Raw genomic sequence first — 229,261 nt, forward strand, 5'->3', positions numbered from 1 at the left:
CACTCCTCCAACACACCTGATTCAAGCAATCAGGATCGTTATCAGGCTCCTGCAGAGCTTGTTAATAGCTGATCATTTGAATCAGGTGTGTTGGAGGAGGGGAAATAATTAAAACATGCGGCCCGTGAGGACCTGAGTTTGAGACATGTGGTTTCGACTGTACCCTGGCAGAATCACAGAAGAAAGGAGGAACATTTTACTTTGGGGTTGGTGCTCAGCAACTAAAGACCCATTTGAACCCGTTTTGTTAAAAACAAACAACAACAGGAGCCACAAACCAGCTGGGTTGTTTGAAGTGATATGTGAGCACATAGCCATAAAATCTGCAATTAATATTTGTCAAATTGAGTTACAATAACATAATACAATCAAAATGTTTAAGTTCAAGTTTAATGGCTCAGCATTAATCAAATGAGTTGTGGCTTGATGATACAGCTTCAAGGAGCAAGTGAAGGAGGCATCTTCACAAATTACTTCACTTTGGGCTATTAATAATAACAACATAAGTTTTAACAGGCCTACTTGATTATGTTGAAACGGTTCACAAGACTGCTTGTTATTTGCTGGTAAATGTTTTTTTTTTTCACAGGATGAGGCTGAGCAACAACGCCCTTGAGAGTCTTGCTTGATTTAGTTTCACAGCGAATCCATTTATTTTAATTGATACGATCGGCTTGTTTTATTCATGAGTTTGTTTCCCTGTTGTAAGAGCAAACAGTAAAATCAGTGCTTGACGTACAATTTGTACATCAATGAAATCATCGTAGACAGTGAAGCAGTGAAATTGTGTCTTACCATTTAATTGAGGATTCTAAATCAATAGTTTTTAACCTTGTGGAGGTACTAAATCTCACCTTCGCACATGGAAAAATAAAATGTTTTTCCCCTTCATCAGTAGAAGAAAACACAATAAACATTTACTGCAAATGAATGAGACTGTTGCTTTACTAAGACAAGCTAAAAAATCTGCGGCTTCATCTTGGCAAGTGTCACTCGTATCATTTTCACAAGTCTGTTCCTTTTCTTCGTTTTTAAGGCCACCATCCTCGCAAAGATGCTTTATAACAAATGGTGATAGAGCGTACACTAGGATTTCTTGACACCAAAAAGTTGAGTTTTTCATCTAAAGAGTTGTGAAAGGGACACACATACACACAGTTTTGACCTTCCCTGAAGCCCTGAGACGCCCTAAGGTTCCATCAAACGACAACATCAAACAACCACTGCTAGCAATTAATCGATGAAATGACAATTTCAGAGAGTTTCACTTGTTACATGTATACACTAATTAAAGTTTAGCGTTTTCAAGTTCATTTGTTTTGGTAAGTACACACCTCTGGCCTGTTTAGTAAAACTTAACATTAGCTTGATAAACACATCCTAATATGGTCTTGACAGCCAGGTGTACTCAGACTAAATATCAGGATAAAATCCTCAGACCAAATGCTGCCCAGCGGGCCTTGGACTTACAAAGACTCTCAATCCTCAACCTCATGTCGCCTGAGTCTGTCAGAAGTTCCTAGATGACATGAAAAGGCATCAATGATATTGACTGGACCACCCAATCAATCACCCAACCTGAAGCCAGTCAAGTGCCTCAGTGGGTCATCATGTATTGCTGCCGACACTGCAACCATGACATATCACAGATTTAGCCCTGATTGCACACACATTACTGAGCCACATTGGTGGATGCGTTGAGGAAATTCATAGAAGTTAGCAATGAGGAAATTCACAGAAGTTGTGTCAGCATGTGAGTTTTTTCCACTTGAATTTGACCATGATTGATGATTCTGAACTCATTGCTCATTGGTAAATGATTTGGGTCTCCGTTGATCACTCTTCAATTATTATGTTCTTAACTTAACCCTTGTTATTAACACTTTTCTTAATTTATTGAGTCCCACCCCCAAAAAATTGAAGACGTACAGTACAGGTTTAGGTTTACTGATGAACAAAATGAACAGGGAGAGCCTTTTCATCAAATCTGGCTCTCTTCACCTTGAATTCGGCAAGTTCTCAAATTTTCAATGCAATAAGGAAGTGTTCCTTTAGTTTTGCTAGTAGCTAGTTGTGCTGGACTAGAATTGCTCAACTTGGCTTTGCAAATCATGCAGTTCCAACTCAACTATATTTATAGAGCACTTTAAATAACCACCTCTCTTTTCTTAAAATAGAACCCAGGGGCAGCAGATACAATGAAAACAGCAGGGGACCCAGAACTGAACCCTGTGGAACACCATACATTCTGTTATACATGGGAATTCATATTGCACATATTCGTCCGATCACTTTCTTTTTCTTTTTGCTTGTGTAGTGTGGTGCGGAATGCAGTTTGTCGCTTCACATTTAATTTTTTAATTTTTTTATTTTGAGTTTCTGGAAAAAACTAAATATAATGCTTTTAATGCACAGCGTTCACAAAACTTCACATACACGGCAGCCTGCACATTGCGTGTGGCTCTTCTTTGATTTAGAATAAATTCTCATACACCATTGTCGTTATGTATCCAAAAACTAAATAATAACGCAGTAGCAGCATGTACATCGTGCTCTCTTACATGACTTTGTCATCCATTTTAACTGTTCAGTCACGTTCGGGATAATTAACATCATTCTAAACAATAGTCACTTCAATATGAAACACAAAATGATCAATAAACATAAGCATCCATCAATTTATAGCATTCTAGCAACCTTCTCTTACCTGTAAAACACAAAATATGATGCTTTTAATGCACAGCGTTCACAAAACTTCACATACACGACTGTCTCCACATTGCGTGTGGCTCTTCTTCACTTTAGAATGCCAAGCTCCCCCCAGGCCATGTAAACAAAATAGCGAACACTTTCTTTCTAGAATACCAAATTGTTCTCCTTTTTCCTCAACTATTAAGCAATAACAAGATAACCACACTTTGAACATGGGCTGCACTATAAATTGACACAAAATACATGTGGGAACAATATAATTCTAAATATAATTTTAAATATGATACATTTGAATATAGTTGTATACCACACTTCACATACTGTAGTTCAGAGGTGTGGACTCGAGTCATGTGACTTGGACTCGAGTCAGACTCAAGTCATGAATTTGACGATTTTAGACTGACTTGACAAAATGTTAAAAGACTTGCAACTCGACTTGGACTTTACCAACAATGACTTGTGACTTCACTCGGACTTGAGCCCTTTGACTTGAAAATACTTTTTTCTTCCACTAAAACAAAAATATTAAAATTAATGTTCTCGAGTAAGTTACTCGATGTGTGTGCGTCGTGTGTACGTGTGCGAACTGGGCTGACATGACACAGTGCCGTCATTCAGGCATGGCAGGGAAGCCGTAAAGGCACAAACACACGCTACCCTAAGGCAAACTTCAAAATAAAGCTGACCAAATAATACATTGACACCAATGCGAGAGCTCTGGTTGATTTTACGTTGAAGTCTGCCTGCATGGTGGCGTGAACGCGAGCTTAACTACTTCCCTTTGACATTTTGGCTTGCATTATCAAGGTTTTTATTGAAATTACATATTTTCTACCACGATTAGCATAATGCCACCCCGAAAGTATATTAAATAGCTAATTTAGGATGTAAAGAAACCGCAAGTTAATTACGCCGTCATTGCACAATACGGTTCAAGTCCCCGCCGTTTGTGGCTAGTAGCTAACTGTAAGCATTAGCATCGAGTGAGTGGCTACCAACAGTAGTTTGACAGCTGTTGCTTGGCTCGCTTGCTTTTCTTATTGTGGACCTATGCTACTTTGTAATCCACTCTTCCTGTTTAAACGAAGGGAATGTGCCTTAAATTGCACCAAGATGTATTTTTCATTATTAAAAAAATAAAATAAATATAACTTTGCCTTCATTTATAATTATTTTATAAAACACTAGCTTTAAAACACACACACACACACACACACACACACACACACACACACACACACACACACACACCCACACACACACACACACACACACACACATTAAAAATGTCCAATATGGCCATTTGGATTTTAGGAATTGAAGAAGGTCTTCTGCCCAGATTTAGTCATAACTGTTTTAATTTATTTATTTCCTCAGTAGAACTTTTATCTGTGGATGTGTCTTTGTGAGTGATGTCGCAATTTCTGCCAATTGTCTGTAATCAATGATGTGTTTAAAATCTTATTGTCATGACTGGGATCTCATGACTGGGATCTCATCAATTTCCATAACAATGGGCCATTGTCTGTGGTTGAAGTGTCTATAATCAATGATGTGTTTAAAGTCTTATCTCATGTCCGGTGAACTCCAGGTGGACTGTTTGGAACCGCCCCTTCAAGATAGTATAAAAATGATGTGAGTCCGCTGTAACTTCGCACTTGCGAGAGGCTGCCACCATTGCTGGGAGCTCGCTTGTGCCCGTAATATTCTGTTGAAATAAATCATTCGAAGGACCTGTTCACCGATCTCCCGTCTGTATTCAGAAAATCAACATTCTCTCTACCCGGAACAAAACACACACGCGGAAGACAAAGAGTGCCTTCTAACAGAATACAACTTCAAGTGCAATACAAATGCAATATAACGTAAGACAGGATACCTTCACCTTGTTATTTTATACATGGACCATGTATAAAATAATTATGTATCTTGCCTTATATTGCACTTAAAATTGAGTTCCTAAATCCTAACGGCCACGTTAGATATTTTGAGTGCATATATATCTATATATATATTTTAATGTAATGGGCAAAATCATTATAAAAAAATTAATACAAAGATATATTTATCTGATTTCATTATTATTATTTTTTTAACAATCCGATCCGTGACTTTTGTGATCCGTTGCACCTCTAGTTGTTTGGGTACAAGTCTCGCTTGACTCTGGACTTGACTCGGGACTTGAGGGCAAAGACTTGAGACTTACTTGTGAGTTGTGAGTTGCAAAACAATTATGTACTCCCTCCCCTGCTGTAGTTTGTTTAAAAGTATTAACAAAATAAAGAAATCACACAACATACTATCACAACAGTCACAAGTTGACTACTAAGTGCACCAAAGTCGCTGCAGCACATGCCAAGTAATGTAGCGGGATCACCTGCAGCTAATGATTGCCAAGCTAATGATGTCATCACCAATCATATGAGTCAGGCGTGTGTCTTGACCTTTGCCAAAACCCTGAGACTGACTCACCAAACTCCTGGGATTCAACTGAGCCCAGGTTAAGGATTACTGTCTTAACCAATGACACTAATAAGACTTTCACCAGAAAGATTACATTTATTGAGATGCGGGATTTTGTTTGCTACCCGTCGTTTGCCTTGTTGATTAACACAAACAAGCAAGCAAGGATGGAAAAAAAATATTTACATCACTGACCTTCAACAGAATGACCCACACCCTTTGTCCTTTAGTTCCCCCCATCACTTTCCCTCCATTCTCTCCCCCGAGCTATAAATCACTAACTCATTCATTAGGCTGGTGACAGGGCCAAAACGCCCACTGGGGTCTAAAGGAGGAGGCTGGATGGCCACAAAGACAGAAATGGATGGACGAGAGGGGATGGCATCATTTAAACCCTTGCATTCCAAAATGCAACCCCCCAATTTCCATGTTAATTTGCCCATGACAAGGGAGATGGATGTTCACAACTTTTTGGATGCCGTCTGTGATACATACACAGAGAAAAGTCAAATAAAGCCTTCCTATCGGGAGATTGGGACGTGGTTGTGAAAGGCAAAGGGACCTTATTGAGACAAAACCAATGAGGCTAGAAATAAAATGTTGCCGTCAAAGCACCGCTTGGGAATGACAATTGCTTTTTATTTCTCTCAGATCAGAAGCACTGCTGCGTTGTATGTGAACATTATGACGTGAAATCATCTTGAATCTTGTATTAACGTTAGCAATGCCGTCCTAACAGGGATCTCAGTACTATATCTCAAATAGTCGTACAGACTACTAAGGTTGCCATGGCAACAGCTGAGCCTTTTTTAGTTTTAAATACTTATTTATTTATATAATATTTAATACAGGACAATGAATATAAATCTACTACAGTTTTTGTCAGCTATAATCTTATAGTATTTCATCAATTTAAACTAGATTAAAACTAATACCTAAAACTAGATTTAAAAACTTAAATAATTAAGGAGGCAGGAGGTTATGACCAAAACTTAATTACATTTCAGTCAAAAGAATGTGACTAATCAAAATTTGCTGTAAAAAAAATCACGCTGCATTTACCCGAAGAATGTAAACTGAGACGTCAGAGTCCGACGGTTTTCCGTTGCTGTTTGTAAACACAACATTCGAGGAAGCCGAGGAGCGTGCCACCAGTCCACCAATCAGGAGCGGGAGGTTTATATATATATATATAAAAAAGTAAAAATAAATATAAAAATGGAAAATGAGATACAAAATATAAAAATAAATATAAAAATCAATGTCAAAATAAATACAAAAGCATAAAGTCTTAAACAACTTTGCTCCTAGGATCAGATTTCTGCTTTAATTTATAGATGTGCAAAGACTCGTCATGATCTACTCCAGTCTGGCTCGCTAATGCTAATTAGCGCGCTACTCGCGGCACTTTTACCACTCAAAAGAACAGCTATTCATACAAAACGATTCAGAGAAGCATGTTAACTTTACTCACTGGCATATGATCTTCCTACGCTGCCAAAAACAACAACAAACTTTTATTGGAATAACTTGATCGTGACTTTTTCCTTCTACTCTCTAATGTGGCTACAACTTAACAGTGTATTAGAACGCGCGGAACCACACAGCCCCTAAGTGGCCAAATTTTGTAAACATGAACAGCGCTCCCAATAAAGACACACACAAACAAGGGCAAGATATTATAAAATAATTTAAATAAAACTGATTTTGGGACATTTAAAATTGATTCTGAATCGTACTAAATGAGAATCAATTTTTTTGGCACACACTTAACGTCAATATTTTGTGCTAATATTTATAATTAGTTTACTTGTCGGAAAATGCTTGTAATTTGTGACAACATAATCATTCCTACAATTTAGCAGTTCATCATCATGAAGGTCATCACGAGCAACTCTTGCAGTAAATCAGAAATACTGTATTTTACACAAACTGCAAAGCACAGCGTTTTCCTCCGTAATCCTTGTCTTGTATCTGGGTCACTTGGGTCAAATGGAACTGGGTACATTGAGTAAAGAAGGGCTTTACTGTCTGCTCCATTTATAAGCTGCGTTGCACGAGCCCAGTCAGGATCAGCTTTTTGTGTGTGGAGTATTTAAAAACAAACCTTTTCCTTGCCAGTTATTCTTCAGCGAAATGTTACAGGAAGACAATTAGGAGAAAAGATGAAGGAAAGAAAGCAGAAAAAATGACATTTCGGGAGACACAAAGATCAGTGTTAACAAGAATTTGCATTGTGCTGCATTTTCAATCAATTTGTGTGACAATGTATGTGTGTGTGCTTTTGCGTACAAGACAAAAAGGATTATCCTTCATCTGTCTCCTTCACTTAAGGCCATATGTTTCTACACGAAGCCCCAATGTTCAATTTTACTGCTTCTTAGAGTTTTGTCTTCATATTTAAAATCAGTACTGAACCAGTAGAAGCCTGGTTAGCTCTGTCGGTAGAGCATTAGACTCTTAATCTGACGGTTGTGGATTCTAGCTCCACATTGGGTGGTAGTTTGTTTTGTGGGATGTTTTGTCTAGTCTTAGTCATAGTTCTCAATTTAATAATTTTTTTGTATAAAATGTTTTTCTTTTTACATGCATTCTCTATCCTCTTCGTCATCCATGCCTTAACTATGACTAGCCTTAATCATAGTTCTCAAATTAATAAATATTTTGTATAACATGTTTTTCTTTTTACATGCGCTCTCTATCCCCTTCGTCATCCATGCCTTATTTAGACCTTTTAATTTTCTTGTGACTTTTGTTAATGGACAATGTTTATTGTATAGAGAAATATTGGTAGACTGGAATGCACTGTATGCGATATTGGGATCATCATTTGAATAGACCTCAGACCAATTATGTTTTTCCAAATCCAACTTAAAGGGAGCCATGGAGTGTGAATGTGTTCTTAGCCTTGTTTCTGATGTGTAAATTATTGTTGGTTTTATTTATTTATTTATTAAAATAGTCTTGGGAAGATTGCAAAGACCGGAAGATGATCACATATCATTAATAAGAAGTCCACCTTCTATTTTATGGTCAATTTTATTTAAAAATATGTTATGTATTAGTGTAGCTGTATCAATTGTTATTCTGCAAAATTTCATAATTACAGGGAATAGATTATTACTATACGTTGTATTTATAAAATCTGTTGATTTCTGATGCACATTCGGATTTAACAACTCAATGTTAAAATCATCACACATTATTTGCGTTTTTTATTTGATCATTTGTGTATCTAGGAATGTCCGTTAGTTTTTCATTAAATATGTCAATACATGATCCTGGTGTCCTATACATACAATTTATGATGACATTTGGTGCATTTGTACTTCAATGGTTAAACATTCCTTTATGTTGTCAATGGCTGTAGGGTCAGGGTCATGCCTTATTTCGACCTTTATAATTTCTTGAAAATATCAATATATGTATAACAAACAACCTGCCAGTGTGAGACTCGAACCCACGACCCTGAGATTATGAGCATTATGCTCTACCGACTGAGCTAACTGGGCTTCTACAAATTCAGTGCTGTTTTTAAATATGTAGACAAAGCTATGACAAAGACGACCAAATATTCCACAAAACAAACAACCTGACAGTGTGGGGCTCGAACCTACGACCCAGAAAATAAGAGTCTTATGATCTATAGACTGAGCTAACTGGGCTACTACTGCTTCAGTACTGTTTTTAAATATGTAGACAAAGCTATGACAAAGACGACAAAATATCCCTCCAAGCAAACAACCTCCCAATGTGGGGCTTGCACCCACGACCCTGTGATTAAGAGTCTAATGCTCTACCGACTGTAGACAAAGCTATGACAAAGACTAGAGAAAATATCCCACAAAACAAACAACCTCCCAATGTGGGGCTCGAAGACTAGACAAAATATTCCACTAAACAAACAAACAAAGTCCCAATAAGGGGCTCGAACCCACTACCCTGAGATTAAGAGTCCTCTGCTCTTCCAAATGAGCTAACTAGGCTTTTACCGGTTAAGTACTGTTTTTAAATATGTAGACAAAGCTATGACAAAATATCCCACAATACAAACAACATCCCAATGTGGGGCTCAAACCCACAACCCTGAATTTAAGAGTCTAATGCTCTACTGACTGAGCTAAGTGTGCTTTTACTGGTTCTATACTGTTTTTAAATATGTAGACAAAGCTGTAAGAAAAAGATTGAACATTTGACTGCCCCCATTGACAACATAATGGAATGTTCAACCAATAAAGTACGCATAAAAAATGCAAAAAAATATAAAGATGAGAGATGTTGTGGACTCAAAATTCTTGCTCTATTTAGTGTATTTTAGCATCCTGAATATGATTCTAGTATGCATTTTATTGTGTACAAGTTCATTTTGAAGATTTTGACAGATTCACCTCAAATATACAATCAGGAGCTGAAAATACCTTTAAAACCATTATCTTGGCTCTCAAATTTAAACCAAACGTTGTGGACTAAAAATTCTTGGTCTATTTAGTGTATTTTAGCATCCTGAATTTAATTATATCATGAATGTAATTTTGTACATGTTCATTTTTAAGATTTTGACAGATTTACTTCAAATATACAATCAGGAGCTGAAAACAAAGCAATAAAGAGTTAATTTTTCCTCTCAGACCTAAACCAAACGTTGTGGACTCAAAATTCATGGTCTATTTAGTGTATTTTAGCATCCTGAATATGATTCTAGTATGCATTTCATTGTGTACAAGTTAATTTGGAAGATTTTGACATATTCCCCTCATATATACAATCAGGAGCTGAAATACCTTTAAAGCAATAAAAAGGTAATCTTGGCTCTCAAATTTAAACCAAACGCTGTGGACTCCGAATTCCTGCTCTATTTAGTGTATTTTAGCATCCTTAATAGGATTCTAGCATGCATTTCATTGTGCACATGTTCTTTTTGAAGATTTTGACCATTTCAACTCAATCAGGCTGAAAACGCGTTTTAAGCAATAAAAAGTTAATATTTTCTCTCACACCTAAACCAAACGCTGTGGACTCCAAATTCTTGTTTTATTTAGTGTATTTTAGCATCCTTAATGGGATTCTAGCATGCATTTCATTGTGTACATGATCATTTTAAAGATTTTGATCATTTTACCTCAACCAGGCTGAAAACGCGTTTTAAGCAATACAAATTTAATCTTGGCTTTGCCACCTAAACCAAACGTTGTGGACTTCAAATTCTTGCTCTATTTAGTGTATTTTAGCATCCTGAATATGATTCTAGCATGCATTTCATTGTGAACATGTTCATTTGAAAGATTTTGACCATTTAACCTTTCCTCCGTGAGTCATCACCTTATCGTGGTGGAGGGGTTTGCATGTCCCAATGAGCCTAGGAGCTATGTTGTCTGGGTCTTCATGCCCCTGTTAGGGTCACCCATGGCAAACAGGTCCTAGGTGAGGGACCATACAAAGCATGGCTCAAAAGACCCCTATGATGAATGTAAATTTTGGATTGTGGTTTCCCTTGCCCGGACGCTGGACACCTGAGGGTGCTCTGGAGCCAGGCCTGGAGGTGGGGCTCGAAGGCGAGCGTTTGGTGGCCAGGCCTATACCCATGGGGTCCGGCCGGGCACAGCTCGAAAAAGCAACGTGGGTCCCCCTTCCCATGGGCTCACCACCTGTGGGAGGAGCCAAAGGGTCGGGTGCGCAGTGACTTGGGTGGCAGCCAAAGGCGTGGGCCTTGGCGGTCCGACGCCCGGCTACTGAAGCTAGCTCTGGGGACATGGAATGTCACCTCTCTGGCAGGGAGTTCTGACTAGTTCTGACTAGATATAGTCGGACTCGCCTCCACACACAGCTTGGATTCTGGTACCAATTCCAAGAGGCTGGACTCTCTTCCACTCTGGAGTTGCCCACGGTGAGAGGCGCAGAGCAGGTGTGGGCATACTCATTGCCCCCTCGGCTAGGCGCCTGTACATTGGGGTTTACCCCGGTGAACGAGAGGGTAGCCTCCCGCTGCCTTCGGATGGGGGACTCTCACACTGTAAAAGCCATACTTGTAAAATTAGCATGCAAACACACACACTGTGACACACTTGCATGGAAATTACATTTATTTCACATTTTATTTTGGATGTCAAGAACATTTGAAATGCCAAAAAAAAAAAAAATAAGCGAACAAGATTTCATTCCAACAAACTTAATCTGTTAAAAATTACAAAATATTTAGGCATATTTGATCTTAGATTAGTTAAATGAAATGCAAATACAAACACATTGAAACATATATTTTCTACTATTCTAACACTACAACTATAGTGTGCATATAAAGGCAAATCATTAATATTTAAAAATCTTGTAATAAGTACGGAAGCATAGAAGTGCCAATGTGGAGTAAACATTTTTGACTGGCGAGTACGTTTGAGCGTATTTAAATATGCATACTTGCAAATACATTTGAAAATATTTAGAGCTGTCAAACGATTAAATTTTTAAATCAGATTAATCACATCTTTGAACTTTGATTAATCACGATTAATCACTAAATTAAAAAGGCTTTTTATTAATATTTTTTGCCCGCAAAATTTAAAGAGCACCTGTTATGTGTTAATTTTTTCGACATTTAATGTTATGAGGACGTCTTCACAAAAAATTATCCACTGCACATACTCATCCTCTTCTTTTTCTAATCAGTTAAATACTTTTTACAATTTAAAATGAAAAAAAAGTCCCCAATAGTTTGGCATGAACAAATATTCTGAATTCAATGCTTTACTTTAATGCATGTAGCAATGTTTATTGCTCAAACACAACCTGTGCAACCTTTAACGTAACCATCTGCTATCACAAGTTAATTCAAGTTTAGGATAGATAGTTAGTTAGATAGTTCTTAATATGAAAAGAAAAATGCTGAGCTGTCACCATCTTACAAATGCAATCAGAGGTGGCAAATCGAGTTCCAGAATGTAATTATGTCACCTAGTGGCAGAAAAATGACCTCAACACAAATCTATATCACACTCGTTTTTACGTACAGTACATCTTTTTAATTTTAACTAAATTTTATGAATTATGAAACTAGTATGAAACTTATATACAAATATTTTATTGCACATTTTATTGTACCTTTAGAACATATAAAATGTGTGATTAATTGTGATTGAAAATTTTAATCGCCTGACAACCCTAGTTGTACATACTCAGCAGTCAAAAATGTTTACTACACATTGACAGTTCTACGCTTCCATAAATAAGAAATTGATAAGCAAGAAAAAAACCTCTGATACATGTTCACACGTCTTTAAATAACTACGTCGAGATTTACAAGGCTGCCATAATATAGTTGATGGTGGTGGTTGGGAGTGATGACAGCACCTGACTGACAGGGGCCCTAAAAATAGCATTTCAATTTGTGGCATTGACTTGGAGGGGCCCAAAGTCCGATTTTTTTAATGAGGCCCCAAATCCCTTTCATATTTATACTAACAAAATCATTTGTGAGTGTGCAAGTAAAAAAAATAATAATTAGAGGCAACACGCTACTTGATGGGCTGTCAGCTCTTAGAAAATCCTGCAGCAAACATTAAAATCAGCAAACATCTGCTGTGAGAAAAGCTCACCTGGTATTTCTTGTGCTTAATGAGTTATCTCACAGGCTTTGTGTCTTTTTCAAAACATAGCAGGTGAAAACATTGCAAGGAAGGTTTCTCATTATGAGTGACAGCAATACAGTGAAGGGAAAAGAATAACGCAATAGAAGTCATTTGCAGGATAACATATACAGTAGTTGGACTTCTATAATGTGACCTGAGGAAACCATTGCACAGATCGGACGAAAACAACAACAAAAACCAATGTAGTCAGACGTTAAACCTGGATATTCACATATTCTTGGAAATCCTCAAATATTTGAGGGTTTTACATGTTCCAGGGCTGTGAAGACAAAACTGTGTCTAACTGCTTTGACGTTGAGTAGTTGGGACAAACCTGGGAGAATTGTTTTAAGTATTAAATGGTTTTATATTTCTGCCAGAATAGTGGGCTCTGTACTGGGCCTCCATTTCGTCCATCCAGTTCATGCTCCAGTCCCACGCAGGAACAGGGTCCAGCTCTCCGAGTGTGTTGCCCTCAGCACAAAATGATGGATACAGGTTGCTGAGAGGGGAAGCTGGTGGAGAAAAATCTAAACACATAAGGGGAGAGTATGTTGACGTGCATTGACAGTAGTTGTGAGAATAAGGGATTATGCACACTCTAAAAACAGTTGGTCAAAAGTAACCCAATTATGGATAAAAAATGGACCGATCCACTTTATGGGTCAATCTGACTGGGTTTTTTTTATACTAAATGACTTCTTTTTTTTTTTTTACCCAAGTAAAGGATCTGACCAATAGTTGTTTTACACTAAAACACCCTTGACTTAAAGTTGGATCAAATTGACCCAAGTAGAGGATCGGTCCATTTTTTACCCATAGTTGGGTTATTTTTTTACCCAACTGTTTTTGGAGTGCAGCATACAATACAATACACAACATGGACAGCAGCCTATAATTTACACAATTAATTTTCGAACGTACAAAATGGCAGCATGTCTTTTGCCTTACAACATCTCTGTCATGTGTCTCTTCCATTTGATATCATTAGGTATAGCACTGTTTTCACACTCTAAAACAGTTGGGTCAAAAGTAACCCAACTATGGATAAAAAATGGACCGATCCACTTTATGGGTCAATTTGACCCAACTTTCTGGGTTGTTTTATACAAAATAACCCAATTTTTTTACCCAAGTAAAGGATCTGACCAAGATTTATGAGTTTTTTTACACTAAAAGACCAATTTCTTGACTCAGAGTAGGGTCAAATTGACTCAAGTAGAGGATCAGTCCATTTTTGACCCATAGTTGGGTTATTTTTGACCCATCTCTTTTTAGAGTGCAGGTAAGGGGGAAGTTAGCCCGTGCTCCTGGCTGGGATTGTAAAGTCTTACAATCAATCAATCTTTATTTTTATAGCACTTTTCATACCCGAAAAAAATGCTAATCAAAGTCCTTTACATAGTTTAAAAACAAATTCCCCCCACAAAAAAAATAAAGTGCATAAACAAACATTCAAAACAAAACAGATGATCTAAGGCTCAGCACAGGTTAACCTAGCAACGAAAAACATCTCAGGGAGCCCTCTGCACCAGGAAAGGGGCCAAATGCTGCGGCTGCAGACCCAACCCCAGCTTCTGCTGCAGAGGGCTCCCTCAGAGGAAACACTGGAAAAGTAAAATTACCAGGCTAAAACATTTTTTAAGAACATAAGACCCAAGCTAAAAATATCAAATTAATTACTGAAAGAATAAAAAGAAGAGGGGAATAATAATGTAAATTGCTACATGTTCAAAACATAAATAATAAAAGACCCAAGCATCTAAAAACAGGATACATGAGATTATTTAGTTTAACATAAGAATAAAAGCCAAGATAAATAACACCTTTTTAATGTGGCTTGTACTTTTTATTGTATGTACTTATTCATAAAATAAAAAGTACAAGCCACATTAAAAAGGTGTGTTCTTAAAAACGTGAACATTCTCTGCAGCCCTGAGGTTCTCCGGCAGGCTACTCCACAGACGGGGGCCGTAAACCTGGAACGATGCCTCCCCGTATGTGTGTGTCCTGACTCTTGGAATAATTAAAAGGCCGGTGTCGGAGGATCTTGGGACTCGCGAGGGTTCATAAGGTAAAAGGAGTTCTGAAAGATATGAAGGCCCAAGACCATTAAGACTCTTATAAACCAATAAGATTACCTTACCGAAAAACTTAAAAGCTTCTTAAAAGCCAATGCAAATATTTTAAAATTGCTGTAATATGCTCTCGTCTTCCAACACGTGCTGCCGAATTCTGCAGTAATTGTAGGTGTGAAATGTTATTTTTATGAAGACCGGAAAGCAGGGCATTGCAGTGATCAATTTGGTTAGTAATAAAAGCATGCATTAGCGTCTCTATGTTGGGCCGAGAGAGAAAGGGTCGGACTCTGGCGATGTTCTTCAAGTGATAAAAACGTATTTTTGTTACATTTTTCATATGTGGAATAAAAGTGAGCTCAGAGTCCCAAATAACACCCAGGTTTTTGACCTGAGGACATTGCACATATTTTAGTTAAGACTTTCTCACTCTGGGCCTCTAGACTGATAGTTAATTAATTTAGTCTTGTCCCGGTTAAGCTGGAGGAAGTTTTCTGCCATCCATAATTTAATGTCAAGGATACAATTAAAAAGAGCATCCTTTGGACTGTTGTCATCAGGAGACACAGAGATATGTGAGAGGTGTGTGTGTGTGTGTGTGTGTGTGTGTGTATGCGAGACATTGTAAAGTGCTTTGGGCACTAGAGCTGGGCGATATGGCCAAAAAAATCTGCAAAATATTTTTGTCATTCAGGACGATTACAATTTTTATCAATTTTAATCTAAGAAACCCATAGGGCTGGTTTGCAACTTTAAGGTTAGACTTGTCTATTGACTTGCACATACTCTGCTACTTAGACTTGGTATGCACACGCACGCACACACACACACACACACACACACACACACACACACACACACACACACACACACACACACACACACACACACACACACACACACACACACACACACACACACACACACACACACACACACACACACACACACACACACACACACACACACACACACACACACACACACACACACACACCTAAAAAGCGCTAACCTACAAAAAACGACAGAAACATTTGCTATCCAATGGGAAAGCTAAATTGGGATTATTTTTAAAGTAAGGACCCCATCTAGTGGATGAATACAAAAGTGCATACTAAAATCAAATGGTTGCAACAGTGGAGCAGCCTTCATTCAGTCAGATGTTTGGCGAATGGCTGTGGATGATAGACCACTGGTGTCTGATGTTGAGTACAGCAATTATTTGCTTTGCCTTACACAATTGAGATACTGAATTATGTTAACATAAAGTTACAAGTCAGATAAAAGCATAACATATGTAAAAATATTTCTGTTAGACTATTTGATTTTACTTTCAGCACTTCCTGTCATGGTTGACATTTTATCTTACTGTTCTGGTAATGGTCTTGAGCAATGAACATTAAGAACCCCACCTTAGGCTAGTCATGATTTAATTGTGAAGCCGTAACAAAGAACAGCTGTCTTAAAATATGTCAGCGCAGGGCTTTTTTTTATTTTCTATTTTTGCAGATGAACTAGGGCAGCAAGACTATTTGATGTTAAAAATAAATATTGAAAGCAAAACCACAAGGCTATAGAAATGTGTGATTGCTCCCAAGCAATTAGTGAATAAAATAACAATGTTACAATACACAATAATTGTATAATGAAATAATGATCAATGTTATAACTAAACATAATCCTACAAATCAAATATTTATAAAAGGTCTTGGACTGTATTCCAAAAATGTGCTTACATTGACATTAAGTGTTTATCCTGATAATAAATAAGACCCTTGTCTGACTGCGCCCTCAAAGGCTCATTAAAATACGGTCTACGCTAGAGATTCCCAACCAGAGCAGTGCCATGTCGTGGGAGATCATCAGGAGTGCCGAGGGAAATTATCCTATTTCACTTAATTTCTCAGAAAATTTATTAATTACAAATGTATCTTTGTTCGTCTATCCATGAACGAAGTATAGGGAGAACAATGAATGCTCTTCCATCAGATGGCAGACGGTACAATAAACCTGTGTATCCACATGTAGTATATACCATTCAAATTTTGGGTTGAATTAAACAGGCCAGAAGTCAACGTGTGAGTAAATTAAGATTACAACATTATTTAGGCATTGTTGCATTGTGGCCAAAGGCAGAATGAAGAAGAAAAACAGAAGAAGAAGAAGAAACAGAACAAGAACAAGCATTCATGGCAAGTTGCTAACTAGTGTGTGACACATGTCGTTAGTTTGGCACAGTCTCTCATGGCAACCAGCAAAGGGGACCGCCACCCTCAGGTAGCTTGCTAGTTTGGCATGCGGCATCCGCCACAACGGGGATTTACTATTTACAGCACCAAAAGGTGCAAAAACCAACCAATAATTCTCCCTTCGGCCACAATGCGATGCAGGATTCTAGTCGTGGGAAGTCTTTTAGCATTCCCACATATGTTGTTGTGATTTTATTCTTCACACTTTTTTGCCATGCAATAACTCCCACATAATTCTTCCGAAGTACACCGTTCAAATTTAAACTTGGTTCAAAAATTCATTCATCCCGGAGTATATATCATCTGATTCCACATTACTTACAGTATTTTCACAATTTAACATTATATATCAACCTTTCCCCATTCATTTTCAATAGGACTGACATTGAACTTTTCCTAAGTCCCACTTGCCGCGCCCACTTTCATACAAACAACTGATCATCATTGCCAGGTGTCTGATACTGCTCAGTGGCGCAGTTGGTAAAGTGCATTGTCCAGTGACCAGGAGGTCGCGGGGATCGATTCACCCTTGAAGCTCCTTTGCGTTAATGCAGTTTTCTTTTCTTTTTTAAATTTATCATCCAATTATAATTAATAATTTGTCATTTATCTTTTAATTTACTTTATAAGCATTTCACAAGCATTCCACATGCATTCAGCTTTTATTAGCATTCAGCATTCCCACGCAATTTCTGCAGAAATTGCACTTTTTCTAGTTAAAGTAAGCTATTTTAAACTAAGAAGAAGTGAGAAGCTGAAGTTTTGAATACAACCGGATTTCATTCACTGCCATCATCATGATTGGGGAATGGGGAGTCCAAGCTCTAATTTTAATATATACAATACAAGTCGCACCCGAGTATAAATTGCAGGACCAGCCAAGCCAAACTATGAAAAAAAGTGCAACTTACAGCCCGAAAATTTCAGTACTTGTTTGAGCCAGAAAAAAGATTTGGGACCATTGACATAGGCATTGGCAATGTTTTTGCAACAACATAAATTTAGTAGGATTCTTTCTCTGCTTACCTGACAAAGAAGCTCCAGAAACAGATTCCGTTGTCAGAAAGTGGGCAAAGTTGCTACTGGCATTAGTGTAGCAGCTGTCTACGGAGCTGATAAGGCTTGTGCGGGCACTTGCAAAGTTTTCATCCGTGATCGAGCTCCAGGTGTTCCATAGGGAGCTGTCCCAGTCACTGTAACAGGAGGAAGGTGAACTTTGAAGGCGAACACGGCGCAATCCAATCGCCGGGGCCTCAGAGGAAGTGTCAGGGGCCATCTGAACCGAAGGGTTGAGCTCACTGTTATGCTCCATGCCACTGCTGAGAGAATGATAACTTGGTCAGCTATTGACATTGTTTTATTTGAAATAAAAGTAGAATCAATGAATAAAAGGTTATATTGTGGGTCAGCCATTTTGATAAAGTGCTTCTTTTTTTTCTTCTTCACATTATTGTATTTATACCTAGATTTCTCGAGTTTGGGATTCAGCTCCAGATACCAAGTGGCTTCCTGTGCAGTCAGTGTGCCATCCTGTTCTTCATCCAGAGCTCTGCTGGACAATGTAGCGGATAGCGGGCTGTAGGAAGGGTAGTTCATGTTGGTGGTGGTAGATCCTGACTGTAGATGGCTGCCTGATGTATCACAGACTGACTGGAGAGAGCCCAGATCCATTGTTAGCTTGGTGGAGCGACTGGATCTGAGAAGATTGTGAAACAAGGCCCCTTTTCTTTTAGTGTTATAGAAACCGATGCCAAACATTGCTGTTCCTCTTTATAATTAGCTCCTCAAAATAATAAAGTGTGCTCAGTGTTTGTACAAACCTTTCAGCACTAGTTAAGACACAATATAGGGATTATTTACCAGTAAATGTGTAGGAGGGAGCTCGCGTTAGCTTGCTAATTAGAAATAGAAGTAAAAACAGAAGTTATGGTTTCATGTAGTTATTGTAAATACCCGTGAGCCTTTGAAAGCACCTTCATTGGCAGTCTAACCTCCGATTGGTCTAAAAATGTATATTTACTTTACTGTAAATATAAGCAATTGAAATGATGAAAGAAGGGGGCCACGTTTTTCATCAGTGCTCCTGAGGGGCCAAATAGGACCATGCACCTAACATAAGGTATAACAAAAATGGCATTTTAAATATGGACAAAATATGTGGCGGCCGGCGAATACCAAAAATACGTGAATAAATGAGGCCCATTGAAATGCATCGGGCAAAAAGAAACATGATATCAAAAAATAAATAAATAAAATAAAATAAATCTTCAGAATATGCGGATAAACCTCCAATATGTGACCCACATCTGGCATCCACAAATGGGCCACATAAGGCCACATAAGGCCCATATCTTGTTGTGATTTGTGTCTGTCATGTTTGGGTTTGTTGTTTTGGCTTTATGTCCTGTCTTGCTGGTTGGGTTGTTTGCACCTATACTCGTCATCCTGTTGTTCCCTTGTCATCCAATCATCTCTCCCAGCCACTTGTGTCTTGTCCAGGTGTCTCTCGTCTCGTCAGTTAGCTTGTATTTAGTTTCCAGGTTTCGTTCAGTCTGGGTTGGATCATTGTCGCTGTCACCACTTTTGTGTTTTGTTGTTACTTAGATTTTTGGTCTTTTCATAACTTTGTTGGTTTTGTTTATTTAGAGTTTTACCCAGTTCCCCTGTTAGTGTTTTTGTTAAATAAATTGTGTTCAGTATTACATGCTTCCCTGCATTTGGGTCCTCCACCCCACCGTGACAGAGTGATCCAACCAAAAACAAACCCAGCAGCGCAAGAGGCAGGTACCAGTTCCCGTTCCAGCGGCGCGCGTGCTGCGGCCGCCACCAGTTCCCGTTCCAGCGCCGCGCGTCATGCCGCTGGTCTCGTCGCCTGTGCCGCTGCAGCCCCTGGCCTCTTCGCCTGTGCTCTCTTCCTGGCCCCACTGCCATGTTTGACTTTTGTTTTGGACGTCTGGGATCCGTCCCTTGAGGGAGGGGTACTGTTGTGATTTGTGTCTGTCATGCTTGGGTTTGTTGTTTTGGCTTTGTGTCCTGCCTGTCTTGCTGGTTGGGTTGTTTGCACCTGTACTCGTCATCCTGTTCCTTTGTCGTCCAATCATCTCCCCCAGCCACTTGTGTCTCTCGTTGTCTCATTAGTTGGCTTGTATTTAGTTTTCAGGTTTCGTTCAGTCTGGGTTGGATCATTGTCGCTGTCACCACTCTTGTGTTTTGTTGTTACTTTGATTTTTGGTATTTTCATAACTTTGTTGGTTTTGTTTATTTAGAGTTTTACCCAATTCCCCTGTTAGTGTTTTTGTTAAATAAATTGTGTTCAGTATTACATGCTTCCCTGCATTTGGGTCCTCCACCCCACCGTGACATATCTAAGCCATAGCTGGGCCGGACAACTGGTGCCGGACATCAGCCTTAATTCAACCTGAACTAAGCCACTGCATTCATGTGCCACACTGCTATATTTGACGACGATGACTACGCATTGTCGCAGATTGATGACGTATGCGCCAATTCTCACATGACTTCGCGCAAACCGTCAGTCTGTCAACAATGGCGGAAAGCCATGTCGTAGTCATTTAGCGCAGCCTCCTTAGCTTGCTTATGCTTTTGCAGCAACATTTTTTGCTTCTTTATTCCCATGTTCAAGAAATGGTGTACTTAAATCACCCGTGATTGTCACTTCTCCTGTGTTCGTCTTTTTCATGTTTTGATACATGCAAAGCCATGTTTGTTCTGTAGATTGCAATAAAGTTAAAAATTTTTTAAAGTGTCTGTCTTCTTCACTGATTCTTCCTCTACGCTTTTCGTTAACTCCCTGTAGCTGCGCTACAGCGGCACTCCAGACTTGGCATATACATTACAGCCGTTAAACGTCCTCAGCGTCTTCTTTTGGACACACGCAAGTCTTGAAATCCTTCTGTGTGTACGAGATTTGTTTGAGGAACGAAGCTTTGCTTCCGTCTAAGGCTGATATCCGGCACTAGTAGTCTAGCCCAGCGTAGGGCGACAGCTATGGCTTAGATATGGGTTTTATGTGGCCCACGTTGTGGATGCCAGATGTGGACCACTAAAGGATTCATTGAAGTAACTGTTCCAAGTGCGAGTTCATATTTGCTTACTGGGAGGGTTTTTTTTTGGTGTTTTTTTTTTAATATAACCATTTATTGGGACAGAGGGAGGTTCTCCGGGCATTTTATGCCATTGAACACTCCTCACTACTGAGAGTACTGCAGTTGAGAGTGCTTAATCCAAGAATCCTGCACAATCGAGGAGTAGGCTTTCTTGAAACATCTTTCAGAATTTGTGCTAAAATGTATGAGAAAACCTACCCTAATAAATTGAAAGGAAATTTGACATTGTTTTCCTCTCCATCACTCAATGTTCAGTCAACAGTTATTTTACAGCAATGTAGGCTACATAACAAATTAAGTGAACCACACAAACAAGGCTGTGTGCATGGCAGACACTCAGGGGGGGAAGCTGAAGATAGATAGATAGCTGAAGGAGGTAGCCAGTCAGTGGGCACGAAAATAGGGTAGTGGTCCCACTCAGCAAGAGCTAACCAGTCTCTGCACGTTTGCAGCACTTATCTTTCAAATGCCGAATATCCGCCCTAAATACTTGCGGATAATCAGTCTATCACTACTTCTGATATAACCTGTGTGTATGTCTTACATGTCTTACCCTTCGTCTGAGGTCACACTGTGCGTGTCTGTAGCTTCCTCAAAGTGAAACAGATGAGGTGGTGGCCGCACATCTATTAGGTGTAGTGACGCAGAATTATGCAGCACTCGAGGACTGTCAGCAAACTGATTATACTCTGGATGTTTAAAGTGTATAGACATACAACAGAAAGGTTGAAATAGCAGCTACAAAATCAGAAGACAATTCTAAATGGAGGTCTCAGTGATGAGTGGTTGAATTTTTAAACATACCGAGCTGACCCGATGGGACATGACTGAATCTCTGTTGGACAGAAGATGGAGCAACCTGGTTCCTGATTTGTACTATGGGGACACTGTTCACTGCATGTAACTCTGCAGGGAAAAATAAAACAATTGTCATGACTCAGGCAGAATTATTCATAGAATTTAAATTAAAACCACTGGAAACTCAAACAAACAGCATAGATATGATTAAATTATCAGATTTTTGTGAGCATGTTTTATCAGTTTGTGGAGACCTAAAAATAAATTGCGTTGAAAAGAGTTGTTGAATGATAGCATTCATAGACATTCACCAAAAAGGAAACATGAATATTGTACAGAAGAGGATTAGGGCCAGTGAAGAGAAAAAAAGGTTTGGCAGGATTCTCACTTTATTCTCAGAATTCTGACTTTAAAGTGAGAATTCTGACTTTAATCTCAGAATTGTGAGAATCCTCACTTTAAAGTTAGAATTCTGAGAATAAAGTCAGAATCCTGCCAATCTTTTTTTTCTCTTCACTGGCCCTGATCCTCTTCCGTAATATTACATCAACCAAGTAGTAATATCCATCCATCCATTTTCTACCACTTATCCGAGGTCGGGTCGCGGGGGCAGCAGCTTCAGCAGGGAAGCCCAGACTTCCCTCTCCCCAGCAACTTCAACCAGCTCCTCCAGCGGGATCCCAAGGCGTTCCCAGGCCAGCCGAGAGACATAGTCTCTCCAGCGTCTCCTGGGTCGTCCCGGGGGCCTCCCGCCGGTGGCACATGCTGGAACACCTCTCCAGGGAGGCGTCCAGGAGGCATCCAAACCAGATGCCCGAGCCACCTCAACTGGCTCCTCTCAACGTGGAGGAGCAGCGGCTCTACTCAGAGTTTCTCCCAGATGACCGAGCTTCTCACCCTATCTCTAAGGGAGAGCCCAGACACCCTGCGGAGGAAACTAATTTCAGCGCTTGTATCCGGGATCTTGTTCTTTCGGTCACGACCAACAGCTCGTGACCATAGGTAAGGGTAGGAATGTAGATCGACCGGTAAATCAAGAGCTTCGCCTTTCGACTCAGCTCCTTCTTCACCACAAGAGACCGATACAAAGTCCGCATCACTGCAGACGCTGCACCGATCCGCCTGTCGATCTCCCGCTCCATCCTGCCCTCACTCGTGAACAAGAGCCCAAGATACTTGAACTCCTCCACGTGTAAAGTCGTAATATTATAATATAATTCACCACTACTCACCTTGCTTGATGTGGCTCTTCTCCCACGATCTCAAAACACCCATTTTGGGCTGAGGCCTTATGGACTGTTTCCATGGCAACATCTCTCTACTAGTGAGGGGCGAGGTCTTAGGCTGAGTGAATATCTGAATGGTCTCAAATCCTTGCTGTTGTGGCAGACCATGAGGCATTTTGGGGTAATGCCTGGGACTGTTGAAGGTCTTGAGCTTATTTCCCATGAGGTCAACATAAAAGGTGCCATAGACGCCACAGCTGTCAGTCACAATGGGAACAGCTGAGTCCATGCAGGTCGGGTCCTTCCTGGTTGGCACTTGAAAGTCTGATGAAACATGGATTCAAATATGATTGAAGTGGTATGCAATTCACTGCCCAGGGTAGCCAAAATAAAATGAAACAACCAAAAGGCAGCAAAGGAAATAGCCCTGGATCATGATAGACTATTTGAAGTCCTGTAAGTTTATAGAACATAAAAAACAAACAAACACTTCAGTCAGGTCATGAAGATCACATGCATGAATTATAAATGAATGAATTCTCATAAATTAGGACACTAAAGTGTACTTGAAATTTGCCAATAACATAACAGACAAACATGATTAAAAATGTTGCCAAATATAACAGTACAGTATACGTTTATATGGATAGCCAGTAAAGCAACACAGCAAAAAATAACAGGGAGGCTTTTTCCATTGTTTGACTTTGTTATTTTGTTTTTTTAATACGATGGTGTGTTGCGTCATGACAACCTTGCGCCTCGATACACAACACACCAAGGCACTGCATCGTGTCCTCGCAGCACATACTGTACACAATGATTGGGCTTGTCAACGGTCTTTTCACACTGCACTTAGCAACACGCAGAGCGCTGTCAATGAACCCATTCATGACTGTAAGACTGTAAAATGTCGCAAATAAATTTAAAAGCTGTAAAATTATCTCACACCTGAAATCATTAGCATGTGATATAGCAATGCTTTAAGAGGTGGGACTAAAACAGGCGGCTCAAATTCCTTAATTAAAACTGATCTGAGTGGGAAAAGTATTTTCCATACCAGGCAATGGAGTATCAAGGGGTGCCAGCATCTTGACGGCAAAACAAATCTTGATTAAATTATTATAACAAACCGTTGACAAGAATGGACAATACATTATAATTGAGGATCTCTTCAAAAATATCAATTGTAGTACTGCCAAGCGCTAATTTTTTTAAAAACGTTTTAATTTTTAAAAAACTAATTAATCACACAATTTGCCGTAATTAACACATTCACTGCCATTGACGGTTAAAGACGTCAAAGTGCTATTTTAACTGGGCTGGCAGTGAACGAGTTAATCACGATTAATCACATTTTTTTACTCTGATTCTATTTTTCTTCAAAGCCAGTAACAGATATTTACTTGTGTAAAATCTTGGAATGAATGTAAAATCATCAAATAGAAAGTATATTTATCATCAAAGAATGTTCCAAGAGCTTTCTTTGATCCTTGAATAGAATACTTATAAAATACAGGTGTTAAACAAAACAATCAAATGGACTCAGCTTTACAGGCCATCTTTGGCCTGGTTGATTACTCATATCTGTAGCAATTTAAGTTGCAGAGGTGGCAAATCCAGGTCCAGAAAGTAAAAACCCTGCCACAGTTTGGCTTTAGCCCCTGGTGCTAGCTAGCTAGCTAGCTCCCTAGCAGGTAAACGAGCACCATGGGAGCTAGCTAGGGCGCTAGCTAGCTAGCACCTGGGGCTAAAGCCAAACTGTGGCAGAGTTTTTACTTTCTGGACCTGGATTTGCCACCTCTGTACAGGTGTTCTTTTTTATGAACAAAAAAATAAAGGAATCATGATGGGAACACATACTGCCAATGAGTGTAAACTAACAGTATAACTGCTACAGGATGAGGAATGGTTTGAAATATTTATAAGTTTTAATTTCATCCCTGTCTGACAGCAAAGTCACAATGTGAACGGAACATACAGTAGGTTTAGCTCTCAACATGAAGCAGTAGGATTTAAAAACTGAAACATTTAACATATGAGATATAAAATGATCCAAATTAAACTTGTGCATAGAGCTTATATTACACCATACAAGTAGACCCAAATGTTTCAAAACCCAGCTGCATGACATTTCCGTTTACTTTGGTTCTGTGCAGCAGTCAAACAATTCTTGGCTGAAGTAATAGATATTTGACATGTTCTTTTGAATGTTCACATTCCTCAATGTCCTTGTGTATGCCAACTGGGAAGTAGAGAGGGAAATAATGTTTAAATGTAAGAATTAACCAACAAATCATTGTTGTGACTTTTATGTCCGTTACCAAAAAATATTCATGAATTAAGATAGCGGTAATTGGCTGAATGGCTTTTGGATCTACTGTCAATGGAAAAGGCAAGCTCAATCATTCAAGATCATGAAAATGAGCAAGCTGCATGAATTGTCTGTCATGACTTATTAGAGAACAAAGGAACAAATAACCTGATCAAAATAAGAGTGTAAATTATTTTTGGGGATGATTTTTAAAAGAATAATATTGAAGGACTGGCTGAGTCATTTAATTTTTTTGAGAATGAAAAATTACACATTTAAAAAAGAAGGAAAGAAGGAAAGAAAGAAAAAGAAGGAAAGAAAGAAAAAGAAAGAAAGCCACTTCATTCAGAAAGCATGGACTTCTCCATGTATACAGTCGATACTCACTTGTGTTCGTCGTCCTTGAAGGTTTGTGACCTTGAACCCACAAGTCTTGGTACTTTTTGTTAAAAGCAGGTCTCCAACTCCCAGAGATCCACGGAGAGTCTGGAGCTGTTATCCTGAAGAGGACGAATCACACTGCAGGTAAGTTTCAAGCATCTAGGATTTCCGAAATATTGTTCATCTCACACCTCACTCCTTTTAACCTGTGATTAATGAAGATATCTTCTCTGGCTTGTCTTCGCACACCTATGGAGAAAAATCACAAGAGCAATCAATCATTCAATCAAACTTTATTTACACAGTAAATTTTGAAGAATACATTTTACTCTAAAAATAATCCATTTGGTCCCACAGAGTAAAATTTACACTTGGAAGAGCGTAAAATATTCAGAGTAAATTTTACTCAAAGTATTTTGTGTACAAGAGAATGTTTTTGGTCTCCTTTTGGATAGTAGCAAACAGTAGGAGGGGCATAGCTCAGGTGGTAGAGTGGCCGTCTCCCAAGCTGAAGGTCATCAGTTCGTTCCTCAACCCTTGAGTGACGTTTTTTTAAATTATATTTTTTAAATAAACTAATAAAATGTACTCACAAAATTTCCTTCCAAAATTTTATTTAAATTGAAAAAAAAAAACGTTACTAGTTTTTCGGCATAGGTAAATTCTCTCATACACAGTATAAATACTTATAGTAATGTTGTAAGTGTAAATTTGACTCTATTTAGAGTGGGACCAAATAGACTCTTTTTAGAGTAAAATGCACTCTATAAAATTTACTGTGTACACAATATTTGTCATGCAACTTAAAGTTCTTTACATTGATTAAACCCTGTCAATCAATTAATCAATGTCTAACTGGGGACATTTTCAATGCTTAAATTGTTAGTTTTAATTGTTGGTCAATTCCACACCTTTAGTCTTGTCACGTCCAGGAATTAAATGAGCCATTTTGCTGTGGCGTCTTAAAAGGCAGACAGCTGCAACCATCAAAATACACCACAGGAAGGCGCCAATGCTGCCAATCAAAACCGGGTCCTGAAGCAGCATCAGCAAGGGAGACTGATCCGGTCTCTGGCTTTCTGACTCTGAAGTAAATCTTATCTGTGGATCTTTGAAACAAACAAAATTAATTGCCCCACAAATAATTATCCATGTGGCAGTAAGACAGAATGGATTCCAAATAGTGTTTGCGTTGTCCTGAAAATGGTTCAAATGTGCTTTAGCTTACTTATGACAAATCCATGGGGGTCACTTGGCATCCCTACTCCAGCCCCGTTCACTGCTGCAAGGGTAATCCAGTAGCGTTTCCCTGGTTGCAGGGCACATATTTCAAGCCAGTGCTGGTTGCTACCAACAGTCCAGTTTTGGTAGTGCTGCTCAAATGACTCTACACACCACACCTGAATGAAGAAACAGTTTGCATTAGATTTGGGCAGCAACATCTGAGCCAATCCACAAAAATCCTAAATTTGAATTATATACTCAACAAAAATATAAATGCAACACTTTTGTTTTTGCTCCCATTTTTTATGATGAACTCAAAGAGCCAAAACAATATCACCATTTCTCTCAAATATTGCTCACAAACCAGTCTAAATCTGTGATAGTGAGCACTTCTGTTTTGCCGAGAAAATCCATCCCACCTCACAGATGTGCCATATCAAGATGCTAATTAGACCCCATGATTAGTGCACAGGTGTGTCATAGACTGCCCACAATAAAAGGCCACAATGAAAGGTGCAGTTTGTTTATTTTATTGGTAGGGAGGGGGACTCATGAATTTGGTCAGTACTGACAGGTTTTCTGAGTTCCCAAACACCACCCCTCACCCTCCATCCCCAATATAAAAAAAACACCACCTTTCAGAGTGGCCTTTTATTGTGGGCAGTGCACTAATCATGATGTCTAATCAGCATGATGTCTAATCAGCATCTTGATATGGCACACCTGTGAGGTGGGATGGATTATCTCGGCAAAGGAGAAGTCCTCACTATCACAAATTGAGACTGGTTTGTGAACAATATTTGAGAGAAATGGTGATATTGTGTATGAAAGAAGTTTTAGATCTTTGAGTTTATCTCATAAAAAATGCGAGCAAAAACACAACTGTTGCGTTTACAATTTTGTTGAGTATACTTTCACAGTTTCTGTCCACCCCACACTTTGTCTCCTCTCCAAACACTTGATCAAACTTATCTTTTCTAAATATAGGATGTTATAGGAAGTTATGCGTTCAAAATTGTGCTCAGAAATTAGAGATGGGAAAATGAAACTTCATGGAGCACTTGAGATATTTTTTTACTCCTCTAGATGGCAATCTTGGTTTAAAGATGCAGTGGAAATGTAATCACTTTCCATTGCCTTTATCTCTAAATCATGAATTTAGAGCAGTGGTTCTCAACTCTCTTTTTTTCAGTGACGTACGCTGTGTAAAATAAAATTTCAGCCAAGTACCCAAGTACCAGCGCAAAACATTTCCGGTTAATAAATAAAAAATAAACGAGTGCTGTGCCATCATTCTCTGATTTATTTAAACTGTGGAACTCTATTTGTATTCATGTGGTCTCTCTTGAACTATTTGGAAATAAAGAGATATAACTAAAAATAATAATAATAATAATTAATTTAATTATATATTTTAAAAAAAAATCCACATAAATCAACATAAAGTGTTCTCCTTTGGGATCAAAGTAAAGCTCTGTTCTCAAAAATAAATAACTGAATAAAAAAAAAGTTTTCAAATAATTGACAGGTGGTTCTAGGTGACATATTACAAGTTGGGTTGAACCATTCAAGTATGAGAGACATGCTGGTTTTTAGGACACGGAAATAGAATAGCCTACTGAACATAAAAAAATCATTTTAAGAACTTGTATTTTTTAGAAATATTTACATATGCTTATATTAGTAATATTGCAAGTGCTTCATGAAGCATTTTTTTAAAATTATTATTATTTGAAACCACTGGCTATGTGTTACACTTGACAATGTAACATCGTGCACACTTGGAATAAATGGTAAACTGAAGTCAAGTAAAAATAAAACACATAAATTTGCTGTTCTTGACCAGATGCAGAGGTGGCAAATCCAAGTCCAGAAAGTAAAAACCCTGCCACAGTTTGGCTTTAGCCATTGACCTGCTGGTCACATGACATATGGACTCTCTCTATATACGGCTCTGGCTAGCACCTGGAGCTAAAGCCAAACGGTGGCAGGGTTTTTACTTTCTGGACCTGGATTTGCCACCTCTGAACAGATGCCAACATTTTAATGAATAAGAACTACAGTCAGTCTATGAAAAGTGTCCATTAACTAACAATATGACATGTGTTATATACTATATTTGTGCTGAAAAGATTCTGGTGTTCGTCCTGCGCAAAAGTGAACCAAGAACAAAATGGCTCTGATGACTTATCACATTTGCTTCTACACTTGGCCATCTAATTAAGAAATCTTGTGAAGGTGGTATAAATGAAGTGTGTATAATTAAAGAGAGAATAGATGAAAGCAACAACTTGAGAATGACCTGGTAACCTTGTATGATCCCATTATGAGTTTCAAATGGTGGAGGCTCCCAGCTCAGGTGGATAGAGTTATTGCGATCGTGGTTAACTGTTATGGACACAGCCAATGGAGCTGCCCTGGGAACTGTATAAAGAACGTTATTAATCTGTCACCATTGAATTCAGAATGTTAAAACTACAACTACATAATGACTGAAATATTTCTCACCCGTCTCTGGAACTCTGAGGTGCCGTGTGTTACTCTCCCGGCCATACAAATTGCTGCCATAGGGACGAACCTTAAACTCATACTTGTAGCCTTTCCGTAATGGGCCAACTTGTGTCTGAAAGCTTGGCACTGTCACCTTTTTTGTGTCCCAGTCTGAGCTTGCAGGTAAAAGGGAACGATAAAGAACCTCAAAGCCATCTATGTAATGAGGTTGAATGGGAAGGGATTGGAGCTGAAAGCACACAATGAAGAAAAACACCTGATCAAGCAAAACGTTCTCTACATTTTTGTCAAACATTGTTTACATACCTTCCACTGGACTTGAGATATGTTGGACCCTGGGGCTATGATGGTGACATTTTCTAGAGACAGTCGTAGAGCTGACATTTCTATGTGGAGATCTTTCTGTTTTGTGCTGGCAGCTAGAGGAAGTAGTCACAGCTTACTGCATTGTCAAATTTAAAACTGTTAGAATGAATGTACATAACTTATCCCATATTTACTCTAATAGTATTGCAAAACATTAATTATAACCTTGCAGCTGCAGGACAGGAAATGTGCCTTATCACAAGAAAGCGGCTGAAACACATTTGAACTGTGACTGTTGAAACCTTCAGCGCCGAAGAAAGACACATCTGTATTATTATCTGTACAATGACTCATATCCTTGAAGGTTGCTGCTGTGTGACCCCTCCCCTTTAGAGCAGCAACATCTAGGGAAAATCCTATTAAAAATTGAGGACTTGGCGGAGTGTGCCTCAGAACGAGTAGGAAATTGTAATCTGTGCACATCTCTTGTCTTCCTTCCTTGTCTATTTATTAAATGTTCTAGGTTGACTGGACCTGACAAAAACGTACAGTACAGCCTTGAGATACCGTACAAGTGACAAATTACAACATTTATAAGCCATTGTTCGGACAATGTTTTTGACTTGTGAGCAAAAACGTGAGATACAAGCGCTGTATGTGAGTGAACTCAACTTTGGCACAAACAAGTAAAAAAAAAAAAAACACAAATACTGGTGTACTGCAGTAATAGTAGTAGTAGTATTTGGCATATGATAAAGAACAGTTTGCCTGTATTTTTATATTGTCTATCCATCTGTGTTACTTCATGCTTGTGTTTAAATATCAGTTGCTTACTGCCATACTTAGATGGGTGATATCGGGCTGATACCTGGCCTTATTTCAGCATATTATTACTGGCGACGGAGGACAATACCAGTATAGGCCACCCTCTTGTGGCTATTTTTTTTTTTAAATTAGGAACTATTAATGACAAATTACAAGAATAGAAAATCTCATGTAATTTTGAGGGGAAATGCTGTAATGGGATGCATACAGTAGGTATTTCTTTAAAATTATCTCATTATTTGTTTTGGAATGATTTTTTTTGTATCAAAACTACTCGTGGTCTTGGTACTTGGTATCAGTGACTACGGAAGAGTTGAGTGCTCGTAATGGTATCGGTCTGAAAAAAAGTGGTGTTGAACATGTCATTTTACTAAATATTGCATTATTAAGGTTAAATGTTTTGCTTCATGAAGTGTGTCTCAAATTCATACTACCGTACTTTTACCTTCTATTAGTAGCTGTGCAGTGGCAGTGACCACACCGACATCATTGACTGCAGTGCAGGTGTACTGGCCAGCATCTTGGGATGTCACATAATGGATCTGAAGAGTCTGGTCTGGGTTCATAAGATATCTGGAAACAAATTGTACTTACTTACTTTTCTGTTTTATTGCTGAAGTGAACTGAGATTGGTAAATAATAAAATAGTTATGTATTCTCCAGATACATCCACAGTAAAATGAATGCCTCAGTAGGATTTTATAAAAATCAATCAATTAACAAGAATGGTCATGAAAATCCATTAGCGATTTTTTGGGGGGGATTGATGGATGGGATTGTGTAGAATATGTATTTGAATTATTAATATCTCACACGCCACAGATGTAATTTACTGTTGTTTGTCACTCCATCCTTATGCTACCTAGCATTATGCTACCTAGCATTTTAATGTATAGGTAGCATTATGCTACCTAGCATTTTAATGTATAGGTAGCATTATGCTACCTAGCATTTTAATGTATAGGTAGCATTATGCTACCTAGCATTTTAATGTATAGGTAGCATTATGCTACCTAGCATTTTAATGTATAGGTAGCATTATGCTACCTAGCATTTTAATGTATAGGTAGCATTATGCTACCTAGCATTTTGATATATAGGTAGCATTATGCTAATATTTATTATATTGTATACTTCTGTGAAGATTTCTTATTGCTGCACTTCTTATTTAACTTTAATTTATTATTACTATTTAATTTAATTGTATCTCTTTCTATTCTGTTGTTTCTTCCTTACTGTAACTGTAGCTGGACGGAGTCCAGGAAAAAGTTCCCCACGGGGAAAATAAAAGTATATTGTATCGTATCGTATCGTATAAATGTTTTATAGGCTCTAAAACCCCTCACCACACAGTTTATGTACTTTTGTCTTCGAGGCATTTACATTTTCTCACATTTCTCTCTTGTTTAATCATTCTCAATGTTCAAACCTTCATAAGTTTTATAAAATAGGTACTTTACTGTAAAAAAAAAAAATGCATGCAAAATTGCACACACAAAAAATCTGCGAAACAGTGAGGCCGCTAAAAGTGAACCGCGTTATAGTGAGGGAACACTGTATTATTATTCTTTTACCATGTTCTTACACACCTTGTTGTGGCTGCCCCTTCTTTGGAACTTCATCCATATTATTAAGCAAAAGGATCACAAAACAGCAATATGCAAAGTTAATCATTTGATGCTTGCTGAGCTATGGTGAGAGTGGAATCTTTTTGAGAGTGGAATTAAAAATAAACATGTGAGATAACACGATTTCACAGATGTGCTCTTAACGAGGATGTGGCTATGTTCAGAATTCATCACATTTAAACAGTTACATGAGAGTCGGCAGACACTTGTCACCACTTAACATGCCTCTGATTAACCTAAAATAAAGTTTAGGTGTCCAAGTAGGCTTTTCTTGTCATTTATTTTGTTTTATAGCAGGTGCTTGAAGGAAAACTAACTTTAGTTATGGTGCTCTTTTGATGATGAGCAGTGTTGCCCTCGCACCAAACATACTTTTGGAAGAATGGCCAAGAAGTTCAATTTGGGGGGATTTTGTGATGGTACAATCTCTTGTACAGCCTGAAACTGTATGAACTGTATAGGCCTTTTAATGTAGAGGGAGAGTACAGAAAGAGGGATCACTACTTTTTGCTTCTATGTTGATCAAGGTCATTTTAGTTAATTACCAACTCCAGCTTTCTTCACTCTGGTCTTTTGGAGTTTGTGGTATGAATAAAAGGAGCATTACATTGTACTGTGTAATGTATTGTGTAATTTGAAATTCAAAATACCTGCCGTTGGGCAGTGGCCCCTGCTTTCTGCTCCAGACCACCGTTGGTGGTGGGTCACCTTTTGCCTGACAGTAGAACTGGGCAGACTCTCCCATTCTCACTGAGACATTTTCAGGCTTCACCACTAAAACTGGTTTTTCTACAGTAAAAGAGAGGAAATGTGCTCTCAACATGGAATTGCATTGTCTATAATAGTATTGAGTCCAAATGCTGTCATGTTAAACAATGCTAATTATAACTACCGAGCACGGTGAGTCGAGCTGCCCTGCTCTCGCGCACCCCCATGGTGTTGCTGGCCACACACATATAGGCACCAGAGTGATTCTTCTCTGCAGGAGCGATGATAAGCTTTCCATTCAGCTCCTGTATAGCACACACAAAAACATACGCACGCAACAACAGTTCAGTGGAGGAAGAAATCATACGAGACAAAAATTGCATCACTTAACAAATGTACAAAATAGTATATTCAAATATCAGTGTCGTTTTATTTATGTGACATTGGGTGCAGATTGATTTGTTTGGCCTTATTCCCTGTAAGTCAAGCAAGGGACTTTCATATGTTAGACAGTTACACGGTACACCTGATGCCGCTCCTGATGCAACCCACCCACGACAGTAAATAGCATAAAGCATTCTTAACCAGTATGCCATGGTACATTACTGTGCCGTGGGAAATTATCAAATTTCACTTTGGTCCGAATATTTTGAACAAATAATGTATCTATGCCAGCAGATTTTAGTGACAGACAGAACAAATAAATAATCTTCTAAGTTCTATTCGATGGCATAAAGCAGTGTTTCTCAAATGGGGGTACGTAAAGGCACTCCAGGAGGTACGTGAGATTTTAAAAGAATAATTGAAACGTAGCACCCATGCAAAAATGCTTTAAAAATAATTGCTAATTTATGCAAATACTTCAATAAAATGTAAGTTCATAAAAGAAATGTTATTCAACTTCATTGTGCAAAAAAACCTGAGTCTCCCCTTAGCAGAATGGTTCGACCCAGCCTGTCGTATGCCACCTATAGCATCATCTGTCAATCATTTCAAAAGTATTTAAAATTAAGCTATGACCCCAATGGAGAACAGTTAATGGTAATAATTTGTGTGTGCACAAATCTATAATTAATTTAATTATTTCTTTCTTTTATTTAGGAACATCTTTTTATTTCCAAAAAGTTCAAGATGAATGAAATAAACTTCCAAAATGTAATAAATCAGACAATGACGGCACAACACTCTATTTTAAATGTTGTTTCACGCTGGTTAGGAGATACTTGGCTGAGAAAATATTCCAGAGGGGGAACATCACTGAAAAAAGGGTGAGAACCACCAGCATAAAGTATGTACAACTAATTGATATGTGTAATCCACTTTTTGTGTCATTTTTCCCTTGGCTCAATAAAGGTTAGGAACCACTGGCGTAAAGGGTCTTTCTAAGGGAACCAATTTGAAACCCAAGAACACCATCTCCAAAGCCAGTGGTGGTACATGCTGAGCCATCCTGCAGTTGATAGCCAATTGAGAGATTTGCCTTTTTTGACAATACAGGAATCTAAATTAAATTTCACAAACATGCACAGAATTATACAGCGGGCCATTAAGGAGCACTACAGTGAGAAAGTAACCTTATATGATATGATATGATATGATATGATATATGATATATGATATATGATATATGATATGATATATGATATGATATATGATATGATATATGATATGATATATGATATGATATGATATGATATATGATATGATATGATATTATATTAATCCTGGGCGGCACGGTGGCTGACTGGTTGGCATGTCCGCCTCCCAGTCCAGAGGACGTGAGATTGAGTCCAGGCTTCGGCCTTCCTGGGTGGAGTTTGCATGTTCTCCCCGTGCTTGCATGGGTTTTCTCCGGGTACTCCGGTTTCCTCCCACATTCCAAAGACATGCATGGCAGGTTAGTTGAACACTCCAAATTGTCCATAGGTGTGATTGTGAGTGTGGATGGTTGTTCGTCTCTGTGTGCCCTGTGATTGGCTGGCTACCAGTTCAGGGTGTACCAGGCCTACTGCCCGAAGCCAGCTGGGATAGGCTCCAACGCGACCCTTGTGAGGAAAAGCGGTTAAGAAAATCGATGGATGAATGGATATATTAATCCTTCAAAAAAATACACATTTTAACATATCCTTACATACATACCTTCCCTTACTCTTATTGAATTGACACCTGAACTGGTCTGGTTGTCTTAGAAGGCTTTTCACCTCTAATCCGAGCAGGGTACTCGAGTTCATGCACAAGGCTAGCGCACGTCAAAGTAAACTTTATTGTCAATTTCTTTACATGTACTAGACATACAAAGAATCGAAATTCCGTTCCCTTGCATTCCCAAGTGTCAGCAAGACTAAAAAACAACAACAACGCAGACAATAGTAAAGTGGTCAGGCACAGTTAAAAGCAGTATGAAAATGAAAAAAACTAAATCTAATATGTAAGGTGCATTTCCTTGACGTATTTAAGGACAAGTAGCCAGTTTTTGCCTCCTTTGATAGAAAAATAAAGTTTGAACATTGATAGACATTAAGTAGTTGGCGGTGTGGCTAAACCTTTGGCTAATGCTTAATACCATCTTTGTTCATATTTTAACGGCTGTGTAAATAAAGTCACCAAACATGGCAAATTCCTCGCTCATTATTTTCCAAGCCTGCTCCTTTTTGACTCTGTCCCTGTATTGGACGTTGACTGTGTTGTTTAGCCCACAGACCGCTATGACTATGTGTCTTTAAGTGTTTACCTACTTGTCCCCACAGACTGCTATTACTGGAGTAAATGAGATCAAGTGAAGTAAATTCAGACTCGAGGAATCAATGTTTGTTTTTGAAATTGAATGATTTACCGAACCACAACTGCTCAAGGATGACTGACAGACTGGTGGTGCCATATTAATTGGGACCTTTACCAAAATGTATTAGGATGGGGGGTAGGGGTGGGTTGTAATGATGTTGTCAAATGTATTTGACCTATTTACTCCTTTACAGAGGTGTCAAACCAAGGTCCAGAAAGTAAAAACCCTGCCACAGTTTGGCTTTAGCCCCAGGTGCTAGCGAGCTAGCTCCCATGGTGATCGTTTACATGCTAAGGAGCTAGCTAGATAGTGATGAGTTATTAACATTGTTTTTTAGTTTTAAATTATATTTTAGCCGTTTATAATTATGTTAACTCAGTATGACTGTATGAATAGACCTATATTCTTATCTGTGTTACTTTCATGAGAAAGAGCAACGGGTCTGTCTATTCATTCGTAATCTAAAGGGAGGTAATCTAAAGGGAGGGCCGGGGATTCTGCTGTGTCGGAAGGGAGTCAGGCTTATTATTATTGTATTTTTTCTAATCTGATTTATACCCATGGGAACGGATTCTCTTGTATTCATTCAGTTGTAACCAGGTGTGTTGTGGGCTGACCTTTTTATGAACCCTCTTTGTGAATAAATAACGATGTGGGCTGGAGAGAAGGATCACATTTGAACAGAGCACTGCTTGGGTGACTTGTCTTGTGTGAATCAGAAGCTTCTGGTAATTAATACCTTTGCAAAGGAACTTCTTCAACAGAATCTCACCATTCAGTTAATTGAACACGCAAAGAGTACAATACTTAATATTGTCTACTCTAACAAATGGTGACCGCCGACGCTGAATTATAACGAATGGTCTCCTCCGTTGAACCAAACGGATGGTGTTATTCTGACGTGGAACAAGCTGCGGCGTTCAAGGACGGGCGGAACTTCTAGGCCTAAATAAATAAAGTACGGTAAGTGGAGACTGTTATCCACATAGAAGAGGTTGTGTCTGTCTGGTCCGCTGCAGCTGGTTTTTTCGTCTTCCAAATTGTCTAAATTTTAAATGAGATCTGTGTGAATAAGTTATAGTTTGATGTCGTTAGAGAGTTGATAATTCCGACGATATTGAACTAAACACGTCGTGGAGTGGTGCATTTGAAGGTGACGTGATGCAGACTCGAAGTGATGAAGCTTTTTTTGTACAGGAAGAAATAGCGGTTAATTTTTTGATTTGTTTTGTTTTTCGTCAACGCTATGAAGAATCCTTAGACCATAATATATATTGAATAAAAGGGTTTGCCGGATGACGTAACAAGTCTTTCTTGTTTACTAAGGATCGCGAAGATTATGGTACGCGCTTCTGTTTTTTAAGCAGTTTTGGCCGGATTTGAGGACAAGTAACATAATTGTTCATGGCTCTTGGTGTGAAAGTTCTCTACACGTAATATGTCTTTTATTTGAAAAAGCGCCTGTTTGAAATTGAACAATATTGAGGGGTCCAGGTTGATTACAGCGATGATTGGATTTTGTATCACTGTATTTGCAATCGAGAGATTACGTGATTTATTTTATTTTGTTGGCGCTTCTACAATATGTAGTTTTGAGGTCAGGATTCCCGTTTGAATTCCTTTTGTTCCACGGTTGAATTCGATGGTACGTGACAATTTCTTAAGAAAATAAGCGCCTTGCAAAAATTTTGCAATAAAGGGAGAACAGTTTAGCTCAGCGGGATTGGGTAACCGCTGTGTATAAACGAGAGGTCACGTAATTCTTATGTCTGTCTGTGTGTGGCCATATGTGTTAACATATTGAACTATTAATACTAAAAGTGAGACGTCACTGTATTAAAACCGAATGTATACATCAAAAACTACAAACAAAATGGAGGCGATTTCGACCCGGATACAGAATGGTTTGTCCTGAATGCGCTTCCGGTTCAGCGAAAAATAAAAGCGTCGATGAACAATGAAAAAACGAACTATGGATCGATTGTATACAAAGCTTTCGCTGGACAAAATGGTATGTCAGACTTTTGTATTTTCTTTGTTGGTAATGGAAAAAGGCTGAATTTGATGCTAAAATGACTCCAGCATTTGTGGAGCAGTTTACGGGTGGTTTGTTCGAAGTTACCCGTTTACTGAAATCACCGTATAAAACTGCGGTTTAAATGCTATAAGATTTGTAGACAACGAATTGATAGAATAACACCGTTTATTATTTTATAATGACTGAAGAGTGTGTGCGTATGCATTTGAGTGTGTGACCTAGCTTCTAAAAAGGTGGGGGCTATTTTTGTTATTGTGTGTGAGAAATGTGCATATGGGGATTTTGTTTGTTTTTCTTCAATATTTTAACTAAGTTTGGTGTTGTTTTGTGTGAGATGATACTGTTGTGATAGTGGCGTTTGTTTTATTAATGGGAATATGATAAAATAGGTTTTGCGATTTATAATGTTAAGATTCCCCCCCCCCCCCCCCCCCGTTTCTAGGTTAGAAAAAAAAGGTGGGGGCTGGGCTGTGCGCTTTTAGCATAATGTGTCCTCGTAATGGGACTTTTTTTTTTTTGTCAAAATGGTAAGAGAGGAATGATAAACAATATAAAATAAGTAATAATATTTGAAAGATATTGTTGAGTTTTTGAAAAAAGAATATTAAATTAGTGTTTTATTTTTATTTTATTTATTTTTTTTTTTTAGTGACTGAGCTAATAGTCTTTATATTTTAATGATTGATGACGATGGTTAATTTGTTAACTTTCCCTTTTCGGGACAAATGAAGAAAGAATAATGATAAAATAATGGCATTTTGTTTGAGCTATGTTGAGTTGATATAATTATGCCTATATCTGTATAGCTGTGGCTGGAAGTAAGATAGTTGAATAAGGAGTTATGAATGTTTTTGAAATTGACATGTTGATAATGATTTTTAATATTTGTTTTTTTTTCTCTGAGTGTGTCATTTCAGAAACTGATGTTTGAGTTCCAAGGCAGATGAGGGTTTGATGGCCTTCACTGATTACAAACTGCGAACGGGATGCGCCCCAGCTGCTGATACGTTGTATGGCTAGTAGCTATTTGAAGGGGTATTGAAAAAAGAAAAAAAAAAGAAAAAAGAAATGAATAAAGAGGCTGTGTTTTTCTACGAAACATTTTTGAGAAAGCAGGGAGTGAACTGTCTTGCTATGATCCCATATCCTCAGTCTGGCATTTTTAATGCATTGTATCAACGAGTGTGCATTTTTTTGATCAGGTGAGCTCTCAGAAAGACTGTGTGTCATCGGATCCACATTGCAGACTGCGTCTGAATGGATGTGGCAGAGATCAAAGGTCAAAAGCCGCAGAGCAACAGTCTTCTCGTCCTGTGCCTAAGAAAAACATGATGTTCACCTTCCAAAATGCCCAGTGATTGTGTACAAGCCTCATTACAGAGATGTCTCCTCTCATCGAACTTTGTCTGACACAGCTCCGCCCTGAACATTGACAACAGCTGCCGTCCTGCCTTTTGCTGGGGGTCTGGACTGAGAAAGTTGGTGGTCGGAATGAGATGTGATCCATTCAGTAAAATGCTGCACGGTGTATGCAAGGCATTTTTAATGTGTTGAGTGGGGAACTGTGATCTATAGCAAGATATTTCAGAAAATTGGAAACGACATATGTGAATTTGAAATGAGGGATTGAGAAAATTTATTTCAATCTATAGCCTACTAAATTTTTGCCTATATTTTTGGGAGAATCAGTTTCTGAATTGGTACAATGGGAATTTTATTAATATGATATATTTTTATTTTCCCCGTGAGGAACTTTTTTGGACTTCGTCCAGCTGCAGCTATAGTATAAAATAAATAATAGAATAAAATGAGTAGTAACAAGTAAAAGACTAACTAAGAGTTTGATGGCTAAGTTTGATTTTTTTTTTTAACAGGACTGTGATTTATAAATCCCAGAAATATTTTGTGTGCTGTGTTTTTTATGAGCCCCGCTAATATGTAAAAGATTAGAAGTTTGAAGATAATTTTTAGTTTGATTAAATCTAGGAAATGGTAGATATTTGTAAATTTTGTGTGATTTTATCCTCAGCCCCACTAATCTGTAAAAGAGGTGAGGTTGATTGGCAGTTTAAATAATTTTCGGGACTCTAGGAGAATTAGAGTAATATGGTTACCTCTATTTTTATGGTCCCAAAGTCATCATATATTAGTGTCTTAAGTTGTATCTGCTTATGCTCAGTTTTATAGTGTTTTGTAGCTCTTTTGTTTATCTCATAGCCTGATTTAGAGGGTTGAGTTATTTATGACGTTTTTTGAGTTATGAGGTCTCTATTTTGTCCTCCCTTTGTCTTGACGTGTTTGAAAAAATCAGTGGATCTTTGTCAAATGAGGGAGTTTATGTTTAAGAATTTAACCAATGTAGACGAGTTAGAAAATTAAAATCAAACTTAAAAACGAAATTAAAAAGGTTGTGGGGTATCGGCCTACACTCCAATTGACAGGATGAGTTTGAAAGTGAAATCTACCAGAAGAAATCGATCGCAAAGTAAGTCTGAAGCAAGCAAGGACAATAATGCATATTCGCCGAATGAAGGTAATTATATTATATTATATCTTTTATCTCAGAATCATATTTAAAAAATGTAATGTTTGGAGCCCAGTGTTTGCAAAAGAGTATAGATAATATGAATATATGTGAGTTTTTCCCAGCATGCCAGGACTCGGCCGGTCATGGGATTCTGGGAAGAGAATAAGAGATATGAAAGGCACAGTTATGAAAATTTAGAACAAATTTAGTCATGGTAAAAAATTACCTATTATTGAACAAAACCTATTTGAAAAATAAATATTTATAAGCTCTGTCTTATATTAATGAATGAGCGAATGTCATTCAACTCAATCAAGGGCTGGGCTCTATTTTAATGTCACAAAAATAGATATTTTCCTGTTCCAATAGCACAGGACCTATGGATCTTAACCAAATAACATTTATTAATCCCAACTAACAAAACTATCAGGGTTTTTTCCTCCAAATAAAATTTATGTGAGTTTATGAGAAACTAAAAATGAAAAGTTTCTGCACTCAGGAGAACGGCCCCAGGGAATTGGTGAGGAAAAATTCCACATCTGGTCTACAAGGCTTCCGGAGACGTGCCAGGCTCGGCCATCTCATCAACTGATGCTCTCAGGTTGAAAGGAGAGACGAAATTCCACAACTGGATCATCAATCTTATCACCTCCGATCTGGAGCCACGTCAGCTGACCCAGTGATCGTTCTGGAGCGGCCGTTTCGACATCATTCGTCACCGTTTGAGGACATCAGTCAACGGATCAAGTCAAGTGCCTTTTCTTGGGCAATCATTCCAAGAAGAGTCACATTTTTCGGGCAGAATAATCCCGTGACAAATCGAAGAATTTGGGTAGTCTATCCCAAATTCTTAAAGAAGAGACGAACTATTGCGACATTCTTTTCATTAAAAAAAAAAAAAAAAGACCTTCAAAGAACTTCATCACAAGATGGCTTCAAAGAACACATATTCGTCTGCCGATATATTGCGATATTTTTTAATGAACAACATTTTATGTTAAGCCTCACATATGCTATGCTTATTTCACTAAAAATCTTTTAAATGTATCAAATTGTTTTTTAATGTCATATGATTGCTAAACTACCTCCTCTTCTGCTAAAGGGATGTTTTAAGGATAATTATTTTTACCACACAACCATTAAAAAAAAAAAAAAATGTTTTAATGTGTTGAGCTCTCAAGAGCTCAAATGAGGGAATGATGAGTTATTAACATTGTTTTTTAGTTTTAAATTATATTTTAGCCGTTTATAATTATGTTTACTCAGTATGGCTATATGAATAGACCTATATTCTTATCTGTGTTACTTTCATGAGAAAGAGCAACGGGTCTGTCTATTCATTCGTAATCTAAAGGGAGGTAATCTAAAGGGAGGGCCGGGGATTCTGCTGTGTCGGAAGGGAGTCAGGCTTATTATTATTGTATTTTTTCTAATCTGATTTATACCCATGGGAACGGATTCTCTTGTATTCATTCAGTTGTAACCAGGTGTGTTGTGGGCTGACCTTTTTATGAACCCTCTTTGTGAATAAATAACGATGTGGGCTGGAGAGAAGGATCACATTTGAACAGAGCACTTGTCTTGTGTGAATCAGAAGCTTCTGGTAATTAATACCTTTGCAAAGGAACTTCTTCAACAGAATCTCACCATTCAGTTAATTGAACACGCAAAGAGTACAATACTTAATATTGTCTACTCTAACAATAGCTAGCTAGCATCTGGGCCTAAAGCCAAACGGTGGCAGGTTTTTAACTTTTTGGACCTGGATTTGCCACATTTGAATTTATTTATTTAAAAGGGACAATGCACATTGATCAACATTTTACAATGTAAATGTGCCAAAGTTAGCTAAGTCAAGTTAAAATCTGCTCCTTTAGCATGTCAAAATGACAGCTGTGAAAAGAAAAAAATGGCAAATGATGGTATTAAACTTTTGTACATTACCATTCTATACAAGGTAATGGAGTAAGATTAATCTCGTAAGCAAAATGCATAAAATGTATCTGAAGCTATGGGAAGAGGCAAATATCTTACAGTGTAGTGGAAGTCAGTGTAGTTGATTGGTAGGCCATCTTTTCTCCACATAATGTTCGGTTCTGGGTGTCCCACTGGGGGGGCACAGCTTAAAACAGCTACCTCCCCCTCTGCCACCTCCACATCACTGGGCTGCACAGTGAAGGCCTCCTGCAGTGCTACAAAATATAGAAAAGGGCTGACACTTAATTTTATTTAAAAAAACAATTAAAACATTTTAAACTTTTATTGAACATAGAAGAATAGTACAAATACCAGTGAATCCAATTTACACGAATCCCCTAATAAACAAAATAAAAATAAAAAACAGGGAAAAAAATAAAATAAAATAAATATTTTAAAAAATATAAAAAAATGTTAAAACATGTATTGAACATAGAAGAATAGTACAAATACCAGTGAATCCAATTTACATGAATCCCATAATAAACAAAATAAAAATTAAATTAAAAAACAGGTAAAAAAAAATATTATTTAAAAAAAAATTTTTAAATAACAAACAATAACATTCAAGAAGCTCCAAGAGTTATTTTTAAAAAATAATTCTGCATGGATATTAATCAGCAAAAGACTTACCCGCGATGTGCAAGGATGCATTCCGGCTGATAGCTGTTCCTGCACTGTTCCTGGCCACACATGTGTAGGTACCCTCATGCGAGTGGCCACGCCCACTCCCACCCACACTCAGGAAGAAGAGCCGATCATCTGACAAAACTATGGGCTGCAGTTGGCCATCTCCCTTCGTTATCTCCAGGGGCTGGCCGTTGTGCAGCCACTCAATGCTTGGCGTTGGGTTGCCATCCACTCGGCAAGAGAATGTGGCAGGTTTTCCCAATTTCACCACCACATCAGAGGGGTGGTGCACGATGCTTGGTGGCACATCGTCAGCACAAACTCTGGCACCTGTTAATAAAAAAAGAAAAAACATTAATTCAATAAATAGCATTCTTCTCTTTGAGTGCCTCTCAATAAGAACAAAGCCACTACATTTTGGCATTGAAAATAATGTTGGCATTAGTAGAAACAGATGTACTGAGACTCAAAAAAATATTAACCTGACAATAGTGCTGCCAATATCGAATAATTTGAGTATAAATTAATCTATCGACTATTCAATCGATTAATCGACTCATTCATTCATTCAAAATTTGCATTAAACTGTATTGCAAAAGCATTTTTTCCCTGATTCCTGTTTATTAACCAGTGAAAGGTGGTTATTTCATACTTTGTATTCGTGTAGCGATAAAAAAAAAAGGGGGCGGGGGGTTGATAGTGTACTATGTTACTGGTTTGGTCATCAGAAATAGGTGTTTGCAAATGTCTTATTTTGATTAAACAGAAGATAATCAGTCTTCTTTCATGAAGGACTAAAGAAATCAGTGAACAATTCATGTTGATATGATGACATCAGAGGATTTGAACAATTTGAAATAAAAAAATGCTCCAAACGATTACTCGATTATTAAAATAGTTGTCGATTAATTTGATAATCGATTACTTGTTGATTAATCGATTAATTTTGACAGCTCTACCTGGCAAGAGCCAGATTGATAACGTGAATCACTCAAAGGAGTTCTCCACAATACCAATCTGGGACTAGGGTTGGGCAATTTTACGATTACAGTATCACGGGGTGTCTAAAAATAGCAATGGTGTCACTTTCAATACTGTCATTAAAACACAAAATGCAGAACATAAGGGCCTATATGATATTAAACATACACTTTTGATAGTAGATACACATTTGTAGTTGTGTTTTCAAATTAGTAAAACTAGATGGCCAGTCGCGCAGCTCGAGACTTAAGTGCATTGGTTCCCCCGCAAAAATGCGGCCTGTATGCAAAAATCTGCATGGAGACGGTAATGGTGTGAGATAAAATAGAGTATTTCCAAGTATTACAAGAGGAAAATGAAGGCCACCAGACCCAAAAACAAAGAGCTGACGGCAAGCATCAGGAAAGCCTGGGCTTCCAGGACCCCCAGGCAATGCCAGGGCGCATCGAGGCAGTGATTAAGGCCAAGGGATTCCCGACCAACTACTGAAGATTGACGTATGGTTTTGAAAATACCATATTTTTTTCCCATGCAAAACACTGGGAAGTATGCATCGTGATTTCTTCACAGTATTATAATTTTTTTTAATCCTGTTTTGTGGGTTTTATGAGCTGGAAGCCCAAATATATGTAAAGATAAACAAATAAATACTTGAAATCTTTTTGGTTGTGGGCCCTGAATCTATAATCTATGAAAGTTTGACTTTTTGAATTGAATTATGGAAATTATTCAACTTTTCGAGGATGTTCAAATTTTTGACGAGCACCTGTAAATTCTGTTTTGTTGGACGGGTCGATTGAACTAAGACAGCTGAGTAGAGGTTTTGATGCTAAGTTGACTCTCTTCCTATCTCTCTACTAGTGCTTTTCTCAAATCTGTCTTTAGTTATTTTCTAAGTTTTGAATATGTCCAAAAAGGATTAACAATAAAGCACACTTTATTATACAAAATAAAGACACACGTGAAAATATAAATATATCCATCCATTTTGGGAACCGCTTATTCTTCACAAGGGCCGCAGGGTTGCTGGAGCCTATCCCAGCTGGCTTTGGGCAGTAGGCGGGGTACACCCTGAACTAGTTGCCCGTCAATCGCAGGGCACACACAGACGAACAACCATCCACACCCACAATCACACTTAGGGACAAGTTGGACACATATATAAATATAAATATAAATAAAGACACATATGAAAACACTCATTGTATAATACACCCATAATCTGTGACGGGACATAATTACTCTTTTCAATCGTAATCAGTGGGATCATGGTTATAGGCTGTGTTACTTAATATATATGAAGCTGTTACTGATTAACTATGTCTTAGCTGTAATCAGAAGCAGACAACATTGGATAGTTGTGATTGTGTGCGACTGTGTGTGATTCTGATCTTGTTTTCATCAGCTCTGGAGAACTCTAGTGGTCAAATCTGGTATCACACTTGAACAAATTGTCTTTGTTTGACACCACTCACTGTATGGAGCACCAAAACTGCCAAAATTAAAAATAATAATAATAAATGACTAAATAAATAAATAAATAAAACAAATAAAAAGGATATTAAAAATATAATTCAAAAATTGTATCCAAAAAATAAATATAAATGGAAATAAAAACAACTAAATATAAATATATCCCTAAATAAATAAATAAATAAATAAATAAGAGTAAAAATAAATGCAAAAATAAAAAAACTGATTCAAAAAAATATAAATAAATATTAAAATAAATACAAAAATAACTTGCGACTTAAGTTGCTCGATAACAAGTTTTGATGGCAGTGGACAAGATAGTTGTTCGTCCATTGCTGGAGCTCTCCAATGCAAGCTGGCGAGACTTACTTATTCGCCGACCCGCTCACTCGATCAATGACAAGCAATTTGCAACGGCGGAGTCCTACCCATGACAGGCTTAGGACTGCCCCCTCATTTGAATAACATTTCGACCCAGCAGAGCGTCTCCAGCATGAAATAAATAAATGTGAGAGCAGAGCGTTTTTATTGATTGATTGATATTTAATTCTAAATATATATTTATCCTTGTATTTATTTCGACATTTATTTTTATATTTATTTTTATTTTTTGAATCTCGTTTTATTATTTTTTGAATCTCGTTTTTTTATTTTTACATTTATTTTTACTTTTATTTATTTATTAAGGGATATATTTATATTTTGTTGTTTTTATTTCCATGTACTGATATATATATATATATATATATATATATATATATATATTATTATTATTATTATTTTAATTATATTTTTATATCTGTTTTAATTAGATTTTTAGTCATTTATTTATTTATTTTATTTGGGCAGTTTTGGTCCTCCATATCTACAGCATTATACTGGTATCACTCGCACCGACCTCCATTTCCTCCGTTTTGATAATATCTCTCACGGTCCATGTTCGTATAGCTCCATGCTCACTCCAACCCTCTTCAATATCGACATACTTCCCCTCAGTCATGTAGTCAGTAGGCATGGAATACAATGGGGTACATGTTAATAACGTGTGCGTAGCATTCACAATTTGTTTGTGTATTCTGTTGAAATTGTTTATTAAAGTTGTATAAGAAAAAAAACAAAAACAATGAGGTACATGTCACGGACTTCCGGGTTTCACACATCAGCGCCATTTCCAGCCACTGCTGACTGCGTTCCAACACTGGCACTCTCACCCCTGCGCCCCCCAACCACACGCTCCCGCTGAGGACGTCTCAGCTGTCTGAAATGCTTCGGACAACTGAGACACTACACACTCGCACCCGTTGACGGGAACACGCAACCGAGGGGCACAAAGGCAGAAGCGCAAGCACTGGGATGCGGCCCACACGTCGCAAACAGGAACCGGAAACAAAGGCCACATAGAGGGAAATATTTTACCGAGTGGGCGAAACTGGTAAAATCATGGTATTTAACTTAAAAACAATTGGGGTCAGGTATACACAGATGTGCAGGACAGCCCTAAACAGCGGGGCACATATTGTTCTCAATGCGAATGCAAATAGAATGCGGCAACACTGGGCCCATATGTGTTATATCTACATGTTATCCTGTTTTGCATATATTGGTTTTTAACTTCCTCCTACCCCTTTTGAACATATAAACTCTTTTCTTTCTTCCTATTCTTGTTTTTCTTTTTTACTTCAACTTGTATGTTATACTTGTAATGTGTTATGTGTTTTCTTTATGTTTATATGTTCAATAAAACCATAAACTAAACCAGAAGACATTACACCCTATGACAATGCTACAACCTATTACGATGCACACTGTACATTTCTTGGAAATTATTTTTTTCTACCAGATATTTGGAATAATATTTAGTTGTGTTTTATTGTAGTTCAGCTTAAACTCATGTGTTACTTGTTTTTGGGGACTAGTTAAATTCATATTATCACTATCAACTGATAAGAAAAATAGGCCTACATATATTGTGGTACAGTCTTCCCCCATACTGCCCAGCCCTAATCCAAAGCAAAAAGGATTATATCCTTTTACCAACAAACAATGTTTGCAGGGTGTGCAACATGAATGCCATTGTTTGAATTTCCTGCAAAGTTGGATGACCACATCCAAGGAAACGGGGGTGATCAGCTTCCTGATAGAAGAGGAAGCTCAAAGCACTCAGGGACAACTGAAGAACCACTAGAAATTGATGTTTATTTTCAATAAACTTTATAGCGCCTGTGAACTTGTAAACTTAAAATTGACCGAAAATGTAAGTGATTTCAATATGGATACGTTGTTGAACTAATATTTCCATGTTAAAAGACATTTAAAACTCCTAAGTTGATTTAATTAAAAGACAGCTCATTTGACTGCAAATGGACATAAGCACTAAACTGGTCAGATCAAATCAAGTGTCATTCAACAGCTACTGCACAACCAACTATAGAGCTGCTCTTCTTCAATTGTTCCTTCATCCGTGAGAAGCGGAAATGCCTCAAATAACAGACAACAATACTCTACTTGGCCACATTGTCACAGTAACTCCACATGGAAAAGTAAAAAATATTTTAAAAAAGATTAAAAATAAATGGCTGTTATTATCAATGTACTGTACATTTTATGTCCGCTTATTAAAATAATCTCACACTTGAACACCATGAATGCACGTTAAACTAATCATCAACCATATCATCGTTGCTTAACAATAAATCAATAGCTCTTTTAATTTGGCGAAATCATGTGTTACAGGAAATAATAGTACCTTAGTAACTTACGTGGCAAAAGTGCAGTTATCACGTAGAGCAGCATGAAATCACCTCTAGACATCACTGCGGTCAGTCCAAGTCAAGTCAAAGCAGTCTCCACATTCCGCAAAGACTCTCAAGTTTTGTTTATACTCGTATTACGGTAACACGCAGCCAACGTGCTGTGAGGGCAGATTTCAAAATAAAAGCACAAAACAAATACAGGGAAATCGATGCTTTAGATGAAAAATAATTATAGAAAATACACACTTGGTTATCATACAACCATTCCACTTCTGGGAGAAATTAGATTAGCCCACGATCGAACCCAGGACATTTCATTCAGATCTGATGTGGCATTTTAAAATTAAAAGCCCTCAGAAATCTACATATTTGATTGGAATTACACCTGATTTCAACAGAATATTAAAAATAATGCTTTTGGTTTCACACATCCATTCTACTTCTATAGACATACAAGTGTCAGATTTTGGGGGGCAAGTGTTCCGGGTGGGGAAAAAAAGGGCAAGTGCTCTGGGTGGGGAAAAAAAGAGCACTTTTGTGCACAAGGAATATACCTTACTGACAATTCCGAGATGATGTCACAAGTCAAGATGGCTGGCAATTTGGTGAATAAAATCTATCTGCCCATTGAAAAGTATTGGACTTTGGATTGTGTAATTTTATTTGTGAGGATTATTTTGATTTCAAAATGTGATGATATGTTGTTTGTATGATAGTCACAGGAAAAAACATTAAAATCTCCCGTTTGTTTTCATTGTATAAAGGAAGCATTTGCATTGTGTTGCATTGGGGACATATCAGAAATGCCCGCATGTTTGGAAATGTCAATAGAAGTTTTTAAATAAACATTACACACACATAATAATAATTAATAATACCCCACAGCTAGTTTTAATAACAGCCTATTAGGGCAACATGACTGCAAGACTTGTAGCGTAGAAGTAACTTACAGTTACGGTTTGTACTAAATAATAGCTAATAATTTAGCTAATAATAGCTTCTTGCCTGCTGATTTAGTACAAACTAGTCAATTTCTTTTCTTCCCCCCAATACAATTAACCTTGAGGAACAAATCAATATTAAAATGAGATCTTTAAAAGGTGCTAAACTCTAGTTACCATGACTCTCTCTGGCCTTGACTCTAAGTCTGACCTTTCATCTTCATGTGTCTTTGATTTCATCCAAGAGAGCAGAGAGATGCTTCCCTTGACTGATTGCTGTAGCTCTTTTTCTTTTCCCCTTTTCAGCCTCTCCTTTCTAGGCATTATGCTACAATTACTAATAAATAGACCAATTGTAACCAAACAGACCAATGGCATGAGAATGAATAAGACTGACTGTTGTCATTACAAGAAGACAAAAGAGTATTTTTCACAGGCAATTGACAATTCCAAACATCCGGGCATTTCTGCATTTCCACAATGCAACTCAATGCAAATGCTTCATTCACCAATCACGTATTGGATTGTTTTTGCCTGTGACTACTAGCATAATACAAACCAGACACAAACAACAGTTCATCACATTTTTAAGTCAAAATAATCTCCACAAATCAAATTACAATGATCCAAACTCCAATGCTTTTCAATGCACAGAGCTTCCTTTCACCGTCATTAGTCTTACTATGTGGTGGTTATCACGTTATCTATTATTGAATTAGCATACATTTTAAACTAAGTGGCTAATATCGGCTAATTTATGCTCAGTTGTTTGTGCTGTATGAAACATGCTACTTCACAACAAAATGATTATAGGTAGGGAATAGAGGGCAAACAAACATCACAGGAATCATAACACAGTTACCTGGCTGAGGTGGAGCAGCAGGGGAAGAAGATGCGTGTGTGTGTGGAGGGGGGGTGCGAGCGCGCGCGCGTTCTTGTGTCTGTACCACACCGTGACCGTGGGTTATTAGCGTGTATGTGACAAAGGAAGCGAGCGAGCCAGAGAGTTAGGTCGTGTGCAAACGCGCAGGGGACGCATATCAGGGATTTTTCACACGCGATTAATCATGCAGCTTTTCTAAAAGATTAGGTCAACATTGACCTGTCCTCAGTAAAGTGTTTATTACAAAAAATATTAAAAAAATAACGATATATATGTATGCATATATATATATATATATATATATATATATATATATATATATATATATATATATATATATATATATATATGTATGTATGTATATATATAAATATATATATATACACATATATACATATATATATATATTTATATATTTATATACATACATATATATATATATACATATACTTCTCTATATGTATGTATACTAGGGGTGTGCCAAAAAATTATTCAGAATTGATTTTAAATTTCCCAAAATTGATTCTTATAAAAATAAATCATTTTATACTGTCTGGCCCTTGTGTGCCTTTATTCATGTTCATGTTGTACACGATTTGGCCACTTAGGGGCAGTGTGGTTCCATGCGTTTTGATACACAGTTAAGTTGTAGCCACATTAGAGAGTAGAAGGAAAAAGTCACAATCAAGTTATTACAATAAAAGTTAGTTTTTTTGCCGTGTAGAAAGATAATATGTTGGTGAGTAATGTTAAGATGATTCTCTGTATACATTCCTAAAGCGTTTTGTATGAATATTTTTTGAGTGAATATTATTTTGAGTGATAAAAGTGTCGCGAGTAGCGCACTAATTAGCATTAGCGAGTCAGACTTGAGTAGATAATCATGGTGCTTTGCACATATATAGATTGAAGCAGAAATCATTGTCAATCAAATCATTTTGAATCAAAAATCATTCTGAATCGAATCACAAACCCAAAAATTTGAATCGAATCGAATTGTGAGACAGTCAAAGATTCCCACCCCTAATATATACAGAAAAACAACGGTAGAAAAACTAACACTTTTTGTCATATGCTAAATTTAAGACTATTGAGACAGTATAATACTATTAAAATAAAATTATCTTTTGAAAAATTAACCCTCTCAGGATAAGCGGTACAGAGAGAGAATGAATTTTAAAACTCACTAGCCAATCAGAGGCAGTAGAGACAGAAGGTGTGACTAAGGGGTGTGGTCAGTCATTTGAGGACACACAACAGCCACACGAAAGTACCCATCAGCATCGGTTATTATTGTACATTGCAAAAATTACAATATCAACCCGGTAATATTCAGTTTAGCAAGTGATTGATGTTTATATTGATTTACCAACTTGGGAGTGACGGCTCCGACTTCAGCCATCTTTCCGGCTGCAACAAAAGGTTTGGAGAGGATAAAGAATGAGAACTTCATCCTCTCCAAACCTTTTGTTGCAGCTCAATACAATACATGACACTAAGATAAGTGTGAAGGAAGAAACCTCACTCACGATGTAGACTAATGATCAAAATATGCACTAGAATGGGGAAGGATGGTGGGACAGAGACGCAAAAGAGTGAATGGTCCCTATTGAGGGATGTGATTAAAAATATGCCTTTAAGTGAGATGCTTTAGGTACATTGAAATGCATTTTAAAAATAAAGCAAGCGCACACAGAAAGTGAAGTCCTCTCCCAAGGTAACCTATATACTGTATGCAACAGGACTGTGTAAAGAACATAAGTCACCACTACTTTTATTTTGATAATGGTGCATTATGGAACAACCAATTACATTTCAAGAACCAAGAATTTCAAGAATTAAATTTCAATCCAGTTTGGTGACGATCTGGATAAGGGTAATTTCTTATTATTTATATTATTATTATTTAGTTTATGAAATTAATTAAAACAAGGGAAGGCCACAATGATCAGCATTCAGCATCATTACCATTATTATTATTATTATTATTATTATTATTATTATAATTTAGAGTGTTCAATTAACCTAACATGCATGTTCTTCTGGAATATGGGAGGAATCCGGAGTAGCCGAAGAAATCCCACACAGGCACGGGGAGAACATGCAAATTCCGCACAGGAAGCCCAGAATCGAATCTGCAGCCTCAGAACTGTGAGGCGGACATGCAAACCAGTAGTCCATCATGACGCCTTATTATTATTATTTTGTCATGTGAGTCGATTGTGTTAGCAATAGTAATGTTCAAACCTCAGAATCATAATGCCGCCCCCTGTCAGTTGTTCATCATCCATTCATCAAGAAGCAAGCTGCAAACGAACAAGTGGACACACAAACTCAAGTACAAAGTTATATGAGCAGAGGTGGGTAGAGTAGCCAAAAATTGTACTCAAGTAAGAGTAGCGTTACTTCAAAATAATCTTACTCAAGTAAAAGTAAAAATTTGTCATAAATAAAATCACTCAAGTACAAGTAAAAAAGTATTCGCTGAAATTATAATCAAGTAACTGAGTAACTGCTTGAACATGAAGTCTGATTTATTTTTTAAAAACAATGTCATCAGACAGACAAAAACATAAAATTGTGTGGAAATGCTGGCATCTTCAAATCATATAATTAAAAAAACAAAAAAACGTTTTGAGCTCAAACAACAGTGCAAGCAGACACGTTAGCCCAAGTGTTCCGATATTTATTTTATTTTATTTTATTTTATTTTAGCCCTCCGAAAAGGCTCAGCAGGACACACATTGTTATGGCTCGTGTTTGTCTGTGTTTGTTTATTGAACATAGGTCATAAACCTGGAACAAAACAAATAAAAATATCACAACGATATAATGCTAATATTACATGTATCATTATACAAATACATGCACTGTATACATTTTATTTATTGTTGAAATGTATGTTCTATGTTGTTTCATTTGATTTTAAATAACATCTATTTTTTATTACAACAAAGCTGATGCACAATCATTGTTATTGAATGTGATCAACTACATAACCCACAATGCTTTGCAAGGTTGGCTCATATGCACAACAGCTCTCTTCTGCCCGTCACCGAGTCAAACAAACATGCGACGGTTTACCCAAGCTTCACACAGAACTTTTCTTAGTGTAAGCACTGCACGCAATAGTCACAAGGTGTGTTTCCATTAGCCTCAGTTTTGCGCAAAAGGCAAGTTGCGCATAAGCAAGCTCGTAATGGAAACACATGATTTAAAAAAAACTAACTCTCAAATATCGCAAAAAAGTTTTTACGCTCTCATGAGGTGGTTTTTGAGACGTGTCGAAATAGAAGTATTTCGCAAAAGTGTAATGGAAACACTTTTTGCGCATTCCCTATAGTCATGTGACCCCCGCCCCACAAAGGAAAGGAAGTAGGAAGTACGGGGCCACTCGCTTTCGTCGTCACGTCCCATATCGTTGCATGAGAAATGGCCGTTGCCCCGGGCAACGAGCAAACAAGCATCATACGGTGTACGTCGTCGTTGAAATCCACCGTCCGCACCATAATACGAGTTATAAGCGCGCGCACACACACCAACACCAAATGGTCGAACCCGTCCGATGAGGGGAGGGAGATGTTTTTAAAGTAATATTAACAACTCCGGGCGTCTGTCTTCCGTAAACATAATGATCACCTCCTACAGAACTGCGAGATCGCGCGAGATGGGACATTAGAAGAATTGCGCCTCAATGTGTCTGCGGAAATGCTCCCACACAGTCAGTCAATTGGAGCGCTTACGTGAAAATACGGTAAATCTAATAGATGAATGGGGCGGCGGGTAACGACTCTAGTGAGCCCAATGTAGCGAGTAAGAGTAGCGTTTCTTCTAAACACATATACTCAAGTAAAAGTAAAAAGTATTGTGTGGTAAAACTACTCTTAGAAGTAATTTTTTCTCTCCAAAAAGTTACTCAAGTAAATGTAACGGAGTAAATGTAACTCGTTACTACCCACCTCTGTATATGAGTTATTGTCACTTGTATTATTAGTTGAGGATTTGTGGTGATCTCTGCTTTACTTTCTAGTGGCTTTCTAGTAGGGATAGACCAATTATCGGCCGGGCCGATTATTGGTGCCGATATTCAACATTTTGACGAATATCGGCATCTGCCTTTTTAAAGAATCATACAACTGATAATATATCAATTAAAAAATGTGTCAAATTCAGGAAACAATTTATTTAAAAACTTCAGTTAACACCAACAAAGTGATGCTGCTTACCCTGGGAACTCTCTGCACCTTCTGTTTTTGTTTTAAATTATAACTAAGATACGGGTAAGTATAATTTTAATACTTAAAGATATTTTGAAATTTTGGAAAACTTCATTTACTGTAGAAAAAAATAGGGAGCTATTTGCTTGTTTAAGTTTTTATTTGACTTTTGAAGACATGCTACTGCCCTTGGGACATCCCTGAACTTTTTGTTAGAATTTTAAAACAAAGATGGCTACCTACTAAGATTTTTTTTACCCCCAATATTTTGCGAATCCTAAAAGTTGCTCAATAATTATGTTTAAAAATTCAACAAATTTAAAAGCTGGAGTTTGTATTCTTATTTTTATTTTGAAAATGAATATCGGCTCCAAATATCGGTTATTGGCATCCTTGACTATTAATAATCGAATCAGCCCTGAAATAACTATATCGGTCTATCTCTACTTTCTAGTTATATATGATCTTTATGACATTGCTAAACAACACATCTAATGGTGGGGGAAGACTTACACACATTTCAAATATAAAAATAATTTCTCATATCTGTAATCATAATAAACACTAGTAGCTTAATCAACCAATTTTGAGTAGCTCCAAATACTCTCAATTCTGTGGGAGTCCTATAAATGATGATAAACGCAGCATTTAGCAACATTATTCAAGTTCTGACTAATTATGAAAAAAATCCATGTCCTTGTCAAAATGTGAAGTTAACATGACTGAACATTTTTATGTACTTACCTTTTTTGTGGTATGGCCTGCTCCTGAGAGGTGTGTGCTTATGTCCAAGAGGTTTACGTAAATGCGCCTTTGTATGGGTCTTAGACTTCTTATTCTCCAGTTCTGATGGGCAGAGATCTTGGCATTTGCACATCTGAGAGTACTCAGCCCAAGTGTAGAGCCATGCCACATAGAGTAGCCATGCACTGACATTCATCTTGAGCCTGAAATTCCTGCCTTCGGTTCCTGGGTGCCAGTCCAAAAATCTGAACTGGTTCTACTACGACACCCATGCAGAGTGATTTACTGATGTTGTAAAACTCCAACCTACATACGTTTAACATGATAATCCATAAACATGCCGGAGGACCCTTGATGGCACTCTTTAATTTAGCTCCTCTTTGGTCCCATTCATCCTTCTCATTGGATACTTTTTCCTTGGGGGACAGAAAAGAGGAGGGAAAAGTTGGGGGAAAACAAAGCCCCCAAAGAGAGAGATTCCGACCTCATGCTGAGAAAATCGGGAACGGGGACCAAGGGGTACTGTCTTGTCATCCATATATGCCATTCAATCTGCATAGGATCAGTCTGAGGCTGGGGATGGGGGCGTTTTGAGGAGTAAAAGAAGGTTCAAAAGGTGGGTAACACAGAGAAAGCTGTCCATTGTATTTCAATGAAAACATATTTTAATGGATCAAATGCATAATGTTTGTTATAAGTCACATTGCCCAATATATTTTTGACATTCTTCTGTTTACATAAAATGATACATATTTGTCATTCAAGTGTTATCATAGAGAAAAAAAGCTTTCACCACAATGTTTTATACAACAATTATAATAGCTTGAAAAGCTGACCTCCCACCAGTAAACTTGCTGAGCAAATTTGTAGCTGCCAGTCTACACAGTATGACACTCATACATCATGTTGTGCACATAAGAGAGAAACAACAGTATTTAATTAAACCATGTGAGAATGCAGGAGTTTCATTTCAAAACATTTGGCTCATTTGCTTGGGCTCCTTAAGTGCAAGGCTTGAAATAACTTTTTATTCTCTGCAGTGCAGTTTTGCTCATCAATTACTTTGTTTGAGGAGCAACTTTCTAATAATAAATAGCAACTTTTTTGCAGACACCTGAAGCAAGGTTTTTTATTTTATTTATTCCATCCATCCATCCATCCATCCGTTATCCGGGGTCAGGGGTAGCAGCTTAAGCAGGGACCCCCCCAGACTTTCCTCTGCCCAGCCACATTGTTTAGCTGGTTTTATTTAACAACAAAAACTTTACAATATAATGTATGAAAAATGTATATATATTTATACCCAAGCATTTTCAGAAAAGAGAACATGTGGGTGCCAGCTGATTTAAGCATTTTGACTGATCTTTCAAGGTCCACAGAAAAAATTGTGTTTGGACTATGGAAACACAGATACTACCAAATGAAAGATTGAACTCTCATCTTTCATCTGAAAAAAAAAGTTTGTTTCTACCTTATTCAGTTTTTCAGTAATCAACAATAGAAAATAGGTTAGTTTCACCTAAATGCTCTGTTTTGGACCAACATTCGGAGAAATCAAGCTTTTTGTGAAACAATATTATTTCATGCACTCTAGTGAATTTGACACCTTTTTTTTTCCCATGAATGATGTCACAAACACCTAAACAGTGCTTTACTTCTGTAAAACACTACCACCAACAATGAAAAAGTGTTTTTTGATAGCAAAATACGTTTATTTACATTCAACAGTGTAACAATTTGACAAAACAATTTGGCAAACTATTTACAAATGTGTGCAACTGTGGTACTATTTACAATTGTGTGGATGTTTCAACTACAGTTTTTCTTTTTGTGTGGTATATTGTGTGAAACTCCCCTGCGTGCAAGGGGTCGCAGCAGGATTTGCACCACAGATTAGTTTCACTGCGATTGCCCCTTCGTGTGCAGACCCTACACTTTCTTGCTGGCCTTTTTTTCCGGGGAGTAGCAGGTATGTACTGCAGTGTGTGTTTGGCCATGTTGTCATCAAGTCTACTCTCAGGATCATGATACGGTGACCTGGTGTTACGTCTGGCTTCCTCATGTCCTTCAGTTCCTATACCGGGTGGTAAGAGATGTTCTGATCCATCTTATCCACTCCATTCATGGTGGCATCGTAGTCCAAAACCAGTGTCTTCTCCGTGATCAGACTGTACCCACTCCTCTGATGAATATGCATGAATGAACGTCCGCCTGTGCAGAAGTGCTCAGTTGTGCACCACGTTTTCCGGCGTTAGCATCGCTAGCCGGTGAGGCTTTACGACGTGATCGAAGCCGCTGCGTCAACGCTTCCAACTTCAGCGTCAACCTCGGAGTCACCATCATCATCATCAATGTGCTCTTTAGCATTGGTTGATGCTTTTCGTCTTTGGAAAAAATGCTCAAGCGTGAGCTGCTTGCAACCGGTCGCCATTTTCGCTTCCTCAGCCATTCTCCCCTCAACACTCTAGCTCCGCCTCACGTCTTCTACTGACGCCTACCCGATTTGTCCAAAGAGAGTCATCGCTGCCATCTAGTGCCCATAAATAGTCATTATACTAACTCGATCTGCTTGATACTTTCAGCACAGCTGGCCAAGGCTTTCCTCCACCCGTTTAAAAAAAACAAAAAAAAAACAACATAGTTAATGTCTTTTAACGTTTTTGGCGGCACTCATTTGGATTTTACTAAACGTTATTAAACGTTTTTGGCGGTCAAAGAGTTAAACATAGTATTTCTGAATGGGTTTTATAACCTTGACAACAAGCTGAATTCTCACGGTATTTGTGAGTTCACAAACTCCGCAGAATACATCTTGTACCACTCCCGCTGATACGTTTGCGACCGCACAGATGGCGGGGGGAAACAAACAAACCTAACAGACAAATGGATGCTGCAATTAATTATGTTCTCACAGAATTTAATCACCATTTCCTTGTTGAATTTGAGCAGCGAGAGGCACTTCATGCATTTTTATCTGGTGAGATGGTCGTGCACCACCAACCCCCGCCCCCCAAGACGCGACCAGACAACATTTTCATCTGTTGCCTTGGTTGGTCAGAACAAACGTGCAAAGATGCCGCATCGTACAATCAGCTCGAAGTATTGTACAGCAAGTCCCTCCTTACCCGAACGGATCTGCCGAGTGAAGTTCCAGATGTGAAGAACTCCCTTGATTGAATCCTAATGATCAATCTGGCTTGTGAGGTTATGGGTTTTATGTTTTTTTTTAGCAAAGTTAAATTCATTAAAAATAAAATTCAAGATATGCTCTGTCAGGATTTTTGTGCTGAAGTGGACCCAAAGGCAGAGAAGCAAGGTCCAACGTCCAGCCCAGTGATGCTTTTTGAGACCATTTCAGCAATTATGATTTGCTATTCATTGTGTTTTGATGAGGCGCAAAATGCAAATTTTGCCCCGCAAACTGCGATGTGAAACCGCTTATTTTGAGCATTGCCTATGGGTAAAAAAATTATACTGTATGTCTACCTGCTCTTTGCCTTAGTTCAGAGGCGATGCTTCAAGCATTGAATGTTCTCTCCACGCATGCGCAGCCCGAGTTATGCATACCAAAATAGTCACCTGTGACCCCTGGATGACTGTAAAAGGTATAAGTTCCAGTGTCACCAGAGGTTTGTTTCTTCTTTTTTTCTTGCATGGCATGTGCATACTTAAGCTACTTCTCTACCCCGAAGAACGCGTGTTCAACTCGTTCTTGACTTTTTTCGCCTTGATTTTCTTTGAACGGCATTAGCGCACCTTCTCCCAGCTTGCTGGCGCTTGTCACTCCAATGGAGTTGCCTATTAGTTGTTGTTTTCTATTTGTCTTTACTGGTGAAGGCAGCATCTGCGTTGTCACTCCTAGCTTACGATGTTGTGTTGTGCTTCTCGGTCGAACGACTAACTGGCTTTGCTTTGGCTCTGTGGCTTATGTGTGCCACAGGTGCCGTGCCGAGTTTTTCCCTGTCTTCTTTTTGTGTGTGAGCCACTGGCGGTGCGTATCTCGGGTCTGCTGTGCAGGTGGCGTTCGCACCCCCTTCTCTCAGGTTATTGCTACTTAAATTACTATCTTTGGAGCTTGTCCTAACCTCTGTGTTGGCCGCTCGCAGTGCGTCTGCTCTCGTTGGTGGACTCCCATTGTTGTGTTGACCGTGGCACCCTTTTTGAGGCCGCCGATGTCCAGGATGATCAATGCCTCGTTTTCGATCATGTTGGTGAGTCTGTCTGGCACTCCTTGTGTGGAGCACACCTGCCTCCTGGGTCAGCTCTCACCTTTTCAACCAAGGTGCTGCCGTTATACTCTCGCCCCCACATAGGTTGCAGAACCACCCACCCCATCTAGATGATGTAATTTCTTTGGTGGCTTGAGCGTCTCTTTTTCACTACGCTGACGGTGGGCCGATGTCTGTGATTTTGGGACCGAGCTCTCAGTCGTCTGCTCGGAGCTTGTCCAGTGAGGCAGAGGATGGTTCAATGCAGGCTGTCCTGTGCAGTGCCTTGGAGCGCCTGCATTTGGACGTGCCTCTGAAGGTTCAGTCAGCTCCTGAGAGTACTTTTTTGCGGCACAAGTGTCCTTGAGCTGCAGGCTTACTGGAGAGATACTGGGGTCTTTCACAGCTTTCTGCCGACGGCCGTGCTTTGGAGCCTATCCATGACTGCTGGTGTCCGCTTGGGTCAAATGCCTGACGTGGAACCAGCCTGCTCATCACGTCCCCGGAGGAGACCATTTGGCCGACTGTGTGATGTCCTCAACCTCAGTGTTAAGTGACCGATGACCTTCTCACTCCAGGCCTAAAACGCTGGTGCGTGTGCTGGTCGCTTTGGGAGTTCCCTGGCTCACCTTTTGATAGCTCTCTCTGCATCCCTGCGAGAGGGCAGTGTGGATGCTGCTGTATCCTTCAGTGATGGCGCCTTCTAAGCATTTACCCTCATGACCAGGGAACACATTCGGGTGATGTCCTTCCTGGTGCAGGCACGCCACCAGGTGTGGTAGGCGCAGTCCCCCTTGAGCGAGGCCTCTAGGAGAGCTCTCCGTAGTGTTCCTGTGGAGCCGCGGGAGCTTTTGGTTTAGCTGCAGTGGGGGCACTGGAGAGTTAATTTAGGGCTTGTGAAAATCTCGACCTACTTCCTTGTGTCAAAGAAAACTGGCGGATATCGACCAATACTGGACCTCAGGGGCTTAACCAACATACAAGGTATTGCCATTAAGTATGCTGACGACAACCAACATCTTGCAGACGGTCGCCCAGGAGGGGTGAGAGTTTCTCCATTTTACCTACAGAGGCAATTCCGTGTGCTCCCTTTCTGGCTCTCCCTCGGCCCACAGGTCTTCATGAAGGTGTTGCCAGACCTTGACGATTGGCTCATATGCGCGCTGTCGCAGGCTCAGGTGGTCCAAGACACCTCCGATCACCTGTCGGATGTGGCCCAGTTGGGCATCAGGGTCAATTTGCCCAAGTCTACTTTTATTTGGGTGACATTGGACACCACAATTAAGAGGGCCCAACTGTCCTCTCACTGAGTGAACACCCTTCTTTGCCTCCTCGGGCTCTTTCAAGAGAAGCTGCTGCCTTACCTCACCTATTTGTAACTTTTGTGCAAGCTGACATCCTTGGACGCCAAGTGGCAGAGCCACCAGAAGCTCAGGGTGTCGCGTCGGTGCCTTCATGCCCTGACACCTTGGAGAGACCAGGCTTTCCTGTCGAGGGGCATCCCACTGGGTGTGGTCTCGGGCCGCTGCAAGGCAGTCACCACAGATGCCAGTCTCGCAGGGTAGTGTGCAGTCTGGCAGCACAGGATGGCTCGGGGACTGTGGTCTGTGCAGGGCAGGGCCATTCGCATCAATCTGATGGAGCTGCGTGCGGTGCACAAGGCTGTCATGGACTTCTTGCCTTACCCAAAGGGAAGCCATGTGCTCATACAGTTGGACAACACCTCAACAATGTTTAACATAAACCACACCAGGGCAGCACATGGTCCACCCGGCTGTTTCAAGCCTCCCAGCACCTTCTCAGGAGGTCTGCACCCTGCTTGGCCAATCTACGGGCCGTGTATCTGCCAGCTTACTCTCCCGTTGGGATCTTCCTCCAGGAGAGTTGCGTTTTCACCCGGACGTGGTGCGCATGCCTTTGGGTGGTTTCGGCAGAGAGGGAGCCGATCTCTTTGCCTCAGAGGACTTGATCCACTGATAACTGACTGTCCACCCTGACTCTCAGCACCGGAACACCACAGGGGTGTGTTCTTAGCCCTTTCCTCTATTCCCTCTTCACCTATGACTTCTCACCCATCCACCACATGAACACCATCGTTAAATTTGCTGATGACAGAGCTGTGGTAGGACTGATCCACAACGAGACAGCCTACAGAGAAGAGATCCAGCACTTGACACAATGGTGTTACAACAATAATTTAGACTTGAACATTTAAAAAACTAAATAGATTATAATAGACTTTCGGAAATCAAAACGGACTGAGCACAATGAACTTGACATCAATGGAGAGAAAGTGGAAAGGGTGGACTGTTTCAGATACCTGGGAGTACACATAACAGCTGATCTCACCTGGTCAGTGCGTATCAGCCATCAGGTGCGATCAGAGGCTCTACTTCCTCAGGAAACTGAGGCAGTCCCAGCTCTCTGAAAACCTGCTGGTCAGGTCCTATAAGGCCACTGTGGAGAGTCTCCTGTCATATTGCTGCACGGTGTGGTATGCAAGCTGCACAGCGAAACCCCCAGCCCTCTGTGTCAGTATGTGTTAGCGCACCCGTGGCCGCAGTGCCTTCTCTACGCCTTTCCACCGCTCCCTCTTAATATGGCTGATGCTTTAGAGGGTTCTTCGGGAGGGGCACACGCTGTGTTGCTTGGTGGCCCCTTTCTGGCTGGCCCGGACGTGGTTTAAAATGCCAGAGCATCCTGTCACTCTGAATCCTCATGGTCACGAGATGAGTCCGTACGAAGTGAACCTCTGGTGACACCGGATTTTATATTTATTTATAAGTATATTTAATTTATACTTCTAGGGCCATCGAGGAGTCACAGGTGACTATTTTGGTATGCATAACTTGAACTGTGCATGGGCGAAGGGAACATTCAGTGATTGAAGCAATGCCTGTGGTCATTGTTCGGAACTCATAGAACCGTAGTTAGCCATAACTTTTGTTTTCTGTAAACAAGCAGCAAATGGAAGTTATGAAAACTGGGTAAAGTTGAAGTTTTTTTTTGTGTTTTTTCTGGAGAGCTCAGAATTGTTCATTCGGTAATTTTACCGATTTGACATGTCATCATCATTGCTCTCTTTTTTATTTTTATGTTTTATTCATTTTTATTTTGTATGTGGGTGAGTATGTGCGTGTGTATGTGTGTGTGTGGGTGTGTGTGTGCGTGCGTGTGAGTGTGTATTCATTAGTTCACCTAAAACCTATTAAAAATCCCATACCGTTCACCTAAACCGAATACTTCAGAATCCAGCTAGAGTCGTGAGGTTGTCAGGAGACCCGAGGAAGGATCAAATAAAAGAAAGGAAAGTGAAATCCAGCACCGACCAGACATTATCAACTACCCACCGGGTTACCAACCAGAGTCTTTCACCAACCCCAGAATCATCTAAATTCCAACAAATTAGGGAGACCAAAGGAGAGACTGAGGAAAGGAAGGAAGGACAGATGAAATCCACAGACACCAGCCTCCACCGATTAAACGACCAGAGGAAGAAGCAGATTGTGTTTGAGTTTCGATAGATGCTGGTGTGGTGGATCTGGCATGCATGAAAATCTCCACCAAAGAGGGGAGCCGTCGACCCCTGCCAGGACAGAGCAAGCGCAACACCTGAGGGCCCCCCAGGCCACGGCAGCGCCAAGAGACAACCCCCGGGCCCTGCAGGGGCCACCGGCCGAAGAGCAAACCCAGGATCCAGGAGCGCCCCCCACCCCAACACGGCCCGCGCCCCCAACTCAACGCAGCAGGACGGGGCACGGCAGGCCCGCCAGGCACCCCACCGGTCCACAGCCCCCGCTCCCCCCATTTTATCAGTATATGAAAGTAACATATATTTTTGAGAGTTTTTTTGTTGATGTCGGACAAAGCTTGGTAATATCTTTAGCTAAAAGAGGCGGTTAGAGCGTACCCCGAAGTGTTGGAATTTGTTTCTTTATCATACTTTTGGTCGCTATGAATGATTGTCGAGATTACTGTTTCTAGTCTAGATGCGAAAGCCTTAGTGATAATTTTAATATCAGTGTTAATTTGTGAAATCGGACGGTAACTTGATGGAAGGGTGGGGTCTTTTTCTGGCTTTAATAAAAGTTTAATTGCTGCTGTATTCATGTGTGGGCGTATGTAACCATTAGTTTTAATTTTTGTTACTACTCTTAAGAATAGTGGAGCAAGCATTAACCAGAAGTGCTTAAAAAATATAGCCGGATAATCATCCGGGCCAGGTGCTCTACCATTAGGCATACTATCGACATCACTGTACAACTCGTTTATAGTAAGTGGCACATCTAACATATCTTTATATTCAGTAGTTAACTGAGGTATATTTAAGCTACTGAGGAATGCCTCAATATGCTCAGGGTTAGGCTTGTTAGTTTCTGAGTATAGGTTGGCGATAATAGTTATAAAAAATGTGATAAATTTCTTCTGGTGATTGTGTGCATTCACCAGTTGTCCCTTTAATAGCCGTTATAAGAAATTTTTCCCGATTGCGTTGAAGTTGGTTTGCAAGAAATTTACCTGATTTGTTATTAAATTCAAAGTTGTTGTATCTCAATTGTTGTATTATAAACTCTGTCTTTTTAGATAGCATATCGTCTAACTGTATTTTTGTATTTTGTAAGTCAGTCCATATTTGGTTATTTGGGTTTATTGCGTACTCATCCGTCAGTTGTTTAATTTTATCTTCCAAGTATTTTAAATTTTTTTGATCCTGTTTCTTTTTATAAGATGAATATGATATCATTTTACCTCTGATTACTGCTTTCCCAGCTTCCCAGAGAAGTGATGGAGATAAATCTGGAGAGTCATTTATTTCCAAAAAGTCTGCCCACTCTCTTCTTATAATTTTGTCAAACTCTGCGTTGTTTAGCAGTGAGATGTTAAAACGCCATGTCGGGGGTGGTTTAAAGGTATAATCAACTTGTAGGGAAAGGGAGACTGGTGCATGGTCGCAAATAATAATAGGATGTATTTTTGTAACAGTTTTATCAGCAATAGCGTTATTTGCAAGAAGAAAATAAATTCTTGAAAAAGACCGGTGCACAGCAGAAAATAAGGTAAATTCCTTCTTATTTGGGTTTTTAAGTCTCCAGCTGTCGACGAGGCCAAAATCATCCATATATTCCCCTATTACTTCAGTAGATTGTAATCCCCCTTATACATGTTGTATTATTAGATCTATTAATGGATTTAAGACTGTGTTAAAGTCTCCGCCAATAATAATAGTAGAGTTTGCTGCTAATTCAAACAGCTGAGAGAAAAATTCATGGAAAAAGGCCGGATCATCATTATTAGGGGCATATAAATTACCAAATGTATATATTTTATTAAATATAGTCACCTGAATAATAATGTATCGGCCCTCTGGGTCTGTTATTGTATTAGAGTATAGAGTAAAGAATAAATTCTTATGTATGAGTATACAGACTCCTCTTTGTATACTGTTATAAGGGGCAGAGTACGCTTGGCTAAAATTCTTATCAATAAGTAATTTTTCTTCAGATTTTTGTAGGTGGGTTTCTTGTAGGAGGCAAATATCTGCTTTTAATTTTAAGAGATGGTCTAAAATTGTTTTTGTTTTTTTGCCTGTGAGCGAGCGCCACAAACATTCCAGGAAACCAGAACTAATTTATGCATACAAACAATATAGACTCAGTCCTGTGTATATATCTGTATAGGCTATTTGTTAATATTGGCATGTTACAGGATAGAATCAAAGTGGTTAGGTGGTTTATGTATTTTGTGTAAAATATGAGGTAACGTGTAAGTAAATATAACAGTGAAAAAACGGGGAGGGAGGTGAAAGTGAAGGAAATTAGCGGGGAATTAAACATAACAATACACCAGTAACTGGTAACCTAAGCGAGATTTATTATTTAAATATACTTTAGATATAGTTATGTATTAATATTATATTTGTAATATAGCCTAAACATAATGAGTATTCATATTTTAGGTTTTATAACCACATATACAGTATATGTATACATCTAATAATCAAACAAAGTTTAGTTCCACCAATGCCAATTAGAACAGCCAGGGAGTGGAGTTGGGGTTCCGGAATAGTTGGCCATCGATGTATAGCTTATCAACGACTATCGTAGTCCGTTTACCCTCCTGCCTATTTTGTCTCATTATAGGAAACTACCTTTCGCCGCTCATTAATCTCTCTCGGAAATTGGTCATTCATTCCAAATTAGGTCCCTTTAAGCTCCCGTCCTTAAATTTAAAATGCTCAAACTTGGCGATAATAGGACGGGGTTTTTAATTAAATTTTAAATTGTTGATCAAGGCAACTATTTACTATTTTCAGACAACTAGCCACCAATTGATCGTAATTTTTTATACTTAAATGCAAATATAAATACAGGTAAACAACACACGTCATGCAGTTTTCCCAAACCTTGACGGCCACAAACACAAACTGCTGAATTGTACAGCCGTATACTTATGTCAACCATCTGGTCAAATCTGACTGACCCACAAAACTACTGTTTGAAATATCAGGCAGAAGCTAAGTGGTCTAGTGGTAGCGTGTCTGCCCTGAGACTGGGAGTTTGTGGGTTTAATACCTAGCCAGGTCATACCAAAGACTATCAAAATGGGACCCATCGATTGGAATTGGTTACATCACCAAATGAGTGTGGCACCTGCTGATGTTCACTGCTCCCTCAGGGGATGGGTCAAATGCGAAAAATAAATTTCACCCCACTTAGGTGTGACAATCAAGTGGTACTTTAGAACATTCAACAGTTGTGAAGTCAGTCAGAATCTGTTAGTCGACAGGCTGTGCTTGTGTACTATAATGAGTGCAGTGTGAAAGGGTCTTTCACACATTCATTGCCATCCATTTTAAAAAATGTCAATACCTACACAATATTATGTTCAATAATTATATACGAACCGAATCTGACAAATGGTAGCATCGACTCTCCTTCCCGTTCTTTTATAATCGACAGTAGAAAAATGTAGGTTGCACAAATTGCAGCCATTACTCCCATGAACTCTCAAACTGTGTTTATTTCTTATAAAATGGGGCAATGATGTAATTTACTGGTGGTTGAGCATTGACATTTACAGTGGAGTATAATCAGATTCTCCCTCATCTATCACTGTTGAAAAAAAATGTTATTGACAAATATACTTGTCAAATCACGCTTAATCACGCTTTTGACAACAACTTGGGCAACACAATGTAAGAGTATGCCAGTTATTCTAAATCCAAGCTGATGTCCATGAGTGCCTTGTTTATCTTAAAACAGAAGGACAATTTACCTGATTTTAAAGACATCGAAGTATTCACATTTGAGAGGCCGGAAACCTCTGAGTTTTGACAGTTTGGCTATTTAGTTCTTTGGCCACTATAGAAAGGAGCAGTTTGTACAGGATGGCTACAGAAAGAGATCAAGTCCATGACTGACAATTTCTGTAGATTTGACAACGCTTTTTCAAAAAAAGCATGCTCCAGGGACTGCTATGACCACCCATGCTGTTTCTATTTTATCATTATAGCCACTGGCTTTCCCCAAGCTTTGGCAGTATTAAAATTATTTTTCAGCAATGTCAAATCACCACTCCACTGATAAAGATTTCTTCATCCTAAAATAGGGTGCCATGTTCAAGCAGCAGAGGGCTGGAGGTGAGCAACCTGACTGCCAATCTGCGCATTCAATTGCTCCTTAGGAGACCAACGGGGCTATTCCGTAGAAGAGAAAGAAAAAATAAGCCTAGAGCTACTCAAGGATGGAGGGAAAATAAGCAAAGGAAAACAGAAAATACTTTCTTTTTGTCTTGACTTTAAACTGGGTGGGAATGCCCAAATGGTAAACATTTGTGTCACCACATAGTGCACCCCCAAAAAAGCTGTATTTTCCACACTTTCAGCAAGACTGGTAAACATTGCTATATGGATGATTTAACTTGAACTGAGACTCATTCTTCTGGGGTAAGTGCACTAACTTTGGTGTCCGTGTCCCCCAAACATTAATGAATTTTTGCGGACTGAGAGCTTGGTGGGGAGGTGGTGGCATGCATATCACAATCAGAGGGCAACTCAAAGTTCTGCTCGAATGCATCTGAATGCAGAATCTACTGGAGAGGAGTGCACCACATCCCCTTCACACACCGAGCTTTCGGCTCACACCTCTTTACCCTTGCATTGCTCTTTCTCCCATCTTCCCGCCCCCGTCTCTTTATATGTCCAGCTGGCTGTGCCACAAAGACTTTGTCCCCTGGTTTCAAATGATCCCTCAAACCCCCACTTGCTTTGTTCTGATCATTTTCCCACTCCCCAGACACAGAGTTTAGCCACAAAAAATAAAATGAGGAAACCAAAGGGGGAAAAAAGTGGTGGGGGGCAGATAGCAAAGATTATAGAGGTGCGTTAGTGTGAGAAATTGTGTGAAAACAAAAATGTCAGACAACAAAGACTGTTGGATGTTCTCAATCAGGCTTTTGGGGATTATTGTCTCAAAGACAAAAAAAAAAAAAACTTTTCTGGATCGCAATCTTGAAATGCAAAAGGAAGCACAATGACACTGAATTAGTATGAAACTCATTTAATTTAGCAAGCTATTTTGGTAAAAAATATATATTTGTTTTTAAATGTAACATATACTGTAGCTGGTTTCTCAGTACCTTTTTCTGCAAGGACTCAGGTAATGTTTTCTGCTTATCAGGCAAACAGTCTATCTATGTCAAAACGTTCGAGATCCCAACCAGCTGAAATTCACCCGTTTTTTCAGCTTGTGTGAAATCTTGGATCTGTATTGTTATGCATACCACAAAAGGAACACAGTATAGACATGTGGGCTGGAACTAATAGGATTTGTTTTGATTCATTAGATTCCCTTTTATTATCCTAGTTGGAATTCCGCTCCACATCTCCTGAAGCCTCACACTTTTAAAAAAACAGGAAGAGGGCAAGTGTTTACATGAGCTTTAAGATTCAAAAACTCACTGGAAAAATATGCTCGTTCATACCTGAAATCAGTTTCATAAGACAACATCACATTTTGGTTTTCAAGACTTATCAAACCGGACAACATAAAAACGTACTAGTCCTAAGTTTTGTATAATGATTGTGTAGCCTCTGAAGAAATGGCTGGCTCTTAGAAAATGACAAATGCTCATGCAAAATGCACTCCGGGACTTAGAAGCATACTGTTTGTATAGATCCATGCAATTCTGTTCATGGGATGGACAACAAATTTGGCTAACCATCAATGTTCTTTGCTAATCTTGATGCAACTCAAAGACTCTAGCTCAGGGTTAACTAATTCCAGTCCTGGAGGTCGGGAGTCCTGCATGTTTTAGATGTTTCTGCTTATCAACACACCTGATACTAAAGATCAGGATCATTATCAGGCATGCTAAAGAGCTGATTATATGAATCAGGTGTGCTAGTGGGCGGAAACATCTAAAACCTACATGGACCGGAATTGGTGAACCCTGCTCGCTGAACAATGATATTCTTAAAAGGTCAGTGCAGTGGTTCTTAACCTGGGTTTGATCGAACCCTAGGGGTCCTGTGAGTCAGTCTCAGGGGTTCGGCGGAGGTCAAGACACGCACCTAACTCATACCCCTTTCAAAAAAAAATTATATCATGGAAAAGTTTATTTACTTCCATGGTGGGGATTGTATTTTAACTTGAGTGACACATTCATGCACATTATAAAAATTTGCAGTGCATAGCAGTCTAATGGATTAATAAAGTGTTAAGATTTTTTTTTATTCATTATATCCCTTTGTCACTGGCATGTTGCCTGTCCTTTTGCTTTAACAAGACAAAAGGCTGTATTTGTGTATTCTTTGCTTTTATTGTTGAAATTGAAATAAAACAAAATAAATAATACAGGTTAGTCACCAGCACTATTATATAATAATTAAAATAAACAGAAGCCGCTTGAAACAGGGTTTAAAATGTGTTTTAAAACTGAAACACACAATTGAAAAAAATTGTAGGCAAACAAAACACTTCACAAGACAGTGCCTCAATACACATTCAACTATCGTAATTCTCTAGATAAACCCAATAAGAACCTAGATAAAACACAAATAATGATCCCTAACTTGAGCCTAATATGAAGCTATTGTAGTATATGATGCATCTTTAAAAAAAGAAAAAAGAAAAGAAAAAAAAGAGTTAAGTTACACAGCTTGGACCACGACAGATAAACAATCTATAGGAAGTTGGCCATGGGAAAGTTTCTCTAGTTATTTTAATTCCAGTCTGTGATGGGGCCTCTTGCTGGATTCTCTTCTTTTAGGTTGTTAACATCAGCAATGTGATCCAGTGCCAACTTTTGTTTAGTGTGTTCTCAAAGCTTTAGCATAGACAGGCTCCAAGAAATGAAAGGGCAGCAGCATGAACAGGGCGCTGAGAAAGATCACACTCGCTAAAGCCAGCAGGACATAGCGAGCGATGAACAAAGTGTCCACTATCTGTGTAGAGAAAAAGAAGAAATCATTTCTTTAGTGTGACATTTTTGACTACATTGTATGTCCGGTACTTGAGAGAGAAGCAACAATTCAATCAAAAAGTTAAGTACTGGTACTTGTAATTTAACATTTGATCATTTTTAGTCAATAGATGTCAGGAGAGCTTTCACTAAACACAATCAGAAGCACCATAGCAAGGGGGGAGGGAAAATTGCGGGATGTAAACAAATAGTCTTTCAAAGTCAGTAAGTTGCCAACCTGTAAAATACGTAACTGGGATTCTTTTTTTCTTTATCCTTTTCTCCATCTAAGTGTACATTGTTTTGATAATAGTATTGATCTAAAAAACAACCTAAAAATTAGACAATTACACTTGTACTACATAATTTATTGTCTGACCTTGATTAGGTCCACCTGAACACAACAAGAGGTGATCAAAATACTGGCATAGTTTTGACTATTTTACTGCCACACGTTATCCCCAAAACAACCCCGACAGTGCTAGCCGATTTCGAGCACTTAAAAAATATATATATATATTATTTGAGCAAATTTTCTCTTTTTTTTCATAATACAAAAACAAACGTCACAAACATAACCAACAAACCCAAAGAAACCAAGCAAAAACAAAAAAAAAACAATTTGACAGACAAGCTAAACCAAGGACTATGTAAACAAAACAAATATAATTCTGTTACAACACACAAAAAAAAGACACCACAGACATGACCAAATTTGGATTTCCAGTATTTTAACTCATCTTTCAAGACAAACAGAATATTGTGTGCTATGACTACATGAACATGATTGGATTCCATTCTTTCATTAGAAAAAAAAGTATGTTTGTACCTTTTTCCTTTCTTTAGTAATCACCATTTGAAAATAGGTAATTTGAGTGACATTAAGAGAAAATAGAAAAAGAGATAACAAGCTTTTTGTGAAAAGATAAATTTTCTGCACAACAGTGACCAGTGGAGAGGGGCCTCGCTTGGTGTACAACATTTAAGTGGGTCGAAAAAAGACAGAACTGCCGTGTACTGCAGTACAGGTGAGCCACTCTTTCTCCTGCAGCGCCTTCCCTTTTTTTTTTCTCCATAAGATCCCCTCGAACGCTTCCACTTTTCTACCGGCATCGTGGTGGCCGTGCTAAATACTTTAGCTAAAGCTAGCACTATTGCTATCAACGGTTTTAAACACGGAAACACTTACCGCTATCTCCGGGTGGCGGCAGACCTGTACAGGACGCTGTGTGTGACTTTGCAGTCAATTTCAAAGCCGATTAGCTGGTGCGAACACATGTATTTATGTATTTTTTTATTTTTTAAACGTTGGTGAATATGTGAATGTGCCGATTTTAAATGCGCCGCACCTTGTCCCGCTGCACGCATCCGTCCCTGCCTTTGCGAACGACATTGGCTATAAGGAGCACTCGCACCGCCAGAAAATGCTCAACCCTCGTTTGGTGTTTAATGTACCATTAGCCAACATGTCTGCGGTGTGGGCACATTTCAATTTATATTGTGCTTGGTTAAAATGCCAGTGCTAAATAAATATTTTATAATATTATAATGTTAATTAATTATAATAAATGCAATGAAAGTAAAAATTGGCAAAAAAAAATTCGGTTTTCGGCCAAGCATTTATCATTTTGGGTTTCGGCCAACCATTTTCATTTTGGTGCATCCTTAACGGGAGCCCATTGAAAAGAAATACAATGTTGTCATCTGCTGGCCATAGTTAGTGGGTGTTTTTGGATTTCACAAAACCCATTCACAAACCAGCGCCACACTATTGTGATTGTAACTAAGCACATCTCTGTCCGTTCTCCTCGCAAATAAAAATAATCTAAGTCTCTTGTCTTCCTTCTTTGTCTATTGTTTATTAAAAGTTCTAGGTTGACTGAACCTGATACACAGTAAAACATTTTGCAAGCCTACTACCTCGACAAACGACGGCGACTTGGCAGCCGGTGTGAAGCCCGGCGAGCGACGCTGAAAGGCCGCGTGAGTCAAATTTAGCCAGAGCCACAAGAACGGCTAGCGGGAAAAGCTAGTAAAGAAAAAAAAAAGCTAGTAAAAGCCTGTGAGAGCAAAGCAAGAGGTGACAAGCGACGGGAGCCCGAACACGGGACTCAGCGACAACCACCTGCAGGCCCCAGCTGTGGAAGGCAAGCGGCGGTCGACGCATTGGGTCCAACACTCGATGCAAGCACCACCGGGTCTAACTACGTTCGCAAAGTTGTCCTTTGGGCAGCCGTAGCAGGAAGGTGGCGGCGAAACATGGCAGCCTCTAGTAATATGAGACTGAAGCCATGTAAAATAGTGATTGCTAGACCTACGATTATACCAAAAAAATGTTTCTGTGATACTTTTTTTTTTTGCATACTATTGACAGTCTTTTTTTTAATGAATTATTAGTTTACCACTAGATGGCGCTAGGACCCATTGACTGTAGCTTTAAGCACTATTTATAATAATAATCTCGTAAATTAATTGTATAAAAATGTGCATCATATCTTGTAAACCTTAAATATGTACAATTAAATTACATTGCAAGCTACACAAGGAATTGGCCTGGATGTCACTACTCTACATACAACCCTAAGTCACGGTTTGTTTTCAAAAATAAATAATAAAAAGTAAAAACAGTGCAACACAAATGTCTTAAATATGATATATTCAACTACTGGTAAGACAAACACGCAGGGCAAGGACTAGATTAAATAACTGCATAATTTCCTTCCTCTTTTCTTTCCTTTTCTTTCCTTTCCTTCCTTCCTTCCCTCCTCCCTTACTTTCCTTCCTTCCCTCTTCCCTTTCTTCCGTTCTCTCCTTCCTTCCCTCCCCCTTTCTTTCTTTCCTTCCGTCCTTCTCTCCTCCCTTCCTTTCCCTTCTTCCCTTCCTCCTCCCTTCCTTCCATCTATCCATCCATCAGCTGAGGTCAGGTCTTGATTTTTAATAAAAATTAGACTTTATGTAGGACATGTTTTGTCCCGACTCTCAGGAATATAGCTGAGGTGACTTAATAATAATAATGTCATTACTCTGCAATGTGTACAGTGTAAGCTTTTCAAAGCAGAGTCAACAATCAGTCGGTTGATTTTAGCAGAAAGACCTTGTGCAGAAAACCTGAATGTGCTGCCTCTCTCTTGCTTGGCGACGTCAAGGTTTGCACAAAGACTACCAAATGTGAGCAGGCCAGGATGGGGATCTGCTCTGCTTTTTCTTTTGGGTGGCAGCTTGCTTGGCAGATCTGGCTGGCTTACTGGCACGACCCAGAGGCTACATGGGGGAGTGTTTGTTCTGTGTTGCTGAGATAAAGCAGAGCAGGTCTTTGTGGCAAGCTTGTATGCAGAGTACACACATGCAAATGTGTAAATACAAACATGTACATACTTTTTCAAATAATATGAATATGCTTCTATTAGAGCTGATATTAAGTTTAGGGACAGGTTGTGTATCTATCCATGATTTTATTATTTTATGTGCCTCTGATCTCTGAATGTGTAAATAGTCGCCGAGAACAGTTCTTTTCAACCCTGGTCCTTGGAGCACACTATCCAGCCTGTTTTTCATGTCTCCCTATTCCCAACGCAGGTGATTCCAATGACAGCTCATCAGCAAGCTCTGGAGAAGCCTGATAACAATCCTCACCTGTGGTCTGAGGAAGGTAAAATGGAACTGTTTAGCCATAATGACCATTGCTGCTTTTGGAGGGAAAAGCGAGACAGTTCTAAGCCTGGAACACCATCCCAACTTTGTAATACAGGGGTGGCAGAATCATGTTGTGCGGTAGGAGTGACTGGTGCACTTCACAAAATAAATGGCAGGAAGATTATTTGGAAATACTGAAGCAACATGTCAAAACATCAGCCAGGAGGTTCAAGCTATGGCAAAAACGGGTCTTCCAAATGGACAATGAAGCTACTGGTAAGCATATTGCCAAGTTGGTTACAAAGTGGCTTAAGGATAACAAAGTCAATCTTTTGGAGGGCCACCACAAATCCCTGATCTCAATCCTATAGACAAGGCATGGGCAGACCTCTTAAGCATGTACGAGGAAGGCGGCCTAAAAACCTGAACCATCAACTTCTTCAGTTGGTCGCACCAGCGCAGAATTTGGTCCTATCCTTTTCTGGGGAGGTGCAGCGTGACCATATTTGCTGATGTAAAGTTGTCTTATATTGTTTAGTATGGGTAAAGATTGACAGTTACTGAATACAGTATATATTTGCAAAACATTTTACTGTAACAAGGTGTTTGGCTACAACAAGCAGTGCCTGATGAAACAAGTTGGTATTTTTGTAAACAATTTAAATAAAGGTTTTGCTATTATGTGAACATTATTTTGTTTTATTGTAGTAACAGGAGGCATCTCTTACAGTATGGGGAGAGATTTGTTTCAACATTATTCACAGTCCTGCAACACCTCGGACATGATGATAATCTTCTACGACTCTCATAAAACACAAGATTGTCGTGAGTTTTGACACCCTTGGATGGGAAGGGTTAAATCCTTTTTTGAGGCTGAAGACATGACAGACTCCTACGCTCTCTGACATTGTTGTTATGCTGTAGCAAAGAAGGCGTGTAAGTCCAAATGGACACAATGACATATGATGTTATGGATTATGTCATCACCAGGGTTGGAAGGTTACTTTTAAAATGTATTCCGTTACAGTTACAAGTTACCTACTAAAAATGTAGTTAGTAACGTAATCCAAGTACCATGATATTAGAGTAATGTAACTTGATTACTCGAATACCAAATATGCCAATGAAGACAAAATAAAACTTTATATCACCACAATATATATTTCTATTCAGTGTGCCACTGCTATTTGCGGGTGATAGGGACCCAGGCAGCCTACTAATAGCAAACATCATTGTATAATTGACACACATTAAAATGTATGAAAAGATGGATTGATTGATTCATTGATTCAAGGCCATATGCTGTTTCGAACTGTCACTGAAAGCAACCACACCTCACAGACAGACAGACAGACAGATAGACAGATAGACAGATAGACAGATAGATAGATAGATAGATAGATAGATAGATAGATAGATGTTGGTGGAATGGGTAATAAAATGGAAAATTTGCCTTTGAAAGCAACATTTCCCATGGTAGCTCATTTCACCCACAAGCATGTATGCACTAATACTGATATGAGGATGACCATGCGTGATATCAACTGCAAAAACTTTTCTCCCAGTTACGAGTTTAGCCGTGTATATTATGTATGATTGTTTAAATAGTGAATTGGTGGGAGGGAGATTTGTTCGGAAGGTAACTCACATTATGCCCATGGTTAGCAAGAAGCTCAGCGACGTCAACACAAACACAACAGCAGCGTGTCTCTCTTTTTCTCGCTCTCTCTCTTGCTCTGTCTCTCGCTCATCATAGAAAATTGTAATCCCTTGAAGTAATCCCCATTTTTTAATACATGTACCTGTAATCTGATTACATGTTTTTTAACCTGTACTATAACGAAATAGTTAAAAAAAAATTGTATTCTGATTACGTAATGCCGGTACATGTATTCCGTTACTCCCCAAGCCTGGTCATCACATCCCTACAGGGTCAATTTCACAATATTTCAAATTGTTATCACCCCAAAAAATACACTGGTAATATCATAGAAGGTCTGATATGGCACACCCATACTATGCATAATAGTAAATATGGGTTTAGAAGTAAAGTGTAAATGATAGCTTGTTTCAGATTAGTGTGGAGCTTCACCTCTCTCTCTTTGAAAGCAGATGGTGTCGTTGGGCTTCGAGGGAAAAACACTAGTGCCAGGGTAATGATGAGAGCCAAGAGGAAAACCGGGATAACTCCTAGCCTGGAAAATAAATAAATACCAGTAAATCACATTCACAAACACGTTTTTTTTTTAACCAATGCAAATAGCAAAGTGTACATAAACATATAGGCTCTTAATCTTACTTTAAGAAATAGGCTACGGTAACAGCTACACCTACACTTTTGTACCGTAAGCATGTATCAAAAGGGTTTTCTTATAGGCTTTAACATCCCTTCAAGTAGCTTCACCTTAAACATAAGTTAATTTAGGGCATGCTTTATAGCTGCCTAACATATATAATGTATAATTCACTTTTAGCAGGGTAAGGGTTATTTATCCCCATCATATTTGTCTAACTTTGGCAAAAATAAAAATGTGTAAATTTGAAAGCAGAATTATGGTGTACTAACTAAGGGCATAAAAGTTAAAATAATTTTACGAGTGTGTTTGTATGTGATATCTCCATATAATGTTCGTTTTGAAGGATGAAGGCAGTTTTGTTGTTTGTTTGTTTTTAAATAATAATTAATGGCTTCAAAAGGGTACAGTGATTGATACAAAGCCATGTTTTTACCCGATACAATAAACAATGTGTACTGGCTAGTTAAGTTTTACTTTATAAAATGTGTTTTTCCTTATCGTTTAGACGGAATTATTTTCCCTTGTATTCAGGGTGGCGTGTAGGTGCGTGTATTGATACTGCTCTCACATCAGTGATCCAGTTGCTCTTTGCAGCGTCACCCCAAGCACGAGAGCCACGATTAAAACAATAGCAATGATTAAAACGCCTTGACCAATCCCGGGAGATGGACTTTCCATTTTTGTTCCTATTGAGGGCTGCTTATCCAACGTACCAGTAAACTAATAACGTAATTATGTGTAGACGGGGAGTTTTTTTTCTTTTGATCTTTATCTGATTGGTAAGTAATGTCTAAAGAAAATAGACAGTAAGATAAAAGCGATTGGCTCGTGGAATGTACGTAGAGTGACGCAACGTTCCTTTTGTATCAGTATCCAAGATAATCTTAGGCTCACAAGTTTATAAACACTGAATTATTGGTTGGCGTAAGGACGTGACGTCTTGTTAATAGCACTCACTTTGATGATCCTGACGCTCTCAGAAGAATCATCCAAAGCCCAAAAGTCACAATCCAAACGGCAGAGATGACGAAAACGCCTGTGCCGACTCCCAAAACAGTAGTCGCCATTTATTGGGGGGTTATCGGGAAAATTCGGCGTCTGGACGAGGCGTTGCTGAAACTGTTAGCTGTACATGCTAACCATTCCGTTCAGATTGTGGACTGCATAATACTGGCGGCTGTACATTAGCGATACAGTGATTTTCAATGTGCTGTCTTGGTCACGCAGATGTGCTTCGTTCATGTCAATTTGTTAGGTCTAAACGAAAATACATTACTGTGTGGCTCCAAATTAACTCCCATCCAACGAGTCCAAGCGTTCAATCACTTCCTGGCAACAGGAAGCTAAAATGTGATTGGATATCTGAAATCTGGACTAGCCAATCAAATGCGTTGTTACTTAAAAACCCGGGCCATGTGGGGATAGTGGAAAAGAGCTTCACTATGTGCTGTGTTCATGGCCTTACTGTTACACAGATCTGTCAGGTAATGTTTTTACGGCCGTTTTGTTAGTCCAGTAGGTAGTGACTATCCTAAACGTCAATCCTCTAAAGCATGCAAGCACGCACATAATGGCACCGTCGCACGCTATTTTACACAAGTTTGTTTAAGTGACATCAACTCATCCAAACCCGTGGTCTATGTTCCAAGTACATAACACACAGTAAATGTAGTACAGTGTTGTAATTTAAAGACGTGCAGTAGTTGAAAAGAGCCGACAGGTGGCGGGTCTGATCCGCCTTCGAAAAGGTGGTTTTGGAAGTTACCCTTAGTTTTGCTTTTAAATTAATTTGAACAAATTTGTTGTAGTTCTTCCCACCCCTTTTCGATCATTTCAGTGAAGTTACTGTGCTTTTTTTTCTTTCTACGATTTGTCTTGATTGTCCATTTTGTATTATTTTTACTTACTGTCCATATGCTAAAGGGTGCATATTTGGAATCAAATTAAATAAAAAATAAATAATAAGGAGGGTGTCGGAATCTAATAATTGTCGTATGATTAGTCTAACTAATATTTTTTTACTCATAGAAAAAAAGAAATTTTCTTGGAACTGATTCAAGACAGACTCAGACACGTTACTCTGATTTGAAATCAGATGATACGCGAGTGTAAAACGGTAAAACAACTTGTTTTGTTTTGTTCATACAACACAGTCGATAATTATTTGACAATTACTTGCACTTAGAACGTAGTGCTATTGTGACTTTGTTGGGACAAACAATAATTTGTGAGTACAGTAGGGTACGGCCCGTTTTTTCTATTTTTACACTTTTAATATTCACGTATTGTACGTCTAAATCTCTGTAACCTGATTATATAATATTATGACCGTTGCTTTTGGCCATCACCTGCAACCATGCAACCTGAACACGGTATCAAAAGGGTATAACCTCTAAATCATATTCTTTTTTTTATATCTATCTTTAGTGCCCAACAAGTATTGTCGCATTTCCGATGGACACTTGAAGGCATCAGCGGCACTGTGGTGTTGAGAAAATGGGGGAGCGGAGACAGAGCGAGACAGCATTAGGTGGGAGGGGCTTGCTATGTCTGACGTCACTTGCTGCGTGGAGGAGTATAGGCTGTGCTGTCAACCCTGTGTCAGTCTGATGAAGATTGGCATGCAGGTAAGCTGTCATTCATTTTCAATGTCAGTGCTTGTGAGCAGGGCTTTACATTTGAGCGGCCCTTTCCCCCTTTCCCCCCCTTCTTTACAAAAGGCAGGACATTGTTCATGGAGTCAGACAGGCAGCCAGGCCACAGCAAGAGAGGGAGGGAGAGGGAGGAAGGGAGAGAGGGAGGGGGCAGTAGAGGAGGGAAGAAGAAAGAGGGAAAGGAGGGAACACGTCTTCTTGTGCTGGAGGGACAGACCAGTGGATTTTTTTCTACGTTTGGATTTAAATGTGTCGGCGATTTTTGCGGCGAATGCACGTCGGATGTATTTTAGATGGTTGTTGTTGTTTGTTATTGTATATTATTAGTTCGAGGCTATATCGGACATGGTTTGTTTTAATGCATTTGTCGCTAAACAATTACATTAGAACAGATTGATTGTACACGAGTAATTGCTGTGAGATTGAACCTTTTGTGTCTTCTTCACCGCGTTTTATTAAATATGGTTGATCCATTACATTTCAAAATAATTTGGAATTTCAAACTAAACGCTGAAGGACATAATGTTGCACTGATTCACGGACGCGTTTATCAATGGGAAACCTGCGATATATAAAAGTGAAAACTGAAAGCTAGCAGTGCTCGACTCAGATACGTAGGTCTTCAGCATTTACACCCCCCCCCAAAAAAAAACAACAACAACTATTATCTACATTGAAAACTCAAGAAATACATTTGTAAAATTGTGCCAAGTAACTGTCTTTTGTTTAAAAAAAAAGAGAGAGAAAGAAGCCATATGTATATATGACCCAGTATATTGACCCTCAGCTGCTCTTTGAGGGTGAATGTTTACCTTTATACTGCCAGACTAAAAGGAACAACCAAGTAAATGTACCTTCTTTGGAATGCTTACCAATTTATATTCCCCAAGACAAAAGGCTACTCATCATTACTCTTATCAGGCATATTTGACTCTGACTTTAAAGTCTGGCAGACTACTTTCAAGACATGACCATTGATTATTGTTCCGAATACTTTTCTGAATGCTCTTGCAAGTTCCAGATTGACTGACCTGCTCATCCTTTGAACTAAATCTAGTTAATTTTTTTATATATATATATATATGTTTTTTTCTGTATACGTGTCAGCTTTGAAGCATGCCCAATATGCTATATTAACCTCAAATAGATTACTAGAACACTCATAGCCATAGCTACAGTATAGCTGGACATAATCACATCTCTTCACAAAAAAATAAGTTAGCTGAAATAAATTAGAAAATATACTTCTTAGTTATTCATTAGTATGGGAAAGTTACAACCCAAAAAGGGCTCTAGTCTCACCAGTGAATACTTGAATCACAGACGTTTCCATAATAGGTTAATTAAATATGCGCTAGCCATTTATCGACTACTGTAATCATGTGCTTCCCTGAGAAATCACAATTGCAATTTAGACCACTTTAACTTCTACTGTCAGATATATTTGACATGTGCAGGTTCTGAGAATTAAGTGATGTCATTGTCACCCTGTCCCTACTACCTTTTTCTCAACTGAAAGTCTGAATACATTGATGGAAACATCAGTTGAAAAGAATCACCACCAATTGCCCATGGTGATGTTTGTTCTTTGATATAATGTGTCATCAGTTAGGGACAATACCAATCGAGGGTATTTCGGAATCATGCTGAGATCTTAATTAAGGATTTGTGTCATTGGACATGCAGCCCGCAAGTATTCTGTCACTATTTACATATTTCTGTTCACACTATCGCAAGCTGAGGAAGAACAATATCCTCCAGCTTTTTTAGAGTAGGGGGAAACTGTTAATAATGAGTTTGCTCACATAAACTGGAGGTAAACACAACATACATTATCGTCCAAAACAAATATGTTTGTATTTTAAAATAAAGAAAATGGACTAGAAAGCAAAGACCAACAATAACCAATCTAAATGAAAAAAAATAAAAATAAAATATTTTTTCCCGATTTATCTAACTTTTAATATTTGAGTAATTACATCTTTAATTGCAGGCTTTGTTTTTAGCAGTCAGACTGTGTGACGTGAATTTCCTTTCTGTAAATCAGGCTGGAAAAAGAGGATGTTTAGAATTATTCATAAGCCTTTCGTCTGCTTGGTATCCTCAGCAGAGTGCATGGAGTCCTCATCCAAGCCCGCAAGCAATGGGATGTGTTTCGTTCTATTATATTCAATAGTGCAACGCACCTTTAGTCAGTTGTGTTGTGTTGCATGTTTTTGGCCCTGTCATGGCCCTCACAGTTCATGCCCACTAAGCCCGCTTGATCCCGACTGCTCTCAAGAGGAGGCAGAGGCCTCTTTTTACCGTCAAGACAGCTCAGCATCAAGACAGGCAGCACACTTACCCTTGCTCGTTCCGCAGCCAGTGTTACACATTGGCATGATACTAAGTAAGCCACTAGGGAGCAAGGTCGGCGAGAGATGGATTGGCTTAATTTATGTTCCGGGCAGGTCAGCAAGTATTCATGATTTGCCAGACTGCCATATACTGTGAGGAACATAGTGATGTCGTGAAAATAATTGGTGTTAACTTTGTTTTATATCTTATTGCCTTTCAAAGGAACTGAAACACTGAGACCAATTACAAATATTTTTTTTGTAAACTAAACCATTTACCCTTTAAGATCAAAAGATAAATATTTGCTATTATGTTGTAACTAAAGCTGAAATGTTCATATTTTTCCATGTCAAACTAAGTAGTAATTGGCTTCACTGTTCCAATACTTTTGGAGGAGAGTATAATAGAAGTAGCTTGTGTTTTTAATTCTTCAAAATAGGGTTGCTCCATTATGAAGAAAATATTAATCACGATTAATTTGGTAATAATTGAAATCATGATTAGGGTGATCACTTGTTTTTTTTGGTGCAAAACAAGAAAATGTATAAATGAAAAAATATTGAGACAAATACATTTATTTGAAACACTATAATTATGCATGTTTCTTTTGGGTCAAACAAGATTGATCAAATTAGTTATTTTAAAATAAAAAAAGGTGCAAATATATACATTTAAACATCTCAAAATTATCTTTTTTTTTTGTTTGCGATTATGCCAATGCTGTAAATGTGTAGTGTAATAATTGAAATTGTAATTGAATTGTGATTAATTGCACAGCCCTACTTCAAAATGCTAAAAAGAAAAAAATTTGCATCTGGAATTTTTGTTGTTGTCATTGTTATTGATTCAGTTAGGCACATGGAAATCAATTGGCCTTCGTCTTGCTTTCCAACAAACTTAAAGAAATGCACTTACCTATATTACCTAAGCTTGAATGGGGTCTATATAAAGTGAAAACCTTAGCATGGAAGAAGTCATTTAAAGGTTTTAGACATTAAAGGCTACGTTCACACTGCAGGTGACAGGTCTTAATGCTCAATTCCGATTTCTTGGTGAAATCAGATTTTTCTGAGTAAGCGTTCACATTACCAATTAATTGTGACCTCAATCTGTCTGCTGTGTGGTCATAATTCATGCGCAGAAGAGGATACAATGTCACTCACAACGCTGTGTTTGCGGAAGTAAATACGTATGGTCCAGCATGTCTTGTCCACGGACTTTTATAAGTCCGTCGTCATAGCTCATATTTTTACCATCTCATATCTACATAGGAGTGATGCGGGAGGAGGTAAAAATCATATTTTGTGAAAATGAGGCATGCCTGTTCGAGCGCCTCATCTCCCAGGGTCCTCTCCTTTTTTTTTCTCCCTAAGGATGACGTCACGTCATTGCCACGCATAATAAATGATCCGTCTGCCTTGCTAAATTACTAATATCACCACCACAAATGTCATCTTTATACTTCATGTTTCAAGTGGGATTAAATTAAAGTCAAATATAAAGTCACAACTGTTACTCGAAACAACTTTGCCGATTCACGTACGTGACGTTTCACGGACCTCGCGGATGCGTCAAGCATAAATCAAGCTTAAGGGCGCAATTGGACTGTTGATGAAGTTGAGGTCGGATATATGCGACCTGGCCGTTCAGACTGCGGTCGCATTGCAAAAATTTGGCTACGTATCCGATCTAGGACCACATATGAAAGTGACCCAGGTCGCATATGAAAAAATCGGAATTGAGCCGTTCAGACTGACATAAAAAAGTCAGATACAGGTCGCATTTCGGCAAAAATATCCGATCTGGGTCGCATTTGCTTGCAGTGTGAACGTAGCCTAAGGATTTCAGCATCAGCAGGAACCATTCCACAATAATGCAATAGAATAGTAGTCCAATAATATTTCTGCTATCATTGGGGGATGCATACACACGCATTGATGTGCATGCGCACACGCACGCAAACACACACCCACACCCACACACCCACACACACACACACACACACCCACGCACACCCACACCCACACACACACACGCACACACACCATTAGCATGGCTGATGTACACCCTAATGTCCTCAGCATCCACCCTGTCGGAATAAGTTCTTTTGATGTAATTATTTTTGCAGTAAAAACAGTTATGTTATTTCTAGACATCAGTAGTTATTATTCAAGGACAAGCCCAAAATCAAATTAGCAACATCTTATTATATATTCTGTATTTAAAGACGCTGAACCTCATTGTGCCTTTGGTTCTTATCTCTAGTGGAATGTAGATAATCCTAATAAATGAGGAGTGCTTCACACAGAGAAATATGAAGCCTGGTAGTAAATCCAGAATTTATTATAATTTGAGAATCCTGGTAAAAGCTGAAGTGGGAGAGGTCCAAAGTATTTGATTTCAATTCAACAGCAGATCAACGGTTAGGAAATCTTGGCAAGTAGAGCCCACTGCTTTCGTGCTTGCTTCTCATTTTGATAAATGGCTATTACAGATGAAATGGTTTGAAAACTTAATATCACGGTTATAGTGACCAAAAGGATCACAATTATGATGTGACGAAAAGAAAAGTAAACAAACAATACATGGACTGAAAGCAAATACAATAAGTATACCATGTAATATCAGCAGCTGAACTCACTTTTTTTTTTCATGAGAAATTTGAAAAGAAAAAGCCAAAATGGATTTTCATGTACCGGTATTAAAGACCCTTGAAATGTAGGTATTTCAACATCAGTAGTTTGTTTTTGTTTGCATAGATGAATACAAAATAGCGCTTAACCTGTGTGTTTATAACGTAAAAAACAATGCCCCAGCCAATTGCCGAGTGCACTTTAAAAACATGGCATGAACACATTATCCTCATTCAAAGGGAGAAAAAAGTGCTTGCTATCATTCGCAAATAAACGCACATCTGAGGCTGCTAACCGCTAGCACGCTAAACTGAAGAGATTTCTATTTTAGTCTAATCTGTTTAACGGCTATATATACACAGTAGTTCCCTCAGAATAATGACTTTTAAGCATGGTGGACGCGTATCAATAGCACCTTGCTTCACGCTGTTAGCTGCCAGCGCTATCGCTAATCTTCTTGCACTACTGCGCACATGCTGCATCATAGAATATAAACGCGGAGGCAGCTACAAAGCATTTTAGACACTTACTCTCAAAGAGGCAAGGTAAGGGAATGAATTTGTTTCAGGGTTTCGGTATACTGTAAGCTGGTTTAATGGAAATTGTGATAAACATATTTATAAGTCCAAAGGAAAAGGAGAAGAGACCATCCCATTTTATGAAGCGCTTTAATGCGAACTCTGTCAATTTTTGTGAGCTCCTACTATTTGACCATTTTGAAAGAGTATCAAGAATTTCTAACTGATGTCACCCTTTCTCTCCATACAATAGGCAGAAATTGATTAAGCGTAACATTCAAACTAAACCCGTTTTTTTTATGACCATAAATCTGTGTAACATAACTATTAATTTGATGTACTAAAGGCCTTTTAAAGGGAAAATAAGAATCTAACCCACACCGTGACCACGTCTCCGGTTTGCAAGCACTGAGCGCTAACAGTGAGCTAAAATTCTGTGGAGCCGACAAAGCTAAGGACCTTATTTGAACGCTTATGAAGTGAGGTATGGAAAAAGCTGACCTACTTTTTTCTTTAAGAAAAAAAGTAATGACCTTTTTTAATTTTTTCATTAAAATTTAATTTTTAATATTTTTATTTTATTTACAATAATATTTTCTATGCGCTTTGATTACTTTAAATACAACGTTCTGAATAATATTGCATTTGTGGAATATGAGTTAAGCGGCAAAATCGACCTGTTTTTATCCATATTCGGGGTTATATAATTTATTTGATTATTTTGGGGAAAGGGATTACTTGTTCTAATGATCCTTACTGGTGGTACCTGCTGGTCAATGGTGTGAGTAACCTGAATAGTAAAACTAGTGACAAATCAGCGGGCAAGTTCGCATATTCAAGAATTTGAAGTTTTTTTTAGGGGCTTGTTTAGGTGGCTAATGACGAGTATGCTTTTGTTACAATAAGTATGGCTATCGTTACAATGACGACACGTGGACGGGATCTAGCCTGGCAGATGTGCTTGTTCTGGCCGGCGTTTGTCTCTGCCACGTCGCTCGATGATGCAGACGTAAAGATTTCTTGGCTCGTATTCATCTCTTGGTATCAAACCCAATTGTTATGTCTATATTTTCATTAACTCTGTTTCCTAAGTACAAATGAAATGTGTACAACTTGAGTGCTTTGTTCCATTCACATTCAAAAAAAATTTCTACTTCAAGCTCTGTGTTTGACTACTGCAGACACAGTGGTATCCGTTTCTCACCATTGCAGCACAGTTTCCAGCAGGGTCTGTGTTGTTCCTCCGCTGTTACTTTTATTGCAAAGTTAACAGTCAACAGAAGTTAGAAACTCATTAAATGAATGTCTTTTTATAATCACTTTTAGTTGTTTGCTTGTTTTTTTGTTTTGTTTCCTGGGGTCATCAACATTTACGGTATAGTTATTTGTAGATGAGTTGCAGTAAAGAAGGATGCATGCTGCTGCAATTAAATGGTGATAGCGGTATAGAGTGCTTTTTAAAAGAACCATATTTAGATCATTTTGACAAAAAATTGCAGCATTTAAGTTGTCACTAAGGGTGCTCATATGTTAGTATTTTATTATATTTCATACCTTCAGCTTGGGAGACAGCTGATCTACTCCCTGAACCACGCAGCTCCTCCTTTGTGTTAGTATATCGCTCGTGTCAGCTGGAATCTTCCTAACTCCAAGAGACCAAAAACAATGTTTTTGGTCTGTTGGAGATAAGCAAACTGTAGGAGGGGCTTAGTTCAGGTCACCTGGGGAAAGTGGGGTAACTATGCAAAAAAAATAAGAATTTTAGAAGGGGGCAAATACTTTCTCCTGGTACTGTATTTCATTCAGAATAAAAAAACATGCTCTTTCTTGAGTGTGTTTGCTGGAGATGTGTGCACGTCTCGACTGGCCGATGACACATATTTTCATTTTTAAATTGTGCTATAGATTTCAATAACATCTACAAATCTGAGGAACACATCATGCTCCATGATTTTACAACCATGCTCATATTTCAGTGAAGCACAATTCTTTGGTGGTTGCACATGTCAGAGGTTTTGATGGTAGAATACATGAAGATGAAAGGTGCTTGTGCCCAAGTGCATAAATAAGGTTTATTCGCTAATGGGTAAATATGGTGCCAGCTGGCAAGTTTGTTTTTAGTTTGAGTTGCCATATTTTAATCCATCTGGCAATTTTTTTTTGAATTGCCATTATATGATTGATTACTACAGGGAATAAGAGATAGCGGTACCATCTGTTGATCGATGTGAAAAAGCAGAGTCGATTAAGGGCATCAACAGGAGTGGTTAAAGATGTCACATCAATCCCCGTTTGTTTCACCATACTGCGATCGATTAGGTTGTTGTCAGCCCTGGAATCTCCAAGAGTAGAGAGAGGTAATGACAGTGATCTACCAAAAGAAAGAAAATTCCATCCAAAAATTCCAGTTAGACTGCACTTTGCACTAGACTTGTGCTGGGCCCTTTTTTGGGGGGATCAATTTACTACAACCCATTCAGAAAAATGTCCATTATAATTTTTACATTTAGGTTTATATCGTGATATATGCCATTACTGTGTACACAATAAATTCTGTAGAGTAAATTTGACTCAATTTTAAGTGGGACCAAATAGACTCAGTTTTAGAGTAATATAAAATAATTGGGGGGAAAAGTCACTCAAGGGTTGAGGAACGAACTCACGACTTTCAGCTCGGGAGTCAGCCAATCTACTCCCTGAGCCACGCTATTAGTATATAACTCATTTCAGATGGACTCTTCCTAACTCCATGGAAAAACTCAAAAACAATGTTTTTGGTCTCCCCTTGGAGATAAGCAAACAGTAGGATGGGCACAGCTCAGGTGGTAGTGTGACAGTCTCCCAAGCTGAAGGTTGTGAGTTTGTTTAGTTCTTTATTTTACTTTCTTCCAAGTGTATATATTACTCTACTCTAAGACTAGAGTCTATTTGGTCCAACTCTAAATCGAGTCAAATTTACTCTAAATCGAGTCAAATTTACTCTACAGAATTTACTATGTAGAGATTCAATTTTGTGGTCAATGTCTTTTGTTTTACACAATACATTTTCAAAAGCTACCTATGATGAAAATATTCTATGCTTAGACGTCATTTGTGTTAAAGATATACCAAAATTTAACATTAGTCACACCAGCAACAACAAAAAAACTACAACGGCGTATTAAGGCCACGTATATATTTTTTTTTTCAGGGGGAGGGGGCAATATTCCGAGAAAAGTGGCAAATTTGTGAGAAAAAAACTCAGAAACTTACAAGAAATACACGTAGCGTAGCTATAGTCTAATGTGGGGATTCGTTGGTGGCTAATGGGACACGGTTTATAAAATGAAAAGGCAGGATGGAGACTGATTCATTCTTAATTTAAACTTTACTCGTCATACACTGCAGCTAAGGTGACAACACTTCCTGATCCCCTCTCAGCTGACTAACACTAACCAATCAGAAGCTAGCATACTTTAGGTAAATGCAAGTGAATGACCACATCAACTTAGCTACTTGTACAAAAAAAAAAGTCAAAATGTATAAATGTGTAAATATTAATTATGGAAGCATAAATGTACAAGTAAATATACATTTTAACAAATGAACTTAAATGCTTGATCCTCAGAGTATGGACCTTCGCAAAGCGAGGCGTCTTTGTCACTGGCAGTACCCAACACTTCAAAGAGTGAATGCTTAACATCATATAGTTAATCTCTGCTAAAGTAATTACTATCTCCTTATTTGAAAACCCGACCGAAAAGTATTCGCACAAACATCCAAGTAGTACGCTACGTGTATTTGTCGTAAGTTTATTTATCGTATTTTTCTCGCAAATCTGTCACTTTATAAAGTCTCAAATTTGCCATTTTACAAAGTCACAAATGTATGAGTTTTTTTTTCTTGCAAATTTGCCACTTTATAAAGTCTAGTTTATAAAGTTTATAACGTTTTTTTCTCTAAATAATACCCCCACCCTCTAAAAAAAAAAAATACGTGGCCCTGATATGCCGTCGTAGGGAACGAACTTTTGGAAAGTTCAGATTAAAATCATCATGTCATCAGCTCATTGTATTTATCATGTGATATTCCGCATATACCGGATTTATACCGTGATGTGAATTTTAAGCAAGTGATTCCTAACCAGTATGCCCCGAGAGAACATCAGGTGTGCCACAGGAAATTATCCATTAGCAATAATTTGATTTAAAAATTAGATATTTTCTATAAAGCGTATCCACTTTTTGTGAATTGTTTTGCTAAGTGGTGTATCGTGAAATTTTTCTGAGGTGACATATGTGCTTTAGTTAAAAAAAGATTGGGAGACACTGTTTTAGGACCCAGCACAAAATGGGTTAGTTGTTATTACCTAACAAGGTAATGAATGGTTAGTTGTAGATAGTAGGGATGTTTGATACCACTTTTTTGAGACAGATACCGATACTCAACTCTTTAGTACTCACCGATACCGATACCAAATGCTGATACCATTAGTACTTATGATACATAAAATAAAATAAAACAATGACAGATTTTTTTCTTAAAAGACCAATTATAGCAAATTTCCTTAAAATTGCTTGAAATTAATGGCAATTCTATTCTTTCAATTTGCTCATAAAAGTCATTTTGCATAGTCACATAAAATCTTTACTTTTCGGCTTTTCCCTTCAGGGGTCGTCACAGCAAATCAGTTGCCTCCATCTAACCCTGTCCTCTGCATCCTCTACTCTCACACCAACTACCTTTCAAAATATAGATAAATAAAATGAAACAAATAATCCAGTGGCCAGGGAAAAAAAGTCCCAATCAAAATATGTGGTTGTATAACTTCCTTTTAAGGAATACAGTAGGGCTGCAACTATCGAGTTACTATTCGAATACTCAACTGAAAATTTGAGTACTCAACAAGTACATGGATAAAGTATACTTTTGCTCGGTTAAAGAGTCATTTAAAGTACACAACAAAGAGGAAATAAAGACATTTTCACTTAATAACAAACGAGTTGGCCTCATGGTTTTATTTTTATTTTTAAATCAACAGTTAATTTTTTCAATTTTGTACACTTACATTATACGCCAGGGTAGTGATTATGCATTTATGAATTTGGAGCAGTTGGCCAGTAAGGCCTAATTAGGCAAATTAAATAGGGTATTTTTAAGGAATAAATTTTTTTCGCGTTACAGGTAAAAAAAAAAAAGACGAAAAAAGCTTGTGATGAATGTAGCTTGTGATGAATCTGCAGACACGAAACACATTAGCTACTGGAGTATTGCCCTACAGGCCACAACGTGGCAGCCTTCACATTACGCTAAAATAACATAGGGCCTATACAACATATTCATGTATCGTGTCGTTCGCTTCATTCATACTGCCTTGGGCGCAAATGCGTAAACTTACCCGAGTATATAATAACTATAAGAAACGAGTACTAGGCAGGAAAAAGCGCTCTGATTTTTCGTACTCGAGATACCTGTGGCGGTCAATATATGCAAAATAACCATTTCAGCTTTTAGTTCCTGACCCCAATACTGCCACAAGAGCGGGGACCGATACCAGTATCGATAACCGGCGCAAGTACCGATACCATGAATGAAATTTGTCTGGTATCGGTACTCGCCCATTCCTAGTTTATAGTGTCGTTGATATTCTTCAGTACACAAATCAATACAATCACAGGAGTAGAGAATCTGTCAGTCACCGACAATGGACAGCCCATATACTAAATGTATGCAGAACATAGAAATTAGAACACAAGTGCATGGATGTAGGCGAAGAAGGGGGGGGACATTTTTTTCTCAGTGTGCTGGCTGCTGGGACATTATTTCAAATTGACACCATATATTACAATTCAGTTACCGGTTTTGTTTGTAACATGTCAGAAAATAGGGAAAAATGTTGATGCGTGCATGTTTGTTTGGTTTGCTGCGCACCAGTGCAGTGTGAAGCAAAGGGGGAGGGGATGTGACACTGCACACAGGCTGGTGGTCTCTAGTTGGCCACAGGCTACAGAGTGCAAGCTGCGGGTGATCGGCAGTGAAAGGCATTGATTGACATATGTCGATCACATGTGTTTCCACGGAAATCGGCCAATCACGATCAGTAGTTCTTTCTCCACTAATTATGGGGGCAGATTCATTTGACTAAGGTTGCTCATCTTTTGCTGCAAGTGGCTGTGATTTCCTCTGCTAGCAGGGCACAAATGTGAACAAATAGACCACGTCAAGCTGGAAACATCATCGTTGAGTAGTTAAGACGACACGTGAACTAGTCTGTACAATCCCTAGGGGAAGGCCTGTTCTTGTTTTTATACCATACCAGGTAATGGTTAGTTACTAATTGTACTATTTTGCTGAAGTCATTTTAACATCCTAAAGACACTTACCGACCATAAAGCGCACCGTATTAAAAGGCACAGTCTCAGTTACGGGCAAGGTTAAACATACGCTAGCTCAAAACATATGGTAGCATGCTTTCACTTGCTAGAGTATTTTTTTAAAAAGGCAGTGGAACAAAACTTCGGTTGTACTTTATTGAAGTGTTTGACAATGTAAAGAGTGAGTTTGGTTGTACTTTAAGCATTTAACAACATATTCACATTACTTTTGATCAATCCTCATCCACAAATCCCTCAAAGTCCTCATCTTCTGTATCTGAAACGAACAGCTTGGGCTAGTTCTCCATCAAACACGGCAGGTTCCCACTCGTCATTGTAGTATTGTCAGAGTCAGTCTTGTTAGCGTGCGGCTCCTCAGAAATGATGCCGGCTTTTCCAAAAACTCGATTAGTACAAGCAGACACGTTTCGCCCAAGCATGCATGCTTCCACAAAGCGAAAGCAATGAGCACCATGACGTCCTACTGTATCTTATATACAGGAAACCCGGCCCTGGTTGAGGACTGGCAGGCATGAGAACCCAATAGACTCACGTCATCTTTCAGTTGAGTCTTTCAGGTTCTCATGCCTGGCTGTCCTCAACCAGGGCCGGATTTCCTGTATGTAAGCAATATGTCGGCACTGCTCCGCTGTCTGTCGGCAGAAATGCTACACAGAGAAAGTCAAGCGGAGCGCTTACCAAAGTCACACAACATTTACAGATTTTGGAACTTGGTGCACACAAAAGGCGCACCTCACTATTAGTTGCACCATGGATTTTTGAGAACATTTAACGCCTTATTGTCGTGAAAATATGGTAACATCTCATTCCCCATATTCCAGCCCAAAACATCACCTTGCCACCTCCCGCTGTCATCCCAGCCTTGTTTGGAGCATAGTAACTATCTGTGTTGGGAAAGTTAATTTTCTACGCTAACTAGTTCAAAGTTCAGCTCACAAATTTTAAAATGAACTCATTCAGTTCATTGTTCATAATATATATATATATTTTAAACAAAGTTACTGGTCTAAAAATGAACTAGTTTATAGTATATAGGAGTAATATAAGAATACTGTTCACTAAACTAAATAATGCATGATGTGACAATTCGAAAATAAAATAACAAAAAACAAAGACAGACGGTTTCTGCGCATGTTACCCTCTTAGGCGCAGTGTGGTGCCATGCATGCATGGAGTACAATGGGATGGAAGAATTTTGCATTTGTCCTCTGGTAATACAAATCGTTTTGCAGAGCTTGGGAAAAAAATGTGCCTTTGAGTAGTGCTATCTTACCTGTGTGCATGTGTTTCCAAAGTGTTTGTGTGTATGAATAGCCGTTATTTGAAGGAAGGAATAGCACTCCCAAAGTTGATGGTAGTTTCCTGTTAGCATTTGAATGGGATCCGCCATCGACTTCAGCATTAGCTCTAGCAATGTTTCATAAACCAAGCATGTTTTGTATTTAAATATACGATGTGTGTATTTCTTCTTGTTGTGTGTTACTCTTAGGGACGGCAGAATCACATACGTTCATATGCGTTTGCTTCGCAAGCAACACACAGCGATGCTGTTAGTTACATTGGGCAATATAGCGTAGCATTTTGATGATGTTTTTGATGTCGGCGGTTGCCAGATAATGGCATTTCCTGCCTAATTTAGGCGGTTTATGGTGTCTTTACTCTGATTTTCTAACAAGAGAAAACCTGGCAACCAGGAGAAAAAATTAACTATGTTTAAAGCTGTTCATTTACCCCAGAATGAGCTTGTTCACAAAGCAAAAATGCACTGCGTTCAGTTCACGTTCACCCAAAATATGAACAAGTTCATGAACTTTTGGTACAACACTGGTGACCATCCATCAACTTACCAGAAGTCCATCTATCCCGGCCAGCCAAAATAACATTGCATGCATAAAGCTGTTAGATTCATATTTCTGAGCATGCTGCAAATGTTTCTTCTTGTGCGCATTCAGGGTGGCTGAAATATAGCTTTATGCGTGACTGCAAGCCTTTGGAGAATCCTGCATCAAGTAGTTCTTGGGACTCCAGAGACACCAACAGCTTCAAATACCTGCCTGCTGCTCACCCATAGCTTTTTTTCACAGCTGCTCTCTCAATACAGTGATTGGGCCGTACTTCCTTACTTAACTTTTGTTGAAACTAACATGTTTGCAAATTACATGCACAATATTTTACAGTATGTTAATTTATCTTTAAATTCGTTTGTGATAGCTTGTTAGCATTCACAGACGCTACATTTCCCCAGGCAGTTCTAAACCATAAATGCATCGCTTCCGTTTGACGTCACTTTACATACCAATCCTCCTGCTGATGCCTATCCTAAAGCCTGGTTTATACTTCTGCGTTTGTTCTTGCGTTAATGACAGGCGTGTTATTAACGAGAAGTGCGCCGTAGCTCATGTCCAAATGCTGCACACACGTCTCCAATTCTTGTACGCCGTAGATGGTGGGTCGTAACATCGCTGATGATTGGTCTGTTTGATGGCATACTCAGCTTTTTTTTCCTCTCCCCCCGGATAGTTTCCGTGAAGGCAACTGTGTTTGTAAGCGCAGGCGGCGCATATCCACTTCTCGCCCTAGAGACCACGTGTGTGTGATTGTGTGGATGTGTGTGTGACAAGAAAAAATAAACTGTGTTCGCTAAGCACGTTTTTTTTTTTTAGCGAGTTACGGCCGAAAGTAACCGTTGCAAATTGGCATTGAATAATTGCCATGGTGATGGGCCAACTCTCCCCCCGGCTTTGTTCCTTGTTCCGTAAACTTAAAATTGGCCCTAAAATGCAGAGGAATCTCCACTCTGTGGCGTCCTGGCCAATAGCAGCCGTAGCGACACCCCGACTTGAAGTTGAACTGTAGCACATTTTCAAAACAATGTGTATTGATGTGTATTGATGTGTATTGTGATGTGGTGACCTATTGCGCACAAGTACAGCGGCACTGCGCCGCATCGTCTCCGCCGTCGCCTCACGCAGAAGTATAACGAGGTCTTAACGGTGGTACGATCTATTTTTCTGTCATGTTTGTAAATGTAACTGTATATAGTAGAAAATAGTGAATTCAATCCAAATTGCAATATATGTCAGAAAACTCACATTTCTGTCTTTTCGTAAAATCGTTCAGCATCCATTTCATGTAAACTTTCTCATTTGTGACCTTGACTTATAGTTTCCTCTGCACTCCTCGGGGGAGGGGGGGGGGGGGCAACAACAGCCTTTATGTCACTGCACATCTTTGACAGACTTTTGAGTCCTCCATCTCATAATATCAAAACAGTAGTGAGAACAAGAACAACCGTGTTCCTTTCCAACATGACAGTTAAAATTGTTTTTATTTATACACAGTCAAAGTAGCAACATGACAAGATTTCCCAAAAATTACAGTTTGTCAAAATGCTGAATCTGGTTAGAATAGCTACTTCAATCACAGTACAATGCAGCGATCATTTTGAAAATCAGACGATGCTTTATGGAGCAATTTATTTTTTTGTTTTTTGTTTTTTTTGTCTGAAGAAAATTTATTTAAAAAACTTCAAATTTGAGTAAAACAGTATGACCGAACTATTTCTCAAATATCAACATATTTCCTCGACCCGTTTCTTGACTGCTACCTGGGGAACCCCTTCTCTGACTAGCAGACATGTTTCAGTTAAAAATATCCTTAAGCTCATACAGTCTGAAATTTGAGTCAATGTATCAAAATTACTGACATTTCAAAAATTTTCATTCATGCTAAAAACACGACTGAAATATTGCAAATGGAACAAATAAATTATTTGTGAGAAGAGCAATGTAGGCAGTAGAATTAGAATAGGCCATGTATTTTAGGAACAAAAAAAATATTATGGGGGATTTCGCAAGTGTTCGAAGTACTTATTCCATGTTTTTTAGTCTGTCAATTTAGGCATGTGCATGTTGTTAAAAGGCTGTTTTGATGTCAATGACTTTCCTGGCTGCTGGTGGCTGCTGGCTTCTATAGCTTCTGACATGTCATTCATAAAAAGACATTGCTGTCATTTGTCATTTAAACACACAACATGGGGGAAAACAACTTTGCTAGCTGTTTGTAGGGTAGAGCCTCTATGTGGAATTATTAATATACATCTGGAAGAGTTTCATTATCATAATCTAATAAACTATTGAATTAAAGAGCAGAGAGATTGCGGCGAAGCGCCGACACACACCTTTCACTCACTGTGTAACTTCATAAAGGTTCGTCTCGAAAGGGTGATGACAGCGCTGTGCTAAAATGAGTATAAACAGCAGCCAAGCCAGCACATGGGTAAATACAGGAACTCAGAGGTGAAAAAATGTCATGCGTGCAATGTGACAAGAACACAAACTTATTCTCTCAAAATGTATGAATGTGTAAAAAATAAAGTGGCAAATTTGTGAGTTTTTTCTCTGAATATTACCCCCAAATCACGTGTGCTCACAAAAAAAGGTATTTAATTGCAAAAAATACAAGGAAATATAAATAGATAAAAGGAAAACAAGACACTTTGGAATCTTCAAGAAACTAACAAAAGTCTAAAATAAATTGATTTAAAGAAACAAACATTCAAACAAGTAAACACTGATGAAAATGATCCAACAAGGACTGTACAGAAAAAGGGTACTAAGGCTGCATTCAAGGGAGGTGAGAAGTCAGACTTTTCTTTTTTACTAGAAAGTGTTCACAAGAACTCGGAGATCCGAGTTGCTAAGTCGTAATAAAGATGTTTAAAAAAAAAATAGAGATATCAAATGATTATTTTTTTAAATCAGATTAATCACATTTTAGAATTTTGATTAATCATGATTAATCACTTAATTAAAAAGGCTTTTTAACAACATGTTTTTGAAGAGCACCTGTTATTATGTGTTAATTATTTTTAGATGTAAAGTTATGAGGATGTTTTCAACAATTTTTGATCCACTGAACGCTCTCATCCTCCTGTTTTTGTAATCAGTTAATTACTTGCATAATTTAAAATGATCAAAAAATAACCTAAATATTTTGACATGAACAAATATTCTGAATGTCTATGTTCACTTAATGCATGTAGTTATGTTTATTGCTCAAACACATGTGCTACCTTTAACGTAAACATCCGCTGTCAAGCTAAATGATCATCTGCGGTCAAAACTAATAGTGTGATTAATCTTCATTAATACATGATTAATTTTTTTGTGATTAATCAATGAATTAACACTTTAACTTTGACAAAAAAAAGGACCCCGTTATCACTGACCAGCTTCAATCTCGACAAATGATGACCCCCATAGAGACAAAGCCAGTGAATGGCAAAATGTAATTTGCACAATTATAAACATATTTATTAATTTATTTATTAATTTATTTTAACATTTATTTAGTTATTCAAAATAAGTAACTTTACATAACATAAAGTGATTTGGACTGGCTGCGTTAACCAGAATAACAAACAAGTTATCAGAATCAGTCAACTTTGTTGTTTACATTTGCCTTGAATGCTTTGAGGACGGAACTGGAAGAATCCAAATGGGATATATCCGACTTCCCACCATCCTCGAATGCAGCATGAATTCAAGCAAACTAATGAGACAATGAGATACACCTCGACACGACACAAGTGGATGAGGTTGCTGATTGGTAGACACGTTTTTAATAGGGATGAGCGAGTACACCACTCTCTGTATCTGTTCAACCATCTAAATTATCTGTATCTGTATTCGGAGCGGGCGTGGTCTAAACTGGAAGTGGGTTTGATCTGAAATAAGTGGGGCTTACATAGGTATTTTTTTTTTTAATTTTACATTTAAAATAAATGGTAAAATAAAGTGTGATATTGATATGGATTGATCAAAAGTTGCTATAATTTTTGTTTATTTGAAAACTATTGCCAAAATTGAGATTCAAATCACTGAACTGTGTGGTTTTAATGGTAATACTACAATATACCCAGAAGAGAAGATGACTGATTTTGTCTGGAGCAAGCAACTGTTTCAACTAAGATATCCTGACTTGTATGTTTTTCCACACATCACAAGACGGCCTCAGCAGGATGCCGTCTGTTAAGTTAGTCATTGCAGCAAGAACCAGAATTCCTTCTCTTATTTGGCTTCTTTCACAGTCCACATTTTGCATTCTACTTTTGGCAAGATTCCTTTGCTGTTTTAGTTATTACAGTTAAGTGAGCTCCGGCAAAATGATAGAGAGTAATGAGAAATATTGGTTATTTGATGTAAATTCTCAAATACAACGATACAATTGGACAGAGAAATCCTGTATCAATACCACTATTGTGCTTATTTGCTAAGAGGGAGGGTACGCAGGATCACCAGTCAATCACCAAGTTGACATTACATTTTATTATATAAAATCACGCTCTCATTAAAATCTATAAGTAGAAAAGACTGAAAAGTCAAGCTTGCTCACACTCACCACAGTCATGTCATGACATTTACCTTTGTGTAAGTGAAAGGACATACTGTATGGGAAAAGGAATGTCTTTGAAGCCAATTCTGTATGAGCAGTTCCTTTTTACTCATCTTAGTTATAATGCACTTGCCGGGTTAAGCTGAAAGATACCGATAACCATATAAAATCGTACATACGTTCGGACGTATGTACGAAGAGACATACACAGCCCCTCTCCAAATGTATTGGAAGGGCAAGGTCAAACCGGTTATGTTCAGACATAAGATACCCTGGGCCGCACTTCAATGATCAACTTTGTGATCGGACTTGTGGCCGCGTGTCTTGGACACTCAAGTGAAGAGAGGGGCCGACCTGGTTGTGTGTTGGCTCCAAAGGTGGGGGAAGATGTCAATTCGAATTAGCACAGACCAAACATGTTGTGAGGGTCTGCTGAGAATGTCTGGCAGAGTCCTCTGGCAGAAAGAGTTTCAGATCTCACCTCTGGAAGAACTTCGCACACGTCCTGAGGGATGCGGGGGACATTGAGTCCAAGTGGACCATGTTCCGTGCCTCCATTGTTGAGGCAACCGAATGGAGCTGTGGCCATTAAGGTGGTCAGTGCCTTTTGTGGCGGCATCCCCTGAACCACCCTGAGGACACCAGCGGTGAGGGATGCCATCAAGCTGAAGAAGGAGTCTATTGGCTCTTTTTGGCTTGTGGGACTCCTGAGGAAGCTAGCTGATGGGTACTGATTGGGACAAGTGTACCACAGCTTTTATGGTCAGCGAGGTAAAAACTTGGGCATGGGAGCAGTTTAGTGAGGCCATTGAAAACGTTTTATGGACAACGTCAAGGAAATTTTGGCCCACAATCTGCCGTCTCAGGAGGGGATGAGCCATTGTGCACCATCAACACTGTGCATAGTGGGGCTGGGGAACTGCTGACCTGGACTCGGGATGTTGTGAATTGGTGGGGAGAATACTTTAAAGACATCCTCAATTCCAAGCAGACTCTGGGGTCTCAGAGATGGGCTTTCCTATCTCTGGGATTGGGGTCACCAAGGCGGTTAAAAAGCTTCTCGGTGGCAAGCTCCCAGAGGTGGATGAGATCAGCCCAGAGTTCCTAAATGCTATGGATATTGTGGGGCTGTCCTGGATAACACGCCTCAGCAACATGGCATGGACATCAGGGACAGTGCCTCTGGATTGGCAGACCGGGGTGGTGATTCGCCTGTCTAATAAGGGGGACCGGAGAGTGTGCTTCAAATACAGGGGAATCACACTCCTCAGCCTCCTGGGTATGGTCTATTCGGGGATGCTAAAAAGGAGGGTCCGTTGGGAAGCCAAAGTTCAGATTCAGAAGTTTGTTTTTCATCCTGTCGTAGAACATTGATACAGCTCGACACCCTTGACAATGTCCTCAATGGTGCATGAAAGTACGGTCAACCAGTCTACATGTGCTTTGTGGACTTGGTGAACGCTTTTTATCGTTTACTGTAGGGGATCTTGTGGGGGGTGCTCTGGGTGTATGGGGTACTGGGCACCCTAGTATGGGCTGCTCAATCCCTGTATGACTCGTGTCAGAGTTTGGTCCACATTGCTGGCAGCAAGGCAGATTATTTTTCAGTGAACGCTGGACATCGCCAAGGTTGCCCTTAGTCACAGTTTCTGGGTTGGTGACCACATTACGTATCTGCATCTTGGAGATGATATGGTTCTTTTGGCGTCATCAAGCTGCAATTTTTAGCTCTCAGTGGAACAATTTGCAGCCGATTGTGAAGCGGTATGACAATCAGCACTTTCAAATCTGAGACCATGGTTCTCGGTCGTGAAAGGGAGTGTCCTCTCCATGTCGGGAATGAGATTCTTCCCCAGGTGGAGGAGTTCGAGTATCTTGGGGCCTTGTTCACAAGTGAGCGGGAGATCGACAGGCAGATCGATGTCCAGACTCTCCCTTAGAGAAAAAGTGAGAAGCTTGGTTATACGGGCGGGGCTCAAAATTGAGCCACCGCTCCTCCGCATTGAGACGAGCAAGATGAGGTGGCTAAAGGATCTTGTTAGGATGCTGCCTGAACGCCTCCCTGTTGAGGTGTTCCGGGCACCCCCCAGCGGAAGGGTGCCCTAGGGAAGACCCAGGACAGAACGTCTCTATATTCCCAAAGAGAAGCTGCACGAAGTGGTTAGGGAGAGGGAAGTGTGAGTCCACCACTAAAGAATGAATGAATGAGGGCAATTGAGTGCAGTAGGCTCCGCCCGCAACTCTTGTGAGGATAAACAGTTTGGAAAATGGACAGGTGGATTCATATAGCACTTTACATACATTCATCTTCTTTCGTCCTTTCATCTTTAATTTTCATTAGAAATCCAGCACAAAGTGCTTTACAGAGATAAAAACAGCCAATAAAAATGGCAACAAATATGTAAAACGTACCCTCCTGTACCCACATAAAAACGGATATATACAGTTGAATCGTTGTCAAATATCAGGCAATTGTCCATTAATTCCAATATATTATAAAGACCTGAAGTAAGAGTACCTCAAACTGAGGCTGGAAATTTACAAGCTAACTAAGTGAGTTTGTGACTTGTTTTGTCTAGCACAGCTGTCCTTATCAGTTGCAGGCTCGTTAAATGTTGGAGCTTATCCCCATGGCGATGCTGCACCAGCTCTGGTTACCCCTGTGGGACTACCAGCTAAAGCCATCGTTTTGAATCACTATAATGCTCTGGACTTTGCCATGGCTGGATGATGCATGGCAGACGACATAAAAATTACACAAACTGCTTTTAATTAATAAATTCATAATGTATTTTTGCCACTGTAGTATTTTTCTCCTTAACATCCTTTTGGTACTAATTTTGTATGTGTGTACAATACTTCTCAGGCCCAATATCCTGTTTGTTACAAGAACAAAAACACATGATTTTTACACATCCTGCTGTTCTGTGGCTCATGCAGCCTGGCATGACAACATCTATTGTATGAGCATCTGTACGCGAAGAATTTGAGGTTATTCAGTTAGTTGTCAATGTGTGTGGGTTATTCCTAGGAATTTTCAAGCATAACTTATTTGCTTTATCATGAAACATTAACGATTTTGCCTCCTTCTGAATCTCAAAGCAGTTAAAAAACCTGTCTGTGTTTTATTGAGGTGGAATTTTGGCATAATGTCACTTTCACTATTAGCACTGAGTCTGTGCATGCCAATTGATCCTGCTGTTGTCATAGCAACATGAACCACTAAACCTCTGTGCAGCTGTTGTTATGGAAGTCCTTGAGCAGCTGGGGGCTATAGCTGCGTAGACATTGTGGGAAAACTGTCTTTTGGACCACTTTTTCCACCTTGACCCCAAGAATTCAACTGTGGAAGCTTTTGGTATCTTAAAGACATCCATCTGGACAGCGCTTTCTCTCAGAGAACCTTCCAATAAGAACACACAAAGCTAAAGGAAGAAGAAAGTTGAGTGACTATCGTGCCACTTATGCACACAGTGAAGTCAAGCATGCATATTGAACCACTCACATGAGGGCATGACATGAATTATGTATAGATTAAAAAAGTACAAAAAGATTAGCAAAAATGTCTTTAAGCAGTTAACTAAAATTGATGAATCAGAAACAACTCAAGAACAATGTCATGTGCTTCCACTGTATAATTTTGAAACTTGTTACTTCAACTGTCAACGTACTATAAATTGCTGACCATATTAGGGATGTTGCGCTCAGGGATGAAAGACAGTGAGATCCTGGGCTGGTCATACAACAACTCTGGGGGTGGGGGTGGTGGTGGGTGGGTCTATCATATTTCTCCTGGTGGATATTTTGAATCTTAATTTTGACGAAAAAATGTAAATCACAGATGTATCACAAAAACTTGAACAATGCTGTGCAGACTTTTTTTTTTTTTACTGTATATTTTCCTAGTTAGTCCATTTGGATCCTGATAGTAGAATCATGATTTGTGGATTTATTTTTATTTATTATTTAATTATTTATTTTATTCATCGTTCTAAAAACAAGAACAGAGGAACAGGGCAGACTTGGCTTCTCTGTGTTTTTCAACAACGCATTTGTACTATTTATATCATGGCTACCTTCAGGGATAGAACAGATCAAGATCAATTTACAGCTGTTCTAAACAGCATATCTGCTCAGAATTATTATTATTATTATTTTTACTTCCATGGAGGTTTGAGGTATCAGAGCTCTAAAGTTAAAATGGTAGGTGGTACATTCTTGCTGGCTTTATGGCACTCTGCTTAGTGCAATTTTTAACTGATCATATTGAAACTTAAAAAAAAAAAGAAGTTGGTTATCAATGAAGGACCACTTAGGATTTTGAATAATACAAACCAGGTTAAGAAAGAAAGAAAGAAAGAAAGCTGTGTTCAAGGTTAAAACAGTACAGATATTGTTCTTATTTAGCAGTGACTGTTTTCAACTGTTTAATAATTGGTCTTTGCAGTGCAAGAACCCAATTTGTGGTATGTTTCAAGGTTGTTGAGGTAACATGGTTACCTGGCCAAATTTTTACTTTGTTTATACAGTATCTGTCAACTTTGAACAAATGGAAGTCACTACTCGTCAAGTCTTCTTTTGCTGAGGCTACTGTACATGTCATTTGTGACAATTCAGGAATTGTTGTTTCCTCTGTGGCTGCAGTAATGAACGTGGTGATTAGACCTCCAGCCCCCTGGGTGGAGCCTCTAGCTGCAGCGACGGATTTACTTTGACGTCAACAGGAAGGTCAGCTAGGTCCCAAAGGTGTCATGCAGACTAGTTGAATGGTGTGTGGCAGGCTTGGTATAGAGATGCCAGACAGGACCAAAGCGATATCTAAAGGAGGAAGGGCCCTTGGAGCTTAGAGGGGCTTGTGGAGGAATTATGAAGAGGCTAAAATGTTTTCTTGGTTACTGAAAGAAGCCTAAGAAACATTCTTGTCCAAAGCTCTCAAGCCCTGAGAAAGCATTCAGGCTATGAAACTCAAGCTACATATTAGATACTTTTTTGTTGTTGTTTCCATTACTTTACTATATTTGTATGCCGTATTTTATTTCAGGTTTGATCTTTTTTATGTCCTAAATTTTGCACAAATATACCTAATAGGGGTGGGATCACGATTCGATTTGATTCCGATTTGTGGGTCTGTGATTCGATTCAGAATCGATTTTCGATTCAGAGAACAATATTTGATTCAAAATAATTGGATTGACAATGATTTCTGCTTCAATTTATAGATGTGCAAAGAATCGGTCCAGTCTGGTTTGCAAGACAGAATGGGCAAATGGGGACATTCAAATGTCTTCCTTTTTTAAATTATTTTTTTAAACAATTTTATTGACATTTATTAAGTTTTGAATTGTAAGGAGATTGCCTTTTTCCACAAAAACAGTATGTAAACCACAACTGCTACTCTATGTAACTAGCTATACATTTTTATAACTTTTACAGTATATTCTGCCCTCCCTGAGCAGACTGAGTACAGTTTAGCAGACAGCGAACAGTCCCTCAAAAAGAGTCCAATGCTGGTATCTGTTTCACCCTATTCCATTGTCACTGATCATGTGGACGATTAAAGCTGTGACTTGCTTACTTGTATTTATTTCCAGAACTCAACACAGTACAGTACGTTATTCCTGGCTCATAGACACTCTCGGTCTACCTCACTTCCTGTAGTGTGTTCTCACTCTAATCAGTCCACCAAGCAACATTAACTCAAACTAACAGTACTATTGTTACCGTATCAAGCCAGTTATTACACTCTAGTTGAGGTTAACTGTAAATCTAAACAAAAAATGAAGAAAATTGCACACAGTACACACTTAAATGCAAACACACTTTGTTTAGCTTGTTTCCCAAACGTATAGCTAGCTGAAGGCTAACGCACAATGGAAAGTGCCATTAACTCGCTAACACTAATTAGCGTGCATCACGCGGCACTTTTATTACTCAAAAGAACGTCTATTCATACAAAACGCTTCAGGAATGTAAACAGAGAAGCATCTTAACATTACTTGCCGGCATATGCTTTTCCTACGCTGCAAAAAAAAAAAACTTTTTGGGCATAACTTGATCGTGACTTTTTCCTTCTACTTTCTAATGTGGCTACGACTTAACAGTGTATCAGAATGCGCTGAACCACACTGCCCCTAAGTGGCCAAATCATGTACAACATGAACAGCGCTCCCAATAAAGGCACACACAAACAAGGGCAAGACAGTATAAAATAATTTAAACAAAATTGATGTGGGGACATTTAAAATCGATTCTGAATTGTTCTAAATGAGAATCACGATTCTTATGAGAATCTATTTTTTAGGCACACCCCTAATACCTAAGTCTGTTTTGGGTTTTTTAAAGTAGGATTAGAGCGATTCATTAAATGGAATACTTCAACTGTGCGATACATTAGATTTTTCAATTTACATTACATCATAAAGTTTACAAAGCAGTAACTATTGCTGCATGTACATCTATAAATAAGGAGGTTGCGCTTCTCTCTTAGGTATATAGAGCAAAGAAGGAGTGCACAATTTGATGTCATTTGTCATTAAGTTTTTACTTCATCCTATATTCAAAATTCAAACTCAACGCAATCTTTGTATACACTGACATATTCACTACAATTATATAGAATATGTCACAGGTTCTTCTATGGCAGCAATGCCACAGTGGTTTGAGCAATTGCCTGCGACACCGGAAGACCAGAGTTCAAACCCTGCTTGGACAACTCTTCAGCTCCGGTAAACAGGAGTTGATGGTTCACCAGAATGCAGTTCAAGTTTTCTTTTTATTCTTTTATCATTCAACTACAAGTTACTTCTTAATAATTACTAGTAATGCTAATACTATTACTACTACTACTCCTACTCCTACTACTACTACTATCACTAGTAATAAATAATTAATTACTTTGTAATTTTCATATAATTTATCCTTCAATTTCTGTCATAAGCATTCAGCTTTCAGCATTCCCACGCAATTTCTGCAGACATTTCACTTAGTCTAGTTGATTTATGATTTAATGATTCAATATCGGGCTTTGAAAAAGTAAAGCCATTAAATAGTCTATTTATAATCGATAAAAAAACAAAAAACAAACTACTTTTCCATCAGGTCAGCAGGACAAATAAAGGTTGTTCCTGTTCTTAGTAGCCCCTTTTGCACACAGACACACATATCAACACAGGGCCTCTGGTAGTGCCCACTTACCTACCACACACAGTCGTCCCCACTGAGCAGTGTTGAAGTGAATAAACACCATCCCATCAGAGGCTCTGTGTTAGCGGATCGCTGGAGGTAGGAGGCCTGTTGTGAGACCCGACCGTCCTCCCATGGTTCTGGGGGAGCTTTAAGCGAAAGATCAGGTGTCCAGCCCTGAATGCATGATTGAACTTAAATCTTTTGCATATGCGCCTTACCGCTACTTTTGTGCTGCTATGTGGCTTCAGTCAGTAGCTCAAGAGAATTTGACCACATTTCACTTCTCCACATATAGTGTGTAATTTAGATGTGCAGAATTTTGTTCATTAGTTTCAGTATTTCTAGGTACTAGTAAATAGAATATCATCTGATATTTGGACATGAATAATTTTTTGACAGATTTACAGTATATAGGGTCACAGTACTGAAAAGTGAAACGTAAGATCCTCAAGATATTGCCTACTTTTATTTGGACTTCCAAGTTAATTTTTTTATGTCTAAATTAGCAAACTGTATGATGCACACACCTCTGATGCTACAAGTCCAAAAATGCACTGCGATATCTGGTGCCGTCACATTACTGTCTCCTTCTGTTGGCACTACAGTCAATCATTCATGCTCATGTAGCTCATTTGAATCAAGTTTAACTGTTGGTGTTTTGTTTAGAATGCAGATTCAAAACACATCCACTTTTTATTTATTTATTTTAGGAGTGTCAGGCGATTACATTTTTTAATCGTAATTAATTGCACAATTTATTCTCAACTTTTATATCAATAAAATGTACGTTTTCATACTGTTAACATAAAAGTGGACACAAATGTAAACTAATAGAAATATGGCTGTCTTTTATACATTAATTCTACAACAATGTTAGTTAGTAAAAGTTAGAATTACAAAGGTGTACTGTACTATAAAAAAAAGGAGTGTGATATTGATTTGTGTTGAGATCATTTTTCTGCCACTGGATGGCATAATTACATTTGGAAGACGTTAGCGACAGCTCAGTGCATTTTTCTTTTCATATTAGGAGCGCTCTAATCTTTAACATGAAGTAACTTGTGAAATTCTGCACATTTTTAATATTGTAAAATACTACTTGACCTCAGTCTCCACAAATATATCCATTATTATTACATTTATTACTGCTAAATGTTGACGTGGACGTGTCTGCTGCGTGGCGACAGGAATTCCCCCAGTAAAGGCTTTCCAAGTAAGGGGTGGTCATTAATCGTGCGTTAAAATAATTAGTGGCGTTGAAGGAACTTTAAATTAACTCAAAATTAATGCACTAATTTTGACACACCTAAATTATTTATCTATTTATTTATTTTTGAAAACTGCCCTGTTAAGCTTCTTGGTCATACAGAATAGAGGTTCTCTAAACCTATTTATCCCGGAATAGTTTTATATATTTCCTGTGTGGTTATCTGTATTGTGATGGGTATTTATTGAAAAATGCAGTTGGACAGAGTGACATTAGCGCGGGGACGGAGACAAAGAACGAGAACACGAGACAGAAGAGTAAAATACTATGACTTCAACTGTGTTACATGGGAGTCAGACTCCATTTGGGACTTCTCTATATTGTGCCACTATTTGACAAAAAATTAAAAGCTTGCCAAATGTCGAGGTCCATAAATGCCTGAGTATGGCAGCCTTTGATCGAAACACTCCATCAGTTGAACTTCTTGAGATCATTATATTTAATCAAATCACCATGGCAACTGTTACATTAACGTAGCCATCATTCTTAGTCATGGGTACAAATTTTTAACAAAAGGGTATACAACAAAGTATTTAATTATTCATTCTGCTTGATAGATTATATACTTTACAAACCTGATTATTAGGTTTATTTCAAAAGTAGTATACATAAAAGAAACCAAATGCGTCATACATGATGATTGTATACAATCCTTATTTTGCCACACATCTGTTTTACATATGATCTATTGACAGGCTCTTTGTGAAGAGTTGGACCCTGGGCCACGGGCAAACTCAAGTGAAAGCTGCTCTGCTGCTGTTGGCCAGCTAACTGTAAGTGAACATCCATTAATATACTACCAATAATCAGCATTTCACCTGAGAGCCAAAGAGCATGAGCATTAAGGAAAAAACAACATATTGCTCCCTGGTGACAATAAAGATCCATCCATCCATCCATCCATCCATCCATCCATCCATACATTCAGATAAAAAAAGAGAAAGTATATTGGTTTCAAATGGACCTGAACAGGCCACACACGACTTGCTATGACAAAAATGTTCCATTGGTAGTCAAAACTGCTCTATTATTCAACCTTAATTTGTTGAATGCTGGAAATTCCACTGCGTTACTTTGAAGCAATTAATTGCCTGTGATATGCCTGTAAAATATAAAAGAAAAGGAAACTGCAGACACAATAAAAGATAGCTTATGAGGCAGCTGCACATATGGCAATGTTTAGGCTAGAGGCTAGAGGAGGTCCGGTTACCTGTTGCCATTTCTGTGTTCCTCTATAAAGTAAAGACGGACCCTCAGCTTATAAGTGCTCCCAATACTCAATTTAAATAAACACTTAACAAACGGAAACAGATATAAATATACTTTTTTTTACTGATGAAAGAAGAGACTCTTATCTTTCTTTTGGTAGGTTCCATGTTTTTATAGCAATAGAACACAATATTCTGTGGGCCTTGCAAAATCAGTCAAAATCCAATAAAACAGCCGGGAGCGAAGGGGATTGCTTCAATGAGATATGTACCTAAATCACTCTTCTGACATTATATTATAGGAAGAACGTCTCTTCCTATCACTGATAAGGGTCGTACATGGCTTAGAAGTCATTGTTTGTGTGACCAATTACTGTCATGGTTTCATGAACTAAAATGCCAAACATCAGGAACAAATCTAAGTAAAAAGCAGCATTTATAATTTTGAATAAGTAAGTCATTGCACTTTTTAGACATGGTTTGTGCCATCAATTACAGTGTGCAAAATGGAGATCACTGTGATTGACTGCTAGAAAATGCAAATCATTCCTCCTGCGGACGGAATACTTCCGCTGGCCAATGATATCACGCTACGGCAACTCTAATCAGACAAACTACATTACACCCCATTATGTGCTGTTACCTCACAGAGTGATGATGCATGCACATATTGCGGTGCAGACCGGGGCTGTTGGGTATATTTTACTACATTTTTCTTTGTATGTTTTATTCCGTTTTTGTCAGTAACACTTTTTACTGTTACATAATACATAGTGTACCCTGTATTTGATTCCTTTGCTGTTTTAAGTAATCAGGTATATTCTAGATTCTTTTTTCGTGGATTATATTTACATCTCTCCAAAATCGTTTTTTAAGTGTTCCCATGTCTTGCTTTTCTGGTTTTTATTGTTTTATTCTGGCGTGATTTCTCTTGTTTTCGTGTTTGCATGCTTGTCTACTTTGCCTACATGACTGTATGTTTCATTTTGTCTCAATTTTGCATGTCCATATGTTTGTGAAGCACTTTGTAATGATGTGCTTTAAAAAGTAACACCTTACTCACACACTGCTAGCTATCCCAAAACTTTTGTTGGCAAGAGTATGATCACACTGTTGCTCACTGGCAAAGTGAAAATCAGCGATGAGAGTTCACAGACCAAGTAATATAACCTTTTGCAGATAATGTACGTGCAGTAATCCCTGCATTAGCTTTATGGCAGTGAAGAAAAGCTAAATCTGAAGGGTGGGACCATCTTACTTTAGCAATAAGACCTTGGCTGTAGTTAACAGCAGCTGCTTGATGTTCTATTGTGGACAACCCACTCGGGACTCCCTCATACACTATTGTGGGAGCCAGCCTCCCATTTCCCGTTTGAGCCCTGGACACTCGGTTCTTGCCTTGGCACTTGATTTATCAGCCAAAAACTCCATTATACCCTTGTCCCCCTCTCCTTCATGCCCCTGGGTCCTTTTGTAGTCTTGCTTCCCTACCTCCGGCTCCCCCCCCACATTATCATTGTATTCAGCTGCAGAGGCCACTGTGCTGTTGTCCACTGGTTGGTGAGTGGGCAGCGTGCCCATTAAAGTGGGGGAGCTTCCTTCATGGAAGGCCTTTACAGATCGTGTTTCTGCCACCTGTCAGTCAGCTTATGAAGTAGGGGGCCAAGCGTGGTTGATGGTGCTGGGGTTGAATGCATGAGTGATGCCATTGCAATCTGGCAGTAAGCCTGCATTAGTCACTCAGACGTTTTAAGTCATCATTTTCAACTCGAACATTTTTGCTCTCATTCTCTTAAAATACTTGAGGTATGTTTGGACTAGTATGCCTTAGTAAAACAGATTTGTTTTGTTTTTCATTTTCGTTTTTTGTAAAAAAGTTTTTACAATTGTGAAATGCTCACGTGGAAATGCAGAGACAACTGAAAAGCACTGAATTAGATGTGACCAGGAGCCTACTCCACATGTTGTTCCATGCTGAAAATGTGGCATGGCTTAAATTTGTCATCACTACGATGCATTTCATTGGGAAAATAGCAGAAAGGATGAATAACAATGACTTGACTGTTGTTCTACTAGGTAGCCTTAAAGACATGCATTTGTTCATCATCATACTGTCATGTCAAGGCGAAGATTGTTTTAACATTGTTTCCACTCTACATAGTGTTACCTCATTTGCTCCCAAAAATTTATAAATACTTTCTATTTTAAATACTATTTAAATATTAGCTATATATATATATATATATATATATATATATATATATACAAATATATATTTGGGAATATATATATATATATATATATATATATATATATATATATATATATATATATATATATATATATATATATTAATACATATTTTTTGTTTTTTTTTTATTCGAGAGCATACAGAAGGCTTAGATGCAGCCTCAGAACTGAAGAGAATGCTTGAAGCAACGGTAGTTATTACAAAAACGGCCAGCAGGTGGCAGTAGAGTATAAGAGATCAACCAGGGCCATGTTGCAACAAGCTGTTTCCCCACTGTTTTATACAGATTTGTGAATAATGATGACATTTAGCTATATTCTAATGCTAATTGCTGCAAAACAGAAACATACTTTTTTTCCTGATGAAAGAAGAGACTCTAATCTTTGTTTTGGTCGGTTCCATGTTTTTATAACAATAGAACAGAATGTTCTGTGGGCCTTACAAAATCAGTCAAAATCCAGTATAACAGCGGGGAGCGGAGGGGCTTGCTTCAGTGAAAATGGCTGGGAGTAAATGAGTTAAATTTCATCCGCCGTTTTTAAATTTAGTCTCAGTTTTAGTCCAGTTTCAATCATGCTTGTTAGTTTTTTATCCTAGTTAGTCAACCTTGTCCTGTTTTCATTTAGTCAACTTTTTGTCGACTATAAATCAAGCATTTTAGTCTTTATTTTACTCCAAGAAAACATCATTTTATTTGTCTAGTTTTAGTCAACAATAACAGTCAACATTTTAGTCTAGTTTTTATCAGGACAATCATTTTACCCCTGTATTTTTTGTGTCAAGAGATAATGTTAAACATTTCAGATCTAAAACTGTTTCACATCAAATTTTCTCTCATCATTTTGATGAAAAACAACTTCACACACAATTATAGTGGCGACTATGGCTCCATGCTACAAGCTAGTCAATTAGCCAGTATTAGTTAGCGGTCAGATTAACATTACTGTTGGAATGTTATAGCCGTTAGATTAATGATACGTTGTAACCAGTGTTGTGCTTGTTACTAAAAAATGGTTACTAGTTACTTCAGTTTAAAAGTAACTCAATTACTCTGAAGATTACTTAACCAAAAAAAGTAATGTGGTACTATCAAAAGTAACTCTTTAGTTACTTAAAAAAAAAAACTAAAGTATTTACGACAATTTACATACAATGTCACAGATTCGACCTAGGCTTAAGTCGTCCAAAGGTTAAGGAAATGGACTAGTGATCAGTGTACCTGGGTTCTAATTCTGCTTAAACCTCTCTTTAGTACAATTGCAATATTGAATACTAATCATTGTCATATTATTTCGCCATTACTTTTGATGTCATTTGTCATTATTTAGTTTTTTTTCAACAATATCCGTTCTACATTCAAAATTCAAATTCAACGCAAGGTTTCAGCTTCATACCTCAATATTCACTACAATTACATACAATGTCACAGATGCTTCTATGGCAGCAATGGCCCAGTGGCTAGTTCAGCAGAGCTTTGACCGGTAAACAGGAGGCGAGGGTTTGAATCCCACCTTCACCAGATTCACAGGTTACTACTTAATAATTACTAGTAATACTACTATTACTACTACTACTACTGCTACTACTACTAGTAATTAATAGTTAATTACTTTGTAATTTATCCTTCAATTTCCTTCCTAAGCATTCAGCTTAGCATTCAGCTTTCAGCATTCCCACGCAATTTCTGCAGAAATTGCACTTACTCTAGTTGACTTTGTCATTCCAATACTTTTGGAAGGGACTGTATCTAAAATTTTATATTAAACCCACAAACCCAAACAAATAGCAATTACCTATCCTCTTTGGCCTCACTACAGTAAATATTGCACAATTAGTGACAAACTTGTCAATCAGTGGCCTTGTGGTAGAGTGTCCGTCCTGAGCCGGGGAGGTTGTGGGTTCAGTCCCTTGCTGGATCATACCAAAGACTATAAAAATGGGACTCATTTGCCTCCCTGCTTGAGACTCAGCATTAAGGGTTGGAATTGGGGGGTTAGATCACCACATGATTCCCGAGTGCGGCCCCTGATGCTGCTCACCGCTCCTTTAGGGGATGGGTCAAATGCGGAGAAAGAATTTTGCCTCACTTCGGTAGGTGTGACAATTAGTGCAAAACTTTTGAACATGGATTCCTCATGGATGTGAACTGTTCTGCAAAATAGGCAACGTTCCATTGATCACAAGCACATCCTCCCTGACCTCGCAAAAGTTTAAGGTTACGGTTATGCTCTTCATTATTATGTTCGCAGTGTGAGCTCACATTTTCTTCCATCACATTTACTACCTCTATGTGAAAATCCAACCATATCAGTTTTACCGTCACCCGCACTCTTTACCCCTACCAACCCTAATTGTAATTATGTTGATTTAACTTAGACACATGCGGCTCCCTCCATGCCATTTGAATAGGAGCTTATTAGTCGGAATATCTTTTTATATTTATTTATTCCCATTTCTCAGCATTCCTGTCGCCATTTCCAATTACTCTTGTCGTACGGCTGTAATTGCCTCGATGCTAATGGCCGCAAGACAATCGTGCTAAATGAGGTGAGGCCAAGAGGCTAGGAGCCTGACTTCATTAACAGCTAATGGGATTTTATATGGGGGACTGAAGACACAGCTCATCAAAAACAGAGATGGAAGGAAAACAAAACAGATGGAGGGGGAGAGCTAAATCACCAATATTCTCACTTAGCTCGACAAACAAAAAGCACAGGTTACTCTTCCCCTTCCTCTATTTTTAGAGAAATATATTTCTACAGAGAAACAGCTTTTTTTTTCATGCTCTTGGAAACTGTCACACAATTTTTTTCACACCTTTTTTTTTAATTGAGAGGGGGACTCTGATGCGTGCAAAAATCGTATGTATGTATGTATGTATGTATGGATGGATGGAACGGCCTGTGGCCGCAATGCTGCATGTATTGTAGACCAACATATACCCCATAACAATGGAGGACCAAAACCGCCCAAAAAATAAATAAAAAAGAAATAAATGAATATAAGTGAAAATAAAAAAGATATGAAAAAATATGATTAAAAAATTTAATAAAAAAATAAATATAAATGGAAATAAAAACTATATGTATATGTATATATTTATCCCTAAATAAATAAATGTAAAAAATAAAATAAAAAAACGAGATTCAAAAAATAAATATAAAAATTTCAAAATAAATACAAAAATAAATATATAAATATAATACAATTTCAATCAATAAATAAAAACGCTCTACTCTCACATTTATTTATTTCATGCTACAGACGCTCTGTCAGGTCGAAATGTTATTCAAATGAGGGGGCGGTCCTAAGCGTGTCTTGGGTTGGGCTCTGCTGTTGCAAACTGACAGAGCGTCTGCAGCATGAAATAAATAAATGTGAGAGCAGAGCGTTTTTATTTAATTATATTTCAAAATTTATTTTTGTGTTTATTTTGACATTTATTTTTATATTTATTTTCATTTTTTGAATCTCGTTATTATTTTTTACTTTTTAAAATGTATTTAGGGAAATATAGATTTTGTTGTTGTTTTTATTTCATTTATTTATTTTTGTATTACATTTTTTTATTATATTTTTTATATCTGTTTTTATTTTCACTTTTATTTATTTATTTAATCATTTATTTATGTTTAATTTTGGCAGTTTTGTTCCTCCATACATAACATGCCAAAACCCATACTGAAATTCAATCAAATATGTGTTTGAATAATTTCTTTGGGATAATCAGGTTTTTGCCATATGTGATGAATGAAGTGAAAAAATAGCAGTGTATAAAATAGAAACTGGGAGAAAAAGTCTTTGAAGAAACTATGAGCAGAACTAAAATAATTATATACAGTATAAATGGGTTCACCATGCAGTACAGAAACAGATTCACCTCATCTTAAAATGAAACAACATTGGAGTAATGTGTTACTTTTTCCACAAAATATTGTCTTCAAGTTCCCTTTCCAGGCTACTTCTAATCTCTCTCTGTAGTGATGAGTCCCCACTGATTGAACTGTCCTTGAAATCTACTGAGCCATTTATCTTGGTAAAATCATTCCGTTCCCTTTGGACTATTATGTCATTGTGCAGCTTCAAGATCAGTTTTCCTATACTTTAATTTGCTGCACTATATTCAAGCTGACATGGGCAGTCTTCTGTTGGTTTCGGCTCAGTGCTCTTTTGGGCTCTTGCAGATGTGAAGCCTGCGAAATTCTATAACACACTGAATAAAATACCCATTCAGCTATGCGAATATATGCTGGAATCAGATGGGGATGAATCATTTTCAGTCACCTTTTATTGCTGTAGCATCGGCGTGGGTTAATTATTTAGAAATTAAGAAAGTACTAGTGCCAACCCTTATTTTAAAATAATTTGTAGTTCTGATCACCTGTATAGTTAACCACCTCAATTTTATTTTCAATTGCTGTTTCCTGTGTAGGAAAAGCGGTTAAGAAAATGGATGGATGGATGGATGGATGGATGGATGGATGGATGGATGGATGGATGTTTCATGTGTGTTTTTACCTCAGACAACAAAAAATGTCTTTGTGGCGTTTTTTGTATGATGTATGTATTCTTTCATTTGTGTTATTAATAATTTATTTGCATGTGAAAAAGTGATTGTCTTCTTATTTTTTTTTCATTTTCTGTTTATTATTTATTTTATTTTATTATTTATTTGCGGCTATGTTAGTAAAAATATTGTTCTATGCTATGCAAGTATTTCTCTTTTTTTTTTAATCTCCACGGTATCGAAGATGGTATCGAGTATTGAGTATTGTTCTGGGTATCGATATCGAGTTTGAAATCTTAGTATTGTGACCACCCTACTGTGTGTGTGCGTGTACATGCGTGAGATCTGTAGTTTATACGACCATTGCCAAGATCTACATCATATGTGGTAGTGGTAACAAAAAAAATCATTCTCTCTTATCTTTCTCATTAAATCAGGGGTGTCAAACTTATATTAGCTCAGGGGCCACATGGATATATTGCCAAGTGGCGTCAGTTATACACAGATTTTCGTTATTTGCAGGCCAGCCCTAAATAGCAGGGCTGTAAATATAAATACTGTAAATATATTGTTCCAAAAAATAACACAAATGCAAATGGAACGCGGCAACACTTTGCCCGTATAAGTTCCGGGTGTGTCTACCTGTTTTGCAAATGTATTGTTCCCAGAATTCATTATATGGTGCAGTTAATGAAGCTATAGGATGTTTTTCCATGGCATATGTGTTTGTGTTACCAGCAACTGAATGTTTGTTGCATTCAGCAAGTTTATGTTTGATTTATGTTTTTATTTTATTATATTTCAACAAACAAAAAAACATTACACTTTTTTTTTACTCTACAAGATCATCTCGCGGGCCGGAATCAACCTCTGTGCGGGCCTAATCTGGCCCGTGGGCCGTATGTTTGACATCCCTGCAACAAATAGAACATTTGTGGTTATTTTCCTCATTAAATCTCATTCATTGCCGGCCATTTTCAGAGTACAGGGAGTACCAAATTTCAAACCAAATTTAACCAAAATTTCGACATGAGTCAGATTTCACCGTTAAAGTAGATATTTACATCAAAATACTTTGTACAGTAATTTAAAAAAAACATATTTGCGCGACCCGGAAGAGCCGGAACCAATATTTTGACCTGCTCGATGGACGTCCGTTGCTGGAGGTAACAACAATAACATACCTTTAAATAACTTTAAAATGGCGTGATTACTGTGGGAAATTAACGAAAAAGATGGTGCTACGGACAAGGCACGGGTGCCGTAAAGTCGAAACGACGTAACTCGAGGACTCCCTGTAGTCACTCCATATTGTCAGCCATTTTAGAGTTTTATTAATGATTTTTTTTTTAGGACCCACAGAATATTGTGTTCTATGATTATACAATATTATATTTTATTTATATTGGGTATACCAAATATACCAACTGAAAGAATACATTTTAACCAGGAAAGTTTGATTCTACCTTTTTTTTTTTTGTAAGCAGCAGTACAACATAGTCAGGTTTACAAAATGCACTTGTTTTCCCACGAACCAGAGAAAATAAGCTGAAACAATCAAGCAGAACATTGACATTGATGCTAATATCGTTTGCTTTAGTGACGCCTCTAGCATCTGAACAATGGTTTCACCAATACTAAAGCTCATTTTGAATTTGATGCCTGACAGTACAGGGGCATCTTTACCACTGCGTTACGTCATCTTGTTTACGTATAGTGAGAACTATAATTGTTGAAGCTTTGTAGGTGTAATTTCCCCCCACTCTTGGTTGATGTACAATTCGCTGCTAAATAGTCTTTTGTGCTTCATAATGCGCCACACATTTTGAATGGGAGACAGGTCTCACTAGTTCTCTCACTCCATGCTCACGCCATGCTGTTTCATGTAGAATGTGGGCCGGCATTGTCTTGCAAAAATGAGCAGGGACGCCCCTGAAAAAGACGTTGCTTGGATGGCAGCATTACTCCAAACCACTGTAAATTACCAGCATTTCACGATAAATAACTATTATTTTACAGTAATTTGTTCAAATGAAGTTCCCCTGTAATTTACAACATTTAACTGTTATTTTACAGTCGACTTTAAACCGATCTGGTCGCCTGTAATATCACAATTTGCGTGATCGATCAATGACGTCATTGACCAGATGCGCAAAATAAATGGCAAATGGTACTTCATTTATATAGCGCTTTTCCACCTTACAAGGCCCTCAAAGTGCTTTACATTCAACTACTCATTCCCCTACTGATGTCAGGAGCATCAGGAGCAACCGGGGGTTCAGTATCTTGCTCAAGGATACTTTGACGTCGTCACAATGGCATGGAATCAAACCCACCACCGCTGGGTTGCGAGTCGACCACTCTACCATTGAGCCAACAAAAAACAACTTCATTCACTCCAAAGTTGTTCTCTGTTGTTCTGTGCTCGTTTGTATGAGAGTCCAAAAGCTAAACTATTTTTAACATTCTTGCGTGTTGTGGGAGAGGTTATGGAAAGGCTTCGAATGATAGGTGGAAGTTCCGCCTCCACGCACTCGACTAGTCAATCACAAAGTAATAGCCTTTGTGTATATTATTTTGTTTGTTTATTTTGACTGGTAAAAAGTCAGAAAACCATTTTATTTACATAAAATAAAATAACTAGCTCCAGTATGTGTGCCATTTATTTAATTTTAAAGTGACAGTAACATGAAAAATCAATTAGTATTTTTTAACTTTTAGCCATGTTAAAATGCTAATTCCTCACCAATAACATCACTTAAGTAGTGTTTTCCTCTATTCGCCCCTCTATGAGAAATTCTAGCTCATTTTGCTCTCCCAGCACCAGCCCGAGAAAACGAGCGGGTGCTCACTCTATGACGTCAATAGAACCCACAAACCAACACACGAACCCACCCCCGAACAGCCTCTACTAAACACACATCCACTTTCTTTGAGACTTCCATTAGTGGTGTGCGATACTACAAATAATTTAATTAAATATAGGGCCAGTATCGCCAATAATGAAATTGATACTATTTGATTTGTGGCGCAGTTAATGAAGCTATAAGGACGTTAATCCTTGTCATATATAATTTGTGTCATATTTAACACATTTATGTTGGTCTATGATTGTTATTATCATTCTTTGAAAAACAAACCGTAACTTTAAGTTGCGTGTAAAATAATGACATCCAGGACGATTCCGTGTACAAGTTGTATTGCTCAGCACTGCTTGTTAAATTACGAATTTATATGTTTTGATTGTGGCCGGCTGATTAATTGGTTGGACATTACAACTTTCAACTTAAAAAATTGTCTCACGGGCCGGATTAAACCCCTTTGCGGGCCTGATCCAGCCCGTGGGCCGTATGTTTGACACCCCTGTGTTATACTGTAGAGTAAATATACAAGTTTTTAAACTTTTTTCTGATCGGCGATTGTGATCGGCCACAAAAATCCTGTTATGTTATTTTCTAAATAATAATAACTGACCAAAAACCAAATAATAACTGGTCAAAAAAGATGAAATGAAGATTTAATCACGTAAACAAGAACAGAAAGAAATCTCTGAACAACGCACTTTCAAATAAGCACAAGGAAGAACAAAGGGATCTGAACCAGACTAAAGAAATCAAGCTAAATTAACAATGTGGGTTCAAGACATAAAGCACTCATTATCAAGTCTTGGCGGTGTCCAGGTGGAACAACAAAAGATCTGACAAAGACTTAACCAACCCAATGACATAAATACACACCCAACTAATGAAGTGGTGGTTAGAGAAAAATCCTGGCAGGCAGGGAAGTAAAAATAATGGTAATAATTATTGTAAATGTTAGTGCTGGGCTGTTACGCAAATTAATATTTTGATCTTTGCAAATCACTGTGTGATAATGACAAATATGACAACCTATGTTTTTCACATGTGAGCAGTGCCGCCACTAAATTTTTTTCACGGGGTAGGGTGGGGGTGGGTAGCGTTTCTCATACAACGAAAATAGTTTGCATGGCTTAAAGACCCAAACCCAACCTTTTTTGCGCTACGGACTGGTTCAAGCAAGTTTTTGCGTACCGACAATCATACGTCCTCAAAAGTGACAGGGAAGAACCATCTTGTTGAAACTGTTTCATCTTGGGAAGATGACACCAAGTCATGGCTTGTTTAGCTGCGCGTTTCGGTCATTGTTTACTTCTTGTTTCTTTCACTTTCACTTGCAAACCGCAGAAGAGAAGGAAAACCTGCACTCTGATTGGCTGGTGTCACGCACATTTCCGTTGCGTCTGATCAGCCGCTGATGCTCCCAGCTGCATGTTATTGTAATGTCACAATCAGAGGTGGCAAATCCAGGTCTACAAAGTAAAAACCCTGCCACAGTTTGGCTTTAGCCCCAGGTGCTAGCTAGCTAGCTCCCCGGGTGCTTGTTTAACTGCTAGGGAGCTAGCTAGCTAGCACGAGGGGCTAAAGCCAAAGTGTGGCAGGGTTTTTTACTTTCTGGAAATGGATTTGCCATCTCTGATCACAATTCTTTATCGTGTAGCATGGAGCCCTATTTATATTGCCATTGGAAAGTAATCAACACAGTGTGGGATATTTTAGGGTTGGTGTGCATGCTTTGAGCTTTATGAGAAACTTAGGTTGCCATGTGGTAGTACAGACTTAGGTGCGTCCGTGACAGAGGTTATTGATCTGGGAAATAAATTATGAAATGTTTCCTCGTACAAAGTAATGTGCTGACGTAGTATTTATTTCTGTTTGATACAGATTCTTTTCTATGTATGTTTGAAATACCCTACCATCCGAATGGTCAGACAAACCTTGAGTTTACTGCTCAACGCGAATTACGTAATTATTTTCTTATGCTTCTCTCCACGAATCTCTGAATTGTAGAATGCAAGCACTTTTTAACCCAAAACCTTTTTTATGGAACTGAAAATTTTAAAAACTCGAAAGTGAGTTCTTCATGTCTTTAAATAAAAACAAACGTGGTAATGTCACGTCCAATGCATGCGTGCCCTTGTGTGGCGAGTGATGCAATAGTTTTTTTTGTGGTGGTGGTGGGGGTAAATAGTTAATACATTGGCACGGGTGCTAACGACAACAACATGTCATGTGTATGTTAGAAGTTCACCAATGACGTGACTCGATGATGTTGTAAAATGTTGCCCCACACGTACGATGGTGCCTGCCGAGACGATGGTACGCTGCGCACTAAGTGTACTTTGCATTTAGGGCGAGGCGGCCCTGCATGTGAATTTGGATAGACTGTGATGGTCCTTTAGGTTCAGATGTTGTATTTTAATCCCTGTAGTTTCAATAATAACACGAGAAAGCAGATACCTGCTAAAGTTGAACTGTATGGATGATAGTACTGTTTCTATATTAACTAATGTTAATTGTCAAAACCAGAAATAAAAATGTTACTGGATATTAATTTAATTCCATTATTAGGAATCATTAACACAAGCCAGCCAGTTTGTTTATCATGGAGAATAGGATGTTGCAGGAGTATCTCTTCATTTGGGCTGTCGGATGTTTAGGCCCCTGAAATTCTTTCCAGCATACATGTTTTAAGGATTGGACCTGGTAGAAGGAACGCCTCTCCTATAGCCCGTAATTTTTCTGTACTTGGTGGCGGCAGTGTCTGTGTGTGTGCATGTACGTGTGCATTTTTGTGTGTGTTTGTGTGCGCTTTTGTCTTTGCTACATTGTGGGGCCCATACACTCGTGTTTTTCCAGGTTTAACTATTGCATTGTGGGGACCGACTTCTACTTGAAATTGTGGGGACATTTTGGTGGTCCCCCACAAGTTCAGAATTAATTTGTTTTAGAGTTTAGGTTTGAATTGGGTTATGGATGACATTGGGGTTAGTGGAAGGGTCTAGGAAATGCATCATTTGAATGAGATGTCCCCACGATGATACAAAGACAAGTGTGTGTGTTTTGGGGGGGCAACCCTCCTGGGTCACAGCCCTTGTATGGAAGTCTCCCTGGCAACTGGAGCTGAGCCCGTCATAGTATTTTTCAGTTGGTGTGTGAAAGGGGTAAAACAATGTAGCCTGTCAGTAGCAGAAACGGAGGGCTTTGGGTTAAGGGTAGACTTGATCATCACTTAAAATCTGCGTTGACTAAGAGTTCAAAAACAAAAATGTTTTTTTGTTGTCAATTATAGTGTGATCTAAGTGAAGTCGAAGTTTGATTAAACGATGATGTCATTGATATATTTTGCAGCAGTCCCCAACCTTTTTTCTTTTTTTTTAACACTATGGATGGGTTTATAAATAGTAGGGATGGGCGAGTAGGTACCAGGTATCTGTATCTGAGCAGGTAAAGCCTTATTTTCACAGATCACTACTGGTGGCTGATACCAGTACCGGCCGCCTTCTTGTGGCCTTTTTATGATCAGGAACTAGGAATGAGAAGAATAGAAAATTGCCATTGATTTCATGCAATTTGAAGGGAAATGCTATATTGAGATATATAGCTGTTTCTTTCAAATTTACTGACTTTGTTCTTTGGGGAATTTTATGTACTAGTGGTATCGGTATTTGATATCGGTTTGAAAAAAGTTGATAATAGTGAGTGTAGTTGTAATTAATATTATTTTCACTGTTTGTAATCATCACTTGTGCTTTTGTTGTCGTGATGGACTTGCATATTTGAGTAATTCCTTCCGGTGTATGCCACACGCTGACATGTTTTACGACACGGTTTTGAAAAGAGACAAATGCGAAAGTGAATGGTGCAAGATGAAGTACAAAACTGAAGGAGGAGAGCCGGAGCGTGACGTGTCAGCTCACTCAACAGTCATTTTATTTGGCTTCCTTAACCACAAAGATGTCACATGTAAACCAACATTGAGACAGTGGGGTCAATGTTGAACAAGTCTGCATTTTCTGTTTACTTGGGATATCTGTATTTGATATTTACATTTATTGATGATCTTAAACTATGAAAAAGTCAACAAATTTGAGGCTACTACTTTTGATGGCACTGTAAAATTTTTACACATGTAAAAGATCTAAACTATTTTCCATACTGTATAAGTTGATATTTTGTGTAAGTAGTTGCTAAAGGTTGGCGTGTTTAAGAAACAATGCATTCTCACTCTTAAACTTCAGATTTTTGCACCCACCAACCTTCTGTGCAAACACATTTGATTAAACAGTCTGAGTTTGTGTTATGTTCAGTAAGAAATACATTACTGTACACTCCCGGACAATAAGCTTGCAAGACAAAAGCACAGCTGTGACACATGAGCCGCTACTGTGTGTTGGCTGAGTAGGTGAGAGGAATGTGTGTTAGAGTGAGAATGTGTGAGTGTGTGTTTGATGTAGAGGTCGCTAAAGCTAGCCCATACTTTGGCAGAGACTGTTCAGTATTCATTATTTAAGAAAGTTCAAAAGATATTAGGACAGCAATAACCTTCAGATGTAAATGAAAATCCTGTTGAGAAGTCAAATCTCAGATTCAGGAGAAGAGTGGATTTTGTCCTGGCTGTGGAACAGTGAACCAGCTCTACAACCTCTGCAGGGTCTTCGAAGGTGTCGGAGAGAAAAAGGCATTGGATTGTGTCCCCCAAGGAATCTTGTGAGAGGTGCTCCAGGAGTACGGTGTACAGGATGCCCTAATATGGGCTGCTTGGTCACTGTACATCAGAGTTTGGTCCGGATTTTCGGCAGTAAGTCGGAGTCGTTGGGGGTTGGATTCCTCTAACCCTGCCACCTTTGTCATCAACTTTTTCGTAACCTTAACTCATTTGCTCCCAAAAAATGTATAAATACGTTCTATTTTAAATATTACCATGCTCCCAAAGACATATTTATACGTTTTTGTGTTGTTTTTTTAAATGCGAGAGCATGCAGAAGGATTTGATGCAGTCTCTGAACTGAAGAGAATGCTTGAAGCAATGGTAGTTATTACAAAGAGGGCCAGCAGGTTGCAGCAGAGTATGAGAGATCACCCGGGGCCATGTTGCAAAAAGCTCTTTCAGATTTGTGAATAATGATGTAACTAATCTAAAGGTAATTGCTGCAAAACGGAAACAAATAGAACTATGATTTTATTTCTTGATGAAAGAAGAGACTCTACTCTTTCTTTTCGTAGGTTCCATGTTTTTATAGCAATAGAGCACAATATTCTTGTGGGCCTCGCAAAATCAGCCAAAATCTAGTAAACCAGCCGGTGAATTTGTGTGAATGAGTTTTAATGGACAGAAATTCTAGGCATTGAAGGTGTACATATTAGTGACATTTTGATACATCTCCAGTTCTGCTGGCTGCATAAAGACGCAATCTCGGTCCTCGGCCTCCAGCCTCCTCCACATTGAGAGATGCCAAATGAGGTAGCTTGGCCATCTGATCATGATGCCTCCTGACCTGAATGCCTCTCTGTTGAGGCATTTCTTGCATGTCCCACCGAGAGGAGGCCCTGGGGAAGACCCAGGACACGTTAGACTCTGGTAAAGTCGCATTTCTCGCATTAATCAGCACCCAAGACGTTTTGGGGTGATTAATGTGATTAAGGCTGCTGATGACTTGGTCTATGCATTGCTTACAGGGAGTTGGTGATCTTTAGCATTTTTGGTGGTGCTTCAGGATGGACCTAAAGTGCACTGTGGCCTTTGCATGCGAGTTTGGCTTGACCTCATCTGGTGCCTTGGGTGCGCGTGTCCAGCTGTTGGGTGTTTCAAATGCTTTTTGCACGGTTTGCTGTTCTCTGGCGGGTAGCTGTGGTTGATGTATGGTCCATAGATGGACCATTAAATTTCCTTGTTCAATTGGAGTTGCTGTTTGACCATCATCTCTTTCTAGCTATTGACATTTTTGTATTGTGGGACCGGGATGATGCCAAGTCTTTGGTAATAACTTAACTTAAGTGATTGTCACACCCAACCGACTAAGTGGGGTTAAATTTGGTTGGTGGCGACTTGCCATAGTGAGGCTTCACAGAGAGGTAGCCACTGGGCTTGCAGTGTTGCAATGTGTTGTGGCCTGTTGCGGCACTAAATCGTCATGAGACGAAGCTGACGTTGCAGAGCTGCTCACGCTCCCCGACATTGTTGTTATTCAGTAGGGAACAACGTGTGTATGTCCGAATGGTTGACATGACGTATGATGTTACTGAATACGTAATCACGTCCTTACAGTGTCAATTTCACGATATATAATTTTTTATTTTATTATTTTAATCACCCAAGAAACTACACCGGTAATATTGTAGAAGGTATGACATTACACACCCATATTTTGAATTCATTATAGGGGGTCATGTTTTGTTTCATTCAACTATTACATTTTTTGTCAAATTGGAAGCCACATTCATTTGAGTATTTTTGTGTTTTGAATGAAAATAACATTTTTGCAAGGCCCAATCCAATTATTTCCTCTTCACACTACACCCTTTGTCTCCTTAATCTCTCCCCTCCCCCTTCTTCTTCTTTGGGGGCAAAGACAAAAAATCTCTCTTGGAATTGGCAACATACTAGATCAACACTACGTCCTCAGTTTGAGGATCAGTTTGTTCTTACGGTACGTTATTGCGTTAGCCAACGGTATGTTCAATGGCAACAGCCAATGGACTTAACTAATTACTATATTACATGATTGATTAGCTAACTAATTAATGACAAACTGATGCCACATAATTCAGAAGCAGCCTCGTAGTAGGCTTTTAAAACATGGCCAATTGTATCAAACGACAGTGTATGAAATGAAATTTCGAGTGTCATTGGCATGAAAATAAATTTGTCACTACATTCAGGAGCAACAACACTGTACTACCTTGCTCGTTGTTTGTTCCGGCACCAGTGAGCGTTTACCAAAACACGCAATTGTACCGAAATAGAGATCATTCAATAAAGCCACTATTAGTCTATGAAACTCAATAAATATTACAGTACAGTAATTACATTTATGTGGTTCCCGGTTTTGGTTGTTTTCTGTGTCGCCATTGTTTCTAACATTGCTTCTGTCTGCGTTGCTGAGGGGGCGTGACTGTAGTAGGTGGAATCGAGGGAGGTCGGGGTCTGTCTTTGTCAAAAGTGACTTGCGATCCTTGTTTGTAACCCTTGTTTGTAACAGCATTTGTGTGTGAATATTCGTTATTTGAAGGAAAAACACTCCCGAAGTTGATGCTAACTTCCGGTTAGCATTTGAATGGGACCCTTCCTTCGCTTTTAGCATTAACGCTAGGTGAGCGATGTTTTAAAAACTAAGCATGTTTTGTGTTTAAATATACAATGGATGTTATTCTTATTGTCGTGTGTTTAGTTTTACAGTTAACTCCAACTGTGATGTCATTAAACAGCTTAAAGGAGACTTGGGGACAACAGAACAACCAGAATAACACTTGCTAGTTGCTAATGCCACAGAAGCAAAATGGTGCATTCGGGGTACTTTCACAGTGTCGGAAATTTCGGCCAAAATAATCTGCCATTTGGCCCAATTGGCTGATTGTTTTGGCAAATGTTTGAAGGGCAATAATCTGCCGATTATAATCGGTGGCCGATTAATCGGTCGGGCCCTATTTTGTTGCTTTCAATATTACAGTATTATTGCATGGGGCCTGACCGACGTCAATAAATGGCCTTTTGTGTCATTGAAAAAAATAATACATTTGGGGCCCTTTAAGATTTGTATTACCCCTGATATGGTGGAAACGTATTTAACTCTTTGTATGTCAACAGGAAATTACATGTTTTAGACCTGTTGTGGCAAATGTTTTAGGCATTTTTGTGCACATGAAATAAAAAAATAGGCATTAAATTCTAAATGTGATACATACTTTAGGACACAAAGTGGGCCAAATTTGTCTCCACAATCACAGATAAGCGCCAGTCATATAGTAAGTGGTTGGGTGTTGTTCCCATAGAAACACAGTGAAAAGGTCACTGTCAAAGGTTTTCTCAGAGAAAGGCAGATGAATTGTGGAAGAGGGGAGAATCAGACAAGATGAAAACAAATGCAGTTTTATTATTCCTTTGTATTACCCATGCCCCCTTATACCCCTAACAGATATTCCAGCGATGATAAAAATGAAGAATTGGTGCAATTACATCTCTGAGAAGTGAGAGCCTCACCCCCCAAAAACAATATTTATAAGAATGTATTTTTCCCCCTCTTTTGAAGTCAGCAATTGAAAAGGCAAAGTGGTCGGCAGCCTGCGCAATGTCTGAGCTTTGTGTTTCAGTGCAGATACAGTACATCAACTGCTTGCCCCCTCAATCACTGGCAGCTCCTTCCTCCGCTTCCTCTCAAGTTATTTTAATTAAGTCAGCCTGTGTGGCATGGTAAGCAAAGATAATTGGAGAGGGTTTTTGGATGCCATTTACTCTAAATGACACTTCTTTCCATTTTCTCACTTTTTTCCCACTCCCTGGCAAGGATTTACCGATCTTCCCCCTCTTTCTTTTGCTTCCATCCTACTGCACTGTATATTCACACATTTGTGTGAAGGGATGGATCCTCAAATTCACAATTTTTGCCTACACAGACATTTATTTTAAATGTGAAATCAAATAAAACAATTAACTGTAAATGAGGTGCGTTGAAGTTTCATTCTTTTCTCCTCGATGTTTCTCGGCTTTGATTTGTGCCGGCTTTGTGATTAGGTTATGGTTGTATGCATACCTCTTAACCAGTGGTTCTTAACTTCGTTGGAGGTACTAAACCCCACCAGTTTCCAATGTGCCTTCACCGAACACTTCTTTATTGAAAAATTAAATGTGCCCCCCCCCAAAACAACAACAACAACAACAACAACAAACAAAAACATTCCCAAACACGCAGGGTAAACAAATTAACATGAAGAGTCGCCTTTTCATCAAATCTCCTGGCATATACCCCATAATAAAGAAATCACGACGTACCATCACAAAAGTCATAAGTCGACTATTGAGCGAACCAAATTCCATGCCAAGTGGGGCGTATCATCACAAACCATCTGCCGAACCCCTGAGACACACCAAACCTGTGGGTTCGATCAAACCAGGGTTAAGAACCACTGCTATTAACATAATTTCTTTAGACATCACGCGGATTTTATGACATCACTGAAATCCCTCTATATTCAAAACTTGTATTTATACAAAGTTCAAGCCAATACACAGAATACAATATATGTGTGTAATTTTTTAATTTTGGATGGGTAGTGGTAATTATATAATGATTGATTGAGTCGTTGTTTAATGGGGGTTTCAGCCTTAATGTTACAACACATGTTGAGGTGTGTGAGTGTGTATTTGTGAAGGGCTCCTTTTTTCAATCATGTTGGACTGGACAACAGTGGGCCACCCATCCAGTCAGCCGCTCAGGGGAGATCCAATGTCCTTTCGTGCTGAAATAAACTCCAGATGTCCTGCCATTTGAAAGGAGAGGGTGGGGTTGTGGGTTGAGGAAATAAGGCATGCACTGCTTTTCATACCAAGAAGCAAACTCTCAAACTTTGTGTTTTGGCAAGTGAGTAAAGTTTTACTCACACAAATATATATATATATATATATATATATATATATATATATATATATATATATATATATATATATGTTATGAGATGCTAACAGATTTTCATTGTTCATGTGACTCTATTCTATTCTATTTTATTCTATTCTATTCTATTCTATTCATCAAGTTTTGCAGAGGGTCCATGGTGGCAGGGGTCCTTAATGATTCCACTGTGGAAAGCCAGAGAAGAAGACCCCTCCTACCCTGGACCACTCATTTTTCCTCCCCCCTTCCCCCTGCAAAAACACCACAGGACATTAAAGTCTAGAACCGTGAGGCTCAAAAACAGCTTCTACCACCAAGCCGTGAAATAATCTGCACACCACTACCTCCCCAATCAAAAATCTGTACAATACTTGAATGTAAATAATCACACTACTACCATATCAGATAATATAGACATTCTCTCAAATGTAAATAGATGAATGTTTTGTAAATATATATATTTTTTGCAACCAGTTCAGGGTGTACCCCGCCTACTGCCCCAAGCCAGCTGGGATAGGCTTCAGCGCCCCCCGCGACTAGGAAAATGGATGGATGGACAATTTTTAGTTTTTTCACCCCATATATAAATTTTTCCTTAACATTACATTAAATTAGTAGAATATAAATTGTATATTATTTATTTCCATTTGTTCACAAAATACATATTTTGTATAGAAGACACAAAAGGGGAGGGGGAATAAAAATAACACAAATCATTGTCACACAGTCCCAATCAAAATATGTGGTTGTACAGCTCAATGTAGTGCAAAGAAATACATTTATTACAGCAGTGCTTCAAGTAACATTGAGGAATATTTACCATTCAACCCGTGTTTTAGGGAAACAAGTTTGTCATCTTGTTCCAGGCATTGTTTTATCCAACTATGGTGTGTCAGTCTAAACACATGTAAAAAATTTACTTCAAAAGCCAAAGAAATGAAGAATAGAAAACAAAATCTGGTGTCATGTTGAATGTACGTATATCTGTGCTGTAAATACAGTTAATAAAAAAAAATAAATAAATAGGAAACTCATTCTTGAGAATACTACACTGACCAAATCTGAATGTCTGGTACAGGTAGCCCTGACAGCGACCCTGTTCCGTTGTGAAACTCTCTGCGGTGATTGATGCTGCAACTGCTAATGTTAATGCGAATGCACTCATGACATGACACCAGTGATTAGCAATCTAGCACAGCAACTTGTAATATTCCCTCTCCATTCATGAACAAACACAAAAGGACAAGCAAATCAACTGCCTTCACATTCCTGCGCGCAGTAGCAGCCCAGCTAAGCGTCATGGCGACACATGGTGGCAACGTTCCTTTAAAGGACATACATTGAAAAGAAGCCATAACCTGCTCATTTATCAACTATGACGACGTATTAGGGCCACGTATATATATATTTTTTTCAGAGGGGGGTAATATACTGAGAAAAAAACTTACGACAAATAAGGATTTGTTGGTGGCTCAGCTGACACACTAACCAGTCAGAAGCTAGCATACTTTAGGTAAATGCATGTGAATGATGGAGAGCAGCAGATTCGATACATCAACTTAGCTACTTGTACAAAAAAAAATACCAAAATGTATGAATTTGTAAATTCGTTTTTTCTCTCACAAATCTGCCACTTTATAAACTCGCAAATTTGTAACTTTATAAAGTGGCAAATTTGTGACTTTAAAAAGTGGAAAATTTGCGAGTTTTCTTTCTCAGAATATTGCCCCCACCCTCTAAAAAATATATATTTATATGTGGACCTTATATGCCGTCGTAATCAACCAATTTTCAAAACAGAACATGCATCCTTGATTTTTGTTATGTTTTGGTGCTGTCCTTTCAACATGGAACGCATGGAGACGTTGCGCCTACTAGTACCTTACGTCCTCTACCAGCAATTGTTTATACAGTATTTACGGTAATAGCCACTTGGTTCCGGTAATATTGTAAAGAAACGTATTACTTTCAAATACAAGTAACTAATAATATGAAATATGTTAAATTTTGGATGTAATTTGCCCAACACTGTTTGTATTAATGATGACCACCCCCGTCAGCCGCCTTTCGCTTGTCGGCCGTCTTTCGCTTGCACCCCAAACCCCTGTTGACGAAGATTGGGCTTGTGATTAAAATGACGCTTGATTGATATGAACATGGTGTTTTTTACTTTTACAGGTTGACGTGGACAAGAATAGGAATGAGCATATAAATTTTAGTGGCAATTGGGCTTCGATTTTTTTACATTTAGCGATGCAAGTTTTGTTGGACTGGCAGGCTTCTAATTAGTTCCCTGGGTAAAACCAGACAGCTATCAAAGCGTAGTTAATGTTTGGCTGCTAAACTGGGGCATATTTTTATGAGTTAGTTATTCTCTGTATTTTCCAAACAAATTGATGAAAATGAAAATGCAAGCTAAAATAATTTTCCTGGCGAAAATACATAAAGAGAGTTTATGAAAGTGAAAATGCCATCACGGCTGAAGTTTCCCTTTAAATTAGGAAACATTAATTGTATGTTTAACTTTCCCGGTTTGTAATTTTTTAAAATCTGGTTACCCTAGCTATACAGTATAATAATTTCGCTTCTAAATAAGAGCTCAAGTTAAATGAGTCTTGTTATGCATCCAGTGACATTTTTGTATTGAAAACGATTTCCAGCAAGTGATAATTTCTCCAACGCAAGATAAGATCTCTGATGCATAAAAGGAGCCGTTTCATGCGTGTATGCTGGTCTGGTCTGTTATACCAGTGTACCGTGAGATATCGTCAGGTGTGCCGCGGGAAATGATCCATTTCCAGTTATTTTGAGCAAAAATCATTATTTTCTCATAACAAACAAACATTAATTTATCTATGCCAAGCATAGTTACATGTAAAGCAATCAAATGCTCCAATTTGCACGTTTCCATGCTTAGCTGTGCTATAACTGTGGACACATTTCGGTTCACGTAATTTAAATAGCAGTATTTTTAAATACATGTCACTGTTAGAATTACACAGCAATAATTGGGGAGTATTATCAGTTTAAGAAAAATATGGCATTTGCCATTGAAGAATTATAACACTTTTAGAGCATTTGTGTCCCAAGTGCAGCAAAAAACATGTATTTAACATTTAGCAGAAAAAGGTACGCTCGTAAATAGAGATGGGTACCGAAAAGGGTACTTTTTGTGGTGTGGACCGATTTGGGTCGGTACTACCGAGCACTGATTCACGTAAAATCTAACGGTGCCATGTTTCGGTATTGAAGCACCTTGTTTTAAGTGACTGGAGTATATGAGTTGACGATTTTCCATGGTGCACTTCAACGCAACATTATACGTACCTGGTGTACTGATGTCACCCACTCGCGCAGGATTTCCCGTGTGAAGAACGAGAGCGAGGGGGCGTGGTTGGGGCTCGCGGGAACTCGGCCGGTCCGGAGCTGCAGGGGCAGCCGGCGGTAGCGACAGGAGGCGAACGGGTTCCCCGGCGGCGGCTCGACCGAGAGACCGCCCGCCCCGTGGGTGCTGCTGCCGCCTCGGTCCGCCCCGCGTTGTCCACGTTCTAACTTTAGTTTTTTTCACTATTCCTCTCTAGCTCATTTGTTGTAGATTTTACATTTTTGTTATTTGTCAAGCTGTATATATTGAAAAGTAATTGTTAAATAGATTTTTTTAAAGCATTTTACTGTTAAATAAACAACGATGAACATTTATTACCATCCAAATAAAATAAATAAATACCATTTTAAAAATAAAAAAAGGGGAAAAAAGAGTGAAAGCATACAAAAGTACTGAAAACTGGTACCGTTGAGTACCAGTATCGATTCTCAGGTACCAAGTATTAGAACAGAACCGATTCAAATGTGAAAGGTACCCATCCCTACTCGCCAAACTTTAATCCGATCAAGGTGAGGGTTGGGTCGGCCACATCGGCCAGAATGCCCACTCCAATTCTGAAAGAAGTATTATTTTTTGTAAACTTAAATAATAATAAAAAAATATATATATCAATAAATATATCAACAAACTCAATCACAAATGCAAGTTATACCCGCAGCAAAGCATGCTAGGAATGCCAATTCTTATCGAAAATGCAACAAAAAAAGGCCAAAATGTTTTATAATAATTTTTTTTTTAGCATTGAATAATTTGCATGCATTTGTATGATGCATTTGTTTGATGTTGGATACCTATTTTTCTCCAGATACGATTTTGCTGATACCACTTGTACTTTAGATACATAAAAGGTCCACACACACACACAAGAAACATCCATCCCTTCATATGACAGATAATTTTAAAGAAATACTTATATATCCCAATGTTCCTTAATTAAAATTGCATCAAATTAATGGCAATTTTCTATTATCTTTTTTTCCATTTGATCATAAAATATATTTTGTATATAACATGCAAAGTAAATTGAATTGAAAATAAATAAATAAAATAAAATAAATAAATAAAGTGAAACAAATACAGTTGATTAGCACATTGTTCACAGGATGTTAAATAGATCAAGTACAGTAGGTCAATGTTAGCTAAAGACCAAATTCCTTTGATCACAAGTAAAAACAAGAGGCTTCAAAATGATGTATACTTTTTCTACTGCTCAGTGGGTAGCTGTGATCTAGTCAAAGGATCCGTCTCCATGAATATTTTCCACTTCCTACATTCTGGTAGGTCAGGAAACAAATCCATCTTGTTATTCAGGGGGAATGAGTCAGTTTTGACTCTGCTAACATTCTAGTATTCTGCACATGGATATACAATCTGAAATAGCATGTTAAAGGGGAATTCAACCCCCCAAAATTTTGGGGGACAATATGTTCTATGCACCCCACAAGTCTAAATATGGTATTCTGGTTAATATTGTGTTAGTCGAATATGAGTTTAGCAGCAAAATCTAGCCGTTTTTATCCATCTCAGGGGGCGGCCATTTTGCCACTTGCTGTCGACTGAAGATGACATCAATGTTGCTCAGGGCTCAGGCAACGACCAATCACAACTAACCTGTTTCCTGAAGCTGTGCTGGATAAAATCGGCTGGATTTTGCTTCATAACTCATATTCCACAAATGTATGTTTAGACTAGTGAGGTCACATATAACATATTATTGTCAAGAAATGTATTAGGTTGACTTCCCTTTAAAAAAATATATATATATATTTATATATATTTCTTTAATGATAATATTTAAAAAACAGGACATTATTTCAAATTGACAGTGCATCAAAGGCACACACATAAATCAATTATGATTCCCTTTCTGGTTTGGATGCTGAATGCTGTTTGGATTTACATTTAGTATAAAGTAACAGGCACACAACCCTGCTGACATTGGTTTAAATATTTAAAATGCATAATCTGAAAAGGTATAATTATTAAATAAAACTATTTTTCTTTATCCAGTGATATTTTGGAAACAGTAGAACATTCAGCATTCATTGATAAATCCTAAGGTGCTATCTGAATATTCTTTTCATCTTTCTCCCTCTTAGAAGGCCCTTCATCAAGAAAAAAAAAACACGCCTCATTATAAGGGCTTTTAGCTATGTTAATGAGTTTATCTGCATATCCTCCTGTCATTTGGGAATTACAAGAATTTTGCACTGTATTGTAGTTTTTTACTTGAGACTTTAATCGACTTTTCAAAGGCAAAATCCCAATATAACTGGAATGTGTAATATCCACATTTGCATAAAAGACAACAACAATTGCCATGTGATTGGACCACTGATGCCATTGTCAGCAGTTAGAAAGGAAGCAATGAATCTTGCAAACTGTCATGCCCCAGGGAAATCCTGATGTCTTTATTACTGCTGTAGGGCATATTTGAATATATGAAGGACATTCATTAAGAAGTTCAGCATGAAAGAATCAAGTAGAAACGGTTATAGAATTTGAATTTAAGCATAAAATGTCATCGGAATTGAAATTGATAAGGACGAGACCAATAAATAATTTGTTAGAACATCAGAGGGGAAAACCCCCCCACTGAAATTGACATTCTTACAGATGTTTTGCTTGATTGACAATGCTTTCTTATTATAAATGACCACTTACTCTACACAATCTCCAATTTTATATATTGTGGGCTTTGCATTACATTTTTAATATTATATTCACGTCACTCACCACACTAATAAAGTGTGAAAAGTGTGGTTATTTTCTGCGTTGTCTGGTGGGCTGCGCGCCAGACGCACGGATTTATAAACACGAGTGGTGCAACGGATTACAAAAGTCACAGTTTGGATCGGATCACGGATTTGAGTCACGGATCAGATCATTTTTCGGATCGCAAAAAAAGAAAGAAAAAAAAGATAAATAATACTTTGTCTTCATTTATTTTGTAAAATGCTTTCCTCCATTAAATTAAGAACACAAAATCACTTCAAAATGTCTAAAATAGCCGTTTAGGATTTAAGAACACAGCTTTAAGTGCAATATGAGGCAGAAACATTCTTATTTTATACATGGTCCATGTGTAAAATAACAAGGTACTAAGGGCTTAAAGTTGTGTCCTTAAAATCTAAAAGGCATTGTTTGACATTTTGAGTTCAATGTTTTTCTTTTTTTAATGGGTAAAAGTGTTAAAAATGCATCAAGACAAAGTTCTATTTATCTTTTCTTTTTCTTTTTTTTTTGTAATAATGAAAATACCATTTAAGGAACATTCCATTTCTTTAAACATGGAGCCTGAATTACAAATTAGCCTTGGTCCAGAATATTGAAAAAGAATTAAAGACAGGTACCAACTGTCAAACTCATTTAGAGCTACCAGCCACAGGCACTCAGGCTTGGTAATGCTAGGTAGCTGCTAGCCACTTACGTCAGAGACTTCTGCCGTATCATACAATGATGGTGTAATTAATTAGCGGTTTCTTAGCGTCCTAAATTAGCGATTTAATTTTAGTTCGGGATAGCGTTGTGTTGATTTTGGTCACAACTTTAATGTCAATCAAAACTACGAACGTCCAAAAGTGAAGTCAAGCTAGCTATCACGCCAACTTCAATGTAAAATTTGAAACTTTGAAAATGTTTAAACGAGAGACAAATGTGAGAAAATGTAAATACATCGATGAGAAAAGTGTATAAACTGTATGGTGAGGGGTTTTAGAGCCTTAAATAATTTATAACTAATGTAAAACATAAAGCTAACTACTTTGCGAATTTCATTTATTGCGGGTACTTTTTGGAGCCTGACCCCAGCGCAAAACGAGGGAACACTGTAATGTGAAACTTAGCTATATTCTAATGCTAATTGCTGCAAAATAGAAACAGATACAAATATACTTTTTTTCCCCCTGATGAAAGAATAGACTCTAATCTTTTTTTGGTAGGTTCCATGTTTTTATAGCAATAGAACACAATATTCTGTTGGGTCTTGCAAAATAAGTCAAAATCCAGTAAAACTGACGGGAGTGAAGATGGTTGCTTCAGTGAAAATGGCTGGGAGTGAATGAGTTAAAAGACCAAGATTCTTTGCGAATAGAGCATGAGCAGAATACAAACCAATGCCTTGCTCAAACGAGGTATTCCAGCCACATTTATATGAACAAGTATTCAGGTACAAAAGGGGTAACCCAAAATTTTTGCGCATGTTGACATAGCCTTTCAAAACCAGAATTTTGGCAATATTCGTGTTATGAAAGGACTGATTGCATGTAAATGTTGTCAATGACAACAAAGTTTCCCCCCATCTTTTGGTCAGCAATGTCTGACACAATGCAAGTACTTGGTGTTCAAAAAGTGGTCCAGCCATCATGGGCAGATGAATAAATGATACCAGCATGAATTTTAAGCATGCATTATTGAAGAGGGGGTTGTTGTACTTCAAGGCAGGGGGGAACACCACTAGAACAGGTTAATGAGGTGGTCTGGGAGTGTCAACAGGATTCTGACTGCGGTGTATGTCGAGCTAGGTTAACACTGAAGAAGGGGATTTGTAGCCTAAAGCCCTAAAGTGAGAGAATATTTTCCTCTGAGTGTGTATGTACTTGAGTCTGAATGTAAATCTTTGAAATATTTGTATTTGGTGTTGGAATTTTTGGATTAAGCATTCATGCCTGTGTTTACGTGCATTCCTATTCCCAAGAGTATATATGGTGTTTGTGCTCTGATGTGTGTTTTGTATAAGCATGGTCACCCTTTAGAACCCCAATCTCATTGCCATTCTGCCATGCCTTCCGCCGTTTTACTAGACGTTATCAAGGCCTCGCCTCCTGGTGTTTGCATTGTAAATTAGGCTTGAAGATAATGTGACGTTTCGAGTCAATCCTTATTCCCCCCAAAAATACATTTATTCATGTTCATGTCTTGCAGAGATGCATATAGTGTTGACATTGAAACTAGCTCGCTAGAGCACTTAACTCTCAACCAGTAAATGTGGTATGTTACTTTTTTCCCTTTTGTTTTAAAAAATTGCGAAAAACAGACAGTTTAATGCAATATCTACTTCAGGAACTACAGAGTTCCCCATATTGGCACATTTTCATCAATCTCTGAATTCTCTTTACAGGGTACAGTTTGAGTTTACAAAAGAAAATGTAGAGTATATTTCAAAACTTTATGATGAAATTAGCAGTACTAATACTCATGTTAAATCAACGGTTGACTTATCGTTTACGCTTCTTGGCCCTCTCTTTGGAGTCAATACAGTATAGGAGGTGGCATGGCTCAGTGCTAGAGTGGTCATCACCCCACCCAGAGGTTGTGGGTTCAATTCCTGGCCCTTGTGACCATGTCCAAGTGTCCTTGAGGAAAGAGCGGTGCCATCAATAGGTGAATGCCAGGGCAGTGTGAAGTGCTTTGAGTGCCTTAATAACAAGTGAAATACCATTTGTAGAAAAGTAGTCACCAACCTTTTTGGGTATCGATTAATGGGCTACCTGTTTAATAACACTTCTAAAATAACAAATGTGCTCAAATCACCTTTAACTCATTCACTCCCAGCCATATTCACTGAAGCAACCCCCTTCGCTCCTGGCTGTTTTACTGGATTTTGACTGATTTTGCAAGGTACACGGAACATTGTGTTCTATTGCTATGAAAACAGGGAACCTACCAAAAGATAGATTAGAGTCTCTTCTTTCATCAGGAAAAAAGTATATTTGTATCTGTTTCAGTTTTGCAACAATTAGCATTAGAATATAGCTAAATGTCATAATTATTCACAAACCTGTTGAAAACACTGGGAAAAAGAGCTTGTTTCAACATGGCCCTGGCTGATCTCTTATACTCTGCTGCCACCTGCTGGCCGTTTTTTGGTAATAACTACCATTGCTTTAAGCCACCTCTTCCTGTCAGAAGCTGTATCAAAGCCTTCTGTATGCTTAAAAAAAATAAAAAACGTATACTGTATATGTTTTTGGGAGTGCAGGACAAAATATAAAAACAAATATTGATACGTTCTTGGGTTTGAATGAGTTAATAATCTTTAAGAGTGCCACATTGGTGACCCCAAGTATACAGTAGAACTGTAAATGTAAAAGTCTGATATTGCATACTGTGTATAGACAATTCTGTTTGACTGAAGATAAGCAGTAACAGTAGTATGTTGCATTTAATAAATTAGACATCTCACAGTCTGAATGGCATAAACTGTTGTGGCTGCTTTCTGAGTCTTTTCAATTAAGCATTGAGAAGAATGAAGCTCTGTACATTATACACATCTTGTCTGATATGCAACAGCTCGTTTGAAGTACAGGCTAGAGGGAATCATGTGTAACCAAATATGCATGTAGAAGCCGTGGCAGTGACTAATTTTGCATTTGTTAGGCAGAGCTACAGTCTACACCTTGGAATTGTCTGAACGTTGACTATTGAACAGAGGAATTTTGTATTGCACAAAAACCATAAAGCACTGTTTGCATGTGTGTGCATGTTTGCCTCCAATCCAAATTCACAGACCTCTTTGATGTTACTGGGAATAATTTTATGCCTACTTCTCACTTTTCCTTTAATGCTTGCTAGTGAATTTTGATTGCTGCTGCAGGCAATTTTCAAATGATTTGCAATATATAATGTGATTTCTGCAATAATTTATTACAGTAAGTCACTTCACTACTTAAATGAAAAGTTACAATTGTGATGTATTTACTACTGTTTTACATGTACACTCAGGATGCTCTTGAAATGGGAGTGTGTTTGTGTATTTTTATGGACTGGCATTGTTCCCTGTTCCAAATTGCTATTTTGTGGTTGTGTTCCCTCGAGGGATGGTGAAACTTGAGAGTCCCTCTAAAATACTGTGCCATAATTGGAATTGCTTTATCTTCAGTCTCATCAATTAATGCACAATTTTCCATTTAATCACTAACACGCTGGCTGTATTTTGCAATTAAAATGAGGACAGATAACAGAGAAGATGCCTTTCAGCAGATAACAGTTGGAATGAGAGCAAAAAACAGAAGACACAATTAGTACACAAAATGACTTGCACACCACTAAACAAAAGTAAAAAAAAAAAAATGAAATCCACAAAGTCACAAAAAATGACCTACAGTCTTATTGTATAATGGTCTATTTTGTTTTATTATGTGGGTGGAATAATCAGTTCCTGATTTTGTTAGAGGTAGTTTTGTCAGAAGACTGTCGTTTTTATCCAAGGAGTAAATCATTTAATGCATGTAAACTGTAGAGCCCTTTTCACACTCCACTCGCTCAGTGAGAGACAATGTGAAATGACTGGTTGCCAGCGTGATGATATTGGGAAGTGCTGACTTAGAAGCCTGTCAGAAAGTAAAAACTGAGATTTTTCTCATGGTTAGACTGCACCTCAACTAGATGTTTTTTCGTAGTTTTAGCACTCGTACAAAAGCACATTAATTGCATACTCGGGCTCCCACAAACGATTATTTTGCTAGTCGACTAATCACCAACAGTAGTCGCGCGGGGGGTTCTCAGTCGTGTTACTTGTGTCTCCCCTAGCCTCAAGATCCACAAATGAGTGACGGTGAACTAACGTTATATGCGGTATATCTGGTCGTGACATGGTTTTCTTTCTCTTTAAAAAAAAATAATATTTTTTTATTAAATTTTCTTGAAAATGTCTTCGGTGGCAGCCAGTTTACTTGAGTGGCCCGCCCAAGTATTAACACGGTGAACATGGGAAGCACTGTATGTGTATTTTAAAAGGAGTAAATTGATCTACGCAAACAAGATATGGTATGCACCTGAAAAATGAACAAATAAATAAATAAATCCTTCAAGATTAGGAGGAACTTTTTTTATGTAACAAACTATTTTGTGCTTTATTGTAATGTGTTGCCGTTGAGGGGTTGTGGCAAAGCTGTCATGTTTTGTTGAGTTTTGCAATGCCCAAGTTCATAAACGCAACACTGTGACCTCCGAGAAGAGGCACGTTCGACGTCAACGGTAGCAAAGTGTTTTGGTTTTTAATAAACGCGAGTTCGCTGACTAAAGCCTCGGTGAAACCTTACAAATATGTTAGCGTGCCAAACAGAACATCGTGTTACACACACGGTGCTAACACACATGGTGCTATTGCTAGCTTCCAGACATGACGATATACACTATGCCAGAAATATTTTTCGGCATCAGCCACAACATGCTTCCTTTTTAAATGCTGCTTTATCACATGAAAGGTTTACCATGTATTAAGTATTTTTGTTGAGATGCGCCAGACGTTTCAGGTTCTGTTGCTAACACAGTTAGCCATGACACTACACTACCCATAATGATTTTCTTTCCGTCGCAGATGAGTGCAAGATGAGGCAGTTTTCGACAAAAACAGAGCGCAAATAAATCATAAATAACGACTCATCGACTATTAATATTAATTGTCGACGGTTTTGATACCGACGTTGTCATGACGAGTCGACTAATCTGGCAGCTCTATTGCATACTGTGATAGATTTAAACTCTGGCACTGTATTCTGTATTTAATCGTCCCAGATATTTTTGGAAAGGTTTTGATTTCGCATCTTGAATCCATGAAATATAGTTGTTGTTTTTTTATATCTCCATTAATGAAGAATACTTATTTTTTAAGGCTTGCAGTTACATCTATTTAGGCATCATTGGTTACCTTGTAAGGCATTACTGTTATTGTTATTATTATATTACACCAAAACACCCTTTCTCCTCAGGCTCAAAGTGGCAATTTACAGGATATTTTCATGCAGCATAAACACATAGGTTATCTGTAGCTTCGGGATGCTTCACCTGCTGTGCTTGCCTATAGTAAGTTGGGCTGATTGCAGGGGGCCTATTTGTGTTCGTATGTGTGTGCAATGCACCCCTGAACCAATTAGCTCCTACGGTGACTGGGTGAATGCGACAGTGGCATTCCGCAGGGTAAAGCATTTAGCTGTGTGGGGTCCTGGCCGATAGCAATTAGCCCACTGACAACAGCCCTAATTAGCCTTTTTGATTGGCTTGATAACGGTTCAACAATGACCCAGCTGTCCTCATGTGGAGACAACCAAAGTTGCTGCACTATGACAAATTATCTTCAAAATAATTCCTTCAAGCCATAATTACAATCTACAGCTTTGTTTAGGACAGGGGTCAGCAACCTTAGCTTTCAAAGGAGCCATTTTAGGCCAAATAAATAACAAAAAATCTGTCTGGAGCAGCAAAACATTTCATCTACCTTTAATCTTCCTTTTTCTGTCAACTTAAAACTTTGGACTCTCACATTTTTTGAATACTGTACTTAATTATTTTTTTTTTTATTTCATCGTTAATTCATTCAAAGAATATTTAAAATATTAAAGTAAATATATTAAAAAAAAAAATATATATATATATATATATATATATAAAAAATATATTAGCGCTCCACAGGGAGCCACAGGAGAGGGACTACAGAGACACATGTGACTCCAGCGCCGCAGGTCGCAGACCCCTGTTTTGGCCATAGCTTGGTTTCAAGTATAATTATGAACCCACTTACATGTAACATATATTTACATAAATAACATAGTGTTTGTGTTTGCACTATTTTGTTAGTGTTTCAAACAATTATCATGATGCATCGCGTGTCAACTATGTGCAGCGCTTACAGATGGGAACTGATAGTGGCTTGGGTAAATCGAAAATAGTATGTGTGACATGCTTAGAAATACAATGCTTTCCTACTAGCACCTGGTGGCTACTGTAGTCATACAATTTTCAATCACTTGACTCCTCTTTTCAATGTTCTATCATTCTCAGTCTCAATGTGACGCTATCCCATGATGCAACATGTGTCCCCGGCACCTGCAGTGATAATGATGGCCACCCAGCGCGTTCCTCCACCATCGTACCAGGAGAGCCAACAGGTTGGTCAGAATTGGGAAAAAATAAAAAATAAAAACAATCATTAATTGACCAACACTAAAAAGTCACATTTACAATATGTGATCACACATTTTGGCTGCAGAATATTCCTATTAATCACACCACTCCTGATTCTGAATCAATTCACACACAACACTGAACAAAGATAGCAAAATTTTTAAATGTGAAACCCAATATTTATACCCCAAAAAATGTTCAACCCTGTTGACCTTTTGCAACAAAATGGTTGATAGTTCCGTGATCATGGCCCATTATCTTTGCAATTTCACGCATGCTGTAGCACTCTTCTTTCACAATTTTTTTACTTTTCATAGTCATTCATAGCTCTTTTTGGGGCCATTTTGCCCAAAGATAATCATTGCCAAATATTTATGCACACCCTGACATCCAAGGTCCTTTTTTTGTTCCCAGTGCAAGTCTAGCGCAATGCTCCGGTTAACGCATGGGTGGCGATTTCTTTCTTATGGTATTTTTGTAGACTTGCTGAGGTAGAGTTGGGTGTAACGGAGCATTTGCTTTGATGTGTGGCGTTGGGGGATTGAACGTAGACTTTTCCCATTATAGTGGCATCCCTCATTTCCGTTAGAATCAGTGTGGTCGGAATGCACATCGGGCTTCACATGTGGAAACAGAGAAAGACTTGCTGGTGTTTGTGCATGACATTGGTAGGTCAAACTACAGGTAAACTTGTGTGCAATGCGTGGTACTCTAATAAACCATAGGGAGAAAGGTGAGCATACAACCATGGCTGGACGGGAGGAGACTTGACTGGTCGCCATGACTGGACAAGACGTGCACAGACTGGTCGCCATGACCGTAACGAGCGTGACGTGGAAGGACCTGATTTGCCTTAACTTGACTTGCTGTGGAGTGGCTATGACTTGGCTGGGGCTAAGGCTTCTCGGCTGTGACGTAGACGACTTGGCTGTGACAAAGACTGCTTGGTTGTGACGAGGACGACTTGGCTGTGATGAGGACTTGACACATGAACTTCAACACATAATATAGACAATGCTCCCACAATGACTGAACAAACCCCACAAACTAAATACACCTCTGCTAATTACTTGACAAGACACACCTGCGGAAGACACAAGTGGCTGAGGGCACTGATAGTTTGACAGACAGGGGAAAGGAAGACACACAGGCGGATGTGGTTACACATAACGAGACAAGGGGAAAGACAAGGAACACAAAACACCGAACACTCAGACAACAAAGAACATGAACAACCAAAATCAAACAAAAACTCGACCCCACAGAACCGAAACGTGACAGCCTCGATGAAATCCACTAAAATCATGTTACACCACCTGCACCACTAGTTAGACCTGGTCTTAGAGAGTCTAAAATCTCATCTACTTTTTTGTCACCAAACTGGAGATGCGCCGATGGGGTGCAACAGCTCGGTGCGCCGGGAAGGCCACAGAGGCCTAGCACGTCTCGCAAATTCACAAACACACGTTAACTAGACTTGCCCTGGCATGAAAATGTTTTTTGACCGAGCGCAGCCTACCATATGTTACCAAATTTCCTGATTCGCTGGGAGAAAAATAGGCTAGACTTGCCTCTGCACGAAAACTGAGATGCGCCTTTTTTATGGCGAGCCCACATGTGAGTGTTGAATTTCTTAGGTCATACACAAAAACGATATGTTGAAATCAAGTACGTTTTTACATCTGATAAATGAGCATACAATTGTGGTAAGGTCAAAATATTTGCATTATTGTGCACAGTTGTACTTTATTGGGTTATTGTGCACACAGTATATACTGTATCTCCACTATTACTAAATGCTTAAATTAGTAAATGTTCTTTGCAGTGTGCTGTCTGCCACACTCTAAAAAGAGAATTGTTGAACCTATTTAGGATTACAAATTGAATTGTTGACCAAAAGCAAAAAATTGCTTCAATTGGTAACTCACGATTGAATTAAATTAATCCAAAGTGAATATAAATTCATTAAATTTAATAAATTCACTTGAATTAAATTCATCCAGAGGTAATCCAAAGTGAATATATTAAGTTTAATTGAACTCTTAATTAATTAAACTTAACTCTTAATTAATTAAACTTATTACATTGTGTTACCAATTGAAGCATTTTTTTTAAGTTGGCCAACAAGTGTACAGTGAGTGACTTGAAGAACTTACTTTATGGGTTCAACAAAAACTTGCGTGTACATACGAGCCCTATATTGTTGTTGCTTGTTAAAATGTATTTCTCTGAGTGTGGTCACATTTGATTTAAAAAAAATTTGATATGAGGAAAAAACATGCATGTGCAAGTAAGACCTGCAGTATGTTAACATATATCTTATAATGTGTGTGTGTGCGTGCGTGCGCGCGGGTTTTTTATGACATCGTGGGGACCATTTTCTGGGTTTTTAGTATCATTGTGGGGACCAGGTGTCCTTGTGGGGACATTTTGGTGGTCTCCATGAGTCAAACCTCTTTTTGTGGGTCAAAACTTTGTTTTAGAGTTTAGGTTTGAATTGGGTTTTGGTTGGGGTTAGGGTTAAGGTAAGGGTTAGGGTAAGGGTAAGGCAGTCAGTTGTGATGTTTAAGGTTAGGGTAAGGGTCTAGGAAATGCATTATGTAAATGAGATGTCACCACTAGAAATGTAAACCCAACATGTGTGTGTGTGTGTGTGTGACCTGACTCACCTAAAATCTAAATGTAAAATCACACTTATTTACAGTTTTTCAAAATGTCAAAATTAAAACTTGCTACACAGTCAATTATATTGAATAAATGTGTCTCTTTTTAGAGTGGGACCAAATAGACTCAGTTTTAGAGTAATATACTTGGAAGAGAATTAGATAAAGAAAGATTAAAAAAAAATAAAAAATAAAAGCCACTCAAGGGTTGAGGTGCAAACTCCCGACCTTCAGCTTGGGAGACAGCCGATCTACTCCCGAAGCCACGCAGCTCCTGCTGTGTGTTACACTGTAACAAATTTCTGTAAAATCGAAATGTTCTTGTTGTTTAATTTGACATTATTTAACTGTATACAGTAATGCATTGTGGGTAAAACAAAGAGCATTGGGGGTAAAAACTTTTTTTTTTACGGTAATTTGCCGTATAATAAGCGGTTAAATACTGTAAATTTAACAGTAACTTTGTTTTGGTATGTATTTATGTGGATTACAGGTAAATACTGTAAAGATAGTCGGATTTTGGCGGGTATCTCTATCGGAGAAGAAGCAAATAGCGGACCCTGTATTGTCACCGGAGCAAGGACAAGAATTCAGGGAATTGAGTAATATTTTAGCGCAAGGGCAGTCTGCAATGTCTTCACAATGCATTTTTTCGATAAACAGGCAACCTTACAGCTAACATTCTTTTATGCATTCAGCTGCAGAACGAGGTTTGATTTTACAAACGAGGGCGGCACGGTGGATGACTGGTTAGCACGTCCGCCTCCTAGTGAGGAGGGCGTGAGATCAAGTCGGGGCTTCAGCCTTCCGGGGTGAAGTTTGCATGTTTTCCCCATGCCCGCGTGGGTTTTCTCTAGGTGCTCCGGTCTCCTCCCACATTCCAAAGACATGCATGGCCGGTTAATTGAGCGCTCTGAATTGTCCCTAGGTGATGGTTGTTCGTCTGTGTGTGCCCTGCGACAACCAGTTCATGGTGTACCCCGCCTATTGCCCGAAGCCAGCTGGGATAGTCTCCAGCACCCCAGCGACCCTTCTGAGGAATAAGCGGTTAATAAAATGAATGGATGGATTTTACAATGGCATACTGTATTATTTAGGTATATAAATTAGAATACAAGAAACAGTTGTAAATTATAATACAAGAAACAGTTGTAAATTATGTTACAGTGAATTGCTGATTTCTTAAAAAAGTAAATACAGTAAGTAACTGTAATTTATATACAGTACATACTGTAATAGATTTTCACAGTAATTAAATGCAATTTTATAAGAATAAGCAACGTTTTTGCCAGTTATTTCTTGTAAATTCTACAATCAATTTTGTTACAGTGTAGTATATCGCTAGTATCAGCTGGAATCTTCCTAACTCGCAAGAGACCAAAAACATTGTTTTTCTCTTCTTGGAGATAAGCAAATAGGAGGAGTTGCATAGCTCAGGTGGTAGTGTGGTAGTGTCTCCCAAGCTGAAGGTCGTGAGTTTATTCCTAAACACATGAGTGACTTTTATATTATTATTATTTTCCAATTCTTTATTTTACTCTCTTCCAAGTTTAAATAATAGTCTACTCTAAAACAGAATCTATTTGGTCCCACTCTAAATAGTCTAATTTACTCTACAGAATTTACTGTGTAGTGGGAGACTGTACGATAAATTAAAATAAAAAATCTATATTACATGATGCAAAACTGATAAAATGGGGAAAAAATAACATCAGGATATAAAAAGCAACAACGATGTATGTATAATAATACATATTGCACGCAGGGTGCACCAACAATAAATGCAACATAGGTTACTGTAGTCGAGTCAGAATAAGTGTGTGGGGTAACAAACACTTCATCATCAACCAGCTTACCACAGTGTGTGATGTGTGTGACCAACAGGTCAGTGTTAATTAATAAACTTTGAATGTATCTGGATCTAGCCATTGTCCCACAGTGCAGACAATCCCACCGAGAGGAAGTAGAGCATGTTCATCCTCACCCTCACCCTCCTCCTCCTCATCATCATCATCATCCACCACCTCTGTCTGCTTTCACCCAGAGGATTAATGCAAGAGGAGAGAAGCAGTATGCATGTTCGAAAAATGCAAATGAGAGCTAGTTAAGTGTGAAGAAGCTAATTTATTTCCCATTTGGTGCTGGGATTAAGACTTGAAGCCTTCACCCACCCCAACCTGTCACAAGAATGGTGGTGGGGGTGGGGTGCTGGAATGCACAAACTAAACAGAGAAATAGAAGGTAGAGAGATTTTTTTTTTTTAAATTTTAAAATAATAATAAAAAAAATTAAATAACAAATGAAAAAAATAATAACAATAATAATAAATAATAATAAATACTACACTAATAATAAATTGTTTAATTCAGGTTAAATGACCAGCAACGTGTTTCATTTACTAAATGCCAATTGACAGTTGTTTAACAGGAATCTTTAAATGCTGTACGACCTGCACATTGTGTAATATTTAATTGAGTCTTCTGTTTCATTTTATTTAACAAGTTGATTATAAAAGAGCTACGCTGTTGTGCAAAATAATTCTGTCAATTCTCATTTGTAGTCTGCCAGTATGAAATGCATGTCACAGCTGATTGCATTTGGGAAGTGATTATTAAAATACCTTACTCGAAGCTGCATGATGATTAGAATTGTAGCAGTTGACATTGTTTATAAACACATACAAACACTGCTTTTTCTCTGTATCTGTTGGTTTTTGAACACTGTTGGGTTTGCATCATCATTTTGTCCTTACATTTTGGTTCACAGATGACGGGCACAACCCAGCAGAACAACAAGACCTCACAGGTCAATATCCCAGCAGCCTCCGCAGGAGGAAATAACTCTGTCAGTGTGACCCTTGACCCACAGACCCAACTCGAATCTGACAAGAGGGCTGTTTACAGGTTGGTACAACACATTCAGTATATATTTTACCATCTGTCCAAACCTTGCCCAAAGGTTATATTTAATGGTTGTGTAAGTTTGCAACTGCAGCCGATTTCAACTTGAAGATACTTTAAGAGCCAGCTCAATGAAATTGCTACAAACATAGTAATACAGGGGTCTTTATTGTACAGTACCGTATTTTCACGACTGAAGGCCTGAGATTTAGCCAGCCAGCCAGGCTAAGGAGCCAGCCGGGCTCCTAACATGGGAAATTGAGATAGCCCGACAATTTTCCACGTATCCCGAGCCTTTGATAAGAAATATGGTCTTTTTTTTCCAAGTCATATTGTCACAAAACTGGAAATAATGCATGGTTCTACGTTAAGCCTTTTCGGGTGGGGGCCCGAGAAATTGTGGTGGCCCTGCCAGAACCAGCACTGCCCCTGTATATCGCTGGCTTGGTCCGATACCCCACGTATCATAATTTGGTCAATTTTATATACTGTATTTAAAAAAAAAATCGATACTATTAGTTGGTCACACGTGTGTGTTATTTTGGACAAAATATTCACCAATAATATAATAAGTAATAAAATAAAATAATGATTCCTACAGTTATAATAAATGATAACTGAAAACTATTTTATATTATATAGTACAGGCCAAACAATTTGGACACATTTTCTTATTCAATGCATTTGCTTTATTCTCATGACTGGTTACTCTGTAGATTCTCACTGAAGGCATCAAAACTATGTATGAACTGATGTGGAGTTATGTACTTAACAAAAAAAAAAAGGTGAAATAACTGAAAACATGTTTTATATTATAGATTCTTCAAAATAGCCATCCTTTGCTCTGCTTACTTTTTTACATACTCTTGACATTCTTACCTCTGGGAACTCCTTAAAGACTTTTGTAAAACCCTTTCAGGTGACTGACTACCTTTTGAAGCTCATCGAGAGAATGCCAAGAATGGGCAAAAAAAGTAATCAGAGAAAAGGGTGTCTTTATTTATGTATTTATTTTATTATTTTCACCTTTTTTGTGAAGTACATAACTCATCATTTGTTTGTTATTTGTCATAGTTGTCGTGGTAGTTTGGATGCCTTAAGTGAGAATCTACAATGTACATAGTCATGAAAATAAAGCCAAGTATTGAATGAGAAGGTGTGTATAAACGTTTGGCCTGTACTGTATGTTAAGTGTTGATTTAATCACATTTATTTATGAAATGTGTAAGGCTATTTGTATTTTCAACTCTGTCTAAACTATATGGATAGCCTGTAGAATACACAATAAAATTAATTAAAATAACTAAATACATTAATAAAATGAAAGAAAAATATCTAGTGCCCATTAAAAAGTCCCACTCAAACTATGTGGTTGTAGTGCAAGGAATTAAATGACATTCGATAAAACAGTGTGTGCTTCAAATATGTTTAGGAGTACAGTACCAGTTTATCTGGAGTGGTGTCGCTGTTTGAACACCAGATGGCACACTGGGTGCTACCCACGTAATGATGTACTTCACTGAGACAGCCGAAGAAGAAAGTCATGGATGATGAATGAATTTTGACTGATTAAATATAAATAGAAGAATGATTGCTGAGAATACTGTACAGATAATCCAACCCAGTGTTCGCTACAAGCACAGATAGCGACTCCCTCCCAATTTAAGACGATTTTCGGCGACCAAAGGCTTTTATCTGCCCTGATTGGTCAACGCAGTTTCATGCTATGCTAATGGTCACAATGAACGCAAGCTAATAGCACACTCGAATGGGAAAAGCGAAAGTATGGAAGAGGTCTCGTGATACTCGTCGCAAAATCATGGTGTTTGAGCCGGTGCCGTCTTCTTTCGATTCAGTCTCCAAATGAACGTCGTTTTATAGCGCGTGCTGTCACGAGTCTGTGTGCACTCTTCTAATCACAATAATTTTCAGCTAGCCATCCGGGCGAATGGTACCGTAAATTGAGTTTGCCCGAGGTGGTTTTTAGTCACCATTGGGGAGCTAAAACACTAAAGCTCAACCCTGCGACTATACAGCCAGTATTGGGAACTTTACTTTAAAAAAGTAATTAGGGATAGTCACTCATTACTTGTTTAAAAAAGTAACTGAGTTAGTAATTGAATTACTTCATAATAAAAGTAACTCGTTACCAGGCAAAGTAACTATTTTCAAGTTTTATGTCAAATAATTTTGATATTTTTTTACATGTTTTAATATTATTATTAATATTAATATTATTATATTTTTATACAAGGTATTCAAATTATGTCCAGGCTTTATAGGGTGTTTTCATTTATTTTTGTGAATATTTATGTCACACAAATGCCTCACTCCATAATGACATATTATATAATAATAATAATAATAATAATAATAATAAGTTGTTAAATGTATTATATTTTTAGAAAAAAAGAAAAAATGTATTATATATATTATATATTATATATTATATAATATTAATTATTACATTTGGAGTGGTGATGCATGTTCACCACTGCCAATTGCTACAGCAATCAGAATAAAAATAAAAATAAAATAAATGCTGGATTTATGGTGATTTGTGGCACGTATGTCATCTATAGGTAATTTGTAGACAGTCCTAGCCAGCCCCTCCAGGATTTCACGGGCTTTTTTTATGATCGTTGTGGACTAAAATAATCAATAATATATAAAAGAAATTGCCAATGCTATTAAATATGCAGTGCTTAATGCTATCATAGCCAAAATCATTGCCAGAACTACTACTCCATTTCCTGCTCAAAATCATCAGCTTCCACTTGATCTCTCTGAAAAACCCTTTGTACACTTAATTAAGAGAGTATGGTGTTATAACATCAGTTGATAATTTTACACATATTAAGACATTTTTAATTATTGATTTACGTTTGCATCATCACTGCACACCATTCTCACTTTAATTAGTTCAATGCTCCCGACAGACCTCGACTACATCGCCTCTTCAGTGTGATTTGCAGAGACTGGATATTTCTTTCAACACTGTTCACGTGTTTAGCACTCGTGAAGTAAGAGAAATACAATTGTTGGCGCTATTAATTACACCAGGCACTACACTAGTTGCTAATCGCTATGACTTACCTGTATGGTGGTTATGGTGCTTGCGGAGTCGCAAAAATTGTCAACAAATCCCTCCACATAGCGGCCGTTTTTCTGCAAATCTCTACTATTATTATTAATGTCACTTTTGTCAAAGTTGTCTTTGCTAAAATGAAGAAAAGAAGACCCGTCCGTCACGTCGTGACACGCTTCCCACGGCACCTCAAAAATAAAAGTCACTACACATTTCAGCTGTCAAGACACTTTTATTGTGATGAGGTCCGACTACAACAGTGCCTGTAACTGTGCGCAAATGACATTTTCAGAGCCAGTCACCCCACGTCTTGTAAGCTTACTTCGAGCCTTGAAACTAATAAATGAATTGTAACGCAACGCATTTCACATACAATAACGATAACGGCGTTTCAAATATGAAGAGAATAATTAGTTAGATTAGTTTGTTCATGAAAAAAAATCTGAGTTACCTAACGCCGTTAGTTTAAACGCCGTTATTCCCAATACTGTACACTTAAAAGTCTTAAATTTCATCAAAAATTGTCGGTGCGCCTAATAGTGAGGTGCGCCTTTTGTGTGCAGTTGAGTTCCAAAATCTGTAAATGTTGTTGTGTGACTTCGGTAAGGGCTCCGCTTGACTGTCTGTGTGGGAGCATTTCTGCCGAGGGACAGTCAAGCAAAGCAGTGCCGACATATTGCTTATATACAGGAAATTTGGCGCTGGTTAAGGATTAGCAGGCATGAGAACCCGAAAGACTCAACTGAAAGATGATGTGAGTCTTTTGGTTTCTCATGCCTGCCAGTCTTCAACCAGGGCCAGTTTGACTTTATATAAGATACAGAATAGCCACATTTCCACCGCAGGAACTTCGGGTTAAATGCAGGAGTCTTCCCAACCGGGCCACATTTACAGGAACTTACGGGGACGAGCGGAGGTCCTACTCGAGGGTAGGTCCTCCGCCGGCCCGATAAACTCCCGATCGGGCTTTCGTGCTGATTGGCTAAACATTTTTTAGTATAAAAAATTATCTTACCTTCATGCGCGACAATGTTGCCTTCTCGGTTTAAGTCTCTTCCACCAAAACAATTCTCTTAATAATCCTTTGCCTATTTTCATACTCCGCAGTCGAGACACAGCCACAAGCGGGCCGGCTGAGAGGACGGTTCCTGTTTTAGTCCCTACCCCCCTCTCCATACCCTTATGTCCTGCGGTGAAAACGCGGCTTAGGATGTCATGGTGCTCACTGCTTTCACTTTATGGAACTGCTAGAGCGAATTACGCCGCAATTTGTGAATGGATTGTGCGTGCTTGGGCTAAACATGTCTGCTTGCACCAATGTTGGAGCTTTGCAAAAGCCGGCAAGGAATAAGAGGCTAAAACAATGGATGCAGGGATGGACGAATGGATGGATGGATGGATGGATGGATGGATGGATGGATGGATGGAAGGACGGACGGACGGACGGACGGACGGACGGACAGTTGGATGGATGGATGGGGAAAAACACCAGGGATATTCTCCATTGTGACAAACAATGTAACAAATGAAATGGGATGCAAACCCAAAAATGGTGGCAGGCCAGTAGAGGGCACAAGGTTGCTGCCCCAACACTCACAAAAAATACCAGAAAAAATTTAATCACTGAAATAATAAAATGCTAATTTTTTCAGATATATTTATACCCATTTTTGGATGAGGAGGATTAATAATATATAGGTAATTTTATATAATAAAAATTATTCAAATTTAGCCTTTAGCCTGTTATGCCGCCTGGTTTTATGTGAGTAAATGTCTCCCATGCCGAAACAGCCTTGCCTGAAGTCCCATTTTCAAAAAGTTATTGCTATTATTTAAACATTTAAACCATAATAGTAAAGTCCATAAGGAGATGAATTTCATGGCAGTATATTCAAATGTTATGTTACAGCAAGATTTCTTAAACTTGTGTGGGAGAAATCAAGCACTGACAACTTTCAGGTATAATGATCAAGACAAAAGTGCATAACAGTAAAGACATAAAAAGCTTCATATCAATATTGTGAGTTGCACAATTGCCTTATTAATAGATTAATTTCTGGTCTATTGTGCTATAAAAATGCCGTATGGCGTCTTCAAGTATTGCCATAATTTAGAAAGCCCTCAGGTTTCATATTCTTCCTTTGAGAAAGAAAGCAAAAAAATACATTTGTGGAAGTGACTGCAGTGAACACAGCTAATCTGTAGTGTGCGCAAGCGGTCCATTATGGTGGCATATGAATGAAAACTGTCACTGATTGTCACCAAAATTTATGGGTACATATGCTAATGATAAATAATAAATATAACTATGCTAAGTGCAATTTCTGCAGAAATTACATGGGAATGCTGAAGGCTGAATGTTAATAGCTGAATGCTAATAGCTGATTGCTAAAATGAATGCTTATGAAGTAAATTAAAAGATAAATTGTGAAAATTATGAAGTATTAATTGTAGTTGAAAGATAAATGAAAAAAAAGAACACTTTAACCCGGGAGGCGTCAAGTTTTGAAGTAAGTTGAAATTTATAAGGAAAAGTGTTATCTGAAAGTACCCTTCATTCATTTAGATGGAAAAGTGGAACTAATATCCAATTGAAAAATGCAGAACAAAACAAAACAAAATCACTATATAGCGCCACCTAGGCATGCAGTACCCTCCATTCATTTAGATGGAAAAATGGAACTAATGATATCCAATTGGAAAATGCACCCCAAAAAAAACACTGAATAGCGCCACCTAGGCATGCAGTACCGTTCAGCATTCCCATAATAAATAAATATTAGAACAAAACTCGCAGTATTTTTTTTATGATTATTATTCTCGTCGTGCAGACACAAAACATTACGTCACTTTATGTCCCAAAAACAAGACTGATTGTCACCCAAATTTTTTATGAAATGTGTAGACGTGGGATAATCATAGTCTGAAAATATTAGAACGAAACGCGCAATATTTTGGATGATATTCAAAAACGTTATTATGCAAAATATTAATTATTATCCAAAATATTTTGAGTTTCATTCTAACATGTCACAACATGTTCTCATAATTTTTGGTCATGTTTTTTGGACATAAAGAGACGTATTTTTTTGTGTCTACAAGGCAGAGGAGCCAATTATGACGTGAGCTTTGTTCTAATATTTTTATATCTAATATTGTCTACACGTGTATTCATAAAAAAAAAAAATTGTATATATATTTTTCAGAGAGTACACATGTATTCATGTTTTTTAGGGACAATCAATCACGGTTTTCATTCATATGCTATATGCATTTTTAAAGCACAATAGACCAGAAAATAAGTCCAAAATGAACAGGGCCGTGTTGCCTGCGCGCAACACATCACAGCGATGACGTGGACTGGACAAAAATGTCCAATAATTACATCTTATAATAAAAAGGCAAAGAAAAATAATCATTTTCATCTGTTGCGTGGGACAAATTTCAGGTTAATTCACTCGTCTCAATTGTCGCAAAGATGTCGTAGAAATGTCGCAAAATGATTGAGGCGACAACCTCATAGTTCTCGTTCTCAACTCAGTGGGAAACGACCTTAAGCAATAGGAGAAAAATCCTATAAATCACAAATCTGAATGAGCATCTTCAGAAAAACATGTTGCAAATCATGAAACTTAGTTTATATATATATATATATATATATATATATATATATATATATATGTTTATATATATATGTATATATATATATATATATATATATATATATATATGTTTATATATATATGTATATATATATATATATATATATATATATATATATGTTTATATATATATGTATATATATATATATATATATATATATATATATATACATATATATATATATATACATACATTATTTTCTTAAGCTAAAGCTCCTTCGTGCTACTTTAAAGCATTAATTTATTAATCTTAAAAAATTATTGCATTAATTATGTATTAACGCAGATTAATCACACTATTCATTTTGGCCGCACATTATCCTTTAGCTTGAGAGCGGATGGTTACATTAAAGGTAGCACAGGTTGTGTTGAGCAATAATTATAACTACATGCATTAAAGTAAAGCATTTAATAAATGTTTGCGTTTGACATTCAGATTATTTGTTCTAGTCAAAATATTGGGTTAATATTTTTTTATTTTAAATTATGTAAGTAATTAACTGATTAGAAAAATCTACATATGGATCAAACATGTGGAAGACATCCTCATGACATTAAATGTCAAAAGAATTAACACATAACAGGTGCTCTTCAAATTTGGCAGGCAAAATTGTTGATAAAAAGCCTTTTCAATTAAGTTATTAATTTTGATTAATAACAATTCTAAAGTGAGATTAATCAGAATTATTTTTTTTTTATTGTTTGCCAGCTCTAATAGGCCTACATCCACAGCCCTCAAAATGATTTTTGTGCTGTGCCATTTTTAAACATTGGATTTCAGTCATTTCAGTTAAAGGCAACTTTATTTTAGAATTTTAGAATGTGGTAGATCAGAAACAGACTCAACTTCTTACCTAAAACGAAAAAGAAACGTACTTTTCTCTAGAATATTGATGCACCCTGATCAGCTTCTATTATGTATTTTTGAAATAAATTATTAAAAATTCAGATTTGTATCCGGCTGAATAATCCTCTGGTATAGACAATGCAGTATTTTTTTTTATTTTTAGCCAAATGAGAAGCAAGGTGCCTTATGTCTGTTGCTGTATGTTTCTGTAATGATGACACTGCAGACTATATTGGGTCGTCTGTTGGCCCGGGTCCCACCCGAGGCTACCCGCCGGCACAGGCTAAGTAGGTGCGAGCCCCTGCACTCAGGCCTGAGGCAAGCTGCTGTAAAATCGTTTGCAACTCCGCCGAGATACAAGGCTTGCTTTGATGTGAGCAGCCATCTCTGGAGCAGTTTTTCTTGGTTGGAGGCTCTGGTCTAATCATTCCCTTCTTAGTGTTATCATGCTTTTTTTGGGGTGGCCTTCAGTTGCCTCTTCCTTCCGTAACCACATACAAATGAAAGTACTCAGGTTAAGATTCAGGTAGCCTCACAATATATATATAGCACATGGGCAGTGTTGGGAAAGTTTATTTTCTACACAAACTAGTTTAAAGTTCAGGTCATACATTTTAAATTGAACTTTCCACAAGTTGGTTCATAATTCATAATTCAAAATGTGGAACTGTTCAACAAATAAACTATTACCCTCAAAATACTGTTATTTCCTCATTGTTTCTACCTATGCAAATTTCACTATAGTCTCAAAAACATGAGGAAAACCTTGTTGCTTGAATGCTCATTTTTTAAAATGAGGAATTAAAGCAAAAGAAATGTAGTCATCCACAAATACAATCTGAGGTAGAAAGGTAGAAAGATAGAAACTTGACTGCACCAGGAAATTCTCTCTCTCTCTCTCTCTCTCTCTCTCTCTCTCTCTCTCTCTCTCTCTCTCTCTCTCTCTCTCTCTCTCTCTCTCTCTCTCTCTCTCTCTCTCTCTCTCTCTCTCTCTGTCTCTGTCTCTGTCTCTCTATATATTTCCCTCTCCCTCCCTTTCTCTTCCTCTCTCCTCCCTCTCTTTCTCTCTCTCTCTCTCTCTCTGTCTGTTTCTCACTTGCTTCCTCCCCCTCTCTCTTTGTCTCTCACCCCCTCATTCTTTACCTCTCTCTTTCTGTCCCTCTCTTTCTCACTCTTTGTCCCTTTCTTTCTCACTCTTTGTCCCTCTCTTTCTCCCTCTCTCTCCCTCCCTCTCTTTCCCTCATTCTCTACTTCTCACTCTCACTCTCTCTCTCCCTCTTTCTCTCCCTCACTCTTTCCCTCCCTCCGTCCCTCCTCTGTCTCTTTCTCTCTCCCTCTCTTTTTATCTCTCTCTGTCTCTCACCCTCCCTAACTCCCTCTCTTTCTCTCTCTCACTTCCTCCCTCTCTCTTTTTCTCTCTCTCTGTCTGTCTCTCCCTCTCTCTCTCTCCCCCTAAATTCCTCCCCCTCTCTCTTTCCCTCTCTCCCCCTCATTCTTTACCTCTCTCTCTATGTCCCTCTCTTGCTCTTTCCCTCTCTTTCTCCCTCTTTTTTTCTCTCCCTCATTCTCTACCTTTCTCTCTCTCACTCTCTCTCCCTCTTTCCCTACCTGCCTCTCTCTCTCTCTCTCCCTCTTTCCCTCCCTCATTTTCTCTCTCTCTCTCTCTCTCCCTCATTCTTTCTCTCTCTCTCTCTCTGTCTCTCCCCCCCTCTCTCTCTCTTCCTTCTCTTTGCCTACCTCTTTCTTTGTCGCCCTCTGCCTAGAAAATACATTACTGTAATGTTGAAAGCCCTGTAGTTTTTCATTAGCAGCTTGATTGGAGTGCCTGCAACAGCTGTGATCTGTATATCCAGTCTTTAGTGCATTATACACATTAGTTAATTCAAAATGGCTTTTCACATGCATGCAAAGTGGAAGAAGATTGAGGCATATAGCGTTTCCAGATGCAGCACTGTTATATGCATGCTATATGAACTATGGTGGACTACATGACCAAACACACAATTCAACTGCTGTTGGAACCTTTATTAGCTTTACCAGGGGGCTCAAACTAATTTGTGGCCATTTGTGCCTCTGCAGGATGATATTTTTGTATCAAAGTTTAATGTTAGTGCAGCCCCCACCTATTTGGCCATGTCATTTTCCTGGGTGTTTTGTGTTTGTTTACTTGTTTGCTTTTTAAATCACTTATGGGCTACCATAGCTCAGACTCATGACAGCTTTTGGCAAAATGTAATTCTGTCGTAACACAAAGTGGAAGTTAAAGATATCCTGTCTCCCAGTCCCAGTCATGTCTTTTTCAAAACCTGCCATGCAGAAAAAAAGTTGACGATGAGAACAGCCAATTTCAAGAAAAAAGAATGGACACGGATGGCCTTATTTTCATGCTCACCAAAAGTCTAAGCACAAACAAACTGTGGGTGGAGTTTTCTTTGTTTTGGTATTTTTCAAGGCTAGTGCAGGTAGAAGACGACATTTGCGCTCTTGTGGGAGGGAATGCAGCTGACACACAGCCAATCAAAGCGGCTCCCTTCAATAATCTATTAAAATTCAGTGCAGCGAGTAGATAACGGCAATATTGCAGTTAAAATTGCCACAATATCGTCATGTCACGATATTCAAAGCAGCACATCTGTTAAAATGGAAGGTTGTATTCCATTTCTTCAGGTTTAGCACCCTCTGGTGGTTAGTTTATTAGTGCAGTTTAATTGTTATCACTCCACTGAATTATCATCATACCAGCAAATGTTTTTCAACTTCTCGGCTTTTTGAAACACATATATTTATATATATATCGTGAGATTCATATCGTGATATGTATTGTATTGTGACGTTTGGATATCATTACATTCCTAGCAGCGAGAGGTGCACGCTCTAAATAAAGAAAGGACTCACAAGAGTTCATGCAGGAGATTGAGACACATACAATGACTTTCCAGTAAAGGCTAATTTCAAAAAGACAATCCCGAGCCACATTATGCACGTTGTAGAACAGCGTGGCTTTGTGGTAAAATAGTCTGAGTACTAGGCTGGCCTGCCAGCAGTCCAGACCTGCCTGCCATTGAAAATGAGTGATGCATTCTGAAACGCAAAATAGATTACCAAATATTGTATAATGTAGGTTGAAAATGATTTGCAAATTATTGTATTCTCTTTTATGTACAGTATTACACAATGTCCCAACTTAATAACTTTTTTTTAATTGAGGAAAAAATGACTATTCTGTATTCTAGTTCGACAGTACCAATAGTCTATTTATTGCAGAAAGAAGAAAATGTGTATAATTAATGCAAATATGCAGGTGTTGGACTATTCAGGTATTGGTAGGTTGCAGAAGTGTTGCACAAAGTAAATATTCAAGTGTTCAGGATTTCAAAAGAAAAATAATCAACAGTGTGGTTGAGAGATTGTGATCCATTTGTCCAGGACTTGGATGGCGTGTGGGTAGAAGCTACTTTGTGTTGTTGTTCTGGCTATGACACTCCTGTAGCATCTGCCAGATGGGAGAAGTTTGAAAAGTGTTTTGTGGATGTGTGCACTTTCTGATAATCTTCTGTGGCGCGTCTTTCATATATGTGGTGTGGTGGTGTGAAGGCTATTCCACAGATGACCTGAAAAAAAAGTGTTTGTTTTGAAAAATAGGTTTTAATGTGTGAAGAATATAGCCAGTCTTTTCTCTCTCGGGCAACACAAAGATGCTAATGAAGGAATCACCAATTCTGTACTGCCTTACTTTCTGGTCTTCCCCCCACAGAAAGTTTACAATTATTTCAGAACTCAGTGCGTGTTCTGATGATCATCAGAGGGCGGGAGCACAATACACCAATTTTAAAATCACTGCATTGACTTCAACACTTTTTAAATGTCTTAAGGATCTTGGACCCTCTTATCTCTTTAAACTAATTTTACTGATGAACCGTCACAAGCTCTGAAGTAGTTTTTCTCCGGCTTTCCAGTCATTCCAAAGGCAGGACACACACGGCGAAGCATCGTCGTCTATCTTTTATGGCCCCCATATATGGAACAGCTTGCCGGAGAACCTCCACACAGAATGCTTTTAAAAAATAAATATATATATTTTTTTATCCCAGGCTCAAGTCCCACCTTTTTAATTTAGCTTTAGCTAATATTTCTTATTTGTATTTTTTGGGTCTTTTATCACTATTTATTTTTACACTGCTCTTATACGTTTATTATAATTTTTTTTCCTAATCATTTTAGTTGATTGATTGATTGTTTGTTTGTTTGTTTGTCCCGGGCTTTGCTTTGCGAAAGATTTTTTTATTTGGGCAAAATTGTTGGTCTGATTACTTTTCCACTCATCCTGGATGCATTGTTTCTCGAATAACCCAAAAAGGCAATGCCTATGGGAGGTAAACCCTATATTAATCAAATATTAATCGCACAACTAATTTAATGAGAATTTAATTTAAAGAGGTGTTGTTTTTTTTTGTTTTTTTGTTTTTTGGAGAGGAATTATTAAACAAAAAAATTTTATGGATGCTTGCCAAGCTTTTGATGGCCTTGGTAAAAATAAATAATAAATAATAAATAAATCTTAATAATGCAGGCCTATTTCTTTTATAGTTCACTAACTGGCCATATCTCAGATTAACATAAATATAAACTGAATATTGTAACTGTTACGGTGTGGTCACGGGGCGGCGTGGTGTCTGTCGCCGTGTGAAGTGGAGGACCCAAAATGCAGGGAGGCAGGAGAACCACAGCAGAAGTGCGGGCGAGACTGCCGTGCTTTATTTTACAGAAAACACTAACCAGGGTACTGGTTAATGCTAACTAAACAACAAACTGAAACGATACAAAATCAAAATGACAGACAGAACTCCAGGGGTGACCGTGACAAGCGGCAATGATCCCACGCTGACTGATCACCACCCGGGAACTAAATACACCCACACTAATTGGGTAACTAGCCACACCTGGGGCCAGGCACAAGTGGCTGAGGGCCCGGATTGGTCAACCCGCGGAAGGGCTGGAACCCACTCAGGACCAATCGGGACCCTCAACCAAAACCAGATCTTCCCAGACATGACAGTAACTGGTTTCTGTGGAAACTATCCCTTTAATACAGTCCATTTGAAAGTAGTTGCATTGTATAGTGATGTAATTAAGATGGGTGACAATATGACGCCCACTCAAGTCACTGTCAAGGCTTTGTTTTCTATGGCTTTGGAGCTCGCTGCCCAGCCACAGGCTAAGGATCACGCACGCACCAAATCCACGATATGTCATGTTACAATGCTGTGTTGCGATACGGCATATGGCCCATTCCATGCTACAAGCTTGAGGAAATATTTGAATGAAAATGAGAATGTAGGACTTGCAAAATTTGCAGGTCTATTCTTAGACATAAAAATAAGCATAATATAAGCACAAATAAAATAAAAATGTTAAAACTAAGCATTTTTGGAGCCTGGCTACGATGTGCCGTCGATGCCTTCCTATGGACCAAAAAACACGTGCAAGGCTACCAGTAATTACAACATCTGCATTCAGCATAATGTTAAATTGTATATTTAATAATTTGTTTTTATTTGCTTCAATGCTGTTCTGTGAAAATGTCTTCATGTGAAACTGGTGACTGCTGCTGTGTTTGTAAAGTTGACAGGTAAACCCTTCGTTTTAGGCATTTTCATAAAACTACTTGCAATTACACTCGAAATAACTGAGCCCTATTTCTACAACAAAGCGCTAACATTTCCTTGGTATAATTATTTTCCCGAATCTGGGTCAATGAATACAGTATGTAAACAAACACAAAATATATGTATCATAACATTATTCTAACATTAATGGCATTTTAACATCTCACTACACAATTAATCATCTAACCAACAAATGTTTTATGCATACACCTAATACATATTATAATTAACAACAGTATAATTTACTTACTAGATATGCAAATAAATTATATATATATATATATATATATATATATATATATATATATATATATATATATATATATATATATATATATATATATATATATATATATATATATATATATATATATATATATATATATATATATATATATTCATATGTTACCTTACCATTAAATCAACTTGACTTGACAAAAAGATTGAGAAGCACTTTTTTTTTTTACAGTGCTCTCTAATGCCAAATGACAAACATTAACATGAAAACACAGAGCATGGAGGGATTTTTAAAAGGTTTAGAAAAGAGAAGAATGTCAAGAATCAACATCTCCGCCATTTTTCTTTTACCCACAAATTCTTGTGGGATTTAATGTTTCTTTCCACTAATTACTAGAATTCCAATTTTTATGAGGGTACGCGGATTCCTCTCTGCATCTCTTCCTCCTTTATTTGATGCGCAGTAAATGTGTGATAGGGGAATTAGCCTAATGAGTTGTGGCGTTTACTATAAAGATCCTTCTGGAGCCTCTGCATCCTATTAAAAGAAGATGGTCTTTTATTTCTCAGGTTGCAGATGTAGCATGTGAGTGACGAAGGATGGTTTGGCGTACAAATGCAGATATGCTCTTAATTGATAGAAGTATTGCTATTGTCCTTTCCTCAACTGAAATATTCTTGTGATTCTTGGAAATACATCGAAAGGAAAATACATACAGTTTTAAAGCAACACTTTTATGCGTCTGTTTGTTCATGGTCTTCGCAGTAGTGCAGTAGTAGTGTTGGTTGTGTTAAGTAATCTTTAGTGCTGTTACTGGATTTATTTTTTGTAAGGTCGTAGTTTAGAGCTTCCGTCTTTAATTTTGATATTTCTTCAGAACTTAGCTGCTTGTGTTCTGACAAAGACCAGAGGGTGGGAGCACATTACACCAGTGTAATGGTGTTGTGGATCTCACTCTGCTTCATCTATCCTTCCTTCCCTCCTTTAGTCTTTCCTCTGGTCTCTTGAAGTCTCCCTAATCTGTTGGAATTTAGATGTTTTCTGGGATTGGTGAAATATTCCGTTTTTTTAGTCTGTGGGTGGTAGGTGGTGTATGGTTGGTGCTGGATTTTACTGTGTTTCATCTTTCTTTCCTTTGATCCTTCCTCTGGTCTCCTGACAACTTCACGACTCTGGCAGGACTCCGTTTAAGGTGAAGGGTCTGGGATTTATAATAGGTTTCAGGTTAACAGGTTTAAAAAAATATAAATAAAAAAAGACAGCGATGATGATGATATGTTGACTTGAGAAGGCTGCCAAAAGAATAACACAGAGCTCTCAAAAAACAAAAACATTATTACACCGGTGTAAAGATCATGGCTTTGGCTGACCGTGAGTTTCAGGATCGGTTTTAAGGTTATTTTACAAGTCTTTATGTGTCTTAATGGTCTGGGGCCCATTATATCGATCTGATTTCCTTTTATCATGTCAAAGCTTGGAGGTCCTAGGACGCTCGCCTCTGGAATAGCCTGCCAGAGGCCATTAGGAATGTAGAGACTGTTGAATTGATGCTTTAAAAATGGAGGCCCAGACCATGTCTCCGGTTTGTGAGCGCAGAGCTCTACCGGTGAGCTAACATTCTGCTCACCGCAGACACAGCTTTTGACTTTATTTGAACAGCTAATCTACTTTTTTCTTTAAAAAAAGATGTTTAAATATATATGGCAATAATAACATGCACACACAAACCCCACCCTTTTTTCCCTACGCTCCGCGTGATCAACTTGCGAGCAATCCCTGGTTTACCAGTTGCGGCAATAACACTCTGACTCCCATTTGACCCACAGTAACAAGCGGATATTTTCTTGAATTTATCAAAAAAAGAAAGAAAAAAAAGACGGACAGGATGTAAAAAATTGACATGTTCGGGCAAAAGAAGATGTTTGGTCACTGGTTTGGTATTATATTCCTGGTGAGTATTTATTGCATATTTAATTTTCAGTTAAATAGTTGTGTCCCGTTTTTTTATTTTGAATATCTGTTTATCCTATAGGCAACTAGCAAGCCAGCTGTCTTGTCTGAGCCTGTTATTGCTATTGCTATTAAAACATGGAACCTACCAAAAGAAAGATTAGTCTCTTCTTTCATCAGGGGAGAAAAAGTATATTTCTGTTTTCGTGTGCAGCAATTAGCATTAGAATATAGCTAGGTTTCATCATTATTAACAAACCTGTTGAAAACACTGGGAAAAAGAGCTTGTTGCAACATGGCCCTGGCTGATCTCAAACTCTGCTGCCACCTGCTGACCATTTTTTGTAATAACTAGCATTGCTTTAAGTGACCTCTTCATGTCAGAAGCTGTATCAAATCCTTCTGTATACTGTAGCATAAACAATATAACAAAATGTATAAATAGTTTTTGGGAGTGAAGGACAAAGTATTAAAAACGTATTTATAAATGTTTGGGTTTGAATGAGTTAGTATTTGCTGGACGATGTTTTCCTTAACTCGTTACTTGCACTGGTTATCCTTTTAATTTTGCATTAAGTCAGAATTCAAGGGTTTTTAAAGCTCTTGTAAATTCCATTATTAAACATTTGTATGAGATGTCACTATTTGATCATCCTTGCATTTGACATTTGTGCAGTCCGGTGGTGTACAAGTTTCTTGTGATTGTCTGCATCTGAGCTGCACCAAAAAAGTATTTTTATCTACTGTATATGTGTTGATGCAAGGCGTAAAACAGGCTTTGCTATGCCTCTTCTTTTCAGCAGGTCATTGTGTGCTGGTGTCCAGCTGCTGCTGACTAAAATTAACTATGACAGCTTAATTGCTTTTATTAGTAGACTCTTTAGATACAAACACATTCCTATATGCGTTGTCTCCCTCTTTGGCTTCTTACAAGAGAAATAGCCTACAATTGTGAAGATAAGCGGTTCAGATAATGGATGGTGGATGTTTTATTTTTTTTTCACAACATGCACAATTTAGCAATCTGTTATATCTTTTTTTTCTGGCATAATAGTTGCCTCCAGCGAACATAAAAGAACATGTTTTGCACTTCACAGCTGCCACAAAATGCCCTCTGGCAGGGCTGTGAGGGTATGTTTATATATAGTACACTGTGTATGTAATTTTTACTATGTATAGGAAGAATAAGTGTTTCTCTATTTGTCATCATAGTTTGTCTTGATTCACCGAACAACTATTGCCCTGTGTATGCTTTAAAACTGTCATTGTAAGTATAAGTCATAATTGTTGGGCAGTTTATGCTGAAAACCAGCTAGTGTTGGGATGTGCTTTAGATGCTGACGGTGGCTTAAGGTCTGAAAGCAACAAAACCAAGACCAGTCAAGAAAATGAGACGGGCAGACTAATTTGCTCCCAAAAACGTATAAATACGTTCTATTTTAAATATTACCAGTGTCCCAAAAACATATTTATACATATGTATATGGTTTTTTTAAATGTTTTTTTTATGCTAGAGCATACAGAAGGCTTTTATGCAGGCTCTGAACTGAAGAGAACGCTTAAAGCAATGGTAGTTCTTCCTAAAAAGGTATAAACACGTTCTATTTTAAATATTATCAGTGTCCACAAAGACGTATTTATACGTTTATTGTAGCAATGGTAGTTGTTACAAAAACGGCCAGCAGGTGGCAGCAGAGTATATGAGATCAACCAGGGTCACGTTGCAAAAAGCTGTTTTCCCCACAGTTTTAAACAGATTTGTGAATAATGATGAAACTTAGCTATATTCTAATGCTAATTTCCTGATGAAAGAAGAGACTCTATTCTTCCTTTTAGTAGGTTCCATGTTTTTAAAGCAATATAACACAATATTCTGTAGCCCTTGCAATATTAGTCAAAATCCAATAAAATAGCCGTGAGCGAAGGGGGGTGGTTCAGTGAAAATGGCTGGGAGTGAATGAGTTAATCAGAAAAACAGAAATACATGGGTTTATTCAGAATGTGCCTGATTGTCCCTTTTCAGTGTTTGTGTGTGCATCATATGCTTTTGTGTGCCAGCCCCTCACACACAATCTTACACAGGAATTATTTCAAGTGCCTACAATAGTTACCTGTAGGGAGCAATCACAGCAGGAACAAACTACCACAAACTGGGTTTTTAATATGTGAGGATATAGCAGGCTTGATTAGGCTGGAAACATTTGGGAGCAAGAGAGTGAGAGACCTCCAACTTCCCCACTCTGCAGATTCCCCACTGTCACATAAACACATACCATGAAATCCTACTGTCCCTCTCGCTGGACCCTCTTGGCAGCCTTGAATACGTTGTTTTGAGTTCAACCTGCTTTCATGCATTCTTGCAGTTCAGACGTCCTGGGGGGGGGGCGCAAGGGTGAGGGTGCGATTGTTGGAACGCGGTCATCAGTTGCCGGAAACAACGCTGAAGTGTGAAACCCGGAAGTCGGAAGTCCATGGCATCTACCCCATTGATTGATTGATTGATTGATTGATTGATTGATTGATTCAACATTAGCACATAAAGAAATTACAAATTAAAATGACAAGTCAGTCTCGGCAATTTTTTAACTAATAACAGTGGGGACAATTTTGAGACAAAATTATGTTAAGTAAAATTTTTATGCTGATTGAAACAAAAATTGGAATGCTGATTCCAAAATTGCAGTAACTTTGTTCTAGCATGTCAAGTTTTTCTCCACAGCTTAAGCAAAGTTCAACTGAATAGCTGTAGAAAGACTGTAGTAAGAAGAGCTGACTATTATTAGACTCGACTACAGCTCCGTGGCAACCTGTTTGAGCCGTCACAATAAAGACGGTGAGAGGTGTGTGCACCTCCCAATAGGTCAGTGTTATCAATATCTTCAAATAGCTAGCATACAGTAGTAGGAATTATGAGGTAGTAGCCATATACTTTGTATATATATTTTAATAGTGTTATATAAACATTGCAGTCGTGTCTTTGTCAGACCTAATTCAGCAAAAAAATGTCTTCCCCATTGTAATATGGACTGATATCACTTTGACCGGGAAATGTGAAATTCTTGCGCACCAAAGCAGTCTGTATACAGCTATAAAGTGACTGCATCCATACATTACAGAGCCGTGAAATGACGAATGACCCCCCACGCCCCCACCCCAATCCTCAGACAGCCTTACAGAAACATACCATGTTAGAATTGGGTCAGAAGATTATAAGGGAGCTGACTGACCCGAAGTGCATAAAGATTTATAGCACCTTCTTCCATTTTGCCCTTACCATAGGTTTACCATATGCTATTTGAGCTGCCACATTCCTTTCCTTCATGTTTAAGTCATCTTATACCCTACTGACCTCTGATTCTCTGTTTTCGGCTTTTCCTTGGTGACCCAGCACAGTGCAGCGCCAGAGGGTGGAAGATCGTGCTGACTCCACTCGCTGGCTGTCCTGTAAATCGCTGTTTTATGGCCCTTGTAATGATCCCCTAGCCAGCAATCTTCACTCTGTCGCAGTGCAGATAGAACCTGCTGCTTATGGCTGCCGACATGATGGGGGGTTGAAGGGCTCAGGATGGTTGGGAAAGGTATTGTAGGAGACTGGCAAACGCACATTGCATGAGGATGGCCATCCAGTGATGCACACAGTGCAGTTCTATTCTCGTTAATGAAAATGCTTGCTTTTTCATACTCCATCTACATTAATTGTGACTTGTGTAAAGGTCATTGAAATTGTTGAGGTTTTGTTTTTAAGTCATTCAATCCAGGCCATTTTCAGTGAAGCAACCCCCTTTGCTCTCGGCTGTTTTACTGGATTTTAACTGATTTTGCAAGGCCAACAGAATATTGTGTTCTATTGCTATAAAAACATGGGACCTACCAAAAGAAATATTAGTCATCAGGAAAGTTAAGTATATTTCCATCTGTTTCAGTTTTGCAGCAATTAGCATTAGAATATAGCTTATTTTCTTCATTATTCACAAATCTGTTGAAAACACTGGGGAAAACAGCTTTTTGCAAAATGGCCCTGGTTGATCTCTTATACTCTGCTGCCACCTGCTGGCCGTTTTTTGTAACTACCATTGCTTTAAGTGACCTCTTTAGGCAGCATCAAAGACTTATGCTGTAGCATAATAATAATAAAACATTAAAAAACGTATACGTGCGTTTTTGGGACCATGGCAAAATTTAAGATAGAACGTGGTTGTATGTTTTGGATAGGAAATGAGTTAACTGGCTCCAAGGTTGTATGGTTGTATATCATTATAATGCTCAACTTTGCGCTCATGTACACCCAAGCTCGAATGCAGGGCTATAAGGTGTGGCAACTTGGGCTCAACCCATTGAACACTGATATCAGTAACATTACGTTTTAATGAAAATGAAAGATGGCAAATGGTGGGAGAGAGGTGAAAAAGAATTCAAGGATCACCACCAAGGATATATTGGTGAATGTGGCCTGTACCGCCCAACAGGCGTCCACGGTCGTGGACCAGGGAAGACACAACTTCTCCACAAATAGCACTCGGCCTTTGCAAATGGTCATCTGGACAATGTTGAATATTTTTGGTCTTATATTTTATGATCAGATGAAACAAATGAAATTTTATAGCCACAGTGATGTAACCTTTATTTGGCGATGAAAAGGGGGAAGCCTTCAACCCGAAAAACACCATCCACACCAGTAAAAACCCTGCCACAGTTTGACTTTAGCCCCTAGCTAGCTGGTAAACGAGCACCATGGGAACTAGCTAGGCGGGTAGCTAGCTAGAACCTGGGGCTAAACCCAAACTTTTTACTTTCTGGACCTGGATTTGCCACCTTTGATCCCCACTGTCAAACATGGTCATAGGAACCTAATACTTTGTGGGTGTTTTTCAGCCCCTGGACCAGGGTCCGTAATCACAGTAAACAGCACCATGAAGAAAAAGAGAGATACTCGAGATTTCCCAAAACAACTTAGGGCAGTCTGTGGTGAAATTTGGTCTTGGGCACCAGTAGACAGTTTTGCATGACAAAATCCCAAAAAACAAAGCAAAAGTGGTTAAGAAATGGTTCTCAGACAAAAATATTAACGTTTTGCAGTGACCCAGACAGTCCAGACTTGAATTCAGTTGAAAATCTGTGGAGGGAACTGAAGATCAGGGTGATGACAAGAAAACCTTCCAACTTGAAAGAGATGGAGCTCGTCGCTAAAGAGGAATGGGCAACAATATCATAATATCAGGCTGTAATCGCCAATAAAGGCTTTTCTATTGACTTTTGAGAAGGGTATGAATAATTTTGGACATGCCGATTTTTGTTCTGATGTATATAAAAGTGGGGGTGGGGAACTGTTGAACCATCATCCAATTTTCATTTTCTTTATTTGACCAAATGCGTTTAAGACATAACATTAATAAGTTATCAATAAACTTACTTGTCACAGGCAACACCAACTGGCAAATAATCTTCTAATTCACACAAAATTATTCAACCAAATTCCCCACTGCAGTAATAGGACGTCATTTAAATGAGAAAATATCGCAAGGAGCAACAATAAAATAACCAAACCTTGGCTGATGCCTCAGAAGATGAATTGTAAACTCAATAGGATCTTCAAAGTTGAGGCTGTTTTCATCTGTTGAGAGGTCAAATTTCAAAAACATTGAAAGGATTTGTATCTTGGATGATGGCCTTGTCTGCTATTGGAATTGCCTTTTCAGTGACATTGTAGCAGTTCCTAAAAAATTGGGGTCTTTATATTATTCCTAAGGTACTGGTTGCTATGGACATTAGAAAGATGCAAAACTAGGGATTTCAACCTGGCAACATTAAAATTGCTGAACTTTGTAAAGTTTAGATGTACATCCATGTATTAGATAGCATTTTAAAGGGAACTAAGTGTAGAATTTGAATATAAGAATATCTAAATTTTGAGTTTTTGACACATGAGGACCCTTTTGCCAGAGCCTGTCACTGGGTCGGGGTTGAGGACAGGTGTTTGGATTCTCTTACTCTTGCTTAAGTACACTGCTTAAGCACCCTTCAAAAAGCACTATGCGCACAAATGAATTAAAAAAGACATATGCTTTTTTTCTTTTTTTACAGCTTAATATAGTGTCCAGGTGTCTTAACTTTCTTAGACGTTACCCAAAAAACAACCCCTACAGTGCCAGCCGATTTCGAGCATTTTCACTCATCTTTTAAGGCAAACAGAATATTGTGTGCTATGACTCCATAAATATAGTACCATATGAAAGATTGGATTTCATTCTTTCATTAGAAAAATAATGTTTCTACCTTATTCTGTTCTTTCGTAATCACCATTTAAAAATAGGTAAGTTGAGTGACAGCAAGCAAAAATTGAAAAATTAAAGGAGAATACAAGCGTTTTGTGAAAAGGTACAACAGTGACTTTGACACAAATATTTTTTGTTTAGCGACGCTCTGTCAATTAGATTTAATGTGACAAACGCTTTGATCATGCACGTCATCCTTGAAAGCATTCTATTTCCTAAGATCCGCCATGTTTTCATGTAATTTGATACATAGGAGCCCATTGAAAAGAGATACAATGCTGCCATCTGCTGGACATAGTTAGTGGGTGTTTTGGGATTTTCCAACCCCATTCACAAATCAGCGCTGCACAAGAGGTTGCACTGCCCATTGAGAAAAAAACAAAAACGTTGTTGACGTCAATTGACATTATTGGCAGTATACAGTGGGCGTGTCCTTAAGGTCAATTGACTTTTTGGCGGTAAAAGAGTTTAAATATCTTATTCACAATGTGCTTTTGTCAAAAATGCCCTGTGGCTCACAATTCTATGTATTTATTTATTTATTTTTGGCCTCGCTGAAAAGTAGCTTTTGTTTGTCGGTGTGGTCCAGCCTTATGCACATGAACAACTCAGTTTTGAGTGTGACAGTGTGGCTTACTTAGTGACTTTGTTGTCATTTAACAAGTGCTCAGACCCCTCTTTAAAAAATAAAATAAAAGAGACAAATCTAGTAACCTGCTCTGTGATTGTTAGAGACTTTTATTGACTCACCCCAGTAGCATTCTGAGCTAAAGATATTCCCTCCTTTTAACGCAATTGTGATTGCGCGAAACCGCCCCTGATTCTGCCAACTGCCACTTGTCAATTAAGCATGCATGTGTATGTGTCGCATGCAGAGGACACATTGCCAAACAAAAATACTGCCCATCGTCACAGTTTGGCAAAATTCTGAAAGACTTGCTCACACTCATATTTTGGGAAATAGGCAGCTCATAAAATATCGACTTGGATGCGTGAATTCACACTTCATTGGTAATCTGTTTTATATGTCCTCTTTAAGATTCGGCTCAGAAAGGCTTCTATTATTTGCCACATACTGCACATTTCACTGGCCATTTGGAACGCTCTTTTTGCCAGTGTTTTCAACAGATTTGTGAATAATGATGAAACTTAGCTATATTCTAATGCTAATTCCTGCAAAACAGAAACAGATAGAAATACACTTTTTTTTCCTGATGAAAGACGAGACTCTAATCTTTCTTTTGCTAGGTTCCATGTTTTTATAGCAATAGAACACAATATTCTGTGGGACTTTCAAAATCAGTCAAAATCCAGTAAAACAGCCGGGAGCTAAGGGGGTTGCTTCAGTAAAAATGGCTGGGAGTGAATGAATTAAATAAAACAGTGAATAAAATATGAATTACTGTAAATTCCCGTGAGTAACATGCACCATTTTTTTGCAAAAAAAAAGAGTATTATTCACAGGATTTTACAGTAATTGCAATTATTCAATTGAAAACGCAAAAGCTGTTTGGTTGGACCTAAAATCGGACACTATTAGGTCAACATTAAATCACATTGTTACAGGTAGTACATGACTTTATGGAATGATACTGCACATTTTGGACCATTTGCTGAACCTGTGTTGAGGTGTCTGTTGGCTGTGGTATTCCAGTCAAAATCATAAAAGTTTTTTTTAATATGTGGATCAACTGCAGTTGTGCTTGCTATGTTTACCTCTTAATTATTGGCTTTGACATACACACACATGCAGCCAGTGGCAGACTGGCCATCGGGAATTTCGGGAGTTTCCCCGAATAGCCGACCCATTTTCAGGCCGGACGTTATTTGACTTGGGTTCAAGTGTGTAAAGAGGAAGTACCATGTTAGCTACCTAAATGTTGTTGACTTAACAGCGGTTGACAACTGACGTGTGTGAACTGCGAAGTTTTGCAACCCATGTTATCAATGTTTGGTCCCTTTTTGGCCATTTTAACTTTATGTTCTAATATTTCTTCAAATAAACACTGATTGTGATCTTGTAAGCACATTCAGTTGTAATTCTGATTTTTTTTAACAAATGTAATGTAAATACAATGTACAAATTGAGGTAAGTGGAATGGTAAGCTAAATAAGTTTTAAAACTTAATTTAAAAAAAATTGTGAACGGAACAAATGCAATGTAAATACAATATAAAAAAGTCAAGGTAAGAGGAATGGTAAACTATATAAGGGTTAAAACTTCATTTAAAAAATTGTGAACTACACTGGGCTGGTCTGAGCTATGAAATGCCAGTAATCCTCTGACATTCTTGACAATATTAGAAATGCAAAATTTTGCAAACAGTTTGCTCTGGAAATGGATTTCTATAAATTGGCGGCACTGCTATGGTCTTTTCTTTTCTTTTTTCACTTTATTTTTTATTTTTATTTTTTTATACATATTTATTTGCATTTATGAAGATCTTTTGTCATGGGGAACATTGAGGTGTCAAAGTTATTTTTAATGCATGGAAATTTTGAAATCATCATACTGTGTTTACTCACTCTACTGCAACAATCTTACTTTTTAAAGGGGGTGTAGTCATGTTGAGCACGGTGGAGAGCACCAGAACAGTTTTTTTTGTGTGTGTGTGTTGAGCTCATCCTTAGTTCCTGTGTAATACCAGGCTCATTTGTTTCCACCCCTCCCTCAAGTAGACATTAAACAGACAAGACAGAGGCTCTTACTGTGCATGTAAGCGTCCTGCTTACTATGCTGGCCACGTCTGGCTGAAGGAGTGACATTAAATTGGGATCAGGCAGATTAGAGTGTAATATAGTGGACTATTAGAGGATGCAAATGAGAGTCACAGGTTAGTCTGAAGATGGGCCTACCATGCAAGTGGGGATCTCTGCAAGACGACAGTGTGCTCCGAATTAATATGCAATACATATGTTTTAGGTTAGATAAACCAAAAAAGTTACTTTTCAGGAAACCCCCAAAACGGCGTTTGTTCAACTAGTAACATTGCATCGTCAAAGAGAAAAAGCCATTTTCAACACTTTAGACTGGTCAATAATTCATAAAAAATAACTCCCATGCGTGTGGACTGACCCAAAGCATAGATTTTTGAAAAAATAATAACTTTGCCAATTTGTGACTTATGAGGTTTGGGCCCGACGCATCAATCTCAGAACGGTTTTGTAATTAATTTCCCTAATTGTATAGGCAATTAATAATTAATTAATTATAAATAAATTGATTAATGATTATTTTGTCAATAAATTCATAAATTAGATTTTTTTTTAAACACATTAATTTCCATGCCTTCATTCGAAAACAGGACAATATTTTAAATTGGCAATGCACAAAATACACAAACAAATCAATTGATTCAGTTATTGGTTTGGTTCATAACATGGCGGAAAATTGGCAAAAATTTTGACCATCGTGTTCCAAAATTAAAGCAAGTGTTTTATTTAAATGCAACACAAAAAAATCATCATGATTTCATGGGACTACAGAAATCAAAGAATATTTATTGTTGAAGCTGAAGTTCTGAGGATTTGGACAATTTGAAATCAATCAATCAATTAAATTAATAATTGAGCAGTTGCTGATTAATCGAGTAATCATTCCACCTCTAACATGTTAAATTGACTGCTTTTTATATAGCACTTTATCTACACCATATCAACATCTCTCTCTCTCTCTCTCTCTCTCTCTCTCTCTCTCTCTCTCTCTCTCTCTCTCTCTCTCTCTCTCTCTCTCTCTCTCTCTCTCTCTCTCTCTCTCTCTCTCTCTCTGTCTCTGTAATTAAAAAAGTATTTGGGGGAAAACCACATCATTACTACTCCTAAATGTATCTGTATTTGTCATTTGCCGATCCCAATATCCCAATTATGTACAGTAATAACCAGAGATGGCAAATCCAGGTCCAGAAAGTAAAAACCCTGCCACAGGTTGGCTTTAGCCCCTCGTGCTAGCTAGCTAGCTCCCAAGCAGGTAAACAAGCACCCGCGGAGCTAGCCTGAATTTGCCACCCCTGGTAATAACATATTGTGAATCAGTTTAACTATTTGGTGGCCCTCTCTCTTTGTTTCTTTCTTTCTTTCTTTCTTTTTTCTTTCTTTCTTTCTCTCTTTCTTTCTTTCTCTCCTTCTTTCTTTCTTTCTTTATGTGTTTGTTTCTTTCTTTCATTCTCTCATTCTTTCTTTCTTTCTTTCTCCATAGACATCCGTTGTTCCCCCTGCTGGCATTGTTGTTTGAGAAATGTGAGCAGGCTACACAGGGATCTGAGTGCATCACATCCGCCAGCTTTGATGTCGACATTGAAAACTTTGTTCACCAGCAGGAGCGGGATCATAAGCCTTTCTTCAGTGAAGATCCAGAGTTAGACAACTTGGTGAGTTCACTGGTTTCACAAATAACTCATCGTGATTGCCGCCTATGTTGACCGTATATATATTGCTACAGCGACCGTAGCAATATATGCAAATACATGTTTTTGTTTGAAGACCCTCGTTTAAAATAGTGAGTAGGACTGTGTGGAGTTTGCATATTCTCCTTTTGTTTGCATCCACCCACAGTCGCAACTTAAATATTCTATCTATTTTCTGAGTTAGAACAACATATAAAACATATCAGCATACCACAAACCTGGGATAGGCTCCAGCAAGCCTGCAACCCTAGTGAGGATAAGCAGTTCGGAGCATTAGTGAATTAATGTTGGATGGTGTCTTCATTAAAGACCACCAAACAAGTACCTCAGGTGAAATAATTTTAGCGAGTGTTAAAGAATTACGATATCTCAATAGTGTGTACATTTTTGTAAGTAAATTTTTGTAAATATTTTATTGTAGCTGTTCATGGGACAACACTGAAGAAATGACCATCCATCCATTTTCTTTGCTCTTCCGTGGCCGGGTTCCGGGGCATCTTTTTGCAGGGAAGCCCAGATTTCCCTACCCCCAGCCACTTTGTCTAGGAGAATCCCGATACGTTCGGTATATTTTTTCATATTTCTGAAGCACCCCCTCGAGGACTCTCCAAAGGACACGGTTAAATGCCTTCTCCAAGTGTACATAGCACATGTAGACTGGTTGGGCAAACTCCCATGTACCCATGAGGACCCCACAAGGGCATAGAGTAGGGGTGGGACTATACAGGTAACTCATGATTTGATACTGTGATGATATATGGCCCACATTAACGACAATATCACGATTAAGGATGTTTGATACCTCTTTTTTTTTAAGACCGATATCATACTCAAATCTTAAGTACTCACCAATACTAAGTACCGATACTATTTGTACTTATGATACATAAAACTCCCCCAAAAATCCTCAATCAAAATATGTGGGGGTACAACTTATTTTTAAAGAATACAGTGAAGTGCAAAGAGTTAAATTCAGTACTATAGTGCTTCAAGTAATTTCGTAATATCTACCATGTTAAGAATTCCACAAGCTGTTTAGTGTGTGATGTTTAATTATATCTTGTTTTGAAATCCATGCTTTTAATTTGGAAGGCTGCTCTTTATTTCCCTCTCCTGTTTCACTTTCTCTGTTAGCCATTCATCTCATAGCAGTACAATAGAACAGAATATTCTGTGGACCTTGCAAAATCAGTTAAAATCCAGTAAACCAGTCAGGAGTGAAGGGGGTTGCTTCAGTGAAAATGGCTGGGAGTGAATGAGTTAAGCTTCTACAAATTTCTCAGTGAAGACAATTTTCTAAATTGTAATGATAATTTGACTCTTGTGGTTGAATTGTTGTGAATTCCAAGGTTTTTATCTACCTTGAAACAAAGACAGATACAAAACTTAACACTATTATGTTTGGGACAGCAGGCCGATGAGGGCTGAACAGTCAATTAAGCCTGCATCTGTGTGTTTTATGAGGCACAGGGTACAGGCATCCCTCCCAGGGGCCATTCACTTTTTCTCCTGGTGGTAATGTCACATTGGAACTGACTGGTTGCGATGGAAACAGAAGTTACTGGTCCTGTTATCACTGCGTCTAATTAGATGAATTTTCTCCTCCTCAGTTAAGCACGTTTCTGTCCATTATGTTGACCTTAAGTGTCGATTTTGAAGGAGTTTATTGTAGTGTGTCTGACAGAGTGAAGAACACCAATGTCATTGATGCTTAGACAACTGCTGATGAGAAGAAAAAAATATTATGTGGTGATTGAGAACAGAAGCATCGGATATCCAATAGTGGTTAAAAACACACTCATTTATATCTCAAAAGGATGCATCTTTCCAAAAGATTTTTTTTTTTCATGGGTGTGAATGTTTTATTGTTATGTGTACCCTGTGTAGGCGACCATTTTTTTTTATCGTAATTAATCGCACAACTTCAATACTTTACTAGTGATTAATCACAAATTTTATATATGTTCTAGATGTACAATAAAATATATTAAAGTTTTCATACTCTTGTTAACATAAAAGTGGGTAAAACATGTAAACAAAAAGAAATATGGCTGCATCTTTCAGTCACTGATACAGTAATTTTATAATAATTCATAAAATTTAGTTAAAATTAAAAAGATGTACTGTAGATAAAAAAATGAGTGTAATATTGATTTGTGTTGGGGTCATTTTTCTGCCTTTAGATGGCATAATTGCATTTGTAAGACGTTGGTGACAGCTCAGTGCATTTTTCTTTTCATATTAAGATCTATCTAATCTTTAACATGAAGTAACTTGTGAAATTCTGCATATTTTTTAAATTGTAAAATATAATTTGACCCCAGTCTCCACAAATGTATGCATTATTATGAAATGTATTACTGCTAAATTTTGACATGGACGTGTCTGCTGCGTTGTGACTGGAATTCCCCCAGTACAGGCTTTCCAAGTAAGGGGTGGTCATTAATCGCGCGTTAAAAAAATTAGCGGCGTTAAAGGAACTTTAAATTAACTCAAAATTAATGCACTCATTTTGACACCCTGTGATTGATTAGGGACCAGTTTAGGAGCAACGAAAATGGATCTATGGATGACTTAACATTTTTGTTGTTTTCAATTCATATATAATATTTGTAATATTTTGTTTTACTTTGTTAGTGTTGATTGGACAAAGATCAGATTTTGATTTTAATTTTAACACTGGCCCTTGACTTGCATCATCAAAATTGTGTTTTGTATTTTGTGCTTTTTGAATACAAAACAGATTCCTTTTACTGATGATATTCATTTAACACTATTTTGTAGCCATTTATTTGACATTTAACTCAAAATGTTACACTCTGGTCGAGCTGCTAGCATTTTTTTCAATGCATTGCTCATAGATGCCATAGATATCAAATTTAAACACATAAAATACTCCAACTATTTAAAACTAAAGCTAATTACAACTTTTCCATGCTCCTCCTATTTGTTATGTGTTATGACTGCTGTGTGTAAAATACATTGACAGCAGTATCCTTATTTTCACATCTTGAGATTCAGGCCAAGACATTGTTTCTATAAGTAGTGTACACAATTTTGAACATTGCATTAACAGGCTGCAATACTGGATATAAAACCCTAAAGTGGGCATTCTAGGAGTGTGTCAAGTTTACCAAAATTGCAGTTGGATTGTGAATCATGTGCTTTTGTTAACTTCAGATAGTTAAAGCTATTCAAGTGTTGCGGATCCACTTACTGGAGCTCGAGAAGGTCAATGAACTCTGTAAGGATTTCTGCAACCGATACATCACCTGCCTCAAAACCAAGATGCACAGTGACAACCTTCTCCGTAACGACCTGGGGGCACCCTATTCTCCTACGCACACCAGTCTCAGCATGCAGCAGGTCAGTTTTACAGTTTGGTCAACTTCTCCATAGATACACCATGTCACTATTTACATTACCACTGCTAGTTTGAGTTATTTTTGTCTTCAAAGTATTGTGTTTCTGTATGATCCCCAGGAACTAAATCAGACCTCCTCTCCATCCATGACCTCTGTGTCCAACCCTGTCAACCCTCCAGGGATTGTGGCACCCAGTGGGGGTTTGCAACAGGGCACAGTTTCTATGACAAACATAAACTCTCAAGTGGTATCAGGTAAGAATTTGCACATACACCTTTACCGCATTCTACGGACGTATTATTAGGCACAATATCAACGGGTCTATTTTAAAATATCTTCATACATAAGGTGCACCAGGTTAGGTAAATTATCTTGGTGAAGCACTGTGTTAAGTAAAAACTTCTAACTCATTCAAACCCCAAAACGTATAAATATGTTTTTAATACTTTGTCCTTCACTTCCCAAAACGTTTTTATACGTATTTATTTTTATTTTTATGCTAGAGCATACAGAAGGTTTTGATACAGCTTCTGACATGAAGAGGTAATTTAAAGCAATGATAGTTATTACAAAAAACGGCCAGCAGGTGGCTTTTTGACTGAAGTAACCACCTTCGCTGTTTTACCGGATTTTGACTGATTTTGCAAGGTCCACACAATATTCTGTTCTATTGCTATAAAAACATGGAACCTACCAAAAGACTAGAGTCTCATCTTTTATCAGAAAAAAAGATATTTGCATCTCTTTCCGATTTGCAGCAATTCGCATTAGAATATAGCTAAGTTTCATCATTATTCACATTCCATTATTCGCATCAGGGGCTAAAGCCAAACTGTGGCAGAGTTTTTACTTTTTGGACCTGGATTTGCCACATCTTGTTACGGTGTGGTCACAGAGCGACGTGGTGTCTGTCGGCGTGTGAAGTGGAGGACCCAAAATGCAGGGAGGCAGGAGAACCACAGTGAGAGTGCGGGCGAGACTGGCGTGCTTTATTTTACAGAAAACACTAACCAGGGTACTGGTTAATGCTAACTAAACAACAAACTGAAAAGATACAAAATCAAAATGACAGACAGAACTCCGAACATGGAACCTACCAAAAGGTGTATGTGTTTCCATTTTGCAGCAATTAGCATTAGAATATAGCTAAGTTTCGTCATTATTCACAAACCTGTGCAAAACATTAGATAAAAGAGCTTGTTGCAACATGGCCCTGGCTGATCTCTTATACTTTGCTGCCACCTCCTGGCCGTTTTTTGTAATAACTACCATTGTTTTAAACCACCTCTTCATGTCAAAAGTTGCATCAAAGCCTTCTGTATGCTCTTGCATAAAAAAAAACTAGAGCTGTCAAATTAATATTTTTTTTAATCAGATTAATCACATCTTAGAATTTTGATTAATCATGATTAATCGCTTAATTAAAAATCAACTTTTTTGCCCACCAAATTTAAACAGCACCTGTTTTGTGTTGATTCTTTCGACATAAAATGTTATGAGGACGTCTTTAACATGTTTTGATCCACTGCACACGCTCATCCTACTCTTTTTCTAATCAGTTAATTACTTGCATAATTTAAAATGGAAAATAAAATGACCCCAATAGTTTGACATGAACAAATATTCTGAATGTCATAGGGAAACATTTATGAAATGCTTTACTTTAATTCATGTAGTTATGTTTATTGCTCAAACACAACCTGTGCTACATTTAACATCCGCTGTCAGCTAAAGGATCATCTGCACTCAAAATTAATAGTGTGATTAATCTGTGTTAATACATGATTAATGCAAGATTTTTTGTGATTAATTAATTAGTTAACACTTAAACTTTGACAGCCCTTAAAAAAACATGAACAATTTATCTATACGCTTTTGGGAGTGAAGGACAAAGTATTAGTATAAAAAACGTATTTACACGTTTTTGGGGTTTGAATTAGTTAAATTGCCGATCATTTCTGAATGTTACTTTTACACTTTATCATTACTTTTCCATGTGATTGTCCAAGTTTATTTTACAAAATTCAGATTATAAACGGCAATTAAAGATAGATACGAATAATAACTAGGTGGCATAAATTAATAGTTTATACTGTAGGTTCAATCACATCAAATGGTTCGTGTTCACACATTGTTAGGTTTCCGTACATGAGGTTTAGTAGCAGTAGTAATTATCCTTCACAGGGTGCATGGCTGACAGACCCTTATAATGTCAAGCGTGTCGAGTGAAATGTTAATCCTGCCCCCTGGAAATCTCTTTTAACCTCAAATAAATCAATGTGTCAGCTTTTGATCGCGAGACATTGAAGAGCTAGAGCAGACTGTGGTGTTTTGATCTAGGCTAATTAGCCCAGCAGCAAAATCTCTCTCTTTTTTTCCGCAACTTAATTCAGCAGTTATTGGTTGTCAGGCTTTTATTTACTTTTGTATACTGCTGTATACTAAAAATCCATGAGTTGTGTCAGTCTGCTTACTCTAATGACAGTAATTTCTCATTTCAGGTGGAACCCTGTATCAACCAGTTGCCATGGTGACCTCACAAGGACAAGTATTAACGCAGGCACTGCCACCGGGAACCCTTCACATCCAGAACTCACAGGTAAAGCATTACAAATGTTGGTTCTTATGCGCAACACACATTTATCCCCTGATTCGCACTTTCTCAATGCAATGCTGGTATACAGATGAAAACAAAACATTTGATGAATGATAGGAAATGCAAGTCGAACAGAGAGACTTTCTAAGATACAGTCGAACCCTGCATTCACGCACCACTCATATCCGCAGATGTTTTTATTTTATTTTTCTCGATATTTGAAATTATTATCGTTGGGGTTACATTTTTCTCAAAGTCCTAAATCTAATGCAAATGCAAATTTGCATTTAAGGATTAAGTAAGGATTGAAACTTCTTGTTAAAATGTCAAACTACTGATTAATTAAATAACAATTAGATTTTAAATATGATAAAAAGGGGCAATTATATTATAATTTAATAATAGCATATATTATTGTTAGCCTACAAACAACTGTGTGCATGTGTGCCTGGAATGCAACAGTGCAACTTTCTTCAGGTTCCTTGAGAGAAACGTTGGCTTACTACTCATTTCTGCTCCAGAAAGGAACACTAGGGAAAACAAACAAACAAAACTAAATAAAATGCTGTAATTTGTTACAGCTATTTTTTTATTTTATTTTTATTTATTTTTTTGTTGTATTCAATATTTGGTTGAAATCATAATTTTCAATTGAATAGAAATCAAATAAATGTATTTTTCCCAAGCTAAATAAAAAAGTTACATCCAAGTAACTTTTTACTTTGGAATAAACTAATTAAAGTCAATTTTATTACTTTACCCTTAATCGAATTTCTGATTCAGTATGAACAAATCTTTTTGGGGTTCAACCTGAGGTGCTTGATTCGAGGTAAAGTAATACATTTGACTTAAATTAGTTTATTCCAAAGTAAAAAGTTACTTGGATGTAACTTTTATTTATTCATTTATTTATTTTACTTTAGTTTTTATATTTGTATTTATTTTTTTTGTTTTAATTTATTTATTATTATTATTTTTATTTAGTCCAACTAATCACTTTTTTCAGTGAACTCTCACAATTTGCAATGTACCGGTAGCTGGATGCACTAAAAACATTGTTATTGTGTTGTCACGTGGTGGAATTTATTAATGTTGTGCTGGCATACTTCATCGATTCATGATTATTGCTAAGTGAGCTCAACCTGCACAACACACTCTGGTTTAGAGCCTCTTTTTTTCTTTTTGCTTAATAGTGAGTTGTACATGCAGTTTCGAGCAGGGAAAACCTATATCATTGATTCTAAGATATTAATATCTTAAATGTCCATATCTACCTATACTGCCGATACGATACATTATTCCGCTATAGCTTAGTGATAAGAATAAATGACACTTTTGTACTGCTTTATAGAACACTTACAGATGCTTTACAGGTTGAAGCAAGAAGTGTTATTACTCAAATTCAGTTACCATGGTGACACTTGAAGAGGTGTTTCTGCCATTGTCAAAGAAAAAAACGATAACCGGTTACCTCCTTGTGTTTCCGTGGCAACGTTAACTAAGCTTCAGCATCCACTTTGATTTCACCTTTCTCTTACTAGATTTGTCAATTTTCCCCGACTGTTCTCCACAGTTGAATGTGGATCTGTCAGCCCTATTGGACAGCGAAGACAAGAAGTCAAGGAATAAGAGGGGGGTCCTTCCCAAACAAGCCACTAACATCATGCGCTCGTGGCTCTTTCAGCATCTTATGGTAAAGCAGAAATTGTCAATTGCACGTACTATATTGGGTGTTAGGGTGGCAAAACAAAGTGTCTGATGCCAATTGCTGTGTTCTGTTCTCCGTTAGCACCCATACCCAACAGAGGATGAGAAAAGGCAAATTGCAGCACAAACAAGCTTGACGCTTTTGCAAGTGAATAACTGGTAAGATGTTAAAGACGGTGTGGAAATATATGACTTACCAAATGCTGCCATCTTGTGGATTTGTAGTGTACTATTCCAGTCAGGACGGTGTTGGTTAGTTTCTATGCCTCTCAGTCAAGACTAGTGTCACAATCAGTTTGGATTTTTCGTTATAGTTCATTTTTATTTCTTTTTTGCTTCTGTTTTTTTTTTAATTTGTAGAACAAATTTGTTAACTTTTATTAGTTAAATATGAAAATGAAACCACGATTAAAAAAATAAAAATATAGAAATAAATATAAAAATAAATGTGGAAATAAATAACAAAATATTCATATAAAAAAAAATATCAATAAAGACCTTCTGCTATCATATATTTATTTCATGCTGCAGACATGTCATCATGAAATGTGCAAGGAAATGGTATAAGCGAGCATTCCTAAGCGTGTCTTGGGTAGTGATTTATATTTAATTATAGTTTTATCTTTTTGTATTATTTACAAAAATCTAACAGTTAATAAAAAAAAAAATGTTAAATGACGTGGGTGAATGCACATCAATACTACTTCTTTGGGAAAGAATTAAGAACACAACAACAACAACACCTCAAGGTATGCCGGGTATTCTAACTCCACAAGGCTCGAAATAAGACAGTTTGCATAGCAGTTTGCGATTCTAAATTTGCATTTAGTGTCTCATTAAACCACAATGAATATCAAAACAGAGAGCCAGTCCGAGTTCTAATTGTCACACCCGAGTCACAGGAAAGCGTGTATGGTCTGAAAAATGCAGTATACATTCACTACTCACTATAACTAATGTGATTTGTTTTCACAATACAGTCCTGAGTAGCACTAAGCTTGCCTCAACTTCCTACTACCAACACGTAGTTGACACGTTAACGCACACACGTCCAACCCATGAAGATTTTTGAGAATTTTGAGATTGTCTCGGTGGTTCAGTTATCGCAAAAAGTTAAAAGTCTGTGAGTCTCAATTTTGCTATTCAATATGCAGAGGAAGGCATTTTACAAATGTTTGCTGGTCTGTCTTCCGTCGACGTCCTGGGCCCCCTTCCATCATCGTAAATCGGCCTCATCAAAATATGTTGACAATATGTTTTGATTAGGTGCAAAATGAAAAGTTTGCCTCACAATCTATGATGCAAAATTGATTATTTCTTGGGGTGCTCAGTTGGAATCAGTATATCCGCAGAGGTCTTAAAAAGTTAGCCACTGTCCTGTACTGAAATGACTAATAGGCTTTTCATTTCTATTTGATTGTGTTACTTCAAGTGCAGTTAAACTAAACTGTTCTATTGTTTAATGTCCTACAATCGAATAAAAAATATATATAATTCAAGGTGCAGGCCTATGGTGTTGGTGTTCAGCCAGAAAATCAGTGCACGCCTATGGAGGACCAAAACTGGACTGAAAAATTAATAAATGACTAAAAGCAAAAATTAAAGTTCAGGCCGTCGTGTCGATATTGCATGTTCTTCCCATGCTTGAGTGGGTTTTCTGCCACATTTGATTGTTGGATTAATTGGAGACTCTAAATTGGCCATGGGTGTGAATGTGATTATTATATATGTGTGCTACCACCAATTCAGGCTGTAAACCATTGTGCCTGTCCCCTGCATCAACTTCATTTTCCTTCTCCGTTTTTTAGGTTCATCAATGCTCGCCGGCGTATCCTGCAGCCTATGCTGGATGCCAGTAACCCTGACCCAGCTCCGAAAGCAAAGAAGATGAAGTCCCAGCATCGTCCCACACAGCGTTTCTGGCCCGACTCCATTGTGGCTGGAGTTTTGCAAGCACACAGATCTCAAACAGGAAACCATTCAGACGGTAATACCAAATACTTTCTATGTGATGTAAATACAGTATACATAAACACAAATACTATTTTCCCATGCAAATGACTGTATCTGTGATTAGAAGACATGTAGTTAAGCCCCGATATTATTTGTACCTTGGCTAGATTTTGGTTAGGTAAATGATGAATTGGTGTCCCCAGGCTGAAAACAAAAAACATTTTTATAACTTGACATTTTGAAAATTATTCATATTCCTTCCTATATAGGCCAATTTTGAGGAAATACAATCGTCAACAAGACTCTAAACAATCCTGAAAACCTGTAGAATAATTATAAACTCATAAAATAATTCAAATCCACTATACAGTATATTTGGAAAATGTTGTATGCCTTTCATTGAAAAAGGGCTTCAATAATTTTAAACATGGAAGTTTAAAAATAGAGTGAACATAATAATCAATGATGGTTCTCTCGATGGTTTTTACTTAATTGCATGTTGAAGCATTTATTTTTATTTTTTTTACAATTTAAACTTATGTGTAAAACACATTTTCCTGCCATGTAAAATTCATAGGAAACATACTTTGAGAAAATAACAATGAAATTATATATTAAATTATTTTCCTTTACATTCATAAAATAAAAATCCACATGAATTCCAAATCTGGCCACGGTCTTAGCTATACTGTGCAGGAAAAAAAATACAAATAAAAAATAATTTCAGCCCTGTATGTTTCTAATTTTCACCACTAGATGCCACCATTGATAGAAGTAAGAAGCTAAACGTTTTGGGGAAAGGATACCTGAGAAACAGTAAAACAATATATCATAATAATAATAATAATAATAATAATAATACACACTTGAAGTAACAAATTTTGTGGAGACGAGGGTCAAAATTAATAATGTGCTGAATTTCACAAATTACTTCATGTTAAAGATTAGATAGATCTTAATCTGAAAAGAAAAATGCACTGAGCTGTCACCAATGTCTTACAAATGCAATTATGCCATCTAGTGGCAGAATGATGACCTCAACACAAATCAATATCACATTCCTTTTTTACAGTACAATACATCTTTGTAATTTTAACAAAATTTTATGATTTTTTATGAAATAACTGTATCAATGACTAAAAGATGCAGCCATATTGTATTAGTTTAAGATTTGTTTCCACTTTTATGTCAACTACAGTATGATAACTTTTTGAAAATTATTTTACATTTAGAACAGATATAAAATTTGCAATTAATCGTGAGTTAACTCTTGAAGTCAAGCGATTAATTACAATTTAAAATTTGAATCGCCGGACACCCCCAAGAGACAAATTTGCCACTTTATAATAATTAATGATACTCGTCTTTGTGAAGACACCAATCATGTCAGTGGTTTCTCGTGAGATTAAGGAAACAGAAAAATATCATATCCAAGACTTTTTTCATTAATTAGAATTTTTGAATGATCGCTTGCAAAACATTCCTAGAAAATCACAATGTCCTATCACTGGTAAGCTATTTTTGGAACAGCCCCCAGGCTAGTGACCCCTGACTTACTGTACATGGGTTGTGATATGATTCAAGGACAGTTCATTTTAAAATGTAATGATTTAACTTGGTTTGGGTGAATAGATAAAACAACTTTCAGATTAAAATTGGATAATAATGCTGCTTTTTCCCGACTGTCAGACCCGCTTAGCCTGGACAGCCTCCAGTCGCTGTCATCGGACTCTGCCACTCTGGCCATGCAGCAAGCCATGTTGGGAGCTGATGACTCCATGGATGGCACAGAGGAAGAGGATGAAAATGAAGAGGAAGAGGAGGAGGAGGAGGAAGAAGAAGAAGAAGGAATGGAGGAGGAGGAAGAGGAGGAGGATGGAGATAATGAAAACAATAGGGGGAGGTCGATGGCCAGTGGAGGAGCGGGAAGAAGAGATGCGAGCATGGAACACAGAGAGGAGCTGGAGTAGTCAGAGAGGAGGGACATACTGGACAAGACGTTGACCCCCACCTGTCCCATTAACATTCTGATTCCAACACAAAATGATGGCACTGTTGCCATATGCATTTGAGGGCATGCAAATCAATCAGGGCGTCTTCTTTTGAGAAACTGTGGAATAAAATATGACAAAATCACCCTTATAATTACGGAAAATTATATTAAGACAAACGTTGTTACAGTTTACTTAACTGTAGTGGGCTTTTTAAAATACAGTTACTAAATAAAATGCTTAACATAGCCAAATGTGAAAGAACTTTATGCGTCAGCGAGCCTGATAGTTTGGACTACTTAAAATTTCCTCTTGAGTTTACAAAGTACAGAAGCATACAACGGAGCATTAGGGCCATTTTTTAGAGAATGGGGGCAATATACAAGAGAAAAAACTCGCAAATTTGCCTCTTTTAAAAGTGGAAAAAAAATTGTGGGAAAAAAATAGTGAGAAAAAAAATCTGAAACCTACGAAAAATACACGTAGCGTACTACTCGACTGATTGTGCCAATACTTTTTTGGTCGGGTTTCCAAATAAGGAGATAGTAATTGCTCTAGCATAGATTAACCATATCATGTTAAGCATTCGCTCTTTGAACCATTGTGTATGGCCACTGGCCAGCGACAAAGACGCCCCGCTTTGCGAAGGTCCACACCCGGACGAGCAAGCATTTAAGTTAATTTGTTAAAATGTATATTTACTTGAACATTTATCTTTCCAGAATTTACACATTCATACATTTTGTTTTAGTTTTTTTGTACAAGTAGCTAAGTTGATGTGTCAAATCTGCTGCTCTCCGTCATTCACTTGCATGTGCTTGTTAGTGTTTAGTCAGCTGAAGTGTTTTTTTCTTGCAAATTTGCCACTTTATAAAATAGCAAATTTACAAGTTTCACTTTATAAAATGACAAATTTGCGAGTTTTTTTCTCGGAATATTGCACCCATGCTCTAAAAAAATATTTATATTTATACGTGGCCCTGATACGCCGTTGTAGAAACATTCATGCAACACAGAGTTTTCTCAATGTAAGCAGTCCCAACTATTTTGCTTGACAAAAATGGTACCAACAGTAGATACTCAACTTTTCAAAAGAGAGGGTATTAAAAAAGTGAGGTGAAATGAGGGGATGATGTCTAAATATCTGCACAATACTTGTTCATACCTGTTAAAATATTATGGGTTCTCAGGTCAAACAAACACTGAGCATTTTTTTTCCACTTAAATCATATTTGAGCTGCCGAAAGCCTTTTAAGCATGATCTTTGACCTTGATCTTTCTGTTCCCCAGAAGCAAACCTAATGTAGGCAAGTGTCTTGATGGTTGAAGAGTTGCATTTTTACTTTTGTTTTTTTGCTTGGGCTGAGAGGGTAGCTCGAGCAAAATGACAATGATGGCTGCCTGCACACTGCAGTAGGTCCTTAGAGATCTGCTCGGCTATTTTATGTGATATTGTGATAAAGGGAAGCATTGTAAGAGTTTCCAACTCCCAACGAACTTTTCACACTCATCTTGACATCAGTTGGAAACACACAACTTGGAACTTGGAATATCTGACTGAATAAGCCATCATCATTTACGAACTGACTTTTTAAGAGAAGAAATCAATTTTGATGAAGACAAAAGACTGCCATGAAGTCAATTTTATGTGAAGGATTTTGAAGAAACTGGGAAACAAAGTTCATTTTGTTTTGTACTACATCACAAATGAATTCACTAATTTCTATTGTGAAGAAGTCAAAAAAAAAACATGTTATATGTAATGTTTTGAGTGGTGACTGTGAAGTATGTTACTCATTAATATTATTTTCTCAACTACATTTTTTAAACTCGATCTTCCAGTAACCGACAACGGGGAATATTTATATTTCATTTGTACACTTCTTGTCATAATCTACAGTGTTTAAATAGACCAATTTTAATAATTAAAATATGTAAACTGACAGATGTGGATTATGTATTTTCACCAAGTATGGAGCGTACATGACCCTTTCAAACCCTCATAATGTTTTGCTGCTGTTGGTACTACTAGTGCAGTTACCACCAACAGACTATTGCACAAAGGTGGGATTTTATTTTCTAAAATAACCACACAAACACCGCTCTACTTTTTCAATTATATGCAAACTGGTACCGCATGTTATGCAGTTTCAAATGTTATGTATTATTTTCCCATAATCAACAACAACATGCAACATCTCAAGAAAACAAAGACATCTGATGTCAAAGGTCTATGAATTATAGAATACATTTAACCTATGTTGTCAAACCTTGAGGAACTATTCCTGATATGTGCACTTTTCCTGGTCGAAGTTGGTAAAGTCAGACTACAACTTTCTTTTTTCTTTGTCTTTTTTTGAGAGCTCAGTATTAATTCATTCAGCAGCCTTCCCAAGTCAACATATCATCATCATCATCATCATCATCACTCTTTTTCTTTTTTTTTGCATGCCGATGAGTTGGTGCTCTTTAATTCACCGTAAACCTGTTAAAAATCCCAAACCCTTCACCTTAACTGGATACTTTAGAGTCCAGCCAGTCGTGAAGTTGTCAGGAGATCAGAGGAAGGATCAAAGGAAAGACAGATGAAACAAAGTGAAATCCAGCACCAACCAGACACCACCTACCACCCACAGAGTTACAAAACCAGAATCTTTCACCAACTCCAGAAACATCTAAATTAAATAAAGAGGAAAAACTAAAGTAAGTAAAGAGGACTTCACACTTTCTTCAATGCAGCAAAAGTGTCTGTATAGAATGATTCAGTCATCCAGGTCAAGCTCGGTAGTCCGCAAAGATTGAATTGAGACAACTGCATGTGTTCTTTAACCTGGCAAGAACCAGATTAATGATGTGAATCACTCAAAGGAGTTCTCCACAATATAAATAAATCTGGGACTGTGCCAGTGTGATTTGATCGGGAAAGGCGGGACATTCAGTACAATTCCGAGGGACGTCACAAGTCAAAATGGCGATCAGTTCGGTGAAAGAAATCTCTCCACTCATTGAAAAGCTTTTGACTTTGGATCATTGTAATTTGATTTGTGAGGGTTATTTTGATGTTAAAATGGTATGAGATGACATTTGACTAATATAACAATCTGTGTGATTTATATGATTTGTATTTGTAGTCACAGACAAAAGCAATACAATACGCCGTTTGTTTTCACCGTATAAAGGAAGCATAGGGAAGTATCAAAAATGCCCGGATGTTTGGAATTGTCAATACTTCAAGCTGAGTAGGCAATGCGGCAACTGTGCACGTTTACCATAAATGGTTTTGACTAATCACGGCAGCGGATGAAAATGCCATTGTAGGTATACATTTAAAAAAAGCACAAACATCTTTACCAGCTCAAAATGCATGAAGCGTCTACTGTATTGCTGTTCTTTATTCAACAACAAAAACTGAATAATTCTGCAAGAACTGAATTAAAGGGTTACTTGACTCATTGAGCCATTTTCAGCAGTAAAAAAAATAATATTTTGTCCAGAATGAATTTGATAACTTCATTATTTTTCATGTTCAATTAATACCTTTAAAAACTAATATTTCCATTAGCTGTTGACTGAAGATGACATCACCTGTGCTGAGGAAGTAGGTAACGACCAATCATGCCTCACCTGTTTTCTGGGTTTGGTCAGCAAACTAGCAAACTGAGCCGTGATTGGTCGTTACCTACTTCCTTAGCACAGGTTCTTCAGTCGACAGCAAGTGGAAAATGTGTTTTTAAATGTATTAATTGTACATGAAAAGTAATGAAGTTATCAAATCCATTCTGGATAAAATATTAACTTTTGACTCCTGAAAATGGTTCAATGAGTCAAGTGTCTCTTTAATTGCAGTGTCCCTGTGCATCTTAGGTTGTTGTTTTTTTTCCCCACTACAGCCTCTGCGCTTTTTGCTTTCGTCCCAGCCGCCCCACAAACACAACCTTGATTTGTGATTGGTCCGAACCATTGGTGAAAATCAGCGGGCTCGGTACAAGATGGATTCTTGGAGTTTTGTTAACTCACAAATCCCACGAAAATTCATCTTGTTTAAGACATTAACCTTAAATAATTTTTCTAAATCCTCTTTTTTTTCTTTTTTTTTGGTTAGGTGTGTAACAATCAATTGTTATGAAGGATGGTCATCTATCTATCTATCTATCTATCTATCTATCTATCTATCTATCTATCTATCTATCTATCTATCTATCTATCTATCTATCTATCTATCTATCTATCTATCTATCTATCTATCTATCTATCTATCTATCTATCTATCTATCTATCTATCAAGCTAGCTATAGAGCAGGGGTGGGCACACTCGGTCCTCGAGGGCCAGAGTCCTGCAGGTTTTTGATGCTTCCCTTCTGGCTGCCGTGGCTCAGGGTGTAGAGACGGTCGCTCAGTAACCAGAAGGTTGGCTGTTAGATCCCCGCTCTCCCCAAGTCATGTGTTGTTGTGTCCTTGGGCAAGGCACTTCACACACATTGCCTCCAGTGCTACTCAAACTGGTTCATGTAAGGTGCGAATGTTTGGTGGTGGTCGGAGGGGCTGTAGGCGCACACTGGCAGCCACAGTTCCGTCAGCCTGCCCCAAGGCAGCTCTGGCTACTTAAGTAGCTTACCGCCACCACAGTGTGAATGTGTGAGTGCATGAATAATGTATCAATTTCTCTGTAAAGTGTCTTTGAGTGTCTAGAAAAGCTCTAAATAAATCCAATGCATTATTATTATTCTCTAACACAGCTGATATATGATCAGCTCATCAGCAAGCTCTGCATAAGTTTAGTAATGATCCTGGGGGTGGGGGTTGTGGGGGCTGTGGTCCGGTGGGGTGCCTGGTGGGCCTGCCGAGTTTGCCCACCACTGCTATAGAGTATCTATCGCTAGCTATATATATAGCTAGTTAACTAGCTAGCTCTTTCTAAGTAAGTAAGTAGTTTAGGGTGACCAGATTTCCCATTTCCCCCAAAAAAGAGGACACTTGCCCCCCCGGCCTTGATATTGTGGTACCAGTCGCAGTTTCACAGTGTACTTCACCTCTTATTAGTCACGAAATGCCAACCAGACATTTTCATGAATTTATAAAAACCCCAGAGGCCCGAAAAGGACATAAGAAAATGGTCTGACCTCCCAAAAGAAGACGTTTGGTCACCCTAATGTAGTTTAAATTACTTCTATTTTCAGTAACACATTTATTTACATAGCACTTAAACACACACACACACACACACAAACACATTTTTTAAAGGGCTTCACAAGCCCACAGTTCACAGAAATGGGAACACAGGTGAAGGAAACCCCCTTCCAGACCACAAGTGATACAGAGTAGACAACGTTAATCACATGATATGATAGATAAATAAATGCTATACAGTACAATGTTAGTTTAACCAGAATGAGAGTGTGTTTGATGATAGAAAGCTCTGCATGCAGCTCGATAGCTCCTGTCCTAGTATGTTGATGCAGAATTCTCCATAGCCTCACTTCCCTTCATCACCGCCTGGCCCCCTCAGCGAACAGGAGAAGAGAGCGCAGAGACAAGAGGGGTGGCACTAAAGGTAGGCCACAATCCAGATGTCAGGAGCTGAGGCAGGGTGAGAGAATAGTTGCAGACTAGTTGTGGTTTTACCGAATGAAAGCATGTAGAAAAGACATTATGTCATAAGTTTTAAGATTTGATCATTTCTTCAGATGTAGCTATTCTAATTCCCATAGGCCATTCTGCCTATGCATCTCTCTATTGACTTTTTTTTTTTTTTTTTGCTCCGAGAGTCACTAAAAGACCAGTATGTTGTGAGTTTAAGGCCTAGGATGGAATATTAGAAGTCAAGTCAGCAAGATATCCGTAGAAGGTGTTAAGCCGTGAAATATAAAGGCAAGATGAAAGCCTTAAAATCACATCTCAGGTGGACCGTGAGTCGGGTTAATAATGTATAACCAGACGTTTTGCACTTGCTGCCGGCTTTTAATACTACAGAAGACCAGAAGACCAGAAAACAACACATAAAATTCAATGTGATGTGAACAGTCGTGTTCATAAATTTACATAGCCTACCCTAGCAAACAAAGTGTGTAATAAAATGTGTTTGATCAGGCAAAACACTATTTTTAGTTGACTGTACTCAAATTACACTTCATGGCCTTTCAGACTAACACAATCATTATACAAAACAACATCAAAGACAATAATGAGATCATCCCCCGTTTGGAAATTTGCATACATTTACTTTGTAACACTGTGCATGGCCCCTTTCAGCATTTGTAATGGCTTGCGTTTTTTTGTGATAGTTGTGGATGAGAACCTTTATTTTCTCAGGAGGTAAAGCTAACCATTCTTCTTGGCAAAAAACACCAAGTCCTATAAATTATTGTGTTGTTTTACATAAACTGCATATGGGTATAGGCATAGGGTGTGCAAATCTGCCACTTCATAAAGTCGCAAATTTCCCACTTTAAAAACTCTCAAATGTACTAGTTATTTCTCGGAATATTGCCCCCACCCTCTAAAAAATATATATTTATACGTGGCCCTAATACGCCGTCGTAGTGCAGTAATGGCTTTTTTTCTGGCAATGCAACTGTGCAGCCCATTTTCATTCAAGTTTTTCCTTTGCATCCTAAACAATGTTCATAGCAGTTGTGGCTGAAATCTTTGTTCTCATTTTGTAAAATCTGTGTGGGTGGGCGGAGCCAAACATTTAAGTCCACCCTGCGTGGCTCCACGCCTCGGACTGTGCTCTGCATCCAGGGCTACTCGGCTCAAGCAGTGATTTAATTCAAACACCACCCCTGTGGCTGAAATCTGTCTTGGTTTTCCTGACTGTGGCTTAGTATCAACAGAACCGCTGATTTTACAGATAGTTTGAGCATATCGGATTGGCATTCTCTCCATTAACTGGCATCTCTGTTTTCTCAGGATTAAGAAGCAAGAGGTTACAGGACATTCACTTCTACGTTACAACAATTGTGTGGGTTAGCTAGTTTGTCAGTACGTCAGTATTTTAAGCAGAACCGAACTGTAATCATCAATCCCTCAACGTTATATTAACTGGACTACCGCCATTGCTAAATTACAGCTGTCTGTTTTAGGACACCTCATTGGCACAGTTCGTGAATCGTCAGTCCATCAGCGTTAATTTAACCACACTTCCGCTGTGCTAAATCACACTTTGTCACTACTATTTTCCACTTGAGATTGTTTACGTTACTAATACTATTCTTTCCCTCACTAATATTGACACGTTTAGTATATGCACACGGTCGTAACTGCTGCGAATACTACTGCGCATAGCTAACAGACTTGATGCGTCCCCATTGTAGGAACCCTTAGCTGTTCAATAACATGCCTGATGTAAAATGGCACACAGAATGGCCCCTTAACTGTCTAACAACATGCCTGATGTAAAATAAACAAACTGAGAGCAAAACTAAATCTTGCATAAACATAGGTGGAAAACATCATCGTGGTCGGTAGTTACCCAAGCTCTACAACACAACCAGTTTTCACTATTAGGACAGAGCCAGAAGAGACAAAGCTAGGAGAATGGTGTGCAAGGAAGTTAGCACACCTGGTAAGTGTATATTTTCTTGTTTACTGCAGGAGAAGAGTAGACTTGGCCCCAGTCCCAAGAAAGAAGTGGAAGTACTAAGTTGCGTCAGTGAAACAGTCGTCCATGGGTGACGGCCTGAGAAAGTCCGTAATTGCTACTTAAACGTTTTTTGATAATTACATTGGCGGAATGAAAACCCACTTATGGCAATGCTTAGTCCGTCAATGTTTCGAAGTTGATGGACCTTCAGTCAGTATTGATGGAATGCCCACCTCTGCATATGATACATACCTTCAAGTGGCAGCATATGGATACTGAACAGTCGGGCTGAATATCCCTGGAAGACTCCAAGGTAACAACACTCAGAGGCGTGGTTTAGCCCCAGGTGCTAGCTAGCTAGCGCCCTAGCTAGCTTCCATGGTGCTCGTTTACCTGCTAGGGATCGAGCATCAATAGCTAAAGCCAAACTGTGGCAGGGTTTTTACTTTCTGGACCTGGATTTGCCACCTCTGCTCAGAGGTTGCATTACCATGAATAACATCTCTGAGAGATAGGATCTAAACCAGGAAATTGTTATGCCTTGACCAGCAATAATAACAGTCAATTTCAGGCCATGCATGTACAGATTATTATTTGAGCCACATTCTTGCCAGACCATTTTGTGTGTGTGTGTGTGGACGTGTGGGGGTGCGTGTGTGTGTGTGTGTGTGTGTGTGATTTGTCATGCTTTCAGAAAAAGCACCACTTTATTCTTCTGTGCATGTCTAATACATTAAAATAGTTTTTTTTTTTTTTTTTTTTTGCACAGTGTTTCATATAAAACATGCACTGTTAGATTAGAAAGGAATGGTACAAAGATATTCCGGCTTGCACAATATAAAAATAGACTCACTAATAACAGAGCCGAAATAAACCACTAGCACTGGCTCACTTGTTTGAAGGGAGACAGAGCCACCATGCTTCAAAGTGTGGTCAGGCCAGAGAAACTTGCACAATTACACAGATATAATTGCATAGCCTGGTGTAATCCACTGCTGGAGTCAGGGCCATCTGGGTGGCTGCATGGTCCCAAATGTGTTCTCTGTAATTAAGCTTGGACCTTACTGATTTTAGTTCAACCCAAATCCAACCTCTCATTTACCGAAACACACCCAGAATACATAGGGCACCTTCCAATACTGTCCAAATCTTTTGCTTTGCAACTACTTTTTCCTTTTGAGCACCACTGGAGTAAGCTGGAAGACATACAGTAGGTGCTTGTTTTGCCTAAAAGTGTGTTCCGTGTATAAACAATTTTTTTTCTTTCCATGTGTGTAACCTCACTTAATGTTTTGTATGTTTTAAGAAATGTATCTGGTTCATGTTTGAAAAAATGACTTTTAATGGACATAGACAACACACTACAGTAATACATGTTTTGACATGTAGGTGTTCAAAATGTCCATTGCCAAAGAAGCGGCAAAGGCCATGCTATCTGATGCCCTGTTGTCGGACAGTGCTTCGTTAAACCGAATCAGCCACCTGGAGCTGGAACTTCCTTTGGACAGAGTCATCAAATATGTATCTGTTGGCCTCCCACTGTTGCTGGTCTGCATGGCCTTTGCCCGTGAGGTGTCCCTCGGTAAGAAGATCTCACTTTGTTTTTATTTGTTTGTACTGTATTATATTTGCTTTTGTCCTTAATTGTATGTGTTCATTGTTTATTCTAAAACATGCCTATTATGTCCTCTATAACTGTGGGATATTCAACTTTAATCAAAATATTTACCTGTCTGCATGCAAATAGGTGAACATTTCTATGGTGCATCCTACTTGCATCTGCTCAGTAAAATAAATTATATATATATATATATATATATATATATATATATATATATATATATATATATATATATACATATATACATACATATATGTAATTGTCTTAATTTAATTGGATTTAGCAGTAAGGGATTATTATATTATTATTATTATTTGTAGCAGTTGAAGTAATAATACCTGCTTGTCGTAGTTATGCTTCAGTCATTATGGTTATGGAAGTAATACAAGGAGTAAAGGAGGTGGGTGTGACGTTAAAAAAAATAGAAGAAGGCCTTCTTACTTATGAACTACAGTGCCAAAAGCACAGTATTAAGAGCAGTTATTGTAACTCTTATCACTAAATTTTAACTGATGTGAGTACAAAATATATTCCACGGCTATTTATTCAAATAATGCCTGCCATTTGCGAAGATTTTCACGAGGTTAATTGCCAGTGGAAAAAATTATGAGCATGCATTCATACATGTAATATTATTTGTAATATATTTGCATTTTCCACAGCTATCATGATTATATCAAGCTTATCACTGTTAGCATGCTCAGGGTTATTAGAAATGTTGCTTAAATTACAAGCATAGATGAAGAATGTGGACCCTGTAACATTTGCTTGTTATGAGTTAGAAAAGCTGACATCCTAAGATTCAATTAGAGGGTGTGTTTTCCTACAGGGCAGCTGTGGAGGCAGCATTTCAAAAATAGCAGTCCTATGTTTGTGTTTGTGAGGCTCAGTCAGTGTAGGTGGGGCTCAATCTTTGTGTGTTCCCTCCCTAGTTTCTGTTTAAGGATGGAGTAGACTTTGGGAAATGACAGATGGGTGTGTATTATATGTGGTTGTGGGAAAGCCAACTAAATACAAGATGGTGAAGCGCAGTTTTGGGAAGTACTCACAGTTTCAAAACTTTCAAAACTTTTCTTTTAAGTACCGTTATTCCAGGTTTACCAACAACAACAACAACAAAAAATGTATCGATGTGATTTCATAATTTCACTGAATAATTAGATCATTTTGTGCCGGGCTCAAGAATATGTATGCATACAACAGTAAACATTACAATATAAACATTATCTGCATGATGATATGTTTCAAGTCAAGTTTATTTGTATCGCAACAAAAGAGTCTCAAATGGCTCAAGTCAAAACACAATTTACAAAAACCAATATACACACACACACACACACACACACTCTACAGAGGAGAGATGCGGGAGGAGATAGAAATAACATTTTGTGAAAACAAGGCGAGTCTTTTCGAGCTTCTCATTTCACGGAGATGTCTACTAACGATGACGTCACGTTATTGCCGCACGTAATAAATGTGTCGTCTGCGTGGCTAAATTACTAATATCACAACACAAATGTCAACTTTATGCTTCATGTTTCAAGTGGGATTAAATTTAAATCCAAATTAGTCACAACTGTTACTCGAAACAACTTTGCTGATTCCCGTACATCTCCCGAGTAATTCCCCCGCTCGTGCAGAGCGCAAATTGGACTTTTGATGACGAAGAGGTTGAATATATGCAACATGGCCTTTCAGATCGCAGTCCCATTGCAAAGATTGAGATACGTATCTGATCAAGGACCACATATGAAAGAGACCCAGGTCGTATATAAAAAATCGGAATTGTACTGTTCACACTGACATAAAAAAGTCAGATACATGTCGCATTTGAAAAAAGTCCGATCTGGGTCGCATTTGCCTGCGGTGTGAACGTAGCCTTAGTCTCTCCACCGTGTCCTCGGGGCCTCCCGCCGGTGGGACATGCCTGGAACACCTCTCCAGGGAGTCCCTTCCGGATGACCGAGCTTTTCACCCTATCTCAAAGGGAGAGTCCAGACACGCTGCGGAGGAAACTCATTTTGGCCATTTGTAGGGGTGTGAATTGCCCAGTACCTTGTGATTCAATCTGTATCACGATTCATAGGTCACGATTCAATTAGATACCGATTAATCTCGATACGAATCTATAAGTCAATTATTGCGATTTTTTAACTCAAATTTAGAAAATACTAATCAGTAAACTTGTACACTGTAAGATTTGTATGAGAAAGTACTTCAGTCTTATAACTGTGAGCCACTGTATATAACAAACGGGTTGCAATCAGTTTTATGGTTGAACAGCATTGAAATAAAATTTTAAGGCTTAATGTTCCATTAATATAACATTCTTCCATGCTTCAAGTGTGAACCCTAACCCTAAGTAGGGCATTTTGTTGAATATTTCCATAAAAAATTGATGTTTAAAAATCGATTCTGCTGCATATTGAATCGATTCGAGAATTGCGCGCTGTAATATCACGATAGATTGCCGAATCGATTTTTTTAACACCCCTAGCCGTTTGTATCCGGGATCTTGTTCTTTCGGTCACGACCCACACCTCATGACCATTGATGATGGCAGGAACGTAGATCAACCGGTAAATCAAGAGCTTCGCCTTTTGAAGAAAATCAAGCAAATTATTGTATTCCGTTTTTAAAGAAACCATAGGTGTGAATGATTGTTTGTCTACAAAGTACAACCCAAATTCAAATGAAGTTTGGGCACTGTGTTAATCATAAACAGTGGTGGCAAATCCAGGTTCAGAAAGTAAAAATCCTGCCACAGTTTGGCTTAAGCCTCAGGTGCTAGTTAGCTAGCTCCCTAGCTAGCACCCATGGTGCTCGTTTACCTGCTAGGGAATTAGCTAACCAGCTAGCACTAGGGGCTAAAGCCAAACTGTGGCAGGATTTTTACTTTCTGGACCTGGATTTACCACCGTACACAGTGCCCAAACTTCATTAGAATTTGGGTTGTACTGAAAAAAGAAAACAAAAAAATATATATAAGAATTTGGGTTGTACTTTGTAGACAAACAGTCATTCACACCTATGGATTGTTTAACCATGCATTTTTTTGGTATGCGGGAGGGAAATGGTAAACCCTTGCATGTACGGGAAGAACATGCAAAACTCCACACAGAAAGGCCGGAGCCCGGATTCGAAACAACGACAGTCATCCAACGTGATACCCAGTTAAGACGTAGTTAATTTTAAATAAAACATAATTCAAGGATACATTTGAACACCAAATTCAACTTGCCACTGTTGTGTATTTTAAGGATGCAAGGGGAGATTTCAGAGTAAAAGTAGCACACAAGCATGCTGCACCTCTTAAGGTGTGGGTAGTGGCTTGCTCAAGGGGCACCGTAACAAAATGATGACATCGCAGCAACATAGAAAGATCAAAGAACTTATGCCTATAATAAATGACATAATTAAAGAACAATGGGTAATGACATAATATTGAAAGACTGTGAAATCACTACATCGAGACCAATCAAAATTCAAGGCATGATGCAATAATTTCAAATGCAACAGGCAGTCTTCAGTTATACAGATCAGACTCAAATAAGAGCAAGTCAGATGTATGCTGTATCTTTCCATGATGATACAATGACTTAAGCATTTTTGGTTTACTGAACTGGAAAGTGGAAATTATGTGATTCTAATCTAATAATGGATGGAAGAGGTGACAGAAGCAACAATGTTGCTGAGGGTGAGTGACATTTTTCTTTTCCTTTTAAGATTAGTCTGTACATTATGTATCCATGACTAAGCCTTATATGATATTGCAGGACCACAGTTTAACCTGTACCCAAGGTTAATTATAAATGGAGATACTCCACCTGTCAATCCAGTTTTGAATGCAGGTTTGGAACCCATTGAATTTATGGTGGATGTTGGATTAGTTGATAGTTTTGGTGGCAGGAGGCAGCTTTTGCAACAGCTCACAATCCAGCCTGTCAACACCGGTAACAACAATGTCGACATGGACGACAACGTGGAAGCCCCGTTGGAGGACCTAAATGGAGAATTCAGCAGTGAGGATGAAGAAGACGAAGAGAGTGACAACAATAAAATGAGATGGTGGGATGAGTTTCTTGACAGTGGGTCAGACTGCAACTCAGATACTGACTTTGATGGCACTGGCAGCAGTTTTGGGGTTTGCATGGATGTAATTGCAAACCACAATGCTGAGGCAAAACTTGACTGGGATTACTGCACACATTTTGCTGACAAAGGATCGGCCCCTGGAGAATTCAAGTCCTGTGAAGATGAGGGAGAGCACAACCCATAAGAATGGCATTATTCAGTGAGTGCCTGTGATACGGTTCAGAAGAGGCTATGAAAATTACTCAAAAAGGCTTCTTCCTTTTTTTCAAATTTTGTATGTTATGTAAAACCAACACTCGCAATAAACATGTAAATGAATACCTTGAATTTCATTACAGCACCCCAAAATTACTACTGGTGATGACTGCAATCTTTTATCCATTTTTTACTTTACCTAAGCTGTTCCTCATTAGGGTCATGGTAACTGAAACCCAGTGGCGCAGATGGGATTTTGGAATTGGGGGGGGGACAGGGACTAAAACATTTTATACTATAGAAGGAACAATATTCAGTCTGTGTTTGTATTATATATATATATAATGTTAAAATAAAAAAAAGATACAGCAATTGACATGTATATTTTAATGTATTTCAATTCAGCTATCACAACAGTACATGTCAAGCCTTACCTAGCTAATGAGAAAAAAGTTTAAAACACCGACTGGATATTGTTCCTTCTATCTTTCACATTGAGCAAACAACACACATATATATATATATATATATATATATATATACACATATATATATAAATATATATATATATATATTTGTGTGTGTGGTAAAAGACTCGTTCGCACTGGACGGAATTTAGAACTCTAATAACTACTGTTGCTTGTCCCAGCACCTCCCAGCCTTATAAAAGCACAACAAAACATGTAACTATAATGTTTACATGATAGTCAGATAGCATATGTATTGGATTGGCTTGTAAGCCTTGCTGAGTTGGAGATCCAACTTGAGGAAAAAGGTTGATTGAAATCCTGACTCAGAGATATAAGTTTCGATATTTTTTTGTGTAACTTCAACGCGTCAGTAGTTGTATCACAACTTACCCTGTTGATTAGAGCAGCTCCATATCCTCAATTAATTTCACCAACCTCGACCCTCTACGTGGCGTCCGTATTGCCAACACTGCGCACCTTGAGAGCGGGCTACCAGTGGGCGGGGGCTCGCTCCGCGCCCGGGGGTTCGCTGCGGCAAGCCCAAATATGTGCTCTGTTCCCGGTGCACGCGTCCCTCTGATCCTGTCAGGCGGATACCTTTTTCCACACTCCCGCCGGTCTCCGCTGGAGCTCCAAACGGGGGGCTTGCCTGGGATACGCGGACGATCCGCACAAATGCTGTCGTAAACAACAGTGTTTTGTACTTCTCGATTCTTTGTTTTCATTTAAATTGTTGAATGTATGTAGCATTCACCCCAAACTGCCAAAGTCGTAAGTATATTGAAAAAAATAAGTAAGTAAATGAAATTGTTTTCTACTTCTTTTTTTTCTTTTTCTTTTTTAAAGAGCTCAGTATTGTTAATTTGGTAATGTCATCATCATTGCTCTTTTTTTTCCTTTTTTTTTGTATGCGGGTGAGTATGTGTATGTGTGTGCGTGCGTGCGTGCGTGCGAGTGTGTGTGTAGTCGTTAGTTCACCAAAAACCTATTTAAAAAATCCCATACCGTTCACCTAAACCGAACACCGCCGTCAGGAGACCCGAGGAAGGACCAAAGAAAACAAAGGAAAGTGAAATCCAGCACCGACCAGAGTTCTTCACCAACCCCAGAAACATCTAAATTCCAACAAATCAGGGAGACCTCAAGAGACCAAAGGAGAGACTGAGGAAAGGAAGGAAGGACAAACGAAGCAGAGTGAGATCCACAGACACCAGCCTCCACCGATTCAATGACCTGAGGAAGAAGCAGATTGTGTCTGAGTTTCGATAGATACTGGTGTGGTGGATCTGGCATGCATGAAAATCTCCACCAAAGAGGGGAGCCGTCGACCCCTGCCAGGACAGAGCAAGCGCAACATCTCGGGGCCCCCCAGGCCGCGGCAGCGCCAAAGGACGACCCCCGGGCCCCACCAGGGCCACCGGCTGGAGAGCAAACCCAAGAGCAGGAGCGCCCCCCACCCCAACACGGCCCGCGCCCCCAACCCAACGCAGCAGGACGGGGCACCCCACCGAAAATCAGAAAGTCAGAGAATATATGTGATGCGTTTTCACAAAATCAGGCTAATGTCTCAATAGAAATTGAGATGTTCATATATTCTAATTCTAATTCTACACTTAATTCACTTTAAATGATGTATAATATGTGGTGGTACCTCAAAAATTGACAAAGTTAGAGAAATGTCAATGTTGGCAAGTTGAAATAACTCGTTTTGGGAAAAACGTGTTTAAAGTGTTTGGTACGTACATCCTCTAAAGGTCCATAGCAATCGGTACTTTAGGAAAAAGCTATTGGTCCCAAATTTTCAGGAAGTGTTGAAAGACCAATATGATATATTGTTGTTATCAGTTAAGCCAATAGGGGGCGATCTTGTGCCGAGAGCGTCAGGTTGAAGCCTGTGTGTGTAACTAACGAGTGTGGAGGTGGAGATGCTGCATGTTCAATAAAAGGCGGACTGAGTTGGGCAAGAGCAAAGAAGCTGGACGTGTTTTTATTATAAAGATCCTCATTTTAAGTTCATTTCAATAACAGATAAGGCATCATCCAATATTTTCACCCTTTAAAATATGAGGAAGTTGACATCTCAACTTATGAAATCGGGCAAAAATGCTAATTTTGACCTCAAAACCAAAACCAATTTTAAAGATTCAATTAAGTTTACAATTCATCTTTTGGGGAATCATCTGCAAGAAATTTGCTTGTTTAATGCTTGATGTGTGTGGGGGTGTGGGGGTGTGTGGGTGTGTGTGTGCGCGTTTATTTAAATTCAGTCAAATTCTGGGAAATTTGATTTAACATTTTTGTGTCAATTGATTATTAGCAATGGTGTGACAAGAAAGTTTACTACGGAGCCCCTAAGGTGACATTGTAGGGAAAACAATATACTGCGTTCCCTCACAACAAACTGCGTTCTCTCGCAAACGTTTGTGCGAGAAAATGCAATCTTTGCGTTATCTTGCAATCTTTGCGAGGGAACGCAAATGTTTTTACGATGGAATGCAATCTTTGCATTATCTTGCTATTGTTGCGAGGGAACGCAATCTTTACGAGAGAACGCAGTTTGTTTGTTTTCTCCTCTCAATGTAATTGTAAGAGCATGGTCCATACTGCTTTCTTAATAGGCAAGGCCAGAGTTGCTTCGTTAAAACACGTGACCATACCTCGCTTAGAACTAACAGCGGCAGTTCTTGCTGTCAAAATGGATAAAATGTTGCGTTCGGAGCTGCAGTCAGAGTCACATTTTTTTATGTATTTTAGCACATCAGTGCTAAAATACATAAAAAATGAGGACAAAATGTTCCAAACATTTGTTGCTAATAGAATAGCAATAATTAGAGAATCTTCAGATGTCTCGCAGTGGAGGTACATCCCTACCACACAAAACCCTGCAGACCACCCCTCCAGGGGGCTGAAAATTGAACACTTAATTAAAGGAAAATGGATCAACAGTCCCAAATTTCTGTGGGAAGCAGAAAGTGAATGGCCGCTGCACCCTGTGGATACAGAGACAGTTGATGACCTGGAAGTCAAGAGAAATTGCATAGTGAATGCATCCGTCACTGAGGACACTGAAAATGCCACCAAGAAGTTTAAGAGGATTTTGATGACTGAGTCAAAGGAGGAAACTGCTTATTTCTGAGAGCATTAATGACAAGGATGGTCGATTGCCAAACGTCAAGTTGGAAATGCAGAAGCTGAAGGCCACATTCAGAAATCAAAGACTATCCTGTAGATGACCCGTCTGAAGCCGAAATGTCCATTATTTGCTTCAGCCAAAATGAAAGGTTCCACGTTAAGATTGCAGCACTCGCATCTGGAAGCTCTAAAGTAAAAAAAAAAGAGCACAGTCTACAAACATGACCCAATTTATGAAGGAGGATTTTTGAGAGTTGGAGGACGATTTAATAGATCTTCCATGCCGGAGGAAACAAAGTTTTTGTTCCTTTTGGACAAAGATCAGCACATCTCCACTCTCATTCTCCGACATATTCATGAGCAGTTGAGACATGGCAGAAAGAATCATGTACTTTACAAACTCAGGAAAAGATATTGGATCACAAATGCTGATTCAGCGGCAGGAAGAGTAATTAAAAATTGCTATGTTTGTAGACTTTTAAGAGGAAGAGCAGGCGAACTTTTCATACTGGATTTTTCGTGAAGGAGGACATGCATGTAAGAAGACGATGGAGACAAAATCAGTACTTCGCTGACCTTATCTGGAAAAGGTGGACATAAGAGTACCTACCTTTACTGCAAGAAAGACAAAAATGGAATAGGGAAAAAAAATCATGATTCACCATCATCTTTTCATCTTCAGGTTTTATATTTCATAGCAAATATTTACATTTCATCCCACTTAAAAGAGCATAAAATGGAAAATTGTGGTGGTGGTGCTATACAGACTGATATGTAACGTGTCATCAGTAGTTCACGTCGCGTGAATGACGGCATTGATCAAAATGTGACATTGTTTACATACATTATATAATTAGAGTACATGATTACACAAAAAAGCCATTTCAAAACGTTTTATTACCCTAAATCCTGACTCGCTACTTCCGATGCTGGGACGACATACTTGCTTTTAGTGGAAAAATAAAAGCATTAAATTAAAAGTAGAAATAGGCTCGTTAAAGAAACAGATGCTGGGACTGACGATGAACTATATTTGGATTATTCACCGATGTTCAGATCACATGATGATCTGCTTTAAGGTAATAAAGTGCAGGTATACAGTCGTGTCGCATAAATGTGCATCTTCGTTATTCAACACGCGGCTGTACGACGTGCCTCTGGCTTCTGTTCGATTTCGTATTGAGGGATACATGATGGTGTTTGTGACTTTTATTGGTTGTTGTGTCCATTTATATAAATCATTTGTGAATGACCTTAGAGGCGAGGAACTCTGGTGTTTTGCAACAGATGCCTGAGACAGCTCGGCTAAAAACACGCCCTAGTTACGATGTACATTGTCTACAAAATCACTTATTTATATAAACTTATAATACAATTTCAACTTTTGTAATGTTGGAAAATGAAAATAAGAGACCTTAAGGATGTTACTTTTAGAGAAATCTCAAAACTGACATTCTGTCAAAGGGATCTATTTACGCAAAACCTCGACGGCATACATATTGGACACTCCACAAATAGGAAGGAAAGGACCCATGACTTTCTATTTGTGTGAGCTTTATCATATTTTTGTAGGACAAGTTTCTTTTCATTTTTGTTTGTCTCCCCTATCTGTTATATTGATAGCCTATGTTGCTTTGTGTTCATAAATAAAGCATTAAAAAAAAACTTCCAGGTCAGATAGTAAATCGCTTAAGATTTAAGACTTCAGAGTAAACAAGACAGAGTAAGCCGTGACTGCTGTGAGATGACATCACCTTTGTCCACTGAAAACAATAGTCTCTCTCTCTCTCTCTCTCTCTCTCTCTCTCTGCCTCATTTTCCACTTGATGTAGCAATAATAACAAAATGGTTCATTTGTGTTTGTGTGTTGGTTGTCAGGGTTGCTTGAAGACAATTTATTGACATAGATCTGTCTCAAATTCCCCCTCATTAGCAGATAATGTTATTGATAATGCCGCTTTTTTTTCTTCTGCGCAGGCCCACAGATTAGCTGTTTCCCTCCCACCAATTTCACAATGAAGCAGGCCAGCTATGTTGATACATACTGCTGGGACTCACTCATGCATCACGAGTTTGATAGCAATGGGAACTTTGAGGAGCGCTCCCTTTGGGTACACAAAGTAAGTGAAATTTATTTGATTCGTAGAGGTTTGTGGTTTGTAGAAGAACGTGATGGTTACACTTCCCCCTACATTAGGAAGCTGATTGTTTTGTCGGTAGAACTGATTCCTTTTTGTGATATTTAAGGCCCAGTGACAAAGGAATCAAAAAGTACTACAACACACTGTATAAAGAAATTGAACTGTCAATGCTTTTGCTACCCTGAATGTTTTCTCTGCCACTCTCTAGATGTTCCCATATTCTCTTCTGGCTATGGCAGTATTAATGTATCTTCCGGCTCTCATCTGGCGTCAGCTTGTCATACCTTCACTGGGCTCAGACCTACTCTTCATAATTGATGAACTAGACAAGTCATACAATCGCTCAATCCGATTGGCTCAGAGCATCCTGGATATGCGCCAGAACACCAGGAACCCATTAACATTTCAGGCAGAACTGCAGAGGTAAGAACTTATTACCTGGTGTCTTTTGTTAAATGATAACGTGTCAATACAGGAACCAAATATAAAATATAATAAGTTTCAGTCACTCCTCTGCAGTTAAACCAACTTCTAGGAAAACTTTCTCTGAGATATGCAGTGTGTCTGTGAGATTTTTGTCCATTCATCCATACCGGAATGACTCCCAATTACTGCTCTAGTTCATTCTTGAAGTTGTGTAATGATGGTGAGGTCAGAGCTTGTGCAAGCCACTCAACTTCTCATTCAACCATATCTTTATGGACCTCATTTTGTGCATTGGGTTGTGCCCCAAGTAATGCCTTAAAAGACAGTTTACCAAACTGTTCATGAAAAGTAAGAATCATAGAAGCAGAACAATCAGTAGAAATTACAGCGTTACCAATATCAGTTATCTACAGTATTAAGGCAAAGTAAAATTGGATTATCTAAATTTTTTATTAACAATTGATTTATGCTTATCATTTTAGTAATTCCTCTTGTAAAAAATGTGGGTTAAAAAAAAAAGACTCAATGAATGAACAAACAAAATACAGATAAAGTGAATAGAAAACACGGCAGAAGGAACAGTACACTGTAAAAAAAAACGATTTTGGCGAGATCCACAAAAATCTTTTAAAATTTACCTGATTACTTTTGACAGTAACGGAATTATCAAATACAAGGTAAATTTTACTTAGACTATCTATTATGTAACAGTAAAAAGTGTTACAGATAAACACTGAACAAATCATAGAGAAAATTTTTTAGTAAAATATACCAAACAGCCACCGGTCTGCACCGCAATATTCTACGAGTTTTAACGAGCACATAATGGCATGTAGTTTGTCTGATTGGAGTTGCCGTAGAATGTAATAAGAAATGTTAGGTAAACTCTACCCAACATATTTAAGTATTTCATAATTACTGAATCCAGAGGTGGCAAATCCAGTTCTAGCCCTGCCACAGTTTGGCTTTAGCCCTAATGCTATCAGCTAGCTCCCTAGCAGGTAAACGAGCACCATGGGAGCTAGCTAGCACCTGGAGCTAAAGCCAAACTGTGGCAGGGTTTTTATTTTCTGGACCTGGATTTGCCGCCTATGTATTTAACCACACTGTATAATTTATATCTACCCAAATAAAGTGGCTGCAGATTGTTACTCTACATTTATTGGGTCAATTATATAGGTTGTTTTTTCAGTGTACCATAGCTTCCTGCCAAATTAAACGTATCTGTATAATGATAAGGTAAGGAGAAAATGAGGGGTAAACATTTTAATGGAGGCCTACTGTGGGCAATGTGGTAAGCAGCTCCTACAAGATAAATATAGAAGTGCTTGTTTCCCACTCGGAATGATGTGCAACTGTATGACGCCTTCTTTCCTTCATATCCTTCTCTTTTTGTTCATTGCAGAGCAAAGAGGAAGCGGTACTTTGAGTACCCCCTACTGGAGAGATACATGCAGTGCAAGCAAAACTCCTACTTCCTCGTGAGCATGCTTTTCCTGCGAGGGTTCCTCCTGCTGACCTTCATGGCGGCTGCCTGTCTTTATCTTGCCTACTTCCACCTGTCCGCCTTCCTGCAGGATGAGTTCAGCTGCTTTGTGCGTAGCGGCATGCTACGGGATCAGAACTGGGTTCCTGAGCTGGTTCAATGTAAAATGATTGGCCAGTTGGTCTTTCAGGTGATAAGTGTGGCTAATGGCGCCATCTATGTGCTGTTCGCACCAATTGTCCTCTTCAGTATTATGAGGCTCTTTGTTTGGGACACCACCTTCATTTCCGTATATGAGGTCCTTCCAGCCCTGGATGTTCTCAACAAACGCAGGCTCGGATGTCCCCTGAATGATCTCAATGTGCTGCTGCTCTTCCTGCGAGCCAATGTTGCTCACCTTAAGTCATATGGGAAGGTTAGGGCTTTGTGCTCTCTGGCACCACCAATGGTCGGTAAGACTACAGCAGGACAAGGACTGAATGCAATGCTGAGCCAAGAGGAGATGGAAGAAAGGGAGGAGGCCGCAATGGAGTTGGCCGAGGAGGTGCAGGAAGCAAAAGAGGAAGGAAAGTTCAACCTTGTGGATCTCATGACTATTCTGGGAGCAGCGCAGGGAAGAATTGTAAACTGCAATGAACAAAGGCCAATGGTGGAGGAGAATATGAGTTTTGGTACCGTAACAATGATCTACACACTCAAACGCATTCTACTAGTGGCTATTTTTACCTACATCATTTGGGATGTACAGAAAATCATTAAGTGAACTTGAAAACTCATGAATGTTAAAAAAAAAAAATAACAACAAAAAACATGTACACTACTCTTTATATACAAGTGAGTTAATGGCAATCATTGTTCTAGTCTGTATTTTTATTTCCACAATTCCATACTGTCACATCTATCTGTCAAAGAGTGAAAACCAATGGTGATTGTAAAAGAGATGGATTTGTAGTAAGTCTAACTACCTCTCTGTCTCTTCACAGAGCCAAACCACCAGGGGTACCATGAGTTGAAGGAGACTGCACCATTTAGTCATTACTAGGCCTCCTATGGACTGAATCAATGTGAAAAGCTGGGGAAGGAAGGCTTTGGGCATATTCTCCCATGTGCTTAAGTCAAAAAAGGTTTTCTGTTGCACACTTGTTTGGCTGCACTAAGTGTTAATTATATCCACCATTTTAAAATGTTGTCTGTTTTAGTCCAGTTTCAATCACACTTGTTAGTTTTTATCATAGTCAACCTCATTCCAATTTTATTTAGTCCATTTTAGTCGACTATAAATCTAGTATTTTTGTCTTTATTTTAGTCCAAGAAAACATCATTTTAACTTTTAGTCTAGTTTTAGTCAGGACAATCATTTTACCCCTGTATTTTTAAATTAGCAGGTAATGTCGAACATTTCAGATCTAGATACTCCCATCAAATAAAGTGTGTCACTTACGCACCTTGATGAAATGTATGCACTCTGCATGGACCAACTCTGAAATGAGTGTTAAGTTCCATCTGAACTGAAGCATTTTTGTTTTCTTTAATGCTCGCTGTACTACAAAGGACCATGAATGACCAGACAGAGGACTGCGAGTCAAATTCAAACGGGTTTAGTACCAGAAAGAAGAGGAAGAACAGACAGGGGTCATCAACCTTACTGTCACAAGAGCCATTTTAGGCCCAATAAATAACCCAAAATATTTTTGGAGCTGCAAAAGATTTGAACGTTGTGATGAACGTGTGTTCATGTTAGTTTCATGCAGTAGTGTCCAAACTCGGTCCTCGAGGGTTGGAGTCCTGCAAGTTCTGGATGTTTACGTTTCCAATGAACAGAATCGTTATCAGGCTTATCAGCTTGCCGATGAGCTTCAGGTGTGTTGGAGAAGGGAAAAATCCAAAACCTGCAAGGCCCTTGATGACCGAGTTTGGACACCACTGAAGATGATGCATAATATCAACACAATTAATAACTTCCAGTATATTATATATATATATATATATATATATATATATATATATATATATATATATATGTATGTGGGTGGGTGTATTTCCTTTTTTTTTATTATAGATCACAGGAAGCCACAGGAGAAGGAATAAAGAGCCTTAACAATAAAAATCTTTTGAGTTGGCATATTGATTCCAAAATTTAATTGATTTATTTTCCCTCCACATCAAGTTTTTTCTCCGCATCTTACCTTCCAGATAATCAAAACTTCACAGCTGTAGTAAGACGAGCTGATTAAGATTGGACTCATCTACAGCTAGGTACCCTTGGACTTCACCGAATCATGCCTCTTTGATGGTTACGTACAAATTTAAAGGTTACACGTGGTGTGTGGGTCAGAAGTCTGTAAGGGAGACACGCTGCACCTGGAAAGTACACAAGCCAGACGTGAAATAAAAATGGCTTAAGCGCAAATGGGAGAATGTGCCTACAAAACGTGACACAAAACATGTGAAACAAATTAAAGCTGTCTCAAAATTCATGTGATCGTTAAAATTACTCAACTTGTTTGGAGAAAATTAACCTTTTTTTTTGTTTGTTTTTCTTGTATATGCCTGTCTCCCCGCTGATCAAGAAAAACTCTGGTCACATTTCATATCTCATTGATTGCAATGTGCAGAAAAAAAACAAGACTATGAGTGTAAATTTCAGTAAAATAGAGAAACACGTACTTATTTAGAATTATACTTGTCTTCATAAGTTAACTTTGATAAAATCAGTGAAATCATGTGAATTTAAAATGTGTATTTATAGTATTCTAAATAAACAATATTTGATTAGATACTGTTGTTTTGTGATTGAAGCAGTTCAACAGGTCCCAGACAGCAAAATATGTGGAATCAATGTTGAATTAAGGTGAAGAAGATTGATTTTTGGTGACGTTGAAGACTGAGGCTACGTTCACACTAAGGCAAACGTGACCCATGTTAGATTTAGTTTGCTGCAAGATCATAAGCAAGCTAAGGAGGCTGCACAAAACGACTGCGACACGGCTATCACGCAGTCACGCGAGAATTGGAGCATTTGTCATCAAACTACGACAATGCGTCGTCATTGAGCTGCGACCATTTTGTCATCACTGGAGGAGTATCCTGCATATGGTGTCCAGACGGACGCGTTTTGAAATCTTTCCACTCTGAAGACCGGTTTCAAGCTTCGATACAGCGCCGCCGTGTGGATGAACAGCATAAATGGTAAGAAACTTGTGAGGATAAACTGAAACGGGCTTTCGTGTGGACGGGGCCTTTGTTTCCTGGTTTTGTTCAGTCTTTGTTGGATCATTGTTGCTGTCACCTTTCTTGTGTTTTCTTGTTACTTTGAGTTTTGGTGTTTTCTGAACTTTTTTTTTTTTTTTGTATTGAGTTTCACCCAGTACCCCTGTTAGTGTTTTTGTTAATAAATTGTTTTCAGTATTCCGTGCATCCCTGCCGTGGTTCTTCTGCCTCCCTGCATTTGGGTCCTTCACCCCACGGCAACCATGACAGTCTTCAGACCTCACTTCTGCTTTAGCGCACGGCATCCCTGAAAACATTCGCCCCATATATATATATTACTGGATAGCAGCCCATACACGCCGATGCTAGCCGTTGAAGCCACAGGACGGCCATCTTACTCCTCCCATCTTGCGAGCAGACTACGTATACATACATATTAGACATATACAACTCGTAGGCTCTTATAGTATAGGGCCGGGGCGCATGGTGGTCACTATTTTTTAACAAGTTTAAAATAAAGAGAGAAAGAGAGAGACACACGTTTCTTGGGAGGAGTAATATGGCGACCTTACGGCTTCAAAAGTCTTGGCCTATCAGCTATCCATTAATATATTAAATAAACATTAATATCTAAAAACAAAGTGTGCATTCACAGTTGATACAATTCTGACATGTCAAGGAAGCTGAAATATTCTCAATGTAACTCGCTAAGCCTAACTTCAAATTAAAGTTGACCAAATACAGTAATAGATTGACAGCAATTCAAATTGCCTTAATACACTTTTACATTGAAGTTGGCCCACGTCGTGGCGTGATGGCTAGCTTGACTTTCCTTTTAGACGTGCATAGTTTTGATTGACATTAAAGTTGCGACCAACATCAACACAACGCTATCCCGAACTCATTTTCAATCGGTAATTTAGGACGCTAAGAAACCGCTAATTAATTACGCCGAGGCTGCATCAAAGCCCTGTGTAAGTCTGTATGCTCTAGCATAAAAAAAAAAACTGTTAAAAACAAAACGTATAAATACGTTTTTGAGAGCCATGAAGCCATACTCTGCTACCACCTGCTGTCCGTTTTTTGTAATAACTGCCATTGCTTTAAGCAACCTCTACAGGTCAGAGGCTGCATCAAAGCCTTCTGCATGCTCTAGCATAAAAACATATAAATAATTTTTGGGACCATGGCAACATTTCAAATAGAATGTTTTTATATGTTTTTGGGAGCAAATTAGTTAATTGGTTCCAGTAGAGCAGCAAAGATGATGCATAATATTAATACAAATCATAACTTTATATCTATATATGTGTATATATATATACATATATATATAAAACGCTTCCTGGATGGCTCCATCAGTCAAAAAGTCCAAAACTCTGAATGTCAAACAACAAGCGACGGCTATTCATAACACGGACATGATGCCGCTGCGGTGTTTCAGCCAGTTTAAATGCACTGAGTCTCGTGCCAAAGTTTCAAAGCTCCGCCTGTCAAACCGAAGCAGTCAGCCGACTCGACCGAAATGAAGCAGTGACGTGTTTCGAACGTCATCAGTGCCGTCAACTGAAGCAAGCTGCGGCCCACTGCTTCACTTCAAGCCACCTTTCGAGTTCGAAGCGTGTTTTGGAGCTTCAGTCTTCAGGGGTAACATCACTAGCTGCCACTGTTGTAAAAGTGCGATACGTATAAAGTTGAGTACAGTTAATATGGATGAAGAAGATATGATTCACAGCTTAATTATTATTAGTAATTGATCAGTTTAGTTCTTCAGTGAATCAATCAATCAAATCATTATTTGTATAGCACCTTTCACAATTTAAAAGCAATACAAGGTGCTTCACATAAAAAAAATGCCATGATTGTTGTATTTGAGAACAGCGGCTTGTCAACAGTAGGAAGAAAAAAAGTGAAATGTTCAACTCATATACATTTCAACATTACCCAAAATCCAAATTTTCAATTCACAGTATATATATATAAGGAAGAAAAAAAAACATCATACTGTTTAGAGTACTGTATCTGAAGTAAATGGCCCCACAACAGATATGCGTGTCGGCTCTGCAAAATTACGACAGTTTAAAATGTTTGAAACATACCGTAACCCATGAGTTACGGCTAGTAAAATTCAATTTAAATTTAAATTATTACACTCCACAATTACAAAATCAGCATAATCATAAAAAAAGATTATTAATACTTTTTGAGTTGTTTAAATGTATACATTTGCAGCTTTTTAAAATAACAAATTTAATACATTTTGTATCATCCAAAAGAAACTTGCATAATTATAGTATTTGAAAGAAATGTATTTGTCTTAATATTTTTTTCATTTGATTTATACGTTTAAACATTTTCTTGTTTTGTACCCCCAAAAATCGTCCTAATGCACAGTGCACATGCTGCACATGCTTGCCAACATAAATAAATACAAATGTTTATTATTTATGGAATACAATCTGTGAATCATGGTGTTAGTGGTACCTCTGTCAGAACAGTATTACAGTAAAATAGTTGATGTTTTTGCTGTTTGCTTTTCAGAAATCCTATTTCCTCATCAGTGAAAATCTTAGTTTACGATGTAGTAAGTCATTTGAAAAATGTTATTAATTTGCCATGCATCTAATTATTGTAACATGCATCAATTTACCCCTAGTTAATTGTCAGCTCGGATGAAAGATTTGTATTCACTAATACCATCTGTTATCTCCATCTGTTTATCATTTTGAATGCCCTGGCAAAAACGCAGCCATTCCTCAGCCATTCCAAATTTTCCCTTTACAGATTAACTGACAAATTGTTTTATGATTAGTCAGATGTGAGATTATATTAAAATAACAACTCAATTAATTTGCACTGAGTTTTAGTTTTCAGCTAAATCTTGGTCATAAGTATGCATTATCTTCTTCCGATAATAACAAACACATGCATCATAAAAAAATACAAAAAGTGCAAATGAACCATCCAAGTGTGTCAAGTGACTCTTTACGGTAGGAGCCAAATGACACTTCTTTATTATCATCCCTTTTCATTATCATTATATTGTGATTTTTCTTGTTAATTTATCAATTACTGCAGCTGAATTCTGGTTCAATTAAGGCAAATCTATGCTAATTAAAAACATTATACAGTAATTTGCATTATTGTGTATAAATAAACCAAGGAAAGATGGAACAATTTCTAAAAGGCATCAAATTAGAGACACGTCTTATAACATGTCTAAATAAGTTAGATATGATTTTCATCATTTACACTTCCAACATAACAGAAAAATATATATATAATGACATCTGCAAAAGTTTGGCACCCTGCAGATTTTTGGCATGCACCAGCTTGGCACAGCTGAATCCTTGCCCAATCATTGTCTGGAAAGACCAGGTGATGTCAATCTCAGATGTGTGCTTAGACTCATCTGATCTTGCCCAAACAATCAGTGACGGCCATATTTAAATAAATAAATAAATGTCGGGAAAAGTCTACATGAACAACCGAAACAAAAAAAAAAAATACGCTCACAAAGCAGGAGAAGGCTATTAGAAGTAAGGATGCACTGAAATAAATTTTTTGGGCCGAAAACGAAAACCAAAAATGAGAAATGCTTAGCCGAAAACCTAAACGCCGGAAAAAAATTATGCCAATTTTTTACTATATTGCATTTAAATTTTTGTCCGAAACCAAAAATCAAAAATGAGAAATGCTTAGCCAAAAAACGAAACGGCGAAAAAAAATTATGCCATTTTTTTACTATATTGCATTTGTTATAATTAATTAAAATTATAGTATTATTATAAAATATTTATTTTGCGCTGGCATTTCAACAAAGCAATATGAATTGAAATGCGTCCACACCAAACATGTGAAACGCCAGCGAGCAGTGAGGCGGACACTCAAACAAACGCTTGCTTTCAGCGGACTGGGGGGTTTGGGTTGCGTGACCACCTGGGTTATTATAGTTTTGGAATTTTCAGTTTTTATTTCGTTTTGAGTTTTGTTTTTTAAATGTAGTTAGTTTTAATTAGTTTTCAGGCTTGTTCTGTTAGTTTGTATTAGTTTGAGTTATTTAATAAATGTTTAGTTTTTGTTTAGTTTTAATTAGTTTCAGTATTAGTTTTAGTTTAAAAACATGTCTATTACTTGCTTTTCTTTTGGCTGCTGCGAGATGACGTCATTTCTGTGTTACACACTTTCAAGAGTCCTTATTCCGGTTAATATAAAAATAAATCAACTTAAAATCACATTTAAAATCATCCCCAAAGTCTCATGCATTAAATTATTACCAAAGACTAAAACCAAGGACATTTTAGCTATAATTATAGTTAGTTTTAGTTAGTTTTGTAAACATAAAATGTAGTTTCAGTGAGTTTTTGTTTTTTGTTTTGCATTTTCTTTTTTCTTTTAATTTATTAACAAAATTGCTTTTTGAATTTTAGCTTTGAGTTTTTTCGTTAGTTTTAGTTAACTAAAACAGCCTTGGGGACCATAACATCCTATTCCGGCCATGTTCTTTCGGCTTTAATTTTATTTTGGCCAAATGCCTATTTTTGCCATTTTCGGTGCATCACTATAAAGAAGATAGCAAACTGTTTTCTGATGCCAATATCCTCTGTTTGGAATGTAATTAAGAAATGTTAGTCATCAGTAACAGTGGAAGTTATAGCAAGAACTGGAAAACAAATAGAATATCAGACAGAACAACTTTCACAATTGTGAGAAAAGCAAGTCAAAACCTGTGTTTGACTGCACAATCCCTCTAGAAAGATCTGGCAGACACTGACGTTGCACTACAGTTCTATCCCACTATACATCTTCACAGAAGTCTTCAGAGGAAAACCTCCTTTACATCCTCACCACAAAAATCAGTGTTTGAATTTGCAAATGAACATACCGATAAGCCAGACCGATGAAGTTTTGTGGACCGATGAGGTTAAAATAAAAAAAATTCCCCCCTTGGCTTGTTTATACTCAATAATACCACTTTTTACTTTTCATATACATTCATATAACTACATTAAGTTTTACAAATACGTAGCCTTTTTGTTGTGAATGTTATTTATAAGTCTAAAATAAGTGTTTTTTATTGCCATGCTTGCATTTATGAATTAAAAAATGCTGCCCTCAGTATTAACAATAATGAAAAGACATCGTCACTAATATACTTTGTTTAAAAAAAAACAACAACGAGAAAACAATATTTGCCCATTTCAACGGATGGGGGACCGCAGCACTGCTTAATACTGCGGTCTGCTCCAAGTGATGCTCCCCCCCGACCCCCCAGTTGTGTGGTGCATTAAAATTGGAGTTGTAGGGTGAAGACGGTGTCTCCACCCCCCCCCCCCCCCCCCAAAGTGTGTTATGTGCCCTATGTGTCTATAAAAAAAAGTGTATTGTGCAAAACTAGTGCAGTGAGTTAAGAGGAGCGACCAGCGGGGCACTTCCCAACCGGGCGGCGGCAGCAGGCACACCCGCCCAACCAATCCCCCACCCACCCCACCGGGACTCCGGCAGGCATATGGGACCAGCCCGGCGGGGCGATAGGGCTCGCCCTCCGGATACTGAGGCCTGCCCGATGTGCCAGGAGGCCCACCGGAGCGGGGCAGGCACAACACCCACAACCACCCGCCCGGCCCCCGGAGCCCCGAGTCATAGATGGAGCCCCCGGCCCAGGGGAGGGGGAGGAAGGCGCACAGGGGAGGGGGAAGTGACGGGGCAAGGAGACGACAAGAAGGGCAAGGGGCAGCGGCAGGGCCGCAGAGAGAGGGGGAGAGGAGGAGGAAGGGTGACGAGGGAGAAGGGACAGGGAGGCGGAGGATGGGCGGGGAGAGGCAGCAAGGGGGATGAAGGGGGAGGGGAGCAGGAACCACGGGGCACCCCGGAGGCCCACAGGCCCCAAACCGCGTCGCCGGGCCCGGAGCGACGGACCGCCCCGGGGCGGCGCCGCCCCGGACACGAGGGAGAGCACCGCAATGCAGCACCCCCCAAAAGACCCAGGGAACGGCCAAGACGCAGCTGCCACCCAGCGGCCAACAGAGGGGCAGAGCCGCCCACGCTCAGCCAGGGGGGACAGCACCTATAGAATTAACCCCCTGGCATGCAGTGAATCTGAATATTAACCCTTAGTGCCCATTGGAGGTGAATCTTGAGGAGTTGGTGACTGTAAGGTGTCGTTTGATACAGTCTGCTAGATCCTGCTGGCAGCAACTGGGTTCCTGACTATAAAAACACAACCATTAGTTACAAATTGCCAACTACAGAAACAGCAATGTAAGTTATCGCGATGTGGTGGCTCTCGCTAACAGGCAGAATAAAGTAACCAGATTTAGGTTAAAATATTCTATATACGTAGACCATGTTTCTATAAATTTTGATATTTGGTTTTTATTTGAGGCAGATATTTTTTCCATTAAAATGTGATTTATGAGGAGGTTAGACCATTGGTCGATATTCAGAGTTTGTTTATTTTTCCAGTTAACAAGAATTGTTGGTTTTTTTGCGATAGTAAGGGCTACAAGTGTAGATTGAAATTGTTTACGTGGTAAGTCAGTTGTTGTTAGGTCACCTAGCAAACACAAGTTTGGAGATAAAGGTATCCTACAGTCCAAGATAGCGGAAAGTTTTTCTAAGACTTTAGTCCAGAAATACATAACCGGAGTGCATAACCATAAAGTATGAAAATAAGTGTCTGTAGTGTTTTGTAAACACCGGAGACAAATGTCAGAGTCTGAGAGTCCCATTTTCTTCATCATATATTGAGTAATGTATGTTCTATGAATAATTTTATATTGGATCAGTTGTAAATTTGTGTGTTTTGTCATTTTAAATAAGTTTTCACAAACTTTAATCCAAAAGTCAGATTCCGTAGCTATAGACAAGTCTGTCTCCCATTTCGAGATGGGTAAATACATTTTATCAGTATACGAAAGTAATATATTTTTGAGAGGTTTTTTGTTGTCGGAGAAAGCTTGGTAATAGCTTTAGCTAAAACAGGCGTTTGGAGCGTACCCCGAAGTGTTGGAATGTGTTTCTTTATCATACTTTTAACCTGCAGATAATGTAAAAAATTTCAGTTTTTATTTTGTATTTTTGGAGCAAGGATGTATATGATATAAACATATCTGAGAAAAGATGGTGGAGATGTGTAATTCCTTTCTGCTCCCACACACCAAAATAAAACGATTGGTTGTTAAGTTGAAAGTCGGGGTTATGCCATAGGGGAGAAAGCCCGCAGGGCTCCACTTGGCTTAGTAAAGATACCTAATGACATATTTACTGAATTCTTTCCAGAATGTCCGAGTGTGTGTGCACTGCGAAAAAGTCATTACCGTCACCTTATTAGTTAGCATTCTTGTTTCATTGCAAATACAAGGTCTAAATAAGTTGCTTAAATTTTAATCTAAATGTTACAATCCATTCCTTAACAGGTAAAAGTTGGTTGGTTATATCCGTTAAGTTCATGCAGGAGCTCCTTCAAATTTCTAATTGAAGCAGTTGGAGGCTGGAGGGGAAGGGAGTGCAGCACACAACTTCACACCGATAGTGAAAGAGACGACCAGACATCTTAGGGAACTTTGTGAATGCTTGCACACACACACACACACCTTCACCCATCGACAAATATTAATCGCCACATGTCGCCGGCCGCCGTGCATAGTTGGCGTCAAAGGAGAATAGTAATTGCTGAAAGCCGAAACAGCACTGTTCTATATTTAGAACTGCAGCTCCACGATGTTAACGAGGCAATTAAGCGCACGGCAAATGTTACAAGTTTATAAAGTGGCAAATTTGAGATTTCTTCTCGCAAATTTGGCCCCACCCTTTAAAAATATATATTTATACGTGTCCCTAATACACCTTTGTAAGCTCCTATATAAACAAAAGCAACACAAAAAACCACACGCACACACATTCTGTTCTCATTTCAGTCACATCAGCTGGGCCTGTCACATTTAATTTAATGTTATCTTGCCTCCAGAAATGCAGACACTGGCTGTGTCACTGCTTTTGGTGCTATTCTGGGACAATGATGTCACATTTGTTAAAAAGGAACACCTTCTATGGGGCAAGGTCAATCAGGATACATACAGTAGATTAGGATGCCAGAGGGAAAACGTGTGCCCAGCCCTCTTCAGGTTTGGAGTCTGGCTAGGTCATTACAAAACTCAGATTTTTAGAAGCCTCATTCTCATCAATGTTTTTCTTTAATTATAGAAATGTGTTAATAAGATGCGTTTTTGTTTTCTTTTCACGACTTAATATCTGTGAAGTAATGAATTTTGTGTTGGTGCTTCGATTGTGTTCTTAGCTGAGTATGTTTGATTTGTAAAACAAAAAAGAGGGGGGGAGCATAGGCTTCATAAACTGCGGCTTCATACTACGCCTAATATGTGTGTTTTACTGAAACTAATTGAATAAAATGAGCGTTTGAAGATGTGACAGTTTAGCGTTTGAAGATGTGACAGTTTAGAATCCCCCTCAAACACACAGCTTCCTGACTAACTCCATCACCGTCTAATATGAGAAATGTGCCATATAGGACAGGAAGGCTATCCAGTGTGGCATTCAAACTGTACAAAGCATCTATAGTCTTCACACCAATAGTATGAAAGACCAAAACTCCCAAAATAAACACAAAATAAATAAATGAATATATAAATAAATAAAAGTGAGAAAAAAACCTCTTCTAAGAATATAATTCATCCAATTCATTTAATTTGAATGAAAACTATAAATGGCAATACATACAATAAAAATAAATAAATAAATAACAAGATTAAAAAAATAAGAATAAATACAAAAATACATGGGGAAATAACTATATAAATATAATTAAATATCAATCAATCAATAAAAAATTATCTGCTCTTAAATTTATGTAATTGTGTAGGGCCCAAGTGTAGAGACTGAGACAAGGGAACAGGCCCGGACTAGCACGGCGGGTCCAGCGGTGCGGTGCGGTGCGGTCTGGTCAACAAATTAAACAATACTAGCTATCCGAGTGTCCGGACTCTCAAAAGTAAAGAAAGTCAGATAGCAGCAAAAAGTTTTAAAAAATAGAAAATTTGTCTTCTACCTTGCCTTATTATCTCCTCATTTAGGCTTTATGTTTAGAGAATAGGTGGGTTTCATGTGACGTCACGACAAGCGGCGCAACCCCTAATGGGGGGCAGGAAGCAATTTGCCTATAGGAAAAAGCTGAGAAAATGCCGAAGTTTTGTGCTGTTTATGGCTGTACCAACCAAATCGAGAAAAAAAAAAAGAAGCTACTTTAGCGTCCCGAAAGTAGTAACCCATAAAGGCAAATTTTATTTTATTTTTTTAATTACCGAAAGAAGACGCAAAACTGGATTAAAAACCTTTGTCTGAAATCCGGAGGAGCGGAGTCGGCCAACGGTCGTATATGCAGTGATCACTCTGTGAAAGGTAAGGCTACAGTAATGAAACTACTTACAATACATAGCTAAATAGAACTCTCAACAGGCGGGTGATATTACATGAAACATAGCTAACCATAATATTGCTATGTGGAGTTTGTTCCACAGATTTTGTGTCCATGCTAGGTGGCTGTATCTTTGTTTTTAGCAATACTAGCTACGTTAGCTATCGCGACGGTTCTTAAATTGAGGTCCTTCTTCCAGGAAGGCCACAACATACTGATGGAAATATATACAGTACTTATACCAAAGCATTGGTTCATTCACAAGGTGTTGTTGGGAAATTTGTTCTTTGTTTTTCCCGTGTTCATAATGTTGATTATCAAACTCAGACAATGAGATCGGTGAAATCAGGATTTATTTTCACATAAGCTTATGGACACATGAGTCGACCAAACGCCGCCATGTTCTTCCTCATGTGTGACGCTCCTCCTCTTGTTCCAAGCACTAGTATCCTTTCGTGACTCTTCAAACCCCTCCTCTGTCTTCTTCGGCCAATCCTCTCCTTCTCAGACAGTCACATGATACATCAATACACGTCACCAAACTTCCCCCTCCTCTCACAAGATAAAGATTTACGTTGTTTTCAGAGCCAGAAGAGGTGTCACTAAACCCCCTCCTGCTCAACCGGTTTATAAAGACAAAGGAATCTATTTAAAACATTCGCTTCAACCCCCCACATCACCTTGAATTCTCACACAGAGACATACTGAGTAAATTAAAGCAGTTATGTCCACTTCTAAATAGTAATATTATAAATCAAACAGTAACAATTATAAGTAAATTAATTCACTTCAGTGTCTACATAATTACAGAACGTAGATGCATAACTGATGAGTTTAAGACCAGTCGTAACAGTTAGCCAGCTAGCTTGTAGCCTGACGCCAGTGGTACATTTGTGGACATTTGAGTTGAAAAGAGAATGATTCTGAATCACAGTTACTCACCCGAGCAAAAACTACATGGCACCCAGATAGCAAAATATGTTAAATCAACATTGAATTAGGGTTAAGAAGGTTGATTTCTGGTTACGGTTGAAGATTGATTGGTCAATCAACATTGGTTCAGCAACATTATGTCAACATTGAAGTTTGTGTTTAAAAGATGACATTGCATCTACATTGTATTTTGGTTAAATTAAAACGTTTGAAAGGTCAATGTTTAATTAACGTTCTAAGTTTGCCTTTCTCCTTTTTCTCCTTCAGCGGAGAAAGGGATTAGGAAGGGGGGGGGGTGCGCTTCTGTGGACAGGCCTGCTTAATTATTGTACAATCATACTGATAAATATTGCATAATTGTATAATGCATAATAATTTTACATTATTGCAATTCCTTTTGTTTCAAGCAGGACAATTTCTTGTTATTTGAGGGACGCTGAATCCAATGAACTTGACTCCTTATAAATCAATAAAATAAAATAAAATATTTTCTTTAGAGCAAGAGTATTTCAGAAATTTTGAAGGACACTGAATCCATTAAACTTCATCCCCTGTCTCTACGACACTTCTGAGTTGTGATCTTTCCGACATAATTTTCTCTCTCTCTCTCTCGCTATATATATATAATGTATTTTATATTTATATAGTTTTTTTTAAGACACTTTTTCTGAACTAATTTTTTGCCCTGAACATGCTGGTGTTCATCCTGTTGCATGAAACTTAACTTCTTAGCCATTTTCAGGGCTCTAACTAAAAATGTTCCACCTAAAAGACCATCCTTTATTATGTTGTTAAGCTCGCCAAGACAAAAGTGGATATTTGTATAATTTCTGTGTGACACTCCTACGCAAAGTTCTCACACTTTAGACTAACCCTGATTCATACTTCAATGCTTAATAACAGGGCAAAGTCCTCCACTTTCACATTGTCATTTGAAAGGCTCATATAATGTATGTAACTGTACCGTATTCAACGTTAAGCATAAATGAGCCTTTGTCTGGTCTATTCCAAATAAATATTTGCTCACTAATAAGGTGAAATAAGTGACTAATATATTACACAAATATTATTATTATGCATGTAGATTTTAGGGCGCCACAGTGGCTGACTGGTTAGCACCTCCGCCTCCCAGTGCAGAACACGTGAGATTGAATCCAGGCTTCGGCCTTCCTGGGTGGAGTTTGCATGTTCTCCCCGTGCTTGCATGGGGTTTCTCTGGGTACTCCGGTTTCCTCGCACATTTCCAAAGACTTGCGTGGCAGGTTAATTGTACACTCCAAATTGTCCATAGGTGTGAGTGAGTGTGGATCGTTGTTCGTCGCTATGTGTCCTGCGATTGGCTGGCAACCAGTTCAGGGTGTACCCCACCTACTGCCTAATACTAAGCCAGCTGGGATAGACTCCAGCGCCCCCCGCAACCCTTGTGAGGACAAGCAGTTAAGAAAATGGATGGATGTAGATTCTAATATAGATGATGGTTGAATCAACGTTGATATTGTGTGATTTATGGTTGAAAAGCAAACGTTGACTCAATATCTTATCAACTTTGTGCTTTCTATATAATTTTAAACTTTAGAATTCAATATAAAATCAACCAAAATATGCACGTAGATTCGGATTTAGATGGTGGTTGAACCAACATTGATATTGTGTGATTTGGGCCTTGTTCAGACTGGAAGCCCAAACCCGATTTTTAGCCCATCCAGATTGAATGTGGATGGCTCTTTTGTAGTCAGGTTGTGTCTCAGTCTGATCAGCTTGAAACACTCAGAACGGATTTGACTGTCCTGACATCACTCTATACGTGCAAAACCAATGCCCGCGCTGTCAATATCCAATCGGTTCGCTGCTCGGCTGTTTCCTCGCTTGACGGTGCTGTGCCATAAAGCGTGTAAGCATTGTTTAAACGGCTTTCAGCCTTAAGTGACAAAACAGCAGGTGCACTTGGTGCCATTATTAACTGTCCTAATGGAGTTTATAGGCAAAAAAACACCATTGCAAAGCTCGAAAAGACGGAAGTGTACGCTTGTAAACCTCTGTTCACTCTTCCCAATTTCCAGACAGAAAACGAAGATCCAAACGGAGGAAAAAGAGGCTAAGACGGAAAATTTCTTGAACACATTTTTTTGGGTCAATATCCTGAAACCGAGGGAGCAAACGGAAGCAACACGAAGCTTGCTAGCGGACGTACGTGTAACGAAACTAATGGAGTGACGGTCATTTAAGAACCTGCTTTTAGCCCCAATTGACCCCTTCAGTGAAGAAAGATCCTACCTGTCTCTTGATCACGTCCCGGTTTCGCCCTCGATCCAACTGCCGGTAAAGTGCACACATTCAGCAATATTGGCTGACATGCAAGGTGGCCAAAGTTTCAAACCATGGGCTTCTTCCAGCCATCCGTCACTTGTCTTCAAGGGGTCAGAAATGACTTTGTCTCCAACGATTAACAATGACTTAGTTATTTTTCACAGCGTCCCTCTCTTCCTCCTTTGTCAATAAGACTGGTAGTTTTTGGATCGATTGCAGCATATGCAAGGGCAGCCAGTTCGTCTTTCCGTTTCTGTCTGTTGCCGAACGCAGTTCTCGTTGCAACAGGCAATCCACGGCAACTACAAAAACGCTGAATTAAATCATCAACTTCCATGCAGTTGAAATCGTTTTAGTCGACATTGCTTTCCATTACTCTTGACTACTTTTTGGTAGCCGCGTAACGCCCCCCTACCCACAACGCACTGTGCGGTCCGAGATGCGCACTTCGCTTTTTTGAGACAGGAAAAACCCTGTGAAATGAATACTGTACTTTGGGCCCAGATACAGACCCCTGGTGGACACCACAGGTAATATCCAAGCAGGATGAACACAACAGTGATTTTCAGTCATCACAAATTGTTTGCTTTATCCATAACTGCAATTACTCCCCTGGCTGGGATGGGGCGTATCTTTTCAATTTCTTGCTATTCATTTTCACAGCTTTTCACAGCTTTTCCCTAAACCATATCCGATATTTGATTTGGTAGTTTGGAGGCACCCAATATTGTTTTACTCTTTTAATATTGGGATAGTAAAACTTTTTTTTATGGTTCCCATATGTATTATTGCTCACAGGTAAGCTTTTATTGTTTCCGTTTGATATTTGACATGTTTATGGTTTTATTAGGGATGTGGATAGTGGGGTCATAAATCTGACTTATATTAAACACTTTTGGACATTAGCTTCTTTTTTTTGTTGTCTTCACTGCTCCCTCTTATGTTTTTCTTGCAGTTTTACGCTGTTTGCTCATAAAATCACTTGCTTGACATATTGAGTTTTGAGTCATTTTTGAGATTTAGATTGTGTAAGCAATTTAGAATTTATTTTGTCAATACATGATATAACTGTGGCACGTGCTCACAGGAGAGCTTGTCTTGGATTTTTAATAGCTTGTATAACACTGACATCTGCTGGGACAATATTTTGTAGGTGGTGGTGACAATGCCATAGTGTTAGTAAATACTAAATGAATTAGCTGGTCGGTGGGGCCATTTACTCAAGAGACACAGCAGATAAACATGCTTCCTTTATCTTATTGTGGGGCACAACTCAATTTGTCCTGACTATAGTTATGGCCCAGAGATTTTCACATTTGTGTAGTTGAGTGATCAGGTACCATTAGGATGCAATTACGGCAAATTTAGTGTTTGTTTCTTTATGAATACTAATGTGTCACTCCAGAGGAGGTGTGCCGCTTGATTAGACAAGCTTGAGCAATCGCCATTAACTTCATCTGAAATATTTGGGCAAAAAAGAGCAAATACAGCAAAACTGAATCATGCTGCTTCTCCTTTCAAGCTGGCAAAGTCCATCATCACACAATCTTTTTTTTTTCTCATTTCACTGGGCGCTGCAAGAGAACAGCAAATGAATCCCATCTACTTCACTATGATGTTATTTTGAGTTCCGTCTGGCGTTCCCAGTTTATCACAGTTTGATAAGGTCACCCCATGCTATCACCTTCAGTATCTAACTCCATTTACTCAAGCACCTACAAATGCTGTTATCAATGTGAAATATTGTCCAGATTGACTCTGGGGCTCTTCCAACGATGGAAAACGTCGATGTGTACTGTGCAGAAACCAAGCTGCTGCCCCAGGTGCCAGCCATTATCTACGTTCTCCAGGAACAAACTCCCAACAGGGATTACTAAACCCTTGTTTATCGTGCCGCTTGTAAGGAAAACACCATTATCTCAGGTACTACTCACAATGTGAACCACATAATGAAATTATAAATATTTACTGTGTTGAATAAACTCAGTAATCTATCCAAATGGATTGTACTTGTTCTAGTAATTGCATCATAATGGATTTTCTCCATGAAAACCCGCTAGACAGTCAATATGAGGGAGAGAGTGCAACTTGCCAACTGGGAGGTATTATGATTGGGATGGCCTAGATTTCTTCCTTCCTCTAATGAGGTTCTCAGTCATACTGTGGCTGCATTTGTTCATTTACAATCACCAGCCATAACAATAGATACACCTCCATATCTAATGAGAGCCAGCGTCATCCAGTACAAGAGATAATCACTAGTTGGTTGGGCTATGAATGCACAGTTTTGAATGCTGTAATTCAGATTAAAATTACTACTTACACATATGTTTGTCATCTTTCCATCTCCTAAACCTGACAGAGGTGGCAAATCCAGGTCCAGAAAGTAAAAACCCTGACACAGTGTGGCTTTAGCCCTCGGTAGCTAGCTCCCCGGGTGCTCGGTTACATGCTAGGGAGCTAGCTAGCTAGCACCTGAGGCTAAAGGCAAACGGTGGACGTCTCGGTCAGTATGCTGGAGTCCATAAATAAAAAACTAGATGTCCTCTGCCTCACCCGCGAGGACATCAAAGAATTAAAGGTAAGCTTGGAATTCGTCAGCCATCAGGTAAGTGACCTCCAACGAGATAATGCCGAGTTACGCTCTTCACTCGCGGCTGTTTCAGCCGAGTTGGAAACCATTAAAAAGGAGAATAAAACGCTAAAAGAAACTGTTCTGGATGTCCAATCCCGTAGCATTCGGGATAATTTAATATTCTCAGGCATATCCGAGAATACCTCTGACAATCCAGAGGTTGAGATAAAAAAATGTATGACGACGTCGTTAAAAATTCCTCAGGAGACGGTAAATAACATTTCTTTTTACCGGGTACATCGGCTTGGAGCCTGTAGGGGCAACAAACCCCGTCCTATTATCGCTAAGTTTGAGCATTTTAAACAGAAATAATTTGTTAAAAGTAAAGGACGGTAGCTTAAAGGGACCTCATTTGGAATGAATGATCAATTCCCGAGAGAGATTAATGAGCGGCGAAAGGTACTGTTTCCTATAATGAGACAAAATAGGCAGGAGGGTAAACGGACTACGATAGCCGTTGATAAGTTATATATCGACGGCCAACTATTGCGGAACCCCAACTCCACTCCCTGGCTGTTCTAATATGCATTGGTGGAACTAAACTTAATTATTAGATGTATACATATACTGTATATGTGGTTATAAAACCTAAAATATGAATACTCATTATGTTTAGGCTATATTATAAATATAATATTAATACACAACTATATATAAAGTATATTTAAACCAAAAATCTTGCTTAGATTACCAGTTACTGGTGTATTGTTATGTTTAATCCCCCGCTAATTTCCTTCACTTTCACCTCCCTACCCGTTTTTTCACTGTTATATTTACTTACACGTTACCTCATATTTTACACAAATTACATAAATCACCTAACCACTTTGATTCTATCCTATAACATTTCAGTATTGACAAATGGCCTATACAGATATATACACAGGACTGAGTCTATATTGTTTGTATGCATAAATTAGTTCTGGTTTCCTGGAATGTTTGTGGCGCTCGCTCACAGGTAAAAAGAATAAAAACTTTAGACCATCTCTTAAAATTAAAAGCAGATATTTGCCTCCTACAAGAAACCCACCTACAAAAATCTGAAGAAAAAATACTTATTGATAAGAATTTTAGCCAAGGTTACTCTGCCCCTTATAACAGTAGACAAAGAGGAGTCTGTATACTCATACATAAGAATTTATTATTTACTCTAAATAATACAATAACAGACCCAGAAGGCCGATACATTATTATTCAGGTGACTATATTTAATAAAATATATACATTTGGTAATTTATATGCCCCTAATAATGACGATCCGGCCTTTTTCCATGAATTTTTCTCTCAGCTGTTTGAATTAGCAGCGAACTCTACTATTATTATTGGAGGAGACTTTAACACAGTCTTAAATCCATTAATAGATCGTTCTAATAATACAACATGTATAACATGTATATATTTTTTTTAATGCACCACAAACACTCACTGACATGCCTAGGAGGCGGGTGAATCGGAGTGTGGGGATATCATTTCCCTCTGCTCCGGTTCACCTGCTCCCAATTTTGATAGAAACACACACAAACACTTGTATATACACTGGGTGGGGTCACATTCAAGGTTTAGGGGTAGAGTTCGCCAGTCGGCGAGCTGGCGGACTCAGTAACAGGGTTAGCTTTCACTAAGAACGCTGGAGTGATGACCGGGGCCTTTCCCCGCTGGGCCTGGGGTTCGGGGGTGCCGCCCGTCCTCCGGTGCCCCCATCTCCCCTTCTGTGGTTGGTGAAGGACTCTGGTTGGTGGCCCGGTGGGTGGTGTCTGGTCGGTGCTGGATTTCACTTTCCTTTCTTTTCTTTGGTCCTTCCTCGGGTCTCCTGACGGCGGTGTTCGGTTTAGGTGAACGGTATGGGATTTTTTAATAGGTTTTTGGTGAACTAATGAATACACACACTCACACGCACGCACACACGCACGCACACATACTCACCCACATACAAAAAGAAAAAAAGAGAGCAATGATGATGACATATCAAATCGGTAAAATTAACGAATGAACAATACTGAGCTCTTAGAAAAAAAAATGGAAAAAAAAATACAAATAGAAATAAAAAGATAAAGGCAAACGGTGGCAGGGTTTTTACTTTCTGGACCTGGATTTGCCACCTCTGCTATTATATTTATTTTATTTTACATATGAAAATAACTTGAATATGGCATATTTTGTCAGCATTATACAATAGATTATTAAAACTGATGATTAAATTCAGGGGGTTGATCATGATTAAGTCCACATAATTGCACTATTTTTGAAGGATTCGTACGGTTGAGATCAAAGCAAATTAATCTGTGACAAACGTCATCAATAATTCTATATCACAGTAGCTTACACAGGAAATTAATTATTTCCCTCATGTGAAAACAGTATAGAAACTATTTCCAACTTGCTGAAATCAAATCATGTTTGCAGTAGCGCAATTATTTGGTAATGCATTCCATTAAGGCTATCAAGTGAAACTCTTATTTATCCTTTCCCTTATTTTTGAAGTTAACAGAAATACATCAGACTAACCAAGAATTTAAAGCCTTGTCTCACTGTGACTCTTTTTTTCAAATATTAAGATAGGGCAAGGGTCACCAATGTGGTACCCGTGGGTAAGGACCACATGAGTACTGTTCTAAAGATAGCTTAGTAATGATGCGACATTGTAATGTCCTAGCAATTTGGAGAAGGGACCATTTGAAAATGTCAACATTGACAGCAATTTATAGAAATAGTATTGCATAATAAGTGTCTGTTTCCTAATTATTGTGACTATTGTGACAGTTAATTGAATAATAGATTAATCTGGTGATTATTTTTCCCATTAATCGATGAAGTGGATTTAAAAAAACAAAAGCAAAAAAACGTTTACACACGTAGGCATTATTTCAAATTGTGATTAAGTTACTGGTTTGAGCTATAACGTGAGAAAAATAGGCAAAAAATGTTGATCATTGTATTCAAAGTGAAATCAATTTTTATTTTTATTTTTTGCTTCATCACAAAGATAATCAGTCTGCTTTCATGGAGGACTACAGAAATTGGAGAATATCTACTGTTGAGGAACTGAAATTCCAAGCATTTGGACAATTTTAAATGAAAAAGATATCTTAAGAATTCATTGATTATCAAAAATAATTCTTAATTTGATAATTGATTAGCTGTCAATTAATATTTACGCTGGTAATTGTGACAAATCATTAAAATAAAGTCACATAACTATCATTAGTAAAAGCATAACAAAACCATTCATAATTTGAATTTTTTTTTATATCTCAGGAGTGCGTATCAAACTGATAGCCGTTAATCAGTAGGCTACCCAAGAAGTAGCTCTCAGCTTCAAAGAGGTCGGTGACCTCTACAAAAAAAAAGACAGAAAATATTAAATGACTGAGGGTTTTTTTTTTGTAGCTAATGTTCATTTTCTTATTTATTTTTACTTTTTGTCTGTTTAAAGGTATTTCAGAGACCATTGTGGGTTTTTTTCTTGAACAAAATGTGAAATACAATGTAGCCTTTATTAGTGTAAGTGGTGACTTGTGGCTTTGACATCCATCTCAGTTCAGAATGATGTGAAACAAAATGCAGCATTTGTGTCTAAAATATACAGTACAAAAGTGAAATATACTGTACATGTCATAGTATGTCACAAGAGGATGATGGAATTTGGAAGTCACACATCACATTTGCATGTATGCATCCAGTCTATAACTCCCACTTTACTGTGGAAGAAAGTCAAAAGCCTGGAGGAGATAATGACATGCTCTGTGTCTGCACTGAGTGTGTATGCCACTGGGGGGCAAAATAGAACTATCAACATCTCTGCTGTGACCCATTTTCCAAACGCTGTGATCATCTCATGCATTTGTTGTTTCCGCTTTGAAATGAAAATGTAGCATAAACATATAATGCATTGCAATGTCAATCAGGGCGCCTGAATGCTGCTGCAAAGGCCAGACATATTAACAAGGCAAGACAAAGCCTCATTTTCAACCTCATCATTACCACAGACACAGAGATGGAGGAAACAAGGAGATTGATGAGATGGGGGCATTAAAAATGTCTCATTATTGTCCTCTGTTAACTGTCATGTTTTCACCAGGGTGACATATAGTAGGTCTATTTCTTCACCAGCCAGGCCTGCAATTTCGTAAAGAATGATTATTTGCATACAAAAATATTCAATGTTGGAAATACCGGCAATAATCCACCTTAAGGACACAAATATTTCAATGAGATACTCAGTGCAGATTATCGTTTTGCTTTTCCCACAGGGACAAATGCTCAACTGCTATAAATAGCAATTTTCTAGGGGGAAGCAACCGTTGGTTTAAGGATTAGGTGGGTGTTGGGAAGAAAACAATGGGATGATTGAATGTCATCGTCCTACTAGTTGGTGATTTCCTCGATGTATTCTTATATCTTGTGTTCCATGGTTAAGTGTTGGTGTACTGTGAATGCGACACGAGGTGTTGAGTTAAATACTTTATTACTGTACTTGAGTTGTTTTTTTTCAGTACTTTGTACTTTCCTGAGTATTTATTTTATTTACTACTATTTACTTTTATCCGTTACATTTTAACTCATTCACTCCCAGCCATTTTCACTGAAGCAAGCCCCTTCGCTCCCGGCTATTTCAATGGATTTTGACTGATTTTGCAAGGCCCACAGAATACTATTCTGTTCTATTGCTATAAAGACATGGAACCTATCTAATGAAAGATTGGAGTCTCTTCTTTTATCATAATTTTTCCACTTTTAGCACCACAGCTTGAGGACGTTAACGAGGCAATTAAGCGTGAGGCAAATGTAAACGAGGCACTTAAACACTACGTAGTTACGTGAGCTACAAACATATATAACATACATTGAACCACAGATATAGGTGATATTACTCACAACAAGAGTACGTACTTATTCTCAGTAACGCACACCAAAATGGCGCTGCCGGAAGTAATGAAATTAACAAGCGTTACCTCATAAGGATCCACACAGGAAACAAACGAGATTTATTCCCCGAAGTCTTTCTGACAGTTCCTGACTCAAAATTGGCCGCTAGAGCGGGGGTCAATACCAGTATCGATATCCGTCGCGAGTACTGAAATGTGACCTGGTATCGGCCCGATACGATACCTGGTATCGGTACTCGGCCATCCCTACTTTTTACTTCTACTCGTCAAGTACATTTCAGAGCCTGTACTTTTTTACTTTTACTTGAGTAATTAATTGAGTGAGTACTTTTACTTTTACCAAAGTTGTTTTTTACCCAAGTAATTGTACTTTTACTCAAGTAGCAAATATCAGTACTTTTCCCCAACTCTGGTTGCTGGGTAGCGTTAAATTAAATTGCCTCCAATGTGCCAGTATTTTTGCCAGTCTTATTTAATGCAACTTTTTATTGAGCAGCAGCCAATACATTTGGATGTGAGAGTTTGTTAAATGTTAAGATGCCAAATGCACTATAAGGGTTTTCGTCAAAGCTGTGGTTAAAATATTTTGACCAATTTTATTCCTTTATTTTCATATCCCTCATTGACCTTTCAATATCATAAAAACCATTAAAGCATCAGTTTTATACAGTTTTAATGAGCAGATTTGACAAATGAAGAAGCACAGCCAGAAGATGTGGACCTCCCTTTTATGGGCTCATGACCTGCGGAAGGGGCCAAGGGTGAGCTGGGTGAAAGATGAAGGCGGGGAGATTGGTGGTCCAATCCCCGACGACAGAAGCTTCCCCTCGGGATGTGGGATGTCACCATTCTGGCAAGGAATGAGCTTGAGCTGGTGTGTGAGGTCGACACGTAGAATTGGTGGTGGAGAGATGCCTGACTGCTTCCTGTTGAGATACCACTGAGTAAGGCGCAGAACCCCTGAACTGCTCAGAAGCGTGACTGCTCCCTAATTGCAACATATCTCCCTTCCCTTTACTTACATGGTTTTGGAATAATAATAAGAATCTGTTTGTAAGACGTACAGCTAAAATAGTAGATTAACATAATTTGAATAGCGGTAGAGCATATTCCAAGAGAGCAGCACTACAATTGCTTTCACACAAAACAAAAATCTGATTTTGTATTATATTATAGAATTAGAAAGTGAATAAAGTCAATAAAAAATAAAGAATTATATTAGTGCAGATATGAGTAAACCACAACCACATTCAAAATCTTAAGCGCTACACTGGGTAATAATCTAAATGTTGAAAAAGTGTAAAACTCTGCATAACATTGATTGAGCATATCACAAACTTAATATAGGCAAGCACTTATAGTACATGCAATATTGGTTGCCCTTTCCCCTGTTTCAAAATTGATCACATTTAAGGCAATTGTTAAAATATAACTCCCTTCTAAGCTTTAGTTGAGGTTTCTGGAGAAATTAAATTTCAATACATGATGGGACATCTTTTGAGTGTGGATTATAAATATTATTTATATTTGACTCTTATTACTTGTTTACAATTGAATGATTATAAATATAGAGAACAATAAGATGAGGAAAGAGACAGGAAATTAAATGTGCTGTGTGCACACATTTTGTAGATCTATCATTTAGTGGTTATCATTAAATGGTGGTACATATTTGACACCAGGACTGTATTTGTGCCACATTGTATCACATGGAGATAATGGTTTAACATAATTCTGCTGAAATAAGCAGAGGTTCTATGTAAACAGCATAGCATCATATTTCACTATTTCACTCTTAAATATCCTTTAAAAGTATGATGTACAAGATATTGAACCTTAAGACCGGCCTACAGTTTGCTGCAATAAAAAAGAAAATAAATATGAGGCATTTTGCGCAGAAGTAAAATGCCCAGTTCAGTATAACCCCGTCTGTGCCCGTGTGGTTGCCGCGCCGCTCTTGTCCGAGTCGTCTGCTGCGCGCACTGCCCACAATACACTAGTGGCCACGCAAGACCAATTGTAGTTTACACAAGTGTCCGCCAGAACCTTTCTGGGATTTTAAGACGGTCAATTGTAATTGCACTTTGGCATTGCAAATGTGACGGATAATTGATTGCTTTGAATTCATTTGGACAGAATGATGACATCATAGAGTGATATCCGCTCGTTTTCTTAGGTTGGAAGGGGCTGGTGATTGGAGAGCAGAATGACCTCGAATTTCTCATAGAGGGGAGAATGGAGAAAAACACCACTTTGGTGATGTTTTTGGTGAGGAATTAGCATTTTAACATGGCTAAAAGCTTAAAAAATTGGATTTTTGATATTACTGTCCCTTTAATAATGATAATGCATCAGATTTATATAGCGCTTTTCTAGACACTCAAAGACGCTTTACAATGGAATGGATACATTATTCATGCACTCACACATTCACACTGAGATGGCGGTAAGCTATTTAAGTAACCACAGCTGCCCTCGGGCAGGCTAACGGAAGCGTGGCTTCCAGTGTGCGCTTACAGCCCCTCCGACCACCACCAAACATTTGCACCTTCCATACACCAGTGTGAGTAGCACTGGAGGCAATGTGTGTAAAGTGCCTTGCCCAAGGACACA

The 229,261-nt window shown here is 38.2% G+C and overlaps 5 protein-coding genes across 16 annotated transcripts; 3 read left to right on the forward strand and 2 right to left on the reverse strand.

Moving 5' to 3' along the window:
- Window positions 1-11,237: 11,237 nt before the first annotated feature.
- On the reverse strand, window positions 11,238-55,490 carry robo4 (roundabout, axon guidance receptor, homolog 4 (Drosophila)). 8 transcript variants are annotated; one of them, XM_086057724.1, is made up of 20 exons: window positions 50,131-50,175; window positions 48,334-48,485; window positions 43,124-43,450; window positions 42,548-42,705; window positions 33,351-33,471; window positions 33,109-33,247; window positions 31,276-31,403; window positions 30,006-30,118; window positions 29,697-29,928; window positions 29,491-29,612; window positions 27,193-27,364; window positions 26,876-27,073; window positions 26,156-26,213; window positions 25,971-26,083; window positions 23,279-23,596; window positions 22,053-22,154; window positions 21,802-21,937; window positions 18,584-18,817; window positions 18,148-18,440; window positions 11,238-13,324 (listed from the first exon to the last, which is right to left on the reverse strand). In XM_086057724.1, the coding sequence occupies exons 2-20, from the start codon at window positions 48,383-48,385 to the stop codon at window positions 13,143-13,145; spliced, it is 3,198 nt and encodes a 1,065-aa protein (XP_085913850.1). In that variant the 5' UTR covers window positions 48,386-48,485; window positions 50,131-50,175; the 3' UTR covers window positions 11,238-13,142. The 8 variants fall into 8 exon arrangements, 7 of the variants coding, with proteins under 7 accessions (XP_085913850.1, XP_085913854.1, XP_085913849.1 ...); XM_086057728.1 differs by lacking the exons at window positions 48,334-48,485; window positions 50,131-50,175 and adding an exon at window positions 55,113-55,490 and having other exon boundaries at window positions 18,148-18,437; window positions 26,171-26,213; XM_086057723.1 differs by lacking the exons at window positions 48,334-48,485; window positions 50,131-50,175 and adding an exon at window positions 55,113-55,490 and having other exon boundaries at window positions 26,171-26,213.
- Window positions 55,491-69,125: 13,635 nt separating this feature from the next.
- tmem218 (transmembrane protein 218) lies at window positions 69,126-77,048 on the reverse strand. Of its 2 annotated transcripts, none has more exons than XM_086098947.1 (3): window positions 76,669-77,048; window positions 75,507-75,609; window positions 69,126-69,764 (listed from the first exon to the last, which is right to left on the reverse strand). In XM_086098947.1, exons 1-3 carry the CDS (start codon window positions 76,776-76,778, stop codon window positions 69,630-69,632), a joined length of 348 nt encoding a protein of 115 aa, XP_085955073.1. In that variant the 5' UTR covers window positions 76,779-77,048; the 3' UTR covers window positions 69,126-69,629. The 2 variants fall into 2 exon arrangements, with proteins under 2 accessions (XP_085955073.1, XP_085955074.1); XM_086098948.1 differs by lacking the exon at window positions 76,669-77,048 and adding an exon at window positions 76,280-76,553.
- pknox2 (pbx/knotted 1 homeobox 2) lies at window positions 76,357-184,708 on the forward strand. Of its 3 annotated transcripts, none has more exons than XM_086098941.1 (12): window positions 76,357-76,490; window positions 78,139-78,338; window positions 105,771-105,848; window positions 144,225-144,361; window positions 170,277-170,448; window positions 173,665-173,850; window positions 173,968-174,103; window positions 176,351-176,448; window positions 178,019-178,138; window positions 178,235-178,311; window positions 179,961-180,139; window positions 181,795-184,708. In XM_086098941.1, exons 2-12 carry the CDS (start codon window positions 78,258-78,260, stop codon window positions 182,073-182,075), a joined length of 1,545 nt encoding a protein of 514 aa, XP_085955067.1. In that variant the 5' UTR covers window positions 76,357-76,490; window positions 78,139-78,257; the 3' UTR covers window positions 182,076-184,708. The 3 variants fall into 3 exon arrangements, with proteins under 3 accessions (XP_085955067.1, XP_085955068.1, XP_085955069.1); XM_086098942.1 differs by lacking the exon at window positions 76,357-76,490 and adding an exon at window positions 77,000-77,195; XM_086098943.1 differs by lacking the exon at window positions 76,357-76,490 and adding an exon at window positions 138,673-138,779 and having other exon boundaries at window positions 78,282-78,338.
- Window positions 184,709-190,802: 6,094 nt separating this feature from the next.
- Window positions 190,803-206,021, forward strand: LOC147160396 (pannexin-3-like). 2 transcript variants are annotated; one of them, XM_086098945.1, is made up of 6 exons: window positions 190,803-190,888; window positions 191,068-191,260; window positions 201,169-201,311; window positions 201,541-201,755; window positions 203,164-203,915; window positions 204,228-206,021. In XM_086098945.1, exons 2-6 carry the CDS (start codon window positions 191,077-191,079, stop codon window positions 204,284-204,286), a joined length of 1,353 nt encoding a protein of 450 aa, XP_085955071.1. In that variant the 5' UTR covers window positions 190,803-190,888; window positions 191,068-191,076; the 3' UTR covers window positions 204,287-206,021. The 2 variants fall into 2 exon arrangements, with proteins under 2 accessions (XP_085955071.1, XP_085955070.1); XM_086098944.1 differs by lacking the exon at window positions 204,228-206,021 and having other exon boundaries at window positions 203,164-204,215.
- Window positions 194,842-195,610, forward strand: LOC147160397 (uncharacterized). Its single transcript, XM_086098946.1, has 2 exons — window positions 194,842-194,996; window positions 195,076-195,610. Exons 1-2 carry the CDS (start codon window positions 194,957-194,959, stop codon window positions 195,576-195,578), a joined length of 543 nt encoding a protein of 180 aa, XP_085955072.1. The 5' UTR covers window positions 194,842-194,956; the 3' UTR covers window positions 195,579-195,610.
- Window positions 206,022-229,261: the final 23,240 nt, after the last annotated feature.

This window comes from Leptonotus elevatus, chromosome 16 (genome assembly GCF_054856555.1).
Source record: "Leptonotus elevatus isolate MCC_2025b chromosome 16, RoL_Lele_1.0, whole genome shotgun sequence".
In the NCBI taxonomy this organism is placed as follows: Eukaryota; Metazoa; Chordata; class Actinopteri; order Syngnathiformes; family Syngnathidae; genus Leptonotus; species Leptonotus elevatus.

Excerpts from the sequence above, each read along its gene's own strand:
- robo4 (XM_086057721.1), bottom strand. The coding sequence starts at position 55,308 with ATGAATGTCAGTGCATGGCTACTCTATGTGGCATGGCTCTACACTTGG. Across the intron at positions 27,074-27,192 it reads CCCCCATGGATTTGTCATAA|ATCCACAGATAAGATTTACT; the intron begins GTAAGCTAAAGC and ends TTTGTTTCAAAG. Across the intron at positions 26,084-26,155 it reads CACAGGTTAAAAGGAGTGAG|GATAACAGCTCCAGACTCTC; the intron begins GTGTGAGATGAA and ends CGTCCTCTTCAG.
- tmem218 (XM_086098947.1), bottom strand. The coding sequence starts at position 76,778 with ATGGCGACTACTGTTTTGGGAGTCGGCACAGGCGTTTTCGTCATCTCT. Across the intron at positions 75,610-76,668 it reads AGAGCGTCAGGATCATCAAA|GCTAGGAGTTATCCCGGTTT; the intron begins GTGAGTGCTATT and ends TTTATTTTCCAG. Across the intron at positions 69,765-75,506 it reads CTGCTTTCAAAGAGAGAGAG|ATAGTGGACACTTTGTTCAT; the intron begins GTGAAGCTCCAC and ends TTCTCTACACAG.
- pknox2 (XM_086098941.1), top strand. The coding sequence starts at position 78,258 with ATGTCTGACGTCACTTGCTGCGTGGAGGAGTATAGGCTGTGCTGTCAA. Across the intron at positions 170,449-173,664 it reads ATCCAGAGTTAGACAACTTG|ATAGTTAAAGCTATTCAAGT; the intron begins GTGAGTTCACTG and ends TGTTAACTTCAG. Across the intron at positions 173,851-173,967 it reads CCAGTCTCAGCATGCAGCAG|GAACTAAATCAGACCTCCTC; the intron begins GTCAGTTTTACA and ends TATGATCCCCAG.
- LOC147160396 (XM_086098944.1), top strand. The coding sequence starts at position 191,077 with ATGTCCATTGCCAAAGAAGCGGCAAAGGCCATGCTATCTGATGCCCTG. Across the intron at positions 201,312-201,540 it reads GCTCCCTTTGGGTACACAAA|ATGTTCCCATATTCTCTTCT; the intron begins GTAAGTGAAATT and ends GCCACTCTCTAG. Across the intron at positions 201,756-203,163 it reads TTTCAGGCAGAACTGCAGAG|AGCAAAGAGGAAGCGGTACT; the intron begins GTAAGAACTTAT and ends TGTTCATTGCAG.
- LOC147160397 (XM_086098946.1), top strand. The coding sequence starts at position 194,957 with ATGGATGGAAGAGGTGACAGAAGCAACAATGTTGCTGAGG. Across the intron at positions 194,997-195,075 it reads AAGCAACAATGTTGCTGAGG|GACCACAGTTTAACCTGTAC; the intron begins GTGAGTGACATT and ends ATGATATTGCAG.